Source organism: Mus caroli, unplaced genomic scaffold, assembly GCF_978045245.1.
Source record: "Mus caroli unplaced genomic scaffold, Mus_caroli_1 scaffold_19, whole genome shotgun sequence".
Lineage (NCBI taxonomy): Eukaryota > Metazoa > Chordata > Mammalia > Rodentia > Muridae > Mus > Mus caroli.
Window position 1 is genome coordinate 78103065 of NW_028227274.1, and position 288358 is coordinate 78391422.

The 288358-nt window shown below is 45.3% G+C and overlaps 5 protein-coding genes and 6 pseudogenes across 11 annotated transcripts; 8 read left to right on the plus strand and 3 right to left on the minus strand.

Annotated features, from left to right (window-relative positions):
- Positions 1-9086: 9086 nt before the first annotated feature.
- Positions 9087-10339, plus strand: LOC110284967 (palmitoyltransferase ZDHHC6 pseudogene; annotated as a pseudogene).
- Positions 10340-10952: 613 nt separating this feature from the next.
- On the plus strand, positions 10953-11724 carry LOC110284567 (nucleolar and spindle-associated protein 1 pseudogene; annotated as a pseudogene).
- A 19390-nt stretch (positions 11725-31114) lies between these two features.
- Positions 31115-32261, plus strand: LOC110285168 (ADP-ribosylation factor 1 pseudogene; annotated as a pseudogene).
- Positions 32262-88873: 56612 nt separating this feature from the next.
- On the plus strand, positions 88874-89108 carry LOC110284451 (transcription elongation factor 1 homolog pseudogene; annotated as a pseudogene).
- A 17347-nt stretch (positions 89109-106455) lies between these two features.
- Positions 106456-178328, plus strand: Pard6g (par-6 family cell polarity regulator gamma). 2 transcript variants are annotated; one of them, XM_029472238.2, is made up of 4 exons: positions 106456-106672; positions 139019-139241; positions 175658-175929; positions 177659-178328. In XM_029472238.2, exons 1-4 carry the CDS (start codon positions 106601-106603, stop codon positions 178190-178192), a joined length of 1101 nt encoding a protein of 366 aa, XP_029328098.1. In that variant the 5' UTR covers positions 106456-106600; the 3' UTR covers positions 178193-178328. The 2 variants fall into 2 exon arrangements, with proteins under 2 accessions (XP_029328098.1, XP_021006402.1); XM_021150743.2 differs by having other exon boundaries at positions 175658-177809.
- A 5694-nt stretch (positions 178329-184022) lies between these two features.
- On the minus strand, positions 184023-206539 carry Adnp2 (ADNP homeobox 2). 2 transcript variants are annotated; one of them, XM_021151012.3, is made up of 4 exons: positions 206237-206539; positions 198404-198524; positions 193234-193323; positions 184023-189547 (listed from the first exon to the last, which is right to left on the minus strand). In XM_021151012.3, exons 1-4 carry the CDS (start codon positions 206395-206397, stop codon positions 186248-186250), a joined length of 3672 nt encoding a protein of 1223 aa, XP_021006671.2. In that variant the 5' UTR covers positions 206398-206539; the 3' UTR covers positions 184023-186247. The 2 variants fall into 2 exon arrangements, with proteins under 2 accessions (XP_021006671.2, XP_029327867.1); XM_029472007.2 differs by having other exon boundaries at positions 184024-189547; positions 206233-206355.
- Positions 206540-219351: 12812 nt separating this feature from the next.
- LOC110285051 (phosphoglycerate mutase 1 pseudogene) lies at positions 219352-220118 on the plus strand (annotated as a pseudogene).
- A 27188-nt stretch (positions 220119-247306) lies between these two features.
- On the minus strand, positions 247307-247643 carry LOC110284568 (transcription and mRNA export factor ENY2 pseudogene; annotated as a pseudogene).
- Positions 247644-251005: 3362 nt separating this feature from the next.
- On the minus strand, positions 251006-259505 carry Rbfa (ribosome binding factor A). Its single transcript, XM_021150646.1, has 6 exons — positions 259210-259505; positions 256488-256707; positions 255899-256011; positions 253707-253791; positions 251953-252020; positions 251006-251610 (listed from the first exon to the last, which is right to left on the minus strand). Exons 1-6 carry the CDS (start codon positions 259476-259478, stop codon positions 251217-251219), a joined length of 1149 nt encoding a protein of 382 aa, XP_021006305.1. The 5' UTR covers positions 259479-259505; the 3' UTR covers positions 251006-251216.
- A 6363-nt stretch (positions 259506-265868) lies between these two features.
- Txnl4a (thioredoxin like 4A) lies at positions 265869-280756 on the plus strand. 5 transcript variants are annotated; one of them, XM_029472053.2, is made up of 4 exons: positions 265986-266048; positions 268807-268875; positions 277000-277103; positions 280338-280756. In XM_029472053.2, exons 3-4 carry the CDS (start codon positions 277060-277062, stop codon positions 280507-280509), a joined length of 216 nt encoding a protein of 71 aa, XP_029327913.1. In that variant the 5' UTR covers positions 265986-266048; positions 268807-268875; positions 277000-277059; the 3' UTR covers positions 280510-280756. The 5 variants fall into 5 exon arrangements, with proteins under 5 accessions (XP_085689887.1, XP_021006484.1, XP_021006482.1 ...); XM_085833761.1 differs by lacking the exon at positions 280338-280756 and having other exon boundaries at positions 265869-266048; XM_021150825.2 differs by lacking the exons at positions 277000-277103; positions 280338-280756 and adding an exon at positions 270145-270363 and having other exon boundaries at positions 265869-266048.
- Positions 270225-271456, plus strand: LOC110284875 (N-alpha-acetyltransferase 11-like). Its single transcript, XM_085833760.1, has one exon. It carries the CDS (start codon positions 270225-270227, stop codon positions 270885-270887), a length of 663 nt encoding a protein of 220 aa, XP_085689886.1. The 3' UTR covers positions 270888-271456.
- Positions 280757-288358: the final 7602 nt, after the last annotated feature.

Genomic DNA, 288358 nt, shown 5'->3' on the forward strand with positions numbered 1-288358 from the left:
TCATTTAGATATGTAAGATTCTTTATAAACCATTGACTTGAGTACTGTGTTTTGAAATTTTCATTGTGGAGTTTATGAAAGTATTAGAAATCCCTTGGTTGAGATTTATTTAGGCATAAAAATTTAAAGTGGAGGACAGAAACATCACAGACTTAAGGGAATTGGTACCATGATAAGCCAAGCCTGGCCTGAATAGGAGGCAAGAGATGAACACTAGATCCAGCGAGACTATTTCCCAGCACTGAGGGCAGGCCTGAGGGGGTAGGGAGATGAGTGAGATCCAACAGCTGAACAATGAGTCCCCTTTGTTGTCACTTGCTGTGGTCAAGATATCTAGACTCACATCCTTTCAGACAGAACTTTAAGATTTTTTTGAGGAAAGGAACCAATTTTCTCCCCCAACCCCCCAAACAACACCAGTAATTGTCTGCTTCTAACAATAAAAGCAGCTGAAAGGACAGACAGTCATTTTTGTCTATATTTCACTAGCTTTGATTTTTCAGATCTCTTCATGGAACCTGCTTTTCTTCATAAACAGACTGTTTAAGAACCACAGTAGGGATCAACAATATGAACTAACCAGTACCCCCAGAACTGTGTCTCTAGTTGCATATGTGGCAAAGAATCACAGTAGGATCCAATAAAATAAAAAAGATCATATTACAAATTCAATCTAGTGTTAGGTCCAAGGCTAAACCTAAATTCAGTGCTTAGATCGTCTGGCCCGCAGAAAACTTCTTTTCATGTTGCAGATTATATACTTAGTTTTGTGTCTCTGTGTTATGTGTTGATGCCATGGTCATGATTTTCTTTCCTGCCGAGTTGACATATTTTTTTTTATATTCCTATGGACAACACACATTTACTAAACACAGAAGTATACATGCACTATTTTGTTGTTGAGAAATTAAATCTAAGTCTCAGTTATGTCCATAGTCTGTAAGGAATGTAAACAGATCACAACACTGAGGAGTGACGAGTGTGAGGCACATGTAGATCAGGCACTACTGAGCACCCGAGAGCACAACTGATCTTCCTGGAACATTAGGACACCTTCTCAGAAGAGTACACGATGAAGAGAACATTACAAAGTGTCTCGGGCAGCAGGTCACATTCCCAAAACACCTGGGAAACTGTGGACAAGAGAAAAAGGGACAGTAAAGTACATCTGCGTTTGACATGTGGATTCGGCTCTGTCCCCAGGCTGCTGACAGGTGATGACAGGCTCACTGTAGTCTGCAATGCTGTTTCTGATACTTGTTCGCTATGAGGAACCATGTAAGCTTCTCATCTTTCAAGGCTTCAGTTTCCTAATCCTCCAGTAATAAATTGTCATAAACTTATTCATCTGGATATCAAACAAAAAAAAATAGCTCCTGACAAATGCTTAGAAAAGTGCATGACATAGTCCACACATGGTATTTTTATGACTGAAGTTAAGATTCTGACTAGGAAAGAGGCAGAGAGTAAAAAACCAGAACACAAACTTTGTAGACCATGTGAAGTACTTAGATTGTATCTATATTCAGAACCAGGCAATAGAGGGAAAAAAATTTTAAGCAAGATACTTAAATATTCATGTATTTTAAAAATAGATAAATGAATGAATGAATGAATGAATACACTTTTTCCTCTTCCTAACGTCATTGTTTTTAAAACCTATTTGGGAAAGAATTGGGGTAGAATTTATCAAAACACATATATGTATGAATTCTCAAAAAATAAAATCAGTAAAAACAAGAGGTTGGAGTTTAAGAGCACTCAGCTGATCTTACAGAGGACTCTAGTGTTGGAGACATTACCGTGAGAAAACAAACCTTTCACAGTCTCCCACCCTGACAAGCCAAATGGCCTTGTGCAGGTCATCACTCCCTTCTCCCTGTTCCCTTCCTGGCACCTGAGGCTGTAAAAGCTGAATTATAGTTCCCTCTTCCTTATCTCTTCCTGACTCCCAAGACATCCAAGGACATGAGTTACATGCTGAGCCCAGCCTGACACCCAAGGCTGTTAAGGAGGATCTATGTTCCAGAGATGAGACGCAGAGTGCCCACCGCCTGGTGCCTGACTTCGGCCCTCATGTCCCCTGATGCCCACTTCTCTGTTCTTTGTTAATTCCCCCTCAACCTCTCCCTATTCCCCTCGATGTATGCTTTAAAACCCGGCATTTCAGCCTAATAAACGGAGACCTTGTTAGGAACTCTCTACTTGGTCTCCGCTCCTTCTTTCTCTCCCTCCCACTTTCTTCCAGGTTTGCGGTCCCCCTCGCACCCACAAATAACTGAGTCCTGCTGGATGGGAAACTCTAGTTTATTCCTAGCACCCTGTGGTGGCTCATGACCATCTGTAACTCCAGGTTGAAGGATCTGATGCCCTCTATTTGCCTCCAAGGGGAACAAGCATACAGGTGGTACACAGACATATGTTCAGGCAAAACACACACCCATCATCACCAGATGATGTGTCTATAGCACAACTCTATTTATATTTAAGGCTTGGATAACATCAAGGAAGAGCAGCTGAAAGATTGCGAGAGCCAGAAGAGCAGGAAGTCTGCTGTGATAGTGCATCTCCTGGAAATGTCAGAGAAGGAGACCACCATCTGGTGCCACAATTTCCTCACAGGCAGAGCAAGTCAGAGATGAGCCCTGTGAGGGCAGCCATAGCACTCCTGAGATGACCCCAGACACCCAGAGGCCCTGCTCACCACTAAGATAAGCAATTAAGTGGTGGAGGGGCAGAAGAGGAAGAAAAGCAGGGTGATGTGAAGGAGACAGAACTGGAGACTCTGGGTAATGAGAAGCAGCCTGATATGAGTAGCCAACAATGCCATTGGCTATGGCATCGGGTAAGCTGCCCAGGGCAATATTGGAGAGATCACCCTGGTAATATGAGTACAGGAGAGCTAGAGGTCAGACCAACTCAGCTACCACCCAGGCCCAGATCCAGGGCTTTGAGCTGGCCCACCTCAACATCTGCATGACCTGTGAACTACTAGAGCACATGAAGTGGCTAGTTCTGCAGATCCAAAGCTGCAGGATCTCTAATGCACAGGGCAACAACAGGATATTCAAAGGAGTTCCAGTGAGGATCCAGTATTGATAGTGCAGCAGAAGCCAAAGGCCTCAAACCAAACAAATGACTCATTGTAATGAACATTCCCAAGTAAAGATGTGTGGACAAAAGGGTGCGCTGTGGGACACATTGTCAGACTCTGCAGATTCCACATGAAAAATGGGTGTTTATTTGATTGATTTTTATTTTTCTTTTGGAGGGGAGATTGCAAGGGCAGAGGGTGGATACTGAGTGGTGGGAAGATGAGTGGGATTGGGGTACATGCTGTGAAATTTAGAAAGAATCAATAAAAAGTTAAAGAAGAAGAAGAAGAAATGCCAGTGGAGATGCATTCATGAATTCTCAATAACACAGCTACCTAAAAAGATCGGAACAAGGATGACACCAACAGACAAGATAACACAGAAGATAGAAGGGGAAGCTTATGGGGCACTGACCCTGGACAAGGAAGTAGAGTCAAGTAAGGAATGCTTAGATTAGGAAAAAGAATTGCCAATTGATTACAGACTACCAAATGCTCAGCACTCAAATCAAATCATACACACACGAGAAATGACATACGGGCTGAGCATGTTAAAGTCATATATTTAGAAAGAAATAAGAAAGAGAGAGAGAGAGAGGAAGGAAGGAAGGAAGGAAGGAAGGAAGGAAGGAAGGAAGGAAGGAAGGAAGGAAGAAAGAAAGAAAGAAAGAAAGAAAGAAAGAAAGAAAGAAAGAAAGAAAGAAAGAAAGAAAGAAAGAAAGAAAGAAAGAAAGAGGAAGAGGGAGGGAGAGAGGGAGGGAGGGAACAAACAGACGGATGCCTCAGAGTTGTTAGGAAGGCTCCTAAAGCCTCTACAACAATGAGAAAAGGTTGTGTTTGAGAGGCTAAAGACCTAACAATATGAAAGAAGAAGCAGAAGGTGTCAGTGTTTTCAGGAGCAACCTCTCAGTCCCACGGCCAGGGATAAGACTGCACCATCTTCACAGAATTTGCTCAACATCTAATTAGTCTAAACTAGTGTAATACGGTAGTTGATTCAGTCAGCCGTTTTAAAAACAGTTGGTTATGGGATACATTCATTTTTATAATTATCTCTTATCACAAGTTTTTTTAATTCAAATATGACCTAAGAGAAACAAACTTAAAATTTTTTATGATTAGATTGCTGTTGTTGATAAAGTTTTATTAAAACAAAGCCATTTCAACAGTTCACCTATGGTCTGCTACTGCCAATATGATAAAATACCAGAGTACTCATTGCCACAGAAACAGTTTAGGCCTCAAAGCCCAAAGGTTTTTAATCACTGGAAAAAAGTGACCTTCTGATCTAGTGCCAATAGTTAATTGTTTCCACAAACCCTGCTAAGACAAATATTTTTGCCAAACATTTTGTTGATCTTCAGCAGCAGAGATCATGTTTTTATTCAATTCCTTTCTTATGATACAGTTATTAATTATAAAATCAAGTATAAAATACCTGACAGCTTCACAAGAAATTTATAAGAAAGTCAAGAGTACAAAATACTTATGCAAGCAAAATTATATACAAATAAATCATTGAGCATTGTGTGGGAGCTGTGCATTTTTTTAAACTCTTACCATCTATATACAATGCTTTCATTCCCACAATTCCCTGCCAATACCTTATCAAGTTCTTATGTGACTTTCAAAAGCTGTGTGAGAGTGTGTTTAAGTGAATCCTTCAGGTTTCTTTTTTTTTAAGATGGGATATTTTCTCATATATGATGAAGTCTTGAAACTTGTGCGTTCTTGATACATCACACAAACTTTAAATTGTGTCAACACCGAGGATGTTCTACAGTCAAATGTATTTTTGCTAACTCAGAACAATGGATAACGGATGCAGGGGTTCTGTTCAATGACCTGCTTGCTGTTTTCTGCACACATTAATTCGCTGGAGGAAATAGAGGTTTGCTGGCCTATATTTCCAGCTTTGTCACATCCGTCTCTCCTACGTGAGCCAATCTTACTTTATCAGAATGCTTTTCAAAGTACAATGGTTTGTGAGAGATTTCTTTTTTTAAAAGTGAGAGTAATGAAATTAAGACAAATAAAATACCGTTGACTATATTCTAATAGTTCCACAGAAGTTAAAATGGATAGCATATAAGAAAGTAATTATAAACAGGGCGTGGTGGCCCACGCCTTTGATCCCAGCACTTGGGAGGCAGAGGCAGGCAGATTTCTGAGTTCGAGGCCAGCCTGGTCTACAGAGTGAGTTCCAGGATAGCCAGGGCTACACAGAGAAACCCTGTCTAGAAAAAAACAAAACAAAACAAAACAAAACAAAACAAAACAAAACAAAAAAAACTATAAAAAAAGAAAGTAATTATAGAAATATCCTGCAATTTTGAATTGCAATAATCTAATTGATTTCCTGAGAAGTTATAACATTCCATCAAGTGAAGTGAATTTGTGTGCACACTGAAAGTATTTATTTTCTAAAGGAACAAAACTTTCCAGTCATAAATTTTTTGAAGGGATAGTTATGTTAACTTGCTTCCTCTTTTTGCTAACAATTTGAACAAATGTAGTTCTTTCAATCAAACTCTGATACAGAATTTACTTATGAAATCAACCAGCCAACTAAAAAGCAAAGAAACAGCTACAGAGCATTCGGCATACAAATATTTGGGACCATAATAAATTTAATTTCTAAAAACATAATAATTTTGGAAAACAACTAATAAAAATGGACATTGATGAAACACCTATTTTACTTTATCTTGTATTCTTCAATGTTTCACTAATGTCTGATAGATAGATAGATAGATAGATAGATAGATAGATAGATAGATAGATAGATAGATAGATAGATAGATTTGGAGCTTTAGGGTCTCAAGTCTAATTGAATAATCAATACATGTGAAAAATTAAATCAGTTACTTGCAAATGAAGTATTTGATAAGGAAAATGTGATTTATAATCTCTGCCTGGATTAGTTACTTTTATCATTGTTGTGAAAAATATGTGAAAAAACTAAAGTCACCTGGGGAAAGGTTTTATGTTGGCTTACAGTTCCAGGAATTACAGTCCACTGTAATATGGAAGGCAGAACAGTAAGAAGCTGAGAATATTGGTCACATTGCTCCTCAATTAGGAAGTAGAAAGTGAATACGAAATCTGGTAAAGAAAACTTCAAATTCTTCCCCCAGTAACTCATTTTCTTCAGCAGGATTCCATCTCCCAAATGTTCTGCATTCTCAAATAACACCACCACCTAGGGACTAAGTATTCAACAAATGAGCCTTAAGGGACATTTGAGGTTTAAACCACAGCACTGCTTAAATTCAGACCATTGTAGACTTTTAACAATATTTATTGATTATTTAACAATTACATATAAGGTATCTTGAATATATTCTCTCCAAGCTCCTCCTATAGCCACCCTTTATGCCCTCTCATACTTCCTCATCAACTTTGAGGTTTTATCTTTTATTTCCCCTTTGAGTCTACTTTATTGCCCAGCTATCCTTGGGAGTGGGACCTGCCCTGGCATGTGGTCAGCTTTCCAGGGATCACATCATTAAAGAAAACTGACTTTCCTTCTTCTAGCACTAACAAATGCCAACAACCCTCAAGACAGCGATAAGATTGTGTGCCCATCTTCCCTGCTCTATGCCGGGATTTTTGTCTGGCCAGAACTTCTATAGGTGTGCATTCTGCCAGAATTCCTGTGAGTCCATATTGTACAATTGCCCTGTTGCATCAAGAAAACTGTTTCTTTGGAGTCATCCATCACCTCTGGTTCTTACCGTTTTCAAACCCCCTCTTCCATGAAGATCCTTGAGTGAGGAGAGGGATGTGATATGTGTATCTCATTTATGTCTGAGAACTCCACAATCTCTTATTCTTCTCTGCTTGCTGACCAACTGAGAGCTGTAATTTCCTGTTGCTGTGATACAAAAAACACACCATGAGCAAGGCAGTTAATATTATATGAAGCATTTATTTGTACGTACAGAGCCAGATGGGAGAGAGCCTATCATGGCAGAGAAGTGTGGCAATGAGCATCAGTTATGGCAACTGAAGCAGGAAGCTGAGAGCTCACAACTGGAACTATAAGCATGAAGTAAAGAAAGCAAAATGAAGTAGTGGGACTGTTTTAAGCTCAACCCCTGACGCCCATGATACACTTCCTTTGTCAAGTCTGCTCCACCTAAGCCTCCCCAAACAGTATCACCAAGGGCCAAGGATTCAGATGCCTGAGGCTAGAGCACACGTTTCTCATTCAAAACTACCAAAAAAGTCTTTGTGATAACTGCAACTTAATGCAAGAAACAGCTTCTCTGATAAAATTTGAGAGATACTCTGATCTATGCGGAAAGCAATAAGTCATTAAGAGTCATTTTAATACTATGGATATTTAGTAGAATAATGGCATCGAGTTTGTCCTTAGGGGCTGTAACCTATGGAGCCACAAATTCTTTGTCTCCTTAACAGTGCCAGGTATGGATCACAATCTTGTGAATCCAGTCTTCGATCTAAGAACAAAGTGGTTGATCGCTTCCACAACGCCCATGCCACTATTGCACCAGTGGACATATTTTGTCAGACCAGTCATTGTTGTAGCTTTCAGGTCTCAGCTGGGTGAAATTAAGGATTTTTTTTCTTTCCTCCTCCTGCAGCATGCATAGCAGCTTCCAGCAACATGAAAACAAACCAGCAGGCATGAAACTTTCAGGTGGATATGTTCTGCGACTCAAGCGCGTGGTATCTTAAGCAATAAGGTTTTACCACCAAGTTCTGGCGTGTAACCAAGAGGACCAACAATAGCCTGTAGTACTTGGGGATCTATGTGACTCCACTGGACAACAGCTGAAAGGGAGGTAGCCCGTTACTAGGGCTGGAGTTTCACTTGTTGGCATGGGGTGATTATATTTTGAAATAGTCATCACAAGTAAAGTCGGGGCTTTCAACTTACAATTTCAGATAAGTGTGGCATTGGCAGAGCCATTCTAAAGAATTGAAAAGACATAAAACTAAGACATGGGACTAGAAATGGGGGTTACATGTAACAGAAAACTGACCCGATTTGTGTGGTCATCAATGACATAGCTGAAGAAAGTTTTTATACTCACTCAAAACAAAACAGAAGAAAACTAGGTTACTAAGTGAATACTGTTCAATCTTCCCAAGTTTAAGAGGTTAGCTAGATTTGAAATTAATTATTTTGCATACAGTGAGAATTATCACAACCAGGCATAGCTTTTAAGTAAATTATTAAATGTGGGTCTTGATTTATATATTTTAATAATTGGTGAACATGGTCTTGGGTTTCTCTGTATGAACTATATTATGGTAGTAATTGTTAATTTTGTTAATAATCTCTGACTAGCCTCAGATTACCTGTGAAAGTTACATTCATTATATATGACTAAAAAAAATTGAGATTTAAACTGAATATATAAGTCAACTTGACAACATTCTGGGTGGCGCCAGTTTTGAACTGTGCTGTTTTAAGTTGTGTGGCTATTTTTCTGGGTATCACGGTCATTGCAGAACTCGATGACTGTCCCCTCTGCAGAGGAGCTGGAATCCTTCGAGTACAGTGACCTGCAAAATTCAGCCAAAAGGCTGGGCCTCCGGGCTAACCTGAAGGCAGACAAGTTGTTAAGAACCTTGAAAGCAGAGGGGACGCTCACGGAGGCCACGTGAACCAGAGACGCGCTGGTCTGAGTTCCTCACGCAGGTCTCACTGTCAGGGTTCGCTTTCGGCTTGCTCAGGACTGAAGCGCTCAGGACAGAGCTATATGGAAGAGAAAATCTGTTCCGCTGAGCCCAGGCTGTCCCGGAAATGCAATGAGGCAGTGTTTCAAACCAATCTAGATTCTCCTGTGAGGTAAAGAGTTCTGGAGGCCACAAGTGAAAATGACATACCCCACCTCAATGACCCTTCAGCCAAAGGCATGACAGCTCAGGAACACACGGACTTGTTGCACACAGAAATGTGTGCCCAGGAAAAGGAGATCTCTAGTTCTTTAGAAGAAAGAAGTCATTCTTCACTACGATGGGCATATTCTGCTCAGTAATCAAGTTTGAAAATCTTCAGACTTAAGGAGACTGTGTCCCTGAGGTCCCATCATAGCCCTGGGTGTTATAGCAATATGTTCCACAATGGCCATGATCGACTCTGTCTTGTGGTATTGGCCCTTACATACAACTGAAGGAAGTGTGAACTTCATCATGTTGATACATTGGACCGTCATGATTCTTTATAATTACTTCAATGCCATGTTTGCTGGTCCTGGCTTCGTCCCTCAGGGGTGGAAACCCGAAAAGTCTCAGGATAGCATGTATCCCCGGAAATGTAAAGTCTGCCAAGCGTACAAGGCGCCACGTTCACATCATTGCAGAAAGTGTAACAGATGTGCAATGAAGATGGACCACCACTGCCCCTGGATCAACAACTGCTGTGGTCACCAGAACCACGCCTCATTCACCCTCTTCCTTCTGTTGGCCCCTCTGAGCTGCACGCATGCTGCTTTCATCTTCATGATGACAATGTACACACAGCTTTATAATCGGCTCTCCTTTGGGTGGAACACAGTCAAGATTGACATGAGTGCAGCCAGGGGAGATCCACCTCCAATTGTTCCCTTTGGATTGGCTGCATTTGCCGCCACCTTGTTTGCCCTGGGATTAGCTTTGGGAACAACCATAGCTGTTGGGATGTTGTTTTTCATACAGATAAAAATCATTCTCAGAAACAAAACTTCTATTGAATCATGGATTGAAGAAAAGGCTAAAGATCACATTCAGTATTACCAACTGGATGAAGTCTTCATTTTTCCTTATGATATGGGAAGTAAGTGGAAGACCTTTAAACGGGTGTTCACATGGTCAGGAGTCCCTGAAGGAGATGGACTTGAGTGGCCAATACGAGAAGGCTGTGACCAGTACAGCCTCACAATAGAACAGTGGAAGCAAAAAGCAGACAAGAGAGTCAGAAGTGTTTGCTATAAAGTCATAGAAGACTACAATGGTGCCTTCTGCCCTTTGAATAGAGGAGTGAGAACCTTCTTTACAAGTCTGAGGACTTTACAAGCACTGAGGACCCTCGGATCTGGCTGCAGAAAGGAGAGTTCATCTTAGCAACAAGAGGGTTACGATACTGGTTGTATGGAGACAAAATTCTTGATGAAGTACCTTGAAGAAGGTACTTCAAGAGTAAGAGGGTGGTTTCCTAGAAACTGTGTGGAAAAGTGTCCCTGTGATGGTGACTCAGATCCAGCCCCAGGGGGGGAGAAGAAAAACAGATAGCCACTGTTAAAGTGAGATCATTAAGTCTTCATTACTTGAAAATCCACATGTAGTACCTGAGAATTATGAAACAAGCTTAAGGTATTCTTCTCCTCAAAGATACCCTAGTGCCATGACTTCAAAAATCTTTATTACCATTTTGAAACAGAAGCCATTCTGCATATGCCTTTGAATTCCTGCCGTCTTTCCACTTCTTCCTACTGAAGGAATGCTGTTCCAGCCCAAGTGAGCAACTTGCCCTTTCTGTGTGCTGCACATCTGACTTCCCCTGCTGGTCTAATTCCCCACTGGACAGGAGCATCTTGCATGTGGTTATTCTGTTTCTTCCTCCGATGACATTTCCTCCATAATCTTCTAGAGACTGTAGAACTTGTCAGATTCAACATAAACTCAGATTTGGTTACTTTTAATAATACAGATTTTGTCAAATCCAATAAAGGTCAATGGATGTTCTGGAAAAGAAAAAAATAAAAAAACTTGAAAGCACACCTGAATCCAGAAACAAGGAAAGAAAATAAAAACCAGGATGAAAAGCAATCCTCTGCATTCCCCATTGATGAGACTGAGATACAAGTTAGCAGTGAGAAGCAAGCTGAGACAGACTCAGGTGGCCATGCATGGGTTTTCTAAACTTGAGAACAATCAGAGGACTTCAGCCATGATGCCAAGCTTTAAGGAGCTTCATGAGGCTTGTGTTAAGAAAATGGAAACCCTTGATGAATATATTGTGAGGAAGAAAAAAAAAAGAAACACTTTAAAGAACACAATTCAATCAATGATCTACAGCTTGACAAAAAAGGCATAGTGACCTCAGTTCCACCAAGAGGAAGACTTTCTGTACCCTGTACTCCTGCCAGGCAGCAGTGCCCACAAGGCCACTCAGCAACAAAATGAATGTCAGGTTTTCAGCTACTACTAAAGATGATGAACATAAGTGCTCACTGACTAAGACATCAGCCAGAAAATCTCCACATGTGACTGTACCTTGGAGTGCTTCAAAAGGCCAGGCTATGTTCAGGACACCCAAGTTAAAGACCACTGGGAGGATTTCTACTGCAGCTATTACCCCATTCAAGTTGACGAATGAAGTAACACAGACTCCAGGTTCTAGTAAGAGACCAGTATTTGATCTGAAAGCAAGCTTGTCTCGTCCCCTCAACTACAAGCCACACAAAGGAAAGCTGAAACCTTGGGGGCAAGCTAAAAAAAAAAGAACAATTCTCTGGATGAATGTGTAAGCAGAGTGTCCTTCCACAGGAAAACTTACAAACAACCTCATCTCCAAACCAGGAAAGAACAAGGCACAGACATGAGCAAGAACGAAAGGAGAAGAAAGAAAAGCTCTGGAAGCTCGAAGAAACCTGGGCGTGACGAAGGCCCAGTGACCCTGTCTGTTCCTTTACTCCTAACTTGTTTTCCTTTTGTATGTTTGTACTTTCTCTACTTCAGTCAAAAGCTCTTTTCTATCATAACTTTTGGTCACAATTTGTGTAGTGTCTCTTCTGTGCTATATCTGGGAATATATTATCACCTTAAAGTTCATAACTAAAGCAGTTTTCACCTAATGTCCTATACAACTCCAATTTTTAAAAGACCTGTCCTCACGATTCTTAACAGAGGTTTTTCATGTCAAGGTCCTGCTAGTTCCGATGGAGACGACCTGCACCCTCTTCTACACAAGTTTCCCTTAGCAGCAAGCTGTGGCACGAAAGAGTGAGATAAAGTTCATAGGAAAGGGGAGGCTGGAAGGTAACGATTTTGTTCAGTCGCCTGGAAAACCTATTAGTCTTATTGAAATTTTATCAAGGTAAAAAGTTTTAGCTTATAAGAGCCTTGTTCCGACATTTCATGCATTTGCCAACTGTCACTCATTATAATCCAAAACTAGAAAACCTCCTGTCTTAGTTTCTATTCCTTAGTCAGGGTTTCTATTCCTGCACAAACATCATGACCAAGAAGCAACTTGGGGAGGAAAGGATTTGTTCAGCTTACACTTCCACACTGCTGTTCATCACCAAAGGAAGTCAGGACTGGAACTCAAGCAGGGCATGAAGCAGGAGCTGATGCCATGGAGGGATGTTTCTTACTGGCTTGCTTGTTTTCTTATAGAACCCAAGACTACCAGCCCAGGGATGGCACCACCCCCATTGATCACTAATTGAGAAAATGCCTTACAGCTGGATCTCATGGAGGAATTTCCTCACTTGAAGCTCCTTTCTCGGTGATACCCCCAGCCTGTGTCAAGTTGACACAAAACCAGCCAGTACACCTTTCCCCAACCCCCACTCAATTCATTAACCCTGTCTTCTTTCAATTCACATAGAATCTACTACCCCTCCACTTATTGTTGTTTAGTGGGTTGTGGGATAGTAGCTTCCATATGGCCTTTCATAACTGTTCCTTAGGTTGGTCACCTTTCCCCTGATTTCTCTTATGCTTCTATACTCCTTTCCCTGTTTGAACCTTTCCACCTACAGTTTTCCACATCCCTAGCTTTGCTTTACCTATAATCTATCTATCCTGTCTTCATAGTCTCCCACACACACACACCGCCCTGCCAAAGTTTCCCTTCTAGTTCCCTGGCTTTGGCTTCATATGCATGTGGTGGACGGGGAGTCTCATACACTGCTGGTGGGAGCATAAAGTAGTACAATCACTCTGCAAGTCAGTCTGGAGACGCCTCAAAACACTAGGAATACAATTGCCAACCCATCCAGCTGTACTGCCCTTGAACCCTTATACCTAAGAGAACTTCATAGTCTACTACCGAAACACTTGCACGTTCATGCTAATTGATGGCCGAGTCACAATAGCTAGGAAATGGAGTCGTCACTTACGTCCATCAACAGATTAATGGATTCAAAATAAGTTTATGTATATATGAATATGAGTTAACTGTAAAGAAAAATGAAATCATCAACTGTGCTGTACAAATGATGGATGAAAATGGAAAAGGTTATTCTGAGTGAAATAACAGAAGCCCAGAAAGTCAGAGCTATATGATTTCTGTCATGAATCCAGTTATTTCTTTGTCTACATGGAGGGCAGGTGTTTGTATAGTGTGTGTACACACTTGAGGATAGATGTATAATGCTTGAGCACATAGGCCTGGAGGCCAGAGCAGGGCATTGGATGTCCTCCTCCATCACTGTCTCCCTGCACTCTGAGATCTTGGTTTTGGTTAAACTCGCAACCAGGAAGCCCCAGAAATCTCCCTGTGTCAAACACACATAAGCATTTGGGTTACAGGCTCACATAATCCCAACTTGCTACATTTTAAACACTGTTTATTGCCATTTTTATTTTGCAGTACTGGGGAGGGAAAGGTTTGTGTCATTTTACAGTTGTAGTCTACCATGAAAGGAAATCAAGGTGGAAACTCAAAAGTAGGAGCTTGGAGGCAGGTATTGAAACAGAGGCCCTGTGAGAATACTGCTTACTGGCTTTCTCACCTTGGCTTGCTCTTTCTTATACAATATGGCACTAGCCACAATGTGTTGGTCCCACCCACATCACTTATCAATCAAGAAAATGTATCAATTAAGAAAATGCCCCAGCTGCTGGCGTACAAGCAACCTGATGGGTGATTTTCTCAGCTGATACTCTTTCTTTCCAGATGACTCCAACTTACATCAAGTTAGCAAAAAGAAACCAGTCAAGAAGTTATATGTTTTATATATTAGTATGTGCACTTAGTATGCATTATTTGAGATAGATTTCAGACCCTTACTTTTGAACTTCCCCCCCCCCCTTTTATGTGTTAAGTACTATAAATTTCACTCAACAGACTTTCCTGTGTCGTAGTCATGTTTCTACCAGGAGAGAGAGAAAAAAATTAGCCTAGTAATTTGCATATAAATTTACTATTAAATTATTAATTGTAACAAAGAATTGCATGCCAAGTTATAAAGAGAATGCTAATGAACATAAAGTAGAATACACAGGATCAAATGTCCCTTTCTGGAGTTGAGGAAAAGCACTCCTGGGGAAACCTCTGAGCAAGCCATCTCTCCTAGGCAGTATGATTCAAGAGAGTATCCATAGCTCACTGGGGAGTCACAGACTGAGAAGTTAGATCGGTGGAATTACTCAAAAGCTGCCATCTGAGATACCAGGGAAAGAAGATGCCCACAGCAAGTCCGTGGGCTATCTGCAGGGTAGATGTGCTTAGAAAAATCACCCCAGAATGCTTGGAAGCTGTTGCTGAGGCAGGAGAAAAGCCATTGGGAGGGACACCCGATCCTGTCCAGAGCTAGCTTCCACCATCCTAGGAAAAGAGATAGACTAGATTAAGGAGGATTTTGTCTGTGTTTGCCTCCATGTGCTTCCAGATTCAGCTCCTAACAAAGTCTGATCTGGTGCAGTTTACAAAGTCTTGCCTCCAGCAAGCCAAACATGATGGATTTGGAAGTTGATGGCAGCAAATTAGTACCTGTTGTGAACTTAATCTTACAAGTTCTGATACTCTAGGTTTTCATTATCATGATTTATTTTAATTTACATTATGGTTTTTGTTTTCGTTGACCAAGGGAGTTTTAGAACTGTCTAAGTTTCTAAACGTTAAGGTTATTTATAGATAATGTCTCATGATTCTTGCCTTAAGTCTGCTGTATGCAAATATATTTTCAATGATCTAAATCCTGGGTATTATGAGATGAGTTCTTTTATGTAGCCTTTAATATAATCAAGTTGAACATAGTTTTATATCTGTTTAAAGATAAGATGTAGCCTACTATTGAGTAGTAATGCCACTTATAGATTTTATATGTTTGTTGCCAGATTTATAAATTGTGTTTCTAGTTTTATAATATTCTGATTTTTTTTATTTTGCATGAAGTTATTTAAAAATTAAGTTAGAACACAAACCACTTTCTCACTGTGGCACATTCATGCAAATGTGCCACTACAGTTTGTTATTATCTGTCCCCATAGCCAATCTGTTCACTTTTCAATCTGTTCCACTTAGGTAATTCCCCTCCCCCATCCAGGTTAGTCCCTCCTTTTGATTTCTTTTATTCTTATTGGGTTTTGTGAGCATATACAGTGATGTGTTTCATTGTGGCATTTATATTTTACATTGATCTTCTTTGTTCTTATTTACTCTCCTTCCCCCAGTTCTTCCCATAACCTCCCCACCCCACCCCCAATGCTCTTCTTCTGGTCCCTCTCTGCCATACCAACACTGCCCTTTGTGATTTCACACGTGTATTCATGGCCCTCTCTGATGTCTATTACCCATTTCTGCCCCTTTAAGATCTCTCATTCCACTCTCATGGCGCTCTTCCCAGTTTCATGGGGCATTCATCTTTCACATTGCTGCAATGAAATCTCTCACAGAAGCAACACAAAGAAAGAAGAGTCATTTGGGATTACTTTCCAAGTACACATTCCATCCATTGTGGCAGTGATGTCCTGGTGGCAAGAGCTTGAGGCAGCTGGTCACATGGCATCAGGAAGCAGTGAGAAATGATCAGTGGTTCTCAGCTGTATTTCTACTTCTTATTCAGTCCAGGGCCTCAACCCATATTGTGGTGCCATCCACAGTTACAGTGGGTCTTCCTGTCTCAATGAACCAAATCTAGAAAGTGCCTTGTAAACATGGCTAATGGTTTCTCTTCCAGGTGATCCTAGATTCTGTCAAATTGGCAATCAATACTGAGTCTCACAAGTCCACATAACATTTTAAACCATAACCCTACACCTTGTGCCCGAGGGCTCACAACCACCTCATAATACAAAGTACAATGAGTCCAATTTGAAAAGTTCCCATAGTGTTTACTTGTTTACAAGTCTAGAGTCCAGGTCTTCTGAAACACAAGGCAAGCCCTTAACCATGAGCTCCTTTATACAACAATGATAAAAATCTTCTATACGTCCAACAAATAAGCATCTCTGTTAGTTATGCAGCCCTTGTGTGCTTCCCTAGGAATCTTTTAAATTTTAATATACAAATACTCTACATTTATGACATATTATAAGATGAAGATATTTATCTCATTGTAATGTTATTTATATAAAATGCATTTTGACACAAATTTCTTCTTTAATTGAGATGGGAGAATCCACTGTAACTGTGGATGGCACCATGACATGGGTTGAGGCCCTGGACTGAGTAAGAAGTAGAAATACAGCTGAGAACCTCTGATCATTTCTCACTGCTTCCTGATTAAGGATGCAATGTGACCAGCTGCCTCAAGCTCGTGAATGTATAATGTGTGTGTGTGTGTGTGTGTGTGTGTTTTCAAGATGTCTAAAAGGGCATCAGATGCCCTGGAGATAGAGTTAAAGACAGGTATGAGCTGCTGAACAGAAGGATTGAAAACTTAGCTCAGCAAGAGCAGCAAGCATCCCTAACAGCTGAGTCGTCTCTCCAGCCCAATTGCCAGCACATCTTGCCCTTATGTCATACATTCTAATAGATGTTAGACCTAGGTATGGCCTTGAACTTGTTCTTTGGAATATAGAAAGTAATATATAAATACACCAATCTCATTTAAAGATTATAGAAGATTAAGTAAAGAAATAATGAGATTTATTAGTATAGTCAATTTGTTGACTTGCTCTGTTGACTATGAGGGTCTCTATTATAACTCTTCTTTATTCTCCTTTTTCCTATAAAATTTATTCTTTCCATTATTTTTTAATTTTTTATACTTATTTATTTATGTGTATGAGTGTTCGCCTTCATGTATTATATGTACCATGTATGTGCCTGGTGCATGCAAAGGTCAGAAGAGAGTATCAGATCTCCTGGAAGAGCCATTGTGATTGGATGTGAGCCACCAAAAATACAATTTTTATTGAGATTTTCATTTTCAAGATTTAATTTTTTAATATTTATTTTTATTCACATTGCTGAGTCACCCAAATTTCCAATTTTCCAGCTCATCTTCATGACTGTTTTCACCAAACTAGTTGACTTTCCTCACCAAGTCCGGAATTGACTTCTTATTCTCATTTGTATAGTCTTTCATGTCATCAGTTATTCTTATTGTAAAATCCTGAAGTCATTATCTGCTTTGTTATCTGTTTCATAACTGTGAAGAGTGTTGCTAAGGAGCTAGGGTTTCATGGAAACATAATGTTGCTTTGGTTTTTTCATGATTCTTATGTGTCTATGTTTTGAATATCGTCTGAGGTTTTATTTGAAAATCTTGAGCAGCCAACTTTGTTAAGAACTGAAACTCAAAGGCACTCAGAAAGAAAAACTCAAACTGTTATAATGACAATGTCCAATGTCAAAATATTAAAAAAAACACACACACACATTAAAATCACTTAAATCTCACCAATTCTATTCACAATTCCAAAGAACAGAAAACAGCTGAGATAAGCTTGAATATGCTGTGAAATTAAAATTTTTATAAATATAAAAATAATAAATAAAAGAAGGCAAAGAAATAAGAAAATAGATCAGAAGATAAATGAAATCATTAAAATGGAAAACAATATTATGGAACAGAAGACACAAAATAAAAAAAAAACGGAAAAGAAAATAGTTTAAATATTTTCCTATAATAAGAAAGTTCAAAGATAAAATCAGATAAATATAAGAGTTGAATAAAAGATAAGAATGTAAGATTTTTAAATAAGAACAGAAACTAATAGCATAAAGCTAATAAATTTACAGTAGAAAAACAAAGGCATTAATTGAAAAAATAAGAGATCTGAGAGTAGTGGCAATGGCCTGTGCTGTCCAGGGTTGCCTCTGGGTGAACTGACCAATAATTCCTAGAGAATTATCCTGTACTAGGCACTCAGACCGTCATTAAATAGCCCCGATGTCTTCTGGGAACAGTACTGTTCACCCATGCCAAGTAATTCTGATCAAACTCTTTTTTTTAATACTAATTAGCCTGCAAGGCAGTAGATTTCCATAGGACTTATTTATGCATCCTCAGCCTTGGTGAAGCCACTCCTACTTCCTGATCTCCCCGCCCCTGCCCCACCCCTGCTTACACCTTTAACGACAGGTATTGCCTTCATAGTCCTTCATGAGACCTGTGTTCTACATTCCTTTGTAATTGTATTTCTACTTCAATTGCAAGGTCATAGGTTTCCAAGCAGCTTTTAACAACCCATCATTTTGCTTAACCCTTCATCTTCTCATAGCCCCTCCCAGGTTTGACTCGTCCAATCCCCAGCATTCCCTTCTCTGCTTTCATTTGATTTATGTATTACCATCTCCCCTCCCTTAGTGGGTCCCTTCCCAATGGCCCACTTCTGATCACCTGGCTCCCATAGATAATCTAAGTTAGAAACCAAAGATTCACATATAAGAGAGAGCATGCAGCTTTTGTCTCTCCGAGCTTGGGTAATATTTTTTTTTCTAGTTCCATCCCTTTACTTGTAAACTTATGGTTTTGTTTTTCTTTAGATGATTAATATTTCACTGTGTATATGTACCATAATTTTCATATCCATTGATCTATATTTATTCCATAAGGCCCTATTGCTGAAGACGCCACCCAGGTTGGTTGCAGAATATCAACCGCAAATTGGCCAGGAAACTCTCCCTGCTGGATTGTTTACATAGTACTAGAAAATGCTATGCAGGCTGCTGGGGGAGAAACAATATCAGTGGTCTTGCCCAGGACTGGACCCTGCATGATGCAATACAGACCTGGGAGGGAAGTGTACCCACTGGCACAACAGTGACATGTTGGCTATGGAGCGTACTGGCTGGTTTTGTGTGTCAACTTGACACAAGCTGGAGTTATCACAAAGAAAGGAGCCTCCCTTGAGGAAATACCTCCATGAGATCCAGCTGTAAAGCATTTTCTCAATTAGTGACCAAAGGGGAGAGGGCCAATTGTGGGTGGTACCATCCCTGGGCTGGTAGTCCTAGGTACTATAAGAAAGCAAGCTGAGGAAGCCAGGGGAAGCAAGCCAGTAACATACCTCCACAGCCCCTGAATCAGCTCCTGCTTCCTGACCTGCTTGAGATCCAGTCCTGACTTCCTTGGTGATGAACAGTAGTGTGGAAGTGTAAGTTGAATAAACCCTTTCCTCCCCAACTTGTTTCTTGGCCATGATGTTTTCTGTAGGAATACAAACCCTGACTAAGATGTGGGGGTAACCAATAACTTCCTGAATGGATTAGACACATTCTCCACAACACAATTTAATACCTGGTACTTTAAAACTACTCAAAACCCCATGACTGGAGAGGTCATGGGGCCTTGTGGAAGGGAACTAATTCTGTTATTTCTGTACATGCCCCCAGTGTTAAAGTACCCTCTTACTATTTTCACTTGTATCCATATATCGGTACTGTTCTGAGCCTTGGTCAAAGAACATTTTGGGAAACAATGGTTAATAATGATACATATAACTGGTCCAAATGCTGAAAATAATAGCTGTCAGCCACAGATCCACTGTCTACAGCAACCTCCCTCCATACAAAGCTTAGAAACCATCAAGACTAGTCAGATAGAATGTAGTCAAAAGATGAGGAGGAGAACTGTGAAGTGATGCCTTCTGCAGATGACATGGTAATGCACACACCAACACAGAGCAGCTCACTGCCTGCACAAGACCAAGTGGCTCACAACGTTAGGATGAATAGAGAAGGACTTCCCAGGCCCCACCCCTAGCTGAGGAGCTGTCAGCAGATGATGCATACTGGGAAAAGGAGAACCATCTTTCTTTAGGGATGTAGCCACTGATAGGTAGCCATGGTAACCTATCGGTGGATGGTCTCACACCCTGTACAATCAGCACTAATTGGACTCACTTTGGCTACTAATATTAACAATTAAAGGAAGGTAGAGAATATTAAATTAGAAGAGAGATGGCTTGATTAGTACTCGAAAGAATTATATACATTGTATACATCTATAGTGTTTTTTTCAAAACTAAAAACATTTTTAAAATCTTTTTTTTTCCTTTTGGTTTTTCAAGACAGGGTTTCTCTGTGTAGCCCTGGCTGTCCTGGAACTTGTTCTGTAGACCAGGCTGGCCTTGAACTCAGAAATCCACCTGCCTCTGCCTACCAAGTGCTGGGAATAAAGGCGTGCACCACCACACCCAGCCTAAAAACATTTTTAAATTAATATAATAAAAACAGGAAATCATAAAATGGGTAAAGAAAACTAAATTAATGTGTGAGGGCAAATAAAAATATAAGCACGGAAAGGTTTAATACAACAAAGTAAAAATATTGCTAAAATTATAGTAAAAGAGGGGGGAGACAAAGTTGGGGAAAGACAGAAGGTATGTAAGAGAGGGAGGGAGATAGAGGGCATGTTAGAGCAGTTTCTGAATTCTTAAAAGATTGGAGATCACCAGTAAAATGCAAACTGGTGGGGAGCCATTTAATGTGTGACTTTTATCTTCCTTCTCCCACCCTGCTGGGGCTCCCCAGGTATGACCTCTTGAGACGGTTTATAGTCTACTTGAGTTTAACACCAATGCACGGGGAGGGAGGATTTTCCTACAGTCAAAATCCCATAAGTATCCATCCCTTTACTGGAGGCATGTACCTAGGGATAGCCGATATTCAAATGGAGCCTCAAGAGTTTTCAGAGTCTGTACCAGCAAGTGGCAGATAAGTGGCCCCAGAGGTTGATCCATCTGCTAACCCCAGGCTTAGAGCTGCCAAACCCTACAGCCAATCCCAAACAATGAGATTGGCTCCTGGCCACTGGGGGTGAAGCTACCCTTTTCTGTGTATCTCACTGCCTAAAGCTCGCAAGCTTCTTACCTCCTGTACTTTTGAGCTTGTTGACATTCGGCCCTCCACCTCACCAGAGCTGCCTCCCAGGAACGTTTCTCACTGTAGGACTGTGATAGATTCAATTCAGCTTCCCAAACGTGCGGCTATTCCCTGTTCTAGCATCCTTAGGTTAGCTTAGGTTTAAACTGTGGATAATAGCCTGTCATGATGTCTTCCAGACACAATCCTAGGAAGCAACCTACATCATACAGAATGTCAAGATGAAACTTCTCTCAATTATGGGCCCTCATCTAGAAGAATCACTTCCACCTGAAGACCTGGTTGTGAGGACTGTGAGCTTGTCCCAAGATCAGGCCTGCCACCTACCCTGTCTGCTGAGTGAGACTTCCGGTTTCCTTTCCTCTGCTCAGAAGCCATGTGGCTGGAGATTAAACTTGGCTTCTCCCCAAACTTAAACTTGGCTTTACACTCAGCATTTTCTGCTGTTCTAGTAATACCTTGGTGAATTTCAGAAGCCCTAACCCTTTCCTATGTTAGAGTACTTTTCATTCTTCATTCGTTTCAAATAAAACTATTTCCAGAGTTATTTATTTTATTCTCTATATATGGGTGTTTTGCCTGCTTGTATGCACTATGTAGGTGCCTGGTACCCACAAAGGAAGGTGTCAGATGCTCTGCACCTAGAGTTATAGATAGTTGTGAATTACCATGCAGGTGCTGGGAATTGAACTTGGGTCCTCAAAAGAGCAGCAAGTGAACAAAGGGTAGTCATTAAGGGTGACTGTTTTCTAACCTCTCAGCTCTGAAGTAGAATGACATGGGATTTTGCTCCCCAGGATTTTGTGTGGCTTCCTGTGGAACAAGGGACAATGAGCAGCCAATGACTGGGAGAGGTTCACGGTGACTCTGGTAGAGAATAAAAAGAGTGCCGTTCTGGAAGACAATTCCATTACAGTGATCTGGTGGTTCCTCCTGAAAATCCTGGGTTTGTGCCCATCCGTGGGTGCTCACTCTCTTCCTTATCCTCCACAGATTCCTGCAAAGCCCTTTTGCCTCCTGAGAGAATGGCCCAGGAATGCTGGGGCAGACCAATGATGGCAGATGAGCTTCAGCATCTTATGCATCAGAGTAACAGTGATGACTAAATTTCATCAGCCTCCGTTCCATCTGAAACTAACAAATGCCACCACGATGCATATGTACAAACTTTAATGAGGAAGCCTGCTATTCATTCTGTTCCCTGATGTAGCTACAAATATTTAATCATCTACAATCCTGAGCAGCATTTGGGATAAAAATATGGATGGCTGTGTAACGAAGTTCCAACAATTGTATCCAGGAATAAATATATGGGGGACTTAAATCTATGTCTGTGCTTCCCCCAACCACCACATACACAAACACAGGCACACAGACATGTGGTAAGATAAGGTTTGCAGTCAAATATTTACATTACCTTAGACAGCTCTGCCTTCTTGTTTCCTCTCAGAGGGCCCTGAACTCATCACTAATGATCAGGATTCCCAACCTGACACATTTATATACCAAGACCTAAAGAGAATACCAAATAATCCAAACTCTCTGTCGTCCTGGCCAGGGAACAGAAAACAAACCACAGAGACCCAGAATCCAAAGGAAAATGGTGATCGCTGTCACTCCTTTGGGTTTTGCATGTTAATTGTATTCTTTCCTAGTTGGATAATTTGGGAACTCGGGTAAAAACTGGGTAAACATTATTATGTCCACATTAAGGCTTGCCGCTACAGCTCACTGTCTTTTTACCTCCATGGTCATTTTAAAGACATTTGTAAAGTTTGACAAAGCGTGGATGACTCTTAATTGGGATAATGTGAGCATTCGAACAGAGCCTGGCTTCTTAATAATTCCGAACCTGCTTGAGCGGTTTCCAGATTTGCAGCAGAACACTGCCCTCGTGTGTAGAGTTGCATTTTGCAGAGACAGTGTCAATGCACAGGTAGGAGTCCAGCAGTGTCTCCATACACATAAGTCCTTCGGTGTTTGTATCTTTCAATCTTGTGACGGGTTTCGGTAGGTAGCAAATGCCTTCGGAAATTTTTTTAAACAAACTCTTCCATTTCTGCAGCTCTTTATATCAAGTTTATACACGCCGTTTTATGGGCAAAAAGAGTTGTGACTATGAGCCACCTGTTTATTCAAATTTTGAGCCATGGGTTAATAGACATTCATGGACACCTGCTGCCTGTCCTGAGTACACTGATTTTATTTTTCCTGCCCAATTTTCATTACAAAGAAGCATTCTACTTTCTATTTTCAGCTTAAGTTTGAATTAGTTTAAAGTAAACGAACAGCCGTACAATAAGCCCTTTCTTTATCATTTTTAAGCCAGCAATCTATTTTAAAAATGAACCCACCTTATATTCCAAAAGGTGATGAATGGATTGCCAGCAGGAAGTCAACAATCAAAACCTACGTATTGAGTGGCAGCAAAATTAAGCAATAAAATTCAACCTGCCATTTAAAAATGTAACGAAGTACCTCTCTGGAATAACATTAAACCATGTCCACTGTTCACACTGAAAAGAGCTTGTGTTCTCGGGAACATCAAAGAACAATAATGACAAAGGCATCATGTTTTATTGATTCCTTTAAATACCATTTCCTTATCAACTATATTCTTAATTTCTAATTGTGTGAACAAACATGCACTAAAAATAGGCTCTTGTAACCTAACTCGAATCTCTTTTCTTTTTCTTTTTTTTTTTTTTTTTTTTTTTGGGCTTTTTCAAGACTGGGTTTCTCTGTATAGCCCTGGCTGTCCTGGAACTCACTTTGTAGACCAGGCTGGCCTTGAACTCAGAAATCTGCCTGCCTCTGCCTCCCGAGTGCTGGGATTAAAGGCGTGCCCCACCATGCCCGGCTAACTCGAATCTCTTGACACAAAACTTAAATCAATTTTTCTCCTTTTTTTTTTTTTTTTTACTTTCTACAGCTTTGAGCTATACAGTCTCACTTCTAATATGAACCCAATCCCCATTTTTATAAATTTGAATGAGTAGATCTATAAAATTTTAAACTATTTAAGACAAGGTTTTTTTAATAGTATTTTAATTGATCGAAAATAATATGTCTCCCATTGACTATACAAGAAAAGCAGTGGCTGCCTCTAGCCATAGTGATGGGCGGCTGTGTACATTCATGTTCTGTCTCTTTCAGTGGTCCAGATTTATCCAGATTTTTTGCGGGTTTTTTTTTTATTTGTTATTTATAGGGGGGGGAATAATATGGTTGGGCAAGCATGCCATAAAAGTGGAAAACAGAGGACAAGTTTTTGGAGTCATTTCTCACCTTCCACCCTCACATGGGTTCTAAGAGATCTAACTCAAGTCACCAGGCTCCCACAGCAAGTTCATTTATGTGCTGAGCCACCTTGCCAGCCCCAGATTTTTCCAATTTCAACAATGTTTAGCAAAATATCCCAGATAAAGAGAGTTCTGGTCAGGAAGGGACATGGAGAAGTGCTGGGATTATATATGTAATCTTCTGAATCAAATTCAAATATTCCTCCTCGCTGTGTTAGAGTCATGGATGCAGCGTTTTCCATGGCTACTGGGATGCCTGCCGACAAGATATACAGAAAGAAGTTTCTCTAGGCTTCGTGAAATGTTGTAGACATTATCTTCATTTTATTATGGAAAAACTAATGGGAAAATTAGAGAGAGAAAGAGAGAGAGAATACTCAGGACCTGTTATAATCTGATATAATAACAGTGTGAAGAAAAATGTAAATATGCCAATGTCAAGATCAGAGGAATTAATTGGTATCTGGCAAACTGAAATATTAACTAATATTTCTTCAGGGCAATCTTGTATACTGATTGCATGTGCGCTAAAAGTTGCAAATTTGCAAGGTTCATTTGAATACGAGTCTAGTGTTTTAAGCATTTTGGTTGGGGGCGGGGGAGGCGGTGGGCAGGGCAGTCTGATAATCTGATTAAAACTGAGATTTAGCATGGAGCCATGATGTTTGACTCTCTGTCAACTTCTTCACATACATTTTACTCAAAAGCACAAGAGCATGCATTGCTTCAGGTGAGTTCAAAGAGTTTAGGCTTGCTCGAGTACTTGTTAGATGTTTCGGGAACAGTTATTTGAAATGTAAATGTATCTGATTTTACTATATCTGGCTTAATGATCCACATGATACCACATAGTAGATGCAGCCTGTCAAGGCCCAGATTCTCCCATGAGTTGGTCCATCCTACCATCTACTTCATATATGAGCTGCAGTCCTACAGAACCAGACGTCATTACTGAATAGGGCCCTGCTGAGAGAGGGACCCTCAGGGCAGTAGAGCTGCCTGCAGACTACAAACACAAAAGTCTAGCTAGGCAAGTGTGATGGTTTGTTTATTCTTGGACCAGGGAATGGCACCATTAGGAGGTGTGGCCTTGTTGGAATAGGTGTGACATGGTTGAAATAGGTGTGTCACTGTGGGTGTGGGCTTAAGACCCTCACCCTAGGTGCCTGGACATCAGTCTTCCACAGGCAGCCTTTGGATGAAGACGTAGAACTCTCAGCTCTGCCTGTGCCATGCCTGCCTGGATACTGCCATGCTCCTGCCTTGATGATAATGAACTGAACCTCTGAACCTGTAAGCCAGCCCAATTAAATGTTTTTTTTTTATAAGACTTGCCTTGGTCACGGTGTCTATTCACAGTAGTAAAACCCTAATTAAGACAGCCCTCAATGTTGACTGCCCTGAGGCTTGCTGTCTTAGTTCGGGTAGATAGATAGATAGATAGATAGATAGATAGATAGATAGATAGATAGATAGATCAATCGATAGATAGATAGTGTGTGTGTGTCTGTGTGTGTCTGTGTGTGTCTTTATGTCTGTGTGTGTGTCTGTGTGTGTGTATCTTTATGTCTGTGTGTGTGTCTGTGTGTATGTGTGTCTGTGTGTTTGTCTGTATGTGTGTGTATCTTTATGTCTGTGTGTGTGTCTGTGTGTGTGTGTCTGTGTGTGTGTCTGTGTGTGTGTGTATGTGTGTATGTGTGTCTGTGTGTGTGTCTGTTTGTGTGTCTGTGTGTGTGTCTGTGTGTGTGTCTGTGTGTGTGTGTGCTGGAGCCTTGGTGGACACCTATAGTCTGCTGCCACAGGAGGCCATTTTAGTGTCTGTTGCCTGAGTTGCCACTGGAGACCATGTTGCTATGTATAGTCTGTGCTGCCTCTGAGGGCAGTGTTGGGGTCTGTGGCCCTGCATATTGATGTTCATAGCCTACACTGCCAGCAAAGGCCACACGATCTGTGCTGCTGCCTGAAATTGTGTTGATGTCCATGATTCGTGCTACTGCATGAAGCCATGTTGATTCCGAAGGCCAGGCAAGCATCTCTGATCTGTGCTGCTCCCCGGATCCACGTAGATATTCATGAACTATGCCATTAGAGGCCGTGTTGGTATTTGTGGCCTGTGCTGCCCTGGAGTCATGTTGATGTCCATGGTCTGTGCTCCCACAAAAGGCCATGCTGATGTCTGCTATCTAAGTCACCACTAAAGACCACTGAAGATGTCTGTGGGCTATGCCACTGGAGATCATACTGAGGTCCTTCGCGTGTGCTGATGCTTGAGATCATGTGGATGTCTGTGGTCTGTGCTATCATCAGAAACCATGTAAACATCCGTTATCCCTGTTCCTGCTGACTGTAAAGATCAAGTAAGGTACTTTTGCAGTGATAACTATGACTGCATTCTTGAGAAAGAGAGACAAAGAAGGCTTCTGTAACAACCCATTCCCTCATCCCGCTCCACCTTATTCCCACCCCCCAAAATGTATCAGTCTAGACAGGATGCCATCAAAGAGAACTCTTTGTTTAGATTTATATTTGTTTATTTTATGTATAAGAGTGCTCTGTCTTCATGAACACCATAAAAGGGAATCACATCCCATTACAGATGGGTGTCATCTACCATGTTATTGCTGGGAATTAATTCAGGACCTCTAGAAAAACAGCTAGTGCTGTTAACCACTGAGCCATCTCTCCAGCACCTCAAAGGAAACTCTTAAGAATTAAGATGAGGATGCTGAAGTGTAGCTCTCCACAGCTGATTGCTTCTGGCCAAGGGTGAGGGAGGAAGACTAAGTTTTCTTTAAGGGGCTGGCTACGTGGAGATTGACCATGTTCCAGTGAGTACTGGGCAACACAAATTGAATTTCTTTCTTCTTTTTTTTTCTTCTTTTTATCCTGGAGCAGAGGGTTGGGGTCACAAAGGTGGGGAGTGGACCAGAGAAGATTGGAAAGTGACTGTGATCTGTGTACATTGTGTGTAACTCCCAAATAATCAATAAAAGTATTATGCTGGGAGGGAAAAAGACCAGCTCAACTACATAAACAATGATCAAAGTGACCATTGTACACTGAGTGATTTATTACAGACAGAGTTGACAATTTTTAAAGATTGACTATTGATTAATAACTTAGGCACGGTCTTTTCTTACTGAAGTCTCTTATTTTCTTCAATTGATGTGAAAGAGATAGACACATACTCTAGAAATCCAAGTGTTGCGTGTTCCTTGAAATATGGCTCAAAAAGCTCATCTCGTAATTTACTTTTAGTAATTTCATATCATCTTGTTTCTTTTGATACTTCCTATTTCACCAATGCTTAAATTAAACATGTATATGTATATTTTAATATAGACTATTAATTATTCCTTGGTTCATATATATCAGTCTACTTGGTTTTCAAGTTTCCTGGGCACTGATGCCAAATAGGCTCTCCCCAAAGCTATTTGTGTCCTTAGACATTGCAAGTAAACCTAGCTCTTCCTCACATGGGTGTCTTCTGCCTAAGTACCACCTTAAGTTACTTGAACCCTAACCCATTTTTTTCGTTTATTTATTCACTTTACAACCCAATCGCAGCCCCCCTCCTCTCCTCCCAATTCCACCTTTACAAATCCCCCCCATTTCTGCCTCCCCTTCTCCTCAGAGAAGGGGAAGCCCCCCCCCTTGATCATCACCCCACTCTTGGACATCAAGTTGCAGCAGGACTAACCGCATCCTTTCCCACGGAGATTCAATTAGACAGTCCAGCTAGGGGAAGGGAATGCAATGGCAGGCAACAGAGTCAGAGACAGCACCAACATGAATACCAAGCTACAAATGTGTAGAAAGCCTAGGTCCATCTCCAGTATGCTCTTTGGTTGGTGGTTTAGGCTCTGTCAGCCTCTGTGGATCCACAGAGGCCTTCCTGTGATGTCCTGGACCCATCTGACTTGCTCAATTCTATCCTATAGTCTTCCACATGAATACCTGTGCACTCTGATGTTTGGCTGTAGGTCTCCCCATCTGTTTCCATCCTCTACGGGATGAAGTCTCTCAGGAAATAGTTATGCTATGCTGTCTGCAAGCATAACAGAGTACCATCAATAGCATCAGGAGTTGGCTCTTTCCCATGGGATGGGTCTCAAGTTGGGCCAGTCATGGGATGGCTGTTCCTCAATCTATGCTCTATCTTTAACTGTGCCCATCTCATAGGCAAGACAAATTTTGGGTCAAAAGTTTTGTGGGTAGGTTGATGTCCCTCTCACTCCACTGGAAGACTCACCTGGCTAAAGAAGGTGGCCACTTCAGTCTCTGTATCCCCACCTGTTAGGAGTCTCAGCTACAGTCACCCCCATAAACTCCCTGGAGCTTCCCTCATCCCAGGTTTCTGGCTTACCCCAGAGATGCAGCTCCCCACCCCCCGCCCCTGATTTCCCCGATTTCCACTATCTCTTCAAGCCCTTTTCCACAGTACCCCCTCCTCTCACCTGATCCTCATCTCTGTTCTCCTCTTCACCCCCTCTCCCAGTTTCCTCCTTCCCTCTACCTCTGATGTCTATTTTAGCTCCCCTTCTAAGTAAGATTCACAATCCTCCCTTGAGGCCTCACTACTTAATTTCTTTGAGTATATGGATCGTAGCATGATCATCCTGTACTTTGTGGCTAACATCCACTTATAAGTGAGTACAAACCACTTGTGTGTTTCTGGGCCTGGGTTACCTCACTTGGGATGTGTCTTAGTCAGGGTTTCTATTCCTGCACAAACATCATGACCAAGAAGCAAGTTGGGGAGGAAAGGGTTTATTCGGCTTACACTTCCATGCTGCTGTTCATCACCAAAGGAAGTCAGGACTGGAACTCAGACAGGTCAGGGAGCAGGAGCTGATGCAGAGGCCATGGAGGAATGTTCTTTACTGGCTTGCCTCCCCTGGCTTGCTCAGCCTACTCTCTTATAGAACCCAAGACTACCAGCCCAGGGATGGTCCCACCCACAAGGGGCCTTTCCCCCTTGATCACCAATTGAGAAAATGCCCCACAGTTGGATCTCATGGAGGCATTTCCTCAACTGAAGCTCCTTTCTCTGTGATAACTCCAGCTGTGTCAAGTTGACACACAAAACCAGCCAGTACAATTGACCCCTTGTCAACTTGACACACAAACACATCACTAGTAAGCCTCAACCCTTACATTCTTATTCATCCCCAAGATCTAAATAACTTTAAAAGTCCCACAGTCTTTATATATTCTTAAAATTTCAATCTCTTTAAAATATCCATCTCTTTTAAAATCCAAAGTCTTTTTACAATTAAAAGTCTCTTAACTGTGGGCTCCACTAAAACAGTTTCTTCCTTCAAGAGGGAAAATATCAGGGCACAGTCACAATCAAAGCAAAAATCAATCTCCAACCGTCCAACGTCTGGGATCCAACTCACGATCTTCTGGGCTCCTCCAAGGGCTTGGGTCACTTCTCCAGCCATGCCCTTTGTAGCACACACGTCGTCCTCTGGGCTCCAGATGCCTGTACTCCACTGCTGCTGCTGCTCTTGGTGGTCATCTCGTGGTACTGGCATCTCCAAAACACTGCATGACCCCTTCAGTCCTGGGCCTTCAATTACAACTGGGGCTGCACCTTCACCAATGGCCTTCCATGGCCTCTCACAGTGCCGAGCCTCAGCTGCTCTGTGTGACCCCTTCATGCCTTCAAAACCAGTACCACCTGGGTGACCCTTACACATTACCAAGTCCCACTGCAGAAGGAGTACAACCTTGCCTATCTCTGGAACACAGCCTCCTTGTGCTTTCAGAAAACACTTCCCAGAAGATGTCACCTCAACGATGCTGGTCTCTTCTTAATCACCGCTAATTTCTTAGCTCCAGCTAACCAGCATCAATAGTCCCAGTAATGCAAAGTTTTTGCTTTAGTAGTTCTGGTATCTTGTTAATCACAGCTGATTCTTCAGCCCCAGCTAACCAGAACTACAAAATCTTCACAATCAAAACAGCAATGGCCCTGAAAAGAGTCTTTAATTTTCCCTCTGAAATTTCACAAACCAGACCTCCATCTTCTGCACTGTTCTCAACATTATCTTCCAAGCTCCTACACAACATCTGACAGAGCTCTTAACAACAAATGGATCTTAAAGCCCAAAGTTCCAAAGTCCTTCCACAGTCCTCCCCAAAACATGGTCAGGTTGTCACAGGAATACCCCACTCTGCTGGTACCAATTTGTCTTAGTCAGGGTTTCTATTCCTGCACAAACATCATGACCAAGAAGCAAGTTGGGGAGGAAAGGGTTTATTCGGCTTACACTTCCATGCTGCTGTTCATCACCAAAGGAAGTCAGGACTGGAACTCAGACAGGTCAGGGAGCAGGAGCTGATGCAGAGGCCATGGAGGAATGTTCTTTACTGGCTTGCCTCCCCTGGCTTGCTCAGCCTACTCTCTTATAGAACCCAAGACTACCAGCCCAGGGATGGTCCCACCCACAAGGGGCCTTTCCCCCTTGATCACCAATTGAGAAAATGCCCCACAGTTGGATCTCATGGAGGCATTTCCTCAACTGAAGCTCCTTTCTCTGTGATAACTCCAGCTGTGTCAAGTTGACACACAAAACCAGCCAGTACAGGATGATACTGTCTAGTTCCATCCATTTTCCTGAAATTTTCATAATGTCTTTGTTGTTAATAGCTGAATAGTATATACTACATATTCTTTAAACATGCTTTAGTTGAGGGACATCTAGGTTACTTCCAGTTCCCGGCTATTAAGAATAAAGCTCGGGGAGCGAAACCAACGCCTGGCTGGGAGCAGTCGCCGTGGAGGTCTTTGGCCAGTATCGATTCCACCTGCCTACAAACATGGGGAATATCTTTGCAAACCTCTTCAAGGGCCTTTTTGGCAAAAAAGAAATGCGCATTCTCATGGTGGGCCTGGATGCTGCAGGGAAGACAACAATTCTATACAAACTGAAGCTGGGCGAAATTGTGACCACCATTCCCACCATTGGTTTCAATGTGGAGACTGTTGAATACAAGAGTATCAGCTTCGCGGTGTGGGATGTGGGCAGCCAGGACAAGATCTGGCTGCTGTGGCGCCACTACTTCTAGAACACCCAAAGACTGCCCCACCTGGGGATCCATCCCATATACAATCACCAAACCCAGACGCTATTGTGGATATCAACAAGTGCTTGCTCATATGAGCCTGATATAGCTGTCTCCTGAGAGGCTCTGCCAGAGCCTGACAAGTAGAGAGGTGGATGCTCTCAGCTAACCATTGGACTGAGCACAGGGTCCCCAATGGAGGACCTAGAGAAAGGACCAAAGGAGCTGAAGGAACTTGCAGCCCCATAGGAGGAACAACAATACAAACCAACCAGTACCCCCAGAGCTCCCAAAGACTAAACCACCAACCAAAGAGAACACATGGAGGGACCATGGCTCCAGCTGCATATGTAGCAAAGGATGTCCTTGTTGGACATCAATGGGAGGAGAGGCCCTTGGTCCTGAGAAGGCTTGATGCCCCAGTGTAGGGGAATGCCAGGACAGGAAAGTGGGTGGGTTGGTGAGCATGGGGAGGGGGGGTGGGATAGGGGGTTTTCGGAGAGGAAACCAGAACAGGGGATAACATTTGAAATGTAAATAAAGAAAATGCCTGCTTTCTTATATAATCCTGAACCACCAACCTAAGGATGGCACCACCCACCATGGGATATGTCTTCCCCCATCAATCACCAATTAAGAGAATGCCTTATTATAGACTTACCTGATCTTATGGAAACATTTTCTCAATTCCCTCCCCTCAGATGGCTTTACCTTGTATAAAGTTGACATAAAACTTATCCAACACAGTAGTATAGCAAATCAGAGGCTCCTCTACACAGCTGTTGTTACTGATTTTATAAATCTGGAGAGGGGCCTTCTGAATCTGTGAACGTTCAGGTCTGAGTCTTGAAGTTGACATTGCTTTCTAGGCTTTCCATGTTGAATTTCCTTCCTGAATCTTAGGAGCCTCCTTCCTGCCTCTAGATGGGAATTTTTCTATTTGAAGTAAATAGCTATGCAACAGTCCTTTTCTTTAAATAATGCCTTAAATTCCTCCTTAACTATATTAGTCTGAATTAATGGTATCTTACTTATCTTATATTACTTACATCCCATTTTTCCTTGCAAATCAATGTACTTTCAATAACATAATCTGAGCTAAAACTCAAATCACAAAGTTGTAAATGGAATTGATTAGAATTTAATTTTCATTGGATATATTGACCATCTGATTGTCCAAATCAGACAGCCCTCATGGTTCGCTGAATCATTTTGAAATCAATCGTTAATATGACTTGAGTATTGACTCCCATGGAGCTGAATAAACATGACAGCTGAAGGATCTGACAATGTTATGAGATCCGATTCTTTGATTGCGCATGTCATCTATGTTAATAAAGCATATGGAAAATTGGAGACAAATCTATAACTTTATGGTATGTGCTGGGGTATAGGAGAAATGAAAGGCTATGTAAAACAATTTTAATTTTGTTTGTATTTTTATTGGATATTTCATGTATTTACATTTTAAATGTTATCCCCTTTCCAGATTTCCCCTTCAGAACCCCCTTATCCCATCTCCCCTCTCCCTGCTTCTATGAGGACGATCCCCTGTCCACTCACCCACTCCCACCTCACCACCCTGGCATTCCCCTACACTGAGGCTTAGAGCCTTCACAGGACCAAGGCCCTCTTCTTTCATTGAAGCTTAACATGGCCTTCCTCTGCTACATAAGTGTCTGGAGCCATGGGTCCCTCCATGTATACTCTTTGGTTGGTGATTTAGTCCCTGGGAGCTTGGGATCTGGTCGGTTGATGTTGTTGTTCTTCCTATGGGGTTGCAAACCCCTTCAGCTCCTTCAGTTCTTCCCCTAACTCCTCCATTGAGGTCCCCATGCTCAGTCCAATCACTGGCTGCAACCGTCCACATATGTATTGGTAAGGCTCTGGCAGAGCCTCTCAGGAGACAGCTATATCAGGCTCCTGTCAGCAAGCACTTCTTGGCATCCACAATAGTGTCTGAGTTTCGTGGCTACATATGGGGTGGATCCCCATTTATTTGTATTTTTAAGTATCTTCACAAATGTTGTAATTACTCTAGTGTGGTATGCATTGTACATGAGTAGAAATTGGAGCCCAGAAGAGATAAGGAATATTCTTAAATTCATACATAACTTCATAATTCAAACACCAATTATACAGATAAGTTTAGAACCCAAACTCTGGGCAAGATTATTCTAACTACCTCTGGTACCTCAAGCCTCATGGTGTAGAAATAACAATCTTGCTAAAGTAAGATTCTTCTCTTTTGAAACCTCATAGATGATTTTGGTTTTTTTACTTTAATCTTTCTGAATATGGGACAAAAAAAGACATCTGGACTTGCTTATTTTTTTTCTCTTCCAAAATTACTTCAGAAAAAAACTTGATATCCTCCCAAAAGGTTTGCACTCAAAATGGAGAGTTGAGGAGATCTGTGAAATACTGTCTTCTGAACATGCATAGCAGATGTATATATCAACTCATAGCAACTATGGTTGTCTGCATAAAATTGGCACAAGATCAAGCTGTTCAAAACTCTAGCATGGATGGAGGAAGTGCTTCCAAGGCCACCCTCTAGATGACAAATTATTAGCAGTTGATGGCTGCTGAGGATCTGATCTATGGTAGGTTGCCAGTTTATAGTAGATGGCCCCATACCCATTCATACATAGTCACATGGCTCTTGTAAATCAGGTATTTACTGCACACAGTGTAAACCATTGATCCATGGGGAAGGATGTTTTATCAATCTTCATAGGAGCCACTCAACTGGATGCAGTGGGAGTACAATCATCTGAAGGAGAGGAAAAAGGAGGAAGAGGAAGAGGAAGAGGAAGAGGAGGAAATTTTTTGGAATTATGAGCAGCATTTCTGCATCTCCTCTGTTTGAAAAAGTATGTCTTTCCTATCCTTGAGACAAGAGACTATAATGTTATCACGTGACTTCCTCACATGTTAATGCAAGTAAGTATTTCAAATCGCAGACACTTCTCTAGAAAGTGAGAGGTACCTACTTTGCAATAACAGTGGGGTTTTTTTATTATTATTCAAGATGATTGATGTAAATGAAAGTTTCCTGTCTGTTATGTATTGGTAAGATAAAATGACAGTTTGTATCTGCAATAAGAGATTATCTGCAATGGGATGCTTAGAGGAATTGAAAGGCTGGCACTTCAATCATGAAATGAAAAATATCATTCATTTAGTTGGTTTATGATGGATATGTATAAACCATAAATTCAGCTATAATATTTTCTTCACATTATGAGTCACCTAAATTGGTTGCCAAAATTAGCAAGGATCAGCTTTCAAAAAATCTTGTGTGAAGTATACTCCTGTAATCTTGGATATTTCCATCTCAGTGTGTGCTGTACCCAAGACAGAGAGAATAATTTCTCCCCCCTCCCTAAAGTCCCCTATCTAATTGCTAAGTCAGTATTTGAAGATCTGCACTTAGGGATCATCCCCTAGGGCAACTTGAGCTATGACTGGGACAGCCCACACTTCTTAGTGTCTTGTCGTTTCTCTTTCTAGAGACATGTGTGGTAGATAGGTAAGGTGAAAATTGAAAACAAAACAAAACATGACTATGCTTCCCAAAAGGGCATGAACATATACCAAATAATCAATCAATGTCAAAATAATTGTAGTATCAGGACTTGTCTTCTTGAATTCTTCCCTGAATCCACGTGGTGACTTTCAGGAGTAACCCTTTCTTCCAAGAGCTCTGTTGGGCAAATAAAGGCGTGGCTCTTGTAAATCATGTATTTACTGCACACAGGGGAAAGAAACCATTAATCCATGGGGAAGGATGTTTTATCAATCCTCACAGGAGCCACAGAAACTCAGCTGGTTTCAGTGGTTCATATTTGGTCTTGTGTGGGGGCCTCTCCTACTCTTCCTCTTCATCCTTCACCTTTCTTCCTTGTAATAGAAATCTGTTTCTAGTTCTATGTTTTCTAGAGTAGATGAGTTGATTTCTAAATTAGCTTTCTAACACTAAAAACGTTTAAGATTGGAGGATAATCTACCTATATACGTGGAACATTATCTAGTTATAAACTTTACTTCCAAAGAAGATGTAACAGCTGAGTGAACAGTCAAAGTGGTAAGTAGTTTAGAAATTTCCCTTTAAAGTCTGTAATGATAACCCAAAATAGTTGTTGTAAGTGAATTTAAGAAGAAAATTAAAGTAAGAATCATAGTAGATATGAAATAGAATAGGTTATTAATAGGTTACAAAAAGAGTATAAATTAAGAATGGAACAAAAGAAACAGTTATAAATTCAGGAAATGGTACCTCACATAAAAAGAGCTATATTTCCCTGATTTAATTTTACCATAATTTTACAATAATCATCATTAATATATGTCCACATGTATGCAAATTAAAAAGTTAAATGAATTACTTTCATAGAGTTTCTTTTATATTTCTGACTCTTTCACGAAATCCGGTTCTTTAACAATTATGCATCTGTCAATACCTTCTCCTGTGACCATCACTCAGAGTAGAGAAATTCTCGTAATTGAATTATCACACTTGACGTACTGTCTTTCCCTCACTTTGAAGTCTTAAAAACTGCCCTAAAGAAAGTTTTGTGTGTGTGTGTATGTGTGTGTGTGTGTGTCTGTGTATGTGTGTATGTGTGTGTATGTGTGTGTGTGTGTCCATTTAATTAAAAAGGACTCTTCTCCTCTTTCACCTCAATTTTAGATTTATGATTACTCTGTTGTCCCTTTAACATAAAATTTAAAGTAATTGTTATTTTTTTAGGTATTTTCTTCATTTACATTTCAAATGCTATCCCAAAAGTCCCCCATACTCCCCCCCCATCCCCTATCCACCCACTCCCACATTTTGGCCCTGTCATTCCCCTTTACTGAGGCATATAAAGTTTGCAAGACCAATGGGCCTCTCTTTCCAATGGTGGCCAACTAGGCCATCTTCTGATACATATGCAACTAGAGACATGAGCTCCGGGGTACTGGTTAGTTCATATTGTTGTTCCACCTATAGGGTTGCAGATTCCCCCCAGCTCCTTGGGTACTTTCTCTAGCTCCTCCATTGGGGGCCCTGTGATCCATCCAATAGCTGACTGTGAGCATCCACTTCTGTGTTTGCTAGGCCCCGGCATAGCCTCACAAGAGACAGCTATATCAGGGTCCTTTCAGCAAAATCTTGCCAGTGTATGCAATGGTGTCAGCGTTTGGAAGCTGATTATGGGATGGATCCCTGGGTATGGCAGTCTCTAGATGGTCCATCCTTTCGTCTCAGCTCCAAACTTTGTCTCTGTAACTCCTTCCATGGATGTTTTGTTCCCAATTCTAAGAAAGGGGCAAAGTGTCTACACTTTGGTCTTCATTCTTCTTGAGTTTCATGTGTTTTGCAAATTGTATCTTGTATCTTGGGTATTCTAAGTTTCTGGGCTAATATCCACTTATCAGTGAGTATATATCATGTGAGTTCTTTTGTGATTGGGTTACCTCACTCAGGATGATGCCCTCTAGGTCCATCCATTTGCCTAGGAATTTCATAAATTCATTCTTTTTAATAGCTGAGTAGTACTCCATTGTATAAATGTACCACATTTTCTGTATCCATTCCTCTGTTGAGGGACATCTGGATTCTTTATAGCTTCTGGCTATTATAAATAAGACTGCTATGAACATAGTGGAGCATACCAGTTGGAACATCTTCTGGATATATGCCCAGGAGAGGTATTGTGGGATCCTCCGGTAGTACTATGTCCAATTTTCTGAGGAACTGCCAGACTGATTTCCAGAGTGGTTTTACAAGCTTGCAATCCCACCAGCAATGGAGGAGTGTTCCTCTTTCTCCACATCCTCACCAGCATCGCTGTCTTCTGAATTTTTGACCTTAACCATTCTGACTGGTGTGAAGTGGAATCTCAGGGTTGTTTTGATTTGCATTTCCCTGATGATTAAGGATGCTGAACATTTTTTCAGGTGCTTCTCAGCCATTCAGTATTCCTCAGGTGAGAATTCTTTGTTTAGCTCTGAGCCCCATTTTTTAATGGGGTTATTTGATTTTCTGGAGTCCACCTTCTTGAGTTCTTTATATATATTGGATATTAATCCCCTATCTGATTTAGGATAGGTAAAGATCCTTTCCCAATTTGTTGGTGGCCTTTTTGTCTTATTGACAGTGTCTTTTGCTATACAGAAGCTTTGCAATTTTATAAGGTCCCATTTGTCAATTCTCGATCTTACAGCACAAGTCATTGCTGTTCTATTCAGGAATTTTTCCCCTGTGGCCATATCTTCAAGGCTTTTCCCCACTTTCTCCTCTATAAGTTTCAGTGTCTCTGGTTTTATGTGGAGTTCCTTGATCCACTTAGATTTGACCTGCGCAGACTAGTCTCGGAGGGATCACAGAACCAAGATGGCTCCCCCAGGAGTAATTGTTATTTAATAAGTGAACAAACCTATTGTGCTTAAGATCAATGGGGGAACAGCAATATTGATCCTGACATTTGCAAACATTTAGGGAAGTTTTCCTTCAAAGACATATGCACATATAAATGGAAATATGGTTGATTTCATCTCTGCTTATATTTTCTATTGGAAAGCAAAATGATGCTGGTCTATAATGTGTTTCAAAGATGCAATCCAAAGCAGAGAGTTGCAGCGGTTATATTATTTGCTATCATATCTATTAGGCCAATCAATGAGTTATAGTCATTGCACTGAAAACTACACCAGATACGGAACAAGTCATGTACAAACATGTAAATGTATTGGAAGCCCAGCCTTGCCTGTTCTTCATCCTTATGGAGTAGGATGACAGGTCTCACTGTGGACAAATGTCCTGAGTAGTCTCTCTTCCCTTCAGTAAGAGATGCTGTAGTTCCCAGGCAGCATCCATCATCAGAATGCACAGTAGTGTGGTCAGCATAGATAAAGGGACCCTGAGCATATTTTACTGCCAAGAGAATGGAAGAAGCACATTTTATATCATATTGATTTTCAATGAAAGTAACATACTAATCAGAAGATAATGTCTTTCTATTAACTCGTGTATATTAGAAATATAAACTTATGGTCCAATAACTTCTTAGAGTTGTCATAATGATACAAGTCTTTAGAAAGGTTTTTATTGTATTATCATCTGAATTCTCCATCACAGAGTCTATGATTATGCAGGGGACCTAATACATATGTCTCATACAATATATCAGTCAACATGTGCTTTCATTCAAAAATGGGACAAATATTTTTCTATCATACACTGAAAGACTTCGGGTGAAATGTTTAAGTTATACTAGTGGTAGATAATTCACAAAATTATGGAAAGTACATAGTTTTACTAAAGCTTAGAATACATTTTCACCTTCCTGGGGGATAACTTTAAAATGACTTTAAAAGAACAACTTTAAAATGAAACACAGAATTTTGTCTTTTCCCATTAGAGGAAGAATGGACATTTTAAAATTCAGAAATAAAAGTTATCCCAAGTCTGAAACTGTTCAATATTCCTATTTCTGCAAAATTGCCAAGAGCTCATCTGAAATAAAGAGATAGGCCAATTATCCTAGTAATCTATGGGCTTCTTCATAGACCTGATGCCAGATCCCATTACATCAGCTCTGCTGGTCCACAATGTAGGCAGTTGTTAGCAATCTGGGAAGAGAAGAGGAAGTCCAGATGACAGAGGCCTCTCCACACTCTGCACCCAGAATGCCCCATTGTTCAGTGCCCTAAGAGACAAGCTGTCATCACTCTCACTTAGTTTAAGAGACTTAATCTCACTACTCACTTAATCAAACTTCCATGACTCTGTCTAACCATCTCCTGGCCAAATATTTATCATAATTATGTCAAAAACTATTTACACATAACACATACAAAAAATGACACCTATTATGGGTGGAACATTCTTAACAGATTTGGTGTTAAATATTACAAGCGATAAAATGCCCTCTTTAACCCTTATTCAGTTTTCTTATTAGAATACAAAGTAATAGGTTTCATTATGGCATTATGTCATATACTTTGTTTGTGTTGATCCTTCTTCCCCAGCTCCTAAAAAAAAAAAAATCCTTTAAAAGAATAAGGAAGGCTGGAAGAAGCTGAGAAGGAGGGCAACCCCATAGGAAGACCAGCAGTCTCAACTAACCCGGACCCCTGAGATCTCAAAGACACTGAGCCACCACCCAGGCAGCATACACAAGCTAGTCTGAGGCCTCAACACATATACAGCAGAGGATTGCCTAGTCTGGCCTCAGTGGGAGAAAATGCACCTAACCCTCAAGAGTCTTGAAGCCCCAGGGAGTAGGGAGGACTGACTGTGGCAGGGGTGAGGGGTGAGGGTGTGGACATCCTCTTAGAGACAGGGGAAGGAGGAATGGGATGAGGAACTGTAGAAGGAGGAGGGGGCATAGCTGGACTGTTTAGAAAGAAAGAAAGAAAGAAAGAAAGAAAGAAAGAAAGAAAGAAAGAAAGAAAGAAAGAAAGAAAGAAAGAGAGAATTATAATTCCAGACTCCTAGTGACACACAGCCAGATGGTTATGATCTGGTGTCTCCTGCTATGCTGATCTTGAGCTTATGATCCTGAAAGTAATTTGTAAATAATTGGTATGTGAAATTCTCATGTCTTAAGTACTCTTATTTAATACTGAGTAACTTAACGGCATTTATGGGGTAGGAAATGCCTGGTCACCTGTGTAGGAAGAGTCGTGGTATAATTCCCCTGAATCCGTACTTTTAACCAAACCAGCCAAAGTTCAGAGAGACCCAACTGTGAAGAAGAGCATTACAGGACAGTAATGAAAGAAATTAACATTGATTTTTAACGTTTGTTTGTTTGTTTGTTTGTGACATTTTTAACAAGAGAAACAAATTACAAAATTCCCTATAGTATCTCCAAGTTGACATTTAGAGTATAATTTGATTTTTCTATATAACACTGGTATTTCAAGAATGTCTTACATTTGCAACAGAAAAAGCTGAAACATATGAAGGCCTGCTCTGGCTAGTCTTATGTCAACTTGACAAACCAGAGTTATCTGGTGAGGGAACCTCAGTTGAAAACAAATGCCTCCATAAGATCTGACTGTAAGGGGATCTTAATTAGTGTTTAATGAGGGAGGGCCCTGCCCATTGTAGTGGTTCTATCCCTGGTATGGTGGTCCCAGGTTCTATAAGAAAGCAAGCCAAGCAAGACTTGGGAAGCAAGCTAATAAGCAGCATTCCTCCATTGTCTCTGCATTACCTCCTGCCTCCAGGTTCCTGCCCTGTTTGAGTTTCTGTCCTAACTTCCTTCAAGGATGAACAGCAATATGGAAGTATAAGCCAAATAAGTCCTCTCCTCTCCAACTTTCTTTTTGGTCATGGTGTTTCATTGCAGCAATAGAAACCCTAACTAAGACAAGGCCTGCAAGTCTATAACCTTCAGTTAATGAAATCTGCATTGTGAGAGATGGTATCATATTAGCAAAGTAGAGGGCGATTGGTTTTTATAAGGGCATGAGAGGTGGAAATGAAGTAAGTATCTATGTGCGTTGTGCCAGATATCTACTGATTTTCCTTGCTGTATATAAGAACACTTTGAGATTATTGGGGAATTATTTTCCTTCGGTCACTACGTGCAAAAGAAATGTGTTAAAACTCATATCAGTCTCCTGATTATTTGAGCTAACAGTCTCATGAGGGATATTAGCGGAGTTCTTTTGAGTGTGTGTATATGTGTCTTTGTTTTTGTTTTACTTTGTTTTGTAAAGGTTTTTGTCTGTTTGTTTTTCTCTCCTCAGTAATCATTCCTGCTCAATGAAGAAGCCTTAAAACTTTGTTTCCTTTAAAACTGAGATACCTAAGCACTAGGCTCTCAGAACTAGATGAGTCTCAACAAGAATTTAACTTGGAAACATTGTCTCTCAGCCCTTGATTTAGGGGCTGAATAGCCAGAAAGCTTGCTCTCTGAAAACAGAGAGTTTCACGGAACCTTTATAGAAACATTATTCCCAGTTGATGGTAACAAACAGAGCTCTCCTGTCGCCATCATCAGAGTCAGCCACTGGGTTTCACATCTCCCAGGATTAGCTACAGTATGTTGGCTGGAGTGAGTCTATAGCAAAGCTAAGCATTGTTGCTACCTGCATGCATTCCAAGTGGAACATTTTGGTCTCTTTGTTCCAGTTAATACCCCTTAAACATTTTTCTGTTCTGATTAAACCAGCTCTGTTGGCTTGCAATGTCTTCCTTTGAGACGCCTGCCTGACTTAGCTCCTATGTGCCAGGCATCCTGCCAAATGCTTCCCATTTTAACCCAATGTTATTCCTAGAGAGCAATCTATTGTGTGGGTATTATATACTGAAGTTCAGAGATGTTAAGCAATTTTCCCAAGATCACTCAGTTGTTTAGCAAAGAACTTGGGATTCAAACTAGAAGTGCTTTCAGCCTCACAAAGAACAAAGCTGAATTTTAATTGACAGGGAGGGGAGGAAGGAGAGAAAGTATAATGAAAAGGAGGAGGAAGGAAAGATGATAAGGAGGGCTTATTCATCAGCTGAATGCTCATGACTGCTTTCATTACAGCTGAAAATGGAGTGATTACAACAGAGAGAGTATAAAGGGAACATGTTTATTATTTGGCTCTTTGTAGAAAGGGTTTATTGATCTATTAGCTACAAGTCTGAAAAAAAGGTTGTGTGCCATAGGCTATTTTCCAGATTTTACACACACACATACATACACACACACATACACACACACACACACTCACACACAAACACATTCCAATAAAACTTTATTTACAAAACAATATCCACACGTATTAGGTTACAGAAATCTACTATAGTCTGGTTATCTTTAAATTTTATTATACACTGAATTATCTGAGGACTTGTTCATATACAGATACCCCTTGATCAGCGGTGGGGGGGTACATCTGGAAGATTCAGTTTCATTGTTCTTTTCTGCAAAATTGTGTCCTAGCCTACAGTGAAGATAGTATAGAATATTCATACTAGTGCATTAAAATCCCTGTCTATAGTAATGATAATCAATAAATATATATATGGAAATTAATCTCCAGAAGCTTTATATTAGTTAGCTTACAAGATATAGGTAGACGATGAGGAGGAGGATGAAGATGAAGATAGATGATTGATAGATAGATAGATAGATAGATAGATAGATAGATAGATAGATTATAGACAGATAGATATAAAAGTTGATGATAGATATAGAGAGATGATAGAGATAGATGATGGATAGATGATAGATAGATAGATAGATAGATAGATAGATAGATAGATAGATAGATAGATAGATGATAGATGATAGATAGATAGATAGATAGATAGATGATAGATAGATAGATAGATAGATAGATAGATAGATAGATAGATAGATTATAGACAGATAGATATAAAAGTTGATGATAGATATAGAGAGATGATAGAGATAGATGATGGATAGATGATAGATAGATAGATAGATAGATAGATAGATAGATAGATAGATGATAGATAGATAGATAGATAGATAGATAGATAGATAGATAGATGATAGATAGATGATAGATGATAGATAGATAGATAGATACATAGATAGATAGATAGATAGATAGATAGATAGATAGATAGATAGATGATAGATAGATGATAGATAGATAGATAGATAGATAGATAGATAGATAGATAGATAGATGATAGATGATAGATAGATAGATAGATAGATAGATGATAGATAGATGATAGATAGATAGATAGATACATAGATAGATAGATAGATAGATAGATAGATAGATGATAGATAGATAGATAGATAGATAGATAGATAGATAGATGATAGATAGATGATAGATGATAGATAGATAGATAGATAGATAGATAGATAGATAGATAGATACATAGATAGATAGATAGATAGATAGATAGATAGATACATAGATAGATAGATAGATAGATGATAGATAGATAGATAGATGATAGATAGATAGATAGATAGATGATAGATAGATAGATAGATAGATAGATAGATAGATAGATGATAGATGATAGATAGATAGATGATAGATAGATAGATAGATAGATAGATAGATAGATAGATAGATAGATACATAGATAGATAGATAGATAGATAGATAGATAGATAGATAGATAGATACATGATAGATGATAGATGATAGATAGATAGATAGATAGATAGATAGATAGATAGATAGATAGATAGATAGATAGATAGATACATAGATAGATAGATAGATAGATAGATAGATAGATAGATAGATAGATGATAGATAGATGATAGATAGATAGATAGATAGATAGATAGATAGATAGATAGATAGATAAACAGGTGATAGACAGACATGTATTGATATTTGAATATCCATCACTCTTTTATGATTCAATATTCTGACAAGAATTCAGGATAAGATTTCTTGGTCCCCATAGATTACTTAAAGTAGCATTTTAACATTGAGACTTGGTTACTCTGTTTATATGATAAATGTAGGGATTACTATGCACTACTGTGGCCCTAATTTCCAGCACCTGTTCATAAGGCTTAAAATGAATGAGTTATGTGAGTCTTGAGTAAATCTAGGGATACTACCTTCTTTTGGGGAAAATGTGCTGAGGTATTCATAACTGACATTCTTTTAAAACCCAATAATGGTTGTCAATGGAGCACAGAATTGATGGCAGAAGACAGTTTTGTTATCCTGGGAACACCACTACACTACCCATCACTTGAATTCATGAACTTAGATTCCAAAAGATAGAAGTAGGATTGGTTCTCGTTAGTATTTCAGTCACTCACTCGTAGAACATTTTCTTCTCACTTGTGAAAACCTGATTAGATGTACTAAAGAAATTATGAGAATTTAATAAAAGTTCCAAATAACTTGAAACTGGCCCTGTCACATGACTTCTTTGGGCTTCTTAGTCTACTAAAAAATAAGATAAAACAGAAAAAAAAAAAAAACCAAGTTATTATAACTAATGGTAGTGTGAAGAGACACAGACAGTCTGCCACTGTCTGCTTTCCCGCAGCTCACAGAGCTTCCCTTCCCCACTGCTCTTTCCTAACACGGGGCTCGGCTCCCTCCCCTCCCCTCTCCTTCCCAGACTTTCAGAGAGGACCCAATCTGGTGCCAGAACATTGCTATCCCCGTTTTCATAGAGGCACTCTCTAACAACCACCCCCACCCCTGACACCCCCGGCACCAGGAGCAGCAGATGCCCAAAGGCAGCCTCCCTCAGCCCCCATGTCACCTAGGCTGGCACTCTCCCTGATAGATGGCTAAGCACTTTCCAACGCAGCTGGTGCCTGTCCTTGGGAAGAGCAAAGACCAAGCACCCTTGAAGAGATAAGTGACCCACGTTTGGGCCATGAAAGGAGGTAAATCAAGCATCTACAGACACCTGTGGCTCGTTGTAAAAACACACTAGTTCCTGATAGCACCAAAAGGTTACTTCCCAGGTCAGAAGCGTTCCGCCTCCCAGTTGCAGGATTCCTCTCTGCTGCCTGAACAAACGACATCATGTTTGAAGGTGGGCTGGAGAGATGGCTCAGCAGTGAAGAGCACTGACTGCCATTTTGAAGGTCCTGAGTTCAAATCCCAGCAACAACGTGGTGACTCACAACCATCAGTACAGCTACAGTGTGCTCATACACATAAATAAATAAATCTTTATGGAAAAAAAAAAAGATGACTTCCCTTGTCACCTTCCCCTGTCACCCTAAAATCCAAAGAATCCCTGATTATGCTTGTATAAAAATGCCAAACCTCTAGGCTCGCGGTCGCACTCCTGTCCTGCGCAGTGGGAAAGTTTGTGATCCAAGTCTGACTCGAATTAATAAAAGACTCTCACTTTTCACTACATTGGGTCAGTGGTTCTTGGAGTTCTGGTGATTCCTCCATGACCTGGACACAGTAAGTGGTGGATTTCAATAACTCTGAAGAAAGTGTTCTAGCTTTCCTACGGGATCCGAGAGGACTCCTTGTGACGTTGTTGATGCTCTCCTTTGCAACAATGATGGTTAATAAGCAAGGGCAAAACACTAGTCATTTCATACAAGCTTTCTAGACCAATCGAAGAACGTCGACCGTCAAAGGTTAGGGAATTCTAGAGTTATCAAGAAGGAGAAGGAGGAAATGATAAATCTCAACCTGACTTCTGATAGAACCTAGTGGGGAAACCCCCACTCAATTCCCAATTCAGCGGGCACCCAAAGAATCACGAATAGACCGTCTTGATGTAATTACATGAGGTAGTTTAATGACGGAGCTCTGGACCGACATGCATCCCACACAGGAGATAATGGATGTCGGACACGCGGCTCGGAAGCTAAGGGTTTTTCTGGGGTAAGGGGCTTAGGGGTGTGGAATTCAGCATAGCAACACACTATTGGCTTATTCAAACATCAGCAGAAAAATCACATGTACGTGCAGGGTGTCAGAGTTCTGTGAGTTATTGACTCAGTTCAGATAGCCCTGTTATGTCTTCATATTCCTCTTTATCTTTAAGGTTAAGCTGTTCCCAGGAATGTTTTAACTACAGGGCATACCGGGTTTGTTTTTCTTTGTTCTCAGCCCCAGGCAGCCTCTAGGCTCACAAACAACCAGCAATTTCTGAGTACTTTATATGACTTACAGGTCTTGAAATTTCATCTTTCTTTCACTTCAAGACAATATAGCTTTCCTGAAGGATTGTAATCTGTTCTATTAAATATTAAATATTTGCGATCCATTATTTGGATTTTTCTGGCAGCCATCTTTTTTTGGGGGGGAGGGAGGGGGTTCGAGACAGGGTTTCTCTGTGTAGCCCTGGCTGTCCTGGAACTCACTTTGTAGACCAGGCTGGCCTCGAACTCAGAGGTCCACCTGCCTCTGCCTCCCAAGTGCTGGGATTAAAGGCATGCGCCACCATGCCTGGCTCTGGCAGCCATCTTGAATGGGACATTTTTCTGGATTGAATTTAGTTGTGTTTTTTAACAATTCTGAGTAGCACTTAGGTGAAATGTCCTGGTCCTTTTTGTATAGCATTTCAGGTATCTTGGCTTAATTCTTATTTACCTTTTTTTTTTTTTTTTTTTTTTTTAGTAGTAAATACCACGTGGTTGCCAACGAAGTTCAGGAAGGTGTAACCTAAAAGTCCCTCACATTATCCTGTTTCTTGGCCTAGAGCTTCTTTGTGCCGCATAGAACACTCATAAGCACCTACCCTGGACTTGGGCATTAACAACCTAGAGGTGAAAAATTGCTGATCTCTCATAAGACAACCTTTGAATTATAAAAGATGGATGATGATAAACAAATGCTCCCCTCATGCTCTCCCTGGAGAGGAAACATCAGACATGTTTCTTATCTTTTCTGGATCCTGTGGGTAGAGTTCTAGTCATTTGTAGTTGTCACTAATTCAGGGCAGTACTTTTATTTTAACTTTGTGTTCCCTTGCTTGATTCCAGCAATCATCATCCCTGATTTCTGGATAGAAACTCTCACCTCACAATCTAATTCGATGAAAATTTAGGCTAATACATTCCTAAAGAAGAATACTTGCACTTCACCAAGAGGTTGTCAAGAATAAATGAAGTTTTGATTATTTGGTCTACCAATCATCAAATACATGCAGAAGACGTTCCAATCTCTTAGACTCTCTAAGACGGGATATATAGATATATTTTCATTATATATATATATATATATATATATATATATATATATATATTATATGTGTGTGTGTGTGTGTGTGTGTGTGTGTGTGTGTTATCTAGGATATGTGCCTATGACTGTCCTGCGGTACACAAAAACATGCTAAGCCCCAAAACAGAAAAATCTGAAAGGAATTTTAGGTCACACCCTCCTGAAGTTGGCTGAAGTGGGTGGGGTGGGGGGTATCACCACAGGTAAAAGTACTAGGAAAGTTATTGTGTTATATTTCAGTGTGGGGTGATGATGTGCCAGGAAACTTGATAAGGTTGAGTGGGTTGAAAGACCCAGAACTTCTGAGAGAATGGTCAGAGCATCCCCTGCTTCTGACCAGGCACCTGTCACAATACCACACTCCCTACATAGGAAAGTGACCCATGGTCATGTAGATCAGAACAGAGTTCTCCATGCTAATGAGGTATCTAGGTGGGCCCTTAGAGTTTAGCCAATAAGCTTCCCTTCTGGACATTCCTTCCTGCAAAAGGTATTTAATCTCTGGTCCGCCCTGAGGAGGTGATATGCACCCATTTTCCACAATGAACAGTCAATAAACAATATGGATAAGCATGGACTGTCTGTTTAATCAAGAACCTCCATGGGTAGCATGGAAGAAGCCTTCACCTACAAATCTCCAATGTCTAAATCTCCTGCAGAAGGGCCCTCTGCCCTCGCCACCTCTGAGCTAAGCTGGAGTTCCCCATTCCCCTAGTCCGTGGTTCATCTAGTCCTCAGCTCACCGGCCTCCTCCATTCAACTCCATTTAGTTTCCAGCAATGACCGAATGCCCTGGAGCTTGGGAACCCCAGTCTCAGCCTCAGCCTGTGTCACCTCTCACTCCAGCTGAGGCCCCCATCCCAGGCTGCATTCTCCCATCCCGTGAAGGGTGCATCGATGCTTCCCCAAGCCCATCAGCAGGCATAAGGTAAACGTAGTCTAGCGTCTCCCTTTTCTTCTGCCCAAGCAGCATTCCTGCACCCCAGCAGGAGGTGGAACACACAACTACACTTCAGTACATAACATTATGAGCTATATTATAAGCAGTGTGACAATCCTACAAAGTTAACAATTAAATGATTCATTCAAAATGGTGGTTTATACGATATCATATATCTTTAAATTTTTAATGTATGAAAGCAAATCTTGCTTTGGTTGAAGCTTCTGGCGTCTTTGTAGTTTGTAAAAGAAAAAAAGGAGAAATTTGATGAAAGTGTGATTTCACCTAACAGTAACGCTAATCATTATTCTAAATGTAGTTTTCTACTTTGTCAATTATTGCTCCTTAAGGTACAATCTAAACACGAGAATGGGAAGATGTAAGCACTGCGGTGGCTTTTATGGGGTAAAGCTTTTATTTTATCTTCAAAATATAAACACTTTAGGCAATAAATTTTCAGCTAAAGTCTTTCTTAATTAAATTATAGTATCTTCTAAAGACTCTCCAGATGTGTGATATCGCTGGCAGTTGTGGTAACAAAATGGCCTGGAGACTATGAATGTCAAGCCTTAACTAGAACCTTGACAAATAACCTACTTAATCTGTTGGCAGTTAGAAAAATAAGTCAAGACAAAGCAATCTCTGTCCCTAGGACTAGAACCTTCCTGGCCTATGGTTCTGTGTTATCTTGGCTAACTGTTAATATCTTCCATCTCTGAAGAGCTTTCGAAATAATGCAGTGCTTCAATTAATTCTTTAGATTTTAGTGGTTCTACTTGTTTTTGATAATCTGTCCTTTCTGCCTCCCCAAGAAGATGGTAATAAAAGATACAAAGCTTCAGAAGAGATGGATGGAAGAGGGCTGAAAATGTCTGAACGTGTTCCATTGGCTAGCATTGGCCACTAAATCAATCCAGTGACAGACATCACTTACAGACATCTCCATGAGAAAATCTCTCCGTACTCATGGAGATGTCAGTGGCTGCTCCATGGACTTTCCAAGTCTGAGCATCCCCCACCATGTGCATCGGACAATCTTTCTCCACAGTCTGCTTGACCTCCTGAGTTCCTATTTGAATTTCACATTCTAGTCTTTTTGCATACTTATTAGCAAGTCTATATACACAATCCTACTACACAGAGAAAACTTGCTTCCAGATAAATATAAGGGCAACATATTCTTTGTTACTCATAAAAGACCATGTGAACATGCAGGTGGCATCCAATCATCTAAACATCTGTCATCCTCAGGGTATTGTATTGCTATCCAGCAGAAAAAAAAATTAAAGTTGGCTCCTTAGCTATTATGGGTGCAGAACAAATCACCCCCTTGTGGGAATCATGGTGGCAATGCTTTTGTGATCAAGGAGATTGCAAATGGTAATATGAGAAAATACTCAGAGTATCACACTTTTCTCCAAGAAATGAGGCATGGCTTATTTCCAGTGAGAAATATAGAGATGTAGAAATATTTTCTATACATGGCTAATGTCCATCACAACTCTCTCATGATCTGAGTCTCTACTATCCAGAATATAGAGTGTGTAGGATGCTGAAAGTCTCTAGGCTACATCCTATGACAGGCTAGGATGTAGCCTTCTTTTATTTCAGCCTTCCCATCTAGAAGAGTTTCCAGTAGCATCAGCACGATTGGCTTCATCTTATCTAAACTAGCTTGATGTCATATCACCTGTAACCAATCCTGATCCAGAAGCCTACATCACATGGCACTTCAAGTTCATGACTGTACAGAAATTACCATCATTCTAGGGTAAACTGAGACAGGGATAGCATTACAATGAGACTGTAAAAAGAGAAAATAATAATTAAGAAAAAAGCCTGAAACATATAATTATATAAAGAAAACAGAACAGATAAGATTGTTCTAACATTCAACTTCAAATAATTGTAAAGAAATGAGAAATTTGGTATAGCATTGGAAATGTAATTGAGGAAAATACGTAATAAAAAAATATTAAAAATTTAAAAAAAAAAGAAATGAGAAATCTTAGAAAAGCAAGATATGCGTACATTTGGGATTTTGATATGTACCTACTTCTTTGGAATATAAATCTGGATAAAACATAAATATATGGAATGCACTGCATCAAAATGAAATTCCTGAGAGAAATTACTCTATTTGAACACTACTATGTAGGGATAATAGAGTCATAAAAAGGCACCAAAAATTTGAAATTATCACTAGTTATTCAAAGGCATCTTTAAAATTTGTTACGAATTACCACTCATAACTAAAGTCCCTCTCTGTTTTATTTATCAGATATTACAAAACTCAGTAAAGCCTAATGGTCTGGATTGAGGATCTGCTCAATGTCTTACTATTTGGAGAGTCTTGGGGAAGTGAGTTTGGCCTTGTGAGCCTCATCATTTCCTCTCAGGGAGACCATGGAGAGCAGGGGGCAGATTCCCTCTCTCAGACACAAAACAAAAGGAGCTCCTCCTTTTAAAAAATATCTACTTTATCTGTATGTATATGAATTTCACCTGCATAGTGTGTCTGTGCCCCACATGCATGCCTGGTGCCTGCAGAGGCCCGAGAGGGTTCTTAAATGCCCTGGATCTCAAGTTACAGAGAGTTGAAAGCCCGCTGTGGGTGCTGGGAATGAAACCCAAGTCCTCTGAAAAACAACCAGTCCTCCCAACCACTGAACCTTCTTTCTAGTCCCAGAAGTTTTTTCCTCTTTGCACTAAATCTGCTTATAAAAGAGTCTAGAAAGTAAGATCAGAATAGACTCCTCCTTTAATGTTTATGTTGTTAAAATATGAGATTTAGGGGTTGGAGAGATGGCTCAGAGGTTAAGAGCACTGACTGTTCTTACGACGCTCATGAGTTCAAATCCCAGCAACCACATGGTGACTCATAACCATCCATAATGAGATTTGATGCCCTCTTCTGGGGTGTCTGAAGACGGCTACAATGTGCTGCAGACCCTCTTGGGTCCCTTGTCTGCGTAGGACCAGTCTCTGGGTGCAGATGGGCAAGGAGTCGGCAAAAATGACAGACAGATGCACACAGGAAATTGTGTAGAATCTGAATGTAATTTGTCAAGTCAAGCATTGAACATTTTTTGTTTGTTTGTTTTTGTTTTTCGAGACAGGGTTTCTCTGTATAGCCCTGGCTGTCCTGGAACTCACTTTGGAGAACAGGCTGGCCTCGAACTCAGAAATCCGCCTGCCTCTGCCTCCCAAGTGCTTTTGATACAGAAGAATAACAAGAAACCAGGCGAGATACATCCACCAGGCGAGTTACAGTGACACAATACAAAAGGAATGTATACATCAAAAGAAGATGGGGACCAGGCTGCTGCCACAAAGAAGGGAGCCAGATGTAAAGCTAGTATACTGTTAAGCCCACCACCAGGGGTTCTGCTCTAGCAGACCTTCTCATGAATAATGCAATACCACAACCCCCCTATTTCCTGGGCCCTGATAAATTCTTATGAGTGTAACTTTTAAGTATCTATGGAGAATCTCCATTTGTCAGAAGAATTCACCAACTTGCTTCTAATATGCAATGTAGCCTGCCATACCTGACTGTACTGAAGATTTCTATCTCAGTGGGATTCCCTAACTCTTACATGGTAAACCCACCTATTAGCTAGGCCATTGTGTATGGGTGTGTATGTTTACTGCCTCAAGTAAACACTCTGCAGACGAGCCCCAAGCTATTCTGGCTAGGTTCTTTGTAATGCCTAATTAGTTTCACTGTCTCTACTAGTAAATTTGAATGTTACTAAATAGGTAAACTTCTCACTGAATTCCTACTGAATTCCCAGTTTGTCGGCTTCAAGAATTTTCTGGGACATTGGAACACTGGCAAAGGCTCAGCTATGTCAGAATTCAATCTTAAAAGGCACTTATAATAAGATAATACTAAAAGAGAGCATGTGGATCCATACACCAGACTAACGAGGGGATAGGGTGTGAGTATACGGGTTATGAGAACGCCAAAGTTCCAGGAGGTGAGTTTCCGTGAAACTCTTTGCCTCATGAGTGCTCCCAGACCTCTAGGCCTGTTAAGCAAACTTCACTGGAGTGTGCATAGCAACAGTGAACTTACATATAATAAATAAAGAAATTAAAGAATATATATGGGGTTTAGCTCCCTACCCAACCCTCTGTGTAACAGTCCTGCTTAGACATTGTAAATAGTGGCTTAAGAAGCTACAGTCGTTACTGTTTATAAATATACAGACAGTTTCTCTTTATCCTATAGAATTTCAGGGGTAGCCACAGTCTACTTGAGTTACCATAGTAAAAAGTAATGGATTTCAACTATGGGGTTTGTTTAAAAAAGAAAAATACACATTAGTTTGTGCTGATGAGAGGTCACAAGGGCCCTCTCAGCCCGCTGATATCCTGATAACGAGAACAGAATGATGGGGAAAGTGTAATTGATTGAAAAGTCTGTCTTATACCCCATTACTCCAAGTGTGCTCAAGCGGTTAAGACACTATAAAATCACTTAGGTCAGATGAGAATAATCTGTCCTAGTTCTGAGCCTAGTCTGTCTAGGCTACAGAAGGCCATCGGTTTGCAGTATGCATGAGGTTTTCACTTCCTCATGAAGCAAGATACTGTGACATAAGCCGCTTTTTTTTTAACCCTATGATTTTTTTTTTAAACTGGGAAATAAATAAAAATATTACACACCAAAATTAGCCAGATCCAAAGACTATACACCTTCATGAACTTATATACAGTTAGAATTTGCTATTGGTATTACCATTCAGTGAACTTTGGTCTCCGTGTGGTCTGACACATCTTTAAGATTTGGAAGAGGTTCTCTCTAACGTACTGTATTTAAAAGAGGCAAAGAGACTAACCCGTACATTGGAAGAACCATTTTGATCTTCACTGGAGAATAGGGAGGATTGCAAGGTAGAGAGTTTAAAGTGAAATAAAATCTTGATAATTCTGTGAATTCATAATAATAATATCTTTAGGTTTAGACAATGTCTTAGTTGGGGTTTCAGAAGCCTTCGTGCATGGAGCAGAACATGGTGTTAGGGGAGTGGTTGTCAGCCTATGTGTCTCGACCCTGTTAGGGTCAAACAACCCTTTCATAGGGGTTGTCTAAGACCATTAGAAAACATAGCTATTTACAATATGATTCACAAGAGTAACAAAAGTACAGTTATGAAGTAGTAACGAAAATATTGTTATGAGTGAGGGTCACTACGACATGATAAACTGTATTAAAGAGCATTAGAAAGGCTGAAATCCACTGATTTAGGCAGACATTTTTCTTTTAGAATTCTTTCTTACTATTAAGCCAAGTTTGATAATTATCTCTTACAGCTCTGAACTTTAGCTGTACCAGGCTTCAAATATCGATCCTGAGTATAACTATAGACATGGTCTAACAGACAAATGGACATGACACATACACAGCTACATGAAAGGAGCACACATAGAGATTACATAAACTCACAGTCCACTCAGTCAAAAGGAAGGAGAAATTTGCATCTCTGGAGCTTTGAACTATGAGCTGAGCCCATTTTTGAGGGCACAGTGGTCAAAATGGGATGTCTGTTAAGTACATTTAGATTAATATGCTAACAAATTTTAAGAACTATTCAGCCCAGAAATGAACCCACACACCTACGGCCACTTGATCTTCGACAAGGGAGCTAAAAACATCCAGTGGAAGAAAGACAGCATTTTCAACAAATGGTGCTGGCACAACTGGTTGTTAACATGTAGAAGAATGCGAATCAATCCATTCCTATCTCCTTGTACTAAGGTCAAGTCTAAGTGGATCAAGGAACTTCACATAAAACCAGAGACACTGAAATTTATAGAGGAGAAAGTGGGGAAAAGCCTTGAAGATATGGGCACAGGGGAAAAATTCTTGAATAAAACAGCAATGGCTTGTGCTGTAAGATCGAGAATTGACAAGTGGGACCTCATGAAACTGCAAAGCTTCTGCAAGGCAAAAGACACCATCAATAAGACAAAAAAACCACCAACAGATTGGGAAAGGATCTTTACCTATCCTAAATCAGATAAGGGACTAATATCCAATATATATAAAGAACTCAAGAAGGTGGACTCCAGAAAATCAAATAACCCCATTAAAAAATGGGGCTCAGAACTGAACAAAGAATTCTCACCTGAGGAATACCGAATGGCAGAGAAGCACCTGAAAAAATGTTCAACATCCTTAATCATCAGGGAAATGCACATCAAAACAACCCTGAGATTCCACCTCACACCAGTCAGAATGGCTAAGATCAAAAATTCAGGTGACAGCAGATGCTGGCGAGGATGTGGAGAAAGAGGAACACTCCTCCATTGTTGGTGGGATTGCAAGCTTGTACAACCACTCTGGAAATCAGTCTGGCGGTTCCTCAGAAAATTGGACATAGTACTACCGGAGGATCCAGCAATACCTCTCCTGGGCATATATCCAGAAGATGCCCCAACCGGTAAGAAGGACACATGCTCCACTATGTTCAAAGCAGCCCTATTTATAATAGCCAGAAGCTGGAAAGAACCCAGATGTCCCTCAACAGAGGAATGGATACAGAAATTGTGGTACATTTACACAATGGAGTACTACTCAGCTATTAAAAAGAATGAATTTATGAAATTCCTAGTCAAATGGATGGACCTGGAGGGCATCATCTTGAGTGAGGTAACCCAATCACAAAGGAACTCACACAATATGTACTCACTGATAAGTGGATATTAGCCCAAAACTTAGGATACCCAAGATATAAGATACAATTTGCTAAACGCATGAAACTCAAGAAGAATGAAGACCAAAGTGTGGACACTGTGCCCCTTCTTGGAATTGGGAACAAAACACCCATGGAAGGAGTTACAGAGACAAAGTTCGTAGCTGTGATGAAAGGATGGACCATCTAGAGACTGCCGTATCCAGGGATCCATCCCATAATCAGCTTCTAAACGCTGACACCATTGCATACACTAGCAAGATTTTGCTGAAAGGACCCAAATATAGCTGTCTCTTGTGAGACGATGCCGGGGCCTAGCAAACACAGGAGTGGATCCTCACAGTCAGGTATTGGATGTATCACAGGGCTCCCAATGGAGAAGCTAGAGAAAGTACCCAAGGAGCTGAAGGGATCTGCAACCCTATAGTTGGAACAACATGATGAACTAACCAGTCAGTACCCAGGAGCTCTTGTCTCTAGCTGCATATGTATCGAAAGATGGCCTAGTCGGCCATCACTGGAAAGAGAGACCCATTGGACTTGCAAACTTTATATGCCCCAATATAGGGGAATGCCAGGGCCAAAAGAATGGGAATGGGTGGGTAGGGAAGTGGGGGGCGCTATGGGGGACTTTTGGGATAGCATTGGAAATGTAGTTGAGGAAAATATGTAATAAAAAAATATTAAAAATTAAAAAAGAACTATTCAGAAAAAGAAAGAGTATTTTATAAATGGAAGCTTTTAATGTAAGTCAGAAAATCCTGTTTTATATCATAGGATGATTGAAATTGTGGGGCAAATCTGCAAGTCCAAGAGAGTCCTGAAAGGTCGAGAGAGAGGGAGAGAGAGAGAGAGAGAGAGAGAGAGAGAGAGAGAGAGAGAGAGAGAGAGAGAGAGTTAAGAAATACCAAAAGGCTTTAAGCCCAGTTTCTGTCCAGGCATGGGATCACTTCTGCCCTTGGGCTTTATTTACAAACAATCCATAACAATCTTTTCCTTTGACATATAATTTTGTGATTTAGGATTATAATAAAATATAACACAGGGAAGCTGAAGGTTTTTATTTATTTTTGCTTTGTTTTGTTTTGTTTTTGGGGTGATTTGGGGCTTTGTTTGCTTGTTTTTGTTTGTTTTCAGACAAAGGTAGAAAAGAATAGATCAGAGCAGGGAGGGCATAACATTTCGGCTCTACAGAATTCATCTTTATTTTTGGCATAAGAAACTTTAAATCTAGAATTTGCTTATCAATATCCTATGTCTATCAATATCTTTATGTTTGAATGCTTTGCCTGCATGTGCATATGTATACCACATGTGTGCCTGGTGCCTGTGGAAGCCAGAAGAGGGCACCAGATCCTATGGAACTGGAGCTAAGGTTGTGAGACACCATATGCATGCAAAAGTATGCTCTCTACAAGGAAGACACATCTTGTTAACCTCTAATCCATCTCTCCAGTTCTAGAAGTTAAATTTTCTCATTGCTTACCTGTTTCTGTATTTTAGGTAAAGTCAGCTACTTACTTTTTACTTGAAGCTCTGTTGCCTAAGACTTCTAATTTAGCAGTAAAAGTAAAGATTAGTCATATTTGGCAACATTTCATAAGATAGTGTCTGGCAGCAGGCGTGGGGGAATAAAGAGAGTGGAAGAGAACCTACTTCCCGTCAGAGTCCTGGTGCTCTGGGCAGGTGGACTCAGAGGACTGCCACATGTTCTCCACACAGCCTGGGTGGGTGTCTGGCTGTGGGACGACACAGACTCCAGTCTGTGGCGGGTGGACAAGGGGCAGTCCGAGGTCTCTGGGCCAGAGATAACAGGTTCTCAGTCTCGAACATCCCAGACACCACTGTATATCACGGAAGAGCTGAGAAAAAAGTGGGGACCCCAGGGGCAGATCAGTCAACCCTGAGGTCTAAGAGAAGAGAGGGCTGGGGGAGAGGTGGCGCTGGGTTGTTCCAACACAGGCGAGAGTCATTGGTCCAGCTGGTGGCTAGAGCGCAGGAAGGCTTTCCGGTGGGAGATTAGACACAGCTTGTTAGGTGAAAGCCTATCCTATCTTCAAGCACAGTGGGCCTTGATGAGCAGAGACAGTCTATGTCTCTGCTTTATTGTAGAAAGACAGAGAGAAAGATAGAAGGTAAAAAGAAAGAGAGGGGCCCGCCATGGCCTCATGGAAAGAAGGGGGAAGGGAGGGAGAAAAGGAGAGCTAGAGATGAGAGTAAGAAAGGTGAGAGCCTAAGGAGAGAGAGGAGGTTCCAAGCAGCCCCTTTTATAGTGGGCTGGGCTACCTTGCTGTTGCTAGGTAACTGTGGGGAGGAGCATACCTGGCTATAGTCAGGTAACTGTGGGGGTGGAGTCTAGCCAGAATGCCAGGAGCTTGGGGCTTTGTCTGTGTGACTGATAGTCACAGAATTATGGAGTTAGGGTATCTGTGGTGTCAGGCACCTGTCTCTGGAAATGTGGCTCACTGTTTCGTCCCTTGTAGAGTTTTCTACTGGGTCTCCAGAGCAAGCCTCACTCAACCAAAACAGTCTGCCTTTCAGGGCCCCGCAAGCTACTAATAGTATAGTATACCATAGGTTTCCTCTTATAGTCATAAACATGCTACATCAGACATAGAGGTAACCGTGAATATCGATTAATGAGACTAATGACAGCTCAATGTAAATTTGACCTTAAATCTACAACATTAAGACTGCCCAAAGTCACAAACTTCAAATCAGCCTCATAGAATCTTTAACACCTACTTTCACGTTGCTGTGTTAAAATGCTCCCAAAACAGGAAATTTAAAAGACACAGGATTTATTTTGGTTTATCCTTACAGGAATCCCACCTGCCTTAGTTAGGGTTTTGCTGCTGTGCACAGACACCATGACCAAGGCAGCTCTTACAAGGACAACATTTAACTGGGTCTGGCTTACAGGTTCGGATGTTCTATCCATTATCATAAGGCTGGAACAAGGCAGCATCCAGGCAGGCATGGTGCAGGAGGAGCTGAGAGTTCTACATCTTCATCTGAAGGCTGCTAGCAGAATACTGGCTTCCAGGCAGTTAGGATGAGGTTCTTAAAGCCCATGCCCACAGTGACACACCTACTCCAACAGAGCCACACCTTCTAATCATGCCACTCTCTGGGTCAAGCATATACAAACCATCACACCACGCATCATTTTTAGGAAGGCAGAGATCGTGTCAGGAACATTAAGTGGCTGATCAAACTGAGTCCACGATTGGGAAACAGAAAGTGATTTTTTATGAATGTTTTCATGCAGTCTGGCATCCCATCCCGTGGACCGATGCTACTCATATTTAAGATGGGTCTTTCTACTTCAATTAACTTAATCTAGAAAAAAAATCTCTCAAAGGCATGCCCTTCGATTTGTTTCCATGGTAATTTTTAATCCTATCAAATTGACTATTGAAATTAACTAATCACAAGCCCACCACTTGTCAACCTGACACTCCTAGATAACACTTTAAGGTTTTACACTAAAACCTTCCATTTCTAAGGTCATGGTCATCTAACAATGCATAGTGCCCAAGGCCAAATGTCCTCAGGGTCTTTAGCAATTCCAGTTATGCTAAAAGTCCAAGTGTGCCTCTTCTGAAATGTGAGCACTCTGTTAACAGTGAACCCACATAACATCATAAAAGAAGTTACATATTTCCAACATAACAATAGAGTAAATCAAACATTCTCATTCAGTGTGGGGAGCAGGGATAGCATAGCAAGGAAATATCTGACCAAAGCAAGACAAAAATGAATTAGAGCAAACACAAATCCCGCAGCTCCACACCCAGCATCAGGAGCCCCAAGTGCTGTGCACTGTTCAACAAAGGACTTGGGAAGCCCCACCTCCCCCACTCTCCTTCTTATAGCAAACACAGAGTTTCTTTAGGTCTGGCTACACCCCAAGCCTGAAGCTTTCTTGAAAAATGCCCCTTGGCTTTGGTACCTCAGAAACCCTGGTTCTCCATTACATTGTAGGCTTCATCTTTATAGATTCATGCATGAGCCATGCATCATCAGGACCCGATTACAAGGAATCCCAGTCTGCAACCCCAATTTATGAATGACTCCACTCACACTAATGGCATTTCTTGACAATTAACCTCATCCAGAAAAACCCTCACAGGCATGTCCAGAGATTTGTTACTATGGTGATTCTAAATCCCATCAATTTGGCAATTAACATAGACTACTGAATCAAGGTAATATTTTTCTCGAAACTTCAGTTCACACTTTTTTGTGTTACGTAGTCCTGGAATGACACATACAGCACTAGGGAATGTGAATCCTTGATGGACTTATTTTATGTGCTCAAGTTCAGGTCTGTCCTATTATCACGTGGGTTCAATTAAACTCAGATCATCAAGTTTGGCATCAAGCACCTTCACCTGTAGAACCATCTCATTGACCCAGAACCCTATAGCTTTGGAGGTAACCTCTTGCATCCTAAACACTTTCTTGGTGTGTTCGGATCTCACCATTTTGTAGAGTTGTGGCTAAGGTGTTGCATAGAAGACGAAAGAATAAAAAGGTGCGTCCACCCAGTGAGGATTCCAAACTCAATGTTCTTGGTGTTAATTTTTCCTTTAAGTTCAACTGTCACGTTAGTGTTAGGCAGTCATGGGTTGAATCATCCCTTGGTTTAACTTGGTTGTGTCTAATGAATCATTTCAGTGAAAAACCTGACAACTTCATGGTATGAAGTAGCAGAGACTATTCCAGTTCCTTTGGAAGCATCTGTGATGACAAAGCACACTTACCTGGCTTCAGTTATTGAAAAATTCCCAAAACAACACTGTGGGATGCTGTGCATGGAGAAATAAAGGGGATGGGAGAGAAGGCCAAGGCCCGGCAGGTGGACACTCAGGGGTGGGGTGGGGGGACACTGCCCAGTGCTCTCCATGCTACCAGGATGGGCGTCTGACTGTGGGAAGCCATAGAATTCCAGTCCTGGGGGAGGAGAGGGTCTCTGAGCCTCACAGAGGCCAGATATGATATGTCTCAGACTCTAACACCCCAGACACCACTGTATGTCTCAGAAAAGCTGAAAACAAAGTGAGGGCCCCAGGGGCAGCTCAGTCAGCCCCAGGGGCAAAGGGAGAGGGGTGACAGTGGGAGAAGGCGCTGGGCGGTTCCCACACAGGTGAGAGTCTTCGGTCCAATCTGGTGAATAGAAACACTGAGAGGCCTTCCCCAGGGAGATTAGACCCGGCTCTTTAGGGGAAGGCCTATTCCATTGTTCTAACATGGTGGGTCTTGATGAGCATAGACCATCCATGGTTTTAGAGCTTTATTGTAGAATAGCAGAGAGAGAGAAGAGTAAAGAGACAGAGGGTGGCCATGGCCACGTGGAGAAAGGGAGAATGGAGGGGGAGAGAGGGAGCAAGAGGGCTAGAGAAGCAAGAGATGCAAGAGCTTAAGGGAGAGAGGAGGGGCCAAGCAGCCCCTTTTATAGTGGGCTGGGCTACCTTGCTGTTGCCAGGTAACTGTGGGGAGGAGCATACCTGTACAGTAGCTGTATAGATGGTTGTGACCCTTTATGTGGTCCTTGGGAATTGAATTTAGGACTTCTGCTCTCTCCGGTCAACCCCACTCACTCCAGTCGACTCAGCCCCCTCAGCCTCTGCTTACTCCAGCCCAAAGATTTATTTATTATTATACATAAATACAGAAGAGGGCGTGAGATCTCAATACAGGTGGTTGTAAACCACCATGTGGTTACTGGGATTTGAACTCAGGACCTTCAGAAGAGCAGTCAGTGTTCTTACTTGCTGAGCCATCTTGCCCCCCACCCCCATATTTCCTTTAGACAGGAGCAATTCTGGGTTAAAAATTTGGAGATGATTGGGTGGCCCCATACCCCAACTGGGGGCCTTGCCTAGCCTCTGGATATGGTCTCTATAGGTTATCCCTCCAGTTTGTCAGGAATTTCAGCTACTCTCATCACTGTTGAGGCCTGTTAGCCTATTGCTTTCCTGGTACCTGAGAAATATTGGTGACTACCTCAGTTCCCCATCCCCCATAGCTATACACACCTGTTCAAATTCCTGACCCCCTGTATATCATCCCTGTCACCTCCAATACCTGATCCTGCCTCCTTTTTCCTCTCCCCTTCCTCTCCTCCTCCCACATGCCTCCCACCCTCTACCACCCATGAGTATTTTGTTCCCCCATCTAAAACAGACTGTATGGTCTGTGAATTGTATCTTGGGTATTCTGAGCTTTTGGGCTAATATCCACTTATCAGTGAGTGCATACCATGTGTGTTCTTTTGTGATCGGGTTACTTCACTCAGGATGATATTTTCTAGTTCCATCCATTTGCCTAAGAATTTCATAAATTCATTTTATTTAATAGCTGAGTAGTACTCCATTGTGTAAATGTACCACATTTTCTGTATTCATTCCTCTGTTGAGGGACATCTGGGTTGTTTCCAGCTTCTGGCCATTATAAATAAGGCTGCTATGAATAAAGTGGAGCATGTGTCCTTATTACAAGTTGGATCATCTTCTGGGTATGTGCCCAGGAGAGGAATTGCTGGATCTTCCAGTAGTAATATGTCCAATTTTCTGAGGATCCACCAAACTGATTTCCCAAGTGGTTGTACCAGAATGCAATCCCACCAACAAGGGAAGAGTGTTTCTCTTTCTTCACATCCTTGCCAGCATCTGTTGTCACCTGAGTTTTAGATCTTAGCCATAATGACTGGTATGAGGTAGAATCTCGAGGTTGTTTTGATTTGCATTTCCTAATGACTAAGGGTTTTGAACATTTCTTTAGGTGCTTCTTGGCCATTCAACTTTCCTCATTTGAGAATTCTGTTTAGCTCTGTACCCCATTTTTAATAGGGTTATTTGGTTCTCTGGAGTCTAACTTCTTGAGTTCTTTGTATATGTTGGATATTAGTCCTCCATCAGATGTAAGATTGGGAAAGATCTTTTCCCAACTGTTGGTTGCTGTTTTGTCCTATCGACAGTGTTCTTTGCCTTACAGAAGCTTTGCAGTTATGTGAGGTTCCATTTGTCGATTCTTGATCTTACAGCACAAGCCATGGCTGTTCTGTTCAGGAATTTTTTCCCCTGTGCCCATATCTTCGAGGCTCTTCCCCACTTTCTCCTCTATAAGTTTCAGTGTCTCTAGTTTTATGTGGAGGTCCTTGATCCACTTAGACTTGAGCTTTGTACAAGGAGATAAGAATGGATCAATTCACATTCTTCTACATGCTGACCACCAGTTGAACCAACACCATTTGTTGAAAATGCTGTCTTTTTTCCACTGGATGGTTTTAGCTCCTTTATCAAAAGATCAAGTGATCATAGGTGTGTGGGTTCATTTCTGGGTCTTCAACTCTTCCATTGATCTACCTGCCTGTCACTGTACCAGTACCATGCAGTTTTTATCACTACTGCTCTGTAGTACAGCTTGAGTTATGGGGATGGTGATTCCCACAGAAGTTCTTTTACTGTTGAGACTAGTTTTCACTATTTGTTATTCCAAATGAATTTGGGAATTGTTATTTCTAACTGAAGAATTGAGTTGGAATTTTGATGGGGAGTGCATGGAATCTATAGGTTGCCTTCAGCAAGATGGCCATTTTTATTACATCAATCCTGCCAATTGCATATACCCAGGAGATGTTCCAACTGATAATAAGGACTCATGCTACACTATGTTCACAGCAACCTTATTTATAATATCTAGAAGCTGGAAACAACCCTCAACAGAGGAATGAATACAGAAAATGTGGTACATTTACACAATGGAGTACTACTCAGCTATTAAAAACAATGAATTTATGAAATTCTTGGGCAAATGGATGTATCTGGAGAATATCATTCTGAGTGAGGTAACCCAATCACAAAAGAAGTCACTTGATATGAACTCACTGATAAGTGGATATTAGCCCAGAAACTTATAATACCCAAGATACAATTTGCAAAACAAGAAAATCAAGAAGAAGGAAGACCAACGTGTGGATACTTCATCCCTCCTTAGAATAGGGAACAAAATACCCGTGGAAGGAGTTACAGAGACAAAGTTTGGAGCTAAGATGAAAGGATGGACCATCCAGATACTGCCCCACCCAATGGTATCCATTCCATAATCAGCCACCAAATGCAGACACTACTGCACATGCCAGCAAGATTTTGCTGAAAGGACCCTGATATAGCTGTCTCATGTGAGGCTATGCCAGTGCCTGGCAAATACAGAAGTGGATGCTCACAGTCATCTATTGGATGCAACACAGGACCCCTAATGGAGGAGCTAGAGAAAGTACCCAAGGAGTTGAAGGGGTCTGCAACCCTATAGAAGGAACACAAATATGAACTACCCCCAGAGCTCATGTCTCTAGCTGCATATGTAGCAGAAGATGATCTAGTCGGCCATCATTGGGAAGAGAGGCCCCTTGGTATTGCAAACTTTATATGCCCCAGTACAGGGGAACACCAAGGCCAACAAGTGGGAGTGGGTGGGTAGGGGAGTACGGTGGGGAGGGTATGGGGGACTTTTGGGATAGCATTTGAAATGTAAATGAAGAATATATCTAAAAGAAAAGAAAAGAAAAGAAAAGAGAGAGAGAGAAAGAGAGAAAGAAAGAGAGAAAGAGAGAAAGAGAGAAAGAAGAGAGAAAGAAGAGAGAAAGAAGAGAGAAAGAAGAGAGAAAGAAGAGAGAAAGAGAGAAAGAAAGAAAGAAAGAAAGAAAGAAAGAAAGAAAGAAAGAAAGAAAGGAAGGAAGGAAGGAAGGAAGGAAGGAAGGAAGGAAGGAAGGAAGGAAGGAAGGAAGGAAGGAAGGAAGGAAGGAAGGAAGGAAGAAGACACACACTGACTGCTCCCAACCACTTTTTCATCAATTTCACAAGTACACATGCATGCTTATACACACACATATAGCTACATACATATAACAGACTACACATACACACACACCAAAAACAAATCCTGCCAATCCATGAGCTTGGGAGATTTATTTCCATCTTCTGAGATCTTCTTTGATTTCTTTCTTCAGAGACTTGACGTTCTTGTCATACAGATCTTTCACGTGTTTGGCTAGTGTCACACCAAGGTAGTTTACATTGCTTGCCACTATTGTGAAGGGTTGTTTCCCTAATTTCTTTCTCAGCCTATTTATCCTTTGAGTAGAGGAAGGCTACTCATTTGTTGGAGTTAATTTTATATCCAGCCACTTTGCTGAAGCTGTTTATCAGCTTAATGAGTCTTCTGGTGGAATTTTGGGGGTCAGTTAAATATATTATTGTATTGTCTGCAAATAGTGATATTTTGACTTCTTCCTTTCCAATTTGTATCCCTTTGCCCTCCTTTTGTTGTCTAATTGCTCTGGCTAGAACTTTGAGTACTATATTAAATAGATAAGGAGAGAGTGGGCAGCCTTGTCTAGTTCTTGATTTTAGTGGGATTGCTTCAAGTTTCTCTCCATTTAGTTTGATGTTGCCCACTGGTTTACTGTATATTTCTTTTACTATGTCTATGTATGGGCCTTGAATTCCTTATCTTTCCACGACTTTTATCATGGAGGGGTGTTGAATTTTGTCAAATGCTTTCTCAGCATCTAATGAAATGATCGTGTGGGGTTTTTTTTCTTTGAATTTGTTTATGTAATAGATGACATTGATGGATTTCCATATACTGAACCAACCCTGCATCCCTGGGATGAAGCCTACTTGATTGTGGTGAATGATCATTTTGATGAGTTTTTGGATTCGGTTTGTAGAATTTTATTGAGTATTTTTGCATCAATATTCATAAGGGTAATTGGTCTGAAGTTCTCTTTCTTTGTTTCTCTTCTCTGACTACAAAGTATGTGGTCAAGAGACCGGTCAAGGAGAACTCTTCACTGTCACATGATGTCATTCAGCTCCATCCCCATTATAAACACAACCTACATGAACTATCAGTTTATCCTGTTTACCTGTATAGAAATGTGGTCTATTCCAACCACATACAAATTCATTTGTGTAGGTTAAATCCTCCCTTTGCTTTAACTTGTTCTAGGAGCTAAGCTCTGGTCCTGCTGCCTGGCTAAGGCCAGCAGGCAGTGCTGTACCATCTGAATTTCTTCAACTAGCTTGAGGTCATTATCTTGTCAATATAGTCTCTATTTCCATTCTGTCAGCAGCTTCCCTGCTTCTCTTGACCTGTAACCCCTTAACCCTTCATAGTCATTCTATAACTTTCATGTGTGGGTGGGTGGGTGGGTGGGTGTCCATGTATGTGTGTTCACCTTTTTGGGGTGAGAATAGTTGATGTGCTACAAAAACCACTAAAAGAAAAAACTGGTAAAATCTTATTTTAAAAAAATAAACCACTGGGCAGTGGTGGCACACACCTTTAATCCCAGCACTTTGGAGGCAGAGGCAGGCAGATTTCTGAGTTCGAGGTCAGTCTGGTCTACAAAGTGAGTTCCAGGATAGCCAGGGCTAGGCAGAGAAACCCTGTCTCGAAAAACCAAAATAAATAAATAAATAAATAAATAAATAAATAAATAAATAAATAAATAAACCAGTAGAGCTGAAGAGATGGCTCATGGCCAAGAGTACTATGTAGAATTATAATCTACTCTTACTGGATTGTCCCATTAATGAGTATGAAGTACCTTCCTTATCTCTTCTTGCTAGCTTTGGGTTTGAAAACTGTTTTATTACATATTTTATCAGATACTATAATGGGTTACACCTACTTTTTTCTTAGTCTTCTTTGCTTGGAATACCTTTTTTTCATCCTTTTGCCCAAGATGGTGCCTACCATTGATACTGAGGTGTGTTTCTTGGCGGAAACAAACAACAGATCCTGTTTGCTAATCCAATCTAATAGTCTATGTCTCTTTACTGAGGAACTGAGACAGTTAATATTAAGAATTATTTGGGTGTCATGAGTATTAATCCCTGTCATTTTGTTGTTTTGTGATGCTCAAAGTTTTTGTTTTTGGTTAACTATTCTGTTATTGTCTGTTCCCTATAAATTCACGAGTGTGTTTATTCAATTTCCAAGATATATCCAGACCAACATATTATATTTCTTCCTTTCCAGTAAGACTATGAGATAATTACCCTTATTATCTTGTTTAACTTGGGGAAACTGGAAAGGAAAACTGCCTTGCTCGAAATTCTGCAGCAGGAATCCTCAACACTTTTCTTCCTATCTTTACCTCTCTATGCTATTCATTTCTTCCCACCCACTCCCCAACTACAATTCCTTGTAATTGTGTTTTGTCTTTTTTAATTTTTTTTTCAGAATTTGGTTTGACAATTAGGTTTCAGTATAATATTTTCATGCATGCATATATAAATATAGATATATATAGGTATAGTTGTATCTTGTGCTCCCCTATCCCTCTCCCAGCACACATGTCCCCTTCTGCTTTTATAGCACATATATACACACATATAGACAAATGTTGTGTAGATGCACAGATGGGTAGATATATATCACATTTTCTTCAGTCATGCATCTGCTAGTGGACATCTAAGCTGTGTCCCTGTCTTAGTGCTGGTGGATAGTGCAGCAGCAAACATGGAAATGGAAGTGTCTTTCAGAATGCTGAGTTAGACTCCTTTGCATATATTTTCAAGGAGTAGTCTAACTGGACCATATGGTATTGTTGTCCCATTACTGTGACAAACCCAGGAGTCGGGATGTTCTTCTACCTGGGATAATGTCCTTGCATTGTTGGTCATCACTTCCTCCTAATGACTTAACTCCCACTGAGTAAGAATGAGTTCTTACTGTGTACTTTGTTAGAGAAGAAAGAAAATTCTCAAGTAACTGTCAGGTGGCAAACACAGTTAAGTAATTATGATTGGGTTTGGATGCTTATTTCTGGTCTTAAGGCGGAGCCTCAAGGTGACTCTCGAGTAAATGGAATCTTCTCTTCCTCTATGACTTTTTCTATAGCAGCCAAAATTCAGTAAAAATATTTTTTCTTTTAGACAAGATATTTGTCCTTTGGAACTTGTGTATCTCCAAAAATGATTAATCAGGAACAAACATTACCCATATTTTTTTCAGATTCTTGGATTGAACTGTGCTTGGGCTCTAACACTGCTGCTACTGATGTTGCTGCTGCTGCTGCTACTGTTGTTGTTGTTGTTGATGATGATGATGATGTTATGAAAATAGTGCAGTATGTTTTAATTATGAGTATATTAAAATTATGATTAAATTTATTCCTGATGCTAAAATTAGTCTTCTGATATGAAGAGATAAATATTCTTGCTGACATTCCCTTCCGCATTATAAAGAGAATTTTATTGTTTTAGCAAATAATAATGAAAAGAAATGAAAAATCTGGGCGGTGGTGGCGTACACCTTTAATCCCAGCACTCGGGAGGCAGAGGCAGGTGGGTTTCTGAGTTCAAGACCAGCCTGGTCTACAAAGTGAGTTCCAGGATATCCAGGGCTATACAGAGAAACCCTGTCTCAAAAAAAAGAAAAGAAAAGAAGAGAAGAGAAGAGAAGAGAAGAGAAGAGAAGAGAAGAGAAGAGAAGAGAAGAGAAGAGAAAAGAAAAGAAAAGAAAAGAAAAGAAAAGAAAAGAAAAGAAAAGAAAAGAAAAGGAAAGAAAAGGAAAGAAAAGGAAAGAAAAGGAAAGGAAAGAAAAGTCTACCTGTACAAAATCATGTTAGGCAGATACTTTTTACTTTTCTGAGACAGGGTTTCTCTGTGTAGCCCTGGATGTCCTGGAACTCACTCTGTAGACCAGGCTGGACTTAAACTCAGAAATCCGCCTCCCTCTGCCTCCAAAGTGCTGGGATTAAAGGTGTGCACCACCACTGCCCAGCTTTTTTTTTTTTTCATTTTTAGATTTATTTATTTTATGTATATAAGTACACTGTTGCTGTCTTCAGACACACAAGAAGAGGGCATTGGGTCCAAGGACAGATGGCTGTGAGCTATCATGTGGTTGCTAGGAATTGAACTCAGGACCTCTGGCAGAGCAGTTGATGCTCTTAACCACTGAGCCATTTCTCCATCCCTTAGGCAGATATTTTTAATGAGTACTATTAAGTCATCTGAAGCTATTCTCTTCTTATATGGCACAAACCCACATATTCTTGCTTTTTGGGGAGGAGGGTTGGAAACTGAGATCATAGACTTCAACAGACAGTAGAAATACTTAAGGAAGGAGTGTCACAGAGGGTGGCTGGGTTTTCATTTATATCATGCAATCTCTGTGTAGAATAACAACGGCTAAGGGGTTAATTCTCATTGTGGGTTGTTCAGGGGAAGACTGCCTGTTTGAAAAGATGACTGTTCATAGCTAACAACCTTTCAAGAGGGTCTGTTTACAAAGAGGAGTGTCTATGTCTAATAACCTTTCAAGGTTGTGGATAAGTTTTAATTCTTTGATATTTTCAGGGACTGATAAACCACACCATTACCACAGAAACCTTGTTACAGATACTGCTGGTTGCATTTCCTGCTTCCTCTTTTTTTTTTTTTTTTTAAGGGAGGCCAAATGAGTTCAAGAGTTCTCATTTTCAAAAATAACTTTTGTTTCTTTATCTTGCAAAATAATTTATATCCTTCATGGAAATTTAAATAAATGAAGGGAAAAATAAATAAACACAACTATAACCCCACTGTCATGAGATAACAAAATGGTAATTTTCATGTTTCCTGAAGACAGACCACAGAGTACTTCCTTCTGAATGTCCCATGGGGTTGGTTCATAGCTTTGCATAGAGAAAAAGGTCATTGGTTTGGACTCTGAGAGACTGTGACCCATGGTAACTTAAAATTGGACATAATACTCCCTGAGGACCCAGCAATACCACTCCTAGGCATATACCCAGAAGATGCTCCAACATGTACTAAGGACACATGCTCCACTTTGTTCATAGCACCTTATTTATAATAGCCAGAAGCTGGAAACAACCCAGATGTCTCTCAACAGAGAAGTGGATACAGAAAATGTGGTACATTTACATATTGGAGAGCTACTCAGCTATTAAAAACAATGAATTTATGAAATTCTTAGGCAATTGGATGGATCTGGAGGATATCATCCTGAGTGAGGTAACCCCATCACAAAAGAAGTCACTTGATATGTACACACTGATAAATGGATATTAGCCCAGAAACTTAGAATACCCAAGATACAATTTGCAAAACACATGAAACTCAAGAAGAAGGAAGACCAAAGTGTGGATACTTTGATCCTTCTTAGAAGGGGGAACAAAATACCCATAGAAGGAGTTACAGAGACAAAGTTTGGAGCTGAGACTGAAGGAAGAACCATCCAGAGACTGCCCCACCCGGATATCCATCCCATAAACAACCACCAATCCCAGACACTATTGCATATGCCAGCAAGATTTTGCTGAAAGGACCCTGATATAGCTGTCTCTTGTGAGGCTATGCCAGTGCCTGGCAAATACAGAAGTGGATGCTCACAGTCATCTATTGGATGGAACACAGGGTCCCCAATGAAGGAAGTAGAGAAAGTACCCAAGGAGCTAAAAGGGTCTGCAACCCTATAGGTGCAACAACAATATGAACTAACCAGTACCCCCCCAGAGCTTGTGTCTAGTTGCATACGTAGCAGAGGATGACCTAGTTGGCCATCAGTGGGAGGAGAGGCCCTTGGTCTTGTGAAGATTATATGCCCCAGAACAGGAAAATGCCAGGGCCAGGAAGTGGGAGTGGGTGAGTTGGGGAGCAGGGTGGGGGGAAGGTATAGGGGACTTTCAGAGGGGAAACTAGGAAAGGGGATAGCATTTGTAATGTAGATGAAGAAAATATCTAATAAAAAAGATAGTGTTGAAACCCACCCCCCCCCAAAAAAAAAGTCCAAAGTTCAAGGTCTCTTCTGAGATTCATCACAATCACTTAAGCATAATCCCCAAAGCAAGACAGGAAAACAGCTGGACAAAATCCAAACTCTGCATCTCCATGTCTGATGTCAAAGTGGTTTTCAGATCACCAGCTTCTTTTTCATTTTTGGTGACTGCAACAAACTTTTTTCTCCTGGACTGCTTACACTCCCTGTTAGCAAATTTCCTCAGCAGATAGCCCATGGCATTTCTCTGGCATCTTGAATATCTTGGGGTCTCCAAGGCAACTTCAATACAACTTCTGAAACAAGAAGTTACAGCTTCTTGTTTCCATGTCTGGGATCCACACATGATCTTCTGATCTCCTCCAAAGGGCTGACATCACTTCTCCAGCTCTGTCCTCTGTAGCACTCTAACTGATGCTGTTATTCTTGGTGATCATCCCATGGTACAGCATTCCCAATATGCTGAAGTCTTCCAATGCAACTAGACTTCACCAATAGCCTCTCATAGGCTCTCTTCATAGTGCCAAGCCTCAAATACTTATGACTCCTTCGGTCCTGAGCCAGCAACTGCAACTGAGGCTGCACCTGCACCAATGGTCTTCCATGGCCTCTCACAGTACCAAGTCTCAACTGTTCTTCATGACCTCTTCATGCCTTCAAAACCAGTACCACCTGGGTGACTCTTACACATTACCAAGTACAGCTGCATCACGAGGTACAACCTTGACTGTCTCTGAAACACACATCCTTTGCACTCTTAGGAAACACTTCCCAGAAAATTTCATCTCAATGATGCTGGTCTCTTCTTAATCACCACTAAATTCTTAGTTCCAGCTAACCAACAGCAATTGTCTCAGTAGTCCTCTTCTCCACTTGACTAGAAAGCCAGAGATACATAGCCAAAACTACCGAGTTCTGCTGCTTGCAGGAGGTGCAACATGGCCCCCTTGTTCTATTACATCATCAGTAGCTTCCTCTTTTCCAACTCCTTTACTGCCTGAGCTTGGCTGTTCTGGATCTTGCTCTGTAGATTGACCTTGAACTCAGAGATCTGTATGTCTAATCTCCAGGTGGTGCATACCACCATGCCTAGGTTAAGCCTTTCTTCATCTAGAACTTGCAATGACTCTGGTGGGCCTTGATCTCAGAGATCTGCTTGGCTTTATCTCCTGGGATTAAAGGTGTGTACCACCACACCACAATCTAAATTTAGTTGGGTGGGATCTTGCACCAAGGTCACCACTCCCTTAATTCAATTTAATGTCCTTGAACAATGGATTCAGCTCCATTTCACTTCCAGGTGACCCTTTAGCACTCAGACTATATATTTTATATTTTCCCTTTCTAAGTTTGGTATGCTTATTCAAAATGCTCTTCATGTGCCTTATCCAGAGAACAAAGTCTATGATGGGCGTTTCTGAGACTTCTTTGTCAATGCAATTAAGCTGAGTCTCTTCAACTTAGCCTCAGGCAGACTCTTCAGACAAGGACAAAGAGCAGTCGTGTTCTTCACCAAAATACCACAAAAACAGTCTCTAAGCCACATACTGAAGTTTTTCTCCGCTGAAACCTCTTGAGCCAGGTCTGCACAGTTCAAATCACTCACAACAACTAAGTCTACCATATTTCTTCTAGGATAGCCCACTAAGCCCCACTTAAAGCATTCCAATGCTTTCCAAATCCAAAGTCCCTAAATCCACATTGTTCCAAACCAAAGCATAGTCAGATCTATCACAACAATACCCCAGTTCCTGGTACCAACTTTACATGAGTGATCCATCGATGTGGCTAGACATCATCAGAGAGCTTGGCTGCTTCTGTCTGGTTTGCTCTAATGTTCTGTGTGAGTTTTACCTATGTCCAATGGCTACCTAAGATGCTGCCATCCTATATCCATGTAGGAATGTGAAAGGGAGGAAAATGATGTCACTTCGGAACCCCTTCTAAAAGCTGCAGGTGATGCCTTTGACTACAGCCCCCTGGACAGTCATGTGAACACATTTGAATACAAAGGGTCTACCAAATGAAGCCTTTACTTCACTTCATATAGAAAAGTCACATGGAAGCTAAAAGCTTTCATCCCTCCTACTAGTAGTGGCCATTTAAAATGCTGTGTTACAGACAGTGTTGACATCATGAGGTCACTTGAATATTGTAGAGGAAAGATAAGCTCATCTGTGTCTCTTGCCCTGGTCCTGCTGCAGAGGTCAAAACTGTGTTTTTCTTTCAAATGGCTACTGCCATGAAATGAACCATCCTAAACCAGGTGGCATATACTGCTTGTGTACTTTGCTTGCACATCTTTGGATTTTTGAGTGTTTATCTGGACAAGGGATGGATTGTTTATTTTGGTTTTTTGTTCCTATTGGTTTCCCTTTCTGAGGCCATAGTTGTTACCATCTAAGGGACTTGATTCTAATTTGTTTTCTCTGAGCATTAAAGGATTAAAGGCCAAGAAGTTAATCACAGTCATGAAATGCAAACAAGTATAATTAGAAGTTTAGGAAAACACACACACACACACCACTAGGAAACAGAAATCCCACAAGTAGGGCAGGGGTTCCAAAACTAAAATCTGTTTCTCCCTATAGGGCAGGGGGATAGTAATTTTGATTGACAGATTCCCTTGCCTTAGTTTTTGGATTAATCAGCATATAAAAAAAGCAATCAAGTCCAGGACTTACTAGTACTTGTTCAACCAAGTCAGACAGAACCAAGGCTATCAGGGGAGAAGGAAGCTTACCAAGTCTTTGCCCCCTGTGAATAAAAAGTTGGATGTTTGACATTTTGTGGTGTATTTGTGGCCTCTTATCTCTATCCCAACAATTTGAAGGTGTTGTCTGACTTCTATTTTCTCACATACATCTCACCTAGTCATTTTAACTGCTATTAAGGGATTGTCACAACAGTATCCCTGGGAATCTCATACTGTCAGAGTGAGTGACATGGAGACAGAAAGCAGTGTAGAATCCAAAATAAGTTCAAGACCACCTAGCCCCTTCCCCTCTGAAAGGACTTTCAAAAACATAGCAGTCAAAATTACTGAGTCTACAGCTGCCAAAACAAAATGAGCTGTTCTCAGAAAAATAACCATAACAAGAGCAGTTCCCAGAGAAATTCCCCTACTCTGCCCCACACTGAATTCTGAAAAAAAAAAAAAAACACACACACACAAACTCCCCTGACCTTGCTAGAATTCCCTGTGACGTTAATAGCTGACCCATAAGTTCAAAATGTACTGATGCTTTGTTGATCAAATCATAATAACCCACAATAAGGGCAGGCAGAGTGAGTCACTAGGCTATGCAACCAACCAATGCCTGAAAAGGTTACTTGCTACACCAGTGAGAATAAGCCAGCTAGCCCTGTTACCTAAATCTGCCCCTTACAATGTATAAAAAGTGTATTCTTTGTTTGTTCTTGGTCTCTCCTCTGGCCTGCATGCTGGGGGGGGGGAGGGGGTTCCCCAAAGCATTGGATCAATTAAAAACCTCTTGTGGTTTGCAGTGATGGCAGTCTCTGCGGTCTTTGTGAGTGAGGGTCTTTTGACAGACTCCAACAGCAGTCTTTATGCCACAGAAGAGGGTTATGTAAGAAGCCAAGGTTGAACTTGATGACAAAGCTTCAGAGAGAACAAGAGCCATCATGTCACTTTAGTGTGTTCTATACGGGTGAGGTAGCACCTGTAACACACATAAAGTGTGATGCTTATAATCTGTTACTACTACTACCACTACCACTACCACTACTACTACTACTACTACTACCACTACTACTACTACTACTACTAAGAGAATAGTTTGAAAGAAGAGAAAATAAAGACAGAAAGAAGAGTTAGGGCAGTTTTATTTCTTTATTGGAGGAAGAGAACAATCAAGGAAAGCACCTTTAAAAAAAAAAAAACCCTTCTCATGTTCTGTTACTGAAATCAGTGAGGTTGATAGCATCTTTGCCACCATTGTCCACCACAAGTTGTGCGTGTGAAGAAGGCCATTGATGTGTCTCAGGAGCTGGAAGAGCTTCTCATCAGCCACTCTAAGTTCAGAAGTCAGCTATTGACTCTTTTCCAGCACAACCTTATGGGGAATATCAAGAAATCATGTTAATGGGAAGAGTTCTCTAACATCACAGCTGATTGGAGTCCTGCTTAACAGTGTGAAGTGTAATTGACCAGTTGGTTGAACAGTGCACCAGAGTCTTGCAGAGGAGAGGGACCACTGAGAAACCTCCCAGGACAAGTCAGTGAGAGAGACAGTATCATTAGCTAATACTTCCTGATAGGATATGCTGCTTCCCATACACCAAACAGTATTCTTGGTGGGACACCAAGGTCCATACTACATGAAATCTGAATCGCATTCTTCTTCAAGGTAGAGCTACATGCCATTTCTAATCGACAGTCTTGGAGGGAACTATAATCCCCCTGGGTTTGCTCTCTACAGTTGCCCACCGATGTCCCACAGATGCAATGTAAGTACTTTGAATAATTTCTACTAACCCTGTGAGCTTGATAATTCTTTCATCCAATCATAGAACATTGGAAATCAGGACACAAGATGTCTTATGCAGCATCATTGTCCAGAGTAAAGACATACCATAGCTGGTGATGGAATCAAGTGGGTTTTTGTTAGTCAAGGCCAAGGTAAGAAAGTATTTCTGAAAAAGGATTCTTCTTTGTAAAGGTCTAGAGTGGTCCTATACCATTTCAGATCAACAATAACAATAACAGAGAGAGAGACAGAGAGAGAGAGACAGAGACACAGAGAGAGTCAAAGAGACAGAAAGAGAGAGACATAGACAGAGATTGAGAGAGACAGAGAGACAGGAAGACAGAGAGGAGAGGGGTATATGTATGATGATGCCCAGGCACACTAAATAATAAGGGATGAGGTTGAAAGCCTGTGTGTGCCTCTCGTTAGGGATTGATATTGGGATACATCCCCAAGAAACACTGGAATCCATGATGCTACAAGCATTACTTCCATTACCTCATCCCTGTAGCTCGACTCAAAGGACAATCAGGACTCTGATAGGAGGATTGGGGAGAGGAATTGGATTATGGAAGGCTCTTTCGGAACTACAAGAGAGGTTTTATTACTGAAGGGATTGCACCAGCGAGTACGCTGCGGCACCCTTGGTAACCAAAGGGCCGTAACTACGGCTGAGACTGAAACCTGCAATTCTCAATAGGACGGCCCGATCAAGTGGTCCGACCTGGGTCTGTAGAATGCTGGTGTTTAAAAAAGCTACCAGAAGTCCTCACAAGAACAGCTGGAGCTGGCAGTTTCTGGAGAGTCCAGTAGTTGTACACAGGCCGACATGGTATGGTGAATCTACGTGTCTCATCCTCTGGATAGGCAAGATCATTACTGGGATCTGGTGCTGAGACTGGTATTAAGTCCCCAGGACAGAAAGTGGGAAGTCCCTTTTGTTTTTCCTGAGCAGCCCTGCCTGAAGGCCTGGCATCTGTTGACTGTTTAGCAATTCAGTGATGAGAGTCACAAATCTGACTCTTTTGGGGTCCAGCATAGTCATGTGTAGAAAAGCCAGCCATGTGGGGTTTTTAAATCTTGAGATCTTGAGGTTTAAGGGCATTTCTAAGACTGAGCAGAGTCAGGGTGTCGTTGGACCCATGGAGACTGGGATTCTTCACTCAGATTCCTTAAACCTTTCTTTAACAGATCATTGGCCTTTTCAGCCTGGCCAGACGACTGAAATCACTGGGCACAATGTACATGGTATTGAATTTCCACACTTTAGTCACATCCTCTGCAATTTATGCTTTCAAATCAACGCCATTGTCATGACTGACACTTTTAGGTAATGCAAATAATAAAATTATTTAATAGAGAAATAACCTAGTGGCTTATGTGACTTTTTCTGTTTCACAAAGGGAAGTCTCTAACCACCTAGTAAATACCAGACTAGGACATATTAGAAACTGGATCCACTGGGCATGTGAGTGAAATCCAGCTGCCAGTCCAGGGTAAGTGACCTGCCTCGGACACCCTGGATACTACAGACGCCTATGGAAGGGATTGGTTTTCTAATACGTCCCTGGGACACTGGTGGGATGGTTTATTTTACGCTCTGCGCTGTGGGCATCCTTGTTGCTAGGATATATGTGGTCTGCATCCAAGCAATACATCTGATATAGGAATTTTAAGACTTCCCATTGTAAAGCCTTTGATAATGACAGTGCATCATTACGTGTTAGCCAGCACCCCTGGGGGCTGGTTTATGCTGACACAAAGGCCATTTCCTCTAGAGAAGTGGTCATCTTCCTGATGCTTTGACCCCTTAATATAGTTTCTCATGTTGTGGTGACTTTCGACCATAAAATTCTTTTCATTGCTATTTATCTTTACTATGGTATGAACTGTAATGTAAGTGTATTAGTAAGGGTTCTCTAGTGTCACAGAACTTATGGGTAGTCTCTATATAGTAAAGGAGTTTATTGATGACTTACAATCTGCAGTCCAACTCCCAACAATGGTCAGTAGTAGCTGTGAATGGAAGTCCAAGAATCTAGCAGTTGCTCAGTCCCACACAGCAAGCAGGCAAAGGAGTATAAGAGAGAGACTCCCTTCTTCCAATGTTCTTATATGGTCTCCAGCAGAAGGTGTAGCCCAGATTAAAGGTGTGTGCTACCACACCTTTAACCCCAAATGACCTTGAACTCAGAGATCTCCCTGTCTTAATCTTCTGGAATCCATAGCCACTATACCTCAAGATCTCCATACCAAGATCCAGGTCAGAAACTTCTATCTCCCAGCCTCCAGATTAGGGTCACTGGTGAGCCTTCCAATTCTGGATTGTAGTTCATTCCAATATAGTCAAGTTGACAACCAGGAATAGCCACTACAGTAAGTATCTGATATACAAGACATCTGATATGATATCTTTTTCCCTTTGCCACCAGTCATCTTCCTCTGGTGTCCAGGACAGTAGATTGCAGCCACTTGAGTGAGCAAAGCAACTGCATCTGGGAACCTCAGAAATTCTTGGGGGATGCTCTGTGGAGTCCCAGCTGCAGTGAGGAAGTCTCTTTCTTTCCATATGGCCACATGGGTGTGGAGAATGGGGACGGTGTATATAAGGTCTGTGCTAACTCTTTTCTTTCTTGGGATAGTTCCAGGCCTTGAGAGGGAGATATCAGCTCTGGTAGGTGGGCATTGGAGGTTTCCCGTACGGGTCCTAATGTGAAAGTTAGTTGCTGTTGCCTATCCTGAACATTGGATTCCTTCTTTTATAAAGGAACTCCATCTGTATAAAGGACCAGGACTGGGGGTTTCTGAGGGCTGATCTGAGAGATCCGAATAGGATATGGAGCTTTCTATGGTGACATCTCCAGGGGAGTGAAGAGACTTCCTTCTCTGCCTTTCTGTCTGATGGGTAGCTGGATTCAGGTCTTGAGAGAAGTCCCTGATACTTAGGTAGCCTGCCAACTGTCAACTGTGAATGGACTTTCCTTTGAATTTAAAATGTCCCCTATGTCATAGAGTGTGTGGACCATGAGAGGGCGCCCAAGCGTAAACTTTTGAACCTCAGGGAGTGTAGCCACAATAACATCCAGGCCATCTCACTGCTTCCTGGTTGAATGCCTTCCTTGGGTGTCCTACTGGCTGTAGGGAAACACCTGTGAATTGTGTGATACTCAGTGCCCTATTTTTCAGTCACATAAACACATCTGGGACTTAAACTGGGTGAACAGGCTCAAGGCAGGGGTCTTACTACCTTCTTAAGTCTTAGGAAGGCTTGTGTTTGTACTGCAGAGTCCCTTTAACCATACTGAGTCTCTGACCCTGAACTTCCATGTGCACTTGACACAGAGCTGTACCTAACTCTGCCTAAGCAGAGATCCAAACGATACCACACCCTGGAACTCCCAGAAATGCTCTCATCAGTCGAAGGGCTTGGGGAAGCCACAAGGCAAAAATGGATCTGACTTTTCCAGCCCTAATGCTCTAGTGCCTCTTGGTAAGATGAGATTCAAGTAAGTAACCTTGGTTTTATATATCTGGGCTTTTCCTAAGTTACCCTGCAGCTCTTGCCCACCAAAAAAAATTAAGTAGGGATTCTGTGCTTCCCCGGGAAATGGTTTCCTCTGTTGGCCCACGTAGGAGGACATAATCTACGTATTGAAAAGAGATGACTGAGTCCATGCCATCCAAGCTTGAGGAAGAACTCAGCAAAATAAATGGGGACATCTCTAAATCCTTGTGGAAGGACACTTTAGGTGGCATGTCCTAGTCTACTATAGCAAGGGTCTTAAGAGTAAAAAGAAGCTGTGTGTTGGGATGGAGCGGAATACAAAAGAAGACAGCATTAGGGGGGATCTGAGTAAGGAGGGTATGAAGACTAGGAACTACTGGGTGGAGAGGGATCGCTGCACCCTGAGATCAGTGGACTCAGACAAAGATCTTGGACTACCCTTCACTTGTTGGGGCCTTTGCTAACACCAAGAATGAGAGATTGTTGTATGGACCAGAACACTCAGTCAATAACTCTTGTTTCTTTAGTCCTGAATTATGGGAACTAGTCCCTGTCTGAGCAGAGTTTGGGGGGCATATGGCTTCTGATGGGGGAAACGGATAGAATCTTCAAGGCATGTGACAACTGGACTGGCTGGGTAAGACCTCCCTGCCATGTAGCTGTTTGTCCATACTGAGGCCTCGACAATGCGTTTTATTAGAGGTAGGCAATGGCGCTGCCTGGGAGAGAGAATCTTTTTGACTTTGAGCTTAATAAAAGGACTCCCACCCCCACCCCTCACCTCCCACCCCCGTCCAAAAGGGTGGGCAGGGAAGTCTGGAAACTATTTTTTTTCTCGAAAAGTAGAAACCCTTCAGGAATGAGCAGGCGGCATTTTAAAGTGGGTAAGGTAACACATTAGGAGCTGCCCCAATGTGCCCTGAATATCCATGATTCTTTAGGATCTGGTTCATCAGCTGGAACCACGCCCCCAAGTCAATGATAAAGTTCACATTACAATCCTCTACAGTGAAAATTGCCCAAGGCTCCTTTAGGCTGATGGGCATAATGGGAGTCAGTAAGGGGAATCCCAGAACTTAGCTTTGTGGAGAAGACAATGACCTGGGACCTGGTTCTGGGGTCCTCAGTTCTTCTAGTGATTTCCCTTGAAAACACAGCAGGGTCCAAAGGACATGCCAGTGTCTGAGGATAATCCCAATAAAAAAATCATCCTCCCATCCACAGTGCAATTGAACCCCAGGCCTAGGTGGTGTTCCTTGTGGGGAAACCTTTATCAGGTTGTCCCTTGGCAGCCAATAATTCTCCATGGTATTTGTCTCTTTTCATTTCTTTTTCCTGATCCTGGTTATAAAAGTTCCAATTCAGCCTGGACAAATCATATGAGTGCCTCCTTCTCTTCCTGAGTATACAGGTATACAGGGTAACTAGGAGTAGGTAAGGTGTTTTACCTTAGCCTTTCAGAGACCTTAATGGCACGGTTAATCATTTGCATTGATTGGGTTCTAGTGGGAATTTGGGGAGGGGATGACCTTATCTTTATGGGGAAGCCTCTGTTCTCTGAGAGATACGGAAATAATTATTAACCCTCAGATAACTTAATGCAATACTCCCATCTTTGTTAAGGGGGCACCAAAACATGAAGAGCTGTATTCAAGAGTCAAGACATTAGGAAGGTTGAGAACTGCTCCAGACCCTCAGTGTAACTTCCTAGTTTCTCTTCTAATGTCATTCACGTCTGCCAGGGAGAAGATATGTGGACAGTTATAACTGTTTTCCCCAATTGATATCTTCCTAAGAGGAAACCTCCCTTCCAAGGCTTAGGGAACAGAAGGACAAGTCCATTGTTTCTCATTAGGAAAGGGGTGGGGGCAAGCCTAGGCAGAGTGTAAGGGCCTTGGGCCTCCCAGAGATCAAGACAGGTTCCTGGAGCCTTTTCTTTACTATCAGAGTAAAGAATTTGCAAACCATTCCTCCCTGGGCTGGAGTGAATGGCAGTTAATGTCTGGGGATGCAGCCTGCGGTTCTGGGCAACTTCTGGATGATCTCACAGATAAAATAGAAGTTGCACAGAGAGGATTTCAGAGGGACTTTCTTCCTAAACACTTGGGGGTTTAGCTTGCTCCAGCTGCCCAGAAGGCAAGCCTGGAGTCATCTTGGAGGCTTCTATCACCATCTATAAGACGAAAACAACAAAAAACAAAAGGTAGAGATGAAGGACCAGCTATCCCTCCTCCTACCCCTCAACCATAAGTCTACAGATGCAGCTCCGACCTCTGATGAGGGCAATGGTCATGACCCCTTCAGATGTCCCTGGAACCAGTTCCCACAGTGGGAACGATTCAAGCTCACCCATGCCTGTGCTTGCTGCTGGTCCCTGTTATTTTTGTTTGTACACTAGAGATGTTTGATGCCTTCATTGCTGAAAAGACCTTAGTTCTCTCCTGATTTTATCCACAAACAGACAGACCACAAACTGAGAAGAGTCTGTTGTCTGAGAGAGAATTCTCTTTTTCTTCCAGGACGTTGTATGATGGCTTAAGGTCCTCTTGTTTGAGCAGTATATGCTAAACTGATCTCCCAAGGCAGGCAGAGAGGAGTGAGATTCCAGTGCACCTCAAACAATACCCTGAGCAAGGAATTAGCCAATGTCTTTTGGTCACTTCTGAAAGTTCCCAGCGAGCCAATGGAAATGAGGAAGGTGTGTAAGATCCGCAGCAAAACAAACCAGGGAGAAACTCCTCTAGCAGTGGCTCGCCCTACTTGCACGCCCAGGTTTCCTGGGGACGGGGACAGGGACGGAGTCGTAAAGGGTTACAGGGAAAGGACAGAATATAGGCACACAAAGAGAAATAAGTGGTCCCTGTCTGGTTCCAAGCGAATCCTTTCTGTCCAGATACCTCTAAAGAAAGCTGCTCACTTCTGCCACAGGCAAAAAAGGCAGGTGGTTGCAGGTGGTTTTCCTTGTTAGGAAAACCGGTAGAGGGCACCACAGAGACCCTTCTTGGGGAGACTGTCTCCAGATCCGCCCCTTAGGCAGTACCGCCGCATTCTTTTCAAGTCGGGCCAGTAGGGGGCGGTGGTTAATCTTTATTGACAAGCCTCTAGTAGGGGGCCACCTAGCATTTAAACTTTCAAACAGCTTAATCTGCTTAGAGAACTCTGTATATTTTTAACTGCTTCACTAATGGCCCATTCTGATTTAGATAAGGGAGATAAACACAGGGTGGGAAGAGGAGATACTGACAGACTCCTGCTGCTAGTTAGAGAGGCTGTAATTAACAGGATAAAGGTGAAGATTCACAGCTCCTCTGGAGGAAAGTTCACCAAGTCTCCCTGGAGGCAGATAGCAAGACTTCATCCTCACTCCTAGGGGAAGTTGCCAGCATGGAGTTTTGGCCAGAACTACATGGAAAAAACAAAACAAAACAAAACAGAACAAAGTGCTGTGTGTGTGTGTGTGTGTGTGTGTGTGTGTGTGTATCTCGGTCTCTGATTAGCCTTAGAGCTAAAATCTTCCATAGAAGACTTCTGTCAGAGAAAAGGGAGGAAGAAAATTGCCACCTAGTAAATTTCCACCACGCGAATCTTGTCGAGGAGGGTTCCCTATTTTAGGATCAAGGGAGAAGCCCTGGTTATTTCAGTGGAGACTCTCTCCCCTCCATTCACAGTTTGATTTGGTGTATACTGACCTTAAAAAGCCAGTCATTCTCAGAGGAAAACCTGGAGGGCGTGCCTCCAAGAATACTACTATCTAGAAGTCTCAGGATCGGTTCATTTTTTCTCTACTTATTAAAGAGTGAAAAGGCAGGCGAGAGTTATCAGTCACAGCAGCAATCAAGAGTTCTCAAAAGCACGGGAGCACAGGCAGGCACACACACATACACACACCACAAACACACACACACATACACACACACTAACACAAAGGGAGGAGGGGAAGGAGGAGGGAGGGGAAGGGGGAGAAGAGGAGGGAAAGGGGAGAGAGAGAGGGAGAGGCTGCCCACAAGTGGGGAGGGGACTTGGAAATCTAAGTAAGTCCATTTCCCATGTAGGATTTTTCAGGGTTCTAGATTGGCCTGGGACAAGTTCTCCTCTTTCTGGATTGCTGAGCTTAGACACAGAAAAGTGAGCTGACTGACTCACAGCTCCTGTCCAGAACCTGCCTAGGACATGTCTGGGCAGGTCAGCTGGAAGAGGCACACCTGGAGATCAGGGAAGTCCACCAAGCCTTTGTCTTGGGTGACGTGAAGAAGCTGGAAATATGCCATCCCACTTAGTAATGGCCTCTTTCCCTCCTTGTCTGCCTGACCGGGTGCTGTCTGACTTCTGTGTTTTCTCACTGTCACCAGGAACTGTAGCAGGAAAGTTCAAGGTGGCTTCACTGGGAACACGAGTTCCTCCGAGGGAGCAGGCAGCCAAGCCTAGATGGGAGACCAGGATGGCCTTAGGACATGAAGTTTCAAGACACATCTGCCCACAGCCCCTCCATGTCTAAATTCTGCCCATGCTGTCTCTCAAGCAGCATAGCACTGCATGTTAACACAAGGATCACATGATCATAAACACAGAAGCTACTGTGCTTTGTAAGAATATTCATTGTTGCTGTGTACTCTAGGTTCAAGGGCCCAGTGGCCAACACCTTATTTTAAGAGGATCCAATACAACAGCACAAGCCTCAGGAGGCACGCAGTTCACGTGGGGTTATCTCTGCATCTGTGCATAGCTGCAATGTACTCTAATGACCAGGCAAGCTGGTACACAGCATGTATCTGCACCATCTAGAAAGCAGGCCAAAACAGTATTTTACCAAGGACAGAAGCATAACCTCCTCACTGAGATTACATATGCGTTGCAGGGATGTGGAGATTTGTGGAAAGTCAAAGGAATAAACAGATTACCCATGATGTTGCCATGGGAAATGGGTCAAACACTGGATTTCCACTTGTGTGCACAGATATGCTATGTTCCAACTTTTCGACAAATATGATCATGTTAAGGCCTCACTAGAACACCATGAAAAGAATGTATCAACATACGGCTTGAAGCAAATGTCAGTCAAGGTTTACCGAATGTAGAGTTTGGGAGACTTTGCCATTCTAATGTGTCTCTGCCCATTGATTCACTTAGCATGACGCCCATGTGGCGGAACTCTTCTACCGTGGTTGCCTAGGCATCTATTTCCTAAACACAGCTCAGATAACATCTTCTCAAAGGCCTCCCCTGATTGCTTCTCTGTGGTTTCTAATGGCTTGAGCCTTCTCAGTGTCATGTAGACACTTCTTGTATATATAAAGTGTATGTAGATGTGCTTCTAATACATATACTATATATACACAGATATATGTTTCTAATATGTATACACGAATATGTATGTGTGTGTGTGCTTTTAGCACATATGCTATATATGCATATATTTCTAATTAAGTATCACTTGATTCTGTGTGTCTGTAATAAGCATATCTCTATCATTTGTTTCTATAATTGAGTTAAGCTTCAAGAAAAGTGTAGGCATTTGAAAGAAAAGAATATTTTTTCACCCCAGAGAAAAGTCCAGTGCCAATCTAGTTAATTTTTTTTTTAATTCAAGAATTATGCCAGTTAGCTTGGGTCACCTTGACACAAACTCGTCACCTGGGAAGAAGAAACCTCAGTTGATGAATTGCCTCAATGAAACTGATCCGTTGGCGTGTCTGGGGCGTATTTTCTTGAATAATGAATTGATGCGGGAAGGTCCAAACCACAATGAGAAGTACCATCACTGGGCAGTAGAACCTGGCCCGTGTAAGAAATCTAACTAAAGCAAGCTAGAAGAAGCAAGCCAGTAAGTAACACTTCTCCATGGTCTCTGCCTTGGTTCCTGCCTCTAGGTTCCTGCTTTGAGTTCCTGACTTGGTTTCCCTCGATAATGAATGGCAAGAGGAAGCATAAACTGAAACAAACTCTTGTATCCCTAAACCACTGTCGACCAGGGTTTTATCACAGCAACAAAGAAGCAAGCTAGGACAGAAATTGGTACCCGAGGGTGGGTCTTGCTGTGATGAAGGCTTTGGGGGAGGATTATGGAAAGATTTGGGAGCTTTGAGCTGGGAAACCTGTTGAGTGCTGGAAACTTAATGAGCTGCTGTGGGAACTTGGAAGATAATGTTGAAAACAAAAATGCAGGAGCAAAGGGCCGAGCTTGTAAAGTTTCAGAGGGAAGCAGATACACTATCAGGACTGTTACTGATATATGTGAATCAGGAATCCATGGAAATGAAAGCTCTGCTTCACTCAAACAATGAGTGCCGTAATTAACAAGGCCAGCATCGTCCAAATGGAACCTTCTGGAAAGTGTTTCCTTGAGGTCAGCACACAGAAGCTCTGGTCTGGAGTATGAAGGGACAGGCAAGGCTGCATCTCAAGCTGTCAACCAAATGTGGTGATGTAAGGAGTCTTCTCGGGACGGGCTTTGGCAGCATAACAGCTGCAGTATTGAAGAGGGTCAACAAGACCAGGGGAGGTTTGGCACCACGTGGCAGGGTTAGAGATGCGGAAGACAGGTCAGGACATCACTGGTGACAGTGCAGCCTCAAATGCAGTGGAGACCAGAGAGTATACAGGAGATGCCAGGAATGTGGGGTGACTATCCAGGATGGCAGCAAGTGTGGTGGAACCAGCCTGAGCCTACAAAATAATAAGCTGTGTGTACTGGGGATGGCAGAGCTGGGTTACCCACACCATTTGAAGATCTTGAGTGTGTCCCATATGCCACACACAGAGCTACGGTTAGATTTACACTGCTGTTGGTTTGGCTTTGGTTTCATGGTAGCTGTACCCCTGTTTCCTCCACCTTGTAGTAAAAAAGTAATAACTTAATTTTTATTGTACAGAAACTTAGTTCTTAAATCTTTGTATATTTTAAAGAGACTTTGAATTTTTATAAAGTGTTTAAAGTTTTCAAAGACCATGAGACTTCTAAAGTTATAATGTGTTTTATATTGTTATGCTAACATGAGGTCTTGGAGGTCATCTGTGTTTCTTGTTAAGTATAAGAATGAGGTGGTTGGTCTGAGAAAGGAGCTGACACATGTTACCCATTGAGAAAGGAGGCCTTGAGACCATGGTCCAGCCTCAATGGGAGAGAACATTAGAAAGGAACTGTAAGACCCGACTCCTGGTCACTGGTACTTACTTACAGAGGCCCCAGAGTGAGACATTGAGATGAAGACTGATGCAAAAGCAAGAAGTTTATCTTCTGTCATGTGTGTGTGAGGGGGGTGTCAACCCTCAATCAATCCTTTGAGGCAAGTGACGAGATGGCAACCCCAAATGGCTATTACAAGCATTTTTCACACCTTTTAGGGGCACAAGTTACATCAGCAAGGTTATAATTCAAACTTATTGGCTAAGCACGTTGACCTTTAAATCCATTGGCTAGCAAACATGACATGCATTTGAACTCTACCTGGGACTTTCCAGAGGATCAGGTGACTATCAGTCAGTACATTCTGAGAAATTTTTGCTCAAGAATGTTCCTGTGGGTGGAGAATGGAACTTGGCCTAACCTTGTCCCTAGGGGAAGCTGTAAGGAGGGTGTGAGGCTTGAAAAAGCCCTTGGGGTCCAAGGGAGGGATGGAGGGAGGGAGGGAGGGAGGAAGAAGGAGGGAAGAAAAGAAGGAAGGAGGAAGGGAGAAAGGAAAGAAAGAAAGAAAAGGAAGGAAGGAAGGAAGAGAGAGAGAGGGAGGAGGAGGAAGAGAAGGAGGAAAGGGGGAAGAGGAGGAAGAGGGGGGAGGAGGAGGAAGAGGAAGAAGAGAAGGAGGAAAAGGGGAAGAGGAGGAAGAAGGGGGAGGAGGAGGAAGAGGAGGGATAAAGGGAGAAGGAGGAAGAGGAGGAAGAGGAGGAGAAGGTGAAGGCGCAGGCACAGGAGCAGGAGCAGGAGGAGGAGCAGGAGGAGGAAGAGGAGGAGGGAGAGCAGGAGGAGGAGGGAGAGCAGGAGGAGGAGGGGGAGCAGGAGGAGGAGCAGGAGGAGGAGCAGGAGCAGGAGCAGGAGCAGGAGCAGGAGCAGGAGAAGGAGGAGGAGGAGGAGGAGGAGGAGGAGGAGGAGGAGGAGGAGGAGGAGGAGGAGGAGAAGGAGAAGGAGAAGGAGAAGGAGAAGGAGAAGGAGAAGGAGAAGGAGAAGGAGAAGGAGAAGGAGAAGGAGAAGGGGGAATAGCCAGGCAGTAAATGGAAGAAAAAGCTTCCCTTTAAAACCTGGAGAGGCCCTGAGTGAGAGGAACAGATGAGAGACAGCCACCATGGGCAGGGTGCCTATGGGAGAAAATCGTCCAAGCAAAGGAAAACTCTCTTGCTTTTTTAAGTTTTTGGAAGGTAGCAGGAAGTTTAGTTCTGTATAGCATACATGGCAAAGAACATGGAGGAACCAGGTTGTTATGGAGGTTGAAGTGGAGATTTCTGGTTGAGTCTTTGATACCCTCCTGAATCAGAATCATGTGATGTTTTGCTGGAGCAGACACGCGCATGAGAGGACCCACCCGTGATGGTTGGAGAGAACATAAGTAGCACTCATCAGACAGTGACAGCACACTTGCATAGCTAGCTGTGCAACACGTCCTGGGTCTTACGTCTTCACTGATCTTCACTTTGTCAAAAGAGGGAAGGCAGGGGACGCCTCCTTAAATTCTGGCTGGTTCTGGTCGCTCCTGCTGACTCATGCTAATTCATCGGGGGCCTGGCTGTTTCTGCTGGATGTGCCAGTGCTGCTGATTCCCGTTTGGTGACACTTTTGAACTGGACTGTCGATATCCTGACACTACTGAACAGGACTGCTGGTATCATGACAACAGAGATGTGAATGGCCCCCAAAGAACTACTTCTAAACAGGTCCACATCCCCTTGTCCTATTTACTATCATTTCTCCCCTATCTTTAGACAAGGGCAGGGAAGCATTTTAAAGCCGTTATTAAAGTAGGTTTTGAGAAATCTAAGCCTACTTAATACTATTATATTAAAAGAAAAGGAGGAAGCCGGGCGTGGTGGCGCACGCCTTTAATCCCAGCACTCCGGAGGCAGAGGCAGGCGGATTTCTGAGTTCGAGGCCAGCCTGGTCTACAAAGTGAGTTCCAGGACAGCCAGGGCTATACAGAGAAACCCTGTCTCGAAAAACCAAAAAAAAAAAAAAAAAAAAAAAAAAAAAGGAGGAAGAAAGAAGGTCATAAGCTAGGTGCTATAGTAATGTATATGCACAAAAAAGATTCTTAATTGTTTGTTCCGGGAAGAGTGGCAAAGACATTACCTGACTTTTTCAGGTTGTGGGGGTCTGGCTTCTTAGATTGAGCAGCCAGAAAGAGTAGGTCATGATCTAACATTTCTTCTGTGTTGAACATTTAAGATGGGCTGCAATTGACATGTTTTAAATATTGGGCATCTCCTATCATTTAAAACTGAAATTCTTTTAGCATAAAGGCAAAACAAGCCGGGCGTGGTGGCGCACGCCTTTAATCCCAGCACTCGGGAGGCAGAGGCAGGTGGATTTCTGAGTTCGAGGCCAGCCTGGTCTATAAAGTGAGTGCCAGGACAGCCAGGGCTATACAGAGAAACCCTGTCTCGAAAAACCAAAAAAAAAAAAAAAAAAAGGCAAAACAAAACAAAGCAAAAAAACCATAAAGTAGGGTTAGCCTAAGCTCATATAGGCCAGTTGCTGGTACTCCATTTCTGTCCTTCTTTTCTCCGTTACTCCCCCTCTTCCTTCCTTCCTTGTTTCATCTTATTTTTAAATAAACATCATATTACAGATATGGAGTGTGATAGTCTTCCTGCATCTTGTCCCTTCTTTTCTTCCTCAGAGATATCATGCATGTATGGATGGATGGATGGATGGATTCTCTTCTTTGAGACAGGGTTTCTCTGCACAGCCCTGGCAGTCCTGGAACTCACTTGTAAACCAGGCTGGCCTCAAACTCAGAGATCTATCTGCCTCTGTCTCTGACACTGGAATGCTGGGATTAAAGGCATGTACCACTACCCCCGGTGATAAACTTTGTTTTTTAAACTGGCCATTCCAAGGGATATTTTACACCTTTGTTTTATGTGTGTATTCCAGAAAAAAAAATGCATAGTATTTTTTGTAGGTTTACATAAATGTTGTACATGGTATATACTGCTTGTTGAGTATCTGTGAGTGGGAGATTAGTATGCAGAACATTAAGTAAAGAAGACTAGGGAGATGATAGATTGGAGGGGCAGGAGTGGGTAAATAGGTGGTTGGATGGGGAAGCTCCATCATAGAGGCAAAGGGGAGACAGGAGAGGACAGATGTAATGAAAGATTGTGGAGGAGTAACCAGGAAGGAGATTTCATTTGCAATTTAAGCAAATGGAATGATTAAGTAATTAATAATAATAATAATAATAATAATGAATTGTCCTTTTGTTTTTTTATTTGTGTGGTGTATTAGTCAGGGTTCTTTAGAGTCACAGAACGTATGGGTAGTCTCTATATAGTAAAGGAATTTATTGATGACTTACAGTCTGCAGTCCAATTCCCAACAATGGTCTGTAGCAGCTGTGAATGGAAGTCCAAGGATCTAACAGTTACTCAGGCCCACACCGCAAGCAGGCAAAAGAGCAAGAGTGAGACTCCCTTCTTCCAATGTCCTTATATGGTCTCCAGCAGAAGGTGTAGCCCAGATTAAAGGTGTGTGCTACCACACCTTTAATCCCAAATGACCTTGAACTCAGAGATCTCCCTGTCTTAATCTTCTGGAATCCATAGTCACTATGCCTCAAGATCTCCATACCAAGATCAAGGTCAGAAACTTCTATCTCACAGCCTCCAGATTAGGGTCATTGGTGAGCCTTCCAATTCAGAATTTAAGTTTATTCCAGATATAGTCAAGTTGACAACGAGGAATAGCCACTACATGTGGTGATTGAATTATGCTTGGAACAGGGTGTGGCACTGTGTGGTAATTGAATTATGCTTGGAACAGGGTGTGGTTTATCAGGAGGTGGGGCCTGGTGGAAGGGGGTGTGTCCCCGTGGAGGCGGGGCTTGGAGGAAATATATATACTCAAGCTCTGCCCAAAGCCAGACACAATAGTCTCTCCTTTCTGCCTTCGAGTTGGGAAGCAGAGGCAAGCAGACATCTGGTCTAGGCCAGCCTGACCAGATAAAAAGAGTTCCGGCTCTTCTTGGCCTGCTTGCCAACACATCTGTTGGAACCTACTTCTACCGCAGACCAGCTGAACCAAGCAGCCTCGTGGGACTGAGCAACTACTGACTAGATTCTTGGACTTTCCGTTCACAGCTGACCTTTGTTGCAGCCGTTGGACTACAGACTGTTTTATCCCCCTCTGCAGTAATGGGACGAAGGAAGTCCAAGCGAAAGCCGCCCCCCAAGAAGATGACAGGCACCCTGGAGACCGAGTTCACCTGCCCTTTCTGCAACCATGACAAGTCTTGTGAAGTGAAAATGGACCGTGGTCGGAAGACCTGTATGGTGTGCCTAGAGGAATTCCAGACCTTCATCACACACCTGTCAGAACCAGTGGATGTGTACAGCGACTAGGATAGATGCCTGTGAGGCAGCCAATTAGTAGCGATGTCAAGGACCGGCTCCTCCCCAGCCGCCATCTGGCTACCAATCCAGAAAGTTCCAGGACTCCAGGGTACAGGTCCAGGACTGGGACAGCCCACCCTCAGTGTGGATGGAGTGGATGTGAATGAGGAGGTGTGCACAACTGCAGATGTGATTGTAGCGATGGAGGCGAGCGATTGCTGGGTCCCACCAAGCAGCCCATGGTGGCCTTACAGAACCCAACACCTCAAGTGACTCTGAAAGCTTTGAGTTGCTCAAATCTTCAGGCTCCGCCCTACCCCCAGCTTTAGGTTCCTGTCTTCTCCGTCGATGGTTCCTGACATCCCAGGCAAGGAACAGCTATGAGACTACAAGTCTCCTCAGACACCACACCAGCACCTCCCCCAAGAAAAATCGGTACAAGGACATGGACTGTGATGACCTCACGACCAGGATAAAGACCAACAGATTCGTTCCCGAGAAGGCGTTCTCTGGTTCAGACAGGAGACAGACAGGTCGAGAAGGACCAGTTCACTTTGAGCAGGATCCTTTTGGTTTGGACAAGTTCTTGGCAGAAGCAAAACAGCATGGCGGTTCTAAAAGACCCTGGGAGAGCAGTCACCCCAGGGAAGAGGGGCATGAAAGCAAGAAGCCGAGGAAGGAGTATATAGGCCTCTGGAAACTAAAGCTGACATATACAGCCGAGGATGGCTGGGTCTAGCCTCTGTGGGGGAAGATGCACCTAACCCCGGAGAGACTTGAGACCTCAGAGAATGGGGAGGCCTGCTGGGGTGGAGTGCACTGGTGGGGAGTGGGCTTATCCTCTTGGAGACAAGGGGGAGGAGGAATGGCACAGAGGGGGGACCTGGAGTGGGATTTTGACTGAACTGTATAAAACCACGATGAAAGATAAGTCAAGAAAAAGAAAAAGAAAAATGACTTATTTATTTATTTTATTTTAAGTAAGAAGTGATCATACGTGCCTTTAATCCCTTCTGAGTTCAAGGCTGGCTGAGTCTAATGGAAGGTTTATTCTTTTTTTAAAAAAAAATTATTCATTTTATATATGGGAGTTCAGTGTTCTCACACCAGAGGAGACCATCGGATCCTGTTACACATGGTTGCTGGAAACTGAACTCAGGACCTCTGGAAGATCACACAGAGCTCTTAACCACTGAGCCATCTCTCCAGCCCGTGAATTTACTTTTTTTACATGCTAAGCTAATGCTTAGCTTTTTTGTGAATATTGTGTTTGCCTCTGGTTGTCTGGACTTCCAGAACGCTCATTTTTCCAGAAGCATGGATCCATTAGATTAACATTTTGCTTCTTCTATCATGTTAATCATGACAAAGTCACTGACGAAAAATAGACAACCGCAAAAATAATCCATACAAGCTCTAAACAATTAAAATACATTTTCAATAAAATTCAAATTTGGGGAATTGGGTTTTATTTCTCAAATGGCAAATAAAAACTAATTTCATACACAATTGGAAGAATGTTTGGGTTCAGTATCAATGAGAAATGACTTAACATCATAACAGTTCTAGAGTTCTAACATCTGATACTGTCTTGAGAATCAGTTGGCCCCACTATCCTACAAACGTTTCACAGGATACACAAGACAATCTCTCTGCTGAGCCCCTTGCCTCTAACCTTTCCCATGTGAGCATCTTGCTGATATTTTTTGCAGCAGAGCCTGCTGGTCAGAGGGATGTGGCTGTCTTCTAGAAGTCTCAGCAACACAGCTCTCGCTGGAAGTCCCAGCTGATCTCGCTGATTGTCGACTCTGGCTTGATTTCACAAGTCCTTCAGAATTTGATAATTTATCCCGGAGGTGCAGAGCAAACAGATCTTTGGAAAGTTTAAGTACCCGGAAGATCCTGGGGAAGCCATTGCCTTTTGTACTTTCTTTCAAATCCTGGCAACTGATTAGAATACTGAGTGAATCAGACATTCCAGGAGATTCAGGCACCTGAGTTTTGTTTGGTTTTTAAATCTTTATTCTTCTTCCTTTTGCAAAGTGATTTCAGTCTGTGGGACTCATTAAAGTGTCACGGATATCAATGAGTGGCTAAATCTTGTCCATCACTGAGCTATAGATTTGGGCCTGTGGTGGGAACAGGGTGTCAAACACATTGTCGGCCGTAAGCATTGCCAGAGGTTCTTCTCATCTCACTGGGATCCAGAGACTTGGCTTCAACTCTGCGTGAGTGTGCACAGCTAGACTGCCTGGAGCCAAGTTATGCAGTATTCACGTTTAAAGAAAATCTTGGGCATGTTATTAAACTTCTTTGTGTTTCATTTTTAATTTAAAGAACCTAATAACCTCACATTGGCTATATGGATTGAACAGGTTGATGTATCGAGAATATTTTTTGTTGTTGTTTTTGTTTTTGCTACGAAGTTTCTTCTCTTTTTTTCTTGTTTTTTTTTTAATTTATTTACATTTCAAAAAGTTTCAAGTATACAAGGAGTTCTTCACGCATGTTGACTCAACACTGCCCTTCTTGCTTCACTCACCTGTGAAGACCTTACTGTCATGTGTGATTTCTGTATATATGTATGTATGTGTGTGTGTGTGTATATATATATATATATATATATATATATATATATATGTATATATAAAATCCAAAAATTGATGGTTTTGTTTTTAAATATTTTAATTAAACTTGTAAGATATTTGGATAATAAAACTTAGGACAAGATAAAACACACACAATGTGAAGTAAGTCCTAGGTACAGGGACCCCTTTGGTTCCTAGAAGGCTAAGGCTACGTCTCCATTTCTTTGTCTCCAGCTTTGAAGGCACATTTCTTAGAAAACAGCTGAAGCTTCAGGAGTTGTGGTGGCTCTCCGTGGCTGCCCACTTCACTTCATATGGAATTAACTAAAACCCAAAGGGCTGAGAACACCTGTGAGGGATTTTTTTTTCCTTAATTAAATCTTTTGAGTTGGGGAGAACCCACCTTTAATCCAGATCTTTTGAGCTGGAAAGATCCACCTTTAATCTGGGCCACATGTTCTTCTGGCGGCCTATACAAGGACATGGAAGAAGGAAGCTCAGTCTCTTTACCTAGGCCTGCTTGCCTTCACTCTTGCTGACAAGTTTATTCTTTCACTGGCATTAGAGACTATGTTTCCAGGATTCTGGTATATACTGAAGACCGGCTGAGACATCCAGCCCTATAGGCCAAACAGCTACAACATTATTGGGCTCTCCATTGGTAGACAGGCATTGTTAAACTATCAGGACTACAGCCTGTGAACTACTCTAATAAATTGTGTGTGTGTGTGTGTGTGTATCAATGTGTCCATGTGTTTCTGTGTGTCTGTGTGTGTGTATGAGTGTGTCTGTGTGTGTATGTGTGTGTGTTGAATTATATATGTTTGACCTTGTAAAAGAGTGAGGATCCTTCCTGTATTTATGATTGTTTAAGAGACGGCCTGTGATCAAAGGCACACTCTAGTTTAATGGTTATTCAACGTTATTGCTTTCGGCCTCTCCTTTTATGTAGCGTTTTCTGCATTTGGAGACTTTGTATTAAATTTCATTTCACCCTAAATCATAAAAACAACCTTAATCCTATCCCTAATCATGTCTTTCAGGCTTTAGCTCAGTGCATTCCCATGCGCCCTACCAAATCGGCAGTCACCCATGTGGACCTGTGGTGCATCGATCTGCCCACCCTTTGCTAGATCTGGCCTTCCCTACCCTTTCACCTTGCAACAGGATTCCCCCTGTGCACTTTACTCCACCGAGGTCTGACTATACAGTGCCAGTTTCTTCCCTGCAGCTGGTTTGCATTGGGTATCTTAGCAATGCAGATGCTATTCAGATTTCTATCATCTCACTCCTGAAGTCTCTTGAAATCTGCTGCAGCCGCTTTAGCCCTCTCTTTATTTCCATGGAGCCTATGGAGATATATTTACTGTGTGGTTGAAGACATGAGGGCTAATATTACCACTCAAGATTAGGTTTAAAGCACTATTTGCCTTGGCCAGATTTCCAAGGAAAGCAGGCTATGCAGGCAAACTGCTGCCTATGAAATAGTCAAGCCTAGTGAAGATATTATTATTATTTATTCAATAAATTCTGATATTGTGGGAAAACACAGGATGATCATCTATACTAATGGTATAGAAGACTTATAAAGTCGTTCTGCAATGGCTGTCACTAATCTTAACCCAAATCCTAACCACGAGTCCTAACTCTAACCTTGACCCTAGCCCTAATCCTAACCCTAGCAATTCTAACCCTAATCCTACCCTATCCAAATTTAATCCTAACCTTAAATTCGAACCCAAACCCTAACAATTAACCATTGATTCCTGGCCCCTGACCGACTCACTGACCCTCATGACCACAACTCCAATCCCAACCTCTAACACCTACTGCCTAACCTTAACTCATTGCAAGTGGTGGGAGAACAGAGCAGACATAAATCACTTGGAAGGGGCTTGAGTAGGAAAGAACCCTTAGAAGGAATGGTGAGAGCCCACTCACCCATTCTGCCACTAAGACACAGCTAGAAGGTGCCATCCAAGAAGAGATTTCCCTCACCAGACACCAGGTCTATCTGTGGCTACTTTTTGCCCTTGTGTAAAGAGGCTGCCTGAGGCCAAGCTGAAGAGACTCAATTGCATTGACAAAGGAAGTCCCAAAAATGCCCATTATAGACTGTTCTCTGGTTAAGTCTCATGAAGAGCATTTGAAACAAGCATAGCAAGCTGAGAAAGGAAAGATATCAAATATATGGTTCGAGTATTAAAGGGGCACCAGGAAGTGAAACGGAACAGAATCCTGTGTTCAAGGATATTAAATTGAATTAAGGGAGTGGTGACCTTGGGGCAAGATCCTACCCAACTAAAGTTAGATCCAGGCCTGGTGGTACACACCTTTAATCCCAGGAGATAAAGTCAAGCAGATCTAGGAGTTCAAGGCCAGCCTGAGAGAGCACGTTCTAGGTGAAGAAAAGCTTAAATCCAGGCCTGGTGGTACACACCTTTAATACATGGCAACAGGTATGCAGATCTATGAGTTCAAGGTCAATCTACAGAGCAAGATCCGGGACAGCCAAGTGTAGGCAGTGAAGGAGTTGGACAAGAGGAAGCTAGTGATAATGTAGTAGGACAAGGGGGCCATATTCCAGCTCCTACAATAAGCAGAACTCAGCAGCTTCAGCCATGTGCTTCTGAGTCAAGAGGAGAAGATGCCCCTCTTCTACTACTGGGTCAATTAATGCCATTTACCTGGAGCTAAGAAATTAGTGGTAATTAAGAAGAGACCACCATCATTGAGGTGAAATCTTCTGGGAAGTGTTTCCTGAGAGCACAAAGAAGCTGTGTTCCAGCTTTGTTCCAGTCAAAGTTGCACTTCGTGCTGCAGCTGTACTTGGTAATGTGTAAGAATCACCCAGGTGGTACTGGTTTTGAAGGCATGAAGGGGTCATGGAGAGCAGCTGAGGCTTGGCATTGTTAGAGGCCACAGAAGACTATTGGTGAAGGTGCAGCTTCAGTTGCATTTGATGGCCCAGGACTGAAGGGGTCATGCAAAGGAGTTGAGGCTTGGCACCATGAAGAGAGCCTATGAGAGGCTATTGGTAAAGTCTAGTTGCAGCGGAAGATTCCCAGTGTACTGGAGATGCCAGTACCATTGATAATCACTAAGAACAGCAGCAGCAGTGGAGTGGATCAACCTGAGCTTAGAGGGCAGAGCTGGAGAAGTGACGCCAGCCCTTTGGAGGAGCCCAGAAGATCACGTGTGGATCCCAGACATTGAAATAAGAAGCTTTAACATTGAAGTTGCCTTGGAGACCCCAAGATGTTCGAGATGCCAGAGCTGTGGTCTATTTGCTGAGGAAAGCTACTAACAGGGAGTGGAACCAGCCCAGAAGGAAAAAGTTTGTTGCAGTCAACAAAAATGAAAAAGGAGTTGGAGATCTGAAGCCTGCTTTGACAGCAGACATGGAGATGCAGAGTTTGGAGTTTGTCCAGGGGGGTTCCCTGTCTTGCTTTGGGGATTACAATGAAGTGATTGGAGGAATCTCAGAAGAGACCTTGAACGTTGAACCTTGTTGAGACTCTATAGGCCATGGGGACTCTGGAAGTTGGACTAAATGTATTTTGCATTATGGTATGTTTAGGTGTGGCTACCATAGACTCATATGCTTGAACAGGCCTATGGGGGGGGGGCAGGGAGTGGAATGTGCTGGTTTGTTTATGCTTGACTCAGGGAGTGGCACTGTTAGAAGGTGTGGCCCTGTTAGAGTAGGTGTGGCCTTGTTGGATTAGGTGTGTCACTGTGAGTGTGGGCTTTAAGACTCATCCTAGCTGCCTGGAAGTCAGTATCTGCTAGCAGCTTTCAGATGAAGACTTAAAACTCTCAGCTCCTCCTGTACTATACCATCCTGGATGCTGCCATACTCCCATCTTGATGATAATGGACTGAACCTCTGAACCTGTAAGCCAGTTCCAATTAAGCATTGTCCTAGGGCTGGAGAGTTGGCTCAGTGGTTAAGGGCACTGACTGATCTTCCAGAGGTCCTGAGTTCAATTCCCAGCACCACACATGGTGGCTCACAACCATCTGTAACAGGATATGGTGCTGTCTTCTGGTGTGTTTGGAGAAAACGACAGTGTACTCATATAAATAAAATAAATACATCTTTAAATGTCCTTATAAGAGTTGCCTTGGTCATGGTGTCTGTTCACACCAAAAAACCCAAACTAAGACAACATATCAGAACAGAATGATAATTATGTTGAATCTAAGGTGTCTGATGGTCTCTACTGTCTCTTTTTGCAGTGTTTTCCTATTTTTTAATAGTGAGCAACACTGATTATAACAAAAAAGGTTATAAGTAGAATTTAGCCTTTCACATACTTGGCACTAAAAGTAAATAAATAAGTAAGACCTGAAGTTGGGAGGAGATGTTCTATTGGATCTTGAGTTGGAGGGAAAGTGAGGGCAGACATGATCAAGACATACTGTATACATGTATGAAAATTTCAAAGAATAAATAAAAATGAAATAAAACAAGAATTTGCATTTTACAGTCATTTTAAATTTTTTATTTAATTTTTTTACACTCCAGATTTTATCCCCCCCCCCAACCCTCTGACTGTTTCCCATCCCATACCTCCTCCCTTCCCCCTGTCTCCATGAAGATCTTCTCACCCCAACCCCGACCTCTAAACTCCCTGAGGCCTCCAGTCTCTTGAGGGTTAGGTCCATCTTCTCTGACTGACCTAGACCTGGCAGTTCTCTGCTCTATATGTGTTGAGGGTCTCATATCAGCTGGTGTATGCTGTCTGATTGGTGGTCTAGTGTTTGAGAGATCTCAGTGGTCCAGGTTAATTGAGACTGCTAGTCCTCCTACAGTATCACCCTTCTCCTCAGCTTCTTCCAGATTTTCCCTAATTCAAACACAGGGGCCAGCCACTTCTGTCCATTGATTGGGGTGCAAATATCTGCATCTGACTCTTTCAGCTGCTTGAGTCTTTCAGAGGGCAGTCATGATAGGTCACTTTTTGTGAGTGCTCCATAGCCTCAGTAATAGTGTCAGGTCTTGGGGCCTCCCCTTGAGCTGGATCCCACGTTGGGCCTGTCACTGGACCTCCTTTTCCTCAGGCTCCTCTCCATTTCCATCCCAGCAGTTCTTTCAGACAGGAACAATTATGGGTAAGAGTATGTGGTATGGCAACCACATCCCTCACTTGATGCCCTGTCTTTCTGCTGGAGGTGGGCTCTACAAGTTCCCTCTCCCCACTGTAGGGCATTTCATCTAAGGTCCCTCCCTTTGATTCCTGAGAGTCTCTGACCTCCCAGGTCTCTGGTACATTGTGGAAGGTCCCCTCATGTCCTACCTCCCAAGGTTGCCTGTTTCTATTCTTTCTGCTGGCCCTCAAGGCTTCAGTCCTTTTCCTCTACCCAATAGAGGTAGAGGTTCCCCTCTTCTCCAACCTGTCCCCTTTCCCACCCAGGGCCCTCCCTCCCTCCCCCCTTGTGATTGCTTTCTTCTTCCTCCTGGGTAGGACTGAGGTGTCCTCACTTTGGTCCTTCAGCTTGTTGACCTTTTTGAGTTCTATGGACTCTATCTTGGGTACTCTGTACTTATTTTTGGCTAATATCCACTTATTAGTGAGTACATACCATGAGTGTCCTTTTGGGTCTGACTGAGTTAACTCACTCAGGATGATATTTTCTAGTTCCATCCATTTGCCTGCAAAACTCAGGTTGCCCTTGTTCTTAAAAGCTGAGTAGTATTCCATTGTGTAATGAACCACATTTTCTGTATCCATTCTTCTGTCCTGGGACATCTGGGTTGTTTCTAGCTTCTGGCTATCACAAACAAGCCCACTATGTACATAGTGGAACACGTGCCCCTGTGGCATGGTGAGGCATCTTTTGGGTATATTCCTAAGAGTGGTATTGCTGGGTCTTCAGGTAGATCAATTTTCAATTTTCTGAGGAACCTCTAGGTTGATTTCCAGAGTGGTTGTACCAGTTTGCAATCCCACCAGCAATGGAGGAGTGTTCCTCTTTCTCCACATCCTCACCAACATGTGCTGTCACCTAAGGTTTTGATCTTAGCCATTCTGATTGGTGTAAGGCGGGATCTCAGAGTCATTTTGATTTGCAGTTCTCTGATGACTAAGGACTTCGACCATTTATTTGGGTGCTTCTCAGTCATTCAAGATTCCTCTGTTGTGAATTCTCTTACAAAGTCATTTCTAATCTCAGGTACTTAAACGTTTGGGTGGCATCTGTGCAAGTCACTTATGTAGGGTGGTCTGGGTACACCCCCCCCCATTGCTCGGATAAAGAAAGTCTGATTCTCTGTAGAGTGGAGAGGAGGTGAAGAACACAAAAGAAAGCAGTCTGGGCATGCAGGAGGAGGGGTAAGCTGGGCAGGGCAGTGTGCCACCAAAGGCTGCCGGCATCAACATAGCCTCTCAGTGTAGCAAGGAAAGAAAGGACCAGCAGCGCTGTCCAGGGGAACAGACAACATTGGGCTCTGCAGACCACAGAGGAGGATGGGCCTAATGCATGCTGGGGGAACATATATCCAGATAGGGGCAGGTGAGAGGCTTCCACCTGGAAGGCATCCAGAATGACATGCTGACATTCACAAGCCGTTTGGGAAGGAGCAACAAGAACAGCAGTGATGAGATCACCTTCCCTTCTTTGCAGCCTCAGCTGATGAGTGTCCAGAAAGACTGCCTAAGAATATAACTTAGGATCTGTTACATGTGTGTGGGCAGCCTTTCTTAACAATGGATTCTGCAACTACTCTCCGCAGTCAAATAATTCAAAGGCGCCAGACAAGGATGGAAAATGTGGAGACTGGAAAGGGAGACCAACAGAAGTCATATCAGGGAAATGAGTCAGGGCATGGAGGGTTTTAAGATTTGTCCTGGGAACGGACAACACTATGGGGATACATGGTGGAATGTTTGATGCTGCCTCCTCACCATCCAGTTGACTTTGTTGGACCCAGAGTGTTTCCCTTGCCCTTTCTTGTCCCCTGTCACAATAGTTGCATACCTGTTCATTTCCTATAACTGTTTTATTTCGTGCTAGACAGACAGCCCCAGCACTGCCCTGTGGCTGGCAAATAACCAAATGGGTTTCATATGTGCAGATTCTGATGTCTAAATATTAAGGACAGAAGGGTCTCTTTGCTAGAGGACTAGATTGCAAACTCATTGTTGCTTCTCTCCCCTTGGGTTAAGAATGGCTACAGAATGCCAGGCATGGTAGTGTGCACCTTTGAAGACAGAAGCAGGCAGATCTCTCAGTTTGAAGCCAACCTGGTCTACAGAGCTAATTCCAGGATAGCCAGGGCTACACAGGGAAACCATGGCTTTTAAAAAATCAACCTCCATACTGGGCAATGGTGGCACACCCTTTAATCCCAGCACTTGGGAGACAGAGGCAGGTGGATTTCTGGGTTTGAGGCCAGCCTGGTCTACAGAGTGAGTTTCTGGACAGCCAGGGCTACATAGAGAAACCCTGTCTTGACAAAAACAACAACAACAAAACCAACCTCCTGCGGTTGTGGAGATGGCTCCGTGGTTAAAAGCACTGGCTGTTCTTCCTAGAGGACCCAGGTTCGATTCCCAGCACCCACATGGCAAGTCACAGCTGTCTGTAAATCCAGTTTCAAGGGATCTGACACCCTCACACCAATGCAAACTTTAAAAAATGGTTATCTCCCCCCCCCTCCGCCCCCAATGATGAGTACAGAGATTTTCTTGCTCATATCTTCTGGGTGCAGAATATTAGACTGGGGGCCAGGTGCTTTGGTAACTCCCAGGAGATTTCTCCCAGTCTGAAATCAATGAGCTGAGTTGTTAGTTCTACAGTGAATGAACTCTGCTACAAGGTTATTATTCAGCCAAGAGCCCAAGGCCAGAGGGCATGAAGGATTCCATGGTGTTTGTGTAACCAGCAGACGGCATCATAGCAAAATTAGATCAATCAAACATTGTCTCCAAGAGTGCCAGAAGCTGACCCACTCAGAGCTGTGCTGAAGTAGACGAGAGGACAAGTGTCCCCTCTTTTTCTCCTACAAGCCCTGCTACCTAATAGGAATGCCAGGAGATAACCATGCTAGTAATCAAAAGATCCACCACTTTTCAGCGGGCCACTTCTCTCTGCCAAGATAGCACACTCAGTTGAATTTGCCAAGTCAGCAGAATCAACCCTTCCCCCTGCCACAAGAACACACAAACAAAACAAAACAAAACAAACAACAACAACAAACTTGAGATTTTAATCTATGATTAGTGTGATCCTTGGAATGAGGACTTCCTTTCATGTCCTAGGTACCTTTGTTTACATTTTTGAATACTTGCTTCAGAGCTTCGGTGCAAAGCCACTTCGTTCAGGGTGAGCCTCTCTGCCCTATCCTGACACATGCAATCAGCCCCACAAGGACCAGTAAGTAATCTCCAAACTGAGGTGAGAGTTCAAGCTGGTTGGGGGCTGTGGAGTGCACACTGATTGGAGGCTGTGGAGTGCAGGATGGTTTGGGGCTGTGGAGCGCACGCTGATTGGTTGGGGGCTGTGGCGAGCACGTTGATTGGGTGCTGTGAAGCGCTGGCCCGATTTGGGAGTGAGGGGCTTCCAGCAGAGCCTCTTTGGAGGACTTGAACAGATGCAACAATTTCCACATGGCTCTGGAATGTGGAGAATTTATTCTTTTGTGGCTGAGAGCTGAGAGCGCTGTCTGCCTAAAGAGCTGCTGCTGTGTTTTTGCTCTGGATCTTCCACACAGGCCCAAAGCGTCTTCACCACAGGGCAGAAACATCCTCTGTGAACAGAGTGAGAGGGAAACCTGGGAAGATGTGCACTTTACATGAAGATCCAATGCTGTGACGTGTTACAATGACACTATTTCACACGCAACAGCACGATTCAATCATACAATAATAATAATAATAAAATACCCTCAAAAGCATATCTTAGAGAATGTTTTCCTGAGAAATTGTAGCTCAACAACCAAAACATAAAAGTCCCCCCCCCTACTTTGTTAATTATCAATGACAACAGATTCTATGAGTGATTGGTAGAGGTAGTGCTATTAAACAATTATATCACTCAAAATGCAATCAGCCTACATAAACACTTCACGTTTGAGGGAAGATCAAAAAGATCCGGGGTGTGCACCTAAGTGTATGATTCTACAGTGGCTTTGGAAGGCCTTCTTCCTGCACCACAGGCCTGCAGCAGGAGTTGGAAAGAGGTCTGCTCCTGATTGGTAGCCCTCACTGCTTCTCTGCCACCTCTTTCTGTTGATGGGCTTCAAAACTACGATCTGTGTGTGGGTGGGTGTTCTGAACTGCTTCTTTTGGGGGCGATCCGCTGCAATTTCTATTTGCACTAGAACGTTATACAATCGTCATTAGAACCTGTTGCAGCTAAAAAGAGCGAATGGATCTTCACTGGAAATCAATCACTTACTCTCACACCTATGCCACAGCGGAGGGAAGATCAGACCGTACCCACTTGCGCAGGACACCCTGAGCATGCTGTTCAAGAGGACCCAGAACCTAGTTACCGGCCAGTCTGTTGGCCAATCCTGGGGATATCAGTCTAGTGTGAAACACAAACGTCAGAGAATGAATACAGTGTGACAAGTCTTGGGACAGGATGAGAGAGGTGCCAGGAAAACACTGGAGCTAGAGCTTAGGCAACGGGAGAATGCGGGGAGAGCAGGTCTGCAAAATGCTGCTCCTAGTGTTTTGCAGAAGTACGGGATCGCCCCTTTGAGAACTTTAATCTACTAAGTAAAAATGAAAGTACACTGAAATACAACAGACGAAGAGGAAGATAAAGTAGACAATAAAGACTAGGGTGGGGGACAGGAAACACTTCAGGCAGGAGATGAGCTCAGAGAACACCCAGAGGACCGGATGATGAGATGCAAGGGAGGCTCGGCAGCACCCACTGGCCCAGGTCACTCCCATTTGACATTCTCCCTGTAATAACACTGGAATAGGCTCTGGGCAAAACGGTGGGCAGAGCATTCTTGGCATTCACCCAGGTGCCATATTCCACCCCCAGGGTTCCGACTCCGCCCCCAGGGTCCCGACTCCACCCCAGGGTCCCGACTCCACCCCCAGGGTTTTGACTGATCTCAGGCCTTAACCAGATCCCAGAGCACACAGATGCAGTGTCTTCTGAATTGTGACCTCAAGGGGTGACCTCCAGGGTCCTGCTGACATACACTGATGCCTGCTGGGGTGCAGAGGCAGTCTGAGTGAGATAGTCCGGGTCCTTCGCCTTACAAGGAGATGGGGCTTGACCCACTAAAGTCGATGCCTTGTGCTTTTAATTTTATTTTATTTCAACACACTTTCTTAGGAACTTTTACACCAAAGCACCCCTGTGAAAGGAAAGGTTCCATAATGAGGTTTCCAGTGTTTCATCTCTTGTACGCAGATGGGACTTGCATCGTTTGCTTTTCTTTGAAGCGCTGCGGAGCCCAGAGCAGAGCTGAGCCTGGTATTTATTTTTATTGGTTTCACAGCAGGCTAACTTTCCCCAGTCTTTATCGCCAGACTCAGAGACCAAAAACAAGGGCAGCCTGGGTCTGCGCACTTCAAAATGTGCAGACTTCTGCAAACTTAAAATGTGCAGACGGCTGCAAATTGAGGTTCCTACGGGGACCTCAGGTGACGGTGAAGTAGCAGGGATCTGAGTGAGGGTCAGAAACAACAGCCCTTGGCACAGCTGACATTTTGACTGGGTGGAAGCCCTTTTTATAGGAAGGGCTGCCCCTCTTGGCATCGATAGCTCCTGCAGTCTGTAGCACACCCTGCCTTCCTCACAGTGGATGCTTCTAGACATTGCTGAGTGTCCCATGGCAGAGGAGAGCGCAGGGCAAGGTGGTTTCCTTAAGAATCACTGGGTGTACCCAGGCATCGCCACTCCTGAGATCTCTGGTGGGCTCATCCATGAGCACGCCGGACTTGCCTCTCTCCTATCCAGGCCTCTCTGGGCAGTACCAGCTTTTTCAGTGTAGGCTGCAGTGTGAGTTCCACTACTTGGATAATCTAGTAATTCTCAATAGTTTCCTCTCTGAGCAGATCCTATTATGCTGATAACAGCTCCTTTAGGGGTGTTTTGTTACTTTAAAAGCTGACAAAGTAATCCAGGCTGCCAATCTCCTTTCTCTCTGATAAAATGTTTTGAGCCGCCCCTTACCTTGAAATCTAAGATTTTGAAGTTCTAAGCTATTTCATTTTCAAGGCCACCTAGAGAAGTGGTTCCCAACCTTCCTCATGCTGCGACCCTTTAATACACTTCCTCATATTGTGGTGACCCCCCAACCATACATTTATTTTCATTGCTGCTTCGCTGTAATTTTGGTACTGTTGTGAATCACGGTGTAAATATTTGTGGTTTCTGATGATCTTAGGTAACCCCTGTGAAAAGATCATTCAACTCCCCCCCCCCAAAAAAAGGAGAAACACTGGTCTACCAGCTATATTTGGAATCTCTATTGGAATTTATATCTGTTTACCTGGGGTAGGTTGGTTGGTTGGTTGGTTGGTTGGTTGGTTGGTTGGTTGGTCTGAGACCATCTCACCATATTGCTCAAGCTGGCTTTGAATTTTCAGTCCTCCTGGCTTAACCCCTTATTAACTGGAACTAAGGCATGAGCCACCAAACTCAGTTAGAATTACCAGTTTTGATAGATTCTTTGAAGCTATGACTTGAGGACGATTAGGCCTGTCTATCTCTATTTTCTTTCTCAGTCTTTGACTAAAACCAGTCTACCAGTAAGCATTCAAAGTTTCCTGTGGCCCCATAGATATGTGAAAAAAAACAAAAACAAAAACAAAAACAAAAACAGGCTGCCAGGCCAGGACCTAAAGGGAGTGGCTTGACATTCTAAAGCTTAAAAAGCCTTTCACTGGGGTAGCCTGACTGTGCACAGGAAAATAATTCAGGCATCAGCAGCTTCCTCCTGGGGCTGCCTGTCCCTTAAGCCACAGTCTATGTAGGCAACAGGTGACTGATATCCAAGTGCATCCCCTCTGCAGTGCGGCTGGGCTTGCCAGGTACGCGGGGATCTCCTTTCGTTACAGAGCTGATTCCACAGGTTGTTACTGATGGAACAGGTGAGCACACAGGCCTTAGCCCCTCACTGTGAGTCACAGGATTCACAGAACTGTCTCACTCCCCTCTGGCTGACCCACTGCCAACTAAGGACCACGTGAAGCTTGGCACCTCTTCACCTTCGCTTTCCCAGAGTCTTGAACCTGCTATCTTCCCATCTCCACTCTGAGACAGGATTTCTCTGTGTAGCCCTGGCTGTCCTGAAACTTGTTCTGTAGACCATGCTGGACTCGAACTCACAGAGGTCTGCCTGCCTCTGCCTCCTGGGTAGTGGGATGTAAGGTGTACACCACCACTGCCAAGTCGGAACCTGCTCTTGGACCTTCATCCCTATCCACTCCCCAGAACGATATTCATCATTCCATATTTGAAATGTCTGGCTTACAGCTTGTGTTAGTCAAGGCATGTCTAAAGGACCAGAAGTGATAGAATTAACAAATAAGAACGAACACACACACACACATACACACACACACACACACACACACATGCTTGCACAGCTGTCTCACACTAGAGAAGCCAAGAATCCAGTAGCTGCTCAGTCCACAAGGTTGGATGTCTCAGCAGCCCCAATCTGGCACCGAAGGCCTGGAGGATCCCTAGAGAGCTGCTGGTCTTCGGTCTACATTAGAAACCCGAAGAACTTGGCTCTAGTGTCAGCCAAGTCCGCTGCAGCAACAGCATAGATGGGCATGCCAGTAGAGTGGGGGCAAGCAGGCAGAAAGCAACGGTTTCTTTTTCCATTATCCTTCTCATCTATGTTTCCTCCAGAAGCTGCTGTCCACACGTAGGCTGGGTCTTTCTGCCTCAGATAATCTGACCAAGAGTCAATATTTCTTAAAAAGCCTCAGAAATAAGCGGATTTAGGATTAAGTTCAGCATTTACCACACCCCTCCCAGGAGCGCCAAGACGCTTGTGTTTTGGTTATCCCAGATAGAGTCAAGCTGACAACCAGGATTAACCATCAGGGCGCTCAACCCTTACCGCGATCCTGGGCCTCCCCCCACCCACAGAACAGTCCCTTTGGAGTGAACAGTAAAACAGCAGACCTGTGACTTTTCTAAGGACAAAGGACTGTACCATGTTAGGAATCGACCCTCCAAATAAGACATCATGAAGTCTGGGATCCCATGCCCTATACTGAGTAAAACGGGCATAGAAGTACGTACATACACGTGCAGTCCCAGCACTGTGGAGGTGGGGACAGGAAGATGGGAAGCTGAAGGGCAGCTTCAGTTACCTAGCAAGTTTAAGGCTGGCCTAGGTTATGTAAAGGCCTGTGAGAGAGAAAAGGAGGGAAAGAGAAGGGTAAGGGAGGGGCTCTTGGGGGAGGGGCTTTGGGAGAGGGGCTTTGGGAGAGGGGCTCTTTGGGGAGGGCTTTGGGGGAGGAGCTCTTGGAGGAGGGGCTCTGTGGGAGGGGCTGAGAAAGAAGAGAGAAGTGAGAAGCTTGCTCCTGCTGCTTTTTGACCAGGATTTCCCCGCGTCTTCCCGGCTTACATCACCTATGCCTATCCGGGGTCCTCTGAACAATATGGACTTTCTTCTAAAGGAAGGATTATAACTCTAAACCACAGTGACCACAGGCCCTGGCATTTAACCCTGATCATAACAGAAGAAATACACAGCAAAACTGAATAAAAATTAAAATTTAGGGAATGCAATTTGGCAGTCTGTATTAAAGCTTTAGAGGAGGTGTGTTTTATAGCCTAATAATTCCATTTTAATAGTCAATATCTTTTAAAAGCCTCAGAAATAAGTGAAACCTGGGGTTCAGCATATAATATTAGTATGTATGAAATGCAAACATAGCCAATAAAATAAAACCATTAGAAGTCATACCTTTATTCACATAAGCAATTTAAAGAACATTTTCTAAAAAGAAACAACTGATGAAAACATTCATTATAACCCGGGTAGTGACAAAACAGAATGATCACAATTCTGTAATGTATATTACAATGTACACAAAAAGTAAACATGCCGATTACACAAATGCATGAGACATTTTAAGATAGTTGTTAAAGCCTGTGAGTTTCGTCCTAACTTCTTTACAAACTCCTAAGGAGCCAGGTTCCATCTTGGGTTTTCTCCCCCCTCTTTCTAAGTGCTCTATCTAGTCTTTTATGATATAAGAATCAGTTCTTTCTCCAAACCTATCCTATTTTCTATCAACTGCCTTAGAAAAACCCTCGCTGCTCCTCAAACCCTCCTGCAAGTGTTCCTCTCCCTTAAAAAAAAAAAAAGACAAAACAGGTTTAGTTCTTGTTGTTAATACTACATATTAGTTTTAACTTTAACTATTTCTTTACAATTTGGCATTGGTTTACTATCCTGTCGCTTTCCGTCCTGCCTGTGTGTTAAGAGTTCACTACTTCATGGGCGAGACCACCTACAACCTGGCAACTGAGGCAGGCAGGTGAAGCAGACCTGGAGGGCTTGTTCTCACCATTGCTTCTTAAGAATCTATCGAGAACCCCTTTCCCAGGCGGACCGCTGTAGAGAATGCAAACCGGAGAGTCCAGAAAATGGCCCAGAGCTTCTGCCTTTGGAAAGGCACCAGGTGGGGGCGTGGCGTGGGCGGGTCCTGATGGGGACTGGAGGCGGGGCTCTGGGGGCGGGTCACTGGGGGCGGGGCGAGGGAGGCGGGACTCGGGGGAGGCGTCCCGTAGCTCCTCCCTCGCGCGGCCCCTGGAGTCCCCGCGGCGCGCCGCCAGCCCCGCTCCGGCCCGCCTCACGCCGTGCAGCCGGGCGCCCTAGCGAGCGCGGGCCCGGCGCCGGGCCCGGGCAGACGTTGGGGGGCGTCTCCGCGGAGACTCTCTCTGAGGCCCCTGAGCGGCGAGGGCGAAGGCGAGGCTGAGTGGGGCCGAAATCATGAACCGGAGTTTTCATAAGTCTCAGACCCTACGCTTCTACGACTGCAGCGCTGTGGAAGTCAAGAGCAAGGTAAGTGCCCGAGGCCCACCGGGGCGGTCTGCACTCGGTCCCTTGGCAAATGAATGGGGCACCCCGCGGAGGGAAACTGGAGCGGTGTGGGAGGCGACCGGCGTCGACAACTTTGAGCTTAGGCGCTGCGTGCCTCTGCGCGGGGTCCGTGAGATGTGCTCCGGGACCCCAGCGATCCTCCCTGCTCCCTATGCGAGCACAAAGCCCGGCGGCGGAGGGCCACGGGACAGTCAGTGTAGGCTCTGAACCAGCTCCACGAGAGCTGCTCTTTTGTTCCACGAACTAGAGAAGACCGGGGCGCGCCACACGTTGGAGGGGAGGGCTGTGTTTCCGGGGCGATCTTGGAGCCGGAGACTGCTGGGATTCAGGTCGTGGAGGGGTCTTTGGGAGGCCAGAATCAGGAGGGGGGCCTGGCTGCGCCGCAATTTGGCCTTAAGGAGCAGACTGGCGGTCGGCTCCCAGATCAGGGCCCTGGCTCAGCCTCCTGTTTGGCGCTGGGTACCAGACCCGGAGCCCCAGGCGCCCTTACCCCAAGACCCAGACCCCTTGATCATACCCCTGGCCCAAGTCCAGTCTTCCCGACCCAGCTCTGAACACCCTTGCTACCCAGACATCTTTCCTAGACGCTCCCCCAGCTTAGATCCCCCAGGCTCTTAGGGTTCAGGGACCGATAAACTCCCATTTGGGCGAGCCGCCCCTAGACAAGACCACAATCCGCTACGGGGGCGCGACCAGGGCGCAGACTCAGACCCCCTGGGCGCGCCCGGGCCCCTCCCGCTGCTTGTGCCTAGGCAGAGCGTGCCCGAACTTGCGAGTAGCCGTGCCTGGATAATTGGCTGATAGGATCTGGCGCTTCTCCCCTCTGCGGAGGCAGCTCCTTCGCTGCAAAAGCTTTGGTCTGGGAGGGTCTGCAACGTGGACCCTGCGGTATGGAGAGCTGCTGTTGCTTAGGGTCGGGTGGGAGAAGTCCCTGGAGCCTTTTACTGACTAGGAGATAAGTAGCCTTGTTTCTGTGGTGTTCTGGGTGAAGAAGGGAGAGGTGCCGGGATGGTCCCGATCACCGAGGGTGAGTTCTCCCCAGTGCTTCTTGTGGGCCTACGGCCTGAGATCCATTCATTCGCCTGGTATCTGGGAAGATGATGCTCTCACTAGACTACTGACCAGCCACCAGAGAGTTCTTTAGTGTAAGATTTTCAGGGTCTCTGTAGAGTCCTGAAGATGGGGCAGTCCCCTCAGTAACAGCAGGGTATCTTTGCAGACCCATTGTGGTGAGCTGCAGGGTCTCCACATTTGGGGCATCTTACTTATAATGAGACCCTTCCCTGTTTCCAGATGGTAATTCTATGACTCTCTCCCATCCCCTCTGTTGTCCAGGCGTGCTCACTCAGTTCTGGTGCTCAGTAGCTGTGTGTGACGATGTACATTAACAAATTCAAAATGAGGCCATGGGACATATCTGGAGGAAGTGCCCTCACTGGGCCTTATCCTGCGTTTCTGGGCTGTGGTCCATGCAGGCTTAGGGGAGAATAGGTCACCTACCTTTGTTTCCTGGCATGTTGGCCCAGCTGTCTCCTCCAACTCTGCTCAGTGGAGAAATGCCACTTTGCATCTCTGAGGCTTCAAGCTCAGATGCTGTTTGGAGTGGGGACTTAGGAGAGCCCACGCTGACTTAGACAGCACTGGGGTGGCTGTCACATGCTCTCCACCCCACAGCGTGCCACTCTCATTTGCCTGTCCAGAATGTCCCAAGTGGCTCTTCCTTCCACACCCCTCCTGCTCTCCTCCCACTCGGTAGTTGATGTGTATTACTGTGGAGTCCATCTCTCCAGGCAAGGGCTTTTGTCTGTGCTGGAGGCAGAACTTCCTATCAGCAAGGACTTCACACACCTCGACTGTAGAACTAAATACAGTAACTGTGGTTTTGCTTAGGAAAATGGCAGCCGCAGCTCAGTGCACCCAAGTTTTGTTGGGGATTTGAGGCAACATCTTTTCGTTTCCCTATCTGAGTCGCTTCATCTGTGGGCATCTGCATCGCATCCAGAGAAGGTGCTCACCTCCTGAGGTGAGGGGAAGACATGTTGGGAAGTGCAGGGCACCCACCATCCTCAGCATCCAGTGCCACGGCACAGGGTCTCAGCACTGACTGTGAGTGCTGAATATGGCCACGCGTCTTCTCAGCATTGAGATCATTAATTATCTGCCATGCCAGCCACCTCCTGGGCACACCAGGTGTGTATGCAGAGAACGCAGGTTCTTGGCCTGGTGGCTGCTGCCCGTTTCATGCCCCCTGATGATTCCCTAAAATCGTTAACTCTGGCTCATCATCTCTCGCTCTCCAGAGCCATGTGCACTTTCCATTTCCTGTTTCTGCCTGCCCTTCTCACTCCACCGTGACTTTTGCCTCTCCAACCTGCAGCCGGAAGGGAGACACTGAAGATCCATAGGAAAGCATTTCAGGCTGGAGGACGAAGGGCAAATGCCTAGGCTGCTTTGAAAGCTAGCAAGAGGGCAAGAAGGCCACTGCCGTCAGGGACGGGGGTGTCCTCCTACCTCAACAGTGTCCCAACTCCAGAGGCAAGTCTGTCATGAGGCCCACTCAGTATTGTTTGAGGCTGAAGGCTTCCTTCATGTGTGTGCCTCCCTAAAGAAACTTGAGGCTGGTAGAGGGTAATTCTGTCTGCAGACAGACTTCTCTCAAATGCTGCCTCATGCCTTCTGACGGCGTGTGCTAGTGTGCATACATCACGTTATTGTTTCTAGAACGAGGATCACAAAGACAATATGCAGTCTACTTTCAATCCGTCAATATGTGACAAATGTTTCTTCATGTCATTAACATTTTTAGAGGACTTTTAAAAAATGACTGCATAGTATTACATCTTCTGTCCGATCATAATTAATTTAACCAATATCTTGTTTGACTTTCTGCCTGGTTTTCCCCCCATACTAAACTGTGCTGTGAACCATATTGAAGTATTTATATGAAGCTAATACAGAATATACAACATAAGGCAAATGAAAGTTACTGGTTGTATTAAATCAGTACAGGACTCTATGTATTTAAAAGTACTTGGGATAAAAGACATGCGCATTTTTAAGGCTTTGAATACGTAATTAGTAAGTGTTTAGGCAGGTAAGATGGCTCTGTGGCAAAGGCAATGGCCGAGCAAGCCTGACCTCCTGAGTTCGAACCCTGGAATCCACATAAAGATGGACAGAGAGAACTGACTCCACAAGATTGTTCTCTGATCGCCACACACACACACACACACACACACACTCCATAGCATGCGCACACACATACACACACACACACACACACACACACACACACCATGCACATGCAATAACTTTTAAAAAATGTTCTGAGAAATTGCTTCTGCTATTTTATATATGCTGTTTGGAACCCATTCATTCCCCTCCCCCGTTCCTTTTTCTACTTTAATTTGTATATTTCTTGAGTTGTCAGTGAGCTGGAAACTCGAAGGTACTAGCGTGCTATCTGTCTATCTCTTTTTAGCTCCCCAGTGTTATACTTAATCCTCTTCCCATTCTCTTTGTGTTGGCTTTTGGGAGCTGCTTGTTTACGGATGTGTCCCACCAGAGCAGGCAGGACTGATCTTCCAGGCTCTGAGTGGAATTGGTATCCTTTCCCTCGTATAGCCTAGCTCAGACGTTAACCTGGGCCTCCTGGGAGGGCATGTGTGTGAGTAGCCCCTAGATGGCCTGGCCTGGCTGATCAGGTGCTGGCTAGCAGAGCTGTGCTGTAGACAGCTGGGCATACAATGTCTTCTGTCAGCCTGTCTCCTCTGAGCCCCAAGATCTTATCTCTGGCTGAGTGTATTGGCTGCCATGGCCCTGCAGGGACCCACCCTTCCATCTGGCGTGAGACATTGGGTGGGATGGCAGCTGGGCCTGGCCTCGCTGTTGGATGGCTGAGGACTTGTCTCGTGTGGGCCAGTTGAGAACTGCCTGGACACGGTTTGACTCACCTGTGTGTCAGCTACACCCTTCTGAGATCCTGCCTTGTTGCATCTGTGCACGTATGTGTCTCGACAGGTTCTGGGACTTGATTTGAGAAGTTCTCTTTAGAGGAGGCTCTTGACAGGGACCCAGCTGGGGTGTTAGTTTGGGGAGCATGAATGATGTCACTGCCCCTAAAAGGTTTGACACCTTTTCTGGGTGTGTGGCCAGGGGCTACTATATCTCGATAAGGAGGGAAACTATTGCCTGGAACCTGGGGCCATTCCAGACAGTGGGCTGTGGTTCTCCCAAGTTTAGAGAAAGGGATGGTATCAGAAATTGTGAAATGGAGGCTTTAAAGATCTCAGAAGCTCAAGCATCCGTGAAGTGTGTGTGGATTGATAGAGAGGTATGCCTTGGCTTAACACAGTCTCCTGGTCCTTTAGGGACAACATGAAGGGAGCACGAGGTGACAGCAGCGGAACACACAGGCAGATGTGTCCAGCTGGCTGTTTATGTAACAAATGCACAAACTTACTGGCTCCTCACTTCCTTTGGGGCATAAATCCGGGCCCCAAAAGTGCAGCCCCTCACCTCCCTCCCAGCACACTTCTAAACCATGCTCTAAAGCTGCACTGGACACACTGCGGATGTAAAGCGTGGCGCAGATGAGGTGTTGCCCTCAGTGTGAAGCAGTTAACATCTAACATCCCCAGTACACGTGAGATATATGTGCCAGACACGGTTCCCAGTACACTGAAGTCGCAAGAAAAAATTCAGCAATCCCCATCATAGCCTATAAAATGGGCTTCCCTATCACTTCCACCATACGTAAGGGTCATTGAACCCCTGGGAATGTCTTTGCCCTATCCAGAGTTGAACAGGTTCTGAAACCCAATCAGTGCCATAACAGCCTATGGCCACTAGTGGTGCACTGGCTGGTTTTGTGTGTCAACTTGGCACAAGCTGGAGCTATCTCAGAGAAAGGAGCCTCCCTTGAGGAAGTGCCTCCATGAGATCCAGCTGTAAGGCATTTTCTCAATTAGTGATCAAGGGTGGAGGGCCCATTGTGGGTGGTGCCATCCCTGGGCTACTAGTCTTGGGTTTTATAAGAATGCATACTGAGCAAGCCAGTAAGCAGCATTCCTCCATGGCCCATTCCTCCATGGCCTCTGCATCCACTCCTGCCTCCAGGTTCCTGCCCTGTGTGAGTTCCTGTCCTGATTTCCTTTGGTGATGAACAGTAATGTCGAAGTGTAAGGTGAATAAACCCTTTCCTTCCCAACTTGCTTCTTGGTGATGATGTTTGTACAGGAAAAGAACCCCTGACTAAGACAAGTGGGGAAGGCTCATGGCTCATGGCTCTTAGTGACTGTTAAGTCATGGAATCCAGACCAGGACACAGACACCACATCCCAGTGTCCCCAGTTAGTCTCCCTGGTTCTCCAGGTCTGGAGCTCATGGGAGCAACTGAGGCTGTGTTTTTTAGTTGTTCTCTTTTCCTTGAATTGTGGAAGATTCTTGATGCATGTCCTCAAAGGAACCCCTCTATTCAGTAGCTGGTTATAGAATTCTGGCCCTTGAGCTGAAGAGATGGTTCAGACATTAAAGGCTAAGCTCACAACCAAAAATATAAAAGGCTGATCCTGCCCGCCATCCATCCAATCATTTGATCATGGGGTTTTGCTCTTCTTACTGGGCAACTACTGTGTGTCAAGTGTGGAGCCCGTGTTTTATACAAAGACAAAAAGCAGACACTGTGTCCACTATTTTCAGTGGAGAGCAGGTTTTGAAGATGTAACACGGAGTATGTATGTGGGGTATGGGAGGTCTTTCATCCTATTATTTGAAGTGTTCACAATCCCCAACCTCACATGTATGTGAAGCCAGAGGTCAGCAGCCCAACTGTCTTATCCAACCGCAGGGTCAGTCGCTATGTTTATCCTCTGAGGATGCCCTCTTTGCAACTCTGGGGGTTCTCTGTACCAGTCCCCAGGTTGTATCTTGTAGGAGATGCAACAGCTGTCTGTTGGGCTCTAGTCTTTTCCTTGTTTGGAGTTCTTTTATCCTCCCATCTCAAGCACATCAAGTTGAACATTCTAGAAGACCAGCCCAGAAAGTTACTGGCATTTCTCAATTGTGATTCAGCATCAACCTGGGAGGTTTTGCATATGGTACATACCCAGTAAGTGCTTGCTGACTGAGATGGGAAGCAAATGGATTTTCCTTATGGCGATGACTTTAGCAATGGTTTGTGGCACTGCTTTAGAAAATACCTACTTTCTAAAGGTGGCAAATACATGATTCAGGACGATCTCTCTGCCAAAGAGTAGCCCTCCCGTGCCTGGGAAGAAAACTGATGCTGATCCAATGGGGCAGGAGGAGAAGAGCAGCTAAACTAAACTTGGAAGATTACAAATACATCGCTGCTACTCCTGCTGCTGGTATTTCCAGGTTTCCACGTGGGTAGAACTGGGTCTCCGAGATTCAGCCTGACCCACGGCCCCATAGCAGATCTAGTCACCCAGTGCACCAGGCCCAGCCCTTGGAGATGAGAGGAGCCCTGCTCCTCCCTGCAGCTGGTGTATTGGCAGTCATTGTGGCTGTTTCCTCCTGACTTCTCCTTTCTTAGGCCTTTAGTTCTGACAGTTAGGTTGGGTCCCACCCCAACCCACCTCAACACCCCATCAGCAGATAGAATGGAGTGAAGTGTTTTACTTGGGCGAGGGGAAAGCTTGCTTTATATACCAACAAAATTGAAAACCATCCTCTGTGCAACATCTCATCGTGGTGTGCAGACCTCCTACATCCGTGTGTGGACAACCAACATTTGTGTGTAGACCACCCATATCCATGTGTGGACCACCTACATCTGCCATGTGTAGACCACCTACATCCATGTGTGGACAACCAACATCCATGTGTGGACCACTTGTATCTATGTGTGGACCACCTACATCCACGTGTGGACCTACCTCCAGGTTGTCACTTGTCTGCTACCCCGACCCATTCAGTGACCCTCCAGCAAACCAAGGCAGTGCGTACTGCCAGTGCTTAGTTCCATGCAGTGTGGTCTGGGTTAGGGACAGGGTCCTCCAGATGTGTAAAATGGCAGTGCTGGGTGTATGCCCGTGGATTTTGCTTCTTTTCAGGTTTTTATCTGAAGTGCCACCGTTCTGCAGTTCTGAGGAACTGAATGACAGCTCATCAGATATTTGTGGATAAACCAAAGTAAATCAAGAAAAAAAATCTACTTTTGCAGAGTTCTGGGGAGGAAAAGACTCTTGCAATGCCTCAGCGTGGCTGAGTGATGGCTTCTGCTCTTGAATGTCTTGGCCTTTCACTGGTTATGGCACTAGCTCATTCAGAGACTCTTGTGATGGACGGGGTGTTGTGGCTGAAGGTGGCAAGAGATGAGTGAGGGTCAGCCTGTGCCACATACAGCAGATCATGAGCCATCTCTATGGTATTTGTTCTTCGTGTGAGAGGAAAATTGGAGCATCTTCCTTTGAGAATGGAAGTAGTACGCGTGGAACAAAGCCTCATGCTTGGTAGGCCAGAGAAACCACAGAGCCAAAATGTTGCACTCTGCCTTCACTATGGAGAACAGGGGCGGTCTCCCTGGGCCTCTCCTCATTCATACACACTTGAGGGTATTGAGGCTCCGTGTCTTCTCAGTACATCAAAGCACCATAGGGTTTCTCTGCTCCTCTTCAGAGTCCTGGCTGTTGAGTAAACACATCTGTTTCTTCATCTTATCATCATGGCGTGCTTGTCAAAGCTAAATTTGACCCAGATCCATGAGGACAGACCTCCCTCTCTGCCTCTCAGACTGAGTCGACGAGGCAAAGGCACAAGGCCCAGGAAACCTCTCCCCAGATGGCTTTTTTGAGAGGAACGTGCGATCCCATAGAAAGACCCTCAGAGGCGCTATCATGGAAGAGACATTTGAGGTCTGTGTGTGGTATTGTTTTTAGGTGGTCAGCTGTTGTAGAGGAATTTATCAGTGAAAGTGATGTTAGTGTCCTGTTCTCCAGGGCTCAGGGGCCTAAGCCACCTCCGGATCGCCAGTGTTCTGAAATAGCAGGGTGTTGCTATGGACAAACAAACCTCTCTGCCTGCAGGGTGGGCCTTTGCAGGGCAGAGGAGATGCACCTGCTCATGACACCACCCCAAGGCTGTCAGGGCCATTATTAACAGAGATGAGAAAGGAGAGAGAGAGACAACACAGTTTCTCCCCGAGGCTGAACCTGAGAAGTTGATGCTGAATGTTGGAGCCTGCTGGAGTCACCTCACATGCTCAGCTTGGTCTAAAAACTCTACACATGTGCTCCTTTTGTTGGAGATGGGAATATTTGCTAGGAGGTGACCCTACTGAGTCTGAGCAGGCAGTTGCCTGACCTACTCTCTCCTAGGGTTTTGATCTTATTGGCAGAGGGGGAGACGGAACTGGACAGGACCTAGAGGTGTCTTTTCCAACCCAGGCAGTCGTCACAACCTGGCCCCAAATTAGCACCTATTGTTTAGTGGATATGACCTGCTCTAGGGACATGATCGAGCCTGTGGGAGAAGCTGTCACACAGACACACATCATAAGCAAAGTCTAGGTACGGTGGCACCTACTCACCAGCTTGAATGAGTTTGGTGGTTATAGGCTTGGCATACATTCTGTTGATGTTCACAGCACCTTAAAGAGCACTGTCTTACCTCTGTGGCCACGAGGACCCTGAGGCTCATCAAGAGAACTCCTGACAAAACTATTAAGCCCTGGGTGTTCAAGTCCAGAACTTGAGTTGCAACATCACCCTGGACCATCCAGTTCCATGATCCACGACTCCACTTCCTGGGAAACACACAACACCTGCCTGCTGAGGTCAGTATCCACCCACCTCCCTCCCTGCTGTCTCCCGGACGTGTGCTCAGGGCTGGGCTGCTTCCTAAATGGCCTCCTGTATCCTGTGAGGTTCCCATTCCTCAGCAGCCTGAGCCTTTGATCCCGCCTGTTAACACAGCATGGGTGCTTCAGCCCTGTGTGCAGTGTGTCTGGCGGATGCAGGGAGCACAGCCCAGGAGTACAGTCTTGGCGCATCACCCATTTCCTTTAGCAGTACTACAGCAGGCTCTCTGCAAAAGTATTACTGTAAGAATTCCTGGGCTCTCCAGACCTTGGCACAGTCAGGTCACTTAGCAGAGGCCCATTGAATCACACAGCTAAGAGGAGAGGCTAGTACCCACCCAAAGCGGCAAGCTTCAGTCTCTCACGGTATCATCATCATCACCACCACCACCACCACCATCATCATCATCTTTTTTTTTTTAATCTACACAAGTATGCTATCACTGACACACCAGAAGAGGGCATCAGATCCCAGTACAGATGGTTGTGAGCCACCATGTGGGTGCTGGGAATTGAACTCAGCATCTCTAGAAGAGCAGTCAGTGCTCTTAACCGCTAAGCCATCTCTCCATCCCTCTCATGGTATTATTTAAAAAGCAAACCTAAAGAGCATGGTTCGGTTTTGAAAAAAATGTCCCTGAAGAATTGCCACTTTATAGCAATGGAAGGAACAAACGTAATAACTAAGCCAGGGTATTCCTCAGAAGTTAGGAGTTGACACTCAGCTGATGCAGAGCCCTGTCTAGCCCGGAGTACAAGCATCCACGGATAGTCTTTCCCGGATGTCCAGAAGTTTGCAGGTTTGGTTCATGAGGAGGGCTGACCACCCGGTGAGAGCCTTGAGGTGCCATACACCCTCCCGGGCCTGCAGACTGCGAGCCACTGCAGGGACATTGCTCTCCTCCCACACTGTGAGCACCCCAAGCCTTCCTTTTGAATTCTCACAAGACCCTATGAAGAGCAGCTGTTCACCGCTGCTTACCAAGGAGGCTAAGACCCAGAGGCATGCAGCGTACTGCCCAGTGTTGTGAAGCTGGTTCAGGGGGCAGAGCTGGGAGCTGGTGTAGCCTTGAGCATGGTGCTTTCTTCCAACTTGACTCTGTTGTCTGTACCTGTGCCGTGTGAGTCACCAGGACCAGCTGGCATCCCCTGTGCAGCTCCCAGCCTGCAAACTGCCTGACTCTTCGACATTTCATAAGCATGGGTCAGACGGTTTCCTCTGTAACTAGGCTTCTCGCTGTGGGTTTACAGTCCAGGAAAGTCCCGTGGAGGTGGAGACAGATGAGCGGCTCCATTTGCCACCCCACCTACCTAGAGTCTGTCTCTGCCCAGCTACCAAGCAGCCTAGCTCCTCCCTGGCAGCCCCTCTTAGCCATGCCAGTCCATTGCTTCAGGCCTCCCTTCCCCTTCTAGTCCTCCTTGTCTCTGATGTCCTATTACAGTTGTCTCAATCGCTCTTGTAAGCCGGCCTCAGTTTCTTCATTACGAGCCTTACTACTGAGCAGGCCAGTGAACCCCACCAGCTCAGCAGCTCTCATCCTTTCTGATGCTCAGTTCCTCGTGCTGAAGTGACCCTCGGCTATAAGACCAATTCACTGCTACTTCATAACTGTTATTCTGCTACTGTTAGGAATTATAATATAAATATCTGATATGCAGGCCATCTGATAGGCAATCCCTGAGAGGTCAAGACCTACAGATTGAGAACCACTGCCCTAGCTCTTGCTCTCCTGGTCTGTAAAATGGGTCAGTGATATCTCTCTGCCATGGTGATACCTCTCTGCCGTGTAGACTTGCTCTGTGTGTAGCCAGATATCTTGCTCTATACCTGTCTGTGTGTAGACTTGCTGTCAGGATTGAAGAGTATACATAGGCTGCCTGACAGTGACTTTTTCATCTCTGTCATGCTTGTTTGTCCCTGGTCTTCATCCCTGCCCTGCCTACATTGGGTCCCCAGTGCAAAGTGTGTGAGCCAGGGTGCAGGCCTTCCCTCAGAGGTGCGTGGCTTCCCAGTGAGAGTTCTTGGCCCAGAAGTCACCCTGGGCAGTGTCATGCACCTGGTGGTGCTGGTCCAGGCAGTAAAGCAGGTGTGACAGTTGTGCCATCATCACCCTGGGTGGCAGTGGGAGGACAAGGCACAGGAAAGGACCAAGCACCACCCTGTCTGACTCACAGACTTGTGTCCTGATTCAAAGTTGTGGCCCAGTGTGCCACTTGGAGCATCACCTGTGGTATATCTATTATCTCCCGACTAACTATTAGCTCCCTACTATCTATCTGCCTATGTATCATCTATCATTTCCCTAATATATATGATATATAATATATTATATATGATATATACATATCATATATTACATATACATATATACATATATTTTATATATCATATATATATATATATATATCCCATCTATCATCTTTTCATCATCTATCATCTTCTATCTATTTGTCATCTGTCCATCCATCCGTCTCACCCCCACCCCATTCAAGTTGGAATATATGATTGACTATGATCCAGGTTCTCTCTCTCTCTCTCTCCCTAACAAATCCTCCTCTGGCCATGTCTCTAACTCTCCAACACAAGTCTTGGCCATAACCTGGGTGGACCCATCATTGGCCCTGCCTGACTTCTTCCTCTGGAGTTAGGTTGTTGTGAAGCTAGGGCCCACCTCCATGAATAGTGTGGACATTAGAGACATGTAGAGGTCTCCACTTGTGCCCCTGATGGCCTTCCTGTCCTTTCCCTATGGTACCTGGCACAGGGCAGAGCACCGTGTGTCAGACCCACGCTGCCCTTCGGTCTGGACCATAGATGAAGTGTGTATTCCCCCATCTCCTTACCTAATGACTTACTTGCTTCACACGCCCGATTTAAATTAAGGCCTGGCTTCTCAGTCCCTTCCCTGGCATTTCTCGGTCTGTAATTACGTGCTGCGTGTGTGACTGCTGACTGATTTCCTGCCGGTCAGCAAACCTTCAGCCACGTGAAGGCAGGTTGTTCATTCAGCACCATATGCTCACCCTAGCCCAGGGCCAGCCCTAGCAGGCCTTACTTGAAATTTTCTTGAATGAACAAATACTGAAATGTAGACCCTAACCGAGAATGGCTGTTGACAGCCCTAGTTGGCAGTCTTGAGAGTATAGCTGAGGATTGGGGATACAGCTGAGGAGACTGAATTGCATAGGTTGCATGACATGTACTAAAACCTGGGTTTGTTCTCAGCACCACTGAAACCAGGCATGCAACATGCCTGCAGGTGGAAGCAGGAGGATTAACTGTTGAGGGCTATCCTTGGTTACAAAGCAAGGCCAGCCTGGGGTATGTGACATTCTGTCTCAAAAATAAAGAATAAAAAGGAGATGTTCCTTTGTTTTGACTCTTCAAAGCCACATTGCTCCCTGATGATGCTGTGTGTTCAAGATGTCTGTGTATTCTAAAACCGTGGGACCAGCAGGCCAACTTCCCTGATGTGCTGGACTTCTCCCTCAGCAATCCTTACCAGGCTTTGTTCCTTTGTTGTTTTTGGTCCAAATATTTTTGACCTCATCGGACTCACAGGGCAAATTCACCACTGAGTTCTATTTTTCTCACACATTGTAAAGAAGTCTCTGGATTCTTGAACCATTTTTAAAACATTACTTCTTTTTTGACTTCCTCTGGTATTTCTGTTTGTGGATATGGCCGATCTGGTCTACTGTACGTTTGCTCATTTACTGGTTCCGTTTTTCATTGCTGTAAGTATTTTGGTGTATGTTATTTGTGGGAATACCCAGAGGCTTCTGGTTGCCTGAGTCTGTCCTCATTTGCAGGGCCCTATAGCAGAGCATCTACACAAGGCAGAGCTGACAAGGGTGGGTCTCGCCAAGAGAGGCCTGGGGGGAAGAGGGTTGTAGAGCAGGGCCTTGCACAGCTCAGCCCTACAGGGTGGATCCTTGCAGGAGCAGGCCTTGTAGGGTTGGGGCCGAAGCAGCCTCCGGAGTTGCAGGACAGATTTTATTAAGTCTATAGAGTTATTCTTGTGTAGAAAGATGGGAGAGCTTTCCACTCACAATAAGCCTTCTAGTTCAAGACAGTGATTCGAACCTCTGTTCTGTTCTTGGCTGGGAGCAGAATGAGGACCCTCTGGGTTTGGAAGGAGTCTGAACGTACATGTCTCGGTAAAGCCAGGTGTCCACACTACTTTGAGGTCCAGAGTGGTTGGCACATTCAGGCCCTCTCTCCTCTCTCAATTGCCTTGCATTCCCCTGTGCTTCTGAGCCGTCCTGGCCTGCTGGGAGTCCCTCTGTGTGGTGCCTGAAGTCCTTAGATCCAGGTGGTTGAATCTAGGTAGAGTTTAGTTTCTAGGCACTGAATGCTGGAGAAGGAGGAGGCCCTTTCCTGGTTTCTCCAGGCCTGGTTGCACGTGGCCTTTCCTACACCTGCCTACTGTAGAGCCCTCCTTGGCTACCTCAGCTCCGCCATCTTATTCCTCTGGTACTTTGTTGAGTCTACAAGTAAGCAAGTGCCATGCCAGCCTGATCAACATACCCCCTGCACCATGGCTGGGAACAGAGATACAAGGAGAATAAGTTCAGTTGAAGAAAACCTATCTAGAACTCTCTGAGGTAGATCCCACCTCTGGGGTGGGAGAGAGGGGATGAAACCAGCCCTTCAGGCTCCAGGGAGCCAGAAAGACTGTCTGTCTACAAGCCAGCAGCACTTCGGATATCTTAGGCAATCTGGACATTGTGAGCTACACCCTGTCCCAGACGAGAGAAACATCTGGGGCTGTGGTTCACGGGTACAGTCTGCTGAGACCAAAGCTAAGGCTACTGGGAAATGGGGGCTGAAGAGCAGGCCACAGGCTGGGAAGTAGAGCCTCCTTCCTAGAGAAACAGCTGTGGAGACCTAGGAGCCAGAGCTATCCCAGGCGGAGCCAGCGTCACGGGGCTGACCAACACAAGGGCTCCATCCCGTGTGACCCCGAAGGCCATAGAGCCCACCCACTTCTGTGTTTCCTATGATTCTCACTGCCTAACTCGCTGCAGAGTCGGCTCTTTTCTGTTTCTTGCTGCCCACCTTCTATAGGATACAGATTTCCTGAGGGCAGGCAGGCAGGCAGGCATCTCCTCTCTGGGCCCTCTCATGTCCTAAGTGTGTAGGATAGCATCTGGGCACAAAGGTGCCCTGAGACTTTTCAGTGGGTAAATGAAAGTAGGCCTACTCAATGCATCATTGTTCCTTACTTGACCCTCAGTTAATGTCCTGTTCGCTGCTACTGCATACTAAGCCCTTTAGTGGTTAAAGTGGGGACCATGTTCTTGTAGGACTCTGAAGCACAGCAAGAGGAAACTCCTACTTATATACAGTGAGTGAGCTCCTACTTATAGTTTGACGTTTAAATAAAGAAAAGGGCATCCCCCCAAAGGACATCCCGTGACAGTGTCCTGGCCCTTCCTCAGCCAGGATAGCTCAGTGGTCCCTGCGCTGCCCTTTGATGAAACATCCTCAGGTGCTCTCTTCCTGGGGTCTACTGAGGATGGAACTGTGGTGGAGGCCTCAGTGTTCTCCAGAGCGTTCCTGCCTACAACACGGGTATGATACAGGCCACAGTTCAGGGTTAACCGGGGCCCCCACTTGAGTTAGCCACAGTGATTGGTTCACTCTCTTTCCTTCTTGGGTAATTCTTGGAAGCAGAGCCCCGCCCCGTTTTCATGTTAGTACCCAGTGCCTCCAGGCCCCCAGGAGATACAGCTGTCACTTGGCCATGGCTCTTTTTCTTGAAGTTGCAGCTACTCTTTGAAACATTGCCTCCTTGGTTTGGCCAGCATGTTGGCCAGCATGTGACTTCAGCAGGGTAGAGGATTTGGGAAATATATATGCCCCCAGCGGGGCTAGAGGAACCCACTGCCTGTGAGGAACGTGGACCTGTTCCACGACTTTCTCATCCCATCTTGCTTCATGACCTCCTAAGCCAGTGGCAGTGTACAGGCTTCTGCAGACTCTGTGGCTTAAAGCTCTTTAGTAGGCTTAACTCATTAGTTCAGTGGCGAGTTAGGCAATCCCTGCTACTTCCTAATATAGATTAACTTTTTCAAGTGTGTGACTGCTTGGATTTGGGAGATGGACTGTTCCCTGAGCCAGTGCTGGCTGGTATAGATACCCAGATCTTCAGAAGCTTTCACTAGTCAGTCAGTATGAGACAGATGGTGTCCTGTTCTGTCACTGCCTTAGGATGCCAGCAACTAAGTAAAAATAACCCCTTTCAAGTTGGAGGGCATCTGTAAGTTGGGGTATCTCCTCCATAACACCAGGCCAAAATGTAAATATTCACAATGTAGCAATTTAATGAGCAAACTGGATGTTCCCCACCCCCACCCCCATGGATAGATCGCTTGCTACTGTTGTTTGGAGAAGAAGGCGGGGTGAGATGGCACCTGCCTTAAGCCCAAGATTCCAGAGGTGGGGAGGCAAGTTCAAGACCAGCCAGGACGGCATAGCAAGACCTCGCTGAGGGGAAGGCGGGCCTGCTGTTCACATGAGTTTCCTCTTCTTCTCATAAAATCTTTTGAAGACCACATCAAAGCTGGAATCGCTGATTGCTTGGAGAGGAGGACATGAGTGGCGGGGGAATCCTGAATCCCTTCTGAGTTCAGAACTATGTGGTTGTATCCCTACTTAAACCACATGCTATGTGATCTTTATTTTAAAGAGGCGTGCTTGTTAGACATGGCTGGGAGAGGCATTCTTGCCATATCCATTGGGCATTCTCTATGGCATGTGATGTCTTCATCAGTTATTCATCTGTGGGATCCTTGAGAGCCAGCCTAGACTGAGGTTGCTCCAGCAGGAACACCCTAGGCTCAGGCACATATGAATCATGTGGTCTCTGGGATGTGCCTGGGGGGGCAGCACCAGACACACCAACTATCCTTCCTCTGAAGGTGTCTTGAATGAAACTGGTTTCTGTCGGTTTACCCAAAACTACTATGCTTGTAACGTGTGTGGTCCACGTCTCTGGCCAGTGCTGAGACAAGCAGTGATTTAACTTGGGTGCAGAAGGGGAAAGAATATTTCTCAAAAGCAGAATGTTTTGGATGACAAAGGATGACAGGCAGTCAGAAACGTGTGCATTTCAGTTTTTATTCTGCCTTTTCGTGAAATCCGATCGAAAGGGAAATGATCTCTCGAATAACTCAGATCCCGGCAGAGAGTGACGGATCAAGGGTAAGTCTTTCCACTGCTTGAGTCTGTTGCCCACCTCCATAGAGGAAATGGCACATCTCCCGATGACAACCAGAGAGCAGAGGTGCCATATTTGTATCTCTTATCCCTAGAGAGCTCTTTGGAACAGACAAGGCATGGGTCTTCTACAAAACGATGGAGTTGGTAGAAGACCCTCCTTCTGTGATGTCAGAGGACCCGGTAGGCTCAGGCCCAAGGCTCAGTAGGGAGACAGCGGCATGGTTAACATTTAAGATGATGATAATGAAGAATGGTGCCGATGCCAGTTCTCATTTCTCTGACCCTAGAAGGAAGATGCTGTTAGGGCTCAGCTCAGGGTGGTAGCCAGGCTTACCAGAGACTTCACAACACTTCACAGCAAAGACACGCAGTTGACCGGGGGATGGGGGGCGGGGGGCAGTATCTAGCCAGAGGTGCTCTTTGTTCAGCAAGAAGTGTTTTTGCTTATTCTTACTGGTTTTAAACAAGTGCGTGAGAATACAGACGCCTGCAGAGGCCAGAGGCATTGGGTCCTCCTGGAGCTACACAGATGCTTATGAGCTGCCAAGCTCAGGTCCTCTGGAAGGGCAAACATGATGCTCTTGGACTCTGAGCCATCTCTCCAGCCTCTTCACCAAAACATTTTTTTAGTGAAAAAAAGTATCTGGCCGGGCATGGTGGCTCACACCTTTAATCCCAGCACTCAGGAAGCAGAGGCAGGTGGATTTCTGAGTTTGAGGCCAGCCTGGTCTACAGAGTGAGTGCCAGGACAGCCAGGGCTATACAGAGAAACCCTGTGTCAAAAAAAACAAAACAAAAACCAAAAAACAAAAATCAAAAAAAAAAAAAAAAGGATCTGCATGAGTTTGATATGAAGTCTGGGGACCATGTGTTAATAATTGCCTTTTATCAAGTGTTAAAATACTTGAGAAACAACTTCAAAAGAGAAGCGGTTTATTTTGGCTTGCAGTTTCGGAGGATGCAGTCCCTGCTTGGCCAGCTCAGGACCTGTGGCAGGCAGAGCATCATGGCAAAAGGATGGGGCAAGGCAGAGTTGCTCACTTTACGGCTGCTAAGAAGCAGAGACAACAGGAAGAGGAAGCCCGTAGGACAGAATAAACCCTACGAAGGAACACTCTCAATGATTGGTTTCTCCTAGGAGGCCCATGATTGGTTCTATCAGACCTCTTGTGAGCCAGTCATCTTTAAAAGCCCCATCAACTGACACCCAGCTCTAGAACTTAAGAACCTTAAGGGGCCATTTTAAGATTGGTTTCTAAACTGCTCTGTGTTCTGTAGTAAGAGAAATGCATGGACTGTTGGCTACCAGTGGCCACAATGAAATGCTTCAGCAAGAAGAACAAAGAGTCAAGAATTAAAGGCCCCACTTCCAGCCAGCCTAGAAGCAAGTTACTCTGTGGCCTTGGGCGAGTCTCTCACTCTCTCTGAACCATCAGTGTACTGGGGTTGTAAGGGGGTCTCCTGGGAGGTGAGAGGCTTGCAGTTTAATCAATGCCATAATGGTAGCTGAGCAGACTTGAGTTCTGCCAGTCTCACAGCACACTGGGTTCAACTCTCTGCTGACTGTAAGACCCCCCTATGAAGAAGACTCCAGAGCCATCCAAGCTCTGAATTAAACGTGCATCTGCATGGAGGTTCAACTCTGCTGACTGTAAGACCCCCCTATGAAGAAGACTCCAGAGCCATCCAAGCTCTGAATTAAACGTGCATCTGCATGGAGGTTCAACTCTGCTGACTGTAAGACCCCCCTATGAAGAAGACTCCAGAGCCATCCAAGCTCTGAATTAAACGTGCATCTGCATGGAGGTTCAACTCTGCTGACTGTAAGACCCCCCTATGAAGAAGACTCCAGAGCCATCCAAGCTCTGAATTAAACGTGCATCTGCATGGAGGTTCAACTCTGCTGACTGTAAGACCCCCATATGAAGAAGACTCCAGAGCCATCCAAGCTCTGAATTAAACGTGCATCTGCATGGAGACACATATGGTAGGTTCACATATCCCTTGAAGTATTAAGAAAAAATAAAGTCACGATACTGTCTTTTAACTTGAGAAGTTAGGAATCACAGTAGCCATGGTGATACATGTCGAATAATGAAAGTGATGCCCAGAGCCCTCTGACTCCAGAAACACCAGTTGTATAAATTCAGTTTCTGAATTAGAGAACAGAGGAACTTCTGCAGTTCGGGGTCAGGGTGGAGACAGGAGTGAGAGGGAAAAGGCAGGTTCCACCCTGCTCAGAGCACCTGTCCTCCGACCTCCTTCCCATTCAAACTGGAAAAGCTGGCCCTGCCAGCTCAGCTGGCCCGAGCCTCACAGCCCATACCTCCTTCCAAAGGCCCAGAAGTCCTAGAGCCTGACCTCCCCTGATCCCTTACCTGTTCATGTCCTCTGGATTGTGTGCTGGCAAATGCGAGACCCCAGTGTCCCGGGCCTTCCTGTTTGCTGAAGCAGAGCCCAAGCCTCCATGTGCAGCACCTGTCCAGGGCCTCCCTACAGACTTCCCTGTTTTTAATCATGGCTTCCAATGAGCGCTTCCGACTAGCTGTTTCACAAACATAATCTTGAAGGTGCGCTCTTTTTAAATAACAGCTGTAGACACTATAATTAATAGGAAATGAAATTCACACCTATAAATTGTAAAATTCGGTGGTTTTTAATATAGTCTCAGAGTTGTACAGTCATTACCATGATCTCATTTTAGAACATTTTCTTCACCCAGACAAAACCCCTAATGACCATACCCACTAACCACTCTCTTAATGTTTTTTCTTCCCTTCAGCTCACAACATCATTTCTATATTACAGTTTGCCTATTCTAGACATAACGTATAAGTAGAATGTGTAATAATCTGCCTTTCAGGTCTTTTGCTTTTCCTTTTAGGTTAATATTTTCAAGGTCCTTCATTGTTTTAGCATGGATCGATGCTCCATTCATTGAGTACTGAACAAGTCTGGGTATAGTATAATAAGCCTGTACCCTGCTTCCTTTGCCCTGTTGGACAGCTGGACACTTGCATTGTTTCATTTTGAAAACAATGTTGCTATAAGCATTGTATTTGTTTTGTTGCTCTTTGCATGGGCGTACTTATCCATCTCTTTGATTGAATGCTTAGTGGTGACATGGTCCTTTATATAGCAACTCTGTTCAACACTTTAAGGATCTGCCAAACTGCCAACCGTTTAAATGTTATCAAAAATGTACGAGGCTCTATACTCCTCTACAGTCACACTGGTGCGCTTTTAGCGTTTTTATCACGGCCATCCAAAGAGATTTGAAATGGTAACTTATTATTTGGAGTTCCCTCACTATCTGAGGCAAATCACTTAGAACGAGAAAGAAGGTGTATTTCAGCTTGTGATTCTGGAAGTTTCTGGTCCAGAGTCATGTTCTGAGCCTGTCGTGAGGCAGCAGATAAAGGCAGGAGCACGATGGCAGAGTAAACCACTGACTTCAAGAGCCACCTCTCAGCAGACTGTCCACCTCTTTGCAAGCTCGAGTGAACCTTTGCAAGGTGCCCTTCAGAGCCATAGTCGTGACTTGATAAAGACTTTTCTAAGGTTGGCGTTGGTTAATAAAGAGACAGGGCAGGCAGTTAAGGAGAGATGTTGAGGAAAGGATGGACGTGTGCATTCCAGAGGGCTCTTGGGCTTGAGAAAGCTGCCCGGTGCTTCTGATCCACATCTCCTCAGGGACTAGCCATGCTGAGCGCCGTCTGCTTAGGTGTTAATTGGCCATCTGTGCATCTTCTTTGGCGAAATGTCTACGCGTTTGTTCATCTTTGTTGTTGATGTGGTGGTGGTGGTGGTGAATGTCTTTCTGTTGTTGAGTTACATCGTTTTGTTTTGTTTGAGACAGGCGTTTTCTATGTGGCACTGGCCTGGAGCTTTCTAGGTAGACCAGGCTGGCTTTGAACTCATAGGGCTCTATGTGCCACGCACTACCCTGCCAAGTGCATGAGCCCGACTATCTGGCAGCCTATTGCTGAGCTTTTAAAGTTCCTTATATAATCCTGATGCAATTTCCCCACCAGGCGTTTAATTTGCAGGTATTTCCCCATTCTGTAAATAACCTTTCCACTTTCTTGATAGTATCTTCCAATGCACAAAACTTTTAAATTTTAATGAAATCCAGTTTGCCTAATGTTTTCTTTTGATGTCTATGCCATGGGTATCATATCTAAGTAATAATTGTCTAGCCCAAATAATTAAAATTTTAATCCTGTGTATATTAAGAGTTTTTGAAATACCAGCTCTCAGGTTTACTCTGTGATCCAGTCAGAACCTTTTTTTTTTTGGGGGGGGGGGGGAGTCAGGGTTCTTTGTGTAGCCCTGGCTGTCCTAGAAATAGCTCAAACTCACAAAGATCCACCTACCTCCTGAGTCCTGGAATTAAAGGCATGAGCAATCACCGTCAGCCCTGAATCAGTCTTCCTGTGAGGTGTAATCTAGGAGTCTGTTGTTCTCATATAGGTATGCGGTTATCCCAACACTAGTTGTTGAAGAGTTCGTTTCTTCTCTCAGAGGATTGTCTCGATATTCTTAACGGAGATCAGCTGGCCACAAATCATGTTTTATTCCATGTATTCGTGTTGATTCTATTCCATTGATCATATATGTGTTAGTCAGACTATGGGTCATAGTGATAAAAGGCCTGCATGAGGAGCTGAAGGAGAGGAGGTTCACTTTAGTGCAGCACTTCAGTCCATCATGGGTACAGAGCCCATGGCAGGGCAGAGCGGTTCACACTGTAGTGCCAAAAGCGAGAGTTCATGCCTGTTCTGGTGGACTCTTTATTCCTATTGTGTCTGATCCCCAGCTCTTGGGATGGTACCATTCACACCAAGGCAGGCCTTCCCCTCTTAGTTACATGAGTCTGGACACGCCCGGAAATGTGCTTTAGCAATCTCCCAGGTCAATGGTTCGCAACCTTGAAACCTGTAGGTGGCAACCCATTTGGGGGTCAAATGACCCTTTTACTGGGGTCAGAGATCAGATATATATATTTACATGTATATAGATATTTACATTATGATTCATAACAGTAGCAAAATTACAGTTATGAAATAGCAATGAAAATAATTTTATGGTTTGTGGGGGTTACCACAGCATGAGGAACTTCATTAAAGGGCCACAGCATTAGGAAGGTAGAGAACCCACTGTCTCAGGTACTTCTCAATCCAATCCAATTGACAGGATTGTCGTCACAGTGTATCACCACCAGGCTAGGAAATTTGAAATTAGGAAGTGTGAGTCCTACAGTTCTTCTTTTCAGGCCTGATTCTGCTGGACATTTTGTGTCCTCCACATGTCCAGGTACTTTTAGGGCCAGCTTGGCAGTTACCCTCCCAAAGGCAGCTGATTTTTATGGGGGTTCCTTTGAATCCGTAGAGCAACTTGGGGAGCATTTCCATTCTAAGGACAAGTTCTGAAATCCATGAGCATAGAATGCCTTCACCCATTTGTATCTTCTTTAATTTTTCAACAGTATTCGGAGTTTTCATGTCTTTTGTTTACTTTATTCCTAAATATTGTACTCCTTCCCTATGTTCTTAGTAAAATTGTTTTTTTTTTTTTTACTTTATTTTCAGATTAAAATTGTTCACTGCTATGCTTTAAAAATAAAATTTGCTGTGGGTAGTGATACTGTGTCTTTAAACCCTGCTGAACTCATTCATCAGCTCTGGGGAATTCTGGGTAATTTCTGTCTATGAATAGAAATCTTAGAACATCCTCCTCGCCTTCTTGCCTGTGCTCAAATGTGAAAGTGAACATCCTTGATGTCTTCTTCATTCGGGGGCAGATTAGTCTGCCTTAAGCCGTCAAGTACAGTGTTAGCTAGGGTAGTCCTAGTTTGCTGAGTCTTATTTTACACTGTGTGTGTGTGTGTGTGTGTGTGTGTGTGTGTGTGTGTGTGTGTGCTGCTTTTGGCCTTTAATCTTGTGTACTACAACAGCTTGTTTTCAGATGTGACCACAACTTTGCAGGCCTGGAGTTCACCATGGTGGGTCTGGTGGTATAGTTCTTTTTGTATGTTAATGGTTACAGACTGCTAGTATTTTTGATGGATTTTTGTCCTCTTCATGATGGATTTTGAGCTGTAAATTTACTCTCATGCCTTTTTTTGGTGTTGGTGTGGGGGCAAAATTGGCCTGTTAGAATACAGTGAGATGTGTCCCCTCATGCTTTTTTGAAGAGTATGAGACATTGCTATAAATTCTATGGGCATTTGGTAGAATTCATGAGTGAAGAAGGCATTAGGCCTAGGATCATCTTGGTGGGGATCTTAGAAATTAATTCAATACCCTTGTTATAAGTTATTCAGAGTTTCTCTCTCCTTTTAAATAAGTTCTTATAGTTTGTTTCTCCCTTGGAATCTGTCTATACCATCTAAAGTATCCAGTATTCAGGATATGGCTGCTCATAGTATTCGTGTAGCACCTTTTCTTAAAAATTTATATTAGGTTGATGAACTATGCCCACATTCAAGCTCCCATAATTACACACATATAAAACTTAGAAGCTAAGGTCTACATATGAGAGAAAACATGTAGGATTTTCCCTTCTGAGCCAGGGTTACCTTATACAATATTTTCAGTTCCACCTGTGAGACCTTAGAAAAGGAATCGTGAAATGGGATGGGGGTGTGGTGTCGAGAAGGTAACATCACATGTAGCATGGAACTGAAAAGGTGGGGCTCTCGGGGCAGAGGGGGACAAGCAAGGGGACGGACATGGCTGTGGGGAACAAGAGAGGGTCAACAAAAACAAAGGAGAGAGGAAAAGGCCATAGGGAGACCTGTTAACTCGGTAGGCTAATATAAAAATGTTTTAAGTCATGTTAGAACAGTTTTAAATGTACAGAAAAATTGGCAATGAGGATCCAGGGGATTCTCATACCAGCCACACTGGTATGAGAATGGTTACCATGGGATATTTGTGTAATGGATACAAAATACAGCCAATGCTGATACCTTGTAATTGAGTGTGCCCATACTTTATTCAGATTTAGTTTTCCCCTGATGTCCTTTCTTTGTGTGAGTGTGTGTATGTGTGTGCATCTGATTTTTCTTTCTTTTCTTTTTTTTAACAATTTTTTATTAGATATTTTCTTCATTTACATTTCAAATGCTATCTCAAAGTCTCCTATTCCCTCCCCCTCCCCCGCCCTGCTCCCCAACCCACCCACTCCTGCTTCTTGGCCCTGGTGTTTCCCTGTACTGAGGCATATAAAGTTTGCAAGACCAAGGGGCCTCTCTTCCCAGTGATGGCCGACTAGGCCATCTTCTGCTACATATGCAGCTAGAGACACGAGCTCTGGGGATACTGGTTAGTTCATATTGTTGTTCCACCTATAGCGTTGCAATCCCTTCAGCTCCTTGGGTACTTTCTCTAGCTCCTCCATTGGGGGCCCTCTGTTCCATCCAATAGATGACTGTGAGCATCCACTTCTGTATTTGCCAGGCACTGGCATAGCCTCACAAGAGACAGCTATATCAGGGTCCTGTCAGCAAAATCTTGCTGGCATGCATATGTGTCTGCATTTGGTGGCTGATTATGGGATGGATCCCCGGGTGGGGCAGTCTCTGGATGGTCCATCCTTCTGTCTCAGCTCCAAACTTAGTCTCTGTAACTCCTTCCATAGGTATTTTGTTCACTATTCTAAGGAGGAATGAAGTATCCACACTTTGGTCTTCCTTCTTCTTGATTTTCATGTGTTTTGCAAATTCCCTGCTGTTCTTTCTAACCTAATGTTTCAAGATCTCATGCAGGAAAGGGCCTTCCACTCATTTCTGATGCCTCCTTCTGGTTGTGGTAGCTCCTCAGACTGTCCTTGGTTTGGATGGCCTTTTGCTTTTGAGGACCACAGGTCAGTGTTTTACAGAGTGTCCCTTGCTGGGGACTTTGCTGTTTGTTGAGTTTTCCATCATTAGATTCGAGATCTGACTCCAAAATGGAAAACCACAATGGTCGTGTGCCATTTCTATCCATCATGCCAAGCATCCCCGCTGGCCACCGTGACTTGCCATTGTCGATGCTAATCCTGACCCCCAAGGAGAGAAGTGTGTCCTGAGACCCCCACCGTGAAATCACTCTCCTCCCTCACCATACTGTACTCTTGGGAGCAGAGTCCTCATGCACAGCGCATGCGTAAAAGGTGGAGAATCCTGCTACCCTCCTGGAGGGTGACTTAGTCCGAGAGCTTCTTTAGAGTCCTCCTGCATGGAAGCTCAGTCTACCAAGTGTTTACTCTGGCATCTGTATACATCAGTGTGGGCCCGTGGATGTTTATTTTGTGCTATTTTGTTTTCTTGCTCAGATTGTCCCAGCTTGGCCACTGGCACGTTTCCCGGTTGGTTCCTGTCCCCTTCAGCATGCTCCATGTTTGTGGGGCTTGTCTGGCTTCCTGGCTTTCTGCTGTTGTGCAATGGCCAGACTCATCTCACGTGTTTCCGGAGCCCAGCCCTAGAATCAGATATCTCTCAAAGGGATCCTGGTTCCTTATCACAGTGGCCATTGCTACTGGGAGACTCGGAATCCCGCCTTCCTAAAGATCCACAGTAAATATCCCCCTCCTTCCCTTCACAATTGGAATAATTGGATTTTCCCCCCTACTTAAAGATGTGCCTATTTTGTTGATCTTTTCAAAGACCCCACTTTCTGTTTTCTTCCTCCTCCCCCTCCCCCGCCCCCCGCCTCTTCCCTCTCTTTTCCTAATCTCCAGTCCATTCTTTTCTGCTTGCTTTTGCACTTTTTTTTTTAGTTTCTAGTGACGCCTTTTGAGGTTAACGCCTCTCCTTTAAGTTTCCCCATGTGTGATGCCACTGCATTCTGTACGCTTTGGTAGGGTATATTTTAATTAATTTCCATGTGCTTATATGTTTTCTTGTAACTCTTTTTGTATATGTGTGGTATGTTTGTAAGTATGCCTTACATATGTAAGTATGTAAGTATGAGGGGGAGCATACATCTGGAGGCTGAGGCAGGAGAATGTCTCTCTTTATCACTGTCTGGCTTATTGCCTTGAGACAGGATGTCCCATTGAGCTGGAAGCTCTTCATTTCAAGAGATGGGGGAGGAGAGGTAGGAGGGGAGAGAGAGATGACAGAAAGTAGATTAGCTGATGATCTATATTATTATACATATATCTTTTTTCTAACTATATAGTCATCTAATTATTGTTGAATATATGTTAAAGAGAATCAAAATAAAGTTCACTTTTAGGTGACGACATTTTTTTTTTTTTTTTTTGAGACAGGGTACTACTGTGTAGCCCAAGCTATCTGGAACTTGTGGTAATCCTCCTGCCCCAATCTCCTGAGTGATAGGATCCCAGGCGTGAGCCACCATCCCCAGCTGAGGATAATGTACTTTTGCTGACTGGTCTAAGAGTTTTGTATTTCGATGAGTTTCTCTTTAAGCTTTAAAAGGTGAAGCTGATGGCCTCCCTCCATGTTTACTATCCTCTGGCGATATAAAAACTGAGGTCACAGATGGAGTGTGTCAGGATTATCAAAATAATGGAATGACAACTTATTTTGCTGAAAGTTGTAGAAACTAAGGCGTTGCACACCTGTGAGTGTATTCCCAGTGACAAGTATTCTTCCTTTAAAAATAGCTGATTAAGTCTCTCATTTGACAGTTTTATAATAATCGATTCCCTAGCACTCTTCAAAACCAGCTTGTGTTATTATAAGCACTTGGGTTTACACATGTTAGAAGAGGTCCTATATATCATGTGTTGATGGTTCAAGACTCCAGTGATCTGTGGCTGCTGGAAGATGACTCAGGCTGGTTTCTCCTTTCTTTGATAAGTGCACTTCCGGTAAGGCGACCTTCCCCAGGCTAAGGTCTTTCCGCGTGCCGAGAATTAATCCTCCCGGAGAAAGGAGTCAGCTGTCTGAGTTGAGTGCTGGTGGGAAAGAGGGGCTTTCCCTCTTTCCTATAGAAATAGGTTATATAGTATCTTGCTTGCTGTCCTAGCTAGACCCAGCAAGGCAGCTTTGGGAGGGGTGTGTTTGTGTGTGTGTGTGTGTGTGTGTGTGTGTTTGTGTTTGTGTGAGAGAGAGAGAGCACACGCATGCATGTGCACGTGCACGCTCACTGGCGTTCCTGCCTGTGTGCATATCACCACACCCAGCTGAACTTTTCAATGTAGACGGTGAATTCTGAATAGGGTGGTTTGGTATTTCCATTAAACATTTTAAAATAGAATAAACACAATCTTTACGATCAGAAAATCTACATAATTCCTGTTTTCTTTGATTTCTTTTATCTATTATTATCCCAAGAGATTTTTCCTCTATTCTTCCATCCTACTAATTTATGCTTGATTATCTCCCATTCTTCTATGTAATAAAAAGTTTAGATAAGTTTAAATTGAAATATTTTTCATATGGCTATAAAATCTGTTTTTTTTTTAAATCACTACTAAATTGTTGCTGGTGGTATTTTCAGTTGTCAAGTGTGAAACTTGACAAACTAGAACACTGGGGCGCACTTGTAATCCCATCCCTCAGGAGGCTGTGCTAGGAAAATTTCTTAAGTCTGAGAGTTCAAGACCAGCTTAGGCAACATAGACAGACAGACAGTTCAAGACCAGCTTAGGCAACATAGACAGACAGACAGACAGACAGACAGACACACACACACACACACACACACACACACACACACGCATACATTAGTGTGAGAGAGAGGGACACAGACATGTTTTAGATGTATTGTAATGATCACCCCTGCATTGTATAAATGACTAAAATGAGCCAGCTATGGTGTCAGACTTCTGTAATTGCCTCTCGCCAGGCTGAGGCAGGAAAATCAAGAACTGAGTTCAAACTAATCTATATAGCAAGACCCTGCCCCCAGCGCAAGCAAACAAATCAAAACCAAACAAAAAGTGGCAAATATCAAGGGAGTGGCTGCTGATGGGTTGTCTGTGTTCACTGGGTGCACACATGTGCACACAGCAACCACTTCAGAAAGAGGGGACACAAAGTGGGGGATTAGGAGTGAGGCTAGAAGAGTGGGAGGGAAGGTCCAGACCTGATGGGATCCATATACACGTACAAATAAAAAAATTATATATAAACATGGAGTTATTAAAGAATTAAAATTTTTAAATAAAACCAAAAATGGCTGGTGTGGATTACAGAATTGACCTTCTAAAAATTCTACATCGAGTTATGACACCGTTTACCAAATTATAGTTGAAATCCAGGTGCAGATGTTGGGAGGTGACTGGAATAAGCATCTTACCGTCCTTCACTTAATGAAAGGTACTAATTGCTCAGAGACCAGGAAAATGTCGTCTTTCTCTGCTCTTTACTGCAATAGATTTCAACACCAGCATGAGCTTTCCTCACGCACAAGTCATATGCTCTGTCAGTGAAAGCCGAGCCACGTGTAGTGAGGGCCTCTGGGCGAGCAGATGAGGAGGAAAGCAGGGCCAGGTGTAGTAAGGGCCCCTGGGCAAGCAGGTGAGGAGAGGCCTCTTTGACCTCTCCCCGCATCACCTGTCAGCGTAACCCTGAGAACCATTAAGGAAATGTTTGCTGCAAGTTCAATATGAACAGTTTCTGATTCCGTTGCAAGTAAACACTTGACAGGCAAGATGTGTTAATTATCTGGTCATTAGAGCCACGTAGCTTCTCAATTTTTGGTAAGTAGAAAAATCAGTGGCCTTACCAAGAATCCTATGGGGTGAATGAGTGGCACCTACTAAATCCTTCATTCAGGGGCCCCATGTTTACTCCGATGTTAAGTGGAAAATAATTAATTTATAGATAAAATGCATTTCTCACATCTCTGTTGGAGATGTGAACAGCATCCAACATTAAACACTCACAACGGGATCTCTGAGTGGCAGGCCAGTCACATGGTCAAACACAAACCGGACTTTTCTCATATCAAGAAAAGTCTGTCCTCCCATTGATGACCAACTAGGCCATCCTCTGCTACATATGCAGCTGGAGCCATGAGTCCCACCATGTGTACTCTTTGGTTGGCGGTTTAGTCCCTGAGAGCTCTGGGGGTACTGGTTAGTTCATATTGTTGTTCCTCCCATGGGGCTGCAAACCCCTTCAGCTCCTTGGATACTTTCTCTAGCTCCTTCATTGAGGACCTTGTGCTCAGTCCAATGGATGGCTGTGAGCATCCACTTCTGTATTTGCCAGGCACTGTCAGAGTCTCTCAGGAGACAGCTACACCAGGCTCCTGTCAGCAAGCTTTTGTTGGCATCCATTATAGTGTCTGGGTTTGGTGACTGTATATGGGATGGATCCCAGGTGGGGCAGTCTCTGGTTGGTCATTCCTTCAGTCTCTGCTCCACAATTTGTGCTCTGTATCTCCTCCCATGGGTATTTTGCTCCCCCTTCTAAGAAGGATCGAAGTATCTACACTTTGGTCTTCTTTCTTCTTGAATTCCATGTGGTGTATAAATTGTATCTTGGGTATTCCGAGCTTCTGGGCTAATATCCACTTATCAGTGAGTGCATATCTTGTGTGTTCTTTTGTGAGTGGGTTACCTCACTCAAGATGATATCCTCCAGATCCATCCATTTGCCTAAGAATTTCATAAATTCATTGTTTTTAATAGTTGAGTAGTACTCTATTATGTAAATGTACCGCATTTTCTATATCCATTCCTCTGTTGAGGGGCATCTGGGTTCTTTCCAGCTTCTGGCTATTATAAACAAGGCTGCCATGAACATAGTGGAACATGTGTCCTTATTACATGTTGGAGCATCTTCTGGGTATATGCCCAGGAGTGGTTTTGCTGGGTTCTCAGATAGTACTATGTCCAGTTTTCAGGAACTGCCAAACTGATTTCCAGAGTGGTTGTACCAGCTTGCAATCCCACCAGCAATGGAGGAGTGTTCCTCTTCCTCCACATCCTCGCCAGCATCTGCTCTCACCTGAGTTTTTGATCTTAGCCATTCTGACTGGTGTGAGGTGGAATCTCGGGGTTGTTTTGATTCGCATTTCCCTGATGACTAAGGATGGTGAACACTTCTTTAGATGCTTCTTGGCCATTTACTATTCCTCAGTTGAGAATTCTTTGTTTAGCTCTGTACCCCATTTTTTTAATAGGGTTATTTGATTCTCTGGAGTCTAGCTTCTTGAGTTCTTTGTATATATTGGACATTAGCCCTCTATCAGATTTAGGATTGGTAAAGATCTTTTCCCAATCTGTTGGTTTCCCAGTGTAGGGCAAAGAACCAGGGCAAGGAAACAGGAATGGGTGTGTTGGTACACAGGGAAAGGGGGGAGGGGATAGGAGGTTTTCGGAGGGGAAACCAGGAAAGTGGACAACATTTGAAATGTAAATAAAGAAAATATCTAATAATAATTTTAAAAATCAATAAAAATGAATTTAACATTGGGGGAAATAGAAAAGAAAAGTCTGAATTCTTTTGTCTTCCCAAATTGCTACCAGAAGGCACATGTTTTGGGAGAATTGTTCAAATAGTGAAAACTAGGTTGAGCTGCGTGCCAGCTAGTTGCCAGGTGAAGCAGAGGTGGGAACCTCACTGGGGAACTTGGGTGTTGAATGTGGGAGCCTGTGGGTGCTGAGTCTGCAGTGCAGGGTGCTGTGAGCGCCGAGGGGAGTTCCTCAGGTGAGTGTACAGTGACACATCCTGCTGAGGAGACCCAAGCAAGGACGGGAGAGAAAGTCTCCTGGGGTTTCATTACTCACCATTACGGTCTTTCATGTCCTCCGTGAGAAGAAAGGGGTGTGTGCTCATAGACTCAGCAGAAGTCAGCGACAGATGGGAACCACGAAGACTGCCTGCTTATGCAGTCAATGCGTTATGATTTGATTGGATGACAACAGCAGGAAGGAACCATATAGAACTTGGACTGTAGGCTTCACCGTTTGTATCTTAGAGGTTTCCAATCCCTCTGAATGAAGACCAGTGTGCTCTCTCTGCCCAGCTGCCCGCTGATGGGCATCATGTCTTCCTTACTTACAGAGAAGAAATGCCATACTTGTCTGAGTAATGAGAGCCAGGGTGAAAGATCTTTACCTCTGACAGCAGCAAAGACGGACCAGAGCCTTTCCAGGGCATTAGCCATGCATAAACGTGACTAGCCGGACACTAATTCTTGGGCCATACTCCTCCTGTGTGTGTGGGTGGGGACAGTAGACTTCTGACTAGTCACTGAATATAGCGTTTTGCCAACAACATTTTCAATTGTTCCTTTGTATGTCCTGGGCAGGGGAGGTAGGTAAGAGATTGGCTTTGCTTTGTGTGCCCTGCAAGAAGTGGAAACAGCAGTTGCTTCTCTCTCAGGAAAGTCGGTCTTCACACGGATCTCTGGGAGTTGTTTTCCTTGAGCCACTGGACCTCCATATGTGACCCCAGACACTAACATTGGTTACTTCTGGGAAGTTTTGTTAAAAACACAAATTTCTGGGATACAGCCCCAAACTTGAGAGCGTGGTAGGTGGTTTCTGACACAAACCCCAGTGACTTGAGATGACGTGTCAAGTGTAATGTCCAGGTGCTACACTGGCCATGCTTGTGTAACATCTAACATTTAACCCTGTGTGCTTTCAAGCCCCGTTGTTTACCTCTTAATTATACCGAAGACTCGTCTGAGCTAAGACTCTCAGGTCAGTCTGACCGTGGCCATTTCCTTGCAGACTTCAAGAGGCTGTGGGCTGGTCCTTCAGGAGGCACACATAAGCCCTGTGAGCAGCTCCATGAGCAGCCAGGTCAGGGCCAGGGATTGCAGAAAATGAGTCAGTCCCAGAGCCTTTGAGTGTGTTGAGCCCCCAGTTACTGTGCAGAGGTGGACGTTTACTTCCTTTGAAAGGAAGCTGGCTCTTTTTTATCCCCCCCCCCCCCGGTTATGCCTTTCTTTCTAACTTTCCAAAGATATTTTTGTTGATTTTACAGTTTCGTGCCTGTATATGATGCATTCTGATTCTGACTGCTCCTCCCCAACATGTCTCTTACCTCTCCCACACCCGTGTCAGGCTTCTCCCTCCTCCCTGCCAGTCCGCTTCCAAGGTTGGTGACTTTCAGGTTTGTTTTGTGACCCATTTAGTTCAAATCAGGGCCATCTGTGTTAGCGTTTGATTGGAACTGTCCACTGAAGCCTGCTGGGGTCACCATTAGGTCCACAGCTGAAGGCAATGACTCCCCCTCTCCCTGGATCTGTCTATAGCAAATAGTTCAGCAGTGAGGGGTGAGACCCCCAAGCTTCCCCCCTTCATCTTTGTCTGACTGCCGAAGGACCCACTCCAGTGCAGATCCAGGGCACACATCGCCACCACTGTGAATTCATGATCGCGATGGCCGTGCATTGGCCATAGGTAGCACTTCACAGTCCTTTCCCTGTCTTCCAGCAATTCCGTTCCTTCGGTCCGCTTTCCACAGTGCTCTCTCCAGTCTTTAGTACAAATGCCTAGTTTAGGGCTAAGCGCTCATAAGTGACTTATTCTCAACACCGTGTGCAACCGTGATCAACGCCACGAGCTTCTTCATTCACCACGATTCACTGGAAAGGGAGCCTTCTCTGGTGGAGGCTTAGAGTAGCATTTGTGGTTCTAAACATAAATATTTAGAAAGGAGCTTGCTGTGTTGTCCGTTTGGCTAAATAGCAGTGTTCAATTCCTCCTGTGGCCTTTCGTTTCCCCTGCCATGGGGTTTGGACCAGGCTTCAGTACCCAGGGTGGATTCCCACCTACGGTGTGAGCATTAAATCAAAAGCAGTTGGTCACCCCCTAACAGTCACGATTGCACACGTCGTCACCAGCCTTGTGTGGCAGGCTGCTGTCACAGTTTGTAAGGTTCCCAGCAACCTGCACTGCGTCGTTCTCTTGTCTCTTGTGTGTGACTCCTTGCTTCTGTTTACTTGGAGTTACCATAGAAGCCAGAAAACTAATAAGAGGCCATGGTGGGGATGTTTAAAACAAGATAGTAAGCAGTACATGGGTAATTTGATAGTCGATCTGTGAGTGCAAAGGTCTAAGCAGGGAGGGGGAGGAAACATGGGGGGGAGGGGTTGAATCAAAACAAAGGGGATATTTTTTAAAGCCATATGAAAACCTAAAACTTTAAAACAAAAAATTAAAAACACACTTTATATATTTTAAATAGGTTTCAACTTGCTCAGTCACAAGACTGCAGCACGGGGCTACCCATGACCTCATAGGGACTTGGTTACCATGTTGTTCCGTGAGCACACTGTGCCTTCTTCTCACCGTCTCTTCCCCGAATTCACTCCCCTCATCTCTTGCCTTGTAGTTTGGCGCCGAGTTCCGAAGGTTCTCCTTGGACCGCCACAAGCCTGGGAAGTTTGAAGATTTCTACCAGCTGGTGGTGCACACCCACCACATCTCTAACACCGAGGTGACCATCGGCTATGCCGATGTGCACGGGGACCTGCTGCCCATCAACAATGACGACAACTTCTGCAAGGCGGTCTCAAGTGCAAACCCCTTGCTTCGAGTCTTCATCCAGAAGCGAGGTATGGGGAAGCTATGTGCTCTGCGCCATCAATCACTTAAGAAAAAAGAAAAATAGAGCTTTTAACTGTCTGTTGGTATGGGGCTCTGAGATTCAGTTTTCTGGCCTATCATAGTAGTAGACTTTAAAATTAATTTTCAGGACAATACTAATTTGTTTAAAGGTCTTAAAAGTAGCTACACTGCCTTTTTCACCTTAAATAGCATTGACCTCTGCCCTTTAAAGATGTAGGAAGAATAACACAAATACTTTCAGTCTCTTGTGAAGAATAAATAATGCTGATATTTTTGGTATTTTAACTAGAGGCAAGTGAATTCAGTAACAAAGAGGCATTTGTCATCCTAAGAACTAAACTTGAGGGCCCTAGCAAGAATGTACTTTTCACATCTTGGTAAGGCTAGGGGAAATATTAACTTTAAATTATAACTTTGGCTAACTCTAACCTCTAACGTCCTAGCATTATAAGCAAACGCTGTTTTCTCTTGAAACAAGTGACTGACGTGGGTAGGTTGGTGATTGAAGGCGGGTGGGATGGGGCAGGAAGGGCAGCCTTGTCTCCTATGAACTCAGTCTGCCTTCCTCTCAGAAATGCACTTCAGGTTTTTTTTTCTACTCACATCTAAGCTAGGCTGAACCTTGTCATTTAAAAATAGGATGCTAAAGGAAAGAGCTAGCTGCAAGGGAAGCCTAGAAATAGAAAAGGGAACATTTTTATAGTCAGTTTATTAATCAATACCCTTTGCCTGGGGCGGACCTACTTTGAATATTGTGAGCACGGGCTAGGAGAAGGGAGTCTTTCCTTTCTGAGTGGTGGACCACTGTGTGTGTGTGTGCGTGCGTGTGTGTGTGTGTGTGCGTGCACACGCTCGCGCGTGCAGTGTGCTCAGACTGAGGAACCAGTAGAGACCCCCCGTAAAGCCACGCTGCAGAAGACCATGCCTGCCATCAAGGGCTGTGGCACAGGTGTGTGTTCCCAGCATCCTCTGGTATTACCTAGTTTTCTTTCTTGCTCTGCCCTGGGTACCAGCATGGCACTTAGAAGTCTTCTGGCCTTCTCAGTGTGGGTGCATCTGTCATGTGACTTCAGATCTTTCTCTTGGCTCTTCATCAAAAGACCCAGAGCAAGCCGCTGTAATGTGCTGAGTGAGGAAATGGAGAGCCAAGGTGTGGAGCTGGCCGTGGGGCTCAGAACTGTTGGTTAGGCCATCTGTTTCCTGCACCTTAGTGTCACTGTTTGCAGAGTGAGGGTGACATGGCACTACTTAAATTACAGTGAATAGCACGTAGCATGCCAGTGGACAGTCTGTGGCCTGTTGATGTGTGTTATTCCTATTTGTGGTTTGGGGGGATGGGAGGAGACCCTGACCTCGCTTTAGTCCAGTTCTCTGGTACAAAGTCGGAACACGCTGGCGCCTGTATTACAGCAGAACCCGCATATTACTGAGGATGTTGAGAGACGAATAGAGCTGGCCCTCCCTGGTAGTGGTTAGGCGACATCTGGAATCAGGACTCTCATGCTCCCTGCAGCCTCCAGTGCCCCTCTTATCTCTTCTCTGTCCTTTGTGGTAGCCACAGCTGGTCCTGGTGTAAACTCTTGCATCCCACTACTCCTTCCTGGAACTCTGCCCATCACACCACTGGGAAACTCCATCTGTTGACTGGCTTGTGCTTCATCTCCCCCAGACTACAAGGCCCCCAGGGCTGGTTCTTGGCTATGCCACAGGGAGCCCAGCTCAGAGCCTCACTTACGGGGGCAGGCAGAGGGTGAAGACTCTGGAGAGCTGGCTCACATGGGCCTCACAAGCACATGGGCCTTGTTACCCATCATGAAGGAATCTGATGATGTTCTTGTCCTTCCTGGCTGTGGAGTAGGGACTCTGAGGTCCCAGTAGAGGCTATCTTGGGTGAGATATGTCCCTCAGCATGGAGCTGCTGAACCTGGAGTGGGTGGAAACTTGGGGCTAGGTGTTCCAGGTGGGGCAGCATCGGCCTCGCCCACAGTTCAGGAGGCTTCCTCCTTCAGCGTGGGGAGGCCCAGCAGCCTGTCAGTCAGGATTATGTCTTTTTCCTCATTATTCCTCCTCTGCTGTGAGGAGCAGCATGGCACTCACAGGGCTGGCCTTTTCAGAGTGAGCCCGTCTGTCAGAAGACCTCAGGTCCTTCTCATGGGCTCCACCATCCTTTCTGAGGTGGGAAAGTGACATCTGCTTCCTGCATTGCTGTCGGATTCCCATATCTACAAACTCTTGGCCGGGCGGGCCCGTGTGTACAGTCCTGGGTCCTCATCACAACTCTGGGTCACTCAGAGCTCTCCTCTCACCCTCCTGTGGAGTTCCTACTGGAGTAACTGTACGTGTGTGTGTGGGGGGGGTCGGTATCTGTACATCTGTAGACAGCTGGACACCTCTGTCTACAGGACAGACTTGTGGGCCCATAACTGTGAAGATCAAGTGTCCATTGGTCTGGAGATGCCAGTTCTTATCGTGGCCTCCTCATGGTGCCACCACAGCCCTGGCCAGTGAGGCCCAGGTCACTTCCCATAGTGTGTGTGTGTGTGTGTCTGTGTGTGTGTGTTTATGTGTGTGTGTGTGTTTATGTGTGTGTGTGCATGTGTGCACACATTCCTGTGCACTTCTGGTTGACGCATGGGAGTGCCCATGGAGGCTATAAGAGGGTGTGAGATCCCCTGATGCTGCACTTACAGCCATTTGTGAGCAGTGCAGTGTGGCTTCTGGGAATCAAACTCAAATCCTCCACAAGGGCAGTAGATGCTCTAAAATGGGAACCACCATTCCAGCCCTGACTGACACAAGAAACGATATTACCACCTTCATAAATGTATGAAGGTCCCAGCTGTGCTCAGAACATTCAGTCTGCCTCTTACAATAGTTCCTTCCCTCAAGATACACAAGGACATAATGATAAAATGAAAAATGGGTGTCCCTTTTAACTAAAACTGCCAGCAGAGCCTGGGGTGAGAGTGGGGGGTAAATATCCACAGTTGCACACAGTACCGTTCACAACAGCCCAAGCATGACCAAAACCCAAGAATCCACCTGCCAGTGACCAGAAGACCAAGTGGGCGTGACCACTCAAGGGAATGCGACCCTGCTGAGCGCTGCCTCTTTGCTGTGGCTATCTATCACAAACGGTGTGCTGAAGGAACTAAGCTGGGACCCAGGCCAGATGTCATGATCTGGATATTGAAGGGATCTGTAGTTGAGCACATAGTTTGCTAATATTTACTTTTGACCCTAAGTCAATGCTTAGAGCAGTTTTCTGGTCCCCAGAGAACATGCACTCGATGTATACGTTCCTGGCTCGAGGACGCACAGCAAAGTCCCTCGCACTGTCCTCGTTCCTGCCAGCATCTGTCTCTCACACCCTCTGTCCAGTGCACCATTGTCATTTTGGTCTTGCTTTCTTTCTGTCAGTGATTTCACTCTGTGCAGTGGCCTGGAGCCTGAGTGCCATCAAATGCTCTCAGCTCAGGCAGTGCTGGCCTGCCTCGTGGAGGTGTTGTGTCACAGAAGTGTCGTTCAGGCCCACCCGCCACCAGGTCGGTCACAGAAGCAAGGCGATTTGCCAATTGGCTGTTGAAAGCATCATGACTGGAGCCTCGTGATACTCCAGTCTAGCTTTCTCCAGGGATCATGGCTCTGACTTTACTAACTCCTGTTGCTCTTAGAGACCTTCCAGAAAGAAAGCCCTGAGGAATGAGAGTTGGGTGTGAAAAGTCCAGCAGGAGCAAGTTCATAGAGACAGGACAGCCAGTCAGGCTAGAAAGACACTGCAGGCAGTGAAGTGCCGGCTATGCAAGCGGAAGCTCTTGAGTTCTGACTTCTGGCACCTGTGAAAAAGATCAGGTCTGGCAATGTGCCGGCGACACCCCACGGGTGGGGTTGCCCTAGGTTTCTGCTGCTGTGATAAAACAATCTGACCAAGAGCAACGTGGGGAGGCCTTTCAGCACAGGGCTCCACAGCACAGTCCATCACTGAGGGAATTCAGGACAGGAGCCCAAGCGAGGCAGGGCCTGGGAGGAGCTGATGCAGAGATTACAGGAGGATGCTGCTTCCTGGCTTGCTCCTCATGGCTTGCCCAGTTTGCTTTATTATACACCCCACAGACATCTGGCCAGCAATGACACCTTTCACCGTGGGCTGGCCCCTCCACATCAACCACTACTTAGGAAAATGCACCACAGGCCTGCCTACAAGCCAGTCTGGTGCGGACATTTCCTCGCTGAGGTTTCCCTATCCCAAACCACTCCAGTTTGCCAGTTTAACCAAACAAACCAAACATCTAGCCAACACGAGGGGGATTCCCGAAGGCAGCTTCAGTCTCACCAACTAGCCACCCTAGCCTAGCTCAGTCAGTGCGCTTTGGGTTCCGTGAGAGGCCTGGTTTTGAAGCATAAAGGTAGAGAGTGATCAAGGACAGAGTGATACAGTGTCAGCCTCTGGCCTGAGCGTAATAAATGTGCGTGTGCACCAGCACACACACACACACACACACACACACACACACTAACCAGCTCATAAGCCACATGTGCACATCACAGAATTGGATATCTCTATGAATATGAAAGTGTGCACTTTATAAGTCAATCTCACGCACTGGAGCACAGCAAAGCTGGGCACCAGGGTTACCTGCTGACAGGAGTCACAAATAGTCACAAAGTGCCCTTCTGCTCTAAGATACAGCCTTCAGCAAGGCTCCCAGGATTTCCCCCAGCCTTTATTTCCAGAATTCATCATCCTTACTGTGTGTGAATACTTTGACTTTTTTTTCCCAAGGGGTGGCATCATGGAGATATCAGAAATTCTCATCTTTAAACGTGGGTCGTCCTGCCCAGAATATGATTTTTTAATTAACATATTTGTTTGGAAGTTTTTTTTTTTTTAATTACCTCTTTCCCTGATGGTCAGAAACTTCCTGGGTGTTTCTCCAGGTGTGTACTGGGCCCATCTGTGACCCACGCCCCAGATATGAGCTGTGTCTGTGTGTGAGCCATGCTTCAGGTTTAAGCCATGTCTACTGTCAGCTATACCCTGGTATGATCAGGGTCCAGGTAGGAGTGGGTCCCAAGTGTGAGCCTGACCTGGAAGAATATTTGACATTCTTCTGAGAAAGTACTCTCAAGTATTGCTACGGTAGTGCTTATGGTTCATACAGATCCAGGGTCCCCACTTATAGAAAAGGCTACATCTGGGGCTCAGACAATCAGCCAGAAACCTCCTGCCTTTTGTCTGACTGGGTCCTGGTCAGGGGATGTTGTCTTTAAGACTTTCTGCCCATGGAAGCTTGGGAAGGGCGTAAGGCAGGACTTTGGCTTCAGTCTCACCAATTTCTTTCAGACTTCTTTCTTTGAAGCTTGTTGGCTTCGGCCACCATCTTTCCAGGGCAGCTCTTAGAAACCCTGGGTCTTCCCCTTTGGTAAATAACAGCTTTCACTCTGTTCTTCACATTAATGTTCTGTCTGTGTGAGCGAAGAACGAAGAACGCAGCAGGCCCAGAACAGGCCAGCAATCAGAATGTATGGCTTGCATGCCGAGGTTGGAACCCCTCGTGAGTTCCAGCTGCTCATTTTGCTCTTCGCCCCTCTTTCCCTCCTACCCTCCCTAGTGGGTGCAGGAACACTTGGGAGCCGCTGGTAGTGAGAGAACAGAGGGGAGACCAGGAGGGATAAAATCTCTGTGTCTCCTCCTATTTTTAGCAGAATAAACAGGAAGTACAAACACTAACACTATTACACTCCTTCATCAAGTAAGTCCTTCAAACACCAGTGACACCCATGATCTTGTCGATCTCCAGGCCCTGCCCAGGGCAAGGTGGGCTTCTGCAGGGGTGGGGCAGGGGTTCCTAACCTAAACTTGTATGTTGCACCTAAGCATGTGGTTCTTAGCTCTTCTGGGCATTTTGGGTTCTGAGAATGAACAAAGCAAGCACAATTAATTGCAGATGCTTAGAAGTATCAGACACTGTGTGAGGTTACACTTGTTTGTATTTCATTTAACTGAGTTGTATTTTGTTTCTAAGTATAAAGCCTAAGTGCTCACAGTGTTTCTCCCGGATTCTTAGGGTTGGTTCTTGGTAGGAGTTTCCAAGGAACCCTAGGAGAGCAGCCAGCGCTCCCTGCCTTACTCTCTCCTCAGAGGCTGCCTAGTGCTGCTTCTGAGGTACACTCTGCTGCTCTGACTCCGCTGTGTCGTCCTGCCCTGCCCTGCCCTGCCCTGGTGTGTACAGGGATAGGCGTGGGGCTTGCTTTCAGCTCTCTGCTGGACATCGGACTGCCGTGGTTCCCAGAAACCTGCTTGTTTGGGAACCTTTTTCTGTTTTTTGTTTTTTTGTGATTTTGTTTTGTGTTTTGTTTTGTTTTGTTTTGTTCTGTTTTGCTTTTTTTTTAAAGGCCAAGAAGGCCTCGCTACACTACCGTGGGAACACGGAGAAGACAACAGGCCTGCAGCCCTGGCTCAGAGTGGGCGTGGGGAGAATGTGCTGAGGCAGCTTGTGAAAAGCCACACACCAGAGGCACCCACCACCCAGAGGAACGTGGCTGTCTGGTCTGCCTTGTGTCCTTGTGTCCTTCCTAGCTAGCTTGTCTCTGATTAGCATACTCTCCAGCAGCCCCAGCAGGGGCCTGAAGTGCAAATGGTTTTCACACCTGCGGAACTAGCTAATGCTTTTTTTTCTTCCTGGTCTTAGCTTCTCTCACACAGTCAGCCCTGGTGTGTTTATAATTTGGCTTTCTAAGTGTAGTTATGTCAAAAACACACCCGACTGTGAAATGCTTTATAAAATGTTGTTTTAAGACTTTTCTGTCTATGACGTATTTGTGTACAGAAGCTTGGGCAACATAGAACATTTAGAACGACATAGAACCCTGACCCAAGACAACATTTAGCATTTGGCAAAACTTTCGAGACCTCAGATGTGCTGTCAATAAACAGACCATTGTACACATGGCATGGCGATGTATTTTTGTCTTTTTGCAGCTGTGGGTAGATGCACATCACCCCACTATGATGATCGTAAATGCCACCCACACCTTCGTGGCTAATTTTCCCAGTCTTTCTTCATTTTGAGCTATGTGGAGCAATTTCATAGAGTTGTCAGTTTCTCTCTTGGGATAAACAAAGTCTTGCTGGGTTCAATTAGATTAGCAAAGGTGTATAATTCCATGTTCCTGCCCTCAGTAGGATTTCAACATTATATCTGAAGCGTCTTTGAACATAGTTATGCCCTATGGAAACGTGGTCATTAAAATTTTTCTTCTTATGATTCTGGCAGGAAGGCCAGAATGACAGGGGCTACACAGATGGTGGCTGTCCCTGGCTGCTACACGCCCTGGGATCCTGCCCCCCCCCCCCGGCACCCGGTGTTGGTTTCCACGGATGCTCCTCTTGGCTGCCTCACCTTTGTCCATCTGTAGAGTCTGACCTCCTGTCACATGTCATCTGGCAGTGTGGATGCCGGTCACGTGAGCAGCTCACACAATGGCGTAATTAGTTTACTGTCACTTGACTAGTGTATTGGAAAGCTGTAAATGTCATCTTGTTTCATTTCTTTGGCATCAGAATTGCTTACTGGGTGGCAGTTAATAAATTTATATATAAATTTAGGCTGATGATACCCTGGAGCCAAGGTGATGTGATTTTCAGCACAAAAATAATCATGTAATAGATGATCTAAGAGGGCTGTCCCTGTTACTTCCAGAGTAAGTTAGGGTCCTGTCATGGGACCTACTAGCTATTTTAGATGTAAGGAATTCTTCTGACAGCTGCAGTTGGCTGCTGGGTAAACCTGCACTCTGTCCACACCACTGAGAGGCTGCTTGGTGACTCTAATACTGCCAATGGGATCTTATCTCATGGTAACTTATCTCAGATGTGCAAAGCAGAGTGTTTAACCCCTTCTCCAAAGGCTTGCTAGTCTCTCCTAGGTTCTGTGGTGAGCACATCGGCTCTCTCAGCCTAGGTGTCTGCTGATGGGGGCCACATGCTAAATTACAATGGGCAGTGTGAGCCCAGTCATTGTGGGCATCATGGAGAAAATCAAGCGTGTTGTCATGCATCTCTGGGGACTGCCTGCAGAACGGATGGTTGAGGGAGGCCTCCTGAGAGGCCAGCAGAGGCTGCTTACACTGAGGTGGCCAGCAGAGGCGGTCAGTAGGCAGGAGCAGGCCTACATGATGACAGTGGACCTCCCCTCAGCACATGCAGGCTATGTTATCCAAAGGTGTCCAGCGGGGGCTCCACAGCTAACCATGTAGTCTGACAGTACAAGGGGTCCCCAAGTAGACCTGCCATGGACCCCACTCTGAAAGGCAAGTGGCCATGCCTCCTTGTGATCTGAAAGACCAGCTGGTGAGCTTTGGCCGCCCAGAGTAAGTAGAAATCCAGCTGTCTCCCTCCTCTCTCAGCAGGCCTTTGCTCAGCCAGGGTGACAGAGATTTCTAGGTCCTTGCTGCAACAGTGACTGCTTGGGGTCATTTGCTTCAGCACAGAGATTTTGGAAATGTGATCTTGTTTTGTCCCCTTCGACCCAGATGTTGGCTCCTAAGTTTCCAGCTCAAACTTTAGCCGTAAAATCTAGAACCCTCCGCAAAAAAAAAGTTCCGGTGTGCAGTCCACCATCAGCACCACAACAGGGCTGCCACTCCCTGCTCGGGGGTTTATTTCCCGCCAGCAGCAGCACTCTGGCAGACTTGTCATGCACTCCAGATTAACACCCAGCACTCTGAGGGTTGGTTCAGTCAGCTCCTCAGTTACTGGGCGTCAGACCCTTGCTTTGTGCTCAGAATCCCACTGCCTCCTTGGGATGCAAGGTTAGGTCAGGGCTCCTGTCCTTGAGTGGCCCACTGCACTTTCTCCAGATGACTGGTGCTGTGCTCAGAATGGGCAGGGCATGCTGGGAAGGAATGCTGGGCAAAAAGGGGTTAAGCATCAGACCAGCCCAGGAGGCTTTGTGAGGAAGGAGCCAGAGCCCACATCATTGGAAAAGGACTGTGGCGTGAGAACAGGAGCATATCTGGGACAGGCACAAAGTCATGTAGGATGTCAGCGAAAGAAAGGGGAGAAGGTCGACTGAGAGGTGCCAGCAGAAGTTTGCACTGGGAAGACATGGTAGGAGTGTTAGGAGCTGCAGTCTCTGTGAGTGCCTACAGACAGTAGGTGCTCACTGAGGCCTGCAGACAGTAGGTGCTCACTGAGGTCTGCAGACAGTAGGTGCTCACTAGGGCCTGCAAATAGTAGGTGCTCACTAAGACCATTAGATAGTAGACGCTCACTAAGGCCTGCAGATTATAGGTGCTCACTAGGGCCTGCAGACAGTAGGTGCTCACTGAGGCCTGTAAATAGTAAGTGCCCACTGAGACCTGTAGACAGTAGGTGCTCACTGTGACCTGTAGACAGTAGGTGTTCATCGAGGCCTGTAGACAGTAGGTGCTCACTGAGGCCTGCAGATAGTAGGTACTCACTGAGGCCTGCAGACAGTAGGTGCTCACTGAGGCCTGCAGACAGTAGGTGCTCACTGAGGCCTGCAGACAGTAGGTGCTCACTGAGGCCTGCAGACAGTAGGTGCTCACTGAGGAGCCGACCATGGGTTAGGGAGCTCTGAGGAGAAGCTCATCGTCACAGGAGGCTTCAGAGAAGGCAGAATGTGAGGCCCCCACAACAGGTCAACTGGAGCTCCGAGCAGTTCTCCAGGGAGCCTTGGCATTCGAATTGCCTTGAACTGGGACATCTGTGGCACGTTCCCAGTGACTACCTGAAGTTGGGGAACACAGTTCTCCCTGTCTGCCTGAGGCTCCTTTTATTATGCGCCCATGTGCAGCTGCTGGGCTACTAAGCTCAGGAACGGTTTACACACCAAGTTCCTGGTAATTCTGAATCCAAAGCCAAAAGTTGCTGGGCTGAGACACATAGGTGCTGGCTCGAGTCAGTCCCTAGGGGAAGACATGGCCCCTGGTTCCATGTTGTATCCCAGTCTATTCAAAAGGCTTACAGTGTCAGAAGATACCTTATTCAGATAGCAGTCGTGAAGTGTGTCGGTCAGTGGAGGTGCAGCCCGGCCCCATGTACAGTTCATCCCGCAGTCTGGCCGGCTTGGAACTCACCACAGAGAAGGAGAGAGAGCTTACGAAGGCATCTGGAGCAGGGAACTGCCTCAGGTCATGGTTTCCTGTGCCCTGCTTGAAACCACCCAAGTGGTACCTTTACAGCCTCTGGTGCTAAGGTGTTAGCTTGCCTTTTCCCAATTCCTCTGTGTCCATTCCAGACTCCAGCCTGTCTTCTAGCATCATGGACGGGTTTCCCGCACTCCTGCTTGGCTGTGCTCCCCAGTTAAGCCGATTGGTCCATCTCATGTCTCTTCTTTCTCCTCCGTTCCCACGGCTTATACATAACAGCAGTAGCACCGCTCAGTGGTCTCCCACGACTCACTGAGCACATCCTAGTTACGCTGTCACTCTGAGCTTCCGTAGGGCCCTCAGGATACCCCCACCTCAGTTTCTCTGTCCCATCCATGTTATTCCCAACTCACTCTTCCAAAATGCTGCCACCTCCCAGAATCCCCCTCTATAAGAATGTTAACCTCAGGATGCCTCAGACCTTATTCCCCATATGTGGCATTATGTAACCTGGGTTTGCCTCAGCTCTCAGCCCCAGGAGTCTTGGGGTGTAGCCTGTGGCCCAACTTCCCCATGACTCAGCACATAGGGGAGTCTGAGCTGTCACCTGAGAGCACACAGAGCCCTTATTTCTGTGCATTATGGCAAGGAGGTCATTGCTTCCCCCCGTTCGGAGTCCAGAGATTTCCACAGAAATTTCCACCATGAACTCTCTTTTTCCAAAAACTCTGGGGACAGTTGGTTTCCTCTTACACAGCACTTTTCCCTTCCTGTTTTGTCTTTATCTCTAGCTCCCGCCTCCCCTGTGGGAACGTGGGTCAGCACAGGGGTCACCACCTGTGTGCGAGGGCTCCTCCTCCAGCCGAGCTGCTACTGTGGTTCGCACAGGCAGGCAGAAGGCTGGAGTGAGGACGCCCATTGAGCTCAGAGCTGCTTACTTTGGGATTGTTTTTATGGGGCTCACCCTGGGTAGACTTTGTGACATTATGAAGGATAGTAGTGACACTAACATACTGATCCGCTTTTTATAAAATTTGTGGTGTGGATTTCTCATCTTAGCCATCTGTAGATACATGTTTCAGTGGCAGTCCACGCGTCCACACTGTTAGGTGAGCATCACCACCATCCACCTCAGAACTTTCCAGTCTTTGGTACCTCAAGGTACAGATTACTATAAAACAGCAAAGAAGAGCTTTTTCTAATTGATATCTGTCTGTTGCCTTGTTGGATATTCCAGATCAAAGGCAAGGAATTACATTTTTTTGTTTGTTTGTTTCAAAAAAGCAAATCTCTTGAGAACTAGCTGTCTCATGCTAAAATACGTTCCTCAAGACCTCAGGCCCTTGCCCGCTGGCTGTGGCCACTTGCCCACTGTCTCATCCCTGCCTCCTATGCACAGACACCCCTTGGCAAAGACATAGGAAATATGGCACTAAGCAACTCTGTGATGTGACTAGGGTTCACAGTGTGCACACTGGGGCCAGGAAGGTGTTTCCCAGCTCATGCAGAGCACTAGACCCTCTGATCATCATCTCCCTGTTCCTCTCTGAACCAGAAAAACATCCTTTCTAGTAGGAAATGAGTTCTGGAGATCCAGTGTCCCACACTGACTTTGCTGGGAGCAGGGTCCAGAACTCCCAGCTCTAACATTCCTGCTCCAGAAAGATCTGTAGACTCCAACCATCCCTCTGCATTATTCTCCTCCCTCCCGGAGTGAGGGGAAGACCACAGCCAGATCCCAGGTCAAGGGATCAGATATGCCCTGTATACAGGTTTGTGGGTTCTTGTAGCTGGGACTGGGACCCTGCCAGATGACTTCAATGGGGAGGGCAGGCTCAGAGACCACCCAGGAAAATACCCTTAGTTGTGGGGATGGTTTGAGGATCCCCCTGTGTCACGTGGACCCTCTGTAAGGCGCACTGCATCAACTGTCATAAACTCTACATCTGCCAGGATCCTCCCCCCGCCCCAGTACTAGGGATAGAACTCAAGTTGTGCCTGCAAGGGTTGTTCCTCCACTGAGCCAAATCCCCAGCTGTCGGGGTTACTAATGAGTCCTTAAAGATCAGATGGAAGCATGTATGTGGTCACACTGACTTTGCATAAAAAGATGTGAAGGCACAATATGCTTTGGGTGTTCAGGGTAACTCCTGGCACAGATGTAGACACAGATGACAATGTCTAGGCTCAAGGCTTAGACGGTCGGGATGTACAGGCTGGAAAACAAATCAGAACTTGAAGCAATTCTCCCTGATGGTAGCTGCCACTGCAAACGCTTCTTGATGTCTACTGTCTGTCTGTACCTGTGCACACCCGTCCTTAAGACCACATATAAGCACTGGACTCCTGCTAGTCAGAATCATAACATAGGGAGATTTCCAGGTTAAAGGTTATCTAAGCCAGCATCCTTGTTTCCGGGAATACGCTGAGACCTAAAGAGGGTTCTTGAATAGCCTGTCCCCATGCAAATGTGTTCATACTGTACACTGGCATTTGTAGATTTGGCTTTCTCACAGAGCAGAGTCTAAATGCTTTAATATCTTTAGAGCCTATTACTCGAGCACAGAATCGTAGGGCTCTTGTGCCAGAGCTACCCACACCCTCATCCTTTGGCAGGATTCCGTGTTTGTGTCGCCTCGGGAACTCACATGGGGGCTGCTGTCCATGAGCCATACATAGTAAGGGACTGGGTCTTTTGAGCAACGGTTTGTTCTCATCTCTTCCCAGCTGGACAGGGTTTTCTTGTGTCAGCAAAGCTCAAAGAACCATGTTCAAGGGAGGGAAAACACAGGAAGTGCCATTGTGGACAGCAGGTCCACGTGCTCAACAGAGCCGCCTCTTGGACCGTGCTAAGGCAAGGGAAGAGACAGCATGGACAGGGGTCTTAGTCCACAGCCCACTTGCAGGGATGTGTGCAGCACCAGCACTGGGCAAGAGAGCCATTCTGCCACACAGGCCAGTGCAGCACAAGGAAGTCAGAGATTTGTCACTCCTCTCCATCCTCTGGGCTTGCCAAGGGAATCTTAGAATACGACCTTGTTTCCTGCTTCAAGGCATGGCTCACACTATAAGGTGCTTAGTAGTCCCATGCCTACCCAGACAATGCCTCCCTCAGACCAGTTTCTCGCCCACATACTGTGTGGCTGTTTTGCTGTATAAGACAGGAGGAGTAAAAGCCTCAGGACACATGGGAGACCCATAGGTGGAGGTACTGTAGAAGTCCTATCTCGTGGACTGCAGTGGGCATGCAGTTACTGACTGTGTTGTAGGCACGAGTGAGAAGGGGATGGTAATGAACTCTGCCTCTCATGGTACAGCCAGGATCTAGGGGAGTACCAAGGGCTTGCCTCTGTGGTTCCAGGACCCCGCCCCCTGCAGGCTTCACACGCACTACCAGCAATGCCAGCCTCCCGTACATTCTCCTTGAGTGTAAGGCTTCCCCACTTACGGTCTTTCTAAGAAGTGGAACTGCTCCTTTTACAGAGGACAAAACTGAGTTCCAGACAAGACATGAGACTTCCTAGAGCCACACGGCATCCGCTGATGAGCCAGGATTGTTCCTGAGCCTTCAGAGTCTTCATCGTTCCCCACATGCCCTCGATGCTGGACTTACAAACTATGGACTATAGACGTGTCCAAATGAGGCCTGCTAGCTGGAATTTCACTGGGCCAAATGTCTGTGGGTTGTACAGTGTCCTTTGGTGACAGTCTACACAAGAGACAGGCATACGGTTATGCCCAGCCCTGCTGCAGCTTGCCCCTCACTGGAGGCTGCCACTCAGGACCCTTTTCCTCATGGATTCCTAACCCTGGGTCTGAATTGTCATCCTGCACTGAAGCCCTCCTGGAACATCAGGAAGAAGGCTCACTCAGGAATTAAAGCCCAGGGTCTTTACAATATTAAGTGGGAAGCACAAGGTACGCTATCCTAACAACAGAAGGAGAGACCTGGGTCTACATCCACCCCAGCTCTCACTTGTATAAACTCTGTAACAGCCCATCATCCAGGAAAAAAATCCCCGCCTGGGGTGGTTAGCTGACGATAGGGAGGGGTCCCCTTAGTTCTGGGTTTCTTTTAGGGGTGATGAAAACACTCTGGAATTAGACTGTGGTGGTAACCGTGCAACTCTGAATTTTGCTGAGAGCCACAGAACTGTACGACTTAAACAAGTGAAGTTGGTAGGCAAATCGTGGACTCTAACTATATGGTATCACAATCTAGCGATTCCCACATGCTTCCGTCAGCAGTATTCCTGAGTTTCTGGCCACTGAGGTTTCCTTGAGAGGTCTGGTCTGTTCTGATGACGGGTGAGAGGAGAGCCTGAGAGTGAAGGGCCTTCGAGAGGACACACTTGAGTCTCTCACGGGATTGGGGGGGTGGGGGTGGGGGTGGGGGTGGTATTTGTGAGCTGACAGGGAGTGGTTGCAGAAGTACCGCCTCAGTGCTATACAGCCAAGAGTGGCCCAAATGACCCTGCAGTGAGTTCCTAGTGTTGCATTGGGGGCATAATTGAAGGCCTTAGAAGTTAGCAATTTTCCTGAAGGAGAGGAAAAGAAGGGACATTCTTGTCACCAGTATGTCCTGCTGTCCATAAAGAAGCATAGACAGTCTGCTGGTGTCACCTCAAGCAGGGTTTGCTGTCCTGTTTTTCTTGATCTCACCTTATCAGAGTTGATGCAGGCTCACAGCTGAGGATGGGCAGGGCCTGGTAGTCTATCCTCCCCCACCCCCCACAAAAGCCCTTGGCATTCCTCATCCCTTTGTGGGACTTCTGCAATCTGTCTGGACTGGTGACTTCACAAAGCCCTGGGAATTACTGAAAGAGGTCTGCCCTAAATATGGGCTTTTCTGCCAACAGTTATTTTCAGTTTTTTTTCGATTATGGTTGTGCTCTCTGGTAACCACTGCAGTATCTTATAAATACAGACTGAATCACAGCCTAGCTGTCGAGCCAACCCTGGGGTGGAGACAACATGTGGATTCCTGGAGTCTGTCTTCTGCCCACAGCCTGGGAGTGTCAGGTCAAGCAGTGCACTGAGCAGGCCAGGGCCAGGTAGTCCCCAGAAGCCGTAGACTAGCCAGGAAGTTATTTCTCATGCACTTCCTGCTCGCACCTGAAGTTGCAGGAGATGTGTGGTGGGCCTCGCATCCCACGTGGCAGGGATGCGTTCTATCCTGACTCTCCTGGACCTGCTATCTTCAGAGTGGTGTCTAGCAAACTTAGGAGGGCTGTTAGCCAAAGCCCTGCCTGCCTCTGACTTGGATCTCTGTAAGAAGTGCGAGACCCGTGTTTCCTTTATTTCTCCTCCATAGTGAGCATTTGAGGAAAGGGGGGGAGGCAACCATTCTTTGGCCAAGTCAGAGTCAGAAGAAGCGTGGGGTCTCTGGTGCTTCCTGTTCATGGGAAAGGCATGTTGGAGGCATGTTGGGAAAGGCATGCTGGGGAAGGCATGTTGGAGAATGGGCTGGGGTAGTTCAAAACCTAGGACAGGAATGTGGGGAGGCAGATTGGCATGAGGAAGGTACCCAACTCTCAGAAATCTGCTTCCAGTTAATCTCTCAGTTATGAGAGGAATGGGGAGAGTCGGGATTGGAAGAAGTGCAGAATCTGGAATCCAGATCCCCATGCCCCAGACATCAGCGGGGTACAGTATGCAGACGGGAATAGCATGGGCCCTTAGGTGGCACGCAGCAGGGCTGGGACACAAGGGTGTTTCCCTCACCCTCCACAGAGTCCTGTATCTAATTACACTGCACCGGAGACTGGGGGAGGGGTGGGGAGGGACCTCTTTGCTGCATGCTTTTGGTTAAGTTCATTATCTGAGAACAGCACCCAAACTCCAGTTTTCCAGACTTACACCCTCAGGGCCACCGAGGTCCCAGCAGACACAAAGCCTGACGACTGACTGAAAGTCCGACTCATAACTCAGTAGCCTCAAGGTCTGGAACAGGACCTATGAGCACCCTTGTGCCTCAGTTTCCCCCTTTGTGTGTTACAGGTCTCGATTGACTGGAGTCTTTCTAGGGTCTTGTGAATGTCAGCTACTGTCTCCCTGGGCTTGACTGTGTTCAGGGAGAAGGCTGTGCTCACACAATAGGTGTATGGGACCAGGAAGCCATGTTCCAGGCACTGAGAAGCTGGGTGTGGACAGGCTTTATACACCACGCTGGGAGGGGCTGAGATAGCCTCTGCTGCTCTCCACTTCTGGCTGGAACACCAGAACTGGCAGCTAACAGACCCACCAACCTGCTCGAGTGCAGGGCTGTCTTGAGGCTGCTCTCTGGTAATCTGTATTGCTCACACTCGCTGCCTGTGGATTTCAGCCTATAGCATGTAGCATCCACACGCTTTCTGTCATGAAAAGCATATGTTCTACTCATTTTGAAACAAAAAAGTCTAAAAGCCATTGAAACCTCTTGTCTCCCAGACTGGTCCTCACAAGAAAGAGCCTGATGGTGTGTGCTGCTCACCTTACTGGAGTAGAAACGGGATGTAGGCCCTGAGGGGCCACACACCTTGGAGTGGCCCATGTGGTATGTTTGGGGAAAAGTCTACTGGCCTCGAACACCATAGAGGAAGTCTACATAGAAGCCACTTTGATGTCTTAAATTGCATCTAACACCAATGCTTGAGTTTTATTTCTACTGCTGTGATAAAGACCATGACCGAAAGCAACTTGGTGGTAAAAGGGGTTTTTTTATGGCTTAGCCATCCCAGTCACAGCCCATCATGAAGGCAAGTCATGGCAGGAGCTCAAGCATGAGCCAGGAAGCAGGGATGAAGCTGAGGCTGGAGAGGAACACTGCTGACTGGCTCACTTAGCTTGCTTATTTATTGCTTGCCCAGTGGGGGCCTGGGCTGGGCCTCCCAGACCAGCCATTCATCAAGAAAGGGTCCCAGAGACTTGCCTGTAGTCCTGGTGGAGACATTTTCCCAGTTGAATGTTCGCCTTCCCAGATGACTATAGATCCTGTCAAGCCGGAAAAAAAACAAAAAACAAAACAAAACAAACAAACAAAAAAAAAACAAACAACAACAAAAAAAAAACTAATGAACACAGCTAGGAAAGGTAAAGAGAAGAAGGAAGTCAAGAAGGAAGACCAAAGTGTGGATACTTCGTTCCTTCTTAGAATGGGGAACAAAATACCCATGGAGGGAGTTACAGAGACAAAGTTCGGAGCTGAGACGGAAGGAAGGACCATCCAGAGACTGCCCCACCCAGGGATCCATCCCATATACAGCCACCAAACCCAGACACTATTGCATATACCAGCAAGATTTTGCTGACAGGACCCTGATATAGCTGTCTCAAGTGAGGCTATGCCAGTGCCTGGCAAATACAGAAGTGAATGCACACAGTCATCTATTGGATGGAACACAGGACCCCCAATGAAGGAGCTAGAGAAAGTACCCAAGGAGCTGAAGGGGCCTGCAACCCTATAGGTGGAACAACAATATGAACTAATCAGTACCTCCCCCCCAGAGCTGTGTCTCTAGTTGCATATGTAGCAGAGGATGGCCTAGTCGGCTATCATTGGAAAGAGAGGCTCTTGGTCTTTCGAAGATCATATGCCCCAATACAGGGGAATGTCAGGGCCAGGAAGCAGGAGTGGGTGGGTTGGGGAGCAGGGCAGGGGGAGGGTATAGGGGACTTTGGGGATAGCATTTGAAATGTAAATGAAAAAAATATCTAAGAAAAAAAGAAATATATGTGTATATATCTCAAAACTATATATATGTATTTCAAAATTATATATGTGTGTATATATATATATTTTCAAAATTGAGGAATCCTGAAAAAAAAAAAGAAAGTCAGTTTTTATGTTACTTTTGGTGTAGGCTGCTTTCCAATTAAGTAGTCCCCCTGCCTCCATCTTCCAAGTGCTGACCTTATAGCCATGAACCACCACCTCTGGTTCGTGTGTGCTACTTCTTATCTGGCAGGCGGAGTAGAAACTACAGCCAGCCAGACTCCTGTCAGCACGTGACTGCGGATAGGACTGAGAGCTCAGCAGGAGTTAGTCTGCATGCATGCACACTGATCAGGTATGCACAGATGTGGTTCACACGTGTATCCTGAAAGAACGTATATGCACTTATTTATCCACATATGTAAAGGTTTGTGTGTGCACAGAGATTGTGAGTACGTGTGAGGGTGTGTGCATACACTTGTCTCATTGTATGTACCGTGGGTGTTTAGTTACGTACCTAGAACAACTTTACCTCAGGGTGCTATGACATTCAGGTTCTTTTGACTCCAAGTTTGGATAAGAAAGCCAATAGAAGCTAGTGTGTTTTCATTAAAATGGATTTTAATCACTTTACATTAAATGTGGTTACCTTCTGAGGATCCAGTTGGCTGTCGAGGGTGAATCTTTATGAAAGAGCAAAGCCACACCTTTGTGCCCACACAGTCCCCACCCCATTCTCATTAGTCAGGGTGCGACATTCCGTGTTTGAGTGCAATATGCCCAGGTTATGACCCTGGACACTGCACAGTACCACACACTCATGGTGTGAGCTGCAAACTCAAAAACTTCTAACAATGTGCTAGAAAGAATGTGTGCGTGAACATCGCTCTCGGAGCAGGAAGCTGAATGCAGATGTGAACTTTGTACACATATGTCTGTGCACAGGGCTGGACTGACCTGTCTCCTTGGTGTGTATCTAGCTTCGACTTGGAGCCCTTGCTACCAATTCCAGAGAGACAATCTGAGAGAATGGCTCAGAAAGCAGGCCTCGCAACCATCTGCTTTGGCTTTCTAGCTGCCCCTATTCACCCCCCATTGAGCCCCTCCATGTTGTGTCACCTGATTAGATCTAAGCATAGTGCTGATTGGGGGCCAAGAGTCTTTGAGACACCGTCTTGGTCTCATGTCATGTAGGGGAGGGAGGGGGCCATGTGCAGGACTCTATGGTGGGGCAAAGTCTTATAGGTCGCAGGGAGAGAGGACACCACTCTTAGAGTGGCTCACCTCCCCACTGTAGAGATCTCTAAGATGGCAGGACTTCCCTAAAATGCTGGGTCCAGAGTGAGTGAAAAACTGATCTTCCATCTTGAGTGTCTGTCTTGAATACCAACTCCTTCCACGTTGCCTTAGTAGCTTGTAGCTTATTTCTGCTTTGTAAAACAAACAAACAAAAAAGATATGGTTTTATTTATCAGTATCTGACCAGGGTGTGATTGGCCCTGTCAACGAGCCAGCATTAGCAGATTCCGGAGAGCAGCAGAGAAGCAAGCTCCTATGTGCACACCATATAAAACACAGTTGCTAGCCGCTCCTTTTGTTTCTCTTAATCTTGTGCTCTGATTAAACAGGCAGGCAAGGGCCCAGGGTTCACCCTTATGACTGCGTCTCACTGTGTACAGCTGGGCCCAGCAGTCTCAAATTGCCAAAAGGCCATTGTAACCAAAATAGAAGCAATCAAGAATCGTCAGAATAAAGAACCCTCAGCAGGGACGCACAGCCACGTTCAGTTTGACTAGGATTCACAATGAGGGTTGTCAGACCCTGAGCAGTGGTGCCCTTTGGGCCTCAGACGAGCACATAAGCCGCTGGTGTAACTCCCTTATCTAACAGACCTGGACCTGCTTAGAGATGGAGGACAGACAGACTCTCCTAGGACACGGGGCTCATGTGCAACTCACGCTCGCTCACAGGTAGAAGAGTCCAGCGGATGCTTTTAGGTTTCAGTTTGTTGATGTTTAAAGGGAGAAGCGCAGACTGAAAAAGTGAAAGGTTGGACTCTCAAGGGCACCTGACATCGCTGCAATACATCAGAATACACCATGTGAAAGCTTTGTGATGGCACGGTTCGTGCGCTGTGTCCCCGGCCTCCCCGGAGTGTCCCACTGGCTGCTCGTCAGTCAGTGCCTTCTTAGAACCACGCAGCACTACCACAGTAGACTCTATAGCACTTTCTCCACCCACCCCAAAGGACTGCCTCCATCAGCAGTCACCCTAACCTTTTGCCTGCCCCTGGAAACCACTCACCTTCCTCCAGACTGTATAGGTTTACGGTTCTGGACGTTTTGTATAACCAAAGTCCTACTATCCATGGCCTGCCTTCACTCGGCACGCCATTTCCAAGGTCTGTCCATGTTACGGCATGTTCCGCTGCCTCACTGCTCCTTGGGATGGGGTAAGATCCCCATGGGCGGAGCACTGCCTGCTCTGTTTGCTCTTTGTGGTTGGCAGGCATTGGGTCTGTGTGCACCCTTCAGCTGTCTTAATCATGAGCGTTCATGTGGCCCGGTGCACTTAGGTAAGCGTGGTTATAATCAGTCATAGACGATCTCAGCAGTCTCCCCCCTGCAGAGGGATCTACTGCTCACTGGAAGCCAGTGTGTTTCCTTTCCTTGCTTAGGTGCTAAGGCTAGAAGAGTAAGGAGAGGCGCTCCCATCCTGCTTCTGACCTGGTGGGTCCCCGTGAGCGCCCCCCTCAGGTTAGAGGCCTGGCATGCCTCGTCCATCGGGAGGCTCAGGTACACTGACTTCATTTTGTCTGGGAAACAGAAAGGCTCTTGGCCCAGAGTGGGTGTCCTTGTCTACTCTCCAGCTAGAAGGCTTCGCTCGCAGGTTTCGCTTATTTTATTTTCCCTTCTTTACTAATTACAATTTTATAGAAACTGTTCCGGCAGCTTTGGAACAGAGGGGTCATTGTGACTGGCTTTGCTGGATTTAGCTGATTGCGGTCTGCAAGGCCAGAGGAATGTTCTGCAGGCATACATGGCGGCTCTCCCGTGCACAGAAGATGACAGGAGACCCAAGCGTCTGGGGAGAAAGCAGCTGGCTGTGGGTTGCACTGGGCTTGGGTTTGTGTGCACACTATCCCGCAGGCTTCCCTCCGTCACTGGCCTGAACCCTCAGGAAATCTCTCCAGCCCTGGGAACTGTCTGGCACCAGGGGATGGATGGGCAGTTTTAGAGCAGCTGGGAAAATAGACATATGTTCCTGCCTTGCCCGTGTGCCATTTCCTGACCTGTGCTCACTTGCTCCTTATTGGAAAGAGCCTCACTCTTGTTCCTCTATGTCTCTCACTGTGCTAGGCTCTACCCCCACCCCCACCTCATCTTCAGTTTCCCCTTAGGAGCCTAATGCAAAGGGCGTAGGTTTCCCGTTCACAGCCCCCTTTTTCATTACGCTTCTACAAGGCCTCATAGGTATCTCACGGTGGAGAGCAGACTGGCTGCCAACAGGACCTATGTGAGGCCCAAGCAATCTGCCTCCTGCGAGCTGAGGAGGCCAGGAAGAAGGCGGACGGATGATTTCTGACCAGCTGGGCTCTAGCTTACAGCTTTTTAAAAAGCGGATGCAGCTTCAGTCAGATAAACAGCCCTGTGCTCAGACCTGAAAAGTAAAACGGAAATATCAATCTAAAATGCCTCCGGAAACATTGGTCATGATTTTTCAATCGTTCAGAAGTCTGATGCATGCTGCCAATGTTCCTCACGAGAACTGAGCTAAGTTGGTCACCTCACTCCCTGGATGCCCTCGAGGTCATTATCTACAGACACAAACGTGTTGAATGAGCTTTCTTTATACCAACAAAAGCTATTTTGTATTCATTTTCAAAACACATTAGCTAAAACCACCCCCCTAACATACAAAGTGATTACACTGTACATTTTCAGCTAGCATCAGAAGGAATTTCAGAGTTCAGGTGGTGTCAGGACGTGGGAAGATTAACTCCTTAGGCATTAACGCGCAATAACTTTTTTATAAACTCTTTTGTTTTCTTTCGCACATGAGAGTCCATCCACTTCCAAAAAACGATTCCACGATTTCGGTGCCCACCCCTCCCTGTATTTGTGGGTTGAGACTGTATCGTCAGTGAACACGAGAGGAGGCACTGAGAACCAGCTCAGAGACAGTGGAGGAGAACACAGGGGCAAAGGCAGGTGGTTCTGGGCAGTGGGAAACTCGGGAACAGCCAACACCCAGGGAAGACGTGTTCAGCCTCCTCAGCCTTTGGAGCTAGGTTATTGCAGCCTTACTTTCAGGAAGCTGGCAGATCTGCAGAGGGGGCTGTAGGAGCAGCGTGGTGTGTAGAGCCAGGAGAGATGTGGGTCTATGGGGCCGCTCTTCCAGTTCACACACAGATGCACCTCATGTGCAGGTGCGTTTCCCTGGACCTGCCTCGGCTGTGAAGACGGACGCTCAAGCTGACCCTCCCACTGCCTTCAGGCCTCCAGCGAGAGGAAACAGGAGAGGAGTTTGCTCACTGGACAATATGAGTTCGGGAGCATCAGCTCTCATGGGGCCCTGTGTGAATTCTGCTGAGGGTGGAGCCTCTGGGCTGTCTGCCTTCCCCTCCTACCTGTAAAGGCCAGCTCTCAGCTATTTCCTGTCACGCAGACTAAACCTAAAAGATTCCAGGCATTTGAAGAACCCTCTTTGCTGGAGGTGTGCGTGTGAAGCAGGGATCTCCCTTCCTCTCAGTGGTAGTTTGGCTAGGTAACTCTTTTCAGTCAGGCAGTAACTAGCAAAGTTTTTTGTTGGTGCACATTGTTAGCTATCTGCACTCCTGGCCTCTCCCAGGTAGGTCCCAGTACTGCTCGTATTGGTCAGGGCTGCCTTAGGCCCTTCCTTTAAGGGTGTTGTGGACCAGACCACCTGAGCCTGGCTGTACTCTGTACTTGGCCTTCCTGGAGGACTCAGAAGGAAGAGCAAGTTCCCCGTGGTGCTTTGTGCCCGGTTCTCCCTCCTCCTCTCAGCTAGTTCTCAGTCCCTGGCCCCAGCACATTCTCTTTGCTTCTTAGGACACTGCTTCCCGAGTAGCTCCTAGGACTGCTGCACTCCTTTCTGGGAAGAGTGAGCAGTGAGTGGCCCTCTGGCTCAACCCCGAAGGGACAGGTGACAAGGAAAGCTGCAGAGACACTTGAGGAGACTGAAGCAGACCCGAAGCTACTTCCTTCTCTTGTCCTAACTCTGTCTTCACCCTCTCGTCACCTCTGAGGTGGCTCCATCTGTCTCCACCACGCAGCTATGCTGACCACTGTGTGTCACAAGGGGAGCCACCCTTAGGTTTCCCAGCACTGCCCTGAGCATCTGCGATCTCTGGGAGGTTCCACCCTCCCAGTCCTTGTGTGATCCACAGGCCATGGGCTGACTCATCATCTGGCAATCTCTGGGGAAGCCTGGGGCTACAGAAGGTGTCTTAACAAATCGCCTTGGTAAAGTCGACCACGACCACGAGGTTGGGCTGGGCAGTTGTGTGTGTTGGGGGGGGGGCTGCAGCTGCAGTTCCCTGGGGCCCTCCCAGATATACCTTGCCCCACTTCCTTGTGGGATGTCAGTCCCCCAAAGGACAGGATAGTGTGGGGAGCTTTTGCTTTCCGTAGAGGAGCCCATGTTGTTGCCCTTCAGCCATTCTCACAGGGCAAAAGGAACAAGCACTGGCACGAGCCGCTGGGGGTTGGGAACGCAGTGGCAGTGACACGGGACACATCAGGCCAGATGGCCATGAGCACAGGCCCCTTAAAATTGGGTAAAAGGCACCAAGTTTGCGAAGCCAAACCAAAGGATCATTGAGCAAATGGGCCCTGTCTGCCCAGCGACTTGGAGTTGACTCTGCTGGCTGGGGAAAATTTTATTGAAACCAATACAGCGATAAGGGATAGTTTCCCTTTTCCAAAGGTGCCACCACCAGGGTTCACTCGGAGATGGTCCATGTCTCCAAGAATGACCGGACTCGCTCACTTGCCATTGGTTGTTTGTTTGTTGTCGTTGTTGTTGTTGTTGGTTTGGTTTGGTTTGAGTGTTTGTTTGTTTGTTTGTTTGTAGGGGCAAATCATAACTATCTGGTCAAACTGAACAAACGAAAAAAGAAAATCACTTTGCCCTCTTGACAGCTGTTCACCCGTGTGTGCACATACATGTTTGTATGTGTGTGCCCTGATCTTCAGGGCTAGTGAGGAAGCGCTTATATAAGTGACTAATGTTCTGCCTGTGACCCAGGCTCTGCACTCATGGCCCAGGGTTCAATTAATTCATCCTGAGTGTCCACTCAGCCCAGCTGCTGGTCCCAGGTGAGGCTCCACCTTCTTCAGCCTTCATTCTTTGCATGTCAGTGTGGGAACGAGAGTCTGGGCAAGCAGTGGGAGAGGCCCCTCTGGGATTGGCTTTTGCTTTCACCTTTCCAATCCCACAGATGTCCACACCCGCTCACTGACTCCGTGGAGGCCATGACCAGGTGGGCCGAGAGTCGAGATCAAGTGCTTGTCTCGGCATTTCGTTTCTCATTTTAAAAAGAATACAAAGTGTACAGTATAGGTTGTTCATTGAGAATTAAGTTGAATTGAGATGGAGAAGTGCCTGTGTTCTAAGTTTAAGCACAATACTAGACATGTACATCAGTCTTCAGGTGAAGACGGAGAAACATCTCATCCTCTGCCCCGCCCACATCCTGGCTGTGCAGCCAACCTGTCCGTCTCATCCTCTGTCCCGCCCACATCCTGGCTGGAGTTCTTTCCTCTCCCACCCTGTGGTTATTCCTAATTGAAGACCCTTGGCATAGAGCTTCTCCCCCTTTGAAAGCTGCCTCTTAGACCCACTAAACACTGAACAGGTGACAGCAGGTATTCGTGCCCACGGTGCTGGGGCTGATGCGTGTTTGGGAATATTGGTTTTAGAGATTCTGCCTGTAGGCTCTCCCGCTGGATACAGTGGGGAGCCTACAGCACAAATCAGTTAGCGTGCAGCAATCCTGCTTCTGTGAACAAGTCACCCAAAGGCATGGGCTGGGTGATCATGCGTGTTCTCTATGGCCAGGATGGCAGGGATATTTGTTAGCCGCCCAGTGCCCACCCAGAGAGACTGAAGAAACTGGTAGTACTACATCCCTGTAGCACCGCAGAGCAGGCGCTGTCCTGACAAAGAGAGCCATGAAGTCAATACGTATAAGAACAGTTATAAGAGTTATGGTGTTCTCAACTGAATTGTGCCCCTCAAGAAGCCCCTACCAACTATGGGATCATCAGGAGAGAAACTAAGGCTCAATGGAGTTGCAAGGGTAGAGCCCTGATCCAGAGTTTCCATTACAATGGAAAATGTTAGCGCCAGACTATCAATAACGGATATGATTACTGGATCTTTCCTGTTTTGATATTCTGCCTAGCCTGTTCACCATTGTGTCACCCTATGTCAGAGGCAGAGACACTGGGTCCTGAGGTCACACTGCAGCCTCCAGCCTCAGTTTCCCTTCTGCCAGACGATGCCAGCCACAAATTCTGCAAGTACAGTGAGCACCTGGATGGGCAAGTCTCACAGGCCTCTAGGAACTTTGCTGGAAAAGGGCTTGGCCATGACCTTGCTTAAGTACAATATATAAAGTGCCAGGTACAGACCTAGGGTTTGGGAGAAGCCCTATAGGCAGCATAGGCAGAACAGTCTCAAGGCGTGGTTGTCATAGCTCAGCTTAGACATCGCAAACAGTTCCTCAGGCCAGCAAACTCCAGGGCACTAGAAAGTGGCTCTTGACCAAGGAGGAAGGCTTTGTGCACTGAGGCCTGGGGGCTGGGAACATGCAGCAGTGTGCATGCTCCCTACCTGGGACCCTTGAATCCACAGAGAACTCTGACAGCACGCTGGCTTCCGTGTGCACATGGCATGAGCTTCAGGAGCCCACCAGAGCCCTCACCCCAAAACTCAGGGATTACCTCCTTTTGCAGAGAAAGCATTGTCAGCATCTCTGGGGTACAGCTGCTCTTCCCTATGGCTGTGGCTCATTCCAAACAGGTTGTTTTAGTGCCAGTCATAACCATGGTCCCTACCTAGTAGTTCTGTATCTTTCCATCTTCCTACCTGCCGAGTCGATGTTTTTAAGCCCAATTCCTGATGTGCAATACATTTGTGCAAAGTTGGAGGCACTGGTGGCTGTACACAGTGGCCCTTGAACTCTAACATTGATCCTTTCATTTTCTCCCCATGCCCCTTCTCTTAGCACTTGGTGGAGTGGAACCAGTTCTCTAAGGCTGATGGAGAAGCACACAGTGATGCTTGCTCTTCTGTAGCCATAACCCAGGGCAACAATCACTGTGTTTGGTACTCAGAGATGTATGAGGACATAGCTTTGGATCTGGGAAATCCCTTATATTTTTAAAGGAGGAAGGATTGATTTTGGCTCATGATTTGAAAGGACCGTTTATTGTGTTGGGAACGGCATGCTGGTAGCAGCTGCTTTAACTGCGGCAGCAGGGTTATGTGAGCTGGTCGGCTATGCTTTAACCACAGATAGGAAGCAGGAAGGTGAATGCTGGTTCACTGCAAATGATTTCACACACACACACACACACACACACACACACACACAAACTGCCAAAAGAAATGTACATTGAACATCAAAATGTAAAATTATGTTTTTACCTATGGTTTATACCAAAGGACACTAGTGAGGAAACAAAAAGACATCTTAGAAAAGGAAAGAAAATATTTGCAAATCCTCCACCTTCTAAGGGACTTGTGACCAGGACATGCAAAGAAAACCCGTATTGTGATAAAAAAGAACAAAGGAAAGGGAACGAAAGATCCGAACGAATGGGCATCTGTCCAAAGATTGCCACCTGGGTCCTTAAGTTCAGCTTCACTGGTCATGAAGGAAATGCAAATCAGAACCACTCCATGCCCACTGTGATATCAGCAAGCAGACACAAACCAGGGCTGTCAAGAAGACAGAGAAGCGACCACATACCCTTAAACCCTCCCTCCCCTTGCAGCATATCAATGTTGCAGCCACCGTGCGAACAGCCTACCAAGTCCCTTCAAACATTAACCTGCAGGCAGCTCAGTGGCAGAGCACTTTCGTGATGTGCACGGATGACCCTAGGCCTGGTCCCCTTCATCAAATGCACACACACACACACATGCACACACACAGAGATTGCCAGTGACCATAAAGCGTGTAGGCATATTTTTGCTGTAGCACTGCTCACAATAGGCAGCAGTAGAAATAGCCAAGTGACTATCCACGGCCGAGCGAATAGATTAATGCTGTGAATCTGCAGGAGGGAACAGAATTCAGCCATGTAAGGAAGTTAGCTTGTACGGGGTGGACGAACCTTGAGGAAACACTGGGCCGTGAAAACAGTCTGAGGCTCTAAGAAGCCAGACGCAGAGAGCTCTGTGACCTGATCATGTTCACGTGAAGTGTCCTGAGCAGGCAAATGCCTGAAAGAGCCAATGAGGTTGTCAGGGGCAAGAAGATGGGGACATTAGTTGTACAGGTGTCTTGTGGGGTGATTCAAAAAAAAATCCTGTCATAGGTAGTGGTCATGGTTCCACAGCATACTAAAATCACTAAATTATATACTCTAAAAATGGTTGTAACTCAAAAGAGAGGGAGGGGGAGAGGGAGAGGGAGGGAGGGACAGAGGGAGGGACGGAGGGAGGGAGGGAGGGAGGGAGGGAGGGAGGGAGGGAGGGAGGGAGGGAGAGATTGCAAATGGGAGTTAATGCCCAGACAGTAGATAAAGGGTCTGTCTCATTGCCTTGCCAGCCCGTGTGGATGCCCTTCTGTCTCCTCCCAATTTTGATCATGAAAACCTTCTATATAAAGAACAGAGATGTTTACCATGCCAGCCTCTCTAGAGACAAAGAGTGTGTGAGAGATAGAAGGTACGAGTTCTTCATGGAGGATTCTCTAGTTGTCAGAAAGGAAAAGAAGCACCAGGGTTGGCCGAGGAGTGCAGAGACAGTGCTGGAGAGCTTTGGTCATTATTTCTGCACTCACTTTTTTTTTTGATAGTGACTACAGATGATCTGCCGCCGCCTGCATGGGCTGGGGCGCTGCCCCGTATACCTCAGCAAGTGCCTCACCACATTCCCATTCCTGAGACGAGAATTATTTCTAATGGAGGGAAATAACAAAAAGCCAGGCCAATAGTTGATAGGAAATGCTTGTGCTGTTAGAAGGTCCCTTTCCCGTTGTTCCTCTTGTGTCCGGACAGGACTGACCATTCTTGCTTCATCCTGGGGAGGCAGCAGTTGGTGGAACATTTCCAAGCAAGAACACAAATGGACCTGCTGTGCAGAAGAGAGATCACTAAAGAAAGCTGGAGTTCCTTTCTTTGCATAGAGAAAATGTCAGAGGAAGGAACTCCTTTACAGCTCTAGAAAAGACCACTTGGGTGGAAACCAAGTCCTTCGGGGCTGTTGCTGAAAGAAAGCGCCTTTTGCGCCTTTTGCATGCGTGCCCTGTTCTCAACCTCCTGAAATCTCAAGCCTTTTTACTTCGGGACAACCTGAGTCAAGTTAAAAGTGGAGTCTTGGTGACTTTGTGGGTCTTTCTCCCAGGATGGATCCTGGTGCCGTGTGCTTGCCTCTTCCTGCTTGGCTGACCTTCCCTTGGCTGACACTCTTCTTTCTGGATTCCATGTACTGCTTAGCCCCTGGGAGCAGCTGGGTGTGTCTTAGAGCCTTGTGCTCCCTGCCCACCTGCCCACCTGCCCATATGCTTATAGGGAACAGAAAAAGAAGAGGTGACCACAAACAGTGACACAGAAGTTACCTCTGTGATAAACAAATTTTGTCATCTGAGAAGCAGAGGCTGACCGAATGCTATGAGGGAAAGCCTTCCTACCCTGGGACAGCACAGCTTAGGAGGGCCACACCTCCCTCATGGGGAAACAGTGGTTTCCCCAAGAACTCAAAGAAGGGCCACTACAAGAGACCCCACAGGGGCACCTGACTTCACACACCCGTGCACACAGCCTCCAATCTGGTGAGATCCTGCCTGCCTTGTCAGACTGCACCAGTTAATTCCCTGTCAACTAGGAGGTTCCGATCCTGACTCTAAATGGGTTAGTGTCCTCTGCTGTAGTGTCATCGGGACCCTAAGGAACCTGTCAGCACATACTGCTATGACACTGAGGCAGGGGAGACCTTCCTTACCACAGCCTGCCTTCTGGTACTTAGCATCACACAGTGCACAGCATGGTTGAGCCTCCTTTCCAAGGAAACAGGAGGATTGAGACACAGGTGCCCTGAGTATGGCCTCCTGTTCTCACGATCCTGTGGAGGAGGGCTGAGCAAAACCGCCCAGCTTCAGGAGAAGCCCAGGTACCTAATCAGAGCAGGACAGATGAACCCAGGTGGAGAGAGGATCTTCGAATGAGCAGTTATCAGGATGAGCGGGCACCCGAGGTACCGGGTCAGCCAGTCCCAGTGTTTGCAGCCTGTGAGCCACCAGCACTCAACTGGAAGGTGCTCATGAAGCCGCCATTCCCTCCTAGTCTGCATTCCCTCCTGGCATTGAGTGACTTTTGTGTCTGTGTTGCTTTCTTTTGTTTTGTTTTGTTTTTTTAATACAGTGTTCCTCTGTGTAGCTCAGGCCAGCCTCCGATTCTTGATCTTCTGTCTCAGCCCCTCAGTGGCTAGGGTTACAGGTGTGAACCACAGTACATAGCAGGCTGCTCCTTGAAACCCTTCCTGTTTGACTAGAAACAGCCTTGGGGAAGGAGCCACAGTGATAGTTCATAAGATACGCTGTTAGACATGTAGCCCTGAGCTTGATGGCAGAGTCCGGCAGAGCCATAGGTGGATGTCTATCGACCACATTAAGTTCAGTAGGCACCCTAACCCTAACCCACAACCTATTTCACTGATTCTTCCTCATCCTGGAGAGCATAGGTGAACACAGTCCTTGGCTTGAGTGTGATACTGCATGCAGCCCTGAAATCACAGAGTCTGTACGCTGGTGCTCTCAAGCCCTGCCCCATCGCTGGTGTTCGAGGCTCCCCATACAAGGGAATTCCATAGTGCACTTGTCCGCATTCATATCATTTGGGGTGCCCTGGAGGTTAGAGGTTGAAAGTAGAGGAAGGAAGGAAATCTTAAGGCTTCAAGACAAAGTCGTAGGGAAATAAAACTGCTGGGGAGTCCAGGGCTTCCTTCTTAATGCACAGCACATTTAGCTTTTCAACCTTTGTGACAGGCATTAAAAATATTGATGTCTCTTTCTGTTGTTAGAAATCAGATCCTGCACCAGCTTGTCCTGTGTGCGGTGGTGTGGCTTCTCTAAGGTGTTTCCCATGTCTGCCTTTGAGTTATGTGGGTAGAGAAGCTGGCTGGTCTCAGGCTGCCCACAGACAGGTTGAGGCTGGGGGGTGTGCGTGTGTAGGCATGCCGGCCAAGCAACTCAAGTCTTGCAAGTAGCCCATCACCATTCTGGTGTCCTTGGGAGAACAAAAGGCACGTCCTGTCTTTCTGCTTTCCATTCTTTACGTTTTTCAAAAATCGCTCCCTGTTGAGCTAGCAGCCCTTTTCTCATGAGCAGCGATGGAAGGCTGCCACCGCTGTGTTGAGGCCACTTGCTGTGCTACAAGCACACACCAGGTTGACAGTAATTACAGACCAACACTACCGTTGATGGCGTTTCCTTGAACTTGTTTCTGTGGTTGAATCAGGACATGTAGGGCCCAGCATACCTTCCAATAGTTGAGATGGGTTATTTTGTGCCATCCACAGAGGGATTTTGACAGGGACTCACCTTCAGGACAAACTCAGTGATATATATGAGTTTCATCATCTCTGTTAGATCAAACTGAAATTTAACTAAACGTCTGACAACAGGGTGGGTTAAAAAAAATTCAGGGAATCCTATACAGTGGACTATTATCTGGCCATTAAAAGTAATTCAGAATGGAACATTTACTGAACAAATACTCCCAATCTAAGCATTTAATGAAAAAGTACCTACTATGTGACACACACACACAGGAACACCAACATAGATCAGTGCTTTTATCCCATATTGTGATGAAGCAAGTGTTGTAATGTGGCCCTGTGTGTGCATCACTTAGAAAAAACAGTGGTGAGCATATTGGTTGCACACACCTTTAATCTTAGCACTCAGAGGCAGAGATAGGTGAACTCTGTGAATTCAAGGCCAGCCATGGCTACAGAGTAAGACCCTGCCTCGAAGGTCTTTAACTTAAATTAAAATTCACTATGCCATCTAAAACAGCTGCCACTTGGACAAGCAAGGGCTATCATGAATGCCTTATGGGCCCAGGAAGCAAGATTCTTATGAGCCAAGAGCATTAGGCAGGACAGGTGAGACAGGTATCCTCGCCCTCTTCCCCAGGATGTCCCCACACCTGCTTCTTTAGTACCTCTGGTTAAAGTGACAGTCAGACAGTTCTGTCTATAGTGCCATCATATGGCAAAAGCCCCCATCAGTCTGTTCTGTGCTGGGCGTCCACCAGCATGCTCACACACACTCATTGTGTACAGGCCTTGACATAGCTGTCACTCTGCCCCACCTGCAAGGTCATCTCGATTGAATATCTGTGCTCAGAGCTCCTATAAAAGGGCACGAAGCCCCTTCCTTTGCTTGTTCTTCAGCGTGGATTGCTGGTATTCACAGTCCCGTGGACATGCAGACACATGTTCAGGCTGCCGCTCTCTGGGAGTTTTAGCAGAATAAACAAAGGGCGGAGCTGATGTCATGCACTGTTCAGAGGGAAGGTCCCCAGGATGTGTAGAGATCACACTGTACCTGCCTGGACACTACCTGATGGATGATGAGAAACTATGTTCTTCTGTTTCTGTTCTCTGGGAATGGGAATGCCAGCGATACGACTGTCCACAGCAAAGAAGCGTTGGAAAGCATCCCAGAAGTACGTGACCCTGTGAGCATGGACCTCTGCTGAGAGCAGAGGTCATGGAGCAGATGGTCCTGCTCAACATGGTGAGGCCAAGGCAGCAGCTCCAGAGCCTGGGTCCTGGCCTGAAGCTCCCCATGGCTTAGAAACATCCTGTTCCAACATGCAGGTGCTCCAGGGTCTAGGACGGGATGATTGGTGATTCCAGACATTTTTCTGTCTGATGAAGCCAAGAGTCCCAGGGCAGTGGAGGCTGAGGTGGTCAGGTGAGTCTCCTGTGAGCCAAAAGGTAGTGTAATCCTCAGCAGCTACTCGGGGAGAAGAAGGCTGCCTGGGGCGGCCACGCTGCCACGGGCTGGCTAACCGGGTTTCAGAGTGCAGGCTGTGGGTGGCTCATTGCCAGAGCTGGGACCTCACTACCATCTGATATTAGACATGGCATGGGTGAGTCACCTTCTCTTGAGGTTTCTGTCTGTAGCCATGATACACAGCAATAATTTAAAGTAGACTTTGATGCCTGTTCCAATCTCCATCCAAAATACCTAGTGGAAAATTAAAAGGGTCCTTTATGCATAGCAGACCCAGCTTCATACCAACCTGTAGGTTTGCCCAGGCTCAAGAGCAAACACCTGCATTCCTAGAAGAAACCAGCACACAAGGATGGCACATCTGTGTTCTTGTCCTTTGCCAAAGTTCAGGAAACAGGCTTGGTCCGGGAGCACAGCCCCACAGAACCTCTGAAGGAGGCAGAGTCCTCCTCACCAAGAAAAGGCTTGGCTCAAGGTTAGGGACAGTTTCACCATGCCAAATACATACATGCTGTAAAAGATTGTCTGTAACAAAGCATCTCTTGTAAAATCTTTTTAAAGATGTGTGTGCACCAGAGGTTTACAGGGTTAAACTTCCATTTTCTTCCCTGTCGCCTTATTGAACATCTTGAAACAGAAGTTAGAAGGGAGGGAGGGAGGGAGGGAGGGAGGGAAGGAAGGAAGGAAGGAAGGAAGGAAGGAAGGAAGGAAGGAAGGAAGGAAGGAGAGAGAGAGAGAGAGAGAGAGAGAGAGAGAGAGAGAGAAAGGAAGGAAGGAAGGAAGAAAGAAAGAAAGAAAGAAAGAAAGAAAGAAAGAAAGAAAGAAAGAAGAGATATATTCAGCTCAAAAAATGAAATTCTTTTCATTGCTCACTCTTAGAAAATAGAGTTTAGCATATTGCTTGGGGAAGAAGCTGTGACCGTTTTGCTCTTTTAAAAGGTTATTTATTTCAAAAGCCAAGGTTGGAATTTTAGGAATGGGGCATTTTTAGAACAATTTTTGCTTTTAGGAGAGTTTGGGATTTTTTTTTATAAACAAAATCCATGTGTGATGGTTTATATTTAACAAGACATAGAAACACATTACTGTCTGAAAATCCTGCGTGCAAGTCTATGGGCTGCAGCTCACCTTGCTGTGGGGAAAGGCAGTCCAGGTTAGTCTACAATGGACCCATTTCCCGAGACTTCAGAAAGTACGCTTTCATCTCATGTTGCATCTATCTGCCTGTTTCCTCCACCCCCCAACACGTCACTCTTATTTCCTGTCTAGAATCCAGCATGCACTTTCCTAAGACAACCACTTGTCAGAGATAGACATAGTCTCTGGCTTTCCAATTCCATGGGTCTCAGGATGATGCTCTAAGCTGGAGCATAGCCCCTCCTCACTCATTGGTCCTAGACCTGAACTAGAGAACTTGTTAGCTGGTCTGCCATCTTGGTCACCCAGTAAAAAGTACTACATAGGGAGAGCGCAAGTGCTGCTCCATGAGCCCCGGTCATTCTGCTGGGGCACACGTCCTGTGTAGTCACATTCCCCACAAGCGGTATCATGAGAGCATGCGAGACAAGCCACCATCCACAGAGCTGGCCTCAGGGAGGTCAGTGTGGATAAACCCGGGAGCCATGGGGGCATCTGCTCCACCCTTGGAAGAGCCTCTGCCCAGGGCTCCTGGGGCAGCCCCAGCTCTAAGCCTCTGCCCTGAGATGTGTGATCTTGAGCCGCCATACCACCCTGGATGTACCTGACCTCATCAGATGTTATGATCAGAGCTGTGCCCTGGCCTCACCCTTCATATGTATTTGGCACACACATTACACACATGATATCTTGGGAACTGCAACAGAGGACCTGCAGTGGAGCATGGCTCCGTAAGTTTCCAATGTCCCGCTTGTTCCCCCTTTCTGTTTCTGTGGACCAGTGTCTTATGCTAGAAAGTGAGAGGGTTCTGTTGGTCAACACGAAGGACACTGATGGGAAAAGCTGCCTTGCCAAACCCTTCAGCTCCGCTGCAACCCCTCCTGATGTTAAATAAACATGGGTCAGGGCCAGAGGAACAAGGGCTAGGCACTGGGGGCTAGCCAACACCGTAAAAGGCAAGTTAGGCAGCCTGGCTTGTTGAGTCTTACTGCTTACAATTACAGGCTCTCTAACATAAGAAGGAATGCATTGTGCCCCAGGCCCCACTTCTCAGGAGAGCCAAAAATCCCACCTTTAACAGATATTTTTTCAGAAGACAGATAAAACCTACCCATCTGATTTCTTGGTAAGAATTTAGAACACAGGCTCATGATCACTTCCCATGTGTTTCAGCAAGCCTGACCGCGTGGAGCTGTGGGGCTGAGGACCAGCTTTACCTAAGTCTCCAGCCTCCCGCTCACCCTGCATGTTCCCACCTCGCACCCACATCTCAGGTCTCATCCTCTTGGCTTCCACGGCTGCTGCTGCTTGGCAGATGCGGCCTCAGTGTGGTGTCAGGTGATCTGGTGTCTGTGGGACTTGTGATGGGCTTCTGGTGTGTTCTATGCAGAGGGACTAAGCTGAGGCACAGGGTTGAGTCACACACTGCAAACCATTGCTTGGCTGCTTCCAGAAACCCACCCCAGGTTCTGGCTCAGTGAACATACCAGGGTCTCCCGGGAGGACGCTGAGCACAGCGATCCGTGTGCTAACCACAGGGCTGGCCGTGTGTCTAGCTTCAGACGTGAATCTGCGGAGAGCAATGGAGAAGTCGTTCTGAGGCTTAAGCATAAAGATGCCACCATTCTTGTTGCCAACTAGTATGTGACCGTAGCAGGACCCTTTTCTTCCCAGCCCTGAACTTAGCAGGCAAGTGCTGCTTCTTGCATGAGGCCGTCAGGACACTACCTGATGGGGATACCTGCCTGAGAAAGGTCTTAGCCGCAGCGGAACTTCTCTTTGCTGGGCTCTGCAACCTCTTTGGCCCTGCCCCTCGCACTAACCCTCTGGGTTTCGAGTTTCTTCTCTGGTCAAGCTTTTGGACTTTCCCACTAGCCTTCTTCCAAGATGAAAGATGACGTTTCCCTAGGTGTTGCGAGCACTGTCTTGCCAGCTCTCTGGCTGTTTCCAGTTCGGCCTCATTCATTTCTCCTGTCCAGCCGTCCCTGCCCGTGGCCTGGTTCTTTGTATTCCATCAGCCTTTTGTCTTCACAGTCAGGCAAGTGAAAGAGGCCAATACAAACATCAGGGCTGTTGAAAGACCATTGGGGGCCACCGCTCAAGGTCCTGCTTATAATGGCATGGGTCTAAGAAATGGTCAGCCTTTGAACACAGGGGCGCTGGAAAGACAAACAGTTTTCCAGTGGCGTTTTTGTTGGCAAAGGAGGGCATCATACCACCCCAAGTCCATGCAGAGGAGGCCACCATGAGGCGCAGATGCCACAGGACCAGTATGCAGAACATAGACACTTGTGTAACCCCGGAAGGTGAGCTGTGGGGATCGAGGCCTTTGATCAGAGTCCAGATGTGCTTTTTTATATAGCCTCACATGTCAAAAATAAAAGGCTTAATATTAAAAAAAAAAAGTAGTTATGTTTTTCTAACCTGAGATGCTCTCTTCAGCATTTCCAAACACCAGTCTGCTCCCTTTTGCTTTCTTAAAGCTGCGCTTTTGACTTGACCAGCCTATTCAGCATACCCTCATCCAATTAATTCATCTAAACCTGTCTTATCTTGCAGTGGCCTGTCACCCTACTGGTACAAGGTGCTAAGTCACACCTCATCAGCCACTGACCAGAAATTAGCAAAAAAAAACAAAACAAAAACTTGATTCCCTAAGAAACTCAGGCCTAAGTGCTTACACAGGAAAGAGTGGAGAGTGTCTTCTTAGGAATTAGCCCGAGACAGAGCTCGGCCTCTGACCTGGAAGACGAGACAGGGTAACAGTGGTCCTCTAGGGACGTGGTTGGATATGCTTAAGAAGCCCCTAGTCCAGCCGTCTGTCTTGCAGAAGTATCCTGCAGCCAGGCCCTGCTGTGCCTGAACCCATGGTTTCTGTTTGGCCAGCCTTCGGATGTTTAACCCTTTGTTCCTGTTCTGTTTCTCTTCAGTGCAGGCTCTACGTTCCGCCTCCTACCCTCTGAGTCCTTTTGTTTCCTTACCTGTGGGCCAGTTTGGTGATACATCTGGGAAGTGGGTAACCCCGAGTCACCCCAGTGTTTTCTGTACGTCAAGTGTCAGATATAGTAGTTCTTCCAGGATTCAGACTTGCGGTGGCAGATGCAAGGCAGGTAACAGAAAGCTGGCCTTTCTGGGGACAGCAGGCACAGGCTTCTTGGCATCACAGGGACAGCAGAGTTCTTTTCTGCCCGTGTATGACATACACCTCTCACGTTACTCTCTCTGGACTGTTTCAGAAGAGGCAGACCATTACAGCTTCGGAGCAGGCACTCTGTCACGGAAGAAAAAGGTGCTGGTGACCCTGAGGGATGAGGGTCTGCGTCGGCGTCCCCACCTCAACATCAGCATGCCGCATGACTTCCGCCCAGTGTCATCCATCATCGATGTGGACATCCTCCCAGAGACGCACCGCCGAGTGAGGCTCTACAGACACGGCTGTGAGAAGCCACTGGGCTTCTACATTCGAGATGGCACCAGCGTGCGGGTGACGCCCCATGGGCTAGAAAAGGTACCAGGTATCTTCATTTCTCGAATGGTGCCCGGGGGCCTTGCAGAGAGCACTGGGCTACTGGCTGTGAATGATGAAGTCCTGGAGGTGAATGGGATTGAGGTAGCTGGAAAGACATTGGATCAAGTCACAGACATGATGATAGCCAACAGCCACAACCTCATTGTCACTGTCAAGCCGGCCAACCAAAGGAACAATGTGGTCCGCAGCAGCCGCACGTCCGGCAGCTCTGTGCATTCCACAGACAGCACCACCAGTCACCACAGCCTGCCAGGTGCCCATGTCCTGCAGAATTCTGAGGATGTGGAGAGTGACGAGGAAGCCGACATTGTCATTGAAGGGGCTCTAGAACCTCAACACATTCCCAAGACGCAGGCTGTACCTCCAGGCAGCCTCTCCAGGGCCAATGGCACCAGCCTTGCTCACAGGCTGCACAGAGGGGACATGAGCCTGCATAGCTCTGGGAGGGAGAGCAACGGCAGCATCCACAGATTTCTCAGCTCTCTGAAGCCAGATCCCCGACACAGCCTGGTCCTCCCCCAAGGAGGGGTGGAGGAACATGGGCCAGCCATTACACTCTAGGGCTCAAGCCACTTGGGCAGGCTAGAGTCCCAGACAGACTGTGTGTTACCAAGACCCATGAGTGGCAAATATTAAATAGCATGTAGTACTGTTAGATATATAGTGACTCCAAAGAGAAGCGCTTTCCATTTTTATGTCAATTTTAAAATAAGAAAAATAATTGTATACTTCATCTTTTTCTTTTTCATCATCATTCCTACAACCGTATTCTTTATTTAAACTTTTAAACAAGAATACTATTTTTATAGGGTTTTTCCACAAACTTAAAATATGCACAACTGCAAATTATCTGGGCCAGGCCTCAGTGCCTGTCCAGAACCTTTGTGGAGTGAAACACAACACAAAAGTGCAGAGAGTATTTTTAACATTTTTTAAAATACTTGTTTTTAAAATGAAGCTTTATAGATAACTTTTTAAAAACAGTAAAATTCATGTTTTTAACCAGTTCATGTAAAACTATCCACTGACCCCGTGTGGCTGTGACAGAGCAATGGCTGGGCTCCATCACAGGGAGTCTGTTTCCACACTGTTTACAACCAGCTTAGAAAGCCCTCTGAACTATACACAAGACCCGCTGGGATTACAACGCTCTGCATCTGCGGAGCTGCCCTAGCCGTGACAGTCAGGCAGTCACTGCTGTCAGCTCAAGTGGATTTAGGAACCAAGCAACTCTGCTGGCTAGAAGGTGAGGCCAGTGGTAGCACGTGGGATTAAAAGCCAACTGTTCCATCCGTGTTTCCTCTGGGTTGGCTGACTAGTGCGGTTTTAAGGCGTCTTCAGTAGAAATGAGTCTCGTACCTCTGAAGGCCCACAGCCGTGGGGTGAATGTGCATGTTAGCTTTGCTTTTGAAATAGCTAGTTATTTTTATAAGAGAAGATTCGAGCATGTCAGTGCCTGTTCCTAGAATAGTGATCAATGGCAGGAAACATCTTAACTACAAGTCACCGTGGAACTTAATAGTTTTGACAGATCACTTTTCTTTAGCCTTAGAGGTGTATCAATGTCTGACCCAGTTAAATTTTATATGAATTGTGCTTTCTGTTTGGATACAGTGTTGGGAGAGAATATCCAATTGATTAACTGAGGACAAACTGACCAAGTGACTCCTCCATGTAAATAAAGCTTTAAAGTGTCTTCATCTTCCAGGTCGAGTGCCCCAGCTGCTGCCCTTATGGTCTAGCGTCACCTGCTGGTAAGACGCAGAACTGTCCTGACTTCATGAATGCCAGATGGAGAATGCATCTCAGCATTGGCCTTTGTCCAGAATTCATGCTGTCAAATAGTGTTTTTCTTTCCTTTGGGGAACTGTTTACTGAGCAGAGGTGGCCTTGGTTAAGGATTGCTTCCTTGGCCTGTGCCTGTCTCTCAGTTATGTGCGGAGTATCCACACAAGGAGAGCAAGATACTCCCCGGGTCTCGGCGAGGGTCCAGGCACCCAGACTCATGGCTTCTAAACTGCTAAAATCAACTGTTTTGTTTCCATGTTGCTGCAGTGATCTGAAATGTGCTTTTCTAAGACAGACATTACAGAACCAAAACAAACAAGCAAAAAACAAAAAGCGGATGCTAAGTTCCTACAAGACTTGTTCTCGGCTATACTGTCACTTGGTGTATCAGTTTATTCAAAAGAAAAGAGAATTTAAGTGCAGAGGTCAGACCTTTGTGAGCTATTGCCTGTGAGGAATTACATGTGCTTAGTAGATGCCTGAGATTATTTTTCTAAACAGAACTCCTACCATTTTATCTCTTCTTTCAAAAAAATCTGTCATTATATATTAAATTTTTTGTTTTCTATATCAGAATAAACCCTTTTTCTTTTGAGTTAACGTGTGTTATTGATATACCACTTTCTCTCTGTTACTGTCCTATTGCTGTGAAGGGTTAAGTAACATAAAAGAAAGCATTCTGGGGGTGTTTGTTTGTTTGTTTGTTTGTTTGTTTTTTGTCTTTCTGAGACAGGGTTTCTCTGTGTAGCCCTGGCTGTCCTGGAACTCACTCTGTAGACCAGGCTGGCCTCGAACTCAGAAATCTGCCTGCAGAGCACTTGCCTCCCAAGTGCTGGGATTAAAGGCGTGCGCCACCACGCCTGGCAAAAGAAAGCATTTAACTGGGAGCTTGACTTCAGTTTCAGAGATAGTCCATGACCATCATGGCAGGAAGCATGGCAGCAGGCAGGCAGACATGGTGCTGGAGTAGTAGCTGAGTGTAAGACAGCTGATTCACAAGTGCAAGGCTTCTGTGTGGGTTCGAAGAGAGCTACCTGGGAATGGTGTGGACTTCTGAAACCTCAAAGCCTATCTCCAGTGACACACTACCAATAGGTGTGCCTCCAAGTCCTTCCCAAACCTTTCCACCAGCCGAAACCAAGACCAAGCATTCAAATATATGAGACTACAGGGTCCATTCCCATTCAAACCTCCACATGCACTTCAATTGTGTTTAGAATGAGGGAAGAGAGTTCTTGTGCCAGTGGCAAGATGACGTGAGCACCCAGAAAGGACTCACATGCCATAATTGTTTCACTTAACCCTTGCGCACTCCCTATGTGTTTTTATGACTACTTAACAGATAAGAAAAAATAGGCCTACACTCACATTGATGGATAATTCAGGATATTCCTTTGAAATCTTTGAAGGAAGTTTTCCTGAGTCCTTACACAACTTCCCCTACATTTACTCGTTTGCAGTTTTCCCTAGCATTGTCATTCTGACATTACTAAAACTATAACGCTGTCCTCGGGGTTCACTCAAGTCTCAAGTATCCTGCTGCCTCCAAGCACTGGTTATCCTAGAGGAAGCACACACATGCTGGGAAAGGAATAGCACCAGGTTTGTTTGTCTGGTTGGTTTTTTCTCTTTTCACAGTATTTATCTTTATGGTGACCATGAACTACATACAGCCTTCCGAATTCAGAGCCGGGAATACTCAAGCTCTGTACAGTTGATGCCTAGCAGCTGCAATGGAGTTGTCAGGTACATGCCAGCATTTGATCACACTTTCTCACGCTGAGTTTCACAGCCATTCACATCCTGTAGTGTGAGGTATGGGCGCTTGGATGGGAACCAAGGACACATTGCCTGATCTAAGCATCTGTCTTACTGGTCTATTGCCATGAAGAGAGACCATGATGCGGTCAAAAGAAAGCATTTAATTGGGGCTTGCTGCCTGTTTCAGAGGGTTAATCCCTGGTCATGGCTGGGAGCAGACAGGCATGGCACTCGGCCAGTAGCTGAGAGTATTAAATCCTGATCTACAGGCAGCATGCAGAGACTGGGGCTGGCATGGGGGGGTGAAACCTCAAAACCCACTCCCAGTGACACTACTACAAGTCTACACCTTCTGGTCCTTCTCAAACTGTTCCACTAGCTGGGGACCACACATTCAAACACATAAGCCAACAAACGCATTCAAACCATGACAGCATCATGTCAGGAGCCCAAATTATAGATGCTGCTGGGGGAGGGGGGGCTGACCTTCAGGCCAATCAAAGTTAGATGGATTGTTTAGCATTTCTGGTTTTACATGAAACAATCCTTGGGTCATCTATACAACTAAGAAATGAAGGGCTGCTGACAATACAAGTCTGACTGGTATTGGCAGTTTCTAGAACTTCAGTTATCAAAATAGATAGGAACTGTTTATCTGTGATGCCCACCCATTTCCTTGTGAAGATCAGTATACAGTCCTGACAACTTGCTTACAAATTTTCCCACTATATTCAAGAACGTCACTAGTAGAGTGTTTGTTCATTTTCACAATATTAGTTCTGCTGTTCTGTGACTATGAGATGTCTTTCTTGATCTTTCTTCAAAATTTTTTAAATGTTCGTTGTAGAGGTCTTTCCACCTTCTTGGCTAGGTTTCTTCCAAAATATGTGACTGTGCTTGAAGGTACTGGAAATTAAGTGTTCCCATGCGTGTTTGAAGGTACTGGAAAGTGGGATGTGCCCGTGTGTGTCTTAAGTGTGTTCAGGATCTTTCTCAACAGTTGTTAGTGCACGGAAAGGCGGCTACTAGATATTTTTTCTAAGTTGATTTCGTATCCTGCTACTTTGCTGAAACTGTTCCTACAAGTTTTCTGGAATAATTTTGAGATCTCTTATGTACAGCGTCTGCAGCGGAGTAATGACTTCCCATTTGTATCCTTTTAATTGCCTTGCTGCCCCAGCTAGCTTTTTGAGCACTATATTGAAAGGCAGTGGGAATAAGTCTATTTATATGACTTATTGACTTAAATATGCATTCCTGGAATAAAGCCAATGCACAGTGGATCATCTTTTTGATGATGCCAGTTTTCCATTTACTGTATTTTACTGAGGAGTTTTGCATCTGTAGTCATCAGGGATATCCGTCTGTAATTTTGTTCTTTTGTTGTGTCTTTATCTGTTCTTGATATTTGAGTAGTACTGGCTTTGTGGAATGGGCTTGGGAGTGTTCTCTTCCTTTCCTTTTTAATTACTAAGAATTAAATCTAGAGTTTCTTTGTAAGTCTGGTAGGATTGTGCTGTGAATACATCTGGCCCTGGGCCTTTTTAGTTGGAAAGCTTTCTAGTACTCCTTCAGTTTCATTTGTGTGGATCTGCTCAGTGTTTTGATCTCTTCTTGGCTTGACTTTGGTAGTCTGAACCTAGAAATTCATCCATTTCTTTTAGATTTTTCCAATGAATTGGAGTAGAAGGTTTTTGTTTTTTAACTTCTCTTACAATATTCTGAATTTCTCTGGTGTCTGTTGTAATGTTTGTTTCTTCCTAAGTCACTTAATTTGAACTATGTCTCTCTTTGTTTTGTTAAGTTGGGCTAAGAGTCTATTTTACTTCTCAAAGAACCAGCTCTTACATTCAAGGATGCTGCTCTTGGGTGGGCGAATTTACTAGCCCCATGAACCAAGTCCAGGGAAGTCACACTGGGGAAGGGGAAATAGAGGAGGGAGAGAGAAAGGGGGTATGTGCACAGAGAAGAGCAAGTTCTGCAGAGAACTTTTGCTGTCAATTTTAAGTTTTATTACCTGACAATCTGGTAAAATGCAAGGAATTCTTTTTCTGAATTTGAAATGGTTTGTTTTGCGTCCTACCTTATATTTACAGGTCTAATGAAATCCCAGTCAAAATACCTGCCAACATTCTTCTCAGCAGTACGAAAAGAATCCTAAAATTCATTAAAACCAGGGAAGACCAAAGCAATCCTGAGCAAAAAAACAGTAATGTTGGAGGGACTGCCATTCCAGGTTTATATATACACATGTAACTGGAAATTTGTAACTGGGAAAATATGCATATGTATATATACATGTAACTGGGAAAAATATCTGTCATCCTGCACAAAAAATTGTCTCCAAGTAGATCAAAGAGTTCAATTTTAACCTGAAACGCTAAGCCTACTGGAAGAGAACACAGGCAATTACCCTCTAAATTACAGGTGTAAAGAAAGGATTTGTTATTCCAGTATATCCAGGAATTAAGGCCAGCAGTTGATGAGTGGGTCTCTGTACAGCTAAGGAAATAATCTGTTGAAGAAGAAACCCAAATGTAGGAAAGAATCTTTGCCAGCTATGTCTCTGCCAGATGATTATATACAAAGAACTCCAAACAAAGTCCATAGAACAAATGACCCAACTTAAAAATAGGCTTGTGTTCAAACCGTGTTCTCAATAGAATAGAATAAAATGGGTAGGGAGTGCCTCAAAATGTGTTCACCATTCTTTGCAACTGGGGAGATGCAAACTAAACCAACTCTACAATCTCATTTCACCCTAGTCAGTGGCTAAAACAACTAACAAATGCTGAAGAGGATGCGGAGGGAGAGGAGCCACATTTACTAGTGGTAAGGAAGTACACTGGTACATCCTCACTGGAAATCAGCATGAAGAATCCTCAGGAATCTAAAACCAAACCTTCCCTATGGCCCAGTCCAGAGGACTCAACATCCTACGCTATGGATGCTTGCACAGCGGCCCTATGTTCACTGCTGCCCTGATGACAAGGGCCAGGAAGTGGACACATGCTAAATGTCCTGCAACAGATTACTGCATAATGAAAGTGTGGTATATACACACAACAGAAAACTACTCAGCTATAAAAGATAAATGAAATTGGGGGACAAATGGATAGATCTAGGAAAGATGACATTGAGTAATGTAACCAGAACCATATAAAGGCAAACACCCTATGTCTTTTCTCATGCAATTCCTAGTTCCAAATCTTCAGATGAAGCTGCAGAAACCAGGAAAGTATTACGGGACTCGGGGGAAAGGGGGCAGCTGAGAGGGAAATGGCAGGATACCAATGATAAAAATAAGAGAATGGAAATATACGGCAAGGGAGCTCTAACTGGGGAGAGAGGTCAGTCTAAGAGAGAGAAGGGACAACATCAAGGCTGTTTGATAAAACTTCAAGGGATCATTTTACATTTACCTAAAATTATAAACAACACATATACAGTAACTTTACACATACACAAATGTATACGCATGCCTTGAATGAAGATCCACAACTTGAGATGACAATGCTCCCCACTAGAGCCTTAAACTATCTAATAAAACTCTGTCCACCTTGTTGGTCAGGGCAGTCCCACGGGACTCCCCAAACAGGTCCCTGCTGCTGTCCTTAGTTGCCTCCCAGAGATCGAAGATTAAATCCCTATTGCTGAAGACACTAGGACTTAGGACACGACTCAGATACTTCAAGGTTAACCAGAAGCCTCTTTCCTGTGGTCTAGCTTCCACAGCACCAGAAAGTTTTATGCAAGTTGCCGAGGGAAGCAGGAAAAAAAAACAAACAAAAAACAAAAAAACCACTCAACAGTGTCATCCAGCTGTGATGCCTGCAAACCACAATGACCAGCACAGCAAGGCATCCCTAAAAGCAAAGTCAGGGCATCAGCTGTGACGTATCATATCAGAAAATCATGACCTGCAGCAGAGTTCAGGAGACGGTGTCAACACTCTAGCAGGTAAACCAGGCTGGCCAAAAGATCAGCCTTAGCATTAACGTGATGCTTTTCTGTGAAGCCTCAACTGCCTTGCTACCCACCCTGGCTTTTCTTCCTTATACCTAGGATAAAGACATCAGCAGTGGCTAACCTGACGCTACATACATGTCAAAGCCCTGCCATCTGCCCCCGTCATGTATGGCATCATACGATAAGTGCACTTCCCCCAGCACATGTCGACAAACTTGAGCTTTTAAAAATTATCTTCAGGGCAAAAATGCTTTTTTAAAAAATGACCTTATAATAAACTTTGTAATGGCACAAGTCCACCAGCAGTCAAGTTTCAGGGCCAGGATCTCTGAGTTTAATAAGGATAACCTGGCTACTCAGGAAGACCTTCAGGAAGAAAAAGAGACAAACAAGCATAGGTCGATGGCACACGCCTTTAATTTCAGCACTTGGAAGAGGCAGGTAGATCTGTGTATTCGAGGTCATCCTGGTCCTGGTCTACAGAGCAAGTTCCAGGGCAGCCAGGGCTACACAGAAACCCTGTCTCAAAAGCAAAGCTTCACTTTCAAACAAGATCCTTTAGCGCCTGAGGAGATCTGCAGGTGCAGTCAGAATAGGTATTAGAGACTGAATAATCATCAGGACAGTTCGCAGGAACTACAACAGTTCTGAAGCTGGGATCTCCTACTGGCATGACTGAGAAGCTGAGGCTGCAAGTAGGCAGAACGGTAGCACAGCCACCAGTGAAGTCCTGTCGGGAAAAGGCAGAGAGCAACAAGTACACCGGCCAGTGAGGAGAGGAGAACGGGCTTCAAGTGGCAAGCGTGGGGCAGTTGTAGCCTTTCTTTCACTAGTGGAAGCTTTACTGTGAAAGAGCAGATTTCGGCTGGGACTGCCTGAGAGAAGGGCCTTTTGTGTCCTGCTATGCTAACTTAGCCAGGCCTTTCTTTCATTCCTCATTACGGTACCCAGATTCAGAGGGGTGCCTAGCACAGAGTAAATACTCTAGAACTATCTCCGGATTAGTCTGTATACCCGGGAAGATGTCCCACATCAGAGTGGTTTATATATCTTGACACTTACAAGAGCTAGTAGAAGCCTAAAGACACATGGCTTCAAGCCCCACCTTGAGCAAGGAGACACAGGTTTAAGAGAATGACAAACTTGTCTATGATGCTCTCATCTCAGCACAAATCCAGGGAAGTACCTCAAATCCTGAGCAGACTGGACCACTGGTTGCCTACATGAACCTTAGCTTCTGCGCTTCTGTAAATCACAAGTTGCAGAGTAACATCGGCATGAAAGGATATGGTGAGACTTAAAGGGTGACATGTAACACACCTGTTAGACTCGCAAAGCCTCCCTGGTTCTGGAGAAGCTCACACAGCAAGTATACACCACCCTGCTTGACTTAAGAGTAATGTTTTAGCGTTACAAGAATTGAACAGTTCTATTTTCAGTGGTTTAACAAATTTTAATTCAAAAATAGACACTCTGAAAATTAAAAAAAAAAAAATAAAGTCCAACAAGCTCTGAATTTACAAGAGTATACCAAGTCACAAATAATTGCCTCAAAATCCATTTTAGTAATCACATGCAAGTATTATATTTAAAAATGCTATATAGCAACACTGCAGTGCTTTTCAGAGGCCATCAAACCCTCATATTCTGAAGGTGGGCCACACCCCCTGCTTGCTGCGTATCCCCGAGGGACGGTTCTGACCAGAGCTGGCTGGGCCTCATTATCAATTCTGGGGCTTTACATTAGTTCTTATCACAGAAGGAAAAACAAACAAACAAACAAGATTTGGCATCCACAGGACTGTGAAAATTCATTGATTCACCATCCCCTTCACCTGAACACCTAACTCTAACACATCTTCCCCAAGCTACGCTAACCACAGGGAGAGCTTCTGGTCTGCTTGACACCTTATGCCTGCAACCCGAATTCCATCTCAAGTTGTGTCTCAATCAAGAGCAGGACCCACATGTCTGTCCCAGGTTCCTCCTTCCTGCTAGGCTACAAGCGGCCCTGAGGAAGGAAGCACCGATGTGGTTTCCGTTTACTCTAAAGGCACTAAAAGTCTGTCTTACCTCTCAATAGAGAAATGACTTGTCATCACAGCAGAAGACAGTTTGCACCATAAAGCATTTCTGTTCCTAGAGACTTTATTTGTAAAGCAACACTTGATTATTACTACACACCAGATCTCAGAGTCAGGATATTTTAATAAATGGACAACATTTGAGTTTTTTTAATGAATTATGATATTAAAAATATAGCTGTCAGGGAACACTTGAAAAGGTGTAAATCAAATCTGTACTCATAAACGAACAGCATTGAGAGGAGGAGAAGCTAATGCTTTGAAGCAAGTCCTCAGGGAGCCACACACATCCCAAGTGCTGGCTTCTCTAAACACGTACTGACTGTCACTAGGCGCCGTCTGTAAACTAAGAGGGAGCGATGCTTTAATTTTCTATTAATCAAGTATTCTCAAACAAGCAGAAATCCCCTAAAATGAAAAACCAAGTATTTGTAGATTGCAGGCTCTTGCTACTGACACTGACACTCGTGGGGAAACAAGGCGTGCATGGAATACCAAAGATTTAATTTACATGACAGAAGGAAAAACTGACAGCTGCAAAGCAAACTGCAGAGAACAGCTCATCTGTGGAAGTGTGTGCTTCCTTTTCAGGCTTTCTGAGCACCTGGAACACCTTGAAGGGCCTCAGACACTTAGAACAGAGTGAGAGGTGGGGATGGGGTGTCCAAAGTCAGCCAGACTTCAGACTTACTCTTCTACAGGTTTTGTGATTCACACTCACCAAAGTTCAGTCTGTGTTTGACATTTTTAAGTTCAGACATATCAAAACCTAGAAGTACTGAAGGCTTGTGAGTTTTTATTGCTTTCATGCAAATATACCTTCTCTTCCCAAAGAATGAAGCCACGTCAATTTTCCACACCCACAAGAGTGAGGACAGCAGTTCCACTTCTTTTCTACTAGGATATGGTCTCTTGTGAAAATAATCTCTAAGGAACTGTTTCTTTTCCTCGTAGGAACGCCCTTCGTACTTGCTGGGGTCCAAGGCCAGCGCCTGCAGTGAGTCTTCACTGGGCCCCGACCCCTCCGTCCTGATTTCACTCTTCTGTCTCTTCAAAGGCACAGCGCTCAGACCTTTCTCTGAACCCGAGCTTGCATCAGTATCTAGGGTGAGCTGGGGCTCCTCCCCATCCCTCTGGTCTTCCGGCCCTAAATGGCCTTCAGGCAGCTTTCTCTTTACAGGAAAGGTGGACTCAGGGATCACGTCCCCATTGACCATCAGCAGTTCACTACTCTCAATAAATCCGGGCTGGACTTGCAGGTCTGAGCTGCTGTCCTTGGGAGCACTTCTACAACGGAGCAAATGGACAGCGATGGCACCTAAGGTCATGTTTCCAGTGTAGACCCCGCAACAGTGGATGCACTTAAAGGCCGGAGACCTGAGCATTGTATGGACTGTGGGCATGACATGGTGCCTCTCCTTCAGGTGTAGCTCATAGGCATCCACGGTCATAAACGTGCTGAAACAAAATGGGCAGGTCAGCTTCTGTTTGTTAGGTATCTTTGGTGCAACCTCAGGCTGAGGCCTCACCTTAACATACACAGGTACCAGCGACTTGGAGTGTATTCCAGCAAGGATAGCCAGGTACACTTCTCGCTCTCCAAGTTTCTCTCGTGGCAGTATGGTGATGAAATCGAGATGAGGGAAGAGCAGGTTCCCATTAGCATCCAGGTCCAGTTGGAAGCCTCTGTTACTATAATCCATAGACAGTCTCTTCTTGCCCAGGTGCTTAGTCCTGCTGTGCTCCACAAGGCCCCGGACATCATGAAAAGTGCACGGACAAAACAGGCAGCCCAGGCCATGCATGAGCAAATGGTGCATCAGCTCCTCCTGCGAGACCAGGCACTTACAAGACAGGCAGCGCACTGTCTTCTCTCTCATCCACTTCAGAAATGGGGCACACGCAGCAAGCTTTTCAGGCTCAAGTTTCTCACTAGACTTGGACTCGCTCTGCTTGTGAGCCACTTCCATGTGAACCTGGTAGACATTGGCAGGAAAGAGTTCATTGCAAACCTGGCAGAGCTGAGCCTCACTCTGCTTGTGAGCCACTTCCATGTGAACCTGATAGACATTGGAAGGGAAGAGCTCATTGCAAACTGGGCATGTTTTCCACTGCTTCGCCTGTTTGAGTGCCTGATTTGCATCTGCCACCGGTGGGGTAGCCTGCACAAACACACTAGGGGCGGGGCTCACCAACACCTGTGGAGAGGGCAGGCTGGGCAAGGAGCTGCCCATCTGTGTGCCCGAGCCTGAGGGCAAGAACTGCACTGGCACCTGGGGTGGAGGTCCAACAGCTGCAAGGCCTCCACCAGAGGGCACTGGCAGAGTGACAGATACTGGGGCCAGTGTATAGGTGGGGATTCCATTCACTTGTTTCCCAGTCGGGATGAGCTGTCTGAGAATAGAGCCCGAAGTAAGGAAAGTAGTGTTTTGTGACGTTCCAGCTCTCACTGGCTGGCTCACAGGCAGGATGCTGGTGCTGACAGACGGGCTGAGCTGCAGTACCCCAGGCCTCACTGGGGGGCCCATAGGAAGCACTCCCGGTGTTACTGGCTGACCGAGCTGAAGAACGCCAGAGTTCACACCCTGATTCACAGGGACAACTCCCGAGGGGACAGTCTGGTTTGAGGAAAGCAGCCCAGATGGCACCACCTGGCCTGCAGGGAGAACCCTCAAGGGCACTGTCTGGCCAGGAGGGAGAACTCGAGGAGGAGCTGTCTGGCCAACAGGAAGAGTTGATGACTGAACCACCTGGCCAGTGGGTAAGACCCCAGAAGTGGCTGTCTGACCAGGGATCACTCCAGCAGGGGTCACCTGACCTGCAGGAAGGACTCCTGATGGAACTGCTCGACCTACAGAAATCACTCCAGAAGATGTAGCCTGGAGAACCCCCGAGTTAACAGAGGGACCCATAGGCAAGACACCAGGCCCCACAGGTCTGTTCATGGGCCCCATGGGCTTAGTGAGGGGTAAAACTCCAGGGCGGACAGCTTGGTTCACGGAGCACATGGCTTGGTTCACAGGAAGGATGCTTGTTCCAACAGACTTATTCACAGGCCCAACTGGCTGAGTCAGGGGCAGCACAGAAGTATTCACAGGCTGATTAAGTGCAACACTGTGAGAGAGAAAGACAGGTGGGGGAGCTGACTGCTGCAGGGTGAGGCTACTCTGGCACACAGGCAAAGAGCTGGAGACCAAAGCTACGTGAGACTGGGCAGTGGTAGGTGGGGAGTGTGTAAGGCTCCCAGAAGTGCCTGGGGTCACAGTCACTGACTGCACAGTGCCAGGGCTTTGACTGTTCTGTGGCAAAGCAAGCTGGAAGCAGGGTGGAGGGGCTGCAATGCTTGGAGCACTGCTGTTGGGCGGTAAAGCTAAGTGGGTCACTGGTTTTGGAGCAATATGCATTTGCTTCAGAAACCCAGTCCTCTTGATGTGTTCTGAAATCACAGACCTCAGCTTATTCTCCAAGTCCCTATGTGCATCTGATGTCAAAATGTGATACATCAGGGCGTCCTGACTACTGGCGATGGCACTGCATTTTTTACAGTAGTACTTGTCAAATGGAAGGATTTTATCCACAGAAACAGGATCACTTGCTTTTGGTTGCTCTTCTGTTTCCTCAGTTCGCAAACCAAAGTAGGAGTTAATTAAGTAATTGAAATGGGCCACCAGCACGTGCTTTTTCATGCTGTAGTACAGAGTGTTGGAAAAGTTACACTTTAGACATGTGAAACTTATCACGTCACTCCTTGATGTCTTCGTCTCACCCAGAATGTTCACTGTGTAGCTCTGGACTTTGCGTGCAGGCGCATGGAACATTCTGAAGTGCTTGCCCACCACCCTGGGCTGCGAGGAGAACGGGCAGTTGGGGCAGGGAATCATCAGCTCCTGGTCAGCCTCGTCTTCATGATATCGATGCAGGTGATTTTTGAGGGAAGTGAGCACCTTTGTTGAGTACCTACAGAGACTACAGCAGTATGGTTTTGTCCGGTATCTCTGCCAAAAGAGAAGAGAGTCTTAGGCAGAGCAACAAGTCACCAGGCTTCCCTTAAACTCTCCATCTGTGTGCTTCACTACCAAGATCCCAACTCCAAGGAACAGTGCACTCTCCCAGCTGACGTTTCCGATTGGAAGGCCATGGTGCAGTACCCTGTCAACTTATCAACTCCTGTTAACTTAAGGACGATAGAAACAATGGATTTCGTCCAAACTCCTCACTTGCTGACTCTAAGCAATCACCTAAACCCGCTTCTCTCAGAAGTTCAATCTGTACTCCATTCTGTCCTTTAAATAAAACACAGCAACAGAAATAAACTTAGTTAATTTTCTGCAATTAAGTTCTTTCTCTCTGCCTTCCCATCACTTTCCCCTTTGCTCCAAATTGTAAAACTTGGAATTCAGCTACAATTGACCTGGTTTCCAACTTGTAAGATCTTCTTAATTGTATTTTCCCCATTCCGTGAGACAAGTAAGATCTAGGTTACATGGATGCACTAAGAAGACAGGCTTGTTATCCCAACTACTCAAGAAGAAACCAGAGGGTAGAATGCATAAGGCCAACCTGGGCAACATGGTAAAACCCTGTCTGTAATGGATAAATAAATGAATGAATAAAAACACAAATTAGAGACACAGATCAATAGTGGAGAGCTTCCTAAACATATAAAAGATCCTAAATTCTATCTTTAGCATCATCCAAACAGATGACACCCACACACCACTAAAGGGGGGTTACATAAAAGTTACAAGGGTGTCCTAGTCAGGGTTATTGCTGTGATGAAAACACCATGACCAAAAAGCAAGCTGGAGAGGGAGGGGTTTATTTCAGCTTAAACTTCAAGGTCCATCACTGAGAGAAGTCAGGGCAGGAACTGTTGCAGAGGCCATGGGGCAGTACTAGGTTCATCACAAATTGCTCAGCCTGCTTTCTTACAGAACCCATAATGGGCTGGGCCCTCCCCCATCAATCACTAATTAAGAAAATGCCTCACAGGCAGAACTTGTGAAGGAAGCATTTTCTCCATTGAAGTTCTCTCCTTTTAGAGGACTCTAGCTTATGTCAAGCTGACAAAAAACTAGCCAGCACAGAGGCAGTCATGGTAGAAAGGTCGGGGGAAGTAGGAATAAGGAAGCAGAGTGTATGGTATCAAAATATGTTATATATATATATATATATATATATATATATATATATATATATATATTCAGGACCCAAGAATCACTTGCTTAATTAAGGAAAGCTGTCACTTTTACAACCGTGACTCATGTTCTCTAGAATAGCTACGAGAGTATATGGAAGCCTCCAGTCTCATCCAAGTCCAGAGACCCAGAGCATGGAAACCACACAACTCCTTCCCTTGTGTCAAGATGGAAGCAGACTAGATCTACTTTGGAGGCCCACAGTAAACTGTGGCACCAGCAACCCAGAGGGGCCCGTCCTTGCTGAAACTGTGGTCTCATAATCCCTCTAGTAAACATATACCTCTTCCACTCCCTACTCATATCGTCCTTCTCCTCAGGTCTGGTAAGGTATATGATACACAATTTAACATCATATTAATGACTTTCAGTAGACAGTAGAACTATGTTCTAGGATTTTTGAGGACCTACAATAACCTCAGGCAATAGTCACAAACTGGAGAGAAAGCAGAAAGAAAACTTACTTCCAGTGTTTCTAAGAGCCACACTTTTTCATATTTAGCACAGCTGAAACCCAGGCTTATCAATGGGAATCAATCATCCTATTCTCGGCCTGCAAGGTGGCTCCGTGGATAGACAACCCCGAGTTCATTCCTTGGAACACATGGTCAAAGGAGAGAGATGATCCCCACAAGTTGTCCCCTGACCTCCATATCACATGTGTGCCCCCCCCCACACACACACACACAAACATAAACAAAGAAATGTTAAAAACAAGAAGACAACCCTCACTCGTGAAGAGTTAAGTCTGTGGTTTTCTGGAGGGCACGACGAAACTTCTACCTGTCTAGGATGCATGGAGATAGCAGGATATCCATACTCCCGCATATTCAAATCTCTGCTTTCAACCAGCACTGGTCCCAAGCTGTGGATTCCCACGAGAAAGGAGCCTGCCCTCTATCAGCAGAAGCCCAGTTTGGATCAGATCTGTAAACTGAATCCACACCCCAAGGAACGACAGCCCTCAGATAAATGATCTTACACAACACTCTTCTCCATGGAAGTCACCCCAGATCATGATAAGCTGTGTGCCCCTCAGGCAACCAGAGGAACCCTGCTCCCTTTCCATAACAGTGAGATAAATCTTCTACATTCTATGAGAACCTGGTTCTGTGTTCTATGTGTAAGAGAAGAAACTGGTAAGCTAGATGGTCATTCCGGGGTGACCCTGAGGAGGGTGTTACTCTATCAGAAGAGATGGCTTCTCACACTACTGCCCCAAAGACCCTTCAAAGGGATACTGGGATGAAGTACGAGATATCACTCCTGACCACGAGCTCAAAAGGCCAGGGTGGAAGAATGTGAGTATGAGTGTGGGTGTGTGTGCGCACAATATTACAAAAAATTAAAAGTAGGTAAAGCATACGAAATAAAGGTATAAAGAGAGAATATTTTCATGCAGATGTACAATACTTGTATTTTAAGCTAATTGTATTTTCTTACAAAAGTCAAACAGATAAAAGGTCAAAATTATAAAGTAAAAATATGAAAAGCTAGCTATTAAGAATTTATAAAATTATAAACATAGTGTTGTCTAAATGTCCAACATTCAGAAAGCTGGCAATAGTCATTACCCACAGCAACTTCCAGGAGGCCCTGCAAGCTCAGGCCCTGCACAGATAGGCACTTTTAAGAAATCGTTTATATCTCAGTACTTCTTCTCTGAAGAGATGTGTTAATTACCACTGTGTTACTAGCTCTTCCCAATGTTCGGTACAGCAACGTGCCATACATGTCTACCGCTGGGATCTCTGTGTGCTATCCTGTACATCTAATGTGGCTTATTGCACAACAATGAAATCACTTGATGACACATTTCTAAGAACACATCCCCATCCCGTAGCAATCACCATTACCAAGTGCTATTTACTATACTTAACTGTATGCATTCTACTTTTATATGGCCAGCCACACAGGCTTGTTAAGTTAGTATCAGTCAGCAGTGGTGGTGCACACCTTTAATCCCAGGAGGCAGGAGGCAGGAGACAGAGGCCGGTGGATCTCTGTGAGTTCCAGGCCAGCCTGGTATACAGAGCTAGTTCCAGGACAGCCAGGGCTACACAGAGAAACCCTGTCTTCAAACACCCCTCCCCACCCAAAAGATTAGCATTCCTACAAACAATGCAGTACATCACACTGTGACCCACATCCCTAGACAAGTATTTTTAGTTCCACTATAATCACCTTTGCACATGCAGTGCCCCACTGACTGGAACGCCGTTCCTGATGTGTAAGTTTGTCACTTGAAGAATTACTAACAAAGGTTCTTCCTACAGTCAGTTCTCATTACAAGCCTTGGCTGTGTACCACACTGTGCATGGACAGCTGTCAGCAGCAGCAGTCCTGCCACGCACAGTGACTCTAGTGCCACTTCCTCCCACCTCAGGGACACAACCTCCCAATTAACCAGCCACCCTAGTAGCCATGGTGTGCCCAGCCACGGTTCACTTGCCCCTAATGAAAAGGAATTTAAAAATACATACCGCTTTCTTTCCAGAAGGTTCCCAAGGAGCAACATCCCCCCATGACGTATTATAAAAGTACTTCTCTCCTGGATCAAAGCTTTTAAGATCCTTAAGGGGAGAAAAGAAAAACAAATATTATATAACAATTTATGAGAAATATTTCAAGCTAGAAGTGAAGGTGAAGGCCTTTAATACCAGACTGAAGCAAGAGGACCCCAAGGTCCAAAGGCAACCTGGGCAACTTAGCACCTTGTTGTTATTACCTTGTTGCAAAAATAAAAAGGTGGAAACATTAGACCATGAGGCTCAGCGGTAGAGCACGGACCGCAGGTGCCAAGGCCCCGAGTACATAATCCCCTCCTACAAGCATTAAATCCATGACCGAGCAACCTGCCACCTCGTAATCTATATGGCAAAGAATGGAAGCACAGTCATGAACTAACTTTGACATTTAAAGTATGCATTTCAAGAAAAAGGTTTAAACTATCCACATTAAAATTTATAAGAAATACAATTTTATAAGAAATAAACAGAGATCTCTCTCCCAAAAGAAAATGTTCCCTATACTTCATACACAGAAGCAGGGTTCCAGTGTCCATAAACTCATGTAGCACACACACACACACACACACACACACTCACTGTCAGCCAAGAGAAGAACTGGCATAGGCAGGCACTCAGCAGTCCATTTCCAGCCGCGCGTCACCAGGATGCAATCTGCTTAGCCTTCCTTTGCTCACCCTGCAGAGCTGGCCTTCCTTCCGGTCAGGATCTAAACACAGCCAGTGCTTTCTCTTTTCTCCTAAAACAGAGGTCACTTTTCTTTTCTTTTTTCTTTAGTTTTGTGTATGTGCTGCCTACAACATCTGTGTACACGTTTGGGTGCCTGGCGTCCTCAGGAGCCAGGACCAGGGCATCAGAACCCCTGCAACTGGGGATGCAGAAGATTGAGAGCCACTATCTGGATGCTGGGGATCAAACCTGAGTCCTCTAGAACAACGGTCGCTGTTCTCACTGCTGAGTCATCTCTCTAACCCCAGAAGTTACTTTCCACACCCCACACAAAAACACAAAACCTTGCTTCACTGAGAAGGTAGGAAAAATGGTACAATGGAAGTGTACTACTGCTGACTGGAGCCAGTGAGCTAAGTGGCAGCTGTCTGACGAGAGGGACAGTGAAGTGAAGAGCCACTTGTGGGCTGGACAACAGGTCCAGCACACCAGAGAAACAACAGAAAAAGGGGGTGGGTCACACCCATGGACAACTGACAGGGTAAAACCGGGTGAGAGGCAGGCAGAACTTCTGTCATCAACACTAAGTCTCTGATAGTCACTGTTAAGACTCTGGGGACCCAATCAATGAGAGCGATTCCAAGCTCAGTTTCACAGTTGGCAAAGACAGGTATTGGGAAAGGGATAACATTTGAAATAAAAATAAAGAAAGTATCCAATTAAAAAAAAAACCCACAGGATTTCTTTGTGCCTCGTTTGGCAAAGGGGAAGTGATATACTTATTTAATGTGCTTATTTACTGAGTTATTGACAGAGCTGGGACTACAATGAGCTGGGACTCATTTGTAGAGTCAAATTCTACCAGAATGCCTCACTCCCACTGTTTTGTAATAACCTCTTTTATTTTCTCCCACTTGCTGACCCTGAATAAAATAGATGAGAGAGAGAGAGAGACAGACAGACAGACAGACAGAGAGAGAAGGGTATTAGAAAACTTTTCACAAGCAAACACTGTCTCCCCTTGGAGACAAATGCTGTGATGAGCGCTTTCAGCAAGTAGAGGAGCAGCAATCAGGGAACCCAAGTCCAGTCAGCCTGGCATGAGCACAGGCAGGAGAGACAGGCAGCCAACACTGCCACTGGGATAAGCAAGCAAGGCCCGAGCAGAGTGCAAAACTGCAGAATGCTAAAGGAGAAGAGGCTTGGAATAAAACTGTTCCACAGGCTGGCAGCAGTTGCTGAGGGAGATGTGCCAGAGTCTTCCACTTCTCTAAGTTCACGTGGCCCGGGACACTTTTCTAAATATAAAGTAAAAACCTATTCTTGCTGTCTCTGTGTGTATGCAGTAGAGCACTCAGGAAAAACGTCCAAGTGTGTCAATAAGCAGGTACAACCCCGAGGCACGCAGTGCCCTGAGTCACCCCATGGAATGCAGAACAAAAGCCAATGAAGGACACAAATGAGACATGTTCAAGGCCAGGCCATCCTCACAGAACTGGACCTAGCACAGTTCCAGCGGAAGCAACAAAACCACCTGCACGCTGTAACCTTCTGCCATCAAAACAGACAACAGAAAAATACTACAATTCGGAAGGCCAAAGGAGGGCTCAGAAAAGCCGGAAGAAAAGGGCTGTCATGAGGCATCACCTGGAGAGTTTGCTACTTTGAAAGGTGACACTTCAAAAGGATGAAGGGCCTGCTTCTGTGGTCACTAAGGAATGCCTTCTATTGGCTAGGTAAATGACAGGACCAGATGAACCTGTTATCATCAGCAACACTCCCAAGTCCTGACTGTGGGCCAGTCGGTAGACTACATACTTTATGACAAGACAAAGGTGACCAAAAGCCAGCAAAGTTACCACCCAGTACAAACCTGGGGAAATAAACCCTGTAAACAAACAGCACATGCAAGGAAACCGGAAGCTCACCAGCAGAGGACTATAGGTCAACCTCTCTAAGTGTGGCAATTAAATGTCACTCTCTACCTAACAATTAGCTACACTTTATAACATTCACAGCTTATAGTACTGTCTTTATAATCAAGAATTACCTTTAATAATCAAGAAGGAATTAGCTGAGCCAGTTAATTCCAATTAACAGTTAATGACCAATGGTAATTCATATACTACCTTTACCTACACCAATGCTAGTACTCTGCCTTATGGCTTGCGCTGCCTGCTTTCTTATAAAACCCAGGACCACTAGACCAGCATTGGCACCACCCACAATGTGCTGGGCCCTCCCCTATCAATCACTAATTAAGAAAATACCCTACAGCTGGATCTCATGGACACATTTTCTCAGTCTCCTTTCAGATGACTCTAGCTTGTGTCAGGCTGCATAAAACTACCCACCACAGTAGGAAACCACACAAAATCCAGCAATTATAAAAAAGTAACGTTCAGTATCCAATCAAAACCTTTCAGCTATCTAATCAGAAGTAAACTATAATGCCAAACCAGGAGCACAAGCAGTGTTAGGTATGCATCAGAGAGATGGCTAAGCAGGAAAGATGGAAGGAAAGGGGTTTGAGAGAGGGTTCAGGCGTTAAGAGCCCTCTTCCAGAGGACCAGGTTCAGTTCTCAGCAAGGGCAGCTGGCAACTGCCTGGACCTCCAGTACCAAGGGGTCCAACACATCCCTCTGTTGGTACACAGACATACATGCAAAATACGCACATACATAAAATAAAGATAAAGATTTAAAATAAAAAGAGGGGTAGAGGAGATGATTCAACAGCCAAGATCAGGTGCCGCTCTTATAAAAGGCCAGAGTTCAATTCCCAGAACTCATATGATGGCTTCAGTTCCAGGGGATCCAATGCCCTCTTCTGATCTCTACAGGGACAAGGCACACACATGGTATACATACATGCACATAACCAAAGCATCCAAACACATAAAGCGTAATTTAAAAATTCTAAAAACCAGGGGCTGGTGAGATGGTTAGCCATTAAGAGCACTGACTACTCTTCCAGAGGTCCTGAGTTCAATTCCCAGCCACCACATGGTGGCTCACAACCATCTATAATGGGATTTAATGCCCTTATCTGGCATGCAGGTGTACATAACACAGATAGAGCACCCATATACATGAGTAAATCTTTTTTTAAAATAGAAAAGGATGTTAGATTTTCATAACAAAAATGCCAATCTAGCCAGGCACAGTAATGCATGCCTTTTATTCTGGCACGCCAGACAGAAACAGGCAGATTTCTTTGAGTTCCTAGAAAGCCTGGTTCTCATAATAACACAGACCATCTCAAAGTCTATGACCATAGATAAAACCTTACTTTAGGGAGAAAGGACAGACAGCTAATGGAGCGGAGCTGACGCACACCAAGGCTTAAAGGAAGTCCTTCAGACAGAAGGACATTAGCCAAGAGGGGTTTCAAGTTCCTTGGGCAAGTCTGATCCTCACTGACAGTGTATCTAATTTCTTCTTCTTTATGTACAACTACTTAACAAACCATAACCAAAAAACCTGCCAAAAGCCCCCAACTCTCAGGGCCATTTATATACCCTCTGAAAAGTCCCCAGAATTCCAAATGTCACTCAATCACAGAAACTATCTGCCACTAGCAAAATCATGTCCCTGCTAGGTAGAGCACAAGGCAAATCACAGTTGCTGTGGACAGTCTGAAGCAGCCCCATGTCCCACACCTGGGACTAAGACAAAATCATATTCCCATAATATTTCTTTTATTTCTGGGTTTTTCGAAGAAACCAAAATTCTCAATACAATGCTATCATTGGATTGTTGTATGACACAGCATGCACATATATATCAAAAGCCAGCACTGCATAGCAACAGGTCAAGGGTGAATTAAGGTCACAGACACACCCTTTTGGTCAGTTCATTGTCATAACACTGAGATGATGTTGATGGCATAGACAGTTCAAGAAATATTAAACAAAGCTGCTGTCTACTCATAGCTGCGGGTCATTCTGTGCTTACTTCATCCCTGGCTGTGGGAACCGAGAAGGTGTCCATTAGAATTTTTACATTTTGTAGAGAATTTGGTTCAGAGAACTATGAAAACTAAGTAAGTGTTCTGCCTCTGAGCTAGATCTCCTGGCCAGTTCCTTAATCTTATTAAGAATATTCCAGGCTTTGAACTAGGCTTTATTTGTAACTGAAATCTAGTAGTGAACAACTAAGTTAGCAGGATTCCTAACAATAAGCAGGTAAGTACAAATATTGTCGAAGAGCCCCCGATAGTCTCTGTCCCTTCTCAGAGAGCCCGTGGCTGCCGGTGCCTTAGTGATCTGTCGTTACCTTACATCTCTTAGATTTCATCCTACTGTCTTTCAAAGCTTTAGGAAATCCCATTTTTTGAGGAATTTTATCCATTCTCAACTCTCCAATCTCCGCTCCAAAGGCCTGCTCTGTGACCTCTAACACTGGACTCCTCATTACCTGGCCACTCTCTGGCCTCGCTGTCACCTGTCACTCACCTTCAGCAGCTCCTTGCAGCTGTCAAGGCCAATATCCACAAGGATGCCTTTCACCCTCTTCCGCACCTTCCTGATGTTGTCAAGATTCTGCACAGGAATTTGAAACATTTTGGAGATTTTCCTTAAAAAAGAAGAAAGAACTGTAACTAACATGCACACATACAAATATGGTTTCAGCAGAGCTAGTTAACACATTACAGCATCATTTGTAGCAGGTGGTGCTGAGGAAACTACAACCATGCAAAAGACCATACATGACTCTTCCCTCCGGCATCAGAACTCAGCATTAAAACAGAAGCTAAACTGCAGACTCTTAGATGAAAACCTAGGATTACATTTTGATGGCTTTGGATCTGCCAACAGAGCCTCACTATGGCACCAAAAAGTACACACAACAAAAGAAAAAGTCTATTAGGCAGACTTCAACAAAGTTAATGCCTCCAGGGGCACCATCAAAAAAGCAAAACTTCCACAAAAAGAAGGGATTTTGTTTTAATTACATTTCTGATATATCCAGAATAAAGAACTCCTAACTGAACAGGATTGAAGAGATGGTTCAGTAGTTGAGAGCACTTGTTGCTCTTGCAGAGGACCCAGGTTCAGTTCTCAGAACTCATATGGAAGCTGTCTATTCTGCATACACATAATACACAAGCATACATGCAGACAGAATACTCATACACATAAAATACACTGTATCTTTAAAAATGAAAAATAATTCAATTTAAATGAGCAAATGATCTAAACATACTTTTACAAAATACACGAAAGGATGCTGCACATCTTACTCACTTTAAAAAGCAAAAGTACTGGCCTGGCAAGGCACAGGGAAACCAGAACTGGCACACAGTGCCAATGATAAGGTACACAGGCCAGCCAATTCAGAAGGCAGCCTGAATTCCTCAAGGAAACAAGTGTGTAGATGCCACCTAAGCTAGCAGCTTCATCCAAGAGAAAAAGTTAGGCAAGAATGTTCAGAGAATTATTCAACTACACCTCCAACATCCATCACATTAAGAAAGCTGTGCACAACAACATGGTGGCTCACAACCTACTGTAAAAGGATCCAATGCCCTCTTCTGATGTGTCTGAAAACAGCCACAGTGTACTCATATACATAAATAAATCTGAGAGAGAGAGAGGCGAGAGAGCTATGCATACCCAGATTTTGGACCACAAAGACAAGTACTTGAAAGGTGGTGTGAGAGTCAAGAGTTCACAAGCATTCTCCTCTACAGAGCAAGTTCAAGGGCAAGCTGTACTATGTGAGCCCTTGTCTCACAGACTGAACAAAAGGAAGGAGTGGGGGAAAAGGAGGGAGAGAGAAAAGAGAGAAACAATACCCTAGGGAAAGAATTCTACAGCTAAAGCAAGGTAAAGACAAGACGAACAGAAAGCTCTAGTACCAGTCATGTCAACAGGACAAGGAAGGAAGCTTAGAAGAAGTCTCCACAAGCCAAAGCCAACAAAATCTAGGCACCAGAAAAATGGCAGCAATAGATTCTAACCTGTGGCAGTTTCCCTAAGTTCCTCTTATGACAGAACCTGAAACAGCTACCAGAAATGCTGGACAGAACTAACCAAACCGATCAAGTATGGCAGAAGCAATGCCATACAAACGAACTCCAAGACTAGATGGCAAAAACAGCGCCTTTCATTCCTAAGAATTCGGGTGGAGTCACAGCTACATTTATACACACACCCTTCAACATGGAGTAAAGGGACTTCTGCAAAGTATGGCCCCAGCTACCAAGTCACCACTGGTTCCCAACACAGCAGGGAGTGAGTTATCTCCACTGTATATTCCATATAAATTTCTAATTCAGACTTGTGAATCTGATAATAAAATGTTCTGCTCTACAAAGTGATCAAGGTAGTCCAGAACAATAAAAGCTAAAAAATGTGGTAAAGAATGGGACATAGACTTCTCCACATTAAGTCTATTAATAAGGATAAATAGCATCATAGCACAGGTATAATCCCAGGATGCTAAAGCAGAAAGATCATAGTTCAATACCAATTTTGACCATATAGTAAGGTCCTGTCTCCAAAAACTAAATGAAGACACAGACTGGCACAGTCGGGGTCAGGAGAAAGCAAGAGTAGCAGCTAACTTGGTAAACATGGGACACAACCGAGTGTCCATCAAATGGTACAGGATATAAGCCAATGTGCTGGGTACAGAGAAAGCAACGCTGGCTGACAATAAAAGGGAGCTGATCCAAACATATTAAGCTCTGTGAAAAGCTGTTGGATGGAGAGTTCTTCTGCCATCTCATCACATGAACTGTCTAACTAGATCAAGTCTATAGGTGAACAGCAGATTAGGAGATGGCTGTTGGAGGCCAGTGAGTGAACAGACAGACTTTCTAGAGGTGTTGAAATGTTCTCCTGGAAGACTGGTGACAGTTGGTTGCACATACCAATTCTCTTTACAGCTCAACAAGTTTTACATTTTAAGAAATGTCCTAAGGCAAGTCTACCTTTGCCACCACAAACACAAAAGTATGAGAGGAACCCATGGCTTGGACTGGGAAGGGGGTTGAAACTCGGGCTTGCAAGGTTAAAGAGAGAACAGGACACACAAAATGACCACACAGGAAGAGACCACTTGAATGTACTTTTATTCTGCTTAGAATTCAGATCCTGAGAAATGTCATCCCTTTCTGCATTTTCATGGTTGCACCTTTGAGTGAAACTGCAATTTTTGTCTTTTGGTTGAAGTATGAATTGAGATGTCCAAACATAAAGGGGTAACTATTTGACCTTTATATATATATATATATATATATATATATATATATATATATGTATATATAATCTTGAGGGCCAGTGAGGTGCCTGCCGCCAAGCAAAGCAACCTGAGTTGTCCTTGTAGAAGAGAACCCCAACTCATGCAAACTTCCCTCTAACTTCTACACACACTCCCATACTTGTTTAAATATACAAACACACAAAAGCAAAATTATTTTAATTTGAAAATACTTTAATATCGTGAAAGGAAAAAAAAAAAACCTAAGGAACTATTCCAAAATGAAGGATAAACTAAACAATGCAACTCCTATCTGAATCTTCTCCTCCAATGACATTCCCGGAATGACTCCCAAATCTTCAAAGGCGTCTAAGGTGAAACAGTATAGTCTACTGCTTCCTTGGTTCTGACGAAGACACTGCTGTCTGTAAGAATACTTTGGGGGATGACTACCATATCTTGTTTGACAATTTCATCTCAAATGATTGGAGGCAGGGGGACCTCTCTGTATTGCATTTGTGACTCTTCTGCAAAACTGTAACTACTTCAAGAAATATTTTTAGGGCCAGAGAAATGACTCAGTAAGTAAATGTGCTGGCTGCCAAGCCAGACAGATCCAAGGCCTGCCTTCTCTAAAAAGCCCTCTGACCTCCTCTATGCAATTGAGAGACACTTACATACTCTCTCTCTCACACACACACACACACATTTTTAGTATCTTTAACTATATAAACTATAAAAGCTTTAAAAAGTATTAAAGTAGGAAATATTTTAGCTACTAACTTCACAACTAAAAAAAGTCATTTAGAACTTGACTAACTTTTTTAAAAGATTGGTAATTGTACTAGAGCATTAACTTATGTCTGTTTAAACGGAATTTGGTACCAACTTCCAAAATTCAACAGGAGTTTCTGGGTCATCAACCCTCTGACAGCCTTTGTAATCCAGTCCCAGAGAATGGCAGTCTCTGGGACTCTGGGACTCAACAGGACAACGGGGACACCTCCTTCAGTAGCTCCCCTTACTGTGCTGTAACCACCAACGGCTGTTTCCCTAATGGACTTAACATTCTTCAAGGAAAGAATGTCACAAAACACCACAAACGCTAAGTAAACAAAAATTTTAAATTTTAAATGGTCAGATGGCTGGATGCAGACTGAGGTCCAACACACTCTAGGCAAACTGATCACATCAAACACCAGTGAGGCAAAGGAGACAGTAAGTACCCCAACCTAACAACTGTTAAAACCTCAAAGCTCGAAGAATCAAATCAGGGAGGCGGCGGCAGAGGATTAACAGGAACAGCATTTTTAGAGACAACTAGGAAAAACTGTTTATGGAGTGGGCCGATTGTCCGTTAAGTTTCTTGTTAGATCATTTACCTAGGAAAGGCTGTCTTGGAGCTTCAGGGACCATTAGTGGTACAAAACAGAGGACTTTAGAAAAAAAATCCCACAAAACATGAAGTAAAAATAAAATTGTTGAATAGAATGCACTTGCAAATATTATACTGTCAGAAGAAGCTGTTGGAAACCCCGACGAAGCCTTTGCAAACACCACACACACTGTGCAGGTCAGACTGAGCACATTAGCTAGAACAAGGCAGGACAAGACCACAGCCAATTATGTTCCCTTGGTCTCTCAAATGCACTGCTATTTCCTCTTCCTGACTCCACTGTTATCTTCTAGGGCTTTTCATTCTCCAAATGCTGTGGTTCTGCCCCATAACCTCAGCTCAAACAAGAATGTTAAATTTACCATTTGCAGCGTCAAGTCACACGGGCAAGGTCGACTCTTTATTCGGGATCTGGGAAAAAAGACCCAGGTCCTGGCATACTTTCAGAAACAACAGCACTTGCAGACCAGGTGGCTCTCTGAAGCACAGGGGTCACAGAATGAGGATGTGTGTGACCCCACCAGCTTTAAGTGGATTCTGCAGATACTTGCTCATGGCTTGGGAACAGGGCCAAGAACTGTCAGGGTTTTTTTTTCTTTCATTTTCAATTACAAGTGCACCCCCCTCATTCATTCATTGTTATTGTGTGTGTGGGGGGGGGGGACCACTGAGGAAACAAGAAATGAAACAGGCAGTTACTGAAGCTTTATAATGTCCAAGCTGCCCTTCCAACATCCCTGGTCTACTGTAGACAATCACTCTGGGAAGGACACGATAGATATTCTAATTATAGGTTTTATCCATCCTAAGATACAAGATTATACACAGAATGCTGGACTATCTGGGAGGAACGGACCCTATTTTCACATCTGCATATCCTCTTCACCTCTGGAAAGAGTAACTGATGGCCAGCTGAGCTTCCTCCCCACCTATGTAAAGGTGCTTACTTTTTAACTTGTTTGTTCCAGCAACTGAAAGACCTCAAATTACCCAACTCCTACATAAACTAGCATTTCCTAAGGAGATCCTTTCATTGCTTTGGTATCACGCCCGTGTAAGGATAGTTCTGATAACTATGTCCTTTATTACTTTATCGTTTATATAATTACATCACTCCCTTTCCCATCCTCCCCAAACCCTCCCATAGTCCACTCCTCGCTCTTCCAAATTCATAGCACTCTTCATAAACTGTTGTTACATACATATTCGTATACATATATATTCCTAAATACAGTGCGATCGGTCTGCATGTTGCTTTATGTACGTTTTCAGGACTGACCACTTGTTATGGGTCACCAATCTGTATGTTCTTCCCTGAGGAGAACTATGTCTCCCACCCCCTCAGTAGCCTGTGGAGGCCTTAACTCCCCAGCCCCGCACGAATCCACTTTAGCATGTCGAGTGTTGTCCTTGCTCAGTGCATGTTTAGGTAGTCAGAAGAAACGTAAAGGACTGGGGACATGGTTCAGTGTTTAAGTTCATGTACTGCCCTTGGAAAGAACCCAAGTCTGGTTCCCAGCAGCAATGATTGTTGGCTGACAGCCACTATGTCCAGGGGATCCAACCTGGTCTTCTCCCCTCTCCAAGCACCTGCACTCATGCGCACATACCAATACACAGGCACACACATACATTTCTTTAAAATGACCAGATGATAATCCCTTTAAGACACAAAACATTTTCGTTCCTATACAATCTAGGTTTTGCTTTAGTTTTTGTTTATTGTTTTAGGTTTTTGTTTGTTTGTTGTTCTGGGTTTTTGGTTGGTTGGTTTTTGGTTTTTCCAGACAGCCCTGGTGACCCTGGAACTCACTCTGCAGACCAGGCTGGCCTCAAACTCCGGGATCCACCTGCCTCTACCTCCTGAGTGCTGGGATTAAAGGCATGTGCCACCATACCCAGCAAGATCTGATTTTTAAAATGGTCAATCTCCAGTGGCAACACAGCAAGGGTCACAGCACAGGTCCTGGGGCTTTTACTTTATAGTTGAGTAAACCTAGCCAACCACCTCTGGCCTCTCTGGGCCTCAGTTGCCTGCATCTGTGAAACAATGCAAGGAATGTACTTCATGAGCAGTTGTCGAGATGACAACACTGGAAAAGCACTACACGTAGACATCAGGGGTTTAGTATAATGTAAATCAAACGCTCAGCGAGATGCCCCAACTATTAGGACTTTCTTTTAGCAACTTCCAAACACTGTAATCCAGAAAGTCTGCTTCAACCAACAGGAAAACCCCTTTCTAGCCACCTGACCTTCATCAGTCTGCTTTCTCTAAACAGCAGATTGGCAAGGATTTGGGTGCAGTATGGAAAAGCTAAGCCCTACCTTTCAACCACCAATGGAGCAACAGTATACTGAAAACCTGACTTCAAATGAAAACGGTATCGGCAAATCCCAAGCTAAAAACTGTATTAACTGTTATCCCCTAAGGCCAATGACCCAGACCTCTCTTCCTCCCATTTCTCAACGAGATGCCTAAAATAGCCTGAAATGACTTCATTTCCTGCCTATCCTAAGTACAAATTTGTGCTTAAGGACCTTTACCTAAGGACCACTGTGTCAAGGCTTTTTTCTGAGCAGGGCCTCCATCTACCCAAGACATCGCTATGTGGCCAATATCACCACCACCTGTGATAGCCCTAGGCAATACGCCTAACTTTCAACCAGAGCTTAACATCGCACTTTCCATAACTTCTTACACATGCTGTCCCCTATTCCCACATCAGACTAGACCAGTCCAAGCCCCGAACTAGCAAAACACTTCAGGTAAAGGTTCTGTCGGTACTAATGTACACTGCAGATTGGTTACCTCTATGGGAGTGATCGCTCATCCTAGTCGCATTAACTTTAAACACCACACTTACACGCGTTTTGGTTCAAATTCAAGCATACTTAAAAATTTATATCTTGTTTTACAACACTACACCAACTCAATCCTTTGTAGAAATTGTGCGAATAGAACCTATTTTGATCCCTCTAAAATGGCAAATGCAAAGTTAAAATTTCACGTTCAGCATCTGCACATCAGTCACGAACGCCGCAGTATCATGGATGAAGAGGCAGGGGTTTGCCCTGGGCAGTGCTTGAAACCAAGCCTCTCCTTCGGAAGAAAACTCGGCGCTTCAGACGTGGCCACAAGCTTGCCCTGCATCCCGCCATCCTCCACAACGGGCTGATCTTCAGGCTTCAGCTTCATTCCCGGGACGCCGCAGAGGGGCGCCCTGCCCGCGACCGCGGAGCCTCCCCGCGCCTCCCGGTAGTGTCCGCTCCCACCCTCCCTCGGCTCCCAACCACTCTCTCTCGCCACGCCCGGCGTCCCGTCCCTGCCCCGCCCCCTCTCCCCATCCATCCCCGGCCTCTGTTCCCGGCGCCGGGACTCCGCGGGTCCCCCTTCCCTGCTCCGTCCTCCCCTCCGTCCTCCCCGTCCCCTGTCCCCGCCCTTCCCCCCCTCCCCAGAACGGCCCCACTCCCACGTGACCCGCGAGCGGGCGCGGAGGGGACCCGAGCCGCGCACTAGAAGGTCCGGGATTCCGAAGGCGCGGAGGTAGCGACGGCGCGACAGGCCACAGTGGGGACAGCGCAGCGGACAGCGCTGGGGACGTCGGGGCGGACCCGGGAGTGGACGGCGGGTGGGTCGCGGGGAGGGTCGGGGGGTCGGCGCAGGCCTGGCGGGCGTACCTACCGCGGGGCGCGAGGAGCGCCGCGTCCCGCCGCCGTCGCAACACCGCCGCGTCCTCCGCCTACGCGGCGGGACCCCCGCCCCGCGCCCGTCCCTCCTCCCGCGCGCCAGAAAGAGAAGATGGCGCTCAGCTGCCTCAGGAAGTGACGTCGCCTCATTTGCATGCCGACGAGGCCAGCCAATGGGTGTAGAGTGTGCCTGGGGACCCCCTGGGCTCTTTTCCCGGGCCCCTCAGGGCCCCTGGAGTCCGCGGGCCTCGAGGCTGTGGAGGGGGTGGGGCCTGCCGCAGCCCCCTCCCCTGGACCCCCTGGGTCTAGAGCCCTCGCCCCCTCTGGGCAAGCTCTCGAGAGAGAGTTTAAGGAGGTGGTGACGTCATTGAAGGGGTGGGGCGAGGCCGTCATCGACCACATGACCAATCACATGGGCCCACCAGAGCTCTGACTTCTTTTGCATGGAATGGGGGTGGAGCCAGTGGAAGCCAAGTGGGTGGCCCCGCCCATACCTACAAGCCAATAAGAAGCCAGCCCTGAGGATACTGGCTTGCTATTGGAGGATAGGACTTAAACTCTAGGAACTTCGACCAGTGTGCCTATGATTGACAGATCTTGGTGAGCCAACCGGATAGGATCTCCTGACTCATCATTCTTGTTAAGAAAATTTGTGTCACACCTTTTGAGAATTTTTGAGAATTAAAGTTACATCCATACCACCCTGTGTGAGAAGAGAGCTAATTGCATGTATTTGCATAATGGTAGAATGTTTCTCAAGTTGGATTGTACATGGAGAAGGAGCTTTCAAATTGTTTTCTGAGTCTTCATCCATGGAGAGGCCAACCCCACCCCACCCCTACAGAAAGCCTGTCTGCTCTAGATGCAGCCAGAGGCTCAGCAGAAACTTTTGGAGAAGACAAATAGAAATACTCTAAAATGTGTTGCAGTCCTTTTAACAGGCCTGTCTTCTATCCCCGCCCCTTATGGATCCCAGACATTTCCCAGTCTGACAACCACTGCCTTCATCAACCCTGTTTCCATAGAAGGCCCATAAAACCAAACCAAGACTTGGGCTCCATCAACTGCCATCACCATGTCTAGGTTCTATCCAGGCTGGTGGTGTTCACCATGTTTGCTCTACCCTATCAGAAACCTTTATCCTCCTGCCTCAACTTCACCATTTTCTAGTCTGCCTTTTGTTCAGTTTGGTCCAGTTACTAGAAATAATAGGCACTCAGTGAGTGACCACATCAGTTTTAAGTGTGTTCAATGTTGAGCTGATGGTACTAACCACAGCCTTTTCTTTCCTACATGAAGACAAGTCACAACGGAAATAGAGCTGGCCTGTCCTATTTATTCATAAGTTGTAGCTTAATTTGATTGTGAAATTACAGCAGCAAGTGAGCATGATGTTCCTACCCATCTCCCTGGAGAAATCGTGGGTGAGATGAAAAGTTAGCTACAGCCTTATGTCTCATCTCACTTCTTCCCATTTCTCAAAGTCTCTGTCCTTTCTTCTCACCTGCCCTTGACTCCTCAACTTCAGGCATTGCCTCCTCAGTACAACCACACTGCTGAAACTTGGTCACCAGTAATTTCCCAGTTGTTGAATCCAAAATCAGACTTTAGTCCTCATCATTTTGGACCTGTCTTTTGTCTGTGACCACTATGGGAACTCCCTTCCTAAAGCCCTGTATACTCACAAAACTTGCAGTTCGGTCCTCCCTACCCCCTCTGCTCCCACCTTTTCCTCCATGGTGAATGTCAGCGTTCTTCATCATTCAGCCTGTAGCCACTGCTCCCCTCCTCCTGGGCCTGTTACCGTGCTAGATACTGGAAGTCCATACCTTTCCTTTTTTGGTATATCCTTCTCCTGTTAAGCTCAACTAAAAGCCTTGGTAGTCAGTTTGAGAGTCCTTATCTTACCAAGTACAATGAGACAGACCTATGACCCCAATACCTGAGAGGCTGAGGAGGGAGGATTACAGGTCAAAAACAACCTTATCTCAGGAAAAAAAAAAAAAAAAGGTGAGGGGGCAAGGCTCCAGGTATCCAGATTGTGTCATACCCTTCTTGTCTCCATCTTCAAAGAAAGAAAAGGACTAGAAGAAGCCATCAGAAAACAGGAGAAAGGCCAGGGCCACCTTTTGAAATTAAGAAGTGCAAGAGAAATTGAACCTTGGACATCGGTCACATGTCAGTACAAAGGAATGTAAAATTTTCTGCCGTTGGAAAGAAAACAGTCTCAAGGGACCCTTAGGCAAACTCTTCTTAGTGTCTGGAGGAAAAAAAGGTTAACAGATCTGACCTAAAAGTCTGAAACTCACACCAGGTTTTACTTGCACAGTAAAATGCTGGGCCTCACTCTTAGTACCAACAGGTAAGGGCTTAGGTTTCTATATGAATTCAGAAAGACACAGTTTAAAGCAGTGGCTCATGAAACTTTAGTACGTATTTGGGGGAGGGGACCTTGCATTTGGTTTCCCTACTTTAACTTATGGGGATGTGTGGTTCCTTATAGTTTTCCAGAATTTGCAGGTGGCCAAGGTAGGGTAGCTTTTGATAAGAGGTAGCATACTGTGGTGACAGTCCTGTCACAGGTAGACCTTGATCACCTGGGGTGAAAGTTGGCATGTTCTAACAGGGAAACATAAAAGCAAGCAGGTTCTTTGCAACCGTAAAGGCTCTATAGAGCTTAGGAACAAGGAAATGCTTCAATCCATCCTGAAAAATAAGCATTAAGTAAAACATATTCACACCCATGAAAGGAGCAGAATGGAGGAAATCTACCTGAAGGTATGGAAATCACTCTTGGTGCTTAGCCCGACCATGTCTTGCATTTGTAGACTTTGGCTTGATTATACTGTGGAACAGAATATAAACTCAACTGTGTTTTTAAACTTTCCCCACCAACACTGACTGTCTCAGGGTTTCTGTGAAGAGATACCATGAACAAGACAACTCATAAAACATTTCATTGGGGCTGGCTTATAGTTTCAGAGGTTCTGTCCATTATCATCATGGTGGGGACCATGGCAGGTTCCAGGCAGTAAAGGTGCCGGAGAAGAAGCTGAGAGTTCTACATCTTGGTTGGAAGGGAGCCAGCAGGAGACTCTGGATCACCCTGGCCAGACTTAAGCATTTCTATTAGACCTGAAAGCCCCACCTCACATCAACACACTTTCTCTACCAAGGCTACACCTTCTCCAATAACACCACATCTACTAATAGTGCCACTACCCCTTGGCTAAGCATATTCAAACTAACACATTCCACTCCTGACTGCCATAGGCTCATTTAAACACATAAGTCTATGAGGTCCATGCCTAGCCATAGCACAATGCAAAATACATTTAGCCTAACTTCAAAAATCCCCATAGTCTATCACATTCTCACCAATGTTTAAAAGTCCAAAATCTCTTCTGAGATTAATGCAATCTCTTAACTGTAATCCCCTATAAAATCAAAATCAAAAAGCAGATTACACACCTCCAACATCACACATTTCCAACATCATAGAATATTCATTACTATTCCACAGTGTCATAGTGAGGAAATATTGAACCAAAGCAAGACCAAAGCCAGCTGGGCAAACTCCAAATTCTGCATCTCCATGTCCAATGTCAAAACAGTTTTCACATCTCCAATGTCTTTCTGCTTTGTCCACTTCAGCACAATTCTTTCTCTTTAGCTGGTTCCACTTCCTGTTAACAGCTTTCCTCAGCAGGTATCCCACAGCTCTGGCATCACAAACATCTTGGGGTCTCCAAGGCCACTGCAGCTTTACAGCTTCTTGTTCCAATGTCTAGAATTGACACATGATCTTCTGAGCACCTCCAAAGGGCTTGAGCCACATCTCCAGCTATGCCCTCTGTAGCACTCCAGGGTCTGTTTGACTCCACTCCATTGCTGCTGTTGTTCTTGGTGGGTATTCCATGGTACTAGCATCTCCAACATGCCAAGGTTGTTCACTGCAACTAGGCTTCACCAATGGCCTCTCATAGACTCTCTTCATGGTACCAAGCATCAACTTCTTTGCATGACCCCTTCAGTCCTAGGCCATCAACTGTAACTGAGACTGCACCTTCACCAATGGCCTTCCATGACCTCTCACAGTGCCAAGCCTCAGCTGCTCTTCATGATCCCTTCATGCCTTCAAAACCAGTACCACCCGGGTGACTCTTACATATTACCAAGTCCAGCAGCATCATGAGGTACAACTTTGGTTATCTCTGGAACACAGCTTCTGTGTGCTCTCAGAAAACATTTCCCAGAACATTTTAACTAGGTGATGCTGGTCTCTTCTTAATCACCGCTAATTTCTTAGCTCCAGCTAACCAACTGTCCCAGTAATCTTTTCTACTCTTGACTCTAAAGCCAGAGCCACATGGAAAAAGCTGTTGAGTTCTGTTGCTTGCTGGGGTTGGAACATGCCCCCCTTGTTCTATTATATCCTTCACTGCCTAAGCTTGACTCCTCTGGAATTTGCTTTGTAGACCAGGCTGACTTTGAACTCAGAGATCTGCATGCCTCTGTCTCCTAAATTCTGGGATTAAAGGCATGTACCACCATGCCTGAACCTAAACCTTTTTTACCTGGAACTTGCTCTGTACTAGTCTGTCCTTGAACTGAACAATCTGCTTGCCTTTGTCTCCAAAGATTAAATGTGTATATGCCCAGGCCTAAATTTTTCATGGCCACTATGCCTCAAGATCCAGATCAAAACCTGTGTCTTCCCATGTCAAGATCCATATCAAAAGCCTGTGTCTTCCAGCCTCAAAATCTGGATTACAGGTGTGCCCTCTATTTCTGAATTATAGTTAATTTCAGATTAAAATCCAAATGAAAACAGTAACCAGGTAATAATAGCTTACATGATGTAACTATTATTTGTTCACCTGGAAATACATAAATAATAAGTTTAGGTGGGTGGGATCTTGCCCCAAAATCACCACTCCCTTAATCTGTTTATCTCCTCAAACACAGGATTTAGCTCCATTGCACTTTCTGGTGCACCTTTAATACTTGAACCAAACATTTTGTATTTTTCCTTTTTAAGCTCACTATATTTGATCAAAATGCTCTTCATGAAAGTAAACCAGAGGACAAAATCTATGCTGGGTGTTTCTGAGACTTCCATTGTCAATGCAATTAGTCTGAGTCTCTTCTTCTTAGCCTCCGACAGATTCTTCAGACAAGAGCAAAAAGCAGCAGCATTCTTCACCAAAAACATAAAAAAGACCTCCAGAATTCAAATCACCCTCAGCATCAATGTCTCCCATAGTCCTACTAGAATGGCCTGTTAAGTCCCACTTAAAGCATTCCATGGCTTTCCAAATTCAAAGTCCCCAAATCCACATTCCACCCAACAAAAACATTGTCAGGCCTATCACAGAAACACCCCACTCCTGGTACCAACTTCTGTCTCAGGGTTTCCATTGCTGTAAAGAGACACCATGACTGAGGCAACTCTTATACAGGAAAGCGTTTAATTGTGTCTAGCTTACAGTTTCAGAGGTTCAGTTCATTATCATTATGGTAAGCATGACAGGGTCCAAGCAGACAAGATGCTGGAGAAGAAGCCAAGAGTTCTACATCTTGATTGGAAGGCAGCCAGCAGGAGACTCTGGATCATACTGGCCAGACTTAAACATATATATGAGATCTCAAGGCCCCACCTCCACAGTGACACACTTCCTCTAACAAAACTACCCCTCCTCCAAGAAGGCCACACCTCCTAGTAGTGTCACTTCCCACATGCCAAGCATATTCAAACTACCACACTGACTTAATGTACAACCAATTTTTCTTCACTGTGACAACTACTTTCATGTGATTTGTTCACATGATGTGTATTTGACACCACCTTGTACCACTTATGTCCTGGAAGTGCCAGAGATTGACTAATTAGGAGCCTATCTTCCTACTTAAATCTATAGCTAACGATGCCTATGCCTATACTCTTGGGACCCCTGAGGAGATTTGCTGCTCAGGAGTTTAGTTGGTATCGTAATTTATGTAAAGCTGATTGACATATGACCTTCTAAAGAACATCTTCCTCTATCTGTAGGGAATTGCTTTAGGCCAGCTCCAACGTTTCTGACAGATGGGTGCAGCTCACTACAGAGTGGGAACAAGCAGAGCTGAGAAACACTCTTTGTTTCCAGAGGATTCCAAAGTGATGTTCTAAAAATAGAGGAACTGGGAAACCAGGGTATTTTCTTTCTTTTTCTAGTCTCTATTTAACAGTCTTCACACCACCAGTCTTTTGGTGGTGGTGGTGGTGGTGGTGGTGGTGGTGGTGGTGGTGGTGGTGGTGGTGGTGATGGTGGTGGTGGTGGTGTTTTTTGATTTGTTTGGAAAAAACAAATCAAAACTTATGGTCACGAAGAAATGTAGGGCAATTTCTAGCCAATAGCCAAGCAATTTTGCAGTGGATGCCAACCCCAGTGTCCCCAAATCCAGTTCAATTTTGACACTGTCATCGGGGGTGATCCAGTCCCACTTACAATTAAAGTTCCTTGTCAGTCACTTCATGCTTACTTGGTAGGGTCCAGCTTCCCATCGCTGTTGACATCTCTCCTCCTTGTGTTGGAATGACTTGGAATGGTGGTGCTAAGAACTCTGGGAAACATGCCAACTGGTTTATTTAAAGGAAATTACAGAGCACTGGTGAACACCAGAGAGAAGAGATGCCCAGGAATATAGGAAGGGCAAAGCCATTTGCTTCCAGGAAGAGCATGAGAGTCCAAGAACCTCCAAATTCCTATCATCAAGATGCTCCCTGAACCCAATCTTCAGCGATGCCTCTTCTTCTGGAGGTGCCATCATGTAGGTGTGATAGGTGAAATCAACGGCCACCGGCAACACCCTCAACCTTGAGCTTTTGGATCCTCCTGGAGGCTGGGGATTGAGGTTGAAGTCATAATTCTAACCCTGATTTAGTCCCCACTGAATCTACCAGGAGACTGCTAGAGTCAGCCAGCTTATTAGTATAACAAAAAGATACCTGGCACTTTGGAGATCCCTTCTCTGTCAGTGTGATAGAGTACCACCCACCTGCCACCTTATTTTATTACTCTCTGCTCTGACTAGTGGAGCGACGTTGGTGAATGCACAGTGTCTGCGCAGACGCACCTTAGCAAGCCTTAAATGAGACATAGCATATTCTATCTGCTGGCAAACAAGTTCATACAGAATAGAGTCCACAATAAATAACCTTACAACAGATTAACAAATTAACTCCATCTATTCCTATATTAAACTTTGCTGTTTTGCCCCACCAATTCCCCCAGTGAACACACAATACCTACTACTTCTGTCGCAAGTGTCACACGTGTTTTCCCAATGGAGTCTCAATCAGAGTGGAACTCTAGGTAAGACATCAAGTTTCCTAACTGAGATGGTAATCCAAAGGCTTCTTCCTTTGGTGGAACAGTGGTGACAGACTAACAGGTGTGACAGTGTTCAGCAGAATGTGAGGAGATAGGGTCGCAAGCTCTCAAAGCTGATTGGCTGGCTGAGAAGTATGTGTCCCGCTCAGCAGCAGCACTGGGGCTGCACGAGGAATCATGGAGTTACAGGACCAAGTCTGCCTCTCATGTTGTCTTGGAACAGGGCTGAGCTTCTCTGTACTCGGATCTCACCCTTGAATGTGTCCCTATTATTCTGTAATATGTTCTGCCTATCTTCTACACTGAATTCACTCAAGGATGATCACAGAACAGCATCATGGGGCACAGAGATCTGTTTTTCCAGCCCAAGGGTTATACAATAGGCTACACAGATGGAGGGGGACCTTTGGGCCACTTGCAATACCTACTACCTGTGTGGCATGTTCACTAGAGAAATAGTTTGCCCAACTATTTGGTGACAGTATTGAATGAAAGAAGACAGAATGGTGGCGGTTGACCGTCACCTTAAGTAACATTAATTCAGCAAATCTGCCTTGGGTACAGCAGAAAGATGAGAGCCTCCTTCGTGGGAGCGCACTTGTAATTTCCTTTATGATAGGATGATCTTGTAACAGATACACTGAAGTCGGAAGACACACCACCAGTGTGGATAACATTCTCCAATAGGTGAATCAGATACAAAGAAATATGAGGGGAAAAGCTGTGTGTGTGTGTGTGTGTGTGTGTGTGTGTGTGTGTGTGTGTGTGTGTGTGTGCCTGTCTGCCTGTCTGCATGTTCCTGCCTCTGTTCCTTCTTTCTGAGTAAGTTCCATCACCATTGCTGTGATCCTCCACTAACAAGAGATTCCAGAGTCTTTGGTCTTCTTTTTTTTTTTTTTTTGATTTTTAATATTTTTATTACATATTTTCCTCAATTACATTTCCAATGCTATCCCAAAAGTCCCCCATAGCACCCCCCACTTCCCTTTGGTCTTCTAATGTGGACTCAGTGCCAGTGGCTTTGCAGGAAACCTCCAGGCTTTCATTGTTCTGCTGAGACTTTAACAGTTCAGACTGCTGTTTAACAATCACAACTTCTCAGGCTGAGCATCCATTAGGTTCTTAGCCTCTCCAGAAAACATACAGCCATTGTTGGACTACCCAGCCCCAACCATGTAAAACTATCTAATTATAATATATAGTATGCATATATGATAGTTTGTATATGCTTGGCCCAGGGAGTGGCACTATTAGGAGGTGTGGCCCTGTTGGATTAGGTGTGTCACTGTAGGTATGGACTATAAGATTCTCATCCTAGCTGCCTAGAAGCCAGTATTCTGCTAGCAGCCTTCAGATGAAGATGTAGAACTCTCAGAGCCTCCTGAACCATGCCTGCCTGGATGCTGCCATACTCCCACCTTGATGATAATGGACTGAACCTCTGAACCTGTAAGCCAGCCTCATTTAAATGTTGTTCTTTTAAGAGTTGCCTTCGACAGGGGGTGGGGGCAGGTGCGAGGAAATCAGGAAAGGGGATAATATTTGAAATGTAAATAAAGAAAATATACAATAAAAAAGAATTGCTTTGGTCATGGTATCTGTTCACAGCAGTAAAACCCTAACTAACACGGCATATATATATATATATATATATATATATAATTGTGAACTAATCAATGTTTTAAGTCATTGGTGAATTCAAAATTAGAATGGACTCCTGGGAACTGGTGGAACTTGAAAAAAATGAATCTAGATGGAGATCAGTGAGGCATGTCTTTGGAGGGTTTATTTTGTCCCTGGGGCCTTCCTATTATATCTTTCTCCTTCCTGGCCACCATTAGGTGAGAAATTCCACACCATGATACCCTCTCTGCCACCATCCTCTGCCTTACCTTTACCCAGAAACAATAAAACCACCTACTCTTGACTGAAACATTTGAAAATGTGAATCACTGCAATCCTTCTGTTTTAAAATGTTTCAAGTATTTGTTATAGCAGGAAAAGTCTGGCTCATATATCATCCTTGATCAAATTACACCACTTAGGGCTGGAGAGATGGCTCAGCAGTTAAGAGCACTGACTGCTCTTCCAGAGGTCCTGCAACCACAGGGTGGCTCACAACCATCTGTAATGGGATTCAACACCCTCTTCTGGTGTGTCTGAAGACAGCTACAGTGTACTTATCATATATATAAAATAAATAAAATCTTTTTTTAAAAAAATTACACCACTTAGAAAAATGAGCACAGGAGTAAGATTGTAAAAAATAACTGGGCTGGTGAGATAACTCAGCGGGTAAGAGCACTGACTGCTCTTCCAAAGGTCCTGAGTTCAAATCCCAGCAACCACATGGTGGCTCACAGCCATCCACAATGAGATCCGATGCCCTCTTCTGGTGTGTCTGAAGACAGCTACAGTGTACCTACATATAACAATAAATAAATCTTTAAAAAAAAAAAAAGATTGTTAAAAAAACTAGGGTATCTAAGGAGAAGGACTTTTCCTGGAAGAGGCAGGGTCCAGACCCAAATATCCCATAAAGGTTAAGGGTTGCTCCCCCATATTCTCTCAAGCTTGATGTACCAAAGAAGTTAACCATGGCCACTTGCATTTGACAGTAGATTCAAAGCATCCTAGGACAGAAAAGCTTTCAGAGGAAGAAAGAAAGGCCCAACAGTGCCGTGGTCAGAGGCTACACTTAAATGTGTACAGCTGACACTCAGGCAGCAAAGCCCACAGCACGAACCCCACTGCAGTCAGAAATTTATGTGTATGATGTTTTCAATGAACAGGAGTACTGGCATGGTGGTGGATTAGAACGCTACTCTGCATGGGTCTGAGAAATGAGGAGAGTCCGGATACAAAAAGGGAGGCTACGTTGAGTAGAAGAGAGAAGTACGAGGAGTTAAGAAAGGTGTAGGGGTTTTGTTGTTTTGGGTTTTTTGGGTTTTCAGTGTCTGCTTTTGTTTTTCTATTTTTCTTTTTAGTCTCAGTGTCTATATGTGCTTTTTCTTTAGCTTGCTCTCCTCTGTTTGTTTTGTCCTATTCCATCTCCTCTCCATTGTTTTATCTTATTTTATTTTAATTTATTGTATTATTGTTCTTTAGATGTCTGTTTGATAGAGTCTAATGAGACAGTGATGGTGCGGATTCTGATGGGAAGGGAGGCGAGGATCTCGGAGGAGTTGAGAGAAGGGAAACCGTAATCAGAATATATTTATGAACAAGTTATTTTCAATTAAAGAAAATGAGAAAATAAAGAAAGGGGTGCTCAGATAGGTTAGAAGAAGGGACAGAAAGGACATTCAGTGTTTAGTGTGATCTCATTCCGTGATAAACAGATCTGTAGTGTCTCTGAAGTTAAATGGGCCTCCCCAGCCTATAAGCCATGGAGCGAATTGGAGACAGCAGCATCTCCTGGTGCTCAGGAAGAGATGCTTGTACCATAAATAAAGCCCAGTCCCTGACAATGTGCCCTTTACTGACCCAGTGCTCAGCCCCCGTCAATCAATATGGCCTGCTTCGCTGTGAACACACAGGAAATGATCACAGACCTCTGCTGGCTGCAGTGCAAACCCAGGAGCACTCAAATGCATTCGAGAGTGGAGGGGGCAAAACCAGCCCTGAGGTCTAAACTCAGATAGACAGGAGAAACCCAAGCCCTCTGCCTGCCAATCTCAGCAGACCACCCCACGGGAGTATCTGTGTGTGTGTGTGTGTGTATGTGGTGAGTGTGTATGTGTATGTGAGTGTGTGTGTAGTATGTGTGTGTGGTGTGTGTGTGTATGTAGTGTATGTATATATGTAGTGTGTGTTTGTGTTTTGTTTGTGTATGTGTGTAGGGTTTGTGCCTGTATGAATGTAAGGGGGATTGTGTGTGTGTGTGTGTGTGTGTGTGTGTGTGTGTGTGTGTATGTGTTTGTGTAGGATTTGTGTCTGTGTGAGTGTGTGTGTGTGTGTAGGTGTGTGTGAATGTGTCCCATGTGTATGCAGGTACCTGCAGAGGTCAGAATAGGTCTTCAGATCCCCTAGACCTGGAGTTACCGGCAGCAGTGAGTGACGTGTACTCACCTGAGGTGAGTACTGGAACCTGATCTTGGGCCATCTGGAAAACCAGGAATTTTTCTTGAGCATCTCTCTTGTCCCTTTTCATTTCTGACTTTGCCATTTTGATATAGCTTGTGGTAATCTTTTTTGTTTGTTTCTTTTAAATATTTTATTATTTTATTCCTCTTCGCGTGTTTGCATATTTTTCTTTACTGTTAACTGGACTGTTTATGCTTGTACTGGCTAGTTTTTTGTCAACTTGACACAGGCTGGAGTTATCACAGAGAAAGGAGCTTCCATTGGGGAAATGCCTCCACGAGATCCAGCTCAAGGCATTTTCTCAATTAGTGATCAAGGGGGAAAGGCCCCTTGTGGGTGGGACCATCTCTGGGCTGGTAGTCTTGGTTCTATAAGAGAGCAGGCTGAGCAAGCCAGGGGAAGCAAGCCAGTAAGGAACATCCCTCCATGACCTCTGCATCAGCTCCTGCTTTCTGACCTACTCGAGTTCCAGTCCTGACTTCCTTTGGTGATGAACAGCAGCATGGAAGTGTAAGCTGAATAAACCCTTTCCTCCCCAACTTGCTTCTTGGTCATGATGTTTGTGCAGGAATAGAAACCCTGACTAAGACAATGCTCTTTTCTCTTGTTCTTCATATTTTTACCTCCTTCCCTTTTTTCGTTTTCTCTAACCTAGCTCCTGTTTTCTTATTCCCCATCCCTGTCCCCTCCTGTATTTCATTGTTATTATTGATATTTTTACCTTTTTTTGATTCTTTTCACAGTTTATCCTATATTTTTTATCCTTTTTGAGGCCTGGTCTTCATGTAGTCAGTCTGGCCTTGAGATCACAGTGTAGCCAATAATGACTTCAGAAGTGTAGCTTTAGAGACCACCATCGGCTGGGCTGTGGATACATGTCTAGCCCTTACAAGACGCGAGATGGAAACTCCAGTGCTGGAGGAAGAAGTGGTACAGGGGCAGAAGGTCACAGAAGACTTCAGGGAGAAGGAAGAGGAGGGGAAGGAAGAGGAGGGGAAGGAAGAGGGCAGGGGGGAAGGAGAAAAGGAAGAAGACGCCTGTGAAGTGCTCCAACAAGGATTCAAATAAACAGATGAAAGAAAAAGAACTCAGTCCAAGATGTGGATGAAAGACTCAATAACTGGTGTCAGAAAATTAGCAATAAAGGGTGAATAAAAATAAACTAAATAATTACAATAAACCAGTAAAATAAATTCTAATAAACTAAAGTTATAGAAAACATACAGTGCTGGATGGTGGTGGCACACACCCTTAATCCCAGCACTCACAAGACAGAGGCAGTTGAAGCTCTGAGTTTGAGGCCATTCTGGTCTACAGAGTGAGTTTCAGGACAGCCAAGGCTACATAGAGAAACCCTGTCTCAAAAAAAAAAAAAAAAAAAAAAAAAAACGGGGGGAGAGAGAGAGAGAACGAACTACAGAATGATACCGTAGCAGAAAGTTCCCAAGTCTAGGAAAAGAATTCTATGAGATATTTACATATGAGATATTTATAACCACAGATAGACAGGACACTGTGCACTTCATATTGTACTTATAACGACAACAGTGCAGAGTGAGTTGCAGAGAAGCAAGAGATGGAAAGGACAAGTGCCAAGTTACTTATAAAAGACGATTTCTAGTTGTTGCCGCATCCTCTGCGGGTCGCCATGGCTGCCTACGAACTGGTTCTGATTCGGCATGGCATGGCGAGAGCACATGGAATAAGGAGAGCGGCTTCAGTGGCTGGTATGCCGCCGCCGTAGACCTGAACCCAGAGGGCCATGAGGAGGCGAAGCGCGATGGACAGGCGTTATAAAATGCTGGCTATGAATTTGACATCTGCTTCATCTCTGTGCAAAAGAGAACAATCCGGACGCTCTGGACAGTCCTGGATGCCATTGATCAGATGTGTTTGCCAATGGTCAGGACTTGGCACCTCAATGAGCGACACTATGGGGGGTCTAACGGGTCTCACTAAAGAAAACTGCTGCTAAGCATGGTGAGGCCCGGGTAAAGACCTGAAGACTATCTTTCGATGTTCCACCGCCTCCCATGGAGCTTGATCACCCCTTCTACAACAACATCATCAAGGATCGCAGGTACGCCGACCTTACTGAGGACCAGCTACCCTCCTGTGAGAGCCTGAAGGACACTATTGCCAGAGCACTGCCCTTCTGGGATAAAGAAACTGTCCCCCAGATCAAGGAAGGGGGAAAGGGCCCTGATTGCCGCCCATGGCAACAGCCTTCGTGGCATCGTTAAGCACCTGGAGGGTCTCTCTGAAGAGGCCATCACGGAGCTGAACCTGCCCACAGACATTCCCATCGTCTATGAACTGGACAAGCCCGTCAAGCCCATGCATTTCCTGGGAGATGAGGAGACCACGCGTAAAGCCATGGAAGGTGTGGCTGCTCAGGGCGAGGTGAAGAAGTGAAGGCAACGAGGCAGACTCCTACCCTGAAACCCTCCCTGCCTGTTCCTGTGCCTCCTGCACCCTCCCCAGCACCTGCCACACCGACTATGTCTTTAAGATCTTAAGTTTAAGTTGTAGCTGCAGATGGGAACCTGTGGCTCCCATTTTCATTGTAGTCTTTTATCCCCTGCACCCACTCCCTTCGTAGAATCTAGTCAGAATAACACTTCTGGGGGTGCAGGTTCTCGAACCACATCCGGGGACAGCTCCCTGGGCCAGGAGAGTTGAGAGATAGCAATTATAGTATTTCTTAGTTCTTTGTTTACTAAGGGCCTGCTGAGGAAGAAGTCAGGGAGGAACTGTGCTGTGAAGAAGGCTGCCAATGAGGAGAAGCTGCACTCCAGTTTTGTCCCTGGAACCTGTCCTGCACTCTTCCCGAAATTAGGGAACTGGGGGCATAGTCATTGCAGTGCAGAGTGAAAGTAACCTCGTGGCGATCTTAACCCTGCTTTCTCTCTGACCCTAAAGGACCTGCTGCCCCTAGAAAGTTGGGATCAATCTTGTCAAGTTTATGTGTTACATTCACTTTTACTATATATATATATGTATATATGTGTATATGTACATATATGTATATATATGTATATGTACATATATGTATATATGTATATGTACATATATGTATATATATGTATATGTACATATATGTATATATATGTATATGTACATATATGTATATATATGTATATGTACATATACGTGTATATATATATGTTTATGTACATATATGTATATATATGTATATGTACATATATGTGCATATATATATATATATATATATAAGCACACAAAAGCAACTCTGAGGTTGCTAGTGGCCATTGAAACAGTCCTGTGTGGTCACCAGAAAATAAGCCATTCCTCATATTAGTGGGATAAACTCCTTGTACCTCTTGCTGTGTTTGGATCTCTTGCTTTGTTTTATAGAGGTGAAGTGCCCCTCCATCACGTCCAAGGTTTTGTCTTTCACTGTCTGAATCATGTCCCAGCTGCTTGACCCTATCATATGGGTTCAGAACTCGTTTGGGTATAACAACTAAGTCTCTTTCCAGATCAGTATAATAAAGGAGTGATGTGAAAAACAAAAACAAAAACAAAAACAAACAAACAAAAAAACCCGATTTCTACCACAGTAACAGCAGAGCTCTCAACAGAAATCCCAACATTTAAGAAAGAGAGGTTGCAGGAATTCCAAGCTCGGAAGAGAACGTGCCCAGCAGAATTAATATACCTAGCAAAGTTATCCTTTAGCAGAATTAATATACCTAGCAAAGGTATCCTTTACAGTCATAGAAGAGCTAAAGATCACCCAAGATAAGCATAAACTAAAACAATCTACAACCACTAAGCCAACATCTCTGCGATACTTAGATGAATACCATGAACAGAAAAGGAAGAGCTACACGACTGTGAGAGCTTGGGAAGGAAGAAACCTCCCTAGTAGAATAGATATAAAACTGAGACTTAGGAAAGTTTTGGGATAGAGAGGTGGCTCAGCAGTTAAGAACACTGATTGCTCTTCCAAAGGTCTTGAGTTCAATTCATCCCCAACAACCACATGGTGACTCATAACCATCTGTAATGGGATCCGATGTCCTCTTCTGGTGTGTCTAGGGACAGCTACAGTGTACTCATATAAATAGAAATAAGTAAATTTTTTCTTCTGGTTTTTTCTTTTTTTTAATTTTTAACATTTTTTTATTACGTATTTTCCACAATTACATTTCCAATGCTATCCCAAAAGTCCCCCATACCCTCCCCCACACACACACTTCCCTACCCACCCATTCCCATTTTTTTGGCCCTGGCTTTCCCCTGTACTGGGGCATATAAAGTTTGCGTGTCCAATGGGCCTCTCTTTCCAGTGATGACCAACTAGGCCATCTTTTGATACATATGCAGCTAGAGTCAAGAGCTCCGGGGTACTGGTTAGTTCATAATGTTGTTCCACCTATAGGGTTACAGATCCCTTTAGCTCCTTGGCTTTCTCTAGCTCCTCCATTGGGGGCCCTGTGATCCATCCAATAGCTGACTGTGAGCATCCACTTCTGTGTTTGCTAGGGCCCGGCATAGTCTCACAAGAGACAGCTATATCTGGGTCCTTTCAGCAAAATCTTGCTAGTGTATGCAATGGTGTTAGCATTTGGAAGCTGATTATGGGATGGATCCCTGGATATGGCAGTCTCTAGATGGTCCATCCTTTTGTCACAGCTCCAAACTTTGTCTCTGTAACTCCTTCCATGGGTGTTTTGTTCCCAATTCTAAGAAGGGGCACAGTGTCCACACTTTGGTCTTCATTCTTCTTGAGTTTCATGCGTTTAGCAAATTGTATCTTATATCTTGGGTATCCTAAGTTTTGGGCTAATATCCACTTATCAGTGAGTACATATTGTGTGAGTTCCTTTGTGATTAGGTTACCTCACTCAGGATGATGCCCTCCAGGTCCATCCATTTGCCTAGGAATTTCATAAATTCATTCTTTTTAATAGCTGAGTAGTACTCCATTGTGTAAAATGTACCACATTTTCTGTATCCATTCCTCTGTTGAGGGGCATCTGGGTTCTTTCCAGCTTCTGGCTATTATAAATAAGGCTGCTATGAACATAGTGGAGCATGTGTCTTTCTTAACATTTGGGACATCTTCTGGATATATGCCCAGGAGAGGTATTGCTGGATCCTCCGGTAGTACTATGTCCAATTTTCTAAGGAACTGCCAGACTGATTTCCAGAGTGGTTGTACAAGCTTGCAATCCCATCTTCTGGTTTTTTCAAGACAGGGTTTCTCTGTATAGCCCTGGCTGTCCTAGAACTCACTCTGTAGACCAGGCTGACCTCAAACTCAGAAATCTGCCTGCCTCTGCCTCCTACATGCTGGGATTAAAGGTGTGTGTCACCACTGCCCAGCTACTAGGAGGAGGAGGAGGAGGAGGAGGAGAGAGGAAGAGGAAGAGGAGGAAGAAGGGGAAGGGAAAGGGGAGGAAGAAGAAGAAGAAGAAGAAGAAGAAGAAGAAGAAGAAGAAGAAGAAGAAGAAGAAGAAGAAGAAGAGGAAGAGGAAGAGGAAGAGGAAGAGGAAGAGGAAGAGGAAGAGGAAGAGGAAGAGGAAGAGGAAGAAGAAGAAGAGGAAGAAGAAGAAGAAGAAGAAGAAGAAGAAGAAGAAGGAGGAGGAGGAGGAGGAGGAGGAGGAGGAGGAGGAGGAGGAGGAGGAGGAGGAGGAGGAGGAGAAGGAGAAGGAGAAGGAGAAGGAGAAGGAGAAGGAGAAGGAGAAGGAGAAGGAGAAGGAGAAGGAGAAGGAGAAGGAGAAGGAGAAGGAGAAGGAGAAGGAGAAGGAAGGAGAAGAAGAAGAAGAAGAAGAAGAAGAAGAAGAAGAAGAAGAAGAAGAAGAAGAAGAAGAAGAAGAAGAAGAAGAAGGGCTAGAAATATGGACCAGTGGTTAAGAGAACTTTGTATTCTTCTAGAAGATCTGAATTCAGTTTACCACTGAGCCATATCTCCAGCCAGAATAATATGTGCCTGAAGGATCGGTGGGTCACTGGAGAAGTCAGGAACACGTTTACTTCTTATGTTCAGATCAAGTGAAAACGCAAAGTCCAAGAACCTTTGGGATGCATTGACGACACCTAAGAAGGAAAATTACAGCTGGGCGTGCCTACATTAAAAACTGAGAAAAAATCTCAAACAAATAAGTGGATGATGTAGCTCAAGGTGTAACAAAGGCAAAAATAAGCCAAATTCAAATTTCTTACATGGAAATAATAAAGGCCAATAATAAATAATAAATTAATAACATAGAAGCAAAAAAAGAAATAATATTAAGGATCAATAAAGCAAAAAGTTGGTTCTTTTAAAGATAACTAAGATTGATATGTCTTTATCCAAAAGAAATAGAATACTAAAATTAATAATTTTAGAGTCAGGAGGAAGCATATAACAGAAATATCAAAATTTAGAGAATCACTGGGGACATTTTAAATCCCATATTTCAGTAAATTGAAATGTTTGGAAGTAGATAAATTTCAAGATATATCCGGTCTACCAAAGTTGAACCAAGACCTATTTTTAAAATCCATGTATATCAATAATAAGCATTAAAAGCAGTAATTAGAGGTCTCCTGAAAATAAAAAGCTCAGAGCCAAAGAAGTCAGTGATGAAGTCTACCAAACATTTAATGAAGAACTGAGAGGCAGGGGCAGGTGTCTGTGAATTCAAGGCCAACGTGGTCTTTGTAGTGAGTTCCAGGACAATCCAGGCTACATAGACTGAGTCTCAAAAACAAGAAGAGGAGGGGGGGGGGAGGTTGAGTAGAAGGAGAAGGAGATGAGGAGGAAGACAGAGGACAAGAAGATGGAGAGGAAGAAGAAGAAAAGAAGAAGAGGAGGAGGAGAAAGTAGTAGTAGTAGCAGTAGTAGAGGAATGATATTTAGGAACACATTAAGATCAAGTCCAGGGGGCTCGTGAGATGGCTCAGCGCTTAAGAGCACTGACCGTCTTCAGTGAGTTCAATTCCCAGCAACCACAAGGTGGCTCACAACCATCTGTACAGCTATAGTGTACTCCTATACATAAAATAAATAAATAGATCTTTTAAAATCTCTGGTCATTTAAAAAAATGATCAAGACCAGGGTTGTCTCATGCTGGAGATAGAAAAACTGTTCTGCTAATATCTTGTCTGTGCAGCTAATATTAAGCCACCTGGCCACAATGCCTGTGTTACACAGACTTTTGTATGTCCAGGAACAGGCAGCACTGAGCACCAAGAGCTATGGGGATATCGGCTTCTATGCTTCTAGTGACAAACAGGTTACAACGATGACTGCCTAGATATCTCATGGTAGATGATGGGGTCTGTGACAGTGAGCTATGCCATATGCACTAATGGCATGAAAGGTGCGATGCATGTGTACACACACACACACACAAACACACACGATGGTTATGGTGAGAATGGGATGCTGTGTGCCCATGACGGTGACTGCCTGGGATATGGTAGGGATAAGTAGGGTGCAGCAAGGACCATCGTGTTGCCATGGTGATGGGTGAAGATGCTAAAACAGCAAGCAGCTCAGAGTTGCTTGTGTTCTACTCTCTGCTCCTGGTCCACATCAAACTCTGTGTAACTCTTCACATTTACTGCTAGACATCCACTACTGGAGATAACAGACCTTTGGAAGTAATGTGTTATGTACAGTGAGTCCTGAAATACTGAGTTTTTACGAGGTGTGCAGTTACGTGGAGGACAAGTGATGGGGACACGCTTGCAGATCCTGAACTCATTAGAGTGACCACAAACGTATCAGAGCAGCATTGCTGTAATTAACAGTGAATCTTTCCGTTTATTGACATTTCTCTAGTCTGTGAACACCATTACATATAGTCTGTGTTTGTGTGCATAAATGTTGATAAAATTGAAGTTTATTAATAATAGATTTAGGTATACTTTGAAGTATACTCAAGTGATTAAAAACACATTTTATATGTTCATTTTTGTACCTAACGTTTTTTTTGTTTTTTGGTTTTTTTTTGAGACAGGGTTTCTCTATGTAGCCCCGGCTGTCCTGGAACTCACTCTGTAGACCAGGCTGGCCTCGAACTCAGAAATCTGCCTGCCTCTGCCTGCCTCTGCCTGCCTCTGCCTGCCTCTGCCTGCCTCTGCCTGCCTCTGCCTGCCTCTGCCTGCCTCTGCCTCCCAAGTGCTGGGATTAAAGGTGTGCGCCACCACTGCCTGGCTTGTACCTGACTTTTAATTGTTTGTTTGTTGTATTTCTAACCTACATGAGGTTTATTTTCCTCTAAATTGTAACACATGTGTGAAAACAAGAAAAAAGGTTAAGTGGAGGGAAGCTATACACGTGTGTTGTTTTAAGGATCACATCTGACTGTGTGGGCGTGTGTGCTTCTGTGTTTCAGTATTTGAGGGACTGACCTAGACAGAATTTGCCACTTTTCTCTTGTTGTTCCTCACTGTCCTAGTAGCAGGGAATGGTACCCCGTTTTGCTTTTTATTTATATACATTTACTGACTGCGGATGTGGGACATCATATACTTACTGTTCGTTCACATGGATCTGTGGAGAGTGTTTTGGATAACTCTACTTTTCCTTTAGTTTTCTTTTACGTGCATGGGGGTTTTGCCTGCATGTATGTCTATGCACTACATGTACGCCAGTGTTTACAGAGGCTGGAAAAGGACACCAGGCCCCCTAGAACTTAAGTCAGAGAGTGTGTGGGGTGCTGGGAATTGAACCTGGGTCCTCTGCAAGAGCATCCAGTGCTCTTAACCACTGATACATTTCTCTGGCCCTCGACATGTTTTGAAAAACAGAGTTTCACTATGTGACTCAAGCTGGCTCTAAACTTGAGACCTTCCTGCCTCGGGTTTCCACGAACTGGGATTACAAATTCACACCATCGCTCCTGCCTCTCTACTCCTTCCCAACCTGTGCTGTGCTCTTGGTGAGTTGTAAGTATCTCTTCTAGATTCTGCATACAAAGCATTTATTAATATACTGTTTAAGAATATGTGATCATCTTTTAGCTATTTTCTGCTTTATCTTTTGTTTGTGTAGTGCTAGGATCTGACCTGGCGTCCTCAAACACACTGGATAAGCACACTGCCACCAACACTTCTAATCTCTTTCCTTTCAAGAAAATCTTGACAATGTCTTTTGATTGAACTAATTAGTAATTTATTATTAAGTTCAAAGCTTTTAATTTTATAAAATCAAATTTCTTCTGATATTCATGCTTTGGTATTAGATGTAGGAATGTAAAAGTACAAAGAAACAGACGTTGATGTACTGGCTAGTCTTTGTATCAACTTGACACAGGCCAGAGTCATTTTAGAAGAGGGCACCTCAGCTGTGGAAATGTCCCAATCCCCAGTGAGACACTCCCTCCAGCAAGGCCACACCTCCTAATCCCCCTCACACACACACACACACACACACACACACACACACACACACACATCAGACAGGGACCAAAGAGTCCAATGCCTGAGAATATGAGGTATATCTCCTTCAGACCACAGTCCTAAACAGGCTCCGTAACACGCTATCCGCCTGTCATTTTCTTTTTTACAGTCATTAATAATACGTTAGCGTGTTATTACTTTTGTTGATTTTCTGTATTTCTGCATCTCATATAGTTTGGTGTTCTTGCTACCACAGCAGTTTGTTTTATGTGCTCGGAACGGGACTGGGGATTGAAGCCTCAAGTACAGGCTACTGACTAAGAAGACCTCCAAGTGGAACCGGAAGGGCCATCTAAGCCGGCAAAGAGAAATCACAACACGGGAGAAATGAGAAAATGCAAGACAGCATGACTTCTCCAAAAGACTGTGACTCAACCACTGATCTCAAAGACACGGAAATGGGCAAAATCCTGGGTGAAGATCTCAGAAGTTTACTAGCAAAACTGATCAATGATCTCATAAAGAGTACAAGCAAGCGGATAAACAAAGTACAGAAGCGCCGGACTCAGAAAGGAAACGCTGCGGCATGAAGGAGTCACCAAAATGGATGAGAAGATCGGTGATGTGGACGAAAATAGAAAAGTTCGACAAGGAGATGGAGATTCTGAAGGCATCCCACAGGGAAGAGCGCAGCCATGCCTCAGCCAAGCCAAAGGAGAAGCCTCGGGGATAGAGGGGCACAAAGGGGAGGCCTGGGGAACACTTGCAGCTGGAGGGAGTGCTGGGGGTGGCTCAGAACTTAGTTTGATGCTCTTGGGAAAAGTCTGGTTCTTCCTAGCACCCACGCAGTGGCTCAGAACCACAAGGGAGTCCAAGTCCAAGGGGATCTGATGCCCCCTTCTGGCCTTCTTGGGTACCGCACACATACATGTCTGGTACACAGACATAAATGAGGAAGGGAGGGGGAGCAGGGCAGGAGGCTGAGGAAGACACCCCGTACACACTTAAAAATAGTTTTAAAATTAAGATTAAGATTTTTAAAAGAGGATCCATCCCATAATCAGCTTCCAAACACTGACACCATTGCATACACTAGCAAGATTTTGCTGAAAGGACCCAGATATAGCTGTCTCTTGTGAGACAATGCCGGGGCCTAGCAAACACAGAAGTGGAGGCTCACAGTCAGCTATTGGATGGATCACAGGGCCCCCAATGGAGGATCTAGAGAAAGTACCCAAGGAGCTAAAGGGATCTGCAACCCTATAGGTGGAACAACAATATGAACTAACCAGTACCCCGGAGCTCTTGACTCTAGCTGCATATGTATCAAAAGATGACCTAGTCGGCCATCACTGGAAAGAGAGGCCCATTGGACTTGCAAACTTTATATGCCCCAGTACAGGGGAACGCCAGAGCCAAAAAGTGGGAGTAGGTGGGTAGGGGAGTTGGGGGGGGGAGTGTATTGGGGACTTTTTGGATAGCATTGGAAATGTAAATGAGGAAAATACCTAATAAAAATAAAAAAAAATAAAATTAAAAAAAAGATTTTTAAAAGAAAAATAATGATTTTTAAAAGAAACATTGTCTTAGGGTTTCTAGGACTGTGAAGAGACATCATATCATGACCACAGAAACTCTTATAAACAGAAACATGTCATTGGGGCTGGCTCAGAGGTTTAGTCCATCCTGGTCCCAGCGGGAATCATCCCAGCAGGCAGGCAGACATGGTGCTGGGGAAGAAGCAGAGCAGGCAGCAGGAAGAGAGAGAGAACTTAAACTACTTGGCCTGGCCTTGTTGTAGTAAGGCTGTCCTAGTGACAAGGCCACACCTCCTAATAGTGCCACTCCCTATGAGCCTATGGGGGCCATTTTCGTTCAAACCACCACAATCATTTACACTTAGGCATGACGACAAAAAAAAAAAAAAAAAAAAAAGTTCACAACACCAAGAACTAGGGATTCGATCAAGAAACCAAACCTAACAACCCATAAAGCAGTCCAAGGAGGTGAAAGGTTAAGTAAAGGCATAGACAACCGGGACAGGAACCTCAGCAATGAGCCAGGCATAAGGAATTGGCCTAATAAGGGAATAGACCACGTGGCTAGTTTTAGGAATGTGGAAGTAGAAGGGAATCTAGTGATTTAGCAAGGAAGAGGTGAGCTGGGAGGGCAAGGCCTGTAGGTGCCATATTTGCCATGCTAGAGCCCTTTAAAGCATGCTTAATGCTCTTGCAAGGGACCCAAGTTTGGTTCCCAGCACCCACGGCAAGTGGCTTATGATGAAATATAACTGCAGCTCTAGAGGATCCGATACCCTCTTCTGATTTCCATGAATACCCACATACAAGTCACAAACACACACACACACACACACACACACACACACACACACACGTGAAGAGAGAGGGCTGGCGATGTAGCTGACTTTCTAGAGCAGTTGCCCAGCAGACATGGTTTGATTCCCAGCATCACATAAGCCAGCTTGGTGGTGCATATCTATAGCCCACGCACTCAGGAAGTAGACGCAGGAAGATGAGAGGGTTCTAGTTATCCAAGACTAGAGACCCAATAGCCAAAGGAAATCTAAGCATGGCAGCACCACTTGGGAGGCAGAGGCAGAGGCAGGAGAATCACCCACAAGTTCAAGGACAACCTGGCATACATATTGATTTCCAGGCCAGCCAGGACTACATAGAAATATCCTGTCTCATAAGACAATCAATCAATCAATCAATAAATAAATAAATAAATAAAAGGGGGCTGGAGAGATGGTTCAGTGGGTAAGAGTGCTGACTGCTCTTCCAAAGGTCCTGAGTTCAAATCCCAGCCACCACATGGTGGCTTACATCCATCCGTAATAAGATCTGATGCCCTCTTCCGGTGCAACAAAAGACAGCTACAGTGTACTTAGGTATAATAATAAATAAAACTTTGGGCTGGAGCAAGAGAGACTGGGAGACTCCGGAGCGAGCAAGGTTGACTCGGAGCGAGCAGAGGTCCTAAAAATCCAATTCCCAACAACCACATGAAGGCTCACAACCATCTGTACAACTACAGTGTACTCACATGCATAAATAAATAAATAAATAAATAAATAAATAAATAAATCTATCTTTTGAAAAAACAAAAAAAGGAAGCCATAGGGCCACAACATACTTAAAATAGGGTGATGTTTGTGTATACTTGGGCCAGGGAGGGGCACTATTAGAAGTGTAGCCTGGTTGGAGTATGTGTGTTACTGTGGGCATGGGCTTAAGACCCTCATCCTAGCTGCCTGGAAGCCAGTATTCTGCTAGCAGCCTTCAGATGGAGATGTAGAACTCTCAGCTCCTCCTGCACCATACCTGCCTGGATGCTGCCATGTTCCTGCCTTGATGATAATGGACTGAATCTCTGAACCTATAAGCCAGCCCCAATTAAAGGTTGTTGCTATAAGAGTTGCCTTGGTAATAGTGTCTGTTCACAACAGTAAAACCCTAACTAACACAAATACTAAAACCTGCAAGATAAAAAAAAAAAATTTTTTTTTACTGGAAAACTATTCCTTAGGAATGGAAATATGGGCCCAGCCTGAATGTCTGCCATCAGATGGATGGATAAAGAAAATATGATGCATAATTACAGAAGAAATGTATTCAGGTATAAAGAACAAAATTATGATACTTGCAAAAAAATCAGAGAACAGTATGTTAAACAGAGAAAGGCAAACTCCAATGATCTCATACCATATTTCCGCTCAGATGAGGAAGGTAGGTTTAAATTTACTGCCCCCAACACACACACAGTATGCAAGTAAAAGGGAGATTTTTGGAGAGGAGGACTACAGGGAGGGACGAGGAGAAAGAGAGAGGAAGAAAACTGGGCAGGTCAGGAAGCTGATGGGTGGGGGGTCAGGAAAAGGGGGCAGAAAGACAACTGGGGCAGGGGCAGGAAGGGGGAACAGGAGGGCAACTGGAACAGGGGCAGGAAGCAATCCAGGGACAAATGAGAAGAAAGTGTGATGGTACGTCCATGTACTGTCATGATGAAACCCATGTCTTTGTATGCTAGCTAATAAGATTAGTGAAAAAAAAAATATTAAAGGTCCAGAATGGTTGAGTGGGTAAAGGAGCTGACCCCACCAGCCTAGTGTTAAGGCCTAGGTAACTAACTGTTCACCTGGCTAGCCTGCCGTTTTGTGCTGTTAATAAGGAAACTTGCTCATATGTTATTTCTGCCGTTACTAAGAAACCTCCTCCTGTTCAAGGTGATTACATATTCTGTTGTGTTCTGTGCCCTTGGAAACCAATCACAACAGAAGTCAGTTAGAGCTGCGTGGTATAGTTAGCTACAACAAGCTTGGACCTGAACCAACCACCAGCAGCACTTACTACACCTGGGTGTGAGGTTTTTGGGGTACTTGCTTTTATAAGCTGCCCCCTGGGAGGGACCCCAACATTAGAGAGACACCTACACCAGTATGAGAAACTATTTGGAATAAGACTTCAATTTTGAGTAGGGGTCGAGTAAAGTTTAAGTCCCCAAAACCTCCCTGTCATACTACTTGGCAGAAAGAGACATGTATGTGGGCAACTGACATCCTGATTAGCAAGTTAAGACATGAGTGTTAGACAAGGCAAGTCACCTGCCACAGTCGAATACCCCAACCAATGGGAGCAGGATAAAGGTCAACGAAGACTTGCTCATAAGGAAATCCCCTATCCCTAACCCCTGATTGATGGGAAAGCCCTATAGAATCTTGGCTCAGCATCCCAACTCCCAAATCTGGTTTGTGCCCTCGTTGATATGTCCTGGGGCGTATGCTCTACAAACTATCTCTGTCTAAATGAGATTGGTGTTTGTGTGGTTTGTAAAGTGACTCTGGACCCTGGTAATCCAAGGTTGGCTTTGAGAACCCACCTCCACCTAAAGGTGGAAGAAGAAAACCCACTCCACAAAGTTATCCTATGATTTCTACACGACACTGTGGTACACGCACCCACTCATCCATCTATAACTGCCCCCCTCTCTCGCACACACACACAGAAAGAGAGAGAGAGGATGTGAGAGAGACAGAGAGAGACAGAGAGAGAGAGAGAGACAGAGAGAGAGAGAGACGCACATGTGCAGACTGCTGGGATTACAGGCACACACCTTCACACCTATCTTGTATGATGCTGGGGATTAAACGCAGAGCCTTGCAAGTATGAAGCAAACACTGTACCCACCGAGCCACACCCTCAACCCTAGCCTCCCCCCCCCCCCAGAATGGTTTTTAAAACATGATCCAACTATAGTTTGCTGCTTACAAGGGACTTTAGACTTGGGACACAAGCAGGCTGGAAATGAAAAGCCGTTCCAAGGAAGAACAGCCAGATGAGTTAGGGTAGAGGTGGTAATGCCACACGGCATTGGTTTACAAAGACCAGATAGTTCTCAAAGATAGAGTACAAATACCCAATAACATAGGAAAAATGCGCAACAGCCTTAACCATCAGGAGAATGCAAATCAAAACTGCTCTCTCACAAAAACAGTGCCACCAACTGGAAGCCATAGGCTCAAAAACCTGAGGCCACGGGCAAGACATAGTCATTCAAACCACGGCGACATGTAAAAATATATCACAGGTGGACTAACTGAAAAATAAAAAATTGGAATTAATTTTTTTATAATGTGACACACAAGGGAAAAGGTGCATTATATATGGATAGAAAAGTCTGCTAGTCAACAAGATATACCAAATTTAGGCACATAGCCATTAAGTAAAATAATGAAATTCCACAGACTTTATGGGGGTAGGGAAAACGGGTCTACAATGACAGCTTAGAGATTTCAAAGCCTTATGTTGAACAAGGGGTAGGACATCTGGACAGGAGATCAATGGGCAAATAGAACACTTGAATATCATAAGTGAGTTATACCTAAAAGAGATGTATGGAGTCCTTGCCTTACAGCTCGTTCTGAAGAGCACACAGACCACGGGTGTTTGAATCAACAACTGTCTGTCCTTTGCCATCCATTAGCTACTGAATTTGGGCCTCTAGAGATAAGTGTTATCTCTACTTATCTTTCCAGTGTGCTTGGCATATTAAGAATTTAGCAGTGGGTCAAGCATGAACAAGCACCTCCTTAGGGCTATGGTGTCTTAGTGTGCACCGAAGCCCGTGCAGAATGACAGTCAACAAGTAAAGTAACGTATCTAAACTTAAACTACGCAGTTGCTTCACCAACTGTTCCCGTGAGGAAAGCGCCACAGTTGGGACCAGAGGAGCCGGCCTTTAGCGGCTGTCTCTAAGGACGCCGGCAAGCTTATTACGGAATGTAATTGTGACCATAGGAACGCATCCGAATTACTTTTCCGTCACCCATAAAGTAATTTCTTTTCTACAAGAGAAAATTCAAATTCTTATATGTGCATCTTTATGCCAAGGCTTCATTACTAGAACACAAGCCATTGCAGGCAAGTGGATTAGATTTAACACAGCACAAAATAAAGCCCCCCTTTCTTCCTTCTTTCTTGTCCCCTTTGCAGCCATCCTGTGTATTTTTTTTTTCATAGCAATCTAGTCAGGCTGCTGCTGCTGCTGCTCTTTCTCCTCCTCCTCCTCCTTCTCTTCTTCTTCTTCTTCTTCTTCTTCTTCTTCTTCTTCTTCTTCTCCTTCTCCTTCTCCTTCTCCTTCTCCTTCTCCTTCTCCTTCTCCTTCTCCTTCTCCTTCTCCTTCTCCTTCTCCTTCTCCTTCTCCTCCTTCTCCTCCTTCTCCTCCTCCTCCTTCTTCTTTTTCTTCTTCTTCTCCTTCTTCCTCTCCTCCTCCTCCTCCTCCACCTCCTCCTCCTTCTTCTCCTTCAGTACATGACAGGTCCTAGTACATGCTAGGTAAGGCTCTATCACTGAGCTATATCCTCAGCCCCAACTATGCAATCTCAGATCTGAACATGTGCTAAAGACGCTTTTATCACTGTTCAACGTTAGGTAGATACCAGAATGCCAATTATGAGACTGCTGCAAATACAAATAAATATAGTTTCTTCCCAGTAAAATAAAAAATAAAAAAATAAGCCAAGCATGGTGATGCATGTCTTTAGTTCAAACACTGGGGCAACAAAGTAAGTGACTGTTGTGAGTTTGGGGCTAGCCTGTTCTACATAACAAGTTCCAGCCTAGCCAAGACTACATAGTAAGACTTTGTAGTGTGAGGTGTGAGACAAGGTGGTGAGCCCTATTCCAAGAGCACCCCCAGGGCTCAGGTCTCCGAGACACTAGCGATTCTCTCCATCCTCTCAGTTCACGGATGCCTGACTAGGAGCCTACAGAAGTCAGGACAAAGGTCTGACCCTCAGGAATGAGGCGACAAAGCAACGGACCCGGGTGAACAAGGGAGAAGAAGTACACACAAATGGCGGTCACGGAGTGTTGTCCCTTTTCAAGCAAGTACAAAGTCACTCAGAGAAGGAGCCACGGGGACATGTTCCCAGTGCCTGGTGCTTTAGACACGGGCAGCAAGACTCAGACAGAGAAGCTAAGCACAGCAGGCAGTGCCAGCTGGTAGTCAGGATGAAGCAAGTCCCCTGCATCCAGGGAACAGGTAAAGACAAACTCCTCGAAGACTCAAGGTGGCAAGAAGCAGAAGTCCTAGGAGAAGCAAAACCTGGCCATTTTGGGGCGAGTAGGTAGACTATCGAGTGGAATATGTCATCAGCACCAACTTTGTTCCAACAAGGTAGGGAATGCTCATGCTCCCACAATTGCCTCCAGCTCCCAAGAGGATTCACCAGTCCCACTGCTGTCTCTTGGGAAAGCCCCACTAGGGCGACACAGTGCCAACCTCCCTGACAGTCACCCTGCTTCTCCATAGTTTACAGTGCCCTCTTCTGGCCTCCGTGGGTAATGCGCGCACATAGTGCACAGACATACATGCAGGCAAAACCTTCATATACACAAATAAAAATAGATAAACCCAGGGCTGGAGAGGTGGCTCAGTGGTTAAGAGCACTGACTGTTCTTCCAGAGGTCCTGAGTTCAATTCCCAGCCACCACATGGTGGCTCACAACCATCTGTAATGGGATCTGATGCCCTCTTCTGATATGTCTGAAGACAGCCACAGTGTACTCACATAAAATAAATAAGTAAATCTTTCTTAAAAATAAATAAATACAGCCGGGCGTGGTGGCGCACGCCTTTAATCCCAGCACTCGGGAGGCAGAGGCAGGCGGATTTCTGAGTTCGAGGCCAGCCTGGTCTACAAAGTGAGTTCCAGGACAGCCAAGGCTACACAGAGAAACCCTGTCTCAAAAAACCAAATAAATAAATAAATAAATAAATAAATAAATAAATAGCCAGGCATGGTGGCGCACGCCTTTAATCCCAGCACTGGGGAGGCAGAGGCAGGCGAATTTCTGAGTTCGAGGCCAGCCTGGTCTACAGAGTGAGTTCCAGGACAGCCAGGGCTACACAGAGAAAACCTGCCTCGAAAAACCTAAATAAATAAATAAATAAACTCTAAATAAATGTTTAAATAATAGCAATAAGTTCCCTCACTCCTAACCTTATAATTAACATATCACTGGTTGATCTACTTATTTCTGTTTCCTTAGTGATTTTTCTACAGTGAATTTACTGTCCTTTATTTAATTCCAAATTAGAAAATTAGAAGCAGACATACTTCTGGCCCTGCCATGGCACACTGCTAGGACTTAGACATAACAAACACCAGTCCTCTGACCCTGGGTGGCCTTGTGTTCTCACCCATCTGGGGCACGGTGGCAGCTGCTTACGGGTTAGTGTCCAGTCACACGCACGTGTACGGCCATGAGGAACAGCCACAGTTGAGAGCAAATTCCTTCTCCTGTTTCTGGGTTCTACTCTAGTGTCCACTTGACAACCAAGCCAGACCCAAACTCTGACCCGCGGACAAGAGTCAAGCTCATCCTCTCTTGCATAGGCCAACAGTGACCGTGGACCACACACTGGAGGAAGGTGTCTGACCTAACATGCTACTTGACGAAGCTGACTCAATATCAGCCTTCACTCCAGAGATGTCAATAGACTCCTGAGGGCCAAGTCAAAAGACCTGACTACAGGGCATTTAGAACAGTGACCTTGCTACAGTCTCAGAGAAGTTCTCTCCACTTCAACCATTCTCCCCTTTAACCAGTAAGACCCTTGTGCTTGTTCAACCATCCTCCCTTTAACCAATAAGGACCCTTGTGCTTGATCTCCTTTCCTCTGCCGGTAACTTCGATGTTGGGAGGTTCAGAGCCACTCAAGAGTGGGCCACCAAAAGCGACCATTGGTTGTAATTAGCCAAAAATAAAGCTAAATCATGAGATGGCCATGAGAATTAATGGAAATCTGCAACTGATGGGGGAGGGGAGGTACGGAGCATTTCCAGAAAGAGGCAGAGACCTGGGATAAGCGAGGCGCCCAAGAAGCAATGGGGGTGTCCTTAACTGTAAATCACAGCATTGGGGATACGGATCCTGAATTGGCCACTTCCTGTAGCCAGACAGGAACCCCAGTGGAGCAATAGGGTCACCAATGCACCCACAAAACTTTCAACCCAAAATTTATCCTGTCTACAAGAGATGCCCAACAACAGGGAGGGACTCAAGTAGAGACTGAGGGAATGGCCAACCAACAACCAGCCCGATCTGAGATCCATCCCATGGGAAAGCACCAGTCCCTGACACAATTATATTCTGTTTTGCTTGCAGACAGAAATCTAGCATGGCTGCCTGCTGAGAGGCTCCACCAGCAGCTGACTCAGACAGATGCAGACACCCACAGAAAAACAGTGGATGGAGCTTGGGGACTCTTATGGAAGAATAGGAGGAAAGATTGTGGGCCCTGGAGGGGATAGGAACTCCACAGGAAGACCAACAGAGTCAACTAACCTGGACCCTTGGGGCTCTCAGAGACTGAACCACCAACCAAAGAGCATACACGGGCTGGACCTAGGCTTCCCCGCACATCTGTAAGTGCAACTTGGTCTCCATGTGAGCCCCAAACAACTGGAAGGGAAGGGAGCTATCCCAAAAGCTTTTGAAACCTTACAGCTCACCCCCAGAGGTTACACACTTCCTCCAACAAGGCCACACCTCCTACTCCGTTTAACTCTATCAAAGAATTCCACTCCCTGGACTATCTGAGTCTATGGGGCCATTCTTATTCAAGCCACCATAAAGGCCGACAGGGCAGGGAAGACACGTGGCAGAAGTGAAAGACCTGGTCACGCCACACATTGTCAGGAAGCAGAGAGGGCACAGGATGTAAAGCTGTAAAACCTCACATCCTGCCTGTGACTTCTTTTCTCCAGTGAAGCATTCCCTCCTCAAGGGCCCACAAGCTTCAATACAACACCACAACCTAGAAACCAAATCTTCAAATCACAAGATCCACTGACTGATATCTCCGGTTTTACTTCATGGATAAAGAGAAAACTTGAGGGCATCAAGAAAACCCAAGAATTTTTAAAGTACAGGTGTTTATTTGTTTTATACCTGCACTTGTCCACCTTGCACTCGCGGTGTGGTGCAGGAGTACAAGCCGTGGCGTGTACGTGACAGAAGACAGCCTGCTGCTATCAGCTCTCTTCCTCTACCGCGTGGGGCCCAGGGGTAGAACTCAGGTTATCAGGCGTGTCTGAGCCATCCCAGCTCCAGACAAATCTTTGGTTAAGTTAACTGAGCCAATCTTTGGTTTTGTTTTTGAGACAAGTTTCATGATGCAGCTTTCGAGACTAGCCTTGGACTCCCACTGAAGACTTGATCCCTAGGTAGCTGTGCTGTTTTAGAGAATGCTGGAAACTTTCACTAGTATGGCCTTGTGGGAAGAAATGCATCAATAAGGAGAGTGTCCTTGGGAGTGTGTCCCTGCCGCTCGCGCTCGCCTTGGTCTGAAGTATCGGAGCCCATTCATAACCGGTCAAAGCCAGGTCGTCTTCCTCCGTTTCTTTCAGGCATTTCACAGTGACTGTAAAAAGAGAGAAAAGAAAAAACGTACAACTGACTTGATAACTCTCACAAGCCTCACAGGTAAAGAATAGCCCCGAGTCGTTGCACGCAGAAATACTGATAGCTATAACTATGGCGGACCCAGAATCTGGAAGACGCTAATTACTAGTAACGATTTCCAGCATGACTTCCTTATTCAGATGAGGGGGCTGGGTTTAAGGATACCAGAGACAAACACTCCGAAGAGGCCTATGAAAACCGGCAGTATACTCTGTGTCTTCCTCCTGCACACACACACACACACAAACACACACAACCTCTGAACATCCCTGAAGCACACACAAGGCCGAGGTCAAGCTGCTGGCTGAGCACCAGATACTAGGGCATAGCTGATATCTGAGAGAGGCCCTAAGCAGGAGCTGAATAACAGCTCCGGTGATGGGTGACTGGCAGAGGTTTGATGTTCTATTTCTAACAGAGCTTATCTTTGTTAGATTCTTGATTTCTGAGATAACATACAACCGAAAGAGATGACAGCCATCACTTCCTAAGCCAGAGAGCACACGCATCCTGCTTGCAAGTTCTTCTTTCGCTTCATTTACAAATGAAACACTGGGGCCTGGTGTAATGGCGCACACCTGTAATCCCCACACAAGAGGTAGGCACAGAAATATTGGGAGTTCAAAGCCAGCCTTGGCTACACTGAGTTTGAGGTCGTCTTGGAGGGAAGAGATGAATGTCTATCACACTCAATGCTAACTAAAGACAGATAATCAACAGAGGAAAAATGCAAATAAAGGCAAATTATTCATCTCAAGCTAATTACCCTTCCCTCGCATGTGTAGCAGAGGGACCCTTGGAGCAGCTATTTAAAAAGACCCCTGCCACTCCAGCTTTCTGCGTATACATCAGTCTTTGAGCCAGAAAGAGTCAATTTTATACTATGGGATGCTGCACCTGGAAATCAGACTTCTGAAATGGGAAACTGATAAACAATCACAAATGCCATTTAATAAATCCCTGAAAGGGGATTCTGTTTGTTGTTTGTTTTTGCTCTCTCTCTCTCTCTCTCTCTCTCTCTCTCTCTGTGTGTGTGTGTGTGTGTGTGTGTGTGTGTGTGTGTGTGTGTGTGTGTGTGTGTGGTCTGTTTAGTTTTGTGTGACAGAGAGTCTTTCTATGTAGCCTTGAACTCAGAGACCCATTTGCCTCTCCCTTTCAAGTGCTAGGATTAAAGGCATGAGCCGCCACACTGACAGAATTTGATTTTGGCTTAGTTTCCCCCCTCCCCCATCAAGCTGCATCAAAGAATTTCTAAAATCCTAAAATAAAGCCTGAGTCCGTTACTGCATGAAACACTAAGACTCTCGAGCGTTGACACATGCCCTGTGACACGTGCAAGAGCACTCTGCACACACTCTCTCACAGGAACACCTGTTCCTACCTGAGATGGTCCCTGGACAGCATACAGAGGTTTGGTAGACAGAGACATGAGGTCTCCAGGCAGGTTTCCTTAACCGTAGAGGCTGAGATTGTAAAACGTTGGCTGGCTGGATACCCAGCAACAGATGGGTGAGGTTCATAGGTGAGGGAAATTCCTTACTGACTTTCTAGCAGAGACCTCCATTAATCGGATTCAAGTAACTCTTTGATTTGCTTGTTTATCATTTTAGGTTTCTAAAAACATTTGTTTTGGGCTAGTGAGATAGCTCAGCGGTTAAGAGCATTGACTGCTCTTCCAGAGGTTCTGAGTTCAAATCCCAGCAACAACATGGTGGCTCACAAACATCTGTAACGAGGTCAGATGCCCTCTTCTGAAGTGTCTGAAGACAGCTACAGTGTACTTATATATAATAAATAAATAAATCGTTTGAAAAAAAACTTTTATTTTTAAATTATATATATAGGTGTGTGCCTGTGTGGGTATGTTCATGAGTGCTGGTGCCTGTGGAGAGCAGAGACATTGGATTCCCCACGTAGCTAGAATTACAGAAGCTTGTGAGCTACCTGACATGGACGGGGACTGAAAGTCAAATTCAGGTCCTCCGGAAGAAGAGCACACTGCTCTTAACCACTGAGCCATCTCTCCAACACTTGGTCTCTGTGGGTAGCCCAGGCTGACACCAAACTTCCAATTCTCCTTAGTCTGTTTTATTTAAGGTGCATACAAGGCAGTCTTAGTCACTGTTCTCTTGCTGTGAAGACACGCTGTGGCCGAACAACACTTATAAACAGAAAGCATGTCTCAGAGGCTTAGCCCATTGTCATCTTATTAAGGAGGATGGCAGTATACAGGCAGACAGGATGCTGGAGATGTAGTTAAGAGATCTAAATCCTGATCCTTGGGCAGTTGGGAGAGAGGGAGAGACTGCCTGGTATGGGTGTTTGAGACCTCAAAGCCCATTCCCAGTAACACACTTCTTCCAACAAGGCGTCATCTCCCAATCCTTCTAATCCTTTCAAACAATTCCACTCCCTGGTGTCTGAGCATTCAAATATATGAACCCACGAGGGCCATATATGAGCCTCTGGGGGCCATTCTTATTATAAAAACCACCACAAAGGCTGAATGGCTTTGGCGAACGAATGACATGGGAAAGGTGAAGAAAATGCTCTGTAAAATGTGGGACAAGAAGTGCTCCCATCTCTTAATATATAAGGCCCCTGATGGCACAGCCACCACCCTCCCCCAGTGAAGGACAGCTGAAGAGATGAAGGCGCAAACCTGAAGTAGAAAGGGCTTAGCTCCCAGGGATCCTTTTCTAGAGTCAGAGGTATAGATAGGTCATCTCCTCTGGAGCAGGGATCTGGCTCCAGGAACTGAACCATTAGCTTGGGGCTGAGAGACCAGAACCGTGTGAAGGCTGACAGACTGAGTCACAGATGAGACTCTCACCTTTCGCAGCTATGACTAGAAGGTGGCACCTAGTTCAGCTGTCTATTGGCAGCAACTGGGCCTCAGACGTTAGTTGACAGGGCATCCAGACCCCCTGCCTTCTGGAAGCCCTTCTCCCACATGCTTCCCTCTGTACATGCCTAGCCTAAATCACATTAAGATCAGGTGCGTCAACAAAGGAGTGACCTGGGAAGGGCTTACTGATGTGCTCGGGGCCCCTAAACTGCTGGACACCACCTACAGGGGCTCTAAATCAACCCGCAGGCCTGAGGGCCCTTCTCAGCCTCTGCCCTTCCTTTCTCCCAAGAGAAAGGCTTTTGCACCACACCACACTGGTGTCCCATGACCCACGCACCTGAGCGTGTGGGGGTGGGGGTGGGGTGGGGGTGGGAGGAGTCTCATGCCTCTACAAGGTGCCTATAGGGCTAGCTCTGATCAGAATTCCTCCTCAGGAGAAAGCAGAGGGTTTTAGCCTGAGTGTGCAGGAGGGGGCATTCTAGACAAGTGGACACATAACACCCTGACCCTCTTTCAACTGGTGGCCTGGTGATCACAGAGGTGCAGAACAAACATGGCAAAGATGGGTACCCCAGGGAGTGGAACAGATTAGAAGCAGATGTGGCCTTGTTGGAGGAAGTGTGGCTGCAGGTTTGGGACTGTGGGTGTAGGGCTGTCACAGTATAGGGCTTTGTGTCTAAGTGCAGGGTTGTCTTGGTGTGGGCATATGTCCGGTGTGTGGGGCTGTGACTGGTTGTGGGTCTAGGTGTGGATATAGAGTCATGGTAAGGCGAGGAACAATGTCTGAATATAGGACTCTCTTCAGGATAAGGGCCTATGCTAAGTGTAGAATATGAGTGGTTACCCCTCTAGAGGTGGCGGAACCTGAGAGAATGGAGTCTAGAAATGAAGCTAACTAAAACCTCACGCAGTAGCCAACTTTATTGATGGAGAAGAGCAGCCATCAATTTTTTACGCTGAGGGTTAAGAGGAGTCACATGAGTAACATGTACAATCACGAGGGCAAACTGCAGACAGAAAAAAATATATTTTTTTTTTCCATAGAGGCATCTAAACAAATAACAAAAGCCAGTTGGAATGAGAACTTTGAAAGAAACTCACTGCTATCCACTAGGCCTGGGAGAGGCTCGAAAGCACATTCCAAGAGCAAGTCCATCGTTCTGAAGAAATTGATGTCACAAGACCCTTGTCTTGGCTTCTCGGGATTTCTCACAAGCACTCAGAAGTCTTCTGACGTGACACAGTTCTTGGACTGCGTTTCAACACAGTGCTGCATTGGATGCCCTCTGGGTAGTGCGCCGTGTCTTGGTGTAGGGATTGGCAAATGGCTTCTGCTCTGCCAAGGCTGGTCACAGGCACAGAACCCTACGGGAACACCAGGTCCGATTCCTACCCCGAGCAGCAAGCAACCAATCTGAAACGGGCCCCTCCTGTATCTGGCACCTGGCAGAGTTTGCCTCCCTGTAGAGGTTCAGAGCTCAGGTATGACACATTTTCTGGCCACAGGAAGCCAGGGAGCCTTACGGGAGGACATGTCCCGGCAGAGACCTCCCTGATGCTTAAAGTCACTGGAGGGTCTCAGCTGTGGGTGGCCAGAGCAGGGACAAAGTCTCCTTACAACTAATGGACAATGACGGCAACAAGAAGGTACCCCAGAATCTCCTGCCCCTCAACCTGAGGTTGTAGCGAGGCTGAAAGCAATGGGGGTCCCCCTCCCCCACCCCACCCTCACCCTCTGGGGCAGGTTCTACCAGGCTGAGTATAAAATATCATTAAGTGTCCCTCCGTGGGGTCATAAAGCCAAACATGGAAGTAAGGCTATAGAAATACACATAAGGGACTTGCTTCAGATAAAATAACACGACAACAGCAGCAGCATCTTTCCTGAGTAGTAACAGTCAGACACGATACAGGTGGAAGCTACTCATATGAGGTACTTGCACACAGTCATGATTTTAATCCATCTTTAGAACACTGGATTCTTGAACTGGGTCAGGTGCTGGAGTGTCGAGGAGATGATCAAAGAATAAAAGGCTTACTGTGAAAGCATGAAGACCTGAGGTTGGATTTCCAGCATGCATGCAAACCCAGGTGTGGTATCATGTATGTGTAACCCCAGTGCTGGGAGGCTAGTATGAGACAGGGGAGTCTCTGGGGGGCTCCCTGGACCAGTTAGCCTCACTAAAATGGTAAGCTACAGATTCAACAGGAGACCCTATCTCAAATCAGGTAGAAAGTGATTGAAAAGACATGTGATGTCAACCTCTGGCCTACACACACACACACACACACACACACACCACAAACACAGTTAAGCACACCCTTATATTATATGCCTAGTGTTACTTCAGTAGACTGAAGACCACCTAGAGAGCTAGTGAGCACAGCTGGTGTCAGAACTACTTGGGGAGAGCAGGGCCACTTTAGCCAGGCACACTGGAAAGGGTACAGTGATGAGGCTTGTTTCTCAAAGAGAAGGGAGATTTGCAGCAATTGGAAGCCAGAACCTGGGAGTAATGGGATTTGATACAGACTGAACCTGTAGAACTCAGGGCTTGCCATCCAGTCTCCCCACCCTTCCCTCCTTGCCCCCCAGAGGCTTCCTGTTCCACAGCAGAGGTGTAGTCAAAAGGTACACAAATGCGGTGATTTGAATAAGAATGGCTCCCACTGGCTCATAGATTTGAGTGCTTGATCTCAGGGAGTGCCAGTACTGGAAGGATAAAGAGAAATTAGGATGTGTGGCCTTGTTGGAGTAGGGATGGCCTTGATGGAGGAAGTGTGTCACTGAAGGTGGGTTTAAACCAGCCCTGCAGTGGTGGTATTAGCCCTTTATCCCAGCACTCTGGAGGCAAAGGCAGGAGGATCTCTGAGTTTGAGGCCAACCTGGTCTACAGCCAGGGACACACACACACACACACACACAGACACAAACTGTCTTTTTAAAAAATGCCTAAGCCATTCCTAGTCTCTCTCTACTGCCTGAGGATCAGGATGTGGAACGCTCAGCTCCTTCTCCAGCACCGTGTCTGCCTGCATGCCTATATGCCACCAAGCTCCCCCAGCAAGCCAATAGCTGATTAAACCTCTGAAACTGTAAGCCAGCCCCACTTAAGTTTTCTTCTATAAGAGTTGTTGTGGTCATGGTGTCTTCACAGCAATAGAACACTGACTAAGACACTCATAGGAAAGCCATATTCAGATGAAAACACAACCCCCCTGCTGGGTCTGGCATGGGCTTGGTGGGGACAGAGTGACACAGTTCTTGACCCTGGGACAGGGACAGTGGACAGACGTGGGCCTCTACAAGTGTGGATGGAATCAGAGACAGTCCGAGTCCAGGAGGTGAAGGTCTTAGCAACATGGTAAACACTGGGATCCTCAGGACAGCTCTTGAGGTTGTGGAAAAGACCTCTAAAAACATGAGCTTGAAGATACATCACTTCTCAACTACACAAAAAATAAGGATGCAATATGAATTACAAAAGGGACTTCAGGAATCTAAAAGAACAAAGGCATTAATGAGTCAACTTGTCAAAAAGATACAAAGACAGACAAAGTTCCTGAGTTCAAGGTTAGCCTGGGACACAGGGAGTTCAGACCCAGGTGTGGTAGAAATGGGAGTTTCAGAATAGGGTCTCACCCAGCTAGTTTATCTATATGTGCTCAACAGAGGCCAGTTCTCTAAATTCTTTGGCAAAGTTAAAAGAAAATGAGCCCTTGCTGTCTTTTAAGAATTAAGGGTCAGGGATGCTGATTCCTAGGATATCAAAAGGAAACCCAGAGGAAATGACTGGATTGATATGTAAAATAAAAGACTGGGCTTATGACCTACAAGAGTTGAGTTATCAAGAGAGTTTTTTTAGAACGGCTCAGAGAGAACTGCTTGGAGAACTGTCTAGAGCAGAACGTGGAGAGAGCCTCTGGAGATCTCCAGAGAAAGCCGATCAGAGAGAAAGAAAGCAGAACAGAGAGAAGGCAGAACAGAGAAGGCAGGCTGGAAAGCTGTCTCCAGCAGAGCAGAGGCCACCAGCTTCCAACACTGCTCCCAGAAACCCCTGCCTCAGAACCCTCTCCATGCCAAGGCTGGCCCTTGGCAGCCACCAAGGTGAATCTTTTTTTAAGATTTATGTATTTATTTATTTAATGTATATGAGTACGCTGACACTGCAGACACACCAGAAGAGGACATCAGATCCCTTTACAGATGGTTGTGAGCCGCCATGTGGTTGCTGGGATTTGAACTCAGGAATCCTGGAAGAGCAGTCAGTGCTCTTAACCGCTGAGCCATCTCTCCAGGCCCACCAAGGTGAATCTTTTTGTTTTGTTTTGTTTTGTTTTGTTTTGTTTTGTTTTGTTTTGTTTTGTTTTGTTTTGTTTTGAGACAGGGTTTCTTTGTATAGCCCTGACTGTCCTGGAACTCACTCTGTCTCACTCTGTAGACCAGGCTGGCCTCGAACTCAGAAATCTGCCTGCCTCTGCCTCCCAAGTGCTAGGATCAAAGGCGTGCACCACTATTGCCCAGCAAGGTAAATCTTAACATCATAATTTTAAACTGAATTTTCTGCCCAGACAGATGACTCTAGCTAGGCAGCCCAAGGCCCTTCTGTCCCCCATCTTCCTCACTCTCTGCCTAGATGCTGGTGCTCATCTACAGCCACCAAGTTATGCATAGTGTGCCCAGAGCTGCCCAGCTCTTCCATAGCACCAACGGCAGTGGGACACCTTCTGTCCTTGTCCCAGTTACTACCCTTCCTTCTCCACTGAAGGGAGTCAAATGGCTCACTCTAGGACGGGCAGAAGGAAGCAGTAGAGGTGGGCAGTGCTCAGGGAACAGCGGAGAGCTCATTTGGAACTAGTCCTCACGGATGAATTAGCTAATTTCAAACCACTGTCATCCTGAGCTGGTGGGCGGGCGCTAATAAGACAAGCCTGGGAGAACCAATGAGAGAGGCTTGGTTATGGGAAGACGGTAGGTGGGTGCAGGTGGGGACCTAGAAAAGTCTGCAGATGGTCTAGGACTTTGAGCTGGAGAAACAAAAGGACCCTTCCTGGAGCAGCCAGAACCAAGACTAAGATCAAGTTAGTGTGGTACTTCATTAGGACAGCCACGAGACACTAACACAAGCTCCCAAAGGCCAGCTGGGGACAATGTGGCCTTGGGGTATGTGAGCATGATAATGTAACATAACTAGTGAGCAAAACACAAAGCCTCATTCAAGCTGAGAAACTCCCCTGGCCAGGCACAGGAGAAGGTGACCTTCACAGATAGGAGAGGTCACTAGATAGATGTGACCATTGTGGGTCCAGCAGCATGGACTTCACTGACAACAGCCAACGCTGAGGACATGTCTGGCTGATGTGACACTTGCCAAGCTTTGAGTAGACATCACTCAAATGCAACAGGAGTGTGTCGCTCCTCAAAACTGAACTTCCTGGGCTCCAGAAGGCCAGGGCAAGCTGTTGCAGGGCAGGGAGGATAAGGGGTAAATTGTACAGGTGACAACCCTAAGTGGGTGATGGCTAACTAAATGTAGGCTCTCTTCTCAGGCATGCACCTTAAGTGAGTGCGGGGGCTACCACTCTACTGACAGCGCTTTGAATATCTTACGTGTCTGGCATGGTACCCTGCATCTTCACCAAGCCAGTCTTTCTCCCAGCCCAGATCTGCATTATGCCTGCAAAATGGCTGTCCATTTTGATGTTTCCTGTAGAGCCAACAGGGTCAAGTATGAAAGCCTTGTAACCTGAAATCACTCTAGTAGAGGATAAATCCTGCTTCTGTTTGGCTGACTTTGAACAAGGTCTTTCAGGGCTGGCTTTACAGCCCACGCTAGTTTTTACCTGTGGTTGTCTTGACTCATCTTCCAGAATGGCTGTGGACATGCATTTATAAATCATCACTTGAGATTCCTTCTACCAGATGTTTTAGGAACAAGACCTGTCCCCGTGACTCTAACCGTCTCAGAATTCCTGTCACAAATCAGAGGCTACAGACTCCCTAGAAGGAGGACCTGCTGTGACCTCTGAAACCACATTCTTTTTTTTTTTTTTAAGATTTATTTTATGTAGAGAGTACACTATAGCTGTCTTCAGACACACCTGAAGAGGGCATCCCATTATAGATGGTTGTGAACCCCCATGTGGTTACTGGGAATTGAACTCAGGACCCTCTGGAAAAGCAGCCAGTTTTCTTAACCACTAAGCCATCTCTCCAGCCCAGTAGGACATTCTTTAAACCTTCTGATTTCCAGAAAAGAGGCAACAAAACAGCAAAAACCCTTTTGACAACTTGGTATTCAGATCTTTTTTTTTTTTTTTAACTCCCATGGAACCAATCACATTTTTTTTAAAAACCATCATACAAAAAAAGGACTTTATTTTGGGAAATCAATTTCTAACTCTGGCAAATTTTACTTTCAGAAATAAATCCACTGGCATGCTGAACAAGGAATGCTCTTATTCTCTGTAGGAGTCCCGTCTTTTACACTGCCAAGTACCGGGGCTCTGCCTTTTGGAGTGATTCCAGCCACCATGGCATCAACGGTAATGTATCCTAGTCCTTTTTCTTTAATTACCTCTTTACAGTGTGCCTTCAACTGATCCTTCCAGCTGCACTCAGTTACCTTAGCTCTCAGCAACCCTTTGGGGTGTTCTCGTTCTCCAGTTTCTACTAACTTTTGGTTAACCACGGCTCTCATCTCTACATCTTTGTTCATCCTGCTAACCACCATCACCTTGGGCGAGGGCTGTCCCTTCCCAGCCACAAAATGACCCTTGTGCTGACGACCACTACCTACCACACTCTTCAACTGCCCGGACTTAGACCCTCAGTAGCCTGGCAAAACAATCACATCCTAAGACAAGGTTTCCAGCAACAACAACAAAGTGTCGCACGTGTTCAAGTCCAGTGGAGCCCGGCACTGTTGGGCCACAGAATCCCCAGCTTTTTTTTTCTTTACAATGTATTTTTTTTTTCTCTTTCTTCTATTTTTTTTTTTTTTTTTTTTTTTTTTTGGTTTTTCGAGACAGGGTTTCTCTGTATGGCCCTAGCTGTCCTGGAACTCACTCTGTAGACCAGGCTGGCCTCGAACTCAGAAATCCGCCTGCCTCTGCCTCCCGAGTGCTGGGATTAAAGGCGTGTGCCACCACGCCCAGCACGATGTATTTATTTTATTTATGTAAGTACACTGTTGCTGTCTTCAGACACACCGAAAGAGAGCATGTGATCCCATTACAGACAGTTGTGAGCCACCATGGGGTTGCTGGGAATTGAACTCAGGACCTCTGGAAGAGCAGAGCCATCTCTCCAGCCCTGGACCCCAGACCCTTACAGTCAAGGCACACACAACACATCCAGGTCTTCACACACTGGCATTCACATTAAGCACACAGAAGTCACCCCGATGCCTAACATGCAAACATCCTTGCACACAGGCATCCACACCACCACACGTACTCATATTCACACATATACACATGAACATTCCTACATGGGTACACACGCACTCGGACACGCATACACAGCCATTCAGTCTGTGCTCATAGCATGTGGTTACTCCTGGGCACGTCCACAAATACCAGTACATGCAGGCACTTAGGCATGCACTTCTAGACACACACATGCCCACATATATGCATGAGACAAACGGTGAATGCATGAGACACACCAGGAACACACATGTATGCACGTTCCTGAGGCTGCATGTCGCAGCTCGCCAGCTACAGTGTATAACTAGCATCTAGGTGAGAATATCCTGAGTGGACCCGACAGATCCACTCCTCCTCACAGCCTGGAGCTTTTGTGTTTTCTTCTTTTTGTTTGTTTTGTTCTTGAGATAGTCTTGCTGTATAGCCCAGGCTGCCAACTCCATTCTCCTGCTTTTGCCTCCCACACACTCAGACTGTGGGGTCTGTGCTACCAGGGCCAGCTTGGAGCTGTCTTAAATGGGAAAACCACCATCAAGATGTGCCAATATGAGACTAAGGTAGAAGTCCATGAGAAGGACACTTTATTTAAGGCTCACGGCAGATGGATGCAGAATGCTGGCTTACTGCACCTCAGCTGGAGTCCACGTGGCGTTAGGAGTCACATGCTCTGTGTGCATCCTGAAATAGCTGAATGACGAGTCGCTGACTTCCTGAGCACAGAATCCAAAGGGAACAAGGATCTGTTGCTCTGCCGTCAACCTAAGAGATGTTTACAGGCGCTGACTTGATAAAACTTGAAAAAAAGACTTTTGTCCTGGAAGACAGCAGCCTACTGGCTCTGACTGCTGGTGGCTCGATGTCACTGGCTACTTTATTCTTGGGAGTGATCAGATGTCACTCTGGCACCTGGAGCCGTCTGAACGCAAGCAGAGGGAGCAATTTGAGTCCCACTCAACAGCGCTCCACGCGTGGCCTGTAATCTTGTTTCGGCTCACTGGAAATCAGTGTCCTTTCTGCAGTCCAGGTACCTACCTTGTTTTTCAGCCTTCCGCTGATGTTCTGCTGTTTTAAAACAAACCAGAAGATAGTTTATGAGATGGAGAGTAAACAGTAAATTGAGCCTCCACCTTAGAGCTCACACAAACAACTCAGCAGGACAGAGCTGTGCAGAGCTTGTGTCCAAGAGCCACAGACTCCGGAGAGGGTAAAGACGAGGTCGGTCAGCACAAGGATGCACAAGCTTCTGTCACCATAGAGTAATCAGATCTAGGTCACAGGCAGGGTCACTTGGGCACCCCTTCACCTTATGATATGCTTTCTGCTCCATTACAACCTCCACACAAAGCTGTTTTTCCTGCTTTGGGGACCCTATTCTTCCTGTTGGGTTGCCTCATCCAGCCTTAATGGTGGGCTAGGCGGGGTTGGCTAGCTGTATTACAAACTGATATGCCATGTTTGTTTGAAATCCCTGGCAGGCCTGCCCTTTTCTGAAGGGAAAGGTAGGAGGCATGGATCTGGAGTAGAGGAGCGATGTGGGGGAGGGGCTAGGTGGAGGAGAGGGGAGAGATACTGCTGTTGTATTATATGAGGATTTAAAAGAAAGAAGCCTTCAAGTTGTTGGTCAAGGGGGCCCCTGGAGACACTTCCCACAAAAATACTCTTAATTGTCCAACAATGTTTGATGATAACATCCTATTACTGATCATAGACACAGAGTATTCAAGTGGGTGCTAACCTGGAAACTCTGTCCCTGCTGGCTAGCTTTTAGTACTAGAAGATGCTATGCAGGCTGCTGCAAGAGAGAAGTTATCAAACCCCTTTCCTAGCTAGAACCTGTGAGCTGTAGAATAATGGCCACCCTGGCAAGATATGCAACAGAGGCATGAGGGTTACAGTAATGAGCAGTTATGGGCTTAAGGTCTACATTCTACAGAAGGGAACTCACGCCTAGTACTGTAACCTTGATCGAGAAACTGAAGCTGGGAGGTCATAGGCCCTGGAGAACCTGCTACGATCATCTCGCTAGATGGACATAGAATCAAACTGTCTTCTAAATACTTCTCTTTATACCCACAGTTTAGCACAGTGAAATTCTTCATCAGTGATGTGGTCGGCAGGGCTTGGAGACTCACTACTGGCCAAAGCGCCGAGAAGTACACAAGTCACCGCAGCCCTAAATGGGGTGTATCTACATCATACCCTCTCTCCCTCAAACCTCAGGGAGTAGTTTTCAAGAGAGGGATGGAAAGACTGTAAGATCCAGAGGTCAGGAAGCACTGCTGTACCACGCCGTCTCCTGGACGTGACAGATCGTGCGTCGCACTCACGAGCTAAGAGCTGCTGGCCACCTGCACAAGATCCAGCCGGTTGACATTTCAGCATGGAGCAAGGATGGGCTCACAGGCCTCAGCTCTAGGTAAGGAGCTGCTGGCAATTAAGGCTGCTGGGGAAGGCAGAGTCAGCTTTCTTTAAGGACAGCACAGGTGTAGCCCTCATGGTTGCCTGTGCTCCAGTGACAGTCCAATTCCCATATTACATAGGGTAGCACCAATTAGCTTCAGTGAGGCACAAAGCTGGGAGGGAGACTCGGGGAACAGGAGTCCTACGTTAGAAGGGAGACAAGAGAGGCAGATATGTTTAATATACATTGGGCATATAAACAAAATTCTCAGAGTAAATACAAAATAGTTTATTTATCCGGGACCAGGTAGGTACCAATCGCTGAGGACTGGCTGCGGAGGTCTGCAGATGCAGTCCGATGGGTTCTGTGCAGTTCTCCTGCCGCTGAGGGACTACTACGACAGAAGGTACACACCAGAGGCTTTGTCCTGCAGTCTGACCCACAGGCAGGGGCAGGCAGCTCAGAGGCCCCAGCCCTACCCCTGCTCTCTCTTGCCACAGAGGCCCTGCTGCGTGCCTCTGTCAGCTCCGAGCTCCTCTTCCTGCTCATCCTCTGCCTCGTGGGCGTGGCATTCCCACTCTGTGCTGCTGTCCTCGTCCTCATCCTCCTCACCCAAAAGGAAGCTTTTGGGGGAAGCGTCCCCGTGCTGCCGCCGGGATCGCGCCTTCTTTCTCTTCCAGAGCGAACGAGTCGGTTCAGACGCCTGCTCCAGCCCTGATGGTGGCGCCAGACTCTGACACTGGAGCCCTAGCTCCTTCTTGCGTTTGTACTCCATTATCTGCTTATTCAGTGCCTCGTGGTCAATCCCACACAGATTTGGGTGTGCGGTTGGTTCTGGGGAGTCATGTGGTACCTGGGCATCAGCGTTCCTGGGAGAGAAGAGAAGCCTTCACACAGAGCCCAAACCACACTCCAAAGCACTGTGTAAGGAGCAAATCATCTGCATAGGCCCCGTGCTACCTCTCCCCATCTCTGACCTTATCTGAGGGTGACAGGGATGTAGCAAGGTGATCCTGGACAGTGGCTCGGGTGACCAGTGTGTGCACCTGAGCGTGGTGGTACACAGCCACCCAGAACTATGCAGACCTGTGCTGGATCCAGGGGCAGGAACCAAGGGGGCCACGTGTGCTAGTAGAAGCATAGACTAGTAGAGCAGCCGCTGTGGCTAAAGCATCTGCCACAGGTAGCAGAGAGATGTCCACGTGGCTCACCTCAAACCGTCCAAGTCGTCCCTTTCATCTGGGGGTCCAAAGTCAGCCTCTGCCAGCAACCGATCTACCTGAAAGGAAAGTATGGGGGGGGGGCGCGAGGATATGGTAGGCCACGCCCTCTGCTTGCAGGGTACAGAGTCAGGGCCTCCCACGTAGTCCAGCACAAGTCACCTGGCTTCAGCTAACACCACTGCAGGCCGGCGCCTTCTCAATGCTGCGATCCACCCCACTCCCTGTTCCATTATCTTTTTTTTTTTTTTTTTTTGGTTTTTCGAGACAGGGTTTCTCTGTATAGCCCTGGCTGTCCTGGAACTCACTTTGTAGACCAGGTTGGCCTCGAACTCGGAAATCCACCTGCCTCTGTGGACAAAGGCATTGCAGCCAAGCCTGGTGACCTTAAGAGGTTCAAAAACCTTGGAAATAAAAATTTTCAACTCTAGGAAGCATCCTGGGTTCCTCAGAGGAGCCACTGACAATGGGTCATTGCTCAGTGCTGACCCTGACGTAGGGCGTTTAAGTCTGGAGCTGAGTCAGCTCCTGAGACAGCTGCTGGAGGAGTTAACAAGGCCAGGACTCAGCTGGCTTCTGAAATCCTTCAAGGCCTCACCAAATATGGAACTAGCATAGCAACCAATCAGAACTGTACTAATGTCTCTGCTGCACTTCTAGCCAATCATATTAGAGGTTACTTAACCTTCTGGAAAATTCCCCTAGCCCTGCATTAGAGGGAACCTGTGAGCTCCTCTGGTGGTCGCCATTTTGATGAATGGTTGACCCCTGCATGCTGGTAATTTCTGCAGAATAAACACTCTGTCTTGAAAGGGTGTCCTCTGACTTCAACACCCACTATGCTGACTTGTTCTATACCAATTTGACATAAGCTAGAGACATCTGGGAAGAGGAAACGTCAACTGAGAAAATGTCCCTGTGGACACTTTCTGGCCTGTGGCCAAGCACGTAGAGCATTTCCTTAATTAGGAATTGATGTGGGACAGCCGGGCGTGGTGGCGCACGCCTTTAATCCCAGCACTCGGGAGGCAGAGGCAGGCGGATTTCTGAGTTCGAGGCCAGCCTGGTCTACAAAGTGAGTGCCAGGACAGCCAGGGCTACACAGAGAAACCCTGTCTCGAAAAACCAAAAAAAAAAAAAAAAAAAAAAAAAGGAATTGATGTGGGGGTGCCTAGCCCTTTGGGGGGGTGCCACCCCTGGGCTGGTGGTCCTTGGGTGGGCCACCAGCTGGAAATAAAAATTGGAAATAAAAATTTTCAACTCTAGGAAGCATCCTGGGACCCAAAGGGAGCTGGCCGAGCAAGCCATGAGGAGGAAGGTGACAAGCAGCACTCTTACATGGTCCCTGCCTCCACGTCCCTGTCCTGTTTGAGTTCCTGCCCTGACTTCCCTCACCAATGGACTGTGAGACAAAACTATAAGCTGAAATAAGCTCTTCCCTCCCCAGTTGCTTTTGGTCATGGCGTTCTATCATAGCTATAGAAAGCCTGACTAAGACGCTCCACAGAACACTGGCTGCTATTCCAGAGGACCTGGGTTTACTTCCCAGAACCCGCACACGAGTTCCTGGCATCAAATGCTCAGAGGGCAGTATATGCATGTGGTACAGACATACATACAAGCAATACACCCATATTCATAATTTTTTTAACTAATAAATTAGCAAACAAACAACACGTAAATAAAAGCTCATTCTGGTGTACATGAGATTTAAAAAAAAAAGGCTAATCATGGTAAAAGCTCACCTCAGCCAGGACCAAGTCTCTTTTGTCTTGAACAAACACTATGGGTGGAACATTTCTTAGGGTTTGCTGAGATATCAGAAGATGCCTGAGGAGAGAGCACGTGACATTTAGTGGAGAGGAACCAAACATAAACTACATGAAACTCACAAATTTACCAGGAGATAAGACTTGCTCACTATGGAGGCAGAAGGGGTGTCTGAGAGAGCCACTGACAACGGGTCATTGATGGGGCGGGGCGGGGGGGGGGGGGGAGGGAAAGCAGGGCTTTGGTGAATCCTTTTCTATACTGCCTCATCATATAGGATGCACCATACCATCGCGGGTCTTCACTCTTCCAAGGGACCGAGGCCTAATTAACAAGTTGTTGGAATTGGACTCACAGCATCCTATACTCAGTGGGCACTCCCTGGAAGGACTCCAACCTGACATCCCTGCTAGACACGAAAGATTTTGGTACAGCTCAGTAATGTGATACAGACCAGACTAATGAGGTCTAGGCCCTGCAATCCCTTGAAACTTTGATACCAAACTTTGGGCAATCACAACAGTCTCAAAGATGTGTTTCACTCTGCTAACGTGCTTCTGATCCTTCTCTGATGGGTGCAGACACTCTATCTATGGAAGGGATGCCAGTGACCCTCATACTGAACATGAGACAGTACACAGACAGACAAACAGGTATGCTGGACGAGCCCCACCCTCCTGAAGGGAGGGCAAGAGCTACAGAGAGGAGCAGGAGGTCTGTAAGAAAGCAGGCTGAGAAACCCCCGAGGAGCAAGCCAATAAGCAGCACCCTCCATGGCCTCTGCACCAGCTCCCGCCCCAGGTTCCTAACGTCTGCGTTCCTGTCCTGATGCAGTGATGAACAGTGATACAGAAGTGTAAAGTCAAACAAACCCTTTCCTCCCAAATTGGTTTGTTGGTCATAGAATTTCATCGCAGCAACAGAAACCTTATGAAGACACTGAATAGCTTCATTATATCCAAGCAGCTCACCAATTTTCAAAATTTTGGGTCTCGGGACCCTTTACAACTCTAAGAAGTGACTGAGAACGGCCAACAGATTTTGTTTACGTTGTTCTATGGACGTCAACTCGACTGGAAATCAAATCTGAGAAATTTTAAAATGGCACATTTGAAAAGCCATTTAAAACAGTAAGCACACTAACTGCGGCCACACACAGCTTTCATGGAAAAAAATAACTTCTGTAAGGAAGTGTTGAGAGCGGTGGCCTAGTCTGTGTGTCTGCACGTTTTTGAGGACCAGCTCAGCGGGGGAACAGCCAGCGCCTCATTCCGCACTCACTTCCTGTTGCTATTCTTGCTGATACACGTGAAACCGTGGCCTCACACAGATAAGGAACTGCGGAAGGGGAGACCTATTAATAGTCCTTAGGAAAGTAGGGATCGTTTTGAGCCCCCGTGCAACCTAACACAATCCAGTATCACGCTACAATGCATCAGGGTCTGGCGGGTTAGGGACCTTCTCCCCCGGGGTGGACTTATGGCCTTGTATGTCAGGTCAGTTGCTGACACTAGGTCAGAACCCTGCGCAGTACAGCGTGGCACTTGCAAAGTCATGGTCCCACAAGAACACACTTAGCGTTCTCCAGACTCTCGAGTTCACACACTTCTGGCTCAACTGCTCAAATTCTGTAAGGGTACATTTTGCTACCAGCCTTGGGCGGGGCCTGGCCATCTGTCTGCTCTTCAGTGGTTCACTCCTGCAGGCATTCTCACCTCGGGAGGACCTTAGGGAGGACGGTGCCTCAGCAGACATTAGAGACCTGCCTGTGCTTCCCGCCAAGGACCAACATTTACAACGGTGTTCTTTTTACTCTTTTCCTTGTGCATCCAGGATGCTTTTAGGTAAATCAGGCACTGTGTGTCTCAGCAAGCTTGGGCAGCAGTGGAATCAAGAGCCAACTTTAATGCAGTCAAAATAGTTCTTGCCTCACAGAACCCTGGAAGGACCTGTGGAGCCCCACAAGACTTTTGAGAAATCTGATTAGGTTAGGTCTTACAGGAAAATGCAATTTATACTCTAGGAATCAAGGAGACGCTTCTCAGATTTTCCTGAAAGGCAAAAATCCTCAATGCAAATGAAATTGCAAAGTTTACCTACAGACAAGCGGCCAAGGCACTTAAGGTTCAGTTAGAAGGCGTTACTCGCAGGAAGCAAACCCCATCACCTCATGTAGGCAGCGCTCCTCTGCAGCACGGACTCCGTGTGCTTGTTCCGCTCCGCAGAGAACCCCGTCTTCCAGTACACTCGGCAGGCTGAGAAGTCTGAAGTCACAGAGACCTGAAATGCCCCCCCAACGCTTGTCACTTTACGTTCAGTCTGCACAGTTCGCACAGCGTGCTGGAGATAGGTGCTATAGCTTCTGCCTCTTGCCACTTATTCTGGTGATGGCAGCCAGAGAGCATAGCATTCACCCAGGGGAAGTCGGGTCACAGACACCCACGCTAACCTCCCTTCTCTCAGCTCAGCCCCGTGGGCCCCACCGTACTGCTCACAGCCCCTTCTAGGAAGATGGTGGGCCCCACGCTCTCTACTCACAGCCCCTTCTAGGAAGATGGTGGGCCCCACGCTCTCTGCTCACAGCCCCTTCTAGGAAGATGGTGGGCCCCACGCTCTCTACTCACAGCCCCTTCTAGGAAGATGGTGGGCCCCACGCTCTCTGCTCACAGCCCCTTCTAGGAAGATGGTGGGCCCCACACTCTCTTTATAAACCTCACCACAGTCCTAAGCCCCAACCCCGGCCTCCGCTCGCTCACCTTGGAGAGCTCCACATTCAGGTCATAGACCTCCTGGCTCACTTGAGGAGTGCACAGCAGTTCCGTCAATGATTTGTAGAGAAGGCCGTTCAGGACCCTCAGGCGGATGCTGTCTTCCTTCCTAGTCTTCTTTGAGGTGTTCTTCGTGAGGAACTCATACTTGGATGGCCTGGGGGTCAAGTGAGACCCCAGGGAGGGACCTTCATACCAAAACTTCTTCCTAGATCAAGAAAACAAGATTGGGTTGGGAGGGGGCGGCCGGAGAAGTAGCTCCGTGGTTAACAACACTAGTTAGTCTTTTGGGGACCTGGGTTCAGTTCCAGCATTCACATGGTATCTCTCAATAAATCTGACGAACTCCTCAGACCTCCACAGATACCAGGCTTGCACATGATGCACGCAACATACATGCAGGCAAAATACTCAAACACATAAATGAATCCTTTTTCGTTTGTTTGCTTGTTTGTTTCTTTGTTTTTCTGGCCTTGAACTTAATAGATTGCCTGCTTCTGCCTCTGAGTTTGGGATTAAAGACATGTGCCAGCACCATTTTAGAACTCAGGTACAAAGGCCAAGCAGTGGCAGTGTACACCTTTAAATCCAGCACTCAAGATGGAGAGGCAGGTGGATTTCTGTGAGTTAGAGGCCAGACTGGTTTACAGAGTAAGTTCCAAGACAGCCAGACAGAGAAACTGTCTTGAAAAAAACCACGCACGCATGCACACACACACACGCGCACACACACACACACACACACACACACACTCACAGAGGGAGAGAGACAGAGACAGAGACAGAAAGAGAGAGAGATACAAGCTCATATGCATACATATATAACACATCTTTATAAAGAGATGGGGGATCCTTTTTTTAAAAATTAGATGAGATAGCTATGACAAGTTAAAAAAAAGTTTTACATAAACCACGTCAAAACGCTGTGACACTTCAAGCCTAGGGTGCTTTCCAGGATGGGACAGAAGACACTTAACATAACCATGTAATTGTGACTTGTGTCTCTCTACAGTGGAAGAACAGATAGGCCTCTAGATTTTATCTCCAAATTTCACGAAGCGCTATGCCTCTGCCCCGTTGGCCATTCATGAAGATGAGGGTTGACGGTTCTGGTGTGCTCCACGGAACACTTGGGAAACTGAGGGAAGCCTCACTTCTCACTGTGAGAACAGGGGTGAGTCCCGGGAGAGCAGGGAAAGAGGACAAACGCCCAGATAAGTACAAAATGCTCCTAAGTAATAGGGATCAAAGGCAGCTGTGACAATGAAAGCGGGCGCGCCTGGATCCCAGACCATGCTGGCCAGCACCTTCCTGAAACCTGGGCTCCTCACAGGAATGGCTGATTCTCGGGGTTGAAGGGGCATATGTAAGATGAGCTTAAGACATCTTGAAGTGTCAGAAGGTAAGAAATTGCTAAACATCTGGGGTGTGTCAAGAGAGCAAAGGGGTAGTGGGGGCTGCTAAAGGCCAAAGACGGAACACTGAGCAAAATAAAACTGTAGCTGGGGTTAAGAGCACTGACTACCTCTTCCAGAGGTACTGAGTTCAAATCCCAGCAGCCACATGGTGGCTCACAACCATCTGTAATGGGATCTGATGCCCTCTTCTGGTGTGTCTGAAGACAGCTAGAGTGTACTTATATATAATAAATAAATAAATCTTAAAAAAAACAAAACAAAACCCATAGCTGGTAACTACAAGTCCACACTGATGAATGCATTAATAAATGAAGGGGAACAAAGATTCAAATTAATCCGCGACTCATCCTTCACCTCTTAAGGTCAGGGGCTACAACACACAGCAGCTTCTTAGCAAAAATGACAAAAGGGACAGCTGACCCCAGAACAGTGGGAGGCACACTGGCTGTAAGACCCCTCGATAAGACAGGATAAAATGGCAGGAAGCTCATGGCTATATACACCCTGAGAAGATGGATAAAATGCTGCTTTTCCTCTGTTTCTTTCTCCCGAAGTCCACAACCCACAGATAACCATGAAGAAAATATTGAATTCCAGTGGTGTGCAACCACACAACCTCCAAACAGGATTCTCCAGAACGGTTACAGCTGTCAAACAGGGAAAGACTGACCACAAGCTACTGTGTCTGGATAGGAAAAAAACATTAAGGATGGCACATTAAACTCTGATAGAGAATCTTAGGCCAGTCCCAGAACCATGCACTTCTTCATAATCCTAAAACCACCTGTAAAATCATTTGTTAAAACAAACCCCCCAAAATATAAACTGGCTTACCACACTTGGTAGATTCTAAGATGCCGTGGAAATTAAAAATATCTTTTTCTTGTCTTGTTTTTGGAGACAGAGCTTCTCTATTTAGCCCTGACTATCTTGGAACTCATGCTGTAACCCAGATCAGAGATCCGCCTTGAACTCAGATCAGAGATCCGCCTGCCTCTGCCTCCCGAGAGCTGAGATAAAAGGCCTTGTGAGGCCACTGCCCGGCGGAATCAAAGTATATCCTTATTACTAAAGATATCTAATGAAGGCAAATTTTATGCACTTAAAATGTGAAGGGAACGAGGAAATTGTCAAAGGTCAATCTGCAGGTGATCTGCCAATAATCATCTTCTAACACCTGTCCCCATGGTCCTGCCCCAACCCCTCGTGGACACCCGTTCCCTGTAGAAACCGCCTCCATCCAACTATGCACCAGGCGACCAGGCCCGCAAAAGACCCTGATCCGTGCATACCTGGTTTTCGAAGCAAATTTCTTGAGCAAGTTCTTGCTGCCGCAGGAGGCGACCGAGGTGTGCAGGGCCGGCGCGCGGCCGGGAAGAAGCGCGGCCCTGTGGCCGCCCCGCAGAGCTTGAAGCCCCGCGCAGGAGCCTCTCAGCCCCGCGACGCCGGCCCACATGCTTCGGGGCGCGGGGCCCGCAAACACGAGTGGGCGCAAGACGGACCGGCGTGTAAGCCCTAGACCACCAAAGACCTGACCTGACAACAGGAAGCCCCAGGCCATGTGTGGGCGGGACTAACCCGACATGGGCGTGGCTAACCCGGCTGGTGGGCGGGGCTGCGGCGCGGAGTTATGACTGCTGTGGGCGGGGCGCAAACTGTGGGCAGTGTGGCCAGGGCCCCCAAACCACCCGGAATTTTTATTTTTAGCCGTGCAGTTACTTTATTATTTACTTATGTAAATGCGTGTGTGTGACATCCGCATGTCAATGCAGGTGCCTCCGGAAGCCAGACGAGAGAGTGACATCCCCTGGAGCCGGAGTTAGAGTTGAGAACTGCCTGATGGACTCCTGGAAACCAAGTGCTATTAACAGCTTAGCCATCTCTTCAGCCCCACCCAGCTTATTTTAAAGCAAGGCCATGGTGCCCGTACTGTAGTGTGCATCTCAAAAAGCTAGAAGGGTGTTTTGATCGTTTCACCGCTAAAGAGGGAATAAATGTTTGAGGAGACAGTTAAGCTTAACATGACTGGAACATGCAATGCACCGGGTATGTAAACGGTGAATGGTGGCCATCAATATAATACTGTCTCTGGTTTGATGTTTTAGTTTTTTGGTTTTGTTTTGTTTTGTTTTGGGGTGGGGGGCGTGTTTCGAGACAGGGTTTCTTTGCATAACCCTGACTGTCCTGGAACTCACTTTGTAGACCAGGCTGGCCTCGAACTCAGAAATCCACCTGCCTCTGCCTCCCGAGTGCTGGGATTAAAGGCGTGCGCCACCACGCCCGGCTGATGTTTTAGTTTTAAGATTATTTGAAAGTGAAAAAACAGTAGAACGCAAACAGGGAGTTAAGAAGGCTCTGTATCTAAGGATTTTGAATGAGGAGACAGAGGGAAGATGGGCCTAACTCTACTGCCTGCAGTCTCTGTTGTCTTCATTACTATCGTTAGTTTTCCTGCTCTACCTTGTCCCTGTAGTATTTCCTCACTTCAACTCAAATAAGCAGCCGTTTCATCAGTGGGGAGAAAATTTAGTACAGGAACATACATGTCAGATTTTAACAAGATGGAAGATGACACAGTCCACCGGAAATCAGTAGCTCTAGCCCAGAGTGTTCACCCACATTCAAACTAAAAACTAAGCAAAGCAGTTTTCATTTAAAGCTGCTGTCTGCGGGTTGAGCTTTTGCAGTAGGTTGCTAAGGACAATGACCTATTCTTTCAGCTATTCCTCCAGGTCATTCTGCTCCAGGTAGCAAGGGAAGTCATGCTGGACAGTAGTCAGTACAAGCATTCTTTAAGTGAAACACACACACACACACACACACACACACACTCGCAATGAACCCGAATCTAATCATCTTTTCTACCTTATTCAGTGGGTGTTAGCAATTCAGAATAAGACTGAATTTTTTCCCATATCAGCCAAAGGGCCCGCTGCATGGCAGCGCATTGAAAAATAACCATGGAGGGCTGGAGAGATGGCTCAGCAGTTAAGAACACTGACTGCTCTTCCAGAGGTCCTGAGTTCACTTCCCAGCAACCACATGGTGGCTCACAACCATCTGTAAGGGGATCAGATGCCCTCTTCTGGTGTGTCTGAAGTCAGCAACAGTGTACTCACATACATTAAATAAATAAATAAATAAATAAATAAATAAATAAATAAATATTTAAGAGGCGGGGGGAGAGATTGATTGATTGATTACCCTGGTACAAGCCTGGGAACAGAGTAACAAGCTTTGTCCTGTTTGTGGCATTTGAATCCACTGGGAAAGACCAAAGACAGTCTCAATCCAAATTTTGGTTAAATGAATTTATTCTTACTGTTAGCAGAAGGACAGCAAGCAGCCTTAGAGCCACACAGCACGATGTGCAGAAAGTGGGGTTAAGGTGGGGTTTTAAAGACAGACATCAGAAAGGTGTGCTTTACAAACATACGTGGCATCGACAACTGGGTAGGAAAACTATTTTACTTTCCTCTGGTTTTCTTTTTTTTCTTCTTCCACAATATGTAATAATAAAACGACCATTTTGCTGGTCGGTGATGGTGCACGTCTTTAACCCCAGCACGTGGGAGGTAGGCATAGGTAGATCTCTGAGTTCGAGGCCAGCCTTGTCTATGGTGCGAGTTCCAGGACAGCCAGGGCTACACAGAGAAACCCTGTCTCAAAACAAGCAAAGACCATTCCATCTCTTCCCCACCGCAATAAGTGGGTTTTCCAGAGGCAAGGGCAGCTGCTGATACCTCACAGCCCATTGTCTTATTCTTCTCACACATGAAGTTCGCTAGGCGCTCCCAGGCATCCCAGAGCAAAAGGTCTTCAGGCATGCCTGGCTCCATAGTTAGAGTCTTTAGCCCTCACAGGGGACCTGTGTAAATCATTACACAGGTTAGTGAAGGCTACAAAAGTTTTAAAGAGGTTCCAGAGTTCAACCAGGCCTTACTGGAGACAGAAGCAGATAGCTAATGCAGATAGGGAGAGTCACTGCAGGTGTTTAGAAAATATAAGAAACCCAGCTGTAGATCTGCTGGAATTTCAGAGCCAAGCTGCAGGGTCTCCAGTCTGAAAGTTAGAGCTGATCTTAAGATTAGAGCTGAGCTCCAGAGACATTGGACTGTGGAAGGCAAGACGCAGAATAATAGTGGCAAATTGCAAAGCTGGTGTCCAGACAGATGAGCAAAAGGTGGGAGGTTCACAGTTGGAGCGGGCCCCATCAAGCAACGACACTCATGCTGCCCTGAAAGCGCCACAGGCAGTCGTTTTGATTACCTTTGGACACCTTGATGAATGGGTCTCCCAGTAACAGGCTGGCAGGCGGGGCTGGAGCCATTGCTGTCACGGTTGCAGATGTCCTCTTTGTTATGGGGCTCAAGGCAGGGGTGTTGCACACTCGTTCTTGGGCCTGGTTTTCCTGAGACTGTTTTAATATGCCGCTGTGCCCATATGCTACCCATTTACTTTAAAAGCTTTGCATCTGATCTCTTTTTTTAGTTATAGAAACATTATTTCTTAGCCTTTGCTTTATAGTTGGTGCCAGGTAGTTTTTGGTATCTTTGAACACAAATAAGACTCAAAGTCCACTCTGCCTTTCTTTCTTTGCATCGAAAATGGCATCATCTGGCGCAAACCACGGCCTTAATCACTGTTTCACACAAGATGAAGTAGTTTAAAGGCAAACCACTACCTCACACAATATGAGGTGTGTAACGAGTTGGAAACAGTTGGGTCTTGGCTGTCCTTTGAAGCACTTACTAACAATGCTGGGCCAGGGATCAGACTTAGGCATTGTTCCACAGAGGTGCCAGGCCTCCAAGAAAGCGAGACAGACTTGAGGAAGAAGCTAGGCATGACCATATACAGAGGGGAAGGGGACACCAAGAAAACAAAATTCTCTAAATCAACATGAGCAAGGATCATATACACTCACAGAGACTGAGGCGGCACGCACAGCGCCTGCATGGGTCTGGATCTACACCAGGTCCTCTGGGCGTGTGTGTGTGTGTGTGTGCATTATTGTGGCTTCCAGGTTAGTGTTTTTATGGGACTCCTGAGTGTGTGAACAAGTGATTCTCTGATCCTTGTGCCTTCTCTTGGGAGCTTTCCTTCTGCTATTTTTTTTTTCATGTCCAGCTTTGATGTGACTGTTTTTGTTTCACTTTATGTCTTATTTGGTTACATGTTATCTCTTAGAAGCCAGTTCTTTCCTAATGAGAGATAGAAAGAAGGGGCAAAGCTCCTGATGGGAGGGATGGGGGGGCTGGGACGAATAAAGGGAGAGGAAACTGTAATCAGGATATAGAATGTGAGAAAAGGATCTATTTTTAATAAAAGGGGGAGGAACCTAAATGCCAACGAGCTAGTGGAGAAATAATACAGAACGGTGTATCTGTGTAACTGAATATTAAAATAAGAGGAAGCCGGGCGTGGTGGCGCACGCCTTTAGTCCCAGCACTCGGGAGGCAGAGGCAGGCGGATTTCTGAGTTCGAGGCCAGCTTGGTCTACAAAGTGAGTGCCAGGACAGCCAGGGCTACACAGAGAAACCCTGTCTCGAAAAAACCAAAAAAATAAAATAAAATAAAATAAGAGGAAATACTGATGTGTGGAACTTTAGAGCATGATGCAATCTAGACTTGATAAACCAGCGAGGAAGGACTACATATAATTCCATTTATTGAAATGTCTAAACTAGGTCAATCTACAAACAAAACATAGCTTAGTGATTACCATAAGCTTCAGGGATAAGGAAATGGAAAGCAATTACTTTTCCTTCTCAGAGGGACCTTTTCCCTAGAATTTGATTGTAGTCTCAGTTCCAGTTGTCTGACCTCCCTTATGATATTTAGAGGACATCTACAGTATATGTTAATAAATATTTGTATTAAAGTATTTTAATTTTTTAAAGATTCATTTATTTATTATATGTAAATACACTGTAGCTGTCTTCAGACCCCTTTTCTTCTCTCTCTGTTCCTGCTTGATCTGGCCCTGTTCACTCCAGCCCAAAGATTTATTTATTTATTATATGTGAGTACACCGTAGTTGTCTTCAGACACTCCAGAAGAGGGCATCAGGTCCCATTACAGATGGTTGTGAACCACCATGTGGTTGCTAGGAATTGAACTCAGGACCTCTAGAAGAGCAGTCAGTGCTCTTAACCGCTGAGCCATCTCTCCAGCCCCTAAAATTATTTTTATTTATTTTTGAGACAGGATCTTATTTATATATTTCTGACTGGCCTCAAACATACTATGTATGATCCAAGGATGAAGTTGAAGAAAAAAGATGTATGAGTATGAATGTTTTGCCTGCACATATGTGTAAGTGCACTGTTTTGTGCCTTGTGCCTGAAAAGGCCAGAGTGTGCTGAGTCCCCTGGAACTGGAGTCATGGACGTTTGCCCACTGACATATGGGTGCTGGAAATCGAGTCTGGGTCTTGTTTTATTTTGTGTGGCTTAGTGTTTTGCCTGCATGCATATCTGTGTAAGGGTGTCAGATCTTGGAATTACAGCCAGCCACCATGCAATAGCTGGGAGTTGAACCCTGGGTCCTCTGGAACTGCTGAGGCAACTCTCTAGCTCCAGAACCTGGGTTTTCATGAAAAGCCACAAATGCTTTTTATTTTGGAGTCATCTCCTCAACCGTTGCTTTTTAATTTGTAATTTTTATCAGGAGAGGGATAGTGGTGACTTGTACTTAATGCCAGTAAATGGTTAAAGTGGCAAACTTAAACACGCGTGCGCGCGTGCATGTATACACATACACACACACACAGATATGGTAAAGAAAATCATTCCTACTTTTAATAGCTTAAGAAGATGGTTCAGGAACACTGCAACGTGGTCTTGTAGGGAGGAAAATGTGTTCAATTACCAATTGTGGAACATTATGGGTGAAGAGGGATGGATCTGTGAAAGAGAAATTAAGAGGATAATGGCTGAAGCCAAGGAGCTCTGACCTCTGGGGTAAGGTACAGGTCCAAAAACTTGATTATATCCAAGAGTGTCTGATGATGCAGAAAGATATTTTATAGAAGAATGCATAGATAGGCCTATGGAAAAGATCAGGAGCATGGCTGAAGTTTGGCCAAAGACTTGCCATATTTCTCAGCACAATTAAAAAAATAATAAGCTGGGCGTGGTGGCGCGCGCCTTTAATCCCAGCACTTGGGAGGCAGAGGCAGGTGGATTTCTGAGTTCGAGGCTAGCCTGGTCTACAGAGTGAGTTCCAGGTCAGCCAGGGCTACACAGAGAAACACTGTCTCGAAAAAAAAAAAAAAAAGAAAGAAAAGGAAAGAAAAAAATAATAAAAATAGAGACAAACTACCCCACAACACTAGATGCGTTACGAGGTGGGGACGCTTGGGTCTCGACCGTGCTTTGGAGCACTTGCTAACGAGGCTGAGCCCGAGATTAGACTCGGGTATCCCCCATAGCAGAGGCACTGAGTCGCCAAGCAGGCGAGCACGATGCGCTCACCGACGGCTCGCTCTGCGCAGGCCCAGCTCGCTGGGCGGCGACCGGTGGGGGAGGGGGGAAACCCAGAGGCCGACGGCGACGTCCCCGCGCATGCGCGTGACGCCAGCGTGCGCCTGCGCAGCAGCGCCGAAAAGCGTCAGCGCGTGACGGCGCGGGAGGAGCTGGTGCTGGGTGGAGGACGCGGTGGTCGGGCCGCGTGGGCTCACACGAGGTTAGAGGTCGTCTGGTGTGGCCCCGTGGGGCAGGGGCTGCCGGGGTGTGTTCTCTGCGGAGGTGGCGATTCGGGGGTGTGGTTCCCGTGCGAGCCGATGCCCTGTATGGGCTTCAGGCCCGGGGCGAGCAGTGGAGGTTTGGGGTGCGGTGGCCTGCAGGTTTGCAGTGGGGCCCTAGGCAGAGTCTGGGGTGCAGGCCAGGTTCTTGGGGTCCGGATGGGGTCGCGACCCTCTGCTCTTTCTACCCACAGGTAGCTCGCGGCGTCCGGCCGCGCAGGCGCGCTCAAGATGTCGTACATGCTTCCGCATCTGCACAATGGCTGGCAGGTAGACCAGGCCATCCTTTCGGAGGAGGACCGCGTGGTCGTCATTCGTTTCGGACACGACTGGGACCCCACTTGCATGAAGATGGACGAGGTTCTGTACAGCATCGCCGAAAAGGTAACGCATGTGCAGTGTTCGCCCTGCTGGGCCCCGCAGGGCGGTTTGGACGCCAGATTTCAAGCCGGAGTCCTGTGTTCCATGCAGAGACCCACAGAGAGACGGGGTTCATGTACCGGCAAGGTTTGTGCTAGAAATGGTTAGAGTTTCTTGAAATTTGAAGAAATTTATTATCTTCCTCCTAAAATAAGTGATGATAGACTTTGTTTTTGTTTTTGTTTTTGTTTTTGTTTTGTGATTACGGAAAGGGATTGTCCCGAGATAGGTCTTGTATATGTATAGTCAGACGGACCTTGAACTCGCCGCCTCAGTCTCAGAGTTCTGGGATTACCGGGCACCACTGTAGACGGTGTTTTTAAAAGAATTTACTAGGGCCAGGTGTGGTGGCATATGCATTTAATCCTAGCACTCCAGAAGCTGAGGCACTGATCTTTTTGAGTTCTAGTCCAGTCAGGACTATATAAAACTCAGTCTCAAAAACAATGTATCTATCGCCGGGCAGTGGTGGCGCACGCCTGTAGTCCCACCACTTGGGAGGCAGAGGCAATCGGATTTCTGAGTTCCAGGACAGCCAGGGCTACAGAGAGAAACCTCGTCTCAAAAAAGAAAAACGATGTACCGAATGTGTAGTGAACAGAGTGACTTCCCAAGCTTTGTTGGGCGTTGTTGGAGCTTACTTAGGTGGTTTAGTTTAATATTATTGGCCTTTTCTCGATATTTTATGGATTTATTGTATCTATGAAGCAGAACTTTTAGGTTAATACCATGATGAACTTTTTAGCCCCCACCCCCTCCCCGCCTCTGGGAGAGAGGAAAACCGGATTCACTGTGTAGCCCAGAGGGATCTTGCACATTCTTTCCTTCTCCCTGCCTCCTCCCAAAGTCCTGGGATGAGCCTCCAAGCACTTTGTAAGTTACTTGATTTGTAGCTTGCAGTTACTCAAATACTGAAAGTTGACTTTGGGTAGAACTGGTATTCTAGTTTTCCATATTTATGAGCTGGGTGGCAGTACTTATTTCCCGACAATAGAAGTGTAATTGTCAGGCACTGTTATGCCACCAGTGGTTCATTTTTCTGCGAATTCCTCCTCGCGGTTTTAGGATGACTTACTTTTTTATGATTGCAACAATAGGACAAAGACAGTAATATTTAATGATGAGTAATTTGAATATTCTTTTATTTACTTTCTTATTTATTTGAGGCAGGACCTCCCTACATAGCCCTGGAACTTGTGTAGACATGTGTCTACATGTCTTTAGACCTCGCAGACAAGTCTATCTGCCTCTGCCTCCACCTTCCAGTGCTAGCTTTAAAGGCGTTTGCCACCATGCCTAGCCTGAAAGTTAAAGAAGAGTTAACGCTGATAGAAATTCTGGAACTACTTTCCTTCTCACCGATGATGCTAACACCTGCTGGCTTAAAGTAGTTCTTGGCTTTCAAATGACGTCTGCCACAGGATTGTCACTTTATTGACTTGAGCTATAAGTGAGGCCACTGAACCACGGTCACCATAGCAAAGACATTCCCTGGAGTAAGACACGGGGATGTGTGTATGTGAAGGAAAAAGCAGCATCATTTGGCTTTCTGTTGGCTGGTTGGTTGCTTTCTGCTTCCGTGTTTGGGAGAGGCCATGGAGGGCAGTTCTGACGTCCAGTTGTCACAGGTGTCTCTGCGAGTGCTTCCGAAGTGAGTCCCTGGAACACGGTTGGTCTGGGCTGAGGCCTCCAGGGGATTCAGTGCAGATTAGCTTCTGAGCAGCAGCTTCTCAACCAGCCCTGCCCTGGTCCTCTGGGAGTCTCTCTCGTGCAGGCGTTGCAGGCTGTCCTGTCAGTCAGGCTAGAGGTACGAATGAGGTGATTGGGTCCCTCAGAAGGCAAACGCAGAGATTCACTGAAGCACCGCTACAAGCAGGTCCACGGCTGAGTCTGCTTTAGTTGAGGACAGCTGTCCTTTAATGATTCTGACCTGAAGGTGGTTTGACCAGCATCAGGTGGGCTTTCCTGTCAGGATGGCTGTGTCTGAGGCTCTTTGCTCTCCCCAGCTAAACAGAACTTAAGTGTTTCCCGTGCTTGTTCTCTTGTTGTCTCAGTGCTGCCTCAGGTGCAGACAAGGCCTGCCATCCCACTCATCAGACATGCGCTGTATTTGGTGTTGGGTTCATTGGTCTCCTTCGAAAATATTTCCTTTAGTCTTTTAAGTTGCTTTTTCTTTTGTCCAAAAAATGTGATTGCATTCTTAATGAGCTCCCCTTTTGCCCCTCTTAATAACTCTGTGGTACTACCATGCTAGCCAGGTGCCCTGTGCCCGTCCTCCTCAGTCACTCTTCACCTCGGTATTCACTGAGGCAAGGTCTTTCCTTAACACTAGAGCTTGCCAGTGAGGCTCATCTTGCTAGCCAGCTTGCTCTAGGGATCCTCTGTCTTACATCTTTTAGGACTAGAGTTAAGGTAGGCCATCATGTCTTCTTGATATTTATGTGGGTGTCTGGGGGTCTGAACTTGGGTCCTGCAAGCTCTTTAACCACTGAGCAATCTTTTCCATACCCTTAATAAACTTTTAATACTATGTTTTAGTATAGTTATTAAAAATGTAAGTTTGAACTACATTAAAATCACTATTGTTCTACTTCCTTAGTATAATGGCAAAATACACATTCGTAAGTTTGGGAACTCCAGGGAATTTTCAACATAAATTTTTGAAATTTAAGATTTTAGTATGTAAAGAACAGTATAACTATTTAAAAATCTCCCTCCGCAGAAATGGAAGCTAGTGGGAGATCTTCCTCATCTTGTATGAGTCCTGTTTGGATGTCCCAGCTGTTTTAAAGTGAGTAAAAGTTGCGTGTGTGCAGGCTGGACTTGAGTGCCCTAAAGTTGCTTTAGCCAGCATGCTGCTGCTGCTACTACTTGCAGTGTGCACCTCCCGTGATGCTGGAGTTACTGAGTTCAGTACTTGAGGAAGAACAGTGGTAGGGAGCACGCAGACTTAGATCTAGCGCTTACTGAGTAGGTCCTCTGTAAAATGACTTCAGGCAGTTTTGAAGAAAGATTATTTCATGAGCCTTCTCTTTTCCCATGGGGTAGGAATGTACTTTGTCACAAAAGTGCTTCTAGATATCAGTATCCCCTTAATACTGTGACATGCAAAAATGGTGAGTGTTTTTAATATACTAAAAGGCCCATACAAATGGCATTTAATATCTTCAGGGATGAAATGTGATGGTATGTTCTGAAAGAATCATTGTGGCTGATGAGACAGCTCAGCAGATGGAGGCATTGCCACAGAATCCACATCAGAGTCAAGGAAAGAACCAATTCCCTCGTTTATTCTCTGACCGCCTCACATGTGTGATGGCACGTTATGTTCTACATATATATACACGTTACGCATACAAATGCATGACAAAATTTTAGAAAACTATACAAGACAAATAATGTCCATAGGGCTTTTAAAGAATACTAGGGAGCCGGTCCTGCACGAGACTAAGGATTACTGTTGCCCATGCTTTCTAAAGTTCCATAGCCACAGGAAGTAAATCCACTGGGCAGGTGCAAAGCAGTGTTTTTCCTTTTCATTTTAGATTTTCAAAATGGTTATTGGAAGAAAAAAGTAGTGGACATCCACTTTCATCTCAGTTTTATATAAATCAGGTGGAAATTGTAGTGAACTGGTAAATGGCTGGCCAGTAACGGGAGACTGTGCTACTGGTCCATATCTTACCCACATGGGAGCATGAGCCAGAGCCCAGGCAGCCCCTCTTTGAGATATGTTGCACACACACTGGTGCAGATAGAACCGAAAAAGACTCAGAGGTTAGCAGGGGCCAGGGAGGTCCCTGCTGCACTGGCCCCTTCTCTAACTCCTGCACTGCGTGTATCCCATCTTCGCTAGAGGAGTGCAGGCTTTGCAGAGACTGTGAGGTCTGGTTGGATAAGAGCATCTCGGAGCATGAGTACAGAATTAAGGTTGTGTAGTTAAATTGAGGCTGTTTAACCAGGACTATATCTGATAATCCGTACTCTCCAGAGATACATTTGTGATGACAGTGCTGTGTTTCTTGAGTTTTGAAATACACCTTTGTGTCAATTCCTCGAGGCAAACGGTGCTGGTGTCGCTTGTGCTCTGAGGCATCCTCTGTGATTGTGCGGAGTCTGACAGGCCTGTCTGCCGCCAATATGAACATCCGCCGGGCTCGGCCAGATGACCTGATGAACATGCAGCACTGCAACCTGCTGTGCCTGCCCGAGAACTACCAGATGAAGTACTACTTCTACCACGGCCTCTCCTGGCCCCAGCTCTCCTACATCGCCGAGGACGAGGATGGCAAGATCGTGGGCTATGTCCTGGCCAAGATGGAGGAGGATCCTGATGATGTCCCTCACGGACACATCACCTCGCTGGCTGTGAAACGCTCCCACCGGCGCCTCGGCCTGGCCCAGAAGCTCATGGACCAGGCTTCCAGGGCCATGATTGAGAACTTCAGCGCTAAGTATGTATCCCTGCATGTCAGGAAGAGCAACCGGGCGGCTCTGCACCTGTATTCCAACACCCTGAACTTCCAGGTTAGCGAGGTGGAGCCCAAGTACTATGCAGATGGGGAAGACGCATATGCTATGAAGCGAGATCTCTCGCAGATGGCCGATGAGCTGAGACGGCAGCTGGTGCTGAAGAAAGGCAGATATGTGGTTCTGGGCTCCAAGGAGAATCAGGGTAGCACACTTCCTGGTTCTGAAGAGGCCAGTCAGCAGGAGAACCTGGCCGGAGGTGACAGTGGTAGTGACGGCAAAGACAGCACTGATGTCCAAGACAGCTTGCAGACCTTGGGGTCTGCCTCCTAGAGCCTGCCTGCCTGAGCACTGCAGGTCCTTGTGTTTTAGCCACATTGTTCTTGGGAACCTTGCTCTGTGGTCCCTAAATGGGACCTGAATGGCTCTCCTTTCAAAGCTTTAGCAGCAACCTTCTGCATAACCCGTGTGATCATGGAGGCACAGCTAGACACAGAACCTGCTGTGCGGGAGTCAAGGAAGCCCGCCCCAGGACTGCCGTGCAGCCCCTTTCTTGATTCTGCTCAGTACTGTTGTGACTGTGTATCCTGCAGGTTTCCGCTTGGAATGCCAAACAGGAAGTGGGGACAGCTCAAGATCCCCAGCTTCCGGCCTTTGCATTATTTATCTGGGTTTTTTTTTTTTTTCTTGGAGTAGAATCATCAAGTACCTGCCCTTGCTTTCTGTGGAAACTGCCCTGCCCTGCCCTGCCTGGCCCTCCCTCTTTTTGAAGAAGAATGGTCCCTTTCCTGTGGGAGAAGGTGATAGGTGTTAGACTAAAGCAGAATTTGTAGCTCTAAGGAAAGAACACGCAGAAATTAAATTGCATTCTCTAACCTGAAAAAATAAAAATATAAAAAGGAGTCCATGTTTGTTGTGGGAGTTCATTGGTCAGTCCTTACCTGGTGCTTTGGGTTTAAGTCTCCAGGGCGCCTCTGCGGAGGAAACATTCTACCTGGTGGGGTGTTGGGTTTTCCTGAAGAGTTCTAAAACTACCGAGGTTTTCATTTTTGAGAGGACATTGCTCTTCCCAGTTTCTGTCTATAGGGGACTGGGGAGTCGAGTTGGCTGTAAATAATCACAATAATCCCCATTTTGACCTTTATTGGATTGGTAGTTAAATCTGTAGAAGGCAGGTTCGTCTTTCCACTATTAATAATTTATTTTAATTTTAACTTTGCTGTATTGCATATGAAATGAGTATTTCTACTTTATGACACTTAAGATGTTGGCAAGCCATTAAAAATGGATAGATTAAGCCAGTGGTGAGGCACCCCTTTGATCCCAGCTCTCGATCTAAAGTTCCAAGCTAGTCTGATCTACACAGTAAGCCCTGGGCCTGCTGGGACTCCAAGTTAAGAGCTTAGCAAAACTCTTGCCAGGAACCTGGGTCTTTGGTTTGTGGTGTTTCCACTTTCACCCCTCCCCTCAGCGCCCTCTAAGGAAGAACAGCAGGTCCGTGGTGTCCACCACACAGCCCTTCATCCACAGAACAGAGTGAAGGCTGCAGGATGCGATCCTTCACTACCCACCTAACTGCCCTGTCTTGTCTGCCAGGGACTTCCTCACCCTCTCCGTGGTCGTTTCCTTGGTTAATCCCCTTCCTCAGAGCTTCGGAAGCAGCTTCTCCTGTCTTGCCCAGGAGTCACACAGCGTTTTAGTCTTGTCAGACTCAGTTTTCAGGGACCTCAGCACAGGCGCCTCCTTATCGATTGGGTTTTGGGGTCGAGATTCCAGTGTGGGCCTCACACATGCTAAGCCTTGGCTCTGTTGCTGGTAGGTTTCCTGTTGTGCTGTGACTACTAGCCCTCTCATCTTTCCCCTGTAAAGGGCTTCTATGCTAACACTGAAGTCCCAGCATCAGCACCTGTGCTTGGGACTGTTTGGTGAAGCAAATGTGGCCATGAGGTGGACTTCCACAACCCAGCCTCAAGTTCTTTCCAAACAGTACCTAAAAGCCATCTTCTGGTGTCTTTCTCAGATACCTAAGACTGGCCTGTGTCTAGGGTCTTGTAAGTAGACCCTCCAAGAAGAGATTCCTGGTTCTGCTTTCTCATCCAGAAGCTAGAAATGGGATTTGACTTCTGTCTTGTGTCTGTCTTTTTCTTGTTTTGTTTTGAGACCAGGTTTCTTTTTGTTTGTTTTTTTCGAGATAGGGTTTCTCTGTAGCCCTGGCTGTCCTGGAACTCACTCTGTAGACCAGGCAGTGGTGGAGACCGGGTTTCTTTGCGTAGCCTACCCTGGAACTTTACTTTGTAGACTAGGTTGGCCTCGAAACTCAAAGATCGGCCTGCCTCTCACCCTCCACCCATGCTGGGATTAAAGTTGATGCCACCGCCCAGCTATGTCTGTCTTTATAAGTGGAGCTCTCTTTTTTGTTTTGTTTTTGTTTGTTTTGTTTTTTTGTTTTTGAGACAGGGTTTCTCTGTGCAGTCCTGGCTGTCCTGGAACTCACTGTGTAGATCAGGCTGGCCTCGAACTCAGAAATCCGCCTGCCTCTGCCTCCCAAGTGCTGGGATTTAAGGCGTGCACCACCACTGCCCTGCTCAGTTGGAGCTCTCTTTACTGAATGGCTCCCACCCTTCACAGTTCTTCCTCTACCTCCCCAGGCAGAACAGTTTCCTCGTAGCTCAGCTCAGAAATTCTCATCCAGAGGTACCTGGGGCAGTTCTGCAGTTTCCTCCTGATGCTTTGAACCCTAAATTCTTGGCATGTAAAACACAGACAAGGTCTCATGCTGTTGAAAGGGTTAGAATTCATGATCAAGAAGTCCCTTGTACGTGGTGTAGACACTTTGACACTTTCAGCCAATCTGCCCTGAAGTGTTTAAGTCCCTACGGTGTGTGTGTTTGACATGCCATAGGGACTTACATAATGGAGTCTTTGTCTAATTATAATAATGATGCTGGGCCAGACTAAGCTTAAAGACAGGAGAAACATTTGTGTCTTCAAGCAGGTGGTTTATTGAGGTGTTCTCCCTGGGAGCTAGATGCCCCATGTGTAAATGGTTGTGCAGTTGGTGTGTACAGAATGATCCTGGACAAATGAACAGAAAATGGAACACAGCTTCCACTCCTAATCCCATGATCCCATGGCCTCAACCTCTGGAGTGAGCTCGTTTATTTTTAAATAATACCAGGATGGAATGTGTTTACTAAGGAAGCTGGATCCTGGTAGCCTCGCTAATAATTTCAGCGTGGATACGATGGGAAAGCAGAGTTTCAGAAATACCTGTTCAGTGAACTGAGATGCAGCTAAGATGTGCGTGAGGTAAGAGAGCGGTGTTAATGATTTCTAGAGTGACTAGCAAAAGCACACATCCCTTGCGCCCCACGATGGTAGTGCACACACATCCTTCATGCACCGTGACATGTGCACGGCACGTATTCTTTATGTGCCAAGACATTTAGACCGTGGGGCATGGACATGCACAGTGTACCATGTACCACAGTTAAGATCTAAAGCTGAAGAGAGGAGGAGTCCTTGTTAGGTATAGCCTGTCACCTTACGGACACTTGGAGGCTTACCAGCAGTGGAGCACAGCCAGTGCCTGTTGCGCAGTTGGTGTGGCCCTCTCCAGCTCCCTTTGTGCTTTCCCTTTGGAAGCAGATCCCAGGCGCCAGGTCACTCACCATGAACTATGTTACTATACTGGATTTCTGGGTGGGGTCTGTTTTCGAGGTTCTGGAAATCCAGTCCAGGGCAAGCGCTCCACTGGCCTATGGATAAGGTGAGAGTTTGGTTTTTTGCAGGTAGCCTGGTGGGGAAACACTGGGGATTGAACCTAGGACTTTGCACATGTAGCAAACCCTCTCACTAAGTTCTGTGCCCAGTCCAGCTGGTAGGTTTTAGAAATATTAGCCATTAAGAAATAAAGGAAATAGGTATAATGGCGGGTGCCTGCCATTTCAGAACTTGGGGGGCTGGAGCAAGAGGATCACAAGTTCAGGGCATGACTGGGCTGTGACATGAGTTCAAGGCCAGTCAGGGGAATGTAGTGAGAGCCTGTTTCAAAATACAAGAAGCCAGAGATCAAGGTCAGTGTATGCTTACCTAGGACGCATGAGGCCCCGGGTTCAATCCAGTGCCGCAAAGGGGAAAAGCACTGAGGTATTAATAGCTGGGTGATAGCTTGGTCAGGTCGTCCACACCTGTAATCCCTGTGCTCAGAAGCTGAAGGGTCACACCGTCAAGATCCCCTTGGACTACAGCACAGATGGGAGGTCATCCTGGGCTGTGTATAATAAGATCTTATCTGAGACAGACCCCCAACAAAAAGGCTCCGTGTGTGTGTGTAGCTGTGTATACATGTGCGCAGACACCATAGTTGATTGTAGCCTTATCCTGAAGTTGTCAGGCTTGATAGCAAGAGCCCTTAGTGTTGTGCAATCTTTAGTCTTCAGCTAAGGAAAATACCAAGTCAACAGTATTGACACCTCGGATAGTAAAGCTACTTAGGAAAGATCATGGAGTCGGGCTTGGAGGTATGTTCTTGTCTGTCCTTGGGCCAGCTAGTGACTTTCTGCTCTAAGGGCAACTTGGTAAAGCTCTTTTGAATATAAAATAAGATAATATGTCAAGGAATAAGGAGGGTGAGTATATAGCAAGATGTTAAAAGTATTTGCCACTTTTATAAGCCTGATAACCTGAGTTCACTCCTCGGAACATCTCATGGTGAAAGGAGAAAACTGTCTCCTAAAGTTACCCTCAATCCTTGCACATGCTGGGCATGCCCCTGCACCCGCACACATACCCGTGGTAATCCGCTTAATCTTTCTTAAAGGAAGAATGGAAAGTGAGAGATAGATCAGTTGGTTTGTTAGTTGGTTGCTCCTGGTGCTGCCGAGATGTTGCTGGTGTCTCCAACTTGTATTCACATCTCTGGTCCCCATGTTTCCCAGTGGCTGTCATGTGGCCTTGTCCCTATAGAGAGCAGTCATGGATTTGGGACCCACCTCCTAGACCTAACCTCATGTGGACCCTGACTAACTTCATCTGTAGTGACCCTCCTAGAGTCACTTGGGGGTGAGGAATTAAGACTCTTGTCTAAGTCCTGCCTTTATATAGTGCACAGAGCATTCTTTTTTTTTTAATATTTATTTATTTTTATGTATATGAGTACACTGTACAGATGGTTGTGAGCCTTCATGTGGTTGTTGGGAATTGAATTTTTAGGACCTCTGCTCGCTCTAGTCAGCCCCACTCCCTCCGGTCCAGAGATTTATTTATTATTATATCTAAGTACACTGTAGCTGTCTTCAGACACACCAGAAAAGGGCATCAGATCTCATTATAGGTGGTTGTGAGCCACCATGTGGTTGCTGGGATTTGAACTCAGGACCTTCGGAAGAGCAGTCAGTGCTCTTACCCGCTTAGCCATCTTGCCATAACACATCACACTCTGTGTCTAAGGTTGTTTTAAGGTTTATCCTTAAGAACTATATACATAAATTTAAAGTCATTATGCAGAATAGAATTATTGATGCTCTTAGGAAATAAGCAAAGATTACTCCAACACAGCCTAGCCATCTGACACAGCCTAGTCATCTGATGAGTAACAGGCAGCCAAGGGCAGCCTTTGGTGGACAGGAATGCCTGTCATGGAAGTGGAACACTGTATGGCCATTTTTTGTTAAAGTGTTATAGTTTTAGAATATATCTAGGAAAAGGTAGGGGAGAAATTAGCAAAAATATTAACAGCAATGGGATTTAGGGTGCTTTTAATCTGTTTTGTTTTTGTTTTTGTTTTGAGACAGGGTTTCTCTGTGTAGCCCTGGCTGTCCTGCAACTCACTCTGTAGACCAGGCTGGCCTTGAACTCAGAAATCCGCCTGCCTTTGGCTCCCAAGTGCTGGGATTAAAAGCGTGCGCTACCACTGCCTGGTGCTTTTAGTCTTTTTTAAAAAAATTTCTAATATTATACATTTGGCCTTGGAAATTATAGAAATTGTAATAAACTGTAGAAAATTTAGCATGTGGAATAATAACTACTGGTGTTTGCAAGCATTAAAACAAAAGCAATTGGAGAAGAGATGGTGGACTGGGATAAGCTAGCTTATAATGTATGGAATGAGTAATTGTCAAAGCACAGACTTACCGAAACTCAAAAATGGCTCATTGATAGGTGAGAGGGCTGTGGGCATTTCCTGCAGGACTTGATTAACTTGGTGCCTGAGACAAGTTTAGTTCTTGAGTGCCGTGGAAATGTCAGAGGGAGCTGTAAGTGGCATTGGTCAGAACCTGGCAGGACCATGTGGTTTTCCTTCGTCAGCTCTGGGGAAGAAATATTCAGTAACTGGTTTGAAAAAAAATGCCCAGTTAGATGGTCTTGGTTTTGCTTTAATTTGCTTTTATAAAATGAAAGCCAGTTTGATCTCTTATTTCAGTCTTTAAAAATCTCTTTCCAGGTTAAAAATTTTGCAGTTATTTATCTTGTGGATATCACAGAAGTGCCTGACTTCAACAAGATGTACGAGCTGTACGACCCCTGCACTGTCATGTTCTTCTTCAGGTATGTTGTCTGAACGCTGCTGCTTACGTGCAGTCCTGTTGGTTTGGAAGTTCAATGGGACAGGTCCCCTGGTTCAGGGAGAAGTCAGTTGTGCAGTTTACCACGAGGCAGTCAGTGTGCACAGTGTGAATCTTAAATAGGTATAAAGCACTAATTCCAGCGTAACGTTCACTCAGCAACAGGTAACTCTTTTGACACTCTGTCCAGAAACTGGTGTGAAGTATAATTAAACGGAAGTCATTCTTTCTGGCATTTAAGATGCCTTCAAATAAAATCTGCTGATGAACAAACCTTTTATATATAGCTTCACTTGCTAGATATTAGCACTGACTTTATGCGGTGTCCTTTGAAATCCTCCAAGAAGACGACCTGGATTCAGCTGCTTTGCTGGGTACATGTCAAGGCTGCTTCATCCGCTCCATCTTCGATGGAGATCTGAAAAAGATACCTCCTGGCTCTGCTCATCAAAATGGTCTCCTGTAATTACTGAAGAAGTTGGTAGATAGTCCTAGAACTCCAAAGGTAGTGTCCAAGTTGACAAGCAGGGTTGTGAGTTTAATCTCATGCACAGACTTAACGGTGTAAGTGGGCTCTCATTTGTGAACTCACAGCTCTGGGCTAAGGTAAGAAGTCTCTCAGGCGTGACTTGTAGGCTGAGTAATTGACTGGAGTCCTGTTCAGGTGTCGGAGGCTTTTCTTCTTGCTGCTGATGGTGGGAGCTACTCTGCTCGTCAGGACTCCTCTGTCTGAGAAAGGCAGCATCCGTTGTCTGTCACAGTGAGCGCTTTGTACACAATCCTCTGACTTGAGGGAGGGCTTGGTTAGTGCGAGCCTGGGTGATCCAGGATAATCTCCTCTTACTGCTGAGGAAATTGACTCATGTCTGAAATGTCCTGTGCAGTGAGTGTCACAGCAGTAGTCACAGGGCCACGGGGAGGTGTTTTAGGATTTTGTCTATTACTCCTTGAGATTATCCTAACCTTAAGCAAACCAGGACCCTCTCCAAGGTTTCCAAGGACCCTTGAGATTCCACTCCTGGAACCAGCAGTTCGTAGTCCTCATTGTCCAGGACATCCTGTCAGCATGGTCGGACGTCTACAGAGTGACCCCTTCCCTGTGAAGTCGTTACCTGTGAGGCTGAAGATATAAGTGATGACGCCTCCAGCAATTCTAGCTCAGAGGGATTGGACAGAAACACAGAGCCTCTTTCCCTCCCTCTCCACATGCAGCACCCTTATATCTGCGCACGCACCTCCAGGGCCAGACACGCTTTAATAAGGCTTGCTGTTACCCTCCTAGCTGCCTGCTCCCTCCGGGAAGGGATCTAACCAAGTTCCCTTCATGACTGATGTTTGTAGCTGGACAGGTGGACCTGCCTCTTTGAGCCACAGTGGGGGCCATTCTCTTCTCCACAGTCCACTCTGTCCTTCACAGTTTGAGGGTATGAGTTAAACCGGAGCTATCTGCCTCTGGGTAAGTCCTGATGAGCCATGAGCCGATGTTCCCAGTCCAGAAGCCTCCTAGAGGTTGGGAGGGCCTCTCACCCTTGGGAGACACACCCACCTTATCTCCTCTGTCTGAGTGCTCTGGCCTGTGATCTTTCAAGGCATCTCATTATCTGGAGAAGCTGGGAATTTATCACCGCTGCTCCTTTTACTGACAGTGAGAAAGCAGGCAGCACTTTGTTATTTGGAAATCTTGCGTGCTAATAAACAGGCTCATTACTAACAAGTTCTGCTGCCCATGCAGCTCAGGACACAGTAGCTCCCAGTGCGCAACCCAAGTTCCCTCTCCTCTTTGTGAGAAACAAGGCCTCACTTTACGTGCGACAGAGGGGCCATCTTTACAGTGATGGGCGTGGAAGGAGTTTCAGGGAGCAATGTTGGTATGTGGATAGGGGACATAGCTGGTGTCTTTGAGGTCATTAGGATACTATCTAATTAGGACCATTGTGTGCACTGAGCACCTACAAGGTTTTACTCTTAGGACTGGGACAGAGTAAGAGAAGCCAGGCTCCTCTTTACAAAAACCTTTGCAGAGATACAACTGACTGAAGCCTGTCTGAATCGCACAGGGCTCCCAGGTATATAAAGGACTAGTTATGCCCAGTGTGCTCACAGAGAGTAAGCCATGGAGGCCAGCAGGGCTGCTGTGTATGTGTGTGGGTGGGAGGAGATGTGGGTGTCCACCCCATTCCTGAGCTGAGGACATGGAATGCTACCCTGGGAGCGAGTGTTTGACACAGAAGTCGTGTCAAACTGACCGTCTCACTGTGTTCAAAACCCATGAAGCATGCTCATGGACCATCGTGGAAGCCAATGTGTGGTCTGTAGGAGTGAAAAGTTAGACTGATAACAAGCAGATCTTTAGAAACCTGGAAAAATTCATGCAAGTGCAGCAGGGGTTAGCATCTTTATTCAGAAAGTGCCAATGCAGGTTCCTAAGTGGGGAAAAGGCCTATCCTCTGAAGGACAAGTGACGAGGCTTGTTTGCTTCTCAGTCACAGCGTGACAGCATGGGCAGAGTCATCGTTCTCAACTCACGGTTACAAAGCCTTTGGTAAAGCTGTACCAAGTCTGTGTGAGCAAAGCGTGAGAGGTTGCCCATTGCTCGTTCAGGAAGATGAGAGCACCTCAGGAAAACTGCATGTCTTTCCAAACGATACAGCTGTCCTTGGTCTTCACAGTCCTAGACATAAATGCACAGTTGCAGGGCGCAGTGGTGCATGCTCTCAGTCCAACACTCAGGAGGCAGAGGCAATGGGACCTTCTCTCTCTCTCTCTCTCTCTCACACACACACACACACACACACACACACACTCACACACACACAAATGCAAAGAAAATACAGAAGAATGCAAGAAGAGTATGTGGCTGCTGTGTTTCATTTCTAGAAAATGATATTTAGTGTTTGTCTTTATTTTGTTTTTGTTTGTTTGTTTGGTTTGGTTTTGGTTTTGGTTTTTTTGAGACAGGGTTTCTCTGTGTAGCCCTGGCTGTCCTGGAACTCACTCTGTAGACCAGGCTGCCCTCAAACTCAGAAATCTGTCTGTCTCTGCCTCCCAAGTGCTGGGATTAAAGGTGTGTGCCACACTGCCCGGCTTTATTTTGTTTTGAACTGTGATCTCTTTGGATGGCAGTGCCCTTAAATGACATTCCAGGTGCTTAGAACAGAGAGAGAACAGGCATGGTGGGGGCTCTCTCTGTGAGCATTGCTTCTCTTTTCTCTTTCAGAAACAAACATATCATGATTGATTTGGGCACTGGCAACAACAACAAGATCAACTGGGCCATGGAAGACAAGCAAGAAATGGTTGACATCATAGAGACCGTGTACCGTGGCGCCCGCAAAGGCCGGGGTCTGGTGGTGTCTCCCAAGGACTATTCTACCAAGTACAGATACTGAGCCCTGCCCTCAGGCTGTGCAAAGGACACTGAGAGCCTCTTCTACATAGAAATCCTCTGCTCTCATAGCCTCTGGAAAGACCCTGCAGCACAACATTGCTGTAGAGCTGGAGGATCCTTGAGATGAGGGTTACAGAGCCTTAACTAGCTGAAGCAAATAAACATGGCAAGGGAGCAGTGGGGATCTGCTGTGCTTTACTGCGTGTCAATGTCTTTACTCTCGGAGTGAAATTCCAGTGTTTGTCCCATGAGGCTGTCGGGTTTTGTATCTTCGAGCGGTTGCCAGAGCTGTCAAGCAAACTACCCCAGACTGGGTGGTTTGAGCAAAGACATTGTAGCTGGACATTTCTCGAGGTGTGAGCTTGAGGTGGCTGGGTTCTGGATTCCATTTGAGGCTGTGGGCCATCTGCAGCAGCCCCTTGGCTCTGGAGGTTGTTGGCCATCCTTGGTGAACCTTGGATTGGGCACATGTTATCCCAGTCTTTGCCGTTTTCCTTACAAGTCATGTGTATCATGTGTATGTCAATCTCAAAACATACCCTACTTACAAACACCAGTCACCTTGCCTGGGGCCACCTCACCTCTGTACAGCCTCATCTTAACCAATTACGTATGATAGTCACTCCAAATGAGGTCATGGTCTGAGATTCTGGGCTTAAAACATCAACATATTAATTTAGGGTGACATAACCCATAAGAGGATCCAGTCTTAATCTTACTCAGCATATAAAACAGCACTGTAATCCAGGTAGGATTCACTCCTGCTTCTGGCTGAGGCCAGTCAGCTGAGCTCAAAACACAACTACAAAAAAAGCAATTGCCTGGCGCTTCCCTTCAGTGAATAGTCCTCCACTCTTCCTCAGAGCATGTCTGTGGCATGCTTCCTAAGGAAGCAGGGTCCTCATTCCACCCAGCACAAGTCCCCTTATCTACGTCAGCTTCCTCTTGTTTCTTCTTTTCCTGGCAATGTGGAGGGACCTGGGTCTACCCTCTCATCTCTAAACACAAACTCAGAAGAGAAAGATGAGCATACCAGGAGCCGACGCTGGAAGAGCCCCACCCTGACTCAGGCAAGCCTCAGTACCCCTGCCCCATGCATCTCCATCGTATGCAGTGGCGAACACTCACTGGACGCCTGGTAGGTGCACAGTACCTTCTGTTGTTCACACACTGACCCATTAGGAAAACTCAAGAGTGAAGCAGATGTCTCACCTACAAATAAACGCACTCGTCAGATGAACCAAAACATGAGTCTGGGCTTGGGATGCCACTTGGTGATAGAGGTAGTATTCAGTTCCTAGCTTGCAAAAATTCAGATTCATATGCAGAGCTGCAATGTAACGCCTAGCACTAATTCGCTCATTAAAAGAATAGTAGAGCCAAGCATGGTGGTGTGTGCCTTTAATTAACGCCAGCACGTGGGAGGTAGACTCTGGTTTTGAGGCCAGTCTGGTTATCTGGCTTATATAGTGAGACCCTGTCAGGGGAAAAAAAAAGTTTAGCTTTCCTCACTGGCCATGGCTGGTCCCATGTGGAGTTGCTCTTGATTCCCTACATAAGGGAAACTCAGTGTCTGGAGCCCTCGAGAATGTCCTTAAATCCGATGTGACAGGAGAACACTTTGTGGTACAACCTTGCTCTGCACATGCACATCTACTGAAGGAAAAGTAATGGTGTGTACATCACTAATGTGAGAGGACCTGCATGGCTTAGTTAGGGTTTCATTGCCATGAAGAGACACCATGACCAAGGCAACTCTGTAACATTTACTTGGGGCTGGCTTACAATTTTAGAGTTTCAGTCCATTACCAGCATGGCAGAAAGCATGGCAGCATGTGGGCACACATGGTTCTGGAAAAGGAGCTGAGAGTTCTACATCTAGATCAGAAGTCAGCCAGGATCAGACTCTCCTCTGTAGGCATCCAAGAGGATGAGACATCTGTACTGGGTGGAACCTGAGCATGGGAGCCTCAAGGCCCACGCCCACAGTGACGGACTTCCTCTAACAAGGTCATGCCTACTCCAACAAGGCCACACTTCCTAACTGTGCCACTTCCCCTGGGCCTGGCATATTCAAACCACCACGTGGGGAAAGCTACTGCTAGCAGGTAGAGCTGAGTCAGCTTTAAGTCGCCGCTGGTATCAATGTGGCCTGTGCTGAGGTTCGATGCTGCCACTGAGCAACTTCATTCCTGGGACCTTCACCAACTTGATCCAAGGAGTCTTCCAGGAATCACTTCTGGTGGCGATCTGGTGGTGATGGATACCAGGGTTGACTGAAAGCTTCTTCCCAGAGGCGTTTCCTGTCAACCTGCCTCCCATTGCTCTGTGTAACAGATTGCACAAGATAGACAGAGCCATTTTCTTTCTTTTTTTTTTTTAATATTTTTTTTATTACGAATTTTCCTCAATTACATTTCCAATGCTATCCCAAAAGTTCCCCATACCCTCTCCCCGCCCACCTCCCTACCCACCCATTCCCACTTTTTGGCCCTGGTGTTCCCCTGTACTGGGGCATATAAAGTTTGCGTGTCCAATGGGCCTCTCTTTCCAGTGATGGCCGATTAGGCCATCTTTTTTTTTTTAATTAATTAATTAATTAATTTATTTATTATATATAAGTACACTGTAACTGTCTTCAGACACTCCAGAAGAGGGCGCCAGATCTCGCTGTGGATGGTTGTGAGCCACCATGTGGTTGCTGGGATTTGAACTCTGGACCTTCGGAAGAGCAGTCGGGTGCTCTTACCCACTGAGCCATCTCACCAGCCCCCATAGGCCATCTTTTGATACATATGCAGCTAGAGTCAAGAGCTCCAGGGTACTGGTTAGTTCATAATGTTGTTGCACCTACCGGGTTGCAGATCTCTTTAGCTCCTTGGATACTTTCTCTAGCTCCTCCATTGGGGGCCCTGAGATCCATCCAATAGCTGACTGTGGGCATCCACTTCTGTGTTTGCTAGGCCCCGGCCTAGTCTCACAAGAGACAGCTATATCAGGGTCCTTTCAGCAAACGCTTGCTAGTGTATGCAATGGTGTCATCGTTTGGAGGCTAATTATGGGATGGATCCCTGGATATGGCAGTCTCTAGATGGTCCATCCTTTTGTCTCAGCTCCAAACTTTGAAACTCCTTCCATGGGTGATTGTTTCCAATTCTAAGAAGGGACACTTTGGTCTTCGTTCTTCTTCAGTTTCATGTGTTTTACAAATTGTCTCTTATATCTCGGGTATACTAAGTTTCTGGGCTAATATCCACTTATCAGTGAGTAAATATCATTTGAGTTCTTTTGTGATTGTGTTACCTCACTCAGGATGATGCCCTCCAGGTCCATCCATTTGCCTAGGAATTTCATAAATTCATTCTTTTTAATAGCTGAGTAGTACTCCGTTGTGTAAATGTACCACATTTTTTTGTATCCATTCCTCTGTTGAGGGGCATCTGGATTCTTTCCAGCTTCTGGCTATTATAAATAAGGTTGCTATGAACATAGTGGAGCATGTGTCCTTCTTACCAGTTGGGACATCTTCTGGATATATGCCCAGGAGAAGTATTGCTGGATCCTCCGGTAGTACTATGTCCAATTTTCTGAGGAACCGCCAGACTGATTTCCAGAGTGGTTGTACAAGCTTGCAATCCCACCAACAATGAAGGAGTGTTCCTCTTTCTCCACATCCTCGCCAGCATATGCTGTCACCTGAATTTTTGATCTTAGCCATTCTGACTGGTGTGAGATGGAATCTCAGGGTTGTTTTGATTTGCATTTCTCTGATGATTAAGGATGCTGAGCATTTTTTCAGGTGCTTCTCAGCCATTCGGTATTCCTCAGGTGAGAATTCTTTGTTTAGCTCCGAGCCCCATTTTTTTTTTTTTATCATGCCAGGTGTAGGTAACTTTATTCAAGATTTTGACAAAAATGATCCCCAAAGTAATATAAATTTAGACACTTTTAAAAAGTCTAGTTGTGAATTTCAAAAGAAAATTGCTTCAGTTTTAAATGAAATTCAAGTCAAAAGTCAAACAAATTTTACAAATCATAAATACTAGTTTCCTTCTTATTCATTACATTTTCAAAGACAGGTCACAAATGTTGCTTTTTTTTTTTTTTCTCTTTGATACTGGCCACTGGAACCAATTAACATAATTTCTATCTTTAAATTCTGAGTTTATACCTATCCCGAATATCTTGTTATAATTAAAAATATAAATCCAGAAACCACAGTTCCTTCCAGAAGAATTCCAATTATTAAATATAGAAGAAATGAGAATAAAAAAAATCACCATTTAAACACCACAGTAGTAAATGCCACAAGCAAGATCTGCCAGGAGATAGTAAGAGGCAAACTCTAAGCAGAAACAGGACATTTGCATAGTCTCAAAGTGTCTCTAGCAAATACTTAGTAATTACAAAGGAAAGCAGGGTAAAGCTTACAGCAGAGGATCCTAGCAGACACCAGGTTAGCAGAGCGTCCGAGCCCCATTTTTTAATGGGGTTATTTGATTTTCTGGAGTCCACCTTCTTGAGTTCTTTATATATATTGGATATTAGTCCCCTATCTGATTTAGGATAGGTAAAGATCCTTTCCCAATCTGTTGGTAGCCTTTTTGTCTTATTGACGGTGTCTTTTGCCTTGCAGAAGCTTTGTAGTTTCATGAGGTCCCATTTGTCAATTCTCAATCTTACAGCACAAGCCATTGCTGTTCTATTCAGGAATTTTTCCCCTGTGCCCATATCTTTGAGGCTTTTCCCCACTTTCTCCTCTATAAGTTTCAGTGTCTCTGGTTTTATGTGGAGTTCCTTGATCCACTTAGATTTGACCTTAGTGCAAGGAGATAGGAATGGATCAATTCGCATTCTTCTACATGATAACCACCAGTTGTGCCAGCACCATTTGTTGAAAATGCTGTCTTTCTTCCACTGGATGTTTTTAGCTCCCTTGTCGAAGATCAAGTGACCATAGGTGTGTGGGTTCATTTCTGGGTCTTCAATTCTATTCCATTGGTCTACTTGTCTGTCACTATACCAGTACGATGCAGTTTTTATCACAATTGCTCTGTAGTAGAGCTTTAGATCAGGCATGGTGATTCCACCAGAGGTTCTTCTATCCTTCAGAAGAGTTTTTGCTATCCTAGGTTTTTTGTTATTCCAGATGAATTTACAGAGCCATTTTCATGTAGGAAACAAGCTCCCTTGAGGGGTCTAGTGTGGCCTGTGGGCAATGTGGGAGGCCATGCCTGATGTCTACAGAGGTACTGAAGACAGAGAAGGAAGAGGCTGCCACAGAGAAGGCTGTGACCAAGGAGAAACTGCAGGAAGAATGGACTGCGCCAGTGCCTGAGTTTGCTGCTGCTCAGGAAGGGGTTGGCAGACTGGTCTGAGTGGTCAGGTGACCTTCCTGCCTGTCTGGCAGAGCCTTACTCGAGACTGGAGTGGCAGCCTCTGAGAGCTGGACTGTAGCTCCCACTGGCCAGCCACTGAATGGAATCCAACAGCTACCAAGGTCACAGAAAGGTTAGCAACTGTGTGGTCTTATTTTTATGGGGGTAAAGCCCCGAAATCTTTATAAGACCCAGAGTCCACAGTGTTCAAAGTCTGGGATAGTTACAGTCCAGAAAGGTGAGGGCCCAGATGGAGGGTCAGCCACAGTTGACCATTGCTAGGGATTAGAGCCGTGGCTCTCAACCTTCCTAATGCTGTGACCCTTTAGTAGAGTTCTTCAAGATGTGGTGACACCCAACCATCACATTTTGTTACTACTTGTACTGGCTGGTTTTGTGTGTCAACTTGACACAAGCTGGAGTTATCATCACAGAGAAAGCAGCTTCAGTTGGGGAAGCGCCTCCATGAGATCCAGCTGTGGGGCATTTTCTTAGTTGGTGATCAAGGGGGGGGGGGGAGCGCCCATTGTGGGTGGTGCCATCCCTGGGCTGGTAGTCTTGGGTTCTATAAGAAAGCAAGCTGAGCAAGTCAGGGGAAGCAAGCCAGTAAGTAGCACCCACCATGGCCTCTGCATCAGCTCCTGCTTCCTGACCTGCTTGAGTTTCAGGCCTGACTTTCTTTGGTGATGAACAGCAGTGTAGAAGTCTAAGCTGAATAAACCCTTTCCTCCCCAGCTTGCTTCTTGGCCATGATGTTTTGCGCAGGAACAGAACCCTGACTAAGACACTACTTCATAACTAATTTTGCTACTGTTATGAATCATAAGTATCTGTTTTCCAGGGGTCTTAGGCAACACCTGTAAAAAGGTTATTTTGAAGGGGTCGTGATCCACAGGTTGAGAAACATTAAAAATACTAGGTTATCAATATACATCTTCCCTGGCTGGCTAGTACTGGGGTCCCCAGGGCAGGACAGTCGAGAGTCTAGAGAGAGAAGTTGGTTTACTTCTAGAAACCAAATTACCACAGTTAACCATAGCTGTTCTCCAGACACTTCAAAGTGGAAGGAAGGTGGATCCAGGGGAACAGTTTCTAACTCAACATACATTATATAAAGCATGGTATAAAATTGGGCACGGTGGCACATACGTGTGATCATAGCCCTCGAGGGATGGAGGCAGAAGGGACTGGAGTCCAAGGCTAGTCTGACACCATATCTCTAGTCTGAACACCATATCTCAAAAAGAGCGAAAGATAAATAGAACTGCATCTTAGTGTTATAAGGAGCTAGGTTTTTTTTTTGTTGTTGTTGTTGTTGTTTTGTTTTGTTTTAAATCTGAGCACCTAGCATGTAACAGGCATTGAGTATATCTCTGACATTATTTCAAAGAAGGGGAAACGGCCAAAAAACATAGAAATACGCAACACCACCGTTCAGGAGGGAGATGCCGTCAACCACAGTTCGATTCCACCTCTCCTCCACTGGGGCGATGGTTTTCATAAGATCAGGCAATAACAAGTGTTGAAGAATATGGAGAAATTGGAGTTGTCCTAAGTTGCTGGTGAGGCTATCTCGAAAAGTTCAATATGTTATCATAGCTGTCGCTCCTAGGTACAGACCCAACAAAACAGAACAGATACCCAGAGCAACAAAAAATGCAGAAGCCCAGGTGTCCATGACTGGGTGAACAGATGAAATGTGCGGACAGGCAAGTCCCCTTGGACAGAAAGAGGGTTAGTGGTTGCTTAGGACGTGGGCATGAGGTAGGAAGTGGGCATGGAGCGGCAGGGTTTCTTTGAGATGATGAATATGTGCTAAAATCAACTGTGTTTGCACCACAGGGTTATCGTTAACTGTGTGTGGGTGAATGGCATGAAGTTAGAATTATACTTTATTGACAATAGCTTTTCAGATGTTAGGAGAGAAGGGTGGCAGACAGTGTCTGTTTCCACATTGTTCCTCTCGCTCTTGGCCTGCTTGGACTCTCAGAACAGAGTGAACAGACTAAACCGTGGAAGTGTATTTTCTCAGTTCTGGAAGAACAAGTCCAAAGTTCGGAGAGAGTTGAGCTTCATGTCACTGGCTTGCGGAGCACAGTGTCCTCGTGGGCTTTCCTTACTGTGCACACAGAGAAAGAGCCAACTTTGTGCCTCTTATGAGGACGCCAGACCTACTGAATCAGGGGGCTGCCCTCGTGACCTCATTAACCCTTAATTACTTCCTTAGAGACCTTCTTTCCAAACACAGCTGCGCTGGGGTCCGTGTATAAACACAGCAGCTGGGGTGTGTAAACATTCAGACACAGATACGGAAGTTAGGCTCCTGGTTGGCTCTCTCAGTGACTGACCATCTTCCCTGGTGCTCCGGGGCTGCTTAACAGTGACTTGATCACCTATTCTCTCTCTGTACCTGGAGAGTCATCTCCAAACTTTCCAGGATGCCCCTTAGGCAAAACCCAGGAGTTACTCAAG

Bases quoted from the DNA above. Each gene is read 5' to 3' on its own strand.
- Pard6g (XM_021150743.2), top strand. From the start codon at position 106,601: ATGAACCGGAGTTTTCATAAGTCTCAGACCCTACGCTTCTACGACTGC. The intron at 106,673-139,018 runs GTAAGTGCCCGA...CTTGCCTTGTAG, and splicing joins CTGTGGAAGTCAAGAGCAAG to TTTGGCGCCGAGTTCCGAAG. The intron at 139,242-175,657 runs GTATGGGGAAGC...GGACTGTTTCAG, and splicing joins AGTCTTCATCCAGAAGCGAG to AAGAGGCAGACCATTACAGC.
- Adnp2 (XM_021151012.3), bottom strand. From the start codon at position 206,397: ATGCAAATGAGGCGACGTCACTTCCTGAGGCAGCTGAGCGCCATCTTC. The intron at 198,525-206,236 runs GTAGGTACGCCC...TTCTTTTTTAAG, and splicing joins GGCGCTCCTCGCGCCCCGCG to GAAAATCTCCAAAATGTTTC. The intron at 193,324-198,403 runs GTGAGTGACAGG...TCTCCCCTTAAG, and splicing joins GCTGCAAGGAGCTGCTGAAG to GATCTTAAAAGCTTTGATCC.
- Rbfa (XM_021150646.1), bottom strand. From the start codon at position 259,478: ATGGCCTGGGGCTTCCTGTTGTCAGGTCAGGTCTTTGGTGGTCTAGGG. The intron at 256,012-256,487 runs GTGAGCGAGCGG...GGGGCATTTCAG, and splicing joins TGAATGTGGAGCTCTCCAAG to GTCTCTGTGACTTCAGACTT. The intron at 251,611-251,952 runs GTGAGCCACGTG...CTTCTCTCCCAG, and splicing joins GACGACTTGGACGGTTTGAG to GAACGCTGATGCCCAGGTAC.
- Txnl4a (XM_021150823.3), top strand. From the start codon at position 265,896: ATGTCGTACATGCTTCCGCATCTGCACAATGGCTGGCAGGTAGACCAG. The intron at 266,049-276,999 runs GTAACGCATGTG...ATCTCTTTCCAG, and splicing joins TGTACAGCATCGCCGAAAAG to GTTAAAAATTTTGCAGTTAT. The intron at 277,104-280,337 runs GTATGTTGTCTG...TTTCTCTTTCAG, and splicing joins ACTGTCATGTTCTTCTTCAG to AAACAAACATATCATGATTG.
- LOC110284875 (XM_085833760.1), top strand. From the start codon at position 270,225: ATGAACATCCGCCGGGCTCGGCCAGATGACCTGATGAACATGCAGCAC.